This window comes from Halichoeres trimaculatus, unplaced genomic scaffold (assembly GCF_033239565.1).
Source record: "Halichoeres trimaculatus isolate MK-OKI-2021-1 unplaced genomic scaffold, fHalTri1.1 fHalTri1_scaffold_6, whole genome shotgun sequence".
In the NCBI taxonomy this organism is placed as follows: domain Eukaryota; kingdom Metazoa; phylum Chordata; class Actinopteri; order Labriformes; family Labridae; genus Halichoeres; species Halichoeres trimaculatus.
The window spans coordinates 31,898,138-32,130,221 of NW_027437184.1; the positions used below are offsets into that span (position 1 = coordinate 31,898,138).

At 40.9% G+C, this 232,084-nt stretch overlaps 5 protein-coding genes across 7 annotated transcripts; 3 read left to right on the forward strand and 2 right to left on the reverse strand.

The window, feature by feature from the left end:
- Window positions 1–31,254: 31,254 nt before the first annotated feature.
- spns3 (SPNS lysolipid transporter 3, sphingosine-1-phosphate (putative)) lies at window positions 31,255–56,557 on the reverse strand. 3 transcript variants are annotated; one of them, XM_074672230.1, is made up of 14 exons: window positions 56,381–56,557; window positions 50,712–50,953; window positions 46,849–47,095; window positions 46,677–46,742; window positions 42,899–43,035; window positions 42,395–42,546; window positions 39,473–39,539; window positions 39,249–39,391; window positions 35,512–35,664; window positions 35,236–35,425; window positions 33,396–33,461; window positions 33,210–33,308; window positions 32,949–33,120; window positions 31,255–31,591 (listed from the first exon to the last, which is right to left on the reverse strand). In XM_074672230.1, exons 3-14 carry the CDS (start codon window positions 47,072–47,074, stop codon window positions 31,524–31,526), a joined length of 1,539 nt encoding a protein of 512 aa, XP_074528331.1. In that variant the 5' UTR covers window positions 47,075–47,095; window positions 50,712–50,953; window positions 56,381–56,557; the 3' UTR covers window positions 31,255–31,523. The 3 variants fall into 3 exon arrangements, with proteins under 3 accessions (XP_074528331.1, XP_074528332.1, XP_074528330.1); XM_074672231.1 differs by having other exon boundaries at window positions 50,720–50,854; window positions 56,381–56,556; XM_074672229.1 differs by having other exon boundaries at window positions 50,720–50,953; window positions 56,381–56,556.
- An 86-nt stretch (window positions 56,558–56,643) lies between these two features.
- On the forward strand, window positions 56,644–66,863 carry ube2g1a (ubiquitin-conjugating enzyme E2G 1a (UBC7 homolog, yeast)). Its single transcript, XM_074672232.1, has 6 exons — window positions 56,644–56,834; window positions 59,821–59,923; window positions 60,066–60,163; window positions 60,455–60,633; window positions 60,955–61,074; window positions 65,611–66,863. Exons 1-5 carry the CDS (start codon window positions 56,789–56,791, stop codon window positions 61,039–61,041), a joined length of 513 nt encoding a protein of 170 aa, XP_074528333.1. The 5' UTR covers window positions 56,644–56,788; the 3' UTR covers window positions 61,042–61,074; window positions 65,611–66,863.
- A 1,701-nt stretch (window positions 66,864–68,564) lies between these two features.
- Window positions 68,565–87,439, forward strand: ankfy1 (ankyrin repeat and FYVE domain containing 1). The gene is made up of 25 exons (XM_074672516.1): window positions 68,565–68,677; window positions 70,167–70,374; window positions 70,518–70,636; window positions 72,218–72,353; window positions 72,499–72,622; window positions 75,359–75,508; window positions 75,649–75,814; window positions 79,213–79,417; window positions 79,503–79,571; window positions 79,822–80,024; window positions 80,122–80,219; window positions 80,307–80,508; window positions 80,630–80,728; window positions 80,849–81,002; window positions 82,098–82,266; window positions 82,446–82,564; window positions 82,665–82,821; window positions 82,932–83,132; window positions 83,225–83,401; window positions 83,506–83,653; window positions 84,858–84,948; window positions 85,117–85,241; window positions 85,349–85,495; window positions 85,632–85,722; window positions 85,818–87,439. Exons 1-25 carry the CDS (start codon window positions 68,668–68,670, stop codon window positions 85,948–85,950), a joined length of 3,501 nt encoding a protein of 1,166 aa, XP_074528617.1. The 5' UTR covers window positions 68,565–68,667; the 3' UTR covers window positions 85,951–87,439.
- A 26-nt stretch (window positions 87,440–87,465) lies between these two features.
- cyb5d2 (cytochrome b5 domain containing 2) lies at window positions 87,466–89,531 on the reverse strand. Its single transcript, XM_074672517.1, has 4 exons — window positions 89,172–89,531; window positions 88,799–88,939; window positions 87,853–88,039; window positions 87,466–87,747 (listed from the first exon to the last, which is right to left on the reverse strand). Exons 1-4 carry the CDS (start codon window positions 89,419–89,421, stop codon window positions 87,573–87,575), a joined length of 753 nt encoding a protein of 250 aa, XP_074528618.1. The 5' UTR covers window positions 89,422–89,531; the 3' UTR covers window positions 87,466–87,572.
- A 748-nt stretch (window positions 89,532–90,279) lies between these two features.
- Window positions 90,280–147,355, forward strand: zzef1 (zinc finger, ZZ-type with EF hand domain 1). The gene is made up of 54 exons (XM_074671999.1): window positions 90,280–90,845; window positions 91,524–91,668; window positions 91,796–91,990; window positions 92,098–92,281; window positions 92,384–92,583; window positions 95,454–95,664; window positions 95,762–95,878; window positions 98,496–98,674; window positions 98,932–99,030; window positions 99,110–99,201; window positions 99,284–99,429; window positions 99,532–99,637; window positions 99,844–100,062; window positions 101,852–101,943; window positions 102,412–102,650; window positions 104,640–104,773; window positions 104,857–104,927; window positions 105,012–105,126; window positions 105,254–105,419; window positions 107,518–107,639; window positions 107,734–107,856; window positions 108,529–108,698; window positions 108,788–108,869; window positions 108,960–109,161; window positions 109,518–109,651; window positions 109,741–109,981; window positions 110,070–110,149; window positions 110,235–110,325; window positions 112,231–112,714; window positions 112,796–112,960; window positions 114,199–114,318; window positions 114,431–114,592; window positions 114,718–114,850; window positions 116,136–116,274; window positions 116,911–117,076; window positions 117,183–117,445; window positions 117,935–118,107; window positions 119,211–119,406; window positions 119,518–119,681; window positions 120,165–120,445; window positions 122,693–122,867; window positions 122,965–123,097; window positions 123,185–123,411; window positions 124,956–125,264; window positions 125,346–125,446; window positions 125,543–125,678; window positions 127,628–127,987; window positions 128,099–128,242; window positions 128,365–128,533; window positions 128,633–128,731; window positions 130,684–130,849; window positions 134,618–134,768; window positions 140,805–140,876; window positions 145,177–147,355. Exons 1-54 carry the CDS (start codon window positions 90,432–90,434, stop codon window positions 145,255–145,257), a joined length of 9,138 nt encoding a protein of 3,045 aa, XP_074528100.1. The 5' UTR covers window positions 90,280–90,431; the 3' UTR covers window positions 145,258–147,355.
- Window positions 147,356–232,084: the final 84,729 nt, after the last annotated feature.

Below are 232,084 nucleotides of genomic sequence, written 5' to 3' on the forward strand. Positions count from 1 at the left end.
ATTCTTTTATAGAGAAAGTGGAGATAGAGGAGTTAAAAAAAAAGTTACACTGTAATGTGAGGTGATGTCATACAGTGCAACATGATGGGATCATGTCAATCAATCAATCAATCAATCAAAACATTATTTATATAGCACTTTCTATACATACAAAAGATGTAACACAAAGTGCTTTACAGTGCAGTTAAAAACAATCAAAGACATGCCCACCCAACCCTGAAACCCACGCTAAACAGTCGCACACACACTCACAAACACACAAATAGATAAAACTGATAAAGTTCAGTACAAATGAACTGATGGAGGAAGCACCATCAGAGGAGATAAGGATAAATGTGAAACACTGCAATATCATACAATAGTAAAACACATGAGAGTACAATACAGCATGAAATGGTTAATAAAGAGAGATATGTTACAATATACACTGCAAAAAAATGAAATCCAAGGTAAATTAATGCCTTAACTGTAGTATAATTTCTCTGATTAGATTAAATATGAGCCACAGTTACCCACCAAGTCCAGACAGAACATCTTAATCAAAGATATTTAGAGATAAATAGACACCTGATTTGCTTTTAAAGAATAAAAAGATCTTCAAACAAGATAAGAAAATGTTTTTGTTGAGTTTCTTAAAATACAAATAATTCCTTGATACAAGAAACTTAACAAGTACATGTTTGTGATCCTATTATTAGAATCTTTTTTCCTTTTTACAAGAAATTCAGATGCCATTTTTGTCGTTGCAAATTTGTAACATAACCTGTCAGGTTTTCATGCAGCTGAAATGACCTTTGTATCTCATTTTAACCTTTTGATTCATATCCTACACAAACCAAAGATGGTATCAGATCCACTATGTCACAATATATTGGTCAGGGGATGAACTTCTCATGTCTATATTTATAATATAACTTAGTTATAACTATTGTGTGAACTATACTGAAATTTACAATCTCAGCTTAATTTAACATCTGTAAGGATGCAAAAACACATGAAAACACATGAAAACAATCTATTTTTATAAGGGGTTAATATCTTAAAATTAGACATTTTTTTTCTGAACTCATCAAGTAATTGATGATTACTCTTCAAGTAACCCCCCCCCCCCCCAAAAAAAAAATAAATAAATAAATGAATAAAATGAAATTAAAAAAATAATTATAATAATGATAAATGAATAAATGAATAAATAAAATAAAATAAGAATAAATAAAATACATAAATAAATAAACAAATGAATAAACATTATTTAAATAAACAATGAATTATTATCACAACATGATAATAATATGAAAGAAAAAACATCCCGAATAAAGATGAAAGATGTCATTTCACCACTGATAAAAGACAAGTGAAACCAGTGCTGACACTGAGTGAATCATTTATCACAGCCAGGTTTATTAAGAGCCCTGACCGTTCACTTAAGGGAATTTACATGCAAAGAAAGAAGTGATGTTGACAGAGGTGTTGGTTCAGATTAAAGACAGATTAAGCACTGCTAACAACACATCGTCTCAAAACAAAGACAACCACAAATCAGCTCACCGCTGATTTACATCACATCAGAGAAGAAAGAGTGGACTCATGTCATGTTTTCAGAATGTGATGACTTCAGGACCGCACCTTTGTCGCTCATTTCTGAAGAAATTGATTTAAGACTCCTTTGTAGGAATTACCATGAATCAAAACAGTAAAGAGTTTTCAGTTGTAGTCACAGCTTTACAGTATCTGCCTCCAGTGTGTGAGAATACAGTGAAACAATTCACCTCAATAAAGTTCCCTGGTCAGCAAGCTTTACCACAAACAATAAGCCAACATGTTGTTATTGTTTGGTTTGGATTTTCATGAAGTCTTCAGACCAGGGGGAAACTATTTAAAGGAAACCCACTGACTTTATTATAACAGGAACAACTTGAAAAGGTTTCTAAATATATGAGGGAATCAGTACGACCTGATTATGACGCTGCCTTGAAAGAAGAAATGAGCATTTTCGTGGTGAAAGCTGAAATCCCCGGAAGCCGGTGATGTCAAGGCAGATGTTATGATGTAGACAAACTGAAAGTGTGGGCCCAACAGCAGGTTTCCAGTGATGCACATACAATTCTCAGAAAAAAACTTTTCCCATGTTGATCCATAAAGCACAATACTTTTCCTACAGTTTATGTCTAAGTTGATCTAGATATGTAATGATACACTGATAACTGATTAGTCTTTGTTGGAAGAGTTAAGGACCCCCTAAAGTTTCAGTGATTTAAAGACAGTCATCAAAAGGAATGATGTTTGGCTCTCCACACATCATTCATCCAGATATGCTGAGTTGGCTGACCAATAGCTGCCAGGAAATGACTGCAGATACTGTAACTCTACAGCAAACAGACTTCACATTCAGGAAAACATTATTTGAGAGTCTCTCTTTATCAATAAATGTCAAGAAAAAATGATTTGCTGTCATTCTGTTTGTCTGGCTGTCTGAGTCTGAGCTTCTTATCAGTCTCAATTCTGGCTGTCAGCATTATTTTGGGATATCAATGCAGAAAAAAACAGCACTCTTGTTAAAACTCCTTGAGTAACACTGAATATAGTTGATTGTTGTAATTACAGTTCTGAAATTAGCATAACTTATTTGTCACACAGCAGCAGGACAGGCCCATTACAGCACAGATTTTTCACCCCAACCCCAATTCCACAAAGTGTGGAGGAAGTTATGTGCCAAATTAATCACAGGGAAGCGTTATTTAAAGCTGAAACATATTAGAAAATGAACAAAAAAAGTATTTTCTTTGTTTAAGAGCAGTTCTTTTAAGTGCTATGGTCACATATGATGTAAAACGGATCATCTCACAAGTTAATCAGAGCGTACTGATCAATAACATAAACTCATTTTCAGTCCAGATGATGGCCGTGTTTCCCTTACACAATTAAACTTTGAGAGATAACTTTATCAAGTGACTCTAGGAAAAGATCAGTTTGTTATCCTTTACAAACTGTGTGCTCTCTTTTTTTTTTTTTTAGAGAGGGGGGATTTCTCTGTCCCTCTGGTACCCCCATAGTAGCCTTACATAATTTACAGCTAAAAACAAAAAAAATCTCTCCTTATCTCTCACATTGTTTTTTTTTATTATTAGTATTTTTATAATATATTATAATATTTTATAATATGAAATTTTATCTATCTATTTATTTATTTATTTATTTATTTATTTATTTATTTATTTAAGAAATCAGCTTAAAAAACACTATTTTAGAAATCCCTTATCTGTTTATGTATTTTTATATTTATTCATTTATTTTTTATCTATTTTAAGAAATCCCTTATTTATTTATTTATTTATTTATTTATTTATTTATTTATTTATTTATTTATTTTAAAAATCAGCTAAATCAGCAAGAAACTCTACTCTTCTCTCACATTGTCTTTGATATTTGTTTTATCCCCCTATTATTATTATTTTTTTTTTTTTCAAATTGAATTTTATTTTATTTTATGTATTCATTTATTTTTTATTTTAGAAATCCCCTATTTCAGCCTCTTTTTGAAACCTTTAATTTTAACTGCTGTTTCTTTAAGAATCCTCGCTCCACAAACCCCCTTCTCCCTGATTGGCCAGCCCTCAGGAGCCCTGTCAGAGGCTTTGGGCAGACCTTAGTGTTTGAGGCCCACCTCTCTAATGCGTCAAAAACCAGTGAGGAGATCCTTATGTGATGACCTCATCATTTCAGCAAAGTCTCATGAAGATCTTATAGAGATCTTGTGCTATTATTTATAAAAGAACAGACTGTTTTTATCAGTTTACAGAAAGATTGGGTATTTCTACAGCACATAGATTTGTAGAGGTATGACAATCTGCACACATGTAGTATGGCCACCTAGCACAGTTACTTTTTATTCATCTTTAAAATATGAGGAAGCTTAATACCCCCTCTTTTAACTGACTGTGTACAGTAATAAGCTTTAAATGCTGGTTTGCTGAAAAAGTGGACAACAGACAGACTTACTACAGGGACTCTTTCCCCATCAACAGTCTTTGGTTGTCACCTCTTATATGTGATAGAAGAAGGAGACAGTACCCATGCTGGCTTCATAACCACTAAAGAAGGTGACCTCCACATGCCACATGGCGCTGATGTGATTCATTGCAGTAAATTTTGTCCTCAATAGATTTTTAATTTAGTGTCTCTTTATGAGATAAGCTGTTTTGATAGTAGCACCACAGTGATCATTTCACTGTGTGTCCACAGAGGAAATTTATCTCTTCTGAATGATGGGGAAGATCCAACCCTGCATGATGAGTGTTCCTGTGCCATCTGTGTTCTGTCAGAAAGGAGCCAAAACATTTCCAACTAATTGTTCCACTGTTCCATTGTGTACACACAGAGCTATTTTGACTCAGCCAGGACAGAAATCCAACATTGTCTTTCTATTATGATCTGCCTATGATCACAGAAAGCAGGGTACAGGCAGGTCTGTAATTCTGAGGCCTGGGGGAAATCGAACAGAAAGGTGAGAGGCAGAGCAAAAAGAGGAGACATGTTGTTTGTTCAGCTCACAAGCAGAGTTCAATGAAGGAGGGAAGAGTGGGCATGTTGAGGGGCCTTTCCTGACAAGTGCTGCTTGATTTCTCTGAGAGCCCGAGGGGACGTGGGCCAAAAGGTTGTTTGTGCTAATGAACTGGCAATCAGACTTTTTCACTGTAGGACAGACATTTCCCTTTGACAGAGTCACACTGTTAAAATGCTGAACTGAGATTCTGGCTAAAACCACATGAACTGAGGGCATTAAATCACAACTACATGACAGAGTCTAAGACCATCTTTCAGATAAAGTTTAGAACAATTGGAGACCTAACAGCAGATTACAGCGCAAAACCGTTTACTACCTGTGTGAACTAGTTTTGGCTAACATTATTGCTACTCAAGGCTTTATAACATACCATAACAAACCTGAAGTCTCACCTTATGACATCCAGCATTTAAAAATACAGGCTTCTTGTACTTATTTTGTTCTTATGTAAATGTGTAAATAGTAATGTTTTTCTATTTTTGTACATCTCTTTAAATTCCTAATTTTGTATTCTTATTATTATTCTATTTTTTATTGTTATTGCATTTATTGCACATTATCTGTGAGCTGCTGTGACACCCAAACTTCCACCATGAGGGACCAATATAAGATTATTCTATTCTATTCTATTCTGTTCTATTCTATTCTATTCTATTCTATTCTATTCTATTCTATGTTCCACCACTATGGAAATGGTAAGGTCAGTGTGAGATCGTGATTTGATGATTTAGCTGGATTAGTATTTTGATTCGTAAAGTGATAGTAAAGTTAAAACCATTCAATAATGTATCTTCAATGCTGTAAGCTGCTTAACAACTGTGTTAGCAAACTAGATTTAAATAGGGTGACCATATTTTGATTTCCAAAAAGAGGACAACGGCACTGGCCTCGAGGCACAAATTCAGACAGGCCTCTTATATTCTTAATATTTTCACTGCCCCGTGGTCACTCCCGTCTGTGGAAACACCACAGTACTGGATTTTTTTGAGTGCTTCATGAATGACTTCAACAGAATGGGGGGTTATTACACCTAGAGATGGGTACCGAATCAGGTACTTCAAAAGGTACCGACCGATTTCTGTAAAAAAGTACCAAGTACCGATTCATGTAAAATCAAAAGGTACCACGTTTGGGTACCTGAACACATCCTTGTGACTGTGAGGAAGTGAAAGAATAGTCGATTTTCCATGATGGACATGAACACAGCATTGCAAGGGTATATACTGAAGGATATATATGTTAAATTGAAAAATATATATATAATATTGTTAAAGAAATTGAAATTTTTTTCCCACATAACTACAAAAAAGTACCGAAAATTTGTACCGTTGAGTACCGTTACTGATTGCCAGGTACCGGGCATTGGTGCCAGCACTCCTAAACTTTTTAGCAACGTCAGAGTCAGGAAATGTCTTTTTAGCAAGGCACTGGTGCAATCCATGGACCTGTAGCTGTTGTGGTGTTTTACAGTATGAAATGCCAAACATGCCCTGTCATGTCATGTTTTTCGGTGTCCATGTGAGCTTTGAGATCTCCAGCACCTTTATTGGACACTGAGACATATGTGCCAGCTTTGCACACGGTTCACTCCGCCTCCCACTTGTCCCGACCGGGACGGTATGTCGGAAATTTTTTTTTGCAGTTCATCTGTGAAGCTGCACTTAAGCTTAGGCATCTTCCGTGCAATACAGCTCCGCTGTATAAACAGCCCCGTCTTCTCCGCTCTCCGTCTGTGTCTCTCTCTCTCGCCTTCTCTCCGATCTTCTCACTCTCTGTGCGTGTGTTTGCACGCGCAGAGACCTGCCCACAAGGCAGCCTCTCGGTAAATGATGCGCATGATAGTATTGTTTGCAAGCGCCGGTCAATTTACGGACGCGCGTAATGGTCCTATGAAAATCAGTGAACACCGGACATTTTCGTGAATTTATTAAACCCGCCCGGACACCCCGGACAGGACGTAAAAAGTGGACATGTCCGGGCAAAAGAGGACGCTTGGTCACCCTAGATTTAAATAAGCTAGCCGAGTTTGCTAAAAGCAAAAAAAGTTGTTCTGTAAATTAGGTAAGAATTATTTTAGAAAACTAACATATACACTTGATAAATATCTTTGAGATAGTTAACACTTGCAGCAAACTGAATTAGATACTAGCTATCAGTTAAGTGAGCCAAACGTAAATAAGCTAACAGTTGTGTTAGTAGACCAACACTGATGTTAGCTTACTAATAGATAGATGTGTTAGTAAACTACATTTAAGTAAGCTAGCAATGTGTAAGAGTGATGTAAGCTGTTACATGAATTAGCACACCATTTTTTGGAAAGCTAAGAGATAAGTTTGTGAGGACTTTCCAAGTGATCCTGAAAAGTCCCACTTCTAGATTTATGCCTGGCGAAACTGACACCAATTTAGGGTATTCCTAAATGCTATTTCTCAGCTTCCTGGTTAAGTTGGGCAGGAGTGATTTACGGCACACGACCACGGAGAGGTCTGTGTTTTTCTCTGCTGAAACTGATTTCTTGGATGTATTTTTATAATGATGCTGGACACTGGAGCCTAACTGTCAGACAGAAAAAGGACAGAAGAGCAGAAGAAAGATAAACAGGAGAGAGATAGAGTACCAGCTAAAACACAGATTAAGCTGTTTGTGCTAATGTTCATTCCAACTCACAGTCAGCAGTTATTCTGCAGTGGTCTGTTCAAACTTGAGAGTCTATCAATAAAATGAAGAGTGAGGTTACGTTAGCTCTGATTGGTAGATGACTGGCAGGACATAACCAGGATTTACCACTGTTACACATTACAGACATGTCTCAGAGCTCCAGGCTTTGAGTGACACTGAATAAAGACAGCTTACAAAGTTTGCCTGTTGTCATATTTCAAACAATAGCTCTACATAACTGCCAATAAATACATTAGCTTGTCATATAAAAGTACCATTAAAAGATCTGCTAAGCATTTATTTGTCTTAAAACAAACACATACCTTTGAAAGATTCATGTTCTTAGAACAGTAAGTACAAGTGCTCATGGGAAACTGAGTCCTTACTTTGCAAAACACAAGCTTTCTCCTCACAGACCCTTGAAGACAAAAGCAGATTTTCAAAGCCAACAAAAACATTTTTAGGGCCTGGTACAAAGAATTGGATTCAGTCTGAACAGCTCTAAAGATAAACATTGAAAAGTGGCTGGCGTTGTTTTGTAAGAAGAAATTAAGATTACAGGTTTGTCCAATCAGAAGCTCAGCTCACCTGATTGAAAGGTGGGCACCTGTTGCTGTTCAGAGCCCTCCTTTTCTCCCCACGTTACCTCAACAGAAGTTAGGTTGAGTTCAGCATTTCCAATATGGCTCCTGACAACGGTTTCATAACTCTGCATCAGAAACAGATGTGTGACCTCATGGAGACCACGTCCACGTATTAGACCGTCTGTGCACTGAACACAGCTGATAGGATACAGCGGGGTTTCCGTTCAGAGCTGATGTAAAAGAGGAAAGGCCAGCAATGAATGTGGTGTATCATTGCTCTACACCTCACTGAAAGAAAGATGGAAGTTTTTTTCAGAGTTTAAAGAAGTGAAAGATGAAACATCCTGGGAGAGGCAGCATTCTGAGAGAGGACTGGTAATTTCATGGCAGTGTGAGTGCACCCCAGTTTAGTCATGAATGCATGAGGAAGATCTGTTCTGACCTGTGTTGTTTTTCTCTGAGAACATGCTGCCTGTTAAACCTAAAGCCTCTGAGGACACTTGTTTCATGAGCTGGATTCAAACCATCATCCGTTAACTTCTCAACAACTTTGATGTATGAAATCTCCTCTGTCGCAGTCTGGAAAGTCTGGGACAAGCAGAGCAGCCTGGCAGCCCCGGCAGAAAATGATCAAGTGATTCTGACAAGAGTTGCTTTTTGTGTTGCGGCACGCTGACATGCAGGATAAGAGGATGCAGGGAAACAGAAGAGAAGAGGTGCCAAACCAAGCAGTGGTCTCATTTGGAGAGGCTTAGGAGGGAGCCCCAGAAAACAGTTGTTCCTGTCTCCCTCCGTGGAGCCCCCTCCTCCCCTCCTCTTTCTTTGGGATGTGCTTGATATGCTGCTCATGTCTGTGGGATCCTGTGTGTTTTTCCATCGTGCAGAATGGTCTGGTGGGCCCGGACCTATCTCCCTCTCACTCCCTCTGCGATGTGGCCTAAAGCGACTGAGCCGCTGCCCCAGCCTTCCTTCCTGTCTCAGCTCAGGGCCGGGCCTGCAGTGCAGGATGGGAGATAACCTGCTAATCGCTGGACCCAGCGCCTGCGGGCCGATAAGGACGACTCTTTCTGCTTTCTAACATGTGTTTGCCAGTAAAAGTTTAAATGTCCCTCTGACACGTGTCTATCAGCTGCTTCTAGTAAACGCGTCCCAGCCTTAAAGTTCAACACCACCCACAGTGCAGGCAGCATTGGCACATTTTAACTGTAATCAAGAAAGAATAATCAAATCACCCAGCATTAAATTACAATCAAAGTTAAGAATATGGAGATTTAATTGACTGTTTTAACCAATTGTGTGAGTTTTTCAGTGACACTTTCCTTTAAAAGCAGACAATCAAGTTAATTTACAAAATTCAGAAAGTGAAATTAAAAGTTATGAAGTTTTGTTCTGATTATTGCTGTTTTAATTTATGTACATATCTATGTTAATCTCTGTCTTTGAGCCCTTTTCTTCTGTGAATTATAGAGACAGTGTGGTCTGAAATCAACATAACAAAATGTTAGCAATTAAAGCAATCTCCCAGGACTTCATCAAATCCAGTAATCACTCAAATGATTATGTTTCTCTTGTCACGTTCACACCACGCTACATATGTATGCATGTATTTCCTCTTCCTGTTAGATGGAACAAGTCTCTCTGTTTCCTCGAGGACAGTGTGTACCAGTGCTTTGGAGATCCGGAGGCCTCTGTGATGTTTGGTTAACGTGAGGGGAAAAAAAAAAAACTATCGTTTTAAAAACTTCCTTTCTGAGGAGTAGGATGTTTAAAGGAGCTCATGGAACAAATCACCCCCCCCTGAAGTGTTGTTTATTATAGGTGAACATCACTCTGGGACAGTTTTATTACCTGATACACAGACTGTGGTGGTGGCTTAATGTCACAACGAGGCAGTGACTGAAACACACCTCTGGGAGAAGGAGCAGAAAATGTGCTTTTGAAGAATTTCAGCTAAAGGTTAAAGTCCATTACTTAAAGATGCTGTGAGGAGGATTGGTTTTAATTGGACCCCCTTGCCACCTTGTGGCCTGGAGTCTCCGCACACCGTCGGAAATTACTATTAACGAGGTGTGTGCTTGTTTTGGAATTAAATATGGAGATTAGATCAAAACAAATTCTACTTGTTCAAGACAACTTTGAATGGATACAATGTGCCAAGGTAAGGTATTTATCAGTACAGTTACGTAGCACTACGGTTTAAACGTGACATCAAGCAAACGTTGTAGTAGCCGGCTCTATGTAGCGCTATCGGCAGCCCAATGTTCCATCCTATCTGTAGGCTAACGTGACAACAAGTTAACACTGTCAGTTTGTAAGTTGTTTAGTAGCTGTTTATATTTAGCACAGCTGGTGTTCGGTGCTCTGAGACATGTCTGTGATGTGTAAAGTTAGTAAATCCTGGTTAGCTATGCCCTGCCACTCATCGACCAGTCAGAGCTGACGTAACCTCACTCTTCATTTTATTGATAGACTCTCAAGTTTGAACAGACCACTGCAGAATAACTGCTGACTGTGGGTTGGGATGAACATTATCACAAACAGTTTAGCTCCTGTGTTAGCCTTTAGCTTGGGCTGTATCACTCTCCTGTTTGTTTCTTCTGCTCTTCTGTCCTTTTTCTGTCTGACAGTTAGGCTCCAGTGTCCACCATCACTACAAAATTAATCACAGAAATCATTTCAGCAGAGAAAAACACAGATCTCTGTGTTTTATGTCTTTTCACTACTAAACTTTGTCAGCTGGCGTGGTGTTGTCATAGAGACCTAGTAAATCAATCCGGTCCTGAAATGACCCGTAACCAGCAATATTGGCGCTGATAATCTCATTTTAAAGTGTGGATTACAATCAGGCATATATCTAGAAGGGAGACTTTTTAAAGATAACTTTCAAACTCTTCACAGCTCCTTTAAGTATAAAAACTGTCTTTGAAGTAAAGAATTGAGTTTTTTTTTTAATTTGGGTTAGGGATGGATGAATGCTAGTATCAGTATCAGGTATCAGACTGATACCAGCCTTTTTCAAGGCATCAGTACTCGTGAAGGCTGCCCATAACAGCAGCCGATACTCAATGCCAAATATCTTACGTTGAGCAAGTCCTTCCCATTGGTAGTTGCTGCTGCTTGCTACAGTTTGATACCACCGTAAATATGCTTTAGGTCCTTTTCAGAAACCATGAATGAACCAGGGAGAGTCAAAAATTTAACTGTTTTATTTTGCACTTCAGTTTATTTAAAAAAAAAAAAAAAAAAAAAACATTTAAAACTCTGACAGTTAGTTTAAGTTTGCACTTCTGTCATCTATCTATTTATTTGAAACGTAAACTCAGAAAGCTATATTTCAATTCTAACTTAATTAGGGCTGAACAATTAATCAATTTGAAACTGACTTTGCAATGTTACAGAATGCAATTTTCAAATCTCAAAGGTTGCAATCAGAAAAAACAAAAAGTTTCATGTTCACAGACCTGGAGGGAATATGGGAACTTGTACATATTCTTCTTTAAAACCAGCAAAAGTCAATCTGCTGGTTTTTCTGTCAAAAACCTCGTTAGCTACAGAGATCCATAGAGTAGAATGATTGTGGCTGGCAGAGCCATACCCCTTGTTTACTTTATTCTGTATGGTTTGTTACTCTTACAAACAGCTGGAGGTTAGTAAAATTTCACACCGTTCCTTTTCCTTTTTCAATCAAAAAGTGCAGGAAAGACTTGTTTAAATGTTAACAGTATTGTCTGTCGTGTTGTTCATAGTATAAAATGATTTAAAGCTTGTGCTTTGTAAACAATGAAGAAGATAACCCCCCCCCCCCGCATGCTAAATTGCAATCACAATATTGGTCCCCAAAAAACGCAATTAGATTATTTTCTAAAATCTTTCAGCCCTAAACTTAATGGCAAAGTGACTGTGCTGTCTTTGATCAAAATGATCCGTCACTGTGAATTTAAATTTGATATATTCAAAACTACCAGTAGTATCAATACTCGGTAACAGTGAGTACTCAAGAGGAAGCACTTGTGCTGGTATCAGTATGAAAAAAAGTGGTGTTGAACATTCCTAATTTGGATGTAAGTGGTTGTACTTGAATAAAAAATATGAACCTTTTTCACCTCACTTAAAAATCCCAAACCTCAGCAGAAAGCTCCCATCTGAAGAGTACTTCTCAAAAACATGACATTTCTCTGTATCGGAAAGCCACTCAGCAACATTCAGCAGGAAGTCTGTCCCATTGAGACTGTTTAATCAACACATGTGAGAAACTTTCAACAGCGAGACCACTGCCGTCTGGTGCCACTGGACCACCCCACGTCCGCTCTGCTCTCATACATTTGTTTTTGGAGCCGGAGCCGTCTCTGCTTTGCCAGTCTTGAGGTGTGGGCTCTGCAGCTCTGACCCCTTCGTCTTCTCCTGTGACCTCCTGACCCCTGGACTGTCTCTGCCTGTGACAGTAGCTTCACTGCAGCCACTGTCACACCCCCACCCCCACCTCCTTCCTCCTACTGCCATGCACTCTCAAACTCAGGCAGCGGGGAGTCTGCCGGCCAAGCAGCTGAAGATCTGAATAGATCTGGGCTGATGTCTCCGCTCCTTGAGAGTCTGATCTGGAGGCTGTAGAGTAGAGGACTGCAGCAGGAGGCAGAGAGACTAAATATAGTGTTCTGAGGCAGAGACGGCGTCCTTTATCTGCTCATTTAATTATTTATCCGACAGCTCCATCCAAGCTGGACTCCTCAGTCGTTGGTCATCCGTCTCAGCTGATCTGACCTGGAGGTAAAACCAGCTCAGACTCCGCTGTCTTTCTCCATTTTGTCATGATGATCTCTTCTATCTGAATCATTTTCCTCTGATTATTTTTTATGTGGAGAAAACTTACATAAAGCTCTGCCTAATTGGAGAAATTTGAGCTGCATTGTGGCTGACTGTGACTCGCAGTGAGCGCTGCAGCTCGTATTTTTAGACTGGATTGGTCTTTGTAATTACCCCATTGCCGTGGCCGTGTCTGTGAATCAGCTCTCTCCAGCCCAGCGGCCAGCGAGCCTCTGAATCAGGAATGCTAAATACATAGGACCAGAATGTGCACATGCCATTATGGAGCAGACCTCAGATTTGGCTGCATTTTTTGTGTTGTGCACATTTGTACTCGCAGCTTCAGACAGAAGCGTTTGAACAACAGAGAGACAAGAGCTTGTTCATCTCCATGAGCTTGGTCAAACAGCAACAGCAGCATATGACTGATGTGACCTGACAGTCACAAAAATCTTGCTCTTGTTTGTTTGAGGTTGTTGGCTCAGGTCAATAAAAAGTTGGTCTTTTGGCTCCAGATCTGCCCTACTCACTGTATGTAAAGAAGGACGGCACCTCTACCTGCTCTGATCTTGAAAAAAATAAAGCCAAAACACCACCTCAATGGATGCTGGCATTTTTGGTTGGTGAACTATCAGAATGCTACGATGTGTAAAAGCGCTGTAAAAGGTGATATTGGAATGAAACAAAAAGGACACAAAGCATTCCTCAGGTCATCTATACTAACTGCTTGAAACACACTCATGTAGATACAATCACATTAGCAATGTTAGCATGCTAATACAAAACACTAACAGGACGAACATCGCACACAAAAACCTGCAGGACCTTAGCATGTTAGCACCATCCTGGTGAGAATGTTGGCATGCTTCTTTTGGTTCAAAGCATCATTTAAGTTCAGCTAGCATGGCTGCTAAAATACTAGGATGCTAACAAAGATGTGGAAATAAAAGCGAGAAAATCAAACAACTACTCTGGAAGTACTACACATTCCTGTCATACTACAATATGTGTTAGAACAACCATGAGATAAAAGACACAAAACAACAACATACAGTAATCAAAAGCTATAATTTTGTTGTTTTTCTACAACCATTACAAATGCACAGAAGCAGTTTCTACATGGAACTGAGGAATCGGTGTCGCATCACTCTTAACTCCACATTTAAATATGAAAAAATGTCAAAGATCCTTCCAGTACAGGTAAATTGTGGATTTGAAGCAAAATGTTGTTGTTATGGAAAGTTCTACAACTCTTCTGTTGGAGCTTATTACATTATCTTCATTTTAGCTGCTGTCTCTTTAAGACTCACTGCTCCATAAACCCCCTTCCCCCTGATTGGCCAGCAGTGGCAGTTTTTCACAGATGCCAGGAGAGGCGTGGCTCCCCCAATAAAATGTTGCAAGAAAAAAAAGCATATGACTAAGCTTCACAACTCTATATATTTTTAGGTTTTTGCCTTATCCTTGTTGTCAAAACACTTCATCAGTGTTTTTCAGCTTTGACAGAGCGTGAGAAGCAAAATAGCGCCATGCTTGTCAAGTGCTCATTGTTAATTACCATAGACTGTATAAAACATGGATGAAGCATCTGTGACGTCGCCCGTCTGTTCCCGAAACCGTGAAATGAAGACAAACAGCAGAGCAGCCACATTTGATATGATGCAAGCTGTGAGTTTCCTTTCAAACACCTACAGCCCGTCATTCATGTGACCTGAGCTGTGTCTCTGATTGGACAATCAAACGATCTTAATAACTTCTAAACCGCAGAGTTAGAAAAAAATTCACTCAGCGTACGGTGTGTGTCAATAGTGAAATCAGCGTTGTAGACCCAGGCTGTTCTTTGAACCAGACTGTAAATGTGTTTTTAATGTTGTAAAAGTCTGTTTTCATGGCTGGGTGTGTACGTGACTTCTGGTCTTTCTGCAGCCAGCCTCAAGCGGATTCTCGATGAACAGCAACTTTTAGCACTTCCACAAAGGCTTCATTATTACTAACTGGATGCCCCTTGTGTATGACACTGTGTGTCTCATGCCCCCTGCCCTGTGTGTCAGTTTGAAGGCCAGCTTTGTCTCGCCTTCTCCAGAGAAAAAACAGCTTGATTAGCTAATCAGATTGAAGAAAGGCATATTGCTAAAAGGTCAATGCATCATTAAAAAACAACTTGAGAGAGGCTAAATAATACCTGGCATCCAATCACAAAATGTACAAGAAAAACACCCACACCCACAGAGTCCTGCTAGCCTACACAGCAAGCTAGCTAGCAAGTCAGGGGATGAATGGAAACAGGAACCTTGAGTTTTTAAGTATAAAAAAAATATGTGGTCAACAAAAAAACAAACAAACAAAAAAATCACCACACAAACCTTCCTTTTAAGGATTTCTTTTTTTTTCTTTTTTTTTTTCTTTTTTTGTAATTTAATTTAATTTTAATTAGTTTGCACTGTAAGGAATTATATTAGGAGCAATAAACAGACCTTGGTGTTTGAGGTCCGCTCCTCTATCATGTCACAAACCAATTAAGGGATTCTTATGTGGTAACCTCATAATTTCTGAATGTCTCACGAAGATTTCAAGAAGATTTTGAGCTGTTTTTTTTGTTTTTTTTTTGACCACATATTTTTTTTCTGCCACATATATGTAGAGGTTTGAAAATCTGGACATGTTTATTCTGTACATCCAGCATTGTTACTTTATATCCATAATAAAATATAGAAAAGCAGAACACTCCCTCTGTAAACGTATTGTGGAAGGTTTGATTTAAGTAGGAATAATTGTTGAATGCTGGTTTGTTGATTTACTTTGAAAAAAAAATGTTTTAAATTTCTCTGTTTGGTCAAATTATATCTTTTTTCTAGCACATTTAAAAACAGCTTGAGCTGACTGAAGTGCCTCATTGATAGAAGCAGAATACCACAGTGGACAAAGAGCATAAAAGGTTGTGATCACATAAAACGGCACATCAATTTAATGACTCCATGAACTTAAGGTGGACTGTCCATTCAGAGGCCAAAGAACGAAGGTTTGCTTGAGCCGTGCTTTGAAAAAGCTGCATCAGGTTGGCACATCTAATGTGAGGAGGCAGCTACTTACACTAACAATAAACGTGTCTCATACATTTCTTTGCCGTTATTTGTCTTGACTGTGGGTGTCACCTTACATTTACAGGTTTAAAAACTTAAGGCGCTTTCACACCTGGATCATTTGGACCTTTGTGAACACAGCAATTGCACTGGATGATCTCAAAGCGGTGGTCTTGGCTCTGTTCCAGTCAAACCCTGGAGAAGTTGTTTGTAGTGAAAACACAATCAGCCCTGCAGCTGGAACAAAAAGCTGCCTGACTCATCACCACTAGTTGTACTAGATCAGTGATGAAGGATATTGTGATACAGTTACCAGGCAATTTTGATAACAACAGATAGCATAAAAATAGCAACAAGCCGGCATTACTCACCGTCTCTGTCCAATACGTCAGTGGAAGAGCATCACAGATCCAGACTGATTTATTTCTCAACATGGTGTCTGAAATTTGAAAAGATGCTCATGTGTCTCACAGTTTAAATTAGGCAATAACTCCTTTGCTGCTCCGAGTCAATCTACAGCTCATTTCAGTACAACCAGTAAGCATGGTATTTGTTCATGTCATGGTACAAAGACTGTGACAGCGCAAGCAACAGATAGGTGTGTGCTTTGGCTGGCTTTGCAATACTACAGCATGAACACAAAACTATCCAAGGGAAAAATCAACAATCAATAACAGTTTTAACTGAATCAGAACAAAGCAAACAGGCCATGGGTGAGAAAACAACCCTAGGAGGTTAGGTGTTGAGGTCAGGTGTGTGATCTCAGAGGTTTTGACCTCAAGGTGCAAGTTGACTGCTACTGATTGAGTTTTATGCCCTTTTCTTTGTGATGGACATCCCTCATATCATGGTGTCTGGAGATAAGTTAACTGTTTTATTTTATTGATCTACAACAGCTCAAATATAAATACAGCATTGTTTAATGCCATCTTCAACCTAGGCCCGTACGCAAGTTCAGTCATTAAACAAACGGGACCGTTAGTCCTAAAGTTCTGTTATAGAACAGGCCGTTTGGCTGCAGCATTAGCCCGATGCACGACTGCAAATAATTGTCCAGTTAACTAGTTACACCTTGAAAGAGATGCAGGTGCAGATTACGTTATAATTAAAGGGAACCTCCTAGAAAACTCCATTAAACAAATTCGAACTGCGCATGTCTACCACTCAACAGAAATAAACCTGGCGAGCGTTGACTGAGAGAAGATCAAGAAAAGTTTTTTAGCCGGAGAAATGGAGATCGTATTACAAAACTACACCTACAGCTGTTATCAGAGAGGCAATCAGGTAAACAAAGTGAAAGAGAAAGTTTGGCGATTTTGAACAGAGTAAATGTTTGTGGCATTTCCGAGTGTCGGAGAATCAGTAATGTGAAAGCTGCTTTGCGAAACTGGCACTGCAGTAATGCCCCAGTACCTGATGAATAACTCTTAAAGCAGTTTATGAACTGCAACATTTCACCACACTCATCTCGGAAGGACCCAGACAAGTTAGGACGCGGTCACACTGGCCAACCGTGTCTTAGGCACCTAAGCACGCTTCATCCCTAAAGCACGTTTGGAATGGCCAGTGTGACCGCAACCATGCCGTGCTCAAGCACGATTCGCCTCCGTGCTTTGGCACGCTTCGGAGAGGTGGACTTCAGCACGGTTTACTTCATGCATGAGCACAAGTACGCGGACAGCACGTGTGATCCATGAAGTATGATCACCACGAATGCATCTCTCAACAATCATTTCAAACAAAGCGGGGGTTTAGAGGGCTGTGTCGGGCTTAAACGACTTACAATAAGTCCAAAAGTCTCTAAAGTTGTAGCAGTGCTCTCTGTGTCTCATTGTGCTAACTGATGAGATCACGCTTCATGTAAACAGACACTTCACGATGACGTAGGTGGGCCATGCGCGTGTCTGATACCTGCTTAAGTCTGGTTGATGTAGGGGTAGTGTGACCGCTGGCTGTACTCTCCAGCTGGGGAACAGCGCTGCAGAGGGGCAATCGTGCTCAAGCACGGCACGGTTTAGATGGCCAGTGTGACCGCGCCCTTACATCAAAAAGCGGATCAAATTATAAAACTGAAGGCAGTGAGCCTCGCCGGTTTGTCTCCCTTATCTCATGAGTTCTCTGAAAGAAATCTCAGATATCTAAAGTTGCTGTATAGCTATATATTGCCACTTTTCCAAAGGATAGTCCACTGTCTTTACATATTTCGTTTCAAATTGCAATGTATTTTGTGAAATCTCCCTCTAAACAGCTGAACAGGCGCTGTAATCCTGCCGTTAGCGCCTGTAATGGAGGGGTATACCTACATCAAAGCAGACAGTCTTTTGGCCTGCTAACCTGGCTCATTCATACCGCTAATCAACTTTTTTTTCACCATTAGGACAGACAGTCACTTTTTCAGCTCATGGCTTGTCAAGCATACAGGCACTGGTCACTTCAGGATCCAGTATCTCAGGGTCTCAGAACCAGACTCATCTCCTTTACATTGTACAGTCAACCCTGAAGATTCTCCTTGAGCCCGTGGGATGACCAAGAACCTGAGAAGTCATGCAGGGTCATTGGGATGAAAAGGTCGGATTAAAAACAAAAGAAAACTCGAAAAGCACTCAGAGAGCGCAGACCTCCACCAAGCATATTGTGATTGTCACCGACGCTTTAGTCCTACTTTAATGTTATACTCCCTTTCAGCAGACTGTCTGCTACAATTTGGTGTAAGTTGCAGGTTTGTACAATATTATGTTACCTGATAGTGTTGAAAATTATGATGACCCAGTTCATATTTCATATTCCAGATCTTAGTATCCAGAATATTGCCAGGATCTGGGTCGTACTTTTACATCTGTCAGAAATTATGTTGACCTTGTCTTGTATTGTTTTGCAAAGCAATCCGACCATTTATGGTCTACACATATGTTGAAAATGGCCCTATCTCACAATGGTAAAGAATCTTTTAAAGAAATCCTGGATCCAGACAATGATTCAGATCACCTCCAAAATTTATTCACTTCTTTCTTATCCCATTTTGAACATTTCCTGAAAATTTCATCAAGATCCGTCGGTCACTTTTTGAGTTACATTGTTCACAGACAAACTCTCCTGAAAACACAAGCTCCTTGGTGGAGTTAATCAACTGAGTGACTCAAAAACAAATTTAAAAACTTTAGAATAATTGCTAAAATCAACAGGGGCTGCTTGAGGGAGGCCAGTTAGATGGTCTGCTCTTCTTTTGCACGTAAAACAGACACATGAGGTAGAACTGATGGACCACTTAACCCTATGTAGAGACACTTACAGTAGTCCAGGTAAGATGTAGTAAAAATGTCTTAAAAAGATAGACTCACTCTAGTCTTTTCTTGGGTTTGCAGTAGCACAAAACAACATTTGGCTACAGAGGTAATTTGTTTTTCATTTTGAAAAGAAGAGTCAGAAATCCCACAGAGCTTTTAGCCACAGGGTTTAACATTCACTAACAATGGGACAAAATTGTTAATTCTGTTGGGGTTGGCAGGGAAAAACAAAAGTGGACTCTTTTAGAACATGTTCAATTCAGTAATAAAAAAAAATACTCAGTTTTCTTGTTCATCATTTGACAACAGTTATTGTTTTTCTGCTCAACAAGAGCAGTGAATGAGAGAAGCAGTTTATAAATGTCATGTTGAATCAGTCTGCAGAAAAGAGTTCCTGAGTGTGACACGGGGCCAAAATGCCAGTGGTAAGAGGGGAATGTCAGAGAAGAGGAGCAGATTGAGGACAAACAAAAGTCCACATTTTTATTCCTGAAGAAGTCTGATTCACCCGGTCTAACACCCCTCAAACGAAAGTGGTCAGTTCATTGATTATTATATTAGCATGCTAATGCTTTAGCTTCACTAATTGAAGTTTATCTAAAACATTTAGTGTGATGTTTGCGCTGCAAGTAGATGAAAAATGATCCTTGTCTACAGTAGAGCAGTCAACTGTGGAACCAGAGAGACTTTTTCTCAGCATATTCATAATTTTAAAAAAATACAAGTCTCATATAAATATTTACTGTCAACTTGTCAATGACTTTAACATATGGTAAACAAGCAGTTGTTTACATAAGAATCCAGACGGGGTGAGACTAGAACCTGGCTGTTGCATGTTTATGGGACATAGTTCTATCATCAGCAAAACAGCAAAAAGGTTGTATTATTATTATGAACTGAGAACTTAAATTACGACAACACTCGTCCACCCATTTTCTACACCACATATCCTATTCAGGGTCACAAGAGGCTTGAGCCTCTCCAAGTTGTCTATTTAGAGCAAACAATTAACCTGATGAGCATGTTTTTGAACTGTGGGAGGAAAATAAATAATAATAATTAAAAAAAAGTACTATTCTAATAAAAATAAGTTTCCTTTGCAGGGTGTCTCAGCCTTAGAGATTGGGTCTGGAGCTCTGACATCGGGAGGGAGCTTGGAGAAGAGCGGCTGCTCCTTCACATTAGGATGAGTCAGCTACTTACTATGACCACTTGATAAAGGTCACCCCTCATCAATGTGAAACCAAAACAGTGACTTCTAGCCATAACTAGTTTGCAGTCTTTACCTTGTTTGGCTTTTGGGTGATAAGACCTGATTCAACACTGAAAAATAGACATAAACATGACCAGTCACAGCAAACACAGACGTTCACATAGACGATAAACAAGAAAGAGGACAGACCAAATGCTGTCTGGTGCTTTGCTAGTTTATAGTGTGCTAATTGCACTTCTTGCTGTGGTTTATAAATCTTTTGAATCATGTGACCAACACTCTGATTCATGACCATTTGCACAATTCAAAACCTGTTTCATAAACCAGTTTATAAAATTTTCAGGGAAGGTGCTTTTGGATTTACACATTGGGGGTGGTGGTTCCTCTTTTAAGAAAGGAAACCAGAGGGTGAGCTCCAACTACAAGGGGATCACACTCCTCAGCCTACCTGGTAAGGTCTACTCCAGGGTGCTCGAGAGGGCAGTCCAAGGAACAATGTGGTTTTTGCCCTGGCCCTGGAACACTGGACCAGCTCTTTACCCCCACAAGGGTGATAGAGGGGGCATGGGAGTTCACCCAACCAGTCCACATGTGCTTTGTTGGACCTGGAAAAGGTTTTTGACCTTGTCCCCATGGCATCTTGTGGGGGGTGCTCTGGGATTATGGAGTTGATGGCCTGTTGCTCAGAGTGTGTATTTCTGTAGTGAGAGTTTGGTTTGTATCGCCAACAGTAAGTAAACTTGTTCCCAGTCAGGATCGGACCCCACCAGGGCTGCAATTTGTCAGTGATTCTAATCATTTGGACAGGATTTCTGTCGAGTGGCAGAAGCAGTGGCGGACTGGGAGTGAAAAGCAGCCCTTGACTTTGACTCGGCCCAGCCCACAGCAATGGGAAAGCCCCCCCCCCCGGTCTGGAATAGAGTGGCTGTTTAGGAAAAGTCACAAATTTCCTGACGGCCAGCCCCCTCCATGGGCAGAAGTAGTCAGGTTTTGGGGTCTTGGGATCCCATCTCTCCTTTTTGCAGATGATGTGGTCTTACTGGTCTCATCGAACACTGACCTCCAGCTCGCACTGGGGCGGTTTAGTGTGAAGCAGCTGGGGCAACGATCAGTACCTCTAAGTCTGAGGCTATGGTTCACAGTCGGAAAAGGGTGGACTGCCCACTCAAGGTCAGGGGAGAGTCTTACCCTAGTGAAAGAAAAATGGATCAAGAGGTTGTAAGACAGATTGGGGCGGCATTGATAGTGATGCGGACGCTATACCAAACCATCGTGTGAACAGAGAGTTGTGCCAGACAGACAAATAGAAATAGAAATAGAAATAGAAATAGAAATAGAAAATACTTTATTTATCCCCGAGGGGAAATTCAGGAGTCACCGCAGCATTTAAGAAAACAAAAGTAAGAAAGAGTGTAGAAAGTGCAAAAATGTCCATAAGAAATTAGATGACGACATCCCGTCCACCACTCGTCCACCACTCTCCAGCCCAGCCAGTCTCCACCTCCACAGGGTCCAGGACTGAGCCTCCCCAGCAGTCTGTTCAGTCTCTGTCTCCTGGATCCTGTCTGCTCACAGCAGGCGAAGCTCCTCCGATGTGTCGCGGCGTCCGATGTCAGCTCCGTCAGCCACCTCCGTGAACAGCACAATGCCGCTGGATTAGCACAGCTAGCTCATCCATCCCTCGGGGCTAGATCCCACGTTCCCAACAACGATGGATGGAAGGACAGGTCCACGTCGTCACCTCCCAGCTCACATCCGAGAACCAGCACGTCGCCCTCACCTCCTCCTCCTCACCTCGAGGGAAATCATCAAGCCCTACACTAGTTAGCATTGACATGCTACAGGCTGCTAACAGCTAATTTCGCATGTAAACAATGCAGCCATGGTTACATGTAGGATCTCCAGACAAACACAGGAGAAAAGTAGTAAAAAAATACCGCCGAAGCCACAAAAAGTTTGGTGTCCTTGACCGACAATGAACCATACAAAGTGATGATTCACTCCAAATACAAAGATTACGAAAAAGAGACGAAAAAATTACAAGAAATGGACAAAGACGAGAGAGCTGCTGCAACAGGCAGCTACTTGGGTAGCGCCTAGCAACCGTAAATGACAAGGCAAGAGACAAGAGACAAGGCTCTCAATTAACGGGTCAATCAATGTTCCAACCCTCACTATGGCCACGAGCTGTGGGTAGTGACCAAAAGGACAAGATCTCAAAAACAAGCAGCTGAATTGAGTTTTTTTTTCCACAGGGTGTCTAGGCTCAGCCTTAGGGATAGGGTTTGGAGCTCAGACATCCAGAGAGGCTTGGAGTAGAGACACTACTCCTCTGCATCAAGAGGAGCCAGATGAGGATGCCTCCTGGACACTCCCTGAGGAGTTGTTTTCAGGCATGTCCATCTGGGAGGATACCCCCGGTTGAACCCAGGACCCGATGAAGAAAGATAATTTCTCCAGATAATCCCCTGGGGAGCTGGTTGATCACTGCTCTTTGCTACCTGGATAAGCTGTGGAAGATGTATGGAAATTTTCGAGGCCTATAAATGATACCTGTGTTAAACTTTGGAAAGGTGATATTTCATTGGCTTCAAGTTCAGATTCTATGCTATGCTGTTAACACAGGTGTCATTGCTGATCTGGTTTCCAGGTCTGACAGTAACAATTTGAGAGGTGTGATAAAATCATGGTGTAGATGATTTTCTGTCTGTTAAAAACCTGCATTTACCTGAACCCCTGTGCAAACAAATATCTGTTTCAGAGTGTAATAGTTAACATATTTGAAAATTCAGCTCCTGGTTGTATCTCTCACATGCAGAGGGATTAACTCTTTATTATCTACATACTCAGGAAACCCAGCCTCTCTTCCCCTGAATGTTCACAGCAGAGTGGGATGTGTTTATTTTCCCCCTTCAGCTGCGATGTAGGGACAGGAAGGCCCCTGTGATGTAACAGTGCGTATCAGGGGCAGTGCAGAGGGTGGAGAGGGCTCTTCCTCTCTATGATGTCATGTCAGTGCAGCTTTGTGCGCCCGATAAGACAAGAGTGCAACTTCACATCCACAAATGTGGTGTGACTCGTCTTATCACGGCCCTGCTGCTCATCTGTGGACGGCTGACAGGAACACAAACACGGAGCAGATAAAGCTGTCCTCTCCCGTGACACTGAATGTTTCACTCTTTTTTTATCGATACCACGATGGTATTCTGATTGATTCATGCTGCTCCCATCTCAAGTATGTTGTTTGCGTGACTGTGTGTGATGCATGAATGTTTTCATGACTAAAATGCTCCCTCTCCTTGAGTAAACACCGACTGTATCCGCTCCCCTCCCGGCTCCTGGTCCCCGGCTCCTGGCTGGCTCATTGATCGGCCTGGACAATTTATTAGCCATTGTGACAGTTTCCTGTACAGCCTGGGTCGACACGGGAAACGGAGAGGTATGCAGATAAAGCTCTCAGAAACGTCGGGCACAATACCCATTGTGTTTTAATTGCAGGTTGAACTGTTACCTCCAGAATGTTTTCCACATACCTTTGACTGTGCGTGTGTGTGTGTGTGTGTGTGTGTTTGTGTTTGTTATTACATCCACACGTCCTGCTCCTGCAAAATATTCCCTCAGCATACTGACTAATCACATAACTTCTGGAAAATTACAAGCTTAAGTGTGAAATGTTCAAAAACAAGAGGAAATTCCTCACATGTCCCCGTAAGCAGTCAGACCTTTAAACAATAAGCATCCTTGAACTTCGCGAATCTGTTTGTGTCACATTCTGTCAACAACCTGAACACTTTTATGGGAAGTATTTGTCACAAGCGTCATAAATCTGCAGTAAATCCACACATGAGTCCTCTGAGGCTTCGTTTCAAGTGCAAGTGCAGCAGAAGCTAATAAAATAAAGGTAACACAGCCCAATTACAGCACGCCCTTGGAGCTGACAATGACAAAGCCAGTGACCTTTGACCTCCCTGCTAGCTCTGCGCCAGAACAAAACAAAAGGGACAGGCAACGACGTGCAGCAGCCAGGGGATGCTTGGCGCCTCCGCAGCAGTCGTCTAAACAGCTCAGGACTTGATTGACGAGCAGCTGTCATACTGTACGAGTGCACGCAGATATCGCCTGTTGGTCTGGTCCGTGCTAATCTTTAAGCTTAGGATGGTGAAGGAGGAGAGTATCACGTTCCATGAACTCAGCACAGGTCTCAGGGTTCAGAGAATATCAGAGGTAAACACTCAAACAGTGGACAAGTGTCACACACATGGTTGGTTTAACATCCCAGAAACAGCTGAAGAAGACACAGTGAGGGTTGGATTCATCAGGAGGTCATGTGACAGGGATGGTTAATAAGTCCAAAACTGCTGTTTACAGTCTTTGCTTTGCTCTTCCTACTGTCTTCTCACCTTTATCCTTTAATATCAGGGCCATATTCAAAATGAGGCAGGCTTTGAGTCTCCTCACTAACAGCTACAGGGCACCTGTCCATCAACCAGCTGAGCTGTGCCTCTGACAGGACAAACTCGTGACCTTAATATCTTGTAAACAGCTGATTTAGAAAAAATCCACCCCCTACAGTGTGCTGAGAAATGAGCAATTCAGCGATTTCATTGAGGCTGACGCTTGGTAAGCCTGGTTAAGTCTACTGAAAATAACCTAGTGAATCCGTTGCCTCTAAGAAGTAAGTAATGAAATATGAGTTAACTACAGTGCGGCCAGAAAGATTTACCCATTATTTTTTCTGCACTATCCAAAAATGCTTGCAGACGAACATAACAAACATCAAACACAGTTTCTATACTTTATTCTCTATCACCAAAAAGATTTACATCTCAATATGGCCGCCCTTTGCCTTTATCATAGCCTGGAGACGACCTGGCATGAGTGCCCCACTGTCTCTGCATCAAGTTTTGACCATGACTTCATCAGAGCTGTCTTCAAAGCGGTGACACTGCTGAGATACTCTTGAGACCTCCCTCTACAGGAAAGAGCAGATCACAAAGTCCATTGGATTGATGTCTGGACTTGGCGGAGGCCACATGTTCATGTCCCAGAAGCCAGGAAAGTGCTGCTTGCACCAGGCCTGTGTGACATTGGATGTGTAAGCTGCTGCTCCATCCTGTGTGAAGACATACTGGTTTCCAAACGCATTGGTACACCAAGGCAACACTTTTTCTTCAAGCATTTGAAGGTACGCCTCGCTGTTCACTTTCACACCCTCCTGAATGAAGACCAAAGGAGACTTTGAGCCATCAGATGTAACAGCAGCCCACACCATAACTCCAGCTGGCTTCTGACAACAAAAATGAGTTCTGCAGCTTTCGGGTAGGTGCTGTGCACTATGTGCATAAACCCTGTCATTCTGTGAACTGACCACTGCCCGAACTGTGAAGATCTTCTCATCAGACCAAACCAGGACTTTGTCTGCGGCACTCTGGATCTCCTGCAGCATCATTTTCCCCCTGTCAAGCGTTTTTTTTTTTTTTTTTTTTAGAAGCGGCTGAAATCAGTTGTCTGTGTTTCATTTTTAGTGCTTTCAGTCCAAGATCCTGTTTGACGATTCTTCTCAGTGAAGTTCTTGAGATGTTCACTTCCTTCCTCATCCTGCGAGGATTCCTTTGGATTCTCTTCCTCACCATCTCAACAACCCTTTTGGTCCGGAATGAACGTTTTCTTCCAGGGATTGTCTTGCTGGTGGTATTGCCAGTCTCCTTGTATCGTTTCATGACATTGTAGACAGTCTTACGACAAACATTCACCTTTTTCATGATTTGCATTGTTGTCAGTCCAGCCTCCTTCAAGGCCACAATCTGGTCATTCTTACCCTTTGATGCCAAACTCGACAATCATTAGGAGTAAACAAATGAACTCAGGTACATCAAAAGCTATGCCTCTTGAGAGAAACTATCCAAGATTTTAAGTTTGTAGGACAAAAGCTAAGCAAACAAAATAGAGATATGGGTAAATCTTTCTGGCCCAGCCTGTAAAAATATTAAGTGCGGAAAACAGATTTGAATAAGGCGCCTATTAAAAGCTTTAGAAGAATGAGTTTACACCAAATTGGATATAACCTTAAATCTTGTTACCACCATAAACCTGGTCTACTTTAGCCTACTTTAAGATTTTAATAAACTGGTTGCTTTAAAAAATAAAAATAAAATAAAAATACATCTGTTCATCATCTCAATTACTTTTCGCTTTTGGAGCCTATCCCAACAGTCTTTAAGCCCAAAGTGGGGCACACACTCACACCTATGAGCAATTTAGGGTGACCAGTCGACCTGAGGAGCATGTTTTTGAACTGTTGGAGGAAGCTGGAGACCCCCACACATGCAAACTCCAAAAAGAAAGACAACTTCCAGTCAGGGAATCAAACCAGGAACCTTCTTGCTGTGTGGCATCAGCACTTACCACTGCACCAACACTTTTTGTAGATCACTGTTCAGTCTACTTGGTACTTCCAATTATTTCATTGAGTGTAACAAGATGATCAAAGTTTAAAAAGACAGTCGCAAAGTAAAGACTTTTCCTTGGCTTTTAATTTTACTGAAATGAAAAGAGGTGTGGCCAAGACTAAAATTCAGCAGTTCTGATTGAGGCAACTGACAGTGATGACTGAAATGAAATATGCATTTCTAAAAGATAGGTATACTTTATTCTTTTAAGTAATGCATTAAAACTTTTCAACAATCAACTTTTTTTTTCTGGGGTTACAGTGTAGATCGGGGTGGCCAACTAGTCAGAGACCAAGGGCCACCAAAATTACCGTGGTACTACAAAGAACCACGTCACACACACTACCTCTCACACATAAACAAAATGTCATAAAATGAAAATCAATACATTTCCAATTTTCAAAGCGAGGTTTAATGTGTTTAAATTCGTACTAGAGAAGAGAAACGGAAACTTAAGTATCAGTGTGCACATTTAAATATTGATCAACACTGATCCCAATGTTGGCATCAGTATATCAATATTTTAGATTGATCAGCACACCACTACTCATAACTCTATATATATATTTATGAATGGATCAAAGCTGCACACCGAAAGGCAAAGAGCCACATGCGGCTCGCAAGTCGCAGGTTGGCCACCCCTGCTGTAGATGTCTTGATTGTCATTAAATTTAAACTGTCAGCCCAAATCAGTCTGTTGCAACTACAGATTTTTACACAGCAAAATTTGTGAATGTCTGAGAGGTATGAATGGTTATGGAAGACCATCTAAGCTTCTGAGTCAACTGTTGTGCTTCTATAACACTTTCTGACTTTCTTTGGATGCATTTTTTCTCATTTAAAAAGACAAAACTGATTTAAAAATCATTCTTCATGAAATATCAAAGCAAAAGAATAGCTCTCAGGCTGTACAGAATTATGCTTTTCCATTTCTTGACTGAGAGTAGCGTCATATTACAGCTGGGTCATTAGATGTAATGACAGGACCCGGCACACAGAGGGACATTAAAGAGAATCTGCACACTCTGTACATTCAGCCCTGATGACTGCAGACATAAACACTGCAGCTCAGCTCCACTGAAGGTCTGTGTGAACATCTGGCAAGTTTATCATGCCTCACTAATGGAAGACAACTGGGAAGCCTCTGGATGGCATTTACACAGTGATGCAGCTGCGCCATCTAGTGGTCACATCCATAAACTGAGGAGAAAATGCAAATTTCTTATACATTTATTTTTATTTTGTTTAACAGAAGCATTACTCATATTTTTTATTTCTAAAAACATCACTTCTAAAAAACAGATCACTGAATTGGGAGGTTAATATATTTAGGGATTTTCAGCAAATATCACCCTAAGAAAGAGGAGACTGAAAGTCCTTCATTTTTAATCTGTGTGTGAGGTAAAGGTGAGGACTGTGCATATGTTATACTCCAGCCCGGGGCCTCTCTGGTCCTCATTAGCAGGCAGCAGCTGCAGCCTGGCCTAAAGATTCAGAGATGGAGAGGTTAATCTGATGATCCCGAGTAAGGATACTTGGGAAAACTCGGCTCATTGTGCCTGAGGTTTATTTACCGGACTGAGCTGCAGAGGAGGCCAAAACTGGCCACATGAGGCCGCGTAGATGGCTGTCAGCAAAATTTGTAAGAAAATAAAGCCAAGAGGAGGAAAGCTGAGCAGTATGTGTCTGTTGTGAAACAAACCTTGTGTCTTTACAGAACTGTGTTAGAAAATAACAAACACAATAACTGTTAACTTTACAATGACACAAACTGTTGCTTAAAAAAAAAAAAGTACATGAGTATCTGATATCTTAGGAATTCAGAACTATTGACAAAAGGCTTCTAATACAATGTTCTCTTCATTTGCTCAATTATCTATTCTATCACCATAAATCTGCTGAAATCTATTCCAGATTCATTGTCTAATACCTTCAAATATTGTGAATTTCACAGTCCTTTTTGATATAACTTCACAGAACGGACCTGGCAGCTGTTTGAATGTAACCTTCAAAACCTCAATACTCTGATAAAAATAAATATTTCCATACAGTTTCTCTATCTTGTGGATTTCTTCTTCTGTGGTTCATTTCTTTATATTTGGTCCCGCCCCCCTCCATGTAGTCTGTCCCTGTGGGAGAGGTGTCTGTTGTTAGCTTGAGGTAATACCTAATTCCATCAGTTTATCTATTTATTCATAGTATACTCTTGGTCCTTACAGTGCTTTTATGTTGAACAGTTGGTTTCACTGAATTTGTTGACATGTCATGTTAAAAAAACGTGTTTTCATGGCTAGCAAGCTAGCTTAAGTGCACAGAAAGTTATGCTAACCTAAATTCTGCAACTTATACTGCAACTTCTGCAACTGAAGGAGTTGAAGTGGGTTGCAATTGTTACATGGAGGTTCAGTTTGTCTGCATCTCTGACTGGTATGGTTGTTCATTTGTTTTATTCCATGTAGTATATTCACCACTAGCCAGCTGTTTCAACCTCTTTTGTTTTATATCTCTGTAGTAGAGAAGCTGAAGTGGACAACGACTATAGAGTGTTTTCACGTGACGTAATCAGCTCGAGATCGGCCATGTTGGAGGCACTCTCACAACAAACAGAGTTGAGCTTGCAGGTATATAGGATTATTGTCGCACAAAATGGTAAGTTACTGCAGTGTTTTTTTGTGCATTAATTGGTCGGACCGAGGAAAAACAATTCATATGCTTTATTTTAATACAATTAAAAGATCTGCCGTTCACAGCATTTCCTGTTAGGTTGGTCAGATTTTCTGTGCATAACATCTTAAAATCACAAAGTAAATATATTAATGAGAGTATAACTTTCTTAATAGTCAAAAAGTAAACTTAGTGTCTTTCAGGTGGCTTTTTTTTACGTGCCGAAAAGTGAGCCTCTCCTGAAGCATCATTTATTCCTTGGAACCCCTTCCCCAATGAAAAATATAGCAGTAACGTCTATGTTTTCAAACCTTTGGGTTGATTATGATAAAGATGCTGACTCCTCAAATGGGTTTCTCTCCCTTATTAACCCCTTACTGCCTTAGGCCCCGTTTACACGACGCCGAAAACGGTCGATTCCGCAAACATTTCGTTGCGTTTTGGCCTTCCGTTTAGACGAGACCACGTTGCGTTTTCAGTGAAAACGCAAACTTTTGAAAACGCTCCCCAGAGTGGAAAGATCTGAATCCGCTCCGCCATCCAGCTTCGTGTAAACACAGAGCGGAGCGTCTCAGGGTGAAACGCTGACGTCACCGCATGCGCACTCGCAGTTTTAGGTGAAGGCTCCGCGCTCAGCCACATTTCCAGTTGAGCCAGTAGTTGGCGGTAATGCGCGTCATGGTTGGATTGCCGACCGTCTCACACAACAAAACGGCAGAAAAAGAAAAAACAGACGAGGAGACTTCTCCTCCTGGAGTCGTATGAACGCGGATCGTTTTCACGCCGTCCTCATGTAAACGCGGGTGGCTTTTGAAAACGCAAAGGAAGAATCGTTGCGGGAGTCTCCGTGTAAACGGGGCCTTAATCTATTTACAATTATATCAAAAAATGGTGCTGCATGTTTTTGCATTGTTACAGATGCTAAATTGAGTGGAGATTGTCAATGAAAATAAAGCACATACAATAGAAATAAGTTATATGATGTACATAGATTTACTAAGTTCACCCCCTGACCAATACAACAGGACACACTGCATTTGATATGATCCTTGGTATGTGTAAAGTATGAATCAGTAGGCATAAGTGAGACACAAAGGCCATTTCAGCTGCACCAAGACCTGACTGGGTCTGTCGCAAATTCGCAACATCATGCATAAAGGGGTTAAGTGTAACTTTTTCAAAACAGCTCTGTATTTCTTTCTGGCTGAGTCCTTCACAAAGAGTGTTAGTGTGCTCCACATGTTTTTCCACATTTGCTGGCAGATAAGCCATCTTAAAATCATATTTTACCGCTCACTTCTACCTTCATCCATTTAATATTCAGGTTTGTATACCTCCAATGGCTGACATCTGGGTAACTACCCAAATCGTGGCGTCAGCGCAAACACTCTATTACATGAAGGTGCTCTCTGTCTTGGTGCAATTTCATCATCATTCATGATCATAACACAGCTCAAAAGCCCACTGGTTACAATTGGACCACTAAAAAGTCCTAATTCACCAGTTCAAAGTCATGCAATTACCAATAATGAACAATTTGTTGCTTAAAGACATGAGTTTCTCAAAAAGCCTGACAACTATCCGACGTATTACTGGATTAAACCAAACAACTGCCTAAGTTTTTTTTACTTGTCATACAAGCACTTCTTAAATTATTCACTAAGTGCATGCAGTAACATACTTTACATTTTCAGCAGCCACTAATACATTTTCATGCTTCATAAACTGTTGTTTATCTGTCCTCAGACACAGTATATCTGACTGGATCATTAACCAGAGGATAAGGCATAAGCAACTGGAGCAATGCTTACGTCTACCTCCCTTTAACAGTCTAAACCCTGGCCAATGACTAGCTGATGGATATTTAAACAAGATCTATGGAAAAATAAAACGCTGACTCATCTTTAATAATAAGTTTATTAAAAAGGATAAAAAACAACAGTTATAACTTAGACTGTACATAAAATATGTTTCTTATTCAAAGGTAAAAAGATAAAAGCAACAATCCTTCTCAGTGAGAAGATCAACATTTTTACAGAGGGTGTGTGATAGTCCAAGGTTTGATGAGGTTTCTCTGGATCTGTCATCAATTTGTAACTTCAAGGCAGCAGAACTTTGTTTTCTTTAAGTTAAGACCAACAACAAGTTGTTCACAGCAGTTTGTTTAACTTAACTTTCACTATTTACATATAAGTTAATTACAGTGGAAACTTTCACATTTGCTGGCTCATATCTCCTGTGTGCTCAGCTCAATGGAAGGTCCAGAGGAGGGACCCGGCTGTGGTGGGGGGTCTTCTGCACAAACACAAACAAACAGAGGTGAATCATTTTAAAAATAAGGGAAATGAATAAAAATTAACCAAATTATTCAAGAAGCAGCTGTTTTTCTCTGACATCATAAAGTCCTGTATTACTGATTTGTTCAAGGATGAGTGGGAAAAATGTGATGCATCAAACAAACACAAATTCCAGATGAAAATTGGCCTTTTTCAGGCCAATAACATGTTTTTTTTCTTTTTAATGTACGGGCAGGCACTGGGTAGTGTTTCCATTCAAACACTTAATTTTCCTTGAAACAAGCCCCTCTATATTTTTTATTCATTCACTTTCCCATCAAACATGGTTACGCCTCATATCTACACTTATGCTTTTCCAAAACTGAAAAGTAAGCAAATATTTATGTTTTATTTTTGGTGAAATTGTCGAATCAGACTTAAATATGAATAACATTCATCTGACAAGTACAGAAAAATGTCCTATTTCAAATTAGTAAAAGGCAAAAATGAGGCCTGAATGTTAAAAAGGTGAAGAAAATCTGTTGTAAGAAAAAATACTGGATACATTCTTGTATTGATTTGTTATTTATTTCAAAAAACTTGAAGTGGAAATTTTTCTTGACACATTGGTATTTTTTTTTTTTTTTAGCAATTCAGGCATCATTTTGGTCTTCTCAATCTCGAAATGTGACACTTTCGATTATGGCTCATACTAAGTCCAATTATACAACATTTTGGCCAAAAATAAGCCACAAACACTTGTTTAGATTTCAGTTTTTGCCCTGTAACACAGCTATTAACCCTAAAACAACATTTAGGTTTCCTTGGGAATTACACATATGGGTCTCATGAGAATTAGGTGAACATCAGGTAAACACACTCAAGAGTTTCTGCAGGTTGGAGAAAAGTACATATCAAGCAGTGAACCAGCTCCTAAACAACTAGGTGAATTGAAATGTCAGCTGCACTTGCACACTGAAGAAAAACGAGGTCTAACTAAAATGTGTATTCTCTGCCTGAGTTTGTGCTTATCTGCCTGAGGAACCCAGAAAGATGTCAGTGTGTTTCTGGAGCATGTGAGCAGATAATGACAGTTCATTCCTTACTGCAGCGAGATAGTTTTAGTTAGAGTCACACACACAGGAATTGTTCAGGCAGGGATGCACACGTTGGCATTAATAGACACCATGTTGTGGACTTAATAGTGTGCCAGTGTGTTTTCCACTGAATAGTCCTGCCTAAAATTCCAAATTTGTCACTCTCCAGATGAGCAGTTTTCACCATTCGGTGCTTAAATTTGTACCTTTAGCATTTTGTTTTTTAAGGTTTAGTTGTTCACAGCAGAATAAAAGGTGTGTCACTTCAGGTTTGTGTACCTTCAACTAGTCGCAGAGCTGCCTTTTTGTCCTCAGTGATATAAAGAGCAGCCATGAAGAAAAACAGTCCACCCAGGGCTCCGACAAACGGGCAGACCAGCAGGCTGAACTTCAGACTGTGGAAGCTCCAGACGTGACTCGTGGGATCAGATTTGCTTATAGCATCAGAGATCTACAGCAGGGGTGTAAAAACAGATTACTCCTCAATGGTCCACAAAGGGAACAAAAAGCACCATTCATTACAGAGGAACTATTTCTCACCGCTCCTACGAGGTATGGACTCCCCGCATCACCCAGGAGATGACCCACTGTGATCTGGAGAGCCTCAGCTGTGGACCGTCTCGTTGGAATAACAACATACTGAAAAATACAAATAATAGATCATTTGTTTGCTGGTGTTTACATGTTTGTTTTGCACTGTCTCACATATGCATCACTTAAACTCACCAGCAGTATGTCAGCCATGACAGCCCAGTTCAGAGATATCAGCACTTCACCAAAGAAAATGAACACCTGAAATGAGACATTCAAAAATTATATCAAGCAGATTCATTTCGTCGCTTATCAACAACCTGTGCCATTTTTTTTTTTGGCAAAATGTTGCTTTTTACACTTTTTTGACTCCATATTTTGATGAGCTTGTTGCAACATTTGTTTTTCAGAATCAGAATGATTCTGAATCAAAATCAGAATGAGCTTTATCCACCATGTATTTCCAGAATACAAGGAATTTGACTTCGGTTAAAGCTGCTCTCTCTTTGTACAATTGTTGTGAATATAAAAAGAACAGAAAAACACTAATTATAAAGTAGAAAAAATAGAACTTAAGAACTTTTCCACACTGGTGTTTTAGAAAACTTGATCATAGTCTCTGTTCAGAACACTTTGTTATAGCTTCTGTCTCTTTAAGGCTCCCAGTTCCACAAACCCCCCTCACTCTGATTGGCCAGCCCTTTGTATGTCTATCAGAGTGAAGTGGCCCATCCTTTGAAGTGTCATGAGCTAGTTACATTATTATGCAATGAACTCATCATTTCTGCTAGTTTTGGATTCACAGATTTCTACAACATAGATAAAAATGTAGCTATTCGAAAATTGGCAAACATCCAGCAAGATTACTTTACTCTATATATATATACATATCAGATTTTTATTTGACAATATACAAATCTGGATTGTTTGGCAAAAATTTTTTTTTTCAAATTCAAATTCTTCATTTCTGTCTTTGTTCATAAACTGGATTGGGGAAAAAGTTCCTACTTTTCTCCAGCAGAGGGTGAAATGTTTCTCTCTGACTCACATGATGTGCATTTTATGGGAAAATATGGCTCCTGATATAGTCTGTAGACATTATCATCATTCAACTTTTTCACATGGTCTGGTTTTAAAAAAGCAAATTAAGAATTGCAAAAATCATAAATATTGAAGAATCACAATTTAAATGGGGTACACAAAGGCTGCTCATAAACAAATGTCAAATTGTTAGCAAGGGTGACCACATTTTATCTACGCACCAACAAAATGTCCATGTTTGCAACCACACGTCTTAATTTTATCCAATTGTTCTACCAAACTATGCACAGTGTGTGCAGCACTTTATGTCCAGGAGTGATGATGTCAAGCCTTTGCTGTTTAATCCGTAGAAAATCATCCTTCATGCATTACGAGTAAAGTTCAGTTCTGGTTTATATGTGCATGTATCAATTTGTTTCAGTGGACAGCTGTTGCTATACAAGCTCAGCTTATCACACTGACAGGAGTTGTTGTGTAACATCAGGTAAGCTAGGTGTCATGAGGAAAAGTCAATGTTTTACAAAAAGCTCAAGGACGGTAACATCTCCCCTTAGGAAGTACCAGGAGACAAACATGCTGCGCTTTACCCATACTGCAGGTGTCCATATTCAGTCACTAATATACAAAGCTATACTAAAAAAAAAAAAAAAAATTGGGGCAAAATTTGGGTTCAAGCTGGAAGTAGCTTCTTGCTAGCAACCTACTCCAGAGAGGCTGCAATGACACTAAAGGTGGACTGATGAAAAACCCAACGGTCCCTTGAGCTAATACATGTGATTTACAGTTAAATCAAACTGTCACTAGCTACCGGTGATGCTAGCTGTTGTCACCAGCTGCCCTTTCCTGCCCTCTCCATATTACAGTTTCTCTGGGCAATCCATAACAACACCTCAGATGTCCTGGAGTTATGTACTGGAGGGACAATCACTGAAGCCTCACATAAAACAGTCACTCATGCCAAGGTCACAGGTCATTACTGAAGGTCATCTCTTACATAAGTGGCAGGGATGCTTGTGGATGCCACAAAGATGACGACAAAGAGACAGGGGGCGGATCCCAGCAGGCCCGCTGCACAGATGATGGGGTCCACGTGTGGCACCTTGTCCCTGAACCGTCTAGACAAACAAGTGCCGAGACAACCTCCCAGAATGCCCGTCACCACCGTCACTGCTCCAAAGATATAACTGTGGAGGGAAAAAGAGGCGGAGAGCTTTGTTAGAGCACTGTGCTGGCATTCAGGGTAAAATAAAGAGTGTTGTGTAAGTCAAACCTGTCTGTGGGGTTGCAGGGCTCTTTTTCACATGGCAGTCTGAGGTTCTGGGCCACCTGAGCTCTGGACAGATATGTGGGCATCCAGAAAGCCAGGGCCCCAGTGAGGAAGGCTGTAGCTGTCACTCCAAGTGTTGACCACACGTAGCTTTTACTGGTGTCAGAGGAACAAAAAAAGGAAGAAGTTAGTGATATAAACAATAAAAATAGCATCCTCATCAGTTGTGTCTTCATGTGCAAAGCATCAGAGTTGACGGAACCTTGCTGTGCCTGTTTTTGACCCCATCTCTTTCACATTTAAAATCTTAAATAGGGGGGTTGTATTCAAGATTATTTTTATCAGTTACAATGCGACAAGGTAAGGTATTTATCAGTTTGTTTACGTAACGCTGTTGTTTGAAGCGTGACAACTAGTAAACATAAGTTTGCACCGTACGTCGGTAGCTGGCTATATCCCTGGTAACACAGAACGTAAAGAGAACGTTAGCTTTTGGTTGTCTGAAGGTTAGTTAGAACCAAGCCAAGATCCTAATGTTTAGAAAATATTCCCCTTTGGTTACACTGAAACCTTACAAAGCCTAATGTTCTTTTGATGTTAACAGAACCGAAGCGTTCTTTTGCGGTTGCAGTCCTACTTTCACACAACATTGGGTTGGTTGTTGTTTGGTTGTTTTTTGGTTGATCTGAGAACGATGAGTAACTGTGCTGACAAAAGGATCCTCTTCATTGATATTTTACTTTTAGGCTCCTAATTTGCATGTAGCCTATGTAAAGTGCCTGTTTACTTGACAATGACAGCCTGGGACTGCTATTCAAGACTAGAAAGGAAATTCCAGACATTGAAAGTGTTATGAGCCTAAAGTTTGACTGTCGAAACTAGAGAAAGGACAAACATTTTCTTTTTGCATCATTATTTATGTGGAAATGATAATTTACACATTGCCATGAATGCTGTCAGAGATTGGACCAATGGTATAGTCGGGATGTAGGGCTACTAGCAGCCCATTGCTGATGTATCTGTAGGCTAACATGACAACAAGCATACTGTCAGTTCGCTGTCCTAACGTAGCACTAGCAGCCTTTGCTCTAAGACATGTCTGTAATGTGTAAAGTTAGTAAATCCTGGTTATGTCCTGCCAGTCATCTACAGGGCTTGAAGCAGGAAAAAATCCTGTGCCTGAAAGCGGGGGGGGGGTGTTTTTATTATTATTAATAATAATAATAATAATAATAATAATAATAATAATAATAAAAACAACATTAAACACAGTAACACTAATTTTTTGTTCACACAAACGGTCAGTCAGCGATACAGCATAAGTACCTGTGGCCATCGCTTCCGGTAGGGTCCACAATTTTGTTGTTGGATAATTATGTTTGATATGATCAAGGCGGATGATGAAATGCTAAAGTTTACCTGAAATAGATTTAAAACCTTTTTTTATAAATGACCCCTGTGCACACTCAAATAAAGACTACCTAAATCAGGTATTCAGCTCTGAAATGGTTGTGCTCCTTAAATATGAAAATATGCAGACTATTGAAACAAAGTAATTAAAGGAGGAGCATAATATTGCATTCAATGAAAGTTGTGAAGGTTGAAGATTAATTGAAAAAATAAAAACTAAACTGAAAAAGCTTTCTAGAAACACTGTCTACTTTAATATTTATTTACAACAGTAATTTTTCACTAATAAACTAGTACCATACTTTCTGGATTACAAGTCACTTCGTAGTACTATCATACGTTTTTTGAGGTCGTATCAGTCAAAAAAAATGCGTCATGAAGACGAAAATAACGTAGGCCTACACAAGTCACACTGGACCATAAGTTTCATTTATTTAGAATGATTTGGTTTGTTTACAGTATTTCCAGAGTGAACTTTTTACATATAACTTTTAAAGTGTTTGTTTATTAGGAGGTTTAAATACTGTTCCTACAGCTTCTCATATCTATGATCAGTTTCACTTCTCTACGTGTGCTCCTGTCTTCTCCTCCTCCCCTGCTCTAGGTGAGTGTTGCTGGTGAGAACGGTGCACTGTGAGCTTAAATGAGCTCCATCTGATAAATGTCCTCACATTTAACAAGTTACGGAATATTTGGCGCTAGATTGTGACTTAAATCCCGGAATCCGTTTACCATAGAGAGCAAACAAGACGCGAGTGAAGTTTTAAAACACGTTATCAGGCGCTAAACACCGGGAGCTGTCACAGTGTCCGAGACGAAGGCTGGAGACCAGCGCGTCTGGGGCGCCTCTCAGTTGAAGACTTTGCGAAGGGATCAATGAGCAAACACTGTGTGCAGGCAGTGCTCGTGGGAGATATGGTGTCGTAGTCTCATACTGCAATGGGTTTAGTATTTCAGATGCCGTTTCAGAAAACTACAATTAAATAATTCAACCCGCCGAAGTCGCTAGTAGGAGTGACGGTTTTACTGAAATTCGCATGGATGAAAAATACATCCATGCCCGATTGCGTGATTACAGACTCGCTGGCGGCGCAGTTTTCGAGCGGGTATCCCGATTACGTGGTAAACTTGCTCTCTGAAGCCTTAAAAAGCTTCTTTGTTGTCCAAAAACATCTCTCAATATCACTGCTTCATTATAAGGGGTTGCTACTCCGCTTCTGCTCTCCGCCTCCGTCATTAATTACTCTCTTCACGAAGCACATTTATCTGACAAATTAGACGGACAGTGCCATACTGGACGATCGTTCTGCCAGTCACACTCATCATAGACCAATACGCATCAAGCCACGGTATGACGTAGCGGATTTGGGCCGCTGCTGCTTGTTTGTGAAAGAGAGGCGGGAGCTGCTCTCTGCAGCTCCCGCCTCTCTTTCCTGACTGGTTCAGTCGGAACTCGATCGAGTGAAATCAACGGTGGGCAGCCAGACCGACCTGCAGGATTTCACAATCTGGCAGGTTTGTCTACGCCGGATTTCCGGCACTATGCCGGAGGTCTTCAAGCCCTGCATCTACCAATCAGAGCTAACGTAACCTCACTCTTCATTTTATTGATAGACTCTCAAGTTTGAACAGACCACTGCAGAATAACTGCTGATAGTGGGTTGGAATGAACATTAGCACTAACAGTTTAGCCCCTGTGTTAGCCTTTAGGTCATGCTGTATCACGCTCCTGTTTCTTTTTCTTTTGCTCTTCTGTCCTTTTTCTGTCTGACAGTTGGGCTCCAGTGTCCACCATCACTACAAAATTAATCACTGAATTTTTTTCTGCAGAGAAAAACACAGATCTCTCTTCTCACTGCTAAACTTTGTCAGCGAGCATGGTGTTGTCATAAATACTTGTCATAGATACTTGGAAGGAATCAATCCAGACATCAAGTATGAGCTACAAAGCATCTAGGAATAACCTATATTGGCACTGATAGTGTCATTCAAAGGGAGACTTTTCAGGATCACTTAAAAAAGTCCTCACAACCTCTTTATCTATTATTAGTTTTAAGAATTTAAGAAATATGCTCTACTTGAAAAGTACACTGGTTTTGCAATGATAAGATTGTGTCTATTGCAATCAGGCAGAAAAAAACAGTGAATTTCAACTGACACTTTGACACATAGTTTTTACCAACCAGACAAAAGTTTCATTTTGGTCTGGAATGTAGAGCTCAGCGGATAGTGACCACACTCTTGAATGATTCAATTTAATTAAAGAGTGACACAGGCAAATTTTTATTTACTTTCCATCAGTACTGTTAATATTGTTAGTCGTGTCTTACTTCTTCAGGAGATACTTGACGTCCTCCTTGTAGCTGCTCCGCCCTGTGATTCCTTCTCCATGGGTCTCAGCAGCACCTCTGGGTGGGTTTGGGCACAAGAAGACCAGCAGCACCAGTCCAAACACACCCAAGATGGGAGTGATCTGAACACAAAGACCAGTGTTAGGATATCTGTACATGCTCAGCTTACATATTTCTCTGAATAATCACGGTAATGTCCTCACCCTGAGGGCCCAGCGCCAGTCTCCTGTGAGAGTCCCAATCCCAGCTCCAGCAATGTATCCCAGACCGCTGAAAACACAGAGTGATGGGGTCACGATCAAGCTCAGAAATGAATAGACAACCCTTTCTTTCATCACATCATCATCTCTGAACATTATGGTAACATGTCTTCAGAGGTCACGCTATGCTTGGTTATTAAAACCTCAAAGTTTGAGACATGTGGGCTGAGAATGTTAGAGTCAGAGCAGCAACACTGACATACTTATCTTCATTTTTAATTCTACTCCTGTAGAATCATTGTTTACTTTTATGATGATGTTTGATCTTAAATGGTGGAGTTTACAGTCAAAATTATGCATCATTTATGAGCCATCCATTGCGTCGTATTCACAGAAATCAGTACAAATATAAATGTCAATGTATGGATGATTAACTCTTAGGTATGATTCACATCTTTCGCCCTCACAGTGCAGAGTGGGTCAGTTTTAACACAGGCTGGAAACTCCCTCAGTACCACTGACTTTACTGTTGAACTACAGATGTATTTAGAAACAGTTAATAACCTTTCTGGCGATGATACATGGATGATTAATCCTCCATTTGTGTTTCAAAGTGGGTGAGTGGATTTCCGTGATTTTACACTGATCATTTTCAGAGAAAAACATTGATTTTCACACATCAGGTCTTGTTTTACATAGAAATAATAACTTTGTTCAGAATATCTAACTAGCACTAAAATGAAAAGCAGGAAGTGTTTTATGGAACCTCAAAAGATTTATAATTAAATAAAAACAAAATTTTGAAATTAATACAATTTTGATAAATAACTGACAAACATGTAATATGGCCATTAAATTGTGAAATGAGGCAAACATATTATGAAATATCTTTTTTTTCTTTAATATTGAATTATTATAATTAAACAGTTTATACTGATAATTTTAACATTCAAACATGGAGATTTAACACTAATACTGAGAAAACAAAAAAGCTGAAAACAGGAGACCATGATACGTTTGAGACAGAATGGCTGCAGGAGAGAAGTCAGTTTCAGAGTTGATCCTCAAGCAGCTGGGAGTGGAGGTCTGCAGATAGACCGCTCTCAAACTAATCGATCTTAAAGGGATAGTTCAGTTTTTTTGAAGTGGGGTTGTATGAGCTCCATGTAACCACTAAGGACATTAGATACAGTAGAAAGTTGTCTCCTCTCCCTCAGTAAGACACAAACTTTAATCGATGGTGATGAGGAAATAGGCGCTAACAGGGAAATACCGTATCAAATTCAGAGGCTATTTTCTCTGCCTACAAGAACAAATCAAAAAGTAATACCACAGTTTAAGAGTACGCTACATAAAATATGTTTTAAGTGCATTAAGTCTTCGGAAATATAAACATTTATCCGGACCTAACTAACTGGTCATGTATCCTTCCGCGCGCTCCGTCCCCCCTCCTCCTTACAGCTGTAGGGAATGTAAACAAGCTATGCTTCGGGCGGGTTGTAGCCTCGTGTAAGTTTGATCAAGTATCGTAATTCTTTTGTTTGTACTCTAAGGATTGTGAGGCAGCGTAGGAAATTCAAAATGAGTGACTATGACAGCGACGATGAAGTTTCATTCACTTTGGAACCAAAAGGATACCTGTATGAACCGGAGCACACAGAAGAGGAGCTTCTACAGATGGCGACTGAAAGGAATACAGAGGAAACATCCACGGACACTGGACATCAAGATAGAGTCGGAAATACTCAGTGGTGTAAATGTCTGAGCTGTGACTCAATGCCCATGGATGCTGAGTGTTAGTGCTGTCACGAGTGGAACTTGGTTACAGACACCCTTCAGGATTTGTCTGAGGACACTGCTGGCTCTCAAGCCGTCTGTATAACTCATCACACAGATTTCCCTGCTCTACTGAATTCTGGAGTGTCCTGTAACAGCAACAACAACAACAGTCGTGGCAGCAGTAACACTCAGCATCTTGATGTCCAGTGTCCGTGGATGTTTCCTCTGTATTCCTTTCAGTCACCATCTGTCGAAGCCTCTCTGTCGAAGCTCCTCTTCTGTGTACTCCGGTTCATTCATTAAAATAATCATTATGAAATATTTCATTGTAACAATTTGAAAATGAAAAATCATAAAACATATTTCATAATAACATTGCCTTATTTCACAATTTAATGACCATATTACATATTTATAAGCTATTTATCAAAATGGTATTTATTTCAAAATGCTGTTTTTATTTTTATTTTTATTTTTTGAATCTTTTGGGGTTCCAAAGTGTTGGTGTTTGCTTGACTAGGATACTATATTTCTTATAGTTGTATGTTTGGAATTTTCTATGATTTTATATATATATATATATATATATATATATATATATATATATATATATATATATATATATATATATATATACATGTATTTTTATTTTTTTTGAAACACTTTTCGAAGGGAGCAGCTAAAAAAGCAATTTCCTCTTGGGGATCAATAAAGTATTTCTGATTCTGACTCACAAACTCTAGATATATAATTTTAAACTCCCTAACCTATCATTTGTCCTGATCTGATTCACGCGGTGAGATCCAATCTTTGGGATCTCTCAGGGGACACCGACCAGATCTGACCATGACCAGATTAAATGCATAAGAGTTAGCAGCTTGGCCCATATATTTTATATTTAAATTTGACTGGCTATAAGATCATTGGGATAAGATAACGAGGTGGGGAGACAGCACCAGGGATCTTTACAGGCTGTCAGTCAAGTCAGCCAGGCTGTAAAGATTATCTTTCATGTCTTGGTGTGTTTGTGGTTTCTAATGTTTTCACAGACAGCCTTTAGCACTTCAGCATGGGCTTGATATTTTAAGACCAGAGGTTTCTGCTTGGTTAGGGGTGACAAACATGCAAGAGGCTTCATGGTTTTACCTTCCAATAGGGATAAAGATGTAGAAGACACAGATCACGATGCTCCGCTGAGCTCCAGTGAAGAGGTCGCCAATGATGGTTGGAGCGATGGTGGAGTAGCTGGCCTCTCCGACCCCAACCATCGCTCGCAGCAGCATCAGGAGCCAGAAGAGCTGAAGAGACCAAGGTACAGGTCAGGTTCTACAATTCAGCTGAATCCCCGTCTTCTAATATGAGAAGAGGTCTTTTGTGCTCATAGATATAGTTGACAGACACAGTCACTCATGTATTTCCTGAAGCGCTGTGGGTCTTTAGATGCTTTACCCCTAAAGGATAAGGATCCTGAACACAATATTCTCCTCACACTCATTGCACAGAGACACGTCACCAGTGGAGGAGCAGACTGAGGTCAGAATAAAGAGGAAGAAAAGTCTTTCTAAAGACACCAGGAAATGACATTTCCCCATCATGACAACTCGTAGTGCTTGCGAAGTCTGCGTGCGAACACATCTATTTCTCACTTACCGACTCTGTGACGAAAGAGCTTCCTGCTGCTGTCACAAGCCACACGCTGAGCCCACCAATCATGATGTATTTACGGTTGTAGCGATCACCGAGGTAGCCAAAGAGAGGGGCCAGGAGTAAGAAGCTGCAGATGAAGACTGAAGAATCATAAAGGAGAATCAGTTTAGAGTTAGTAATGAGATGAGCTAACTTCAACTAAAGAAGATGTGGTCGTGCCACTCATGATGGACATCAATGTAACTCTTGCACTGCAAAAACTCAAATATTAAAGAGTATGTATGGCTGATTTCAAAATGAAATATTCCATTATACTTAAAAGAAGCCACATTCACCAAACCAGCTTATATGACATCTTATTTCAAGGTGGTAAAAGCAGACACATATAGCCTGCTATGCGTGTAATGAGTTGGAAAAAAGCTGCAAGTAAATCAAGAAAAACTAACCAAGAAAGTGTAGCTGCACCATCAGTTATATTCAGTTGTAAAACTCTGTTTGGGCCTCATTTCGGCATTTAATATCTCAAAATATTCGATTTTTCTGGTGATATTTGTTTGTAAAGTGTTGTGACTGAAGATAAATCGAAGATACTTTCTGTTTGTCTGATTGGGGTTTTTCCGCGGTAAGCAGTGCTTACTAACAGTGACTATCAAAGCACAGATCTTAACCTAGCTTAGAACCAAGTGTCATGCATTTGTGTTTGTCTGTCTACAGTTCAGCTGCAGTATATACTGCGTAAATCAGCTGAAGCAATGCAGCACTACATTAGAATCTTTGTTAAATGCATGAACTTTAAACCATTAAAGATTCTCATACACAGTATGTGCCTCTACCACCTCATTTTGAAGGGATGCAGTGATTGAAGAATGATATACATGTCACTTCAGAATTTAAACAACATGTTTCAACAGCATGTTTGCTTTGTGGTTTGAGTAGATACTGGATGTGAAGGTAGTAATACACAAAGAGACTGACCCAAATTTGGTTCATGTGGAACCTGGTTGTTAAATCTTTTCTTTCATCGAAAACACTATAAGTGATTGCCAAAATTATCATTGCAGATTAACTTAAAGAGGCTATGAGGACGATCCGTTTGAAGTAGATTGCAGTGAGACCTTTTGCCAGAGTCGTGTGCACACTGTCCTGATGACATGATTCTTAGCGAGTGCAAGTGTTTGTTTTAAAAAATGATTGGAGATCAGAGCTTATTTTTTACACAATATATTCTTTTGTTCAAGACAACTTTTTACCAGATGCAACAAAGTAAGGTATACATCAACAGTTACTCAGTACTATTTGTTTGAAACGTGACAACAAGGAAACTTTGTAAGTTTAAGTATTTTAAAAGCCGGCTTTATTTAGCACTACTGGCAGCTCAGTACCCTGAGACATGTCCATAATGCTGTTTCTAGAGTGGAAGCCACATACACACCAAGCCAAAAAAGCAGAAATGAACCTGGTTCAAAAAACATCTCCTATCTGAATCGCTAATGACACTATCTGCACACACTGTGTGTGTGTGTGTGTGTGTGTGTGTGTGTGTGTGTGTGTGTGTGTGTGTGTGTGTGTGTGTGTGTGTGTGTGTGTGTGTATGCGTGTTTGTGTGTGCTTACTTGGCAGATTAGAGGATAAAGATTGTGAGCTCACCTAATCAGATGCACAGCTCATGACACGCACCCTATAGCTTAGCCTGTGTTTAAGCATTTAGCTTGTGTTTTAGCCTTTAGCTTGAGTATAAGCTTTAAGTCCATATTTCAGCTTTCATCTTGTGTTTGAGCCTTAAGCCTGTATTTTAGCCTACAGCTTGTGTTCAAGCCTGTAGTCCATATTTTAGCCTTTGGCTTGTGTTTGAGTCATTAGCTCATGTTTTACCTTTAAGCTTGTTTTTAAGCCTTTTTCTTATGATTAGCCTTTTGTCCATATTGAAGCCTTCAGCTTGTGTTTAGCCTGTAGCTTGTGTTTTATCATTTAGTTCAAATTTTAGTCTTTGGAGTGGGTTTAAGCCTTTAGCTCTTGTTTTAGCCTTTGTTCCACATGTTAGCCTTTGCTTGTGTTTTAGCCTGTAGCTTGTGTTTTAGCCATTAGCTCATGTTTTAACTGTTAGAATGTGTTTTAGACTTTAGCTTATCTTTTTAGCCTTTGCTCGTGTTTTAGCCTGTAGCTTGTGTTTTAGCCATTAGTCCATATTTTAGCCGGTAGCTCTTGTTTTAGCCTTTAGTCCATATTTTAGCTTTTAGCTTGTGTTTTAGTCATTAGCTCATGTTTTAACTGTTAGCATGTGTTCTAGACTTTAGCTTGTTTTTTTAGCCTTTGCTTGTGTTTTAGCCTGTAGCTTGTGTTTTAGCCATTAGTCCATATTTTAACTGGTAGCTCTTGTTTTAGCCTTTAGTCTATATTTTAGGCTGTAGCTCTTGTTTTAGCCTTTATTCTAATTTTTTGCCTTCAGCTTGTGTTTAAGTCATTAGCTTGTATTTTAGCCTGTAGCTTGTGTTCTGGCATTTATTCAGTTGAGTCTAACATGAAAGACCTTTCCTTTAAAACTTATTTGTCTTTAGCTTTCCCAGTTACGCTGACTCTTGAACACTTTGGTGCCTGTCAGTTGTTCTTTTCTTTTCTTTGTGTGTCTGTAACTTCTTTTGCTGTTGACTGTCCAGACTTTGAAAAAGAGAATTTTAATCTCAGTGGGACCAACCTGGCTAAGTTAAGGTTAAATAAGAAGCAAAATATGAAAATATAGTCTTACACAGGAAACCAGAACAGCACACCTGATCTTTGTGTAATGGCTTTGTTTGAGGTTAGCTGTTGCTAAATGTTTAGACATCAACAGAATTATTGCTGTGAGGCCCCATAGAAAAAATATCCCACTGGGCCTCATTTTTTCACCACAGGGGGTTTCATGTCAGTCATGTCAGAATTCTTTAACTTGTCCACGTTTGGACAAACAGACAACACAGAAAAAACTGTAATCACTTGGACAAAGGTCAACTGTGAACACCTTTTATTTACCACTAAACAGGAACACTAAGGCTGTACCTGAACAAATGTCAAACTGGTTTGTAGAATGTAGTTAGCATTAGCATAAGGTGACCGCATGTTCTGGTTTGACTTGAAGGGTCCTGTTTTCAAGCTCTTTGTCATAAGATCCAACAGATATCAATGGACTAATGAATCTGTGTTCAGAATGACCGCTGTTCCAGTTTTACACCACAATAGCTGAAACCTAAGCAAATGTTCGTGTCTGATTTTTAGTAAAGACATAATATGAGCCATATCCACCTTACATGTCAGAAAAAATATATGAATTCAAGATATTAAGAGTGAAATGATGCCTGAACTGCTTAAAAATCTGCCAGTGGGGTAGGAAAAACATACTTTTAAATGTTATAGAGCTAAGAATAAAATCCTAGGTCTAGAAACCTGACAAGTACATTTTTTACCCTATTGGCAATTTATCTTTACTCTGGTCATTTTTGTTGTCTTTTCTCTTGAAATAAGACATTTCTTTTTTAATTATTAGGTGAATGTGGCTCATATTAAGTTTAATTTTGCAGTGAAGCAAGTCTCAACTGTCACTGCACATTGTCAGGTTAATCTTTTCCATTTCAGCTTCTCTAAAAAAAATAAAATAAAATAAAATTCTTCCACCAAGAGTTTAACTTCTTCTGTTATGGAGTAACTGATAGCTTGCAAAACCTGAAAGATGAAGTTTTGCAAGCTGTCAGTTACTAAATCTCTAAGCCCACACAGGGGTAATGTTTTTGTGAGTGTGTTTCAGTCGTACCTGTTTGCAGGAGAGCAGCTGTGCTGTCACTTATATCAAAGAACTTCTGCAGGTTCAGCAGAACACCTATTGGTAAAAAAACAAACATAAATTTGATTCCTCTACAATGAGGGACAGCAAATGTTTTTGTTGACAGGGAGCATCATCATGTGACCAGAAGGCCTTATCTGACCTGCGATTGTGTATCTCTCCATGTAGTTGAGCAGGTTGATGTAGCAGAGCACAGCTACAGCCACCTTGGCGCGTCTGGGTGAAATGGGCTGTTTCTCAGGAGCCCGTGGCGTGAGTGATGAAAGGCTGTTTGCAAAAGAGCCGTAATGTAAACCCGAGCTGGAGCCCTGACTCCATCGAGGCCTCGGCCTGTCCTGAGGGGACGTCACTGATGCCTTTCGCTCCATGGTGAGCAGCTCTTTAATCACCTGTGAAGGAGAGGTGATGCTTGGATTTAGAGGAATGTTTCACCTTGTGTGCTCTCATCAGTGCTGCAGTGTGTGCTCTGTTTAACAAAGACAGAGGTAAAGTACAAACAGAGGAAAGTTATATCAAAACAGATCATACCAGCTCCTCACGCCTTCATCAGTGCAACAGCCTCTCCACCTGACTCAACCAAAGATCTCAAGTTGGCTCGGCTCAGACAGTGCTCAGCTGCCAAACTTTCTACTCAAATCAAGAGAAGTGGGCATATTACTCTTGTTTTGCCTCCTTGCAGTGGCCCCCAGCAGGGGAGGTGCCAGAAGCTCTGAAGTTATCAGATTGGACCACACACCACCACAGCCACAGCCAGCCCCTCACTACTGGCACCACCACTATCACCTCTATGAGGCAAACAACACATCCGCGCTCTAAATAACTCTATCTTCAGAAAACATCCTGAGGACTGATCAGTAACCAGAGGAGAGGGAGTGTGATACTTCTACAAACACACGTAACGTGCCAACATACGCGCAGAGTTTTAAATAGAAAAAAAACAAAACAAAACGTTTTTTCAGTTAAGTTTCAACAAAGACAACTCTACATGAGAGATAATTTACAGTCATGCTGCTTTGTTTAAAGTCAACAATGAGATAATTTTAATAGTGGAGTGAAAAAAACAGCTCTTGAATTAGACTTAGGACTGTGGCTTTATGACCTTTTGTTAACATTTTTGAGCATCTAGCAGATTGAGACGGTTGTTCTTAAAGACGTAGGTGACCTCTTCCTCTTCTGGGGCCCTCTTGGAAGTTCCACGTGAACCTTCCCATAACACATATGACTCTCAGCGTGTTTTACAAACATATTCAGGGTTTTCCTACTGACCTTAAAGTAGTGGCAGGAAGTTACATTAACTGATGACTGTGGGTTTTTTTTTAAGTCCTGAGACCCAGCATTTTGTCTGGTGTTCATATTTTATTTCTCCTGCTATTTGTGATAACTAAGACCTAGTGAGTATATTCACTGAACTTGGCCTTTGTACAGGAAGTTTGGTTATTTGTACCATACCATATCATACCAACTTATTTTTTTTTTATAAAGCAGTTTTAAAAACAACCACAGCTGTTAACAAAGAGCTGTACGGGTTGATAAAAATTAAATGATAAAAACAGATAAGAAAAACAGGCACATGAGAGACAACATACTCAAAACAAATAAAAAAAAAAATAAAAGGGAATAAGATCAGGCAAAGAAACCAAGACTTGCCAAGGTTAAAAGCCAAAGAATAAAAACGGGTTTTATGTGTTATGAGTTTGATATTAGTTGTCGTTTGTTTTATTGTACTTCATACTTTTTTGTTCCACTGAAATGTGTGTAATGTTGTGATATCACCCAAAAAAGACATGGGCAGTGCCCCTTAATGTGGTCAAAGTATTAGGTCAAAGTTGTACAAAATGAAGTATCATAGGTCTGAGAGGCAGAAATGTAACATCCAGGTATGTGGACTAGGGATAGACTGATTGTCGGCCAATTATCGATTATCAGGGCCGTTATTTGGCATTTTGAGGCATATCAGCATCTGCCTTTTTTTTTAATCCGACGGCCGATAAGAAACAAATTTAAAACTGCATTGTTCCAGCTCTGATGTAGCCACTCCGCTGTCTGCAGTCACTACTCAGTCCCCAGCACTGTCCCACTCACAGTACCATCTGATTGGTTACAAGCAGAGCTATGGCTTGGGAAACAGCCAATCAGCAGTGCAGTTATTACAGTTATTGCAGTTACATTGAAATTTTGGAAAACTTTATTTACTGTACAAAACTTTAGCTATTCATTTTTTAAGTTTTCATTTAACTTTATGAAACATGCTGCTGAGCCTGGGAGCCGTTTAATAAACTCATACTTAAAGGTATTTGAATAAAGTTAAATGTTGGAGTTTGTATTGTTCAAAATTTTGACACCAATATTTGCACTTTGACTGCAAATTAATATCAGCTTCAAAAATCAGTTATTGGCCTCCTTGACCACAAATAATCGGTGTCAGTATCGGCATTGGCCCGGAAAAATCCATATTAGTCTATCTCTAATGTGGACACTGGGTCTCAGCAGGTCAAGGCTCTTGTCCTGTTTGAGTAATTTTTCAATTTGTCTTTTTACTTTTCCACAAGTATATAATGTTGGAAGCATTGTTTGTCTCTACATTCATCTGTTACTAATAAGTTAAAGAGCTGACTGAGAAGAACATGCATGTAAGAGATGAAGTCAAACAAGAACTATACCTGTAAAGGCAGAAGTATGTTCTCAGGTTGCTCCTTCACGGGTCAATAACTCAATAACTCATCATCCCTACACCGCTTTTACTAAACCCACTCCTCTTTAACTACAGCTGCAACCGGATTTTCATCGGTGCGAGCCGTCTTCCAAACTGAACTATTTACTCTGGTGTATTTGCACAGGAAGCTGTGACTTGGTGCAGAAGTGTCTACAAAGTGTCATACCAGAAAGAGAAGATGCAGAAAACATCAAATAACTCCTCTTACATCTCTCTTGCTTAAGGACTTAGGGACTAAGTTTTTAAGGCAGATTTTAAACGAAGTAAATTTTACTTGTACTTGAGCAGACTGTCAGTTTTACTTCTACTTCAGTGATATTTCATAGGAGTAACTTCACTTTCACATAAGTAGGATATAGTTGTCCTCTTTGCATTCCTGCTTTTATCCAGGCTGTCTCTCTGATCCACCAGATTCACACACTAATGGCACAGAGAGACTGTTGCAGAACAGGATTGTGGGTATTTATGCATATCACTCATTAGCCTGTTGTCAGACAACAGCAGGAGCAATTTGGGTCCAGTGTCTTGCTGAACATTGAGCTTCGGCATGTAACTGCGGGAGCTGGAATCAAACCCCTGAGGTAGAGGCCTGTTACCGAAACTCGTCTAAAACCTTTCCTACTTTAAATTGATTTATTTTATGTCTATAAATCGACTTAGGACATACTTTTAGAGCTCTATAGATAAACACATAACTAAGATCATAGATCCTGATCAGAAGAAGACGACCATCCTTATCTCACTGTATGTTAATCATGACAAATGATGAGAGGTGACATTTCTATTTCTGTGTCCATAAGTAATCTAGTTTGGAGTAAACCAGTTAATGTGGGTTGTGGAAACACTTAAGAAACAGCACTGTGGCACAAAAGGCAGTGACACAACAGTGTGGGTACACATTGCTGCAAACACATCATGTCAAAACAAAACAGAAAGGAGAAGGACACTGTTCAGTGAAGGTGTAATTTCACCACAGAGAGACACAGAATAACTACATGTGATCAGAGTCTAATATAGACCTAAAGAACAGAGACATGGCTGCCAGTTTACAGCATTAAACTCTTGCTTGTTGTAGCACCAGTATATAATGTAGACTCAGAAGAAACATCACGCATTTCCTCTGGTTAGAGTCTGTTCAGAGACTACTGTGTGTGAAATACATGAAACTTAAGAAGCTGTGACCTTCTTTTTCTCTGGTATGCTCATACTGTTGTTGATGCATTCCTTTGATACAGATATGAGCCTGCATGCTGCGCAAACTGATACCAGTGGAAATGAGACTGAATACGAACCCACTTACGTGTTTCTGATGCCTTGTCTCTGCCGTCCCCTTGGATTATTCCATGTCTGCTGCTGTGAGAGGACTCTGTGTCTGCGAGTGTGTCTCTGAGTCTGGAAGTAGCTGACAGAGTCCTCAGCTCTCACACACTCACGCCTGAGGAGATATTAAGTTAGAGGAGGGACCTGCCCACTCAGGGCCGGTCATATGCTCTCACACAGATCTCCACTGTGATGCAATCAGGTCACATCAACACTGCATGGAGAAAAAGAAGAGGTCTAATTTAATACATGTCTCACACTCAGCCGGATGCTTTTGAAGAACATGATGCATTGTTTTATTTGTTAAATGTCAGATTAGAGATGTGAAGCAATCACGGTGTAGAGTGAAAGCATCAATCCAGCTCTGAATGTAGGACATGTGTGTCTTTGTTATGTAAAACGCATTTCTTTCATTCCTGTTTAATTTCATCATATCGACCGCAAACAAAAGCAGGAAAGGGATGTTAATGTAATAGAATGTGAAGTTATGCTGAACTGAATCAATATTATTGTATTAGTGTGCACACTGTAAGGGTGAAGGCTGAGGTGGTACATGCAGCTGCTTTATCCTCCTGACTACCAGTAGTTCAAATTTGTCCTCTGTGGAGGACATTTTTAAACCTAAATATCTTCCAATTACTTCACACTACTGAATAAACTCCTCATGCCATCTACAGAGGACATTTGGGGCTTTTCAATGATACCAAATATTAAAGGGTGGGGCTTTGGTACTTTTCTCTTTTTCATTAAGGAAAATGGCGTCCATCAGTGCAAGTGCATTTTATGGGAAGAGGAAAGTAAGTCAGGGTATATGCTGAAATCCCGAGGTTAAATTAAATACCTTTTTAAGACTTTTTAAAAAACCTTTCAAAAGTCTTCAGACCTTATCGCGACTTTAAGCTGCTGTTAGCAACCAATCTTTGATGATTATAGTTTTCATTTTAACATAAATTAGATGAGCTGAGAGGGAATAAAGCTTGAAAGTATAAATGAAACTAAAAGCAGGTTAATTGACGTTCACATTCCCACAACAAGTAACAGTTATTTAAGGCATACGGATGTGTTGGACTGCTAGCGCTACATATAGCAAAAATTACACACAAAAAATTACAACTTTGCTTGTTGTCATGTCTCAAACAACAGCGTTACGTAACTGTATTGATAAATACCATATCTCATCGTGTAGTATCCAGTAAAAAGGTGATTTGAACAAAGAAAATTTGTTCCAAAACAAATGAGATCAGGAGAAGCTTTTTCTAGATCGCAAGGCTCCAAGATCCCAGGTCATCAAAAGTCCGAGGAATTTTCTCAGGAGCCTTGAGAAACTCTTATGATCTAGAGAGAGATATTTTCAGATGCTAAAGCTTTTTCTAGATCCTCATGCTGGTCTGTGACGAGTGTGACGAGCAGAATGATCGTCCAATCACCAGGTGTGGTTATTTTTGAAGGTTCAGACCCTGAAAACATTTTCGAAACAGATGGACTATTTCTGTAGCAGATAGATGGCACTGTCCATTTGGTGTGTCAGGTTAGTTTGTAACAGACGCAAGGAGGAAAATAAATATTCATGGATACGTTTGGAGTCAAAGCTTAAATACAAATAAAATTTAATACCTCATAACATTACAACAAAGACTTTTTAATACTTTTTAAGAGCATTGATTTTTCCACAATGATTTATCAACTTTTAATACTTTTTAAGACCCGGCGGACACCCTGTAAGTGTATAAAACTTTTTAACATGCAAATTTTGGCTTGAAATTTTGGCATATTTTATATGAGACTCTTAACAACATATTTAAACATTGTCTGAATAAATTTTTACTTTTTTTTAGCATTGTAATTAAGTGTTTAAAATTTGTCCTCTGTGGTGGACATTAGTAGTTATTAGTAGTTTCAAATGGCAAGAAAGAGGCTCATTCTCAGAAGCAGAGAGAATTTTACTGCAGTTGTTGATAGAAACTCAGATATTGAGTTGTCTGATGAAGAAGATCAAGATGCAGAGGCAGAGGAAGATGATTCAGAGAGCTCTGAGGATGAAACTCAGGCAGGGCAAGCAGATGTCAGATGACAGAACGGTCCACATCTAAGTCCAGTTGGTGTCAACTGTGGAGCAAAAATCCAAAGTACACCTTCAGTTTGTATTGTAAAAAAAGGGTCCAAGAAAGACAGAAGGTTTGTCCAGGTGTCAAGGCCCCTTGTGATTGCTGAGTACAGCACCAACATGCCATCCATCTTCCAGAAATGGAGAAAAAAACATATGCAGCAAGGTGTCGCAGATCCGGCTGCAAAGGCAAAACATATTTAATGATCACAAAGTGCAAGGTTTTCCTTTGTGTTTCCAAGAAAGGGAGCTGCTTTTTGAAGTATTAAACCAAATAAGCACAAAAAAGCAAAACAAAAAGGAAAATGGACAGTTAAACTCGTTCTTATATCCACTTTTTGCTATATTCTTTGGCACTAAATGATGGCACATGTTTGGCGTTCCCATGTCCTCTGTAGTAGACACATGATATCTGATTTTTTTTTTTTTTCCCCCAAAAAAATGTATTTAGTATTTTAATGACCTCACAAAAATTGGGGAATCTTAAAAACTTTGTGACTGGACAATATTTCTTTTCCTGGTAGTCAGAAGGATAGAGGATTTTTTTTAGCTGTATGTGTTTGTGGTTCTGTCTCTGAGGTGATACAGATGACTGATTACTCTCATAACCTGAAGTGACTTCTCTTCTGTAGTTGAGATACATGTAGACTTCATGTGAGAATATTAAAAATACCTTCTCAGCCATATGAAATCCTTTTGCGAAGCGATTATCTCACTCTCATTTCCTCTTTGCTCAGTTTTCTCATTTGTTTTCATCCATCTTAGGTTTCATTTGTCTTTCACTGTTAATCTTTGGAAAAGTTGTGACAACAAGGCCTCAGATCACTCAAAATATGTGGAGAAAAACAGTGCTGTAAAAACTACCGACCCTCCAGAAATGTTAGCGTGCAGTTTATGAGAAACACCAGAGACACAGCTGTCCATTCATAGCCTTCTAACCACCAAGCTGACAGAAATAAAACCTGAGATCTCATTTACACAATAAACATTACTTTTTAACCTGCGTGTTACAGTGTTAGCCATGAACTTTTTATAGGCCCAACTTCAGATCCAGGTGCCCTAGTTTACAAGCCTTTCCAGGTTAAACAAAACAACATGTGTAACTAAACCAGATCAGTCAGGTACAGTATCTTTGACCATCAAACTACAGACATAAATAAAGCTGCTTACAACTTCCTCCTTTCGAGGTAGCATTAACACTCTTAAGTGAGTTCATTTCTCGCCTTTAGATGAAGAAGTAATGACTCATAGGCTTAAATTAAAATGCAGTTCCTAGAACACATTGTAAGTGTTTAATGTGAGAAGCTAGAATGACCCAACACCAATGCTGGCTAGAAAACTTAATCTTTCTTTAGTTTAAATGTGTGGAAAATAAATGCTGAAAGCTTTGCTAGACACTGCAGAAAAAAATAGTGAAGTGACTGTCAAGCTGTAATTGTGCCAGCTGTAGCTGAAGTGATATATTTATTGTTATCAGTACAATCAGAGTGTTTGTGTATGTGTGTGAAAGACAGACACGGCGGACCCAAGAGAGACAGAGAGACAGACACTGAGATAAATATCTGGAGAGACTGAAAGTCTGAGGAAGAAATGTGTCGACCTAAAAAATAAAATAATCTGAACAACTAAAGATGCTGTCATGAAACTCATTCTTTTGTTGTTTACGACTCGTTTTTCTGCTTTGAACAGTCTTTATTGTTATTGTGTTTGTTTTTACTATTATGAATAAAATTGTGGTTCTAGTCATCCTATTTAGTACTTGAGTAAATTAAAAAAAGGGTTACATATACTGGTAAGGTTGGCCATATTTTGCTGGTAAGGAGCTGTTCTGACCATGCTAGTTGTCATCATCTAGTGTTGAATCTGAGTATTACAGTCAACACTCAGCTCCAACTCCACAACAGATTGTCAAAATAAAAAGAGGGTGAAAGGAACATCAGTGGATTAGAGGATGTACAAGCGTGTTTCCTTTTCTTTTCTAGCTAAAGATTTTTTTCCAAAGAGTAACTTGTACAAGACAACCTACAAAATAACATTAATGGTCAGAAAAACAAATTACAAAAAATTAAGGATTAAAACTTTACGATTAAAAAAAGATTCCAAGATGTCAACAGGGAAACTAGTTTTCAAATGGTTAACATGGCAAATTAACTAAACACTCCCTTCACCATGTTCAACCTACAAGAAAAGTATTTTGATATTTAATATTAATCAATTTTTAGATATAAATATTTAAATGCCAGTTAGATACTATTATTATTATTATTATTATTATTATTATTATTATTATTATTATCATTAGAGGTGTCCCAGTCCCATATTGATATCCGATATCGGTTCGATATCAGCAAAAAAAACAAAACAAGTATCGGTATCGTATCAGAATGCATCTAAAATCTATGATATAAGCACTCCGATATAAGCAGTTTCTGATACCCATTGGTTAATTATAAATGGGTACATTTTTCCTCATACCTACTGTTGCTGATTACTGTTCTTTGTTTGAATAATATCACTTAATTGAGCCTTTTCTAACATGACAGACATACTACAAAATAAGTAATAAAATTATGTATGTTTAATGCTGATATCGGATTAATATCGGTATCGGCCAATACTCAATACTGCAGTATCGATATCGTATCGGAGGTGAAAATGTAATATCGGGACATCCCTAATTATCATTATTATTTTAATTATTATTATTCTCATTTATGCAGCACTTTTTTTTAAAAGAGGGTGACAAAGTGCTTTCCAAAATAAAAAAATAATAATTAAGAAAATTTCAAGAAAATGGGAGGAAAAAATTAAAACCACCAAAAAAAACCATTAAAAAAAATTAAAAATAAAATAATAAAAAATAAAGACAGCAATCAAACAATATAAAAAGCTACAATCTATCACAGCGTTAAAAAGAATAAAAAATCAAACATATCAACAACAAAAATAAGATTAAAACATTGAAATAACAAGACAAAAGATTAAAGATCCTGCCTTTAAAAAGAAAAGTAGCAACTCAGAGGACACGCTTCAAAACATTCCTCTGCAAGCACATCCATGAAATGTATTTCAAAAAGTAACTTAGCTTGACAGAAGGGGGTCATTTAACTAACCAAATATAAAGGGACCAAGAAAAAGAACTAAAACTTCCTACAAAACTAACTTATCATGAACAAACTGACCAAAACTGATAAAGTAATGAGCCATATAACATTTAAACTAATCAACTAATTTAATCACCAACTCACTATTTGACGAACTAGTTAACCAAATAACTAACCAACTAACCAACTGACTGACTGGCTAACACACTAACCAACTAACTTATCAACATACTTACTAGCTGGCTAACTTACAAAGTAACTAATTAAAAGACTGAATGACTTACTAACTGGCCAACTAACATTTGAATTAACTTACTTCCTAACGGGCTAACTAATTTATAAACTAGCTAACAAGCTAACCAACTAACTGCCTCTACCTAACAAACCAACTAACTGACGTATTAACTCACTAACTTGCTAAATAACAACTTACCCGCACATTCTGGGTTTCACATTTCAGACGACAGATCTGTACAGTTTGGTTGGCTGTAAAGGCTGATAGCTTGAAACTACCCCGGTGTGTTTTCAGTTTCTCGTCATAATGTTAACGTTTTTTGAAAGACGGCGCCAGCGCCAGAGCCAGAAACCCGTCTATAACAACGGGCTTCAATAACAGCAGTGTCCAGCAGATGGCAATGACTCGCCAATAAGGGCACCGGCTGCTGTAAATCCCCAACGAAGAAGAAGCTGCAGAGTAGCAGGAGAAGGCGACGAAGAAGAAGAATGAGGAGAATGCTAAACGGAAAATAGAGAGAACGGAGGGCTGCTTTATGAACGTTGAATTAACGCTTTTACCTCAAAATATTACCATTGAACATTGCTGCATTATATCTTGTGAACTATGACAGAGTCTCAGTCAGCGCTGTTACTCAGGAGACAGCTTGCAGGTAATTCAAACCTTGGTGTTAACTGATGCCGAGCTAACGAAGGTGGTTGTGCGAGCGCTGCCGTTAGCCGTGATTCAAACTGTTTTCTTAGACGTTCCACACTAACGTCAACGTCCTGCGGTAAATGCACTTAGATGAGGTTCCAAAGCAGCTAAAAATTAGCATTTTATGTGCTGAGAGATCGGCTCATCCAGGTGTTTTAGTGTCAGTAACTGTGTTCAGATGAAAGCCGCTGTCAGAAGTCCCAGCGACTTTGTTTTGTCGAGCAGTTCGCAGCTAGCCTAACGTTAGCCTCCAGCTGTCTCGATGTGTTTACATTTATCATAACCGACATAACAAGTGGTTTTTTGCATGTATTGTTGAGCGTTTTTTCTAATTTGTTATAAACATCGTGCTGTAAAATTCATTTATGCATACAATTCCATAACTGTGATATTTGAGCCATTTTATCGTGCTAATCAAATTGAATGTTAACATATTTAACAAACTGACTGCTGTCACTGTTGTTAGCGTTAACACGGCAAGCTAACAAATGGTAATCTCGCTCTATCTCGACAGTTAACTGTCAAAGTTATCCTATCTGATTTAACACACTTTCTAAATGCATCTTAATCAGATGTTTGACATTTTGATCCTACAGCTGATAAGTTTATTATCAGATTTTGGTGATGTGTTTCCGTGAACCCTATTAGCAGTCAGTGAGGGACATGATGTACTGATACGTACTTTCCCAGTGTTTGAAATGGACTAACTCATTTTACGGTAAAGAGTAATTAAAATGATGGTAGTATTTTTTTTGTAATTTATTTTACACTATCAACAATAACTCTGATAACTTTATTTGTACGGCATATTTATTTGTGGTTTCAGCCTGAAATACTTGACAAAACAGGAGCAAATACACACATGAGCTTATCCATTTTAAAACAAATTTTCTTGGGAAATAAACCAGAAGCAGTAGATCAAACAGAAGGAATTACACGGTGGTTTGTAAAATTAAAAAACAAGACAACATTAATGATATCCAAGTTCAATGTAAGGGGATCCAAAAGATTGTCATTCTCTTTGAAAATAAAAGAAAAACTGCTACTCTTAGATCCAGGGGAATGATGGTCCACAGGTTATAACCTTCAACCTAAAAATCTGTCTGACCTGAGTTCTTGGAGGCACTCCAGAAACATGAATAGAAAGGCAGTGGAACTACAAAATGCTGGATAGGGGACATAAAATTGTGAATTATGAAATTAGGAATTGAATTTCTGTAAAGGTCTCCACAATCAATTCCATGCCCATGCTCTTTTGTATGCAGTGTAGTAAATGCAACTCCAGAAACAGTCAGGAGGCTGTGTTAAATGTTTACCATAACAGATTTTCATGACTTGTAAATAGGGATGCACGATATTGGATTTTTGCTGATATCCGATACGCCGATATATCGAAACCCCTTTTGGTCGATACCGATAATGACAAGTTTGTTTGTTTTTTTCACTGTAAAGAAAGCTAAGTCTATCCTGTACTGGCATTTATATGTTACTCTTATTGAGACGGTCTTATTTGTTTAAGAAACACACATAAAAAAAGACAAAAAAAGCGTTTGATTTTACCATAAAAAAGAAATGTATTATTTTTTCAAACTCAAGACATTCAGTATTGAAATACATAAAAATAATTTCTTTAGATCACATTAACCTCAAATGTACAATGCATTTTTAAACATAACCAAGTTGCATTTGATTAGTTGTTAGTATAACAACCTGGTGACAGACACAGAGCTCTGCAGTGCAAATAAATGAAGTGCTACATTTTATTTAAGGAGCTTATTTTTCAGAAGTAAAATAATAATAATCCTAACTGAATAGCACCTTATCGGCTGTGCATATCGGTAGAAATTTTCATATCTGCCGATACCGATAATATGTTCATCCCCACTTGTAAATTATGTAAATTATTTATTCAAGTAAAAAGTGAAAGAAAAAAATCAAATCCTGCAAATAAAAATATATTTTGTGATTTAATTCTGTAGCCTTGCTGCTGTCAAAGCAAGGTCCTGAAGCCTTATCAGGCTAATTTTCAACAGGTTATTGTCATGTCTAAATGTAAAAACAACACTCTTTCTAGAAAAGACTGGAACAGGTTCATCATTTTGTGAGACACCTTCTACATGAAAAGATTTTCTGTCTCAGAATAATAGTCATAGGAATAAAATTATCATCAACTTTGTGTTTTTAAATTTTTGGTCAATGTTAACATTGAGCTGTGGAGGTAGTTTGTAGAGATCTTTTTGGTAAAAGTTAAAAGCCAACACTGGATGACTGTGGTCTCCAGGCAGCACTGCATTAAAAACAGACATTACTTTACTTTTTGCAGACTGCCAGCTGATGAGCCTACAGTGTTGTCTTAGGAAAGGGATCTGTGTTTAGTTTAATTTACTCACTGTTTACTCACTTTAACAGTTAGGAAGTCTGTGCCATGTTCCTGGGCATGAAAAAATTGATATTTCTGCCATTTGACTTATAAGTAACAAAAGGGATCTGCTAGTCTGATACAACCCCTAAGTGTCAAAACAAATTGCAAGGGAGGATAAGAGAGAGAAATTTCTTTAATGGACAAAATAAAAAATTCTACAGGGACACATGGTGAAGACAATATTGTATCATACACCTTATGAATTAATTCTTGTATAAATTACACAGAACAAAGTGGATGAAGGTATCTTTGACTTGTGGGGCTGCACTCTGAGTTATGGTATTTGTCATGGTATTCAATCCCTCCCTCTGTAAGTAGTGAATAAGTTCAACAGTTAAATTGATTCCTTACTTGTATTTTCAACAAATTTTGATCAGTTCTTGTGTGGTTCAGCGAGAGCCAGGTTGTTTTATGGTTACATTTTCAGCTTCATACTCCTTCTTGTTCTTTCTACAAGAAAAGAAAGGTCTTACCAATTAATTTTGATTTCTTTGATGTTCCTGTTTTATTTTGCATCTAGAGCTGAACAAAAATCCAGTGGAGGGATTCTCAGCAGGCCTGATAGAGGACAGCGATCTCTACAGATGGGAAGTCCTTATAATCGGTCCCCCAGACACTCTCTAGTAAGTTAATCACTTGTCTCACAACTCGTGTAAACGCAGGGTGAATTTTTATTTTGTGTTGTCCTCTGAACTTTATTGCTGACATGATTTATAGGATATGATGTGATATATTTTTTGTTTTCCTGCCTCTGTCTGTTCACAGTGAAGGTGGTGTGTTCAAAGCTCATCTGACATTTCCCAAAGACTACCCCCTCAGGCCACCCAAGATGAAATTTATCACAGATATTTGGCACCCTAATGGTAGGTTCAGTTTCAAAACACTGTGAATGGTTGTTGTGTCTTTTTGTGTGAGTGAGTTAACCCAGAGTTGTGTATAAGGAATAACTCAAATATTACTAATTTTACTCTCTGATACAACATTGATGTTAAGAATTGTGGGCAATTAAAAAATGTAACGGCAACTAAAAAAATAATCTAAAAGAGTTTCTTTTCTTGTCTCAGTGTAAAAGAGTGAAATGACATTTCAATTCATGTTAGTCTGTAAAAAATGTTTTAATGTTTCTGTTTTGTATTGTTATTGTTTTTTTCCAGTTGACAAGAACGGAGATGTATGTATTTCTATTTTACACGAGCCTGGAGAGGACAAGTATGGCTATGAGAAACCAGAGGAGCGCTGGCTGCCGATCCACACGGTGGAAACCATCATGATTAGTGTTATCTCTATGCTTGCAGACCCAAATGGGGACTCACCAGCCAATGTGGATGCTGCAGTAAGTAAACATGAAATGTGATGAATGGTTTTGTGCTGTCCTAACCTTTATTTCGATGAGTTACTACACATCTTCTGTTTGTTGTTTTATTTACCGTATGAAGCACTTCAGTCGGCTTTAGTTTTGTCAAATATGCTGTATGACCTCAGTGAGCTTAGGTTAACTTTAGATGATTTGTTTTGATTCCTTATTTTTTTTTTGAGTTAGAAAAATTAACAACATATTAAATGATAGAATTTAAAAATGAGAAGTATACAGTATTAGAAAATTTCAGGAAAACCCATCTCTAAAGTGTATTTTATTTATTCTGTCTCCCTGCAGAAAGAGTGGAGGGAGGACAGACACGGTGCATTCAAAAGGAAAGTGGCCAGATGTGTACGAAAAAGCCAAGAGACTGCGTTTGAGTGATATTTAGCACCAATTTAGCTTCATGTTTTCAGGGTAAGTGTTTCTGACTTGAGCACTTTAAGACACTTTTGTGACAGCATATCAGACTGTTTTATTTTTTATTTTTATTTTTTTTAGTTTAGTTTGTTCTAGGAATGGGTACCTTTCACATTTAAAACAATCCGGTACCTGGCAACTGGAACGGGTACTCAACGGTATCAATTTTCAGTACTTTTTTTGTGTTAATGTGGTAAAAAATATCAATTCGTTTGAAAATAAAATATATATTTTTTTCATTCTAACATATTTATTCTTCAGTATATGACCTTGTAATGCCATGATCATGTCCAGCATGGAAAATCTCCTACTCTTCCACCCCCTCATCGTCCCAAGGATACATTAAAGCTGAGTTTCCACCAAGCAGTCCGGGTCGGTTCGTCTCGGTACGGTGCGCTTTTAGCGGCGTTTCCACTGACTCATCCCGGGACGGATCCCTAAAAACCGAGACGAGCCGTCCCACTTTTTTGGGACCCTTTCGTATGGGTGCCAGACTGAACCGATCCGCTCTCGGGAGGTGGAGCAACACACTGCAGATGGTTGATTGGTCAAAAGAACTGTCACTTACCCCGACAGCGGCTGCATTTCTCCTGGCGGCACACAGACTTCTCTGAAACAAAGCTTGATTGCACTTTGTAACAGAGAGTTACATGAAAATCACAGAGAGGACGAAATGCTGCATGTCTTCCATCCGTACTCTTTGTTTACTGTGTCGCGTTTTCTTCTTTGTTGGATTTAATAGCGGGGTAAGCTGCTACGGCGTCGCGCTATTGTTTACCAGCTGTGGCTTCCGGCATCCGGCTTACACGCCGCCCACCATGAGAGGGCAAAGTTTGCTGTGGAAACGCAAACGGGATGAGACTTAACTGTCCCAAACCATCCCAAACGGTACTGAACCGACCCGTACTGCTTGGTGGAAACGCAGCTTATGGTAGCTAAACATGGTACCTTTTGATATTATGTGAATCGGTACCTGGTACTTTTGACAGAATTAGGTTGGTACCTAGTTTGTTCACACACATATCATCACAATACAAGTGCATCACAGGTATACCTTTACTTATATACACATATAAATATGTACAGTTCATACTTTTCAAAAACTGGATGCGTGTGAAAGGGTAACCCCAAAGAAGCTATTTACAGCTTCTAGCAGGGAACCCAGTTTACAACCCAAGATACAACAAAAATATCAACATACAGACTTTAGTCTTGATTTACAGGGTTGACCTCAACAAACCTACAGAGGCTTGAAGCTCCCATTGATTACGATGAGAAATCATTTTTAACCGGAACTTGTTGGCCTAAGGGTCTACAGCAGGGGTCCCCAAACTTTTTCCCGACAGGGCCAAACAACTTTTCCTTTCTCTAATGGGGGGCCGGGGTCAGTTTGTAAAAAAATAGTGTGACGATCGCAGGGGTGTCCAAACGTAAATATTTACTGTTTCCCAGAAAGCCACACATAACCAAATATTAATAATCCTTTCTGGGATCTTGACAGGAAAAAAATCAGAAAAAAAAAATAACAGCATTAATGAAATGTATAACACTATTTATGAATTGAATAATAATTAAATAACCCGTTTCAGGTTTTTCACAGAGAAAAAAAACATGAAATGTTAACTTACTTGTAGACACCAGCTCTCTCTCTCATTAACTTCACTGTGAAAACCAGAAAGCAAGCAGGCTAAGAAACCAAACAAAGTGATACATCACCTACCTGCACAATACATTTCACTACCAGTTTGTTTGTATAACAGGATTTATTTTTTTAAGGGAGGGGTTTCAGATAGGGCACAAACTGCAGAAGGGTGGAATAGAAAGTTATGTTCTATGCATGTGTAAGTCTCGATCATGTGGCTGGACTGGAAAAACAGACAATCATAATGCGCCTCTGGTATTGTTCAGGGGGCCGGGCAAAATGGGGTGGCGGGCCGTATCCGGCCCCCGGGCCGGAGTTTGGGGACCACTGGTCTACAGTATGCACTGCTGTTTAACTGCAGTCTTACAGAAAGAGATGTCTGATCTTCTGACGGTATTCATCAGCACTATGTATAGAATAGAACTGTTTATGTTTTATAGTGATGAGGAACACAACCATTGTTGTGAACTCTTGTGTTTGTCACAATAGTTGATCTCTGCTGAGACAGTGCCTGGTATCGATGTGGCGTTTTATAAATATCTAGAGTTAAGTTAGTGTGGAATGACATCATCAGCAACCAGCTGCACAGGAGAAGGCTCCTTTGAGACCACACCTCATTAACAGGAGGATGTACTGTAGCACCTTGCTCCTTCCCCTCTCCCCACTCTGTGGAGCAGTCTACCCTTAAGTATAAGTGCTGCTCAGGCCCTTTATACTTTTAAGTCTTTACTTAAAACACATTCCTGTGCACTGGCCTTTTTACTTGTTGACGTGACATCCTTTTAAACCCACATTTTACCTTTTTAATGATACTGTTTTTACCTTGTACAGCACGTTTGTCAGCTGCATTTTTTTAAATGTGCTATATAAATAGACTCTGACTTGACACTCACACTTCTCACCTGCAAAGTGTAACACATGGAGGTGTAAGGGTGGGATGAAGCCCTTCTGGTCCCCCTCAGAGGCAGTAACAGTGCGCTGTCTCAGGGTGCAATGTGTGGATCTCATAAAGGTATAACATCTCTCCATGATGTTGCATGTGTAAGAAGCTCCTGATTACCTGCAGCAGAGCACGAGTCAGGTACTGCGAGCTATCAAAGAACAACAGGAGATCATCTCAGTGATTGATTGCAGATTACACTTGTGTCTATTTAACAAGTATGAAAACAGTAAAAAGAATATTTAGCATTATGCTTGGGTGGCCAAAAGTGCACATGGGTGGCCCAACCAGGGATCATTATGTGAGGTAAACACTGCCATGGCCATGTTAACTGTAACTATATTGCAAGGTTAGGAGGTATTGTTTTGTTTTTTATGTTCCTGAATGAACAGTGTGTGCCTTGTTGTTTTATCAAACTACTTTGGTGATATCCAGCTGATTTGGACACAAAGTATTATTTCGTGTTGTTCTGATTGAAGTGTTGATGTCAGATGAAGTATTTTTCCTGCATTAACTCAGAGGTACAGTTCAACTGGCAAAGTAACAAAGTAATCACAAACCAAACTTGAATCTTACACTCATTCTGCTGGTTAAGGTTGGGGTCAGGGGATAATGCTCCAACCTATGGTATTATCCATTGTACGATTGTCATACTGCTTCCTAAGGGTTCACTCAACCCAGAATTTTTAAAGCACCATGCTGCAGCATGATATGGTTGCCATTGCAGAGGTACGCACTGTGGATTTCACAAGCGGCAACCTCCAGTCTAAGAATAAGAGACAATGCTGAAGTGCTAAAATCTGCTGTTTCTTGAGGGTCTGCTTGAGGCTGGCTCCAGAAGTACCAGAAGTCACAAACACACCAAGCCAAAAAAAGCTGTTTTCAAAGCAGAAATGAACCTATTTACAGCCTGGTTCAAAAAATGTCTCCTATCTGAGTCGCTAATTTCACTATCAGCACACACTGTACAGGGGGTGAATATTTTTCTAACTTGGCTGTTCAGAGGATATTAAGATTGCGAGCTTGCCCAATCAGAGGCACAACTCAGGGTCACGCGACCAACAGGCGCTCTATGGCTGTACGTGAAGCCCTTGCCACTACCAATATGGTTACTATAGCCGATGTGCTTCATTTTCAGTTTCACAAACAGATGGGTAATGTCGGGGAAACTATGTCCATGTTTTATACAGTCTATGAGATTTAACGTGTAACCAATTCAGCCAATCCTCTTGACAGTCGTTGTAAAGTGGGACAGGAAATCATTTCTTTACATAATCAAGTAATCCAGAAGTTGGAGTGTTTGAGGGCAGACCTCACACTGCAAAAAACTGAAATCTTATTAAGTGTTTTTGTCTTATTTTCAGTCTGAAATGTCTTTTTAGACTTAATATGAGCCACATTCACCTGACTGGTCCAGAAAAAAAATCTGTTTTCAAGTTATTTAAAGACTAAAATAAGGTCTGAATTACTTGTAACAAGTTAAAAAATCTGCCAATGGAACAAGAGAAAAGTTGCCTGTATCCAGACATTATTCTAGTTTAAGAAAATTTTCTAGTAATTTTTTCTTATTGCATTGGCAGATTTTTTTTTTACTTGTTACAAACAATTCAGACCTTATTTTTGTCTCTAAATAACTTGAAACAAGACATTTTTCTGGACTGGTCAGTTGAATGTGGTTCATATCAAGTATGATAACACAATTTTTACTTAAAACAGGACAAAACACTTGGTTAGATTTTAGTTTTTTGCAGTAACTCCAAAAGATAGTTAAAAGGACACAAATTCATCAAGTTGGTGCAGTATGATGACATGTATACAAGGGGTAACTATTCTCAGGCCTGGTTTGGAGCTAAATGAGTTCAGACCTGCTGAGGACTATGGAGGGAGTGATTTGGCAAGTGGACCTAGTGTGAGTGCGCCCTAACATTACTATTGTTTGTCTTTCCCACAGGTCTCCAATTGAAAATCAACATGGCACTGTTTCCCCCACTCCTCCACCCTATCGTCGGGCTCGTCCTCCTTTATCCTGGCAGGAACAGACTGGCTCCTGTAGGCTGCAATAGAGCGTAACAGTGACTACCACAGCTGACAGAGCACCACCAAGAAAGTGCCAACTCCAAAAACACACAAAAACAACCCCGATGATGACAAAACATTTTTCAAGTCTATGAACTGCTTCAACATTCAGGAAGATATTGTAAAGACATGTAAATAAAACGGACTAAACCGGATAATATATAAACTCCCTCTCCATCCATCAGGACACTTAGACCAAATGAATAGAGCTGGTTCCACATAGATTTATTTTTCTTTGTCCCCCTCTCTCAGCTTCAGCTTGCATTAGTTCTTTTAGGTTCTTTTAACAGGAGGTCTTCACAGAAAGAGGATGCTGTTGGAGGAACATCAGCAGTGAAGAGCTTGATTGATTCCAGCCAGACGTGACCTGACTGATAAAGTTGTTTTTTTTTTTCTGAAGAGGAAAACCGCCATATTAGAAAACACAGCTGTTCTTTGGGTTCTTTAACATTCTTGGAACTCAGCTTCACATATGTCCCTGAATTATTTTTCGTTTTATGTCTAACCATCCTGCTCAGATGACTTAAAGAAGGCATATTCCCCCGTTAATTTTTGTGCATGTCGGACTTTGTTTATCTTTATGCAAAAGTGCCTCCTAATAAAATGCTAGGCCACTTCACCCTGCATTGAGCAATGTTAAAAGAATATTGAAAGGGTGGAGAAATTGTGTATCACATGTGTATGGGTTTATTTAATAGTGAGTACACAGGGAATCTGTAAAATTAGGGTAATGGTAATAATTTGGTGTAGCAATAACTCCTCTAGTAAAAAGTGTAAACATGTTAATTTTTGATATCTGGATACAGTTTGAGGTCCTCTTCTCTGATTTTATTTTAGCAGCCTCTTTCTCTCGTCTGTGTTGTCCTCAGTAGGAATTGTTATGCATGCTTTATCGTACCTTTTTTCTGCTGCTGAATGTTTTTGGGATTTGTTTGCGAATGTTCGAGTGTTTGTGTAAGCAGTATGTGTGTCCATTTTTGTTTTGTCACTCTTCTTTCCCCTAATACATATTCCCATGATTATTCTGCTCACTGAACTATTGCAGTTTTGCCTAATGTACAAAGACAAAATACTGATGTATATTTTTCATGTTATGAAACCTGTCACCTGTAGTGAGTTCTTCTAAAATATGACTTTTTTTCAATATTTACTTGCGTATTTAATTCAGCTATAATTGGATACAACAAGAACTATATATATCACTCATAACAAAGATTAATCGTATGTTCTATTGTTGGTTGAATACTTTTTACATGATTCTTTATTCATAGAAAGGTCGGCACCTTCAGTCAAGAGATAACCGATCTCTCTGTGTATCAGCTGTTTTATCCATAGTTTTCTTTTTGGTTCGAAGTTAATGTATGACACTAGTGTTACCAGTGAGAAACTATGCAAACAGTTGTAAGTATGCAAACTGTAATGATACCTTGGCTGCTGTCAGCCCCTGCATCAAAATTCATATACAGCACTCCTTTATGTGAGTCATTCACAGGCCCTTAAATGCACTCCAATAATTGTCTGTAAGTCTTTGCAGGAGTGGTAGATAAATAAGAAGTCAATCTCACATTAATATTTAATGTGGATAACGGACAGAGGGACAGACAAAGCATTCAGAAAGTATTCAGCCTCCCTTCACTTTATCACTTTTGTTATGTTGCAGCCTGATGCTACAATCAATCCAGTTCTTCTATGCACATTAATCCACACTTGGTAACCAATGACAACAAGGTGAAAAAGGGTAATTGCCATGTTGGAAGCAGAACCTTTGGCCTAGTTTGATGTCTCGAGTGCTGTGGAACAGATTTTTCACTGAGGATCTCTCCATTGCTCCTTTAAGCTTTCTCTTAATCTGACCATTCTTCTAGTTCCTGCTGCTGAGAAACATCCCAATAGCATGATGCCACCACCACCATGTTTCATTGTTGGGATGGTATTGGGCAGTTGATAAGTGGTGATAAACATGTCTTTGCACTGAGAAAGGCATTTGTCTAACTACTCTACAGAAAAGCCTAGGCAGCTGAAGAGCTGCTGTGATGGTTGTCCTACCAGAATGTTGTCCTAACCTTACACAGGATCTCTCATGCTGAGTGACCATTGGGTCTTGGTCACTTCTCTTGCGTCCTACCTACTACTCTTGGTAGAGTCCTGGGTATGCTGCTTTTATTTCATTTGAGAATAAGAGAAGCTCTTAGGGACCTTTAGCGTAGCAACTTTTTTTGTAACCATCCCCAGATAGTACATCTGTGCTATGCAAGCAGTTCCTTAACCTTATGACTTGGCTTTTGCTCTGATATGGATAGTCACCTGTGTAGAGTGGGAGAGTAATGAAAGACACCTGAACAGAAGTGTTGTTGCCAAGGGTCTAAAAGCTAATGCTGGCGTTTTATTTCAGTTTTTCCTGTCAATAAGTTTGCATTTTTTGTCACTATTGGGTACTAAGTGTAGATTAGTTATGTGAAAATTAATTTTAAGGATTGTCGCATCTGTCTGCATCATAACAAAAGTGAAGAAAGTGAAGGGGGTCTGAATAATTTCTGAATGTTCTGAGTTATTTCAGTGTTTTTCCTTTTTATGATAATTTTTTTCCTCACTCTTTTTTCTGTTTTCTCTGTTAATGCAAAACAGGACTTGGGCACGTGCCCCTGAATGCAACTTCAGTTTGACACTCGTATACCTGTGTCGGTGTACCGTACACGTCCAATGTAGACCCTAAATTCCACTTTGGTTTAGTTAACTCAACAGGAAGGTAACCTAATTGAGAAAATACATGCAATATAATTCAGTGCAAAGCGTAAGAAAAGGTGAGTAATTAGTAAACGAGTTTTGATCATAGGTTCTGGTCGTCACTTGAACACAGCACTACTGTTCACTGTCTGCCTCGCCGTCTTATCGCGATAGAGACCGTTGGGCAACGGAGCTAACGCTGAGCAACATGGCGGAAGGTATGAGATTGGTTTTTTGACTCTTTGGTTCACTCCCTTTTCTGCTTGTCTGCTGTTTGAACCGTTAGACCGAATTAACGAGTGTTTCGGCATTTTATTCTGCCTTGCACTACCTGTGGTTTAATATATAAAGCGTTTGGGCTCTTATGATGTCACACTCAGGCTACCAGTGGAGCTCTGTCGTTAACGTTAGCTCTCCTTCATACTGCTAGCTCAATTTTATTGCTATGAGTTTTTGTTGAGGTAAACTGCAGATTTTCGGTACAAGAAATTATTTCGCTGTTAATTCAGAGAGTTTTCATGCTTTCTGTGTTAACAAAGAGCTAAACGTCAACGGTCAGGATTGCGTCAAACTGTCTGTATAATTCAGCTAACATTAATTTACATACTCTGTGAATGCTCCTCTATTGTCAGCGATGGGATTATAATGATAGAGTCGTCAAAGGCACTCTTTCAAATCAGTTATGGAGTAATAGAGGATGATTACAGAGAAGGCAGGCTTCACAGGTGTCCCTCCCTGTAAGTCATCACCTGGCAGAGGTGCCATGGCTTAGGGCACCTCCTATATTTGGCGTCGACATGGTCCAAATATATGCTGTGGGTTTCTCCTTAAAGAACATCTACTTATCACCTCCAGCCCATTAGACCAAATACTACATACAGTCTGTGGTGGTTTGTGTAAGAGGCTACTCCACTGATACTGAGCCCAGTCATGTGTTTTTGGCCTCGCTCCCAGTTCAGTGGAAGGTTATCTTGTGAAACGACATTGAAATCACTTAAACAATGCTGATGACATGTGGTGTTTGTCCCCTTGCAAACTCACTGCCTTGCTTAAAACTGTAAAGAACACATCTGTTGCATTGTTGTTACACATGCAGCTGTCTTTGGACATCATTTACAAAACTTCAGCCACTGCATAATCATCAAATAGCTAAATAATTCCTGCTGAAACCTGAGTATGTTTTATTAAATTGAAGAATTTATTCCCTTGTTTGGACTTAAGCTGCAGCTCCACCATGCAGCCCCTTCCTGTGTTCTGCTGGTCAGGTGGTTTTCAGAAACACCCCCCCATCTGATCCTCATGACCAGTGGCTGTGCCAATAACGGTTTACGAGAGAGGCCAAAGTAACGTGCTGCATCAGCATTCTTTCCTCACTAAAACTTTACTGGTTTAAAGGAAGGAAATGGGCCCCAGTGAAACTCACTGATATCTGCTGAAAGTTCCCCGAAGAGGAAGAGAGAAAGCTCTGAACAAACAAAAATGCCCTCTTGAGATTTTGATGTAATACGTTTTTTGAGATCCAGAAATTTGCATCTGGTTTGCCTTAGAAAGAAGATACTAGAAATATTCTCAGGTCATGCAAAAAGTGTTTTGAAAGACATAACATAAAAGACAAAAACTTAAAACTGTAAAGCACACACTTTGGATCCTGAACTTTTTTTGTTTTGTCCTCTGTCTGTCTGTCTCCTACTCCCTAATGTGATGCAGAGGAGGTGGCCAAGCTGCAGAAGCACCTGGCCCTGCTCAGGCAGGAGTACGTGAAGATGCAGCAGAAGCTGGCAGACACAGAGAGGCGCTGTGCCGTGCTCGCTGCTCAGACCTCCGGCCAGGGCTCCACCAGCCCCGCAGCTGCAGACACCTTCATCAGCCGTCTGCTCGACATTGTGGCCGACCTCTATCAGCAGGAACAGTACAGGTGAGGATCATCATGCATATTTGACTGTTAATTTTGTGGGGTGAGTGTATCAGGGTGCTCTTTCAAGAAGATTTTCTCTCAACTTAAATTCAGGAATGTTTTTATAAATTTGTTTCTCAGATTTGAATGTGTTTGTTTTGCAGTGATCTGAAAGTGAAAGTTGCAGACAAGACGCTCAGTGCCCATAAGTTTGTGTTGGCTGCTCGTAGTGATGTCTGGAGCTTGGCCAACATGGCCTCCACCTCAGAACTGGACCTATCAGGTGAGCACACCTAGGGTGTCTTTCCCACACACATCAGAAGCAGCTTGGGTCACACTGATAATTAGGCCTGTCACGATAGCAATTTTTTCTGGACGATAATTTTCCCAAATATTATTGCCGATAAACGATATTATTATCAATATTATTTTGGATTTTTTTTCTCCATTTTTTCATAGATGTAATTATGATAAATGGGATAATAAAGTGAGTACACCATATTAAAAGCAAGAAACTTTAATTTTTTAGGAGTATTTAACTGTAATTAAAAGGTCAGGATCTTTTAAATAAAATAAATTAAACAAAAAATATAATAAATTTAACAAACAAGAAAGAGAAAAAAATACAATGAAAATGCAATTGACTCTCTTTTAGAAAAAAAATACATGTCAATGAAAATAATTAATACTAATCAAAAACAATAAAACATAGACCCTGTCTCTACAGAAAAAACGAAACTCCAATAAAAACAACAACAATAATAACCAAAGGTTAAATAAAATTGAGTTTATACAGTTCCTGAATTGTTTGTAACATGTACTTTTTCCCAGTCAATCCGTACTGTCTGTCAAACATTTTGAACATTTCTGGCTGTCAACCGTATTGAAGGGCTGCATTTCTTTGGCAAAGTAGCTGTCTTTGAGCGCCCACCATTTGGCGCTTTTATTTCTGTTTACTTTGCCGACCAAAAGCCTCTGTAAGAGCGGATTATCAAAGAACAAGGCTCCTCCCCTTCTTCTTCTTCGTCACCACTTTTTTCAAACAAATGAGACCTATCAGCTCATTGGTGTTCATGAGCTCACACTTTGTTCATTCTGATAAAAAACAAAATATTTCCACACTGGGACTGTGGCAGGCGGCTTAAGAACCGTATCTTTCGTGTCATCACTCATATTAGCGTGTGTTTCCTCCTTACCCCTCAGGACGCTCGCTTCAGCTCTCTCCGTGTGTACGTGCGAGCAGCCCCGTCTTCACCCCAAAGCATGTTTGACAGATGCTCACTCCGCTATAAATCCACTAAATCCGCTATAGGACCTCTGCACCCCAATGTTAGGAAAGATAGACGTAGTGAGCCATCTTCTCTTTCAGCCTCTTTGGTGGAAAGAGAGGAGGAAAACAAACATGCATGCACGTGTCAGTTTATCGAGGCTGGCAAACTTACCGAGGACGTTTTTATTTATCGTTCGGTTAATTGATTTATTGATTATCGTGACAGGCCTACTGATAATAATCCAGATGTTACTCACTCATTCTCATACTACACTCAGTGGGTTGACATGCTCATGGGTTAACAGATGATGCCTGAATGTTTATTTTAGAGGAGACTGTCGAGACTGTCAAAGTCCACTTTATGATGACTTTGAGTAGGTTTCTCCCCTTAGGCCTATATTTTTTCTTTAAAGTTATTTTATACTGTTTGTTGAAAGTCCCTCAAACTACACATTTTTTTATTATATAGCTTTTTGTTTTGAGAAATTATTTCTGAGGCCAAATCTGAAGAGAGACTCAGCCAGCATTATCATTAATCAGTGGCTCCCGTTGACTATTTTGGAACTCTGTCTTCATGTGATGACATTTTTCCAGACTGCAAACCAGAGGTTGCCATGGCAATGTTACGGTGGGCATATACAGACGAGCTGGAGCTCAGTGAGGATGATGCTTTCCTTATTGACCTGATGAAGCTGGCCAACCGCTTCCAGCTGCAGCTGCTCAGAGAGAGGTCAGCACGAGTCATTTATTCTAAACTGAATGCTGCTCACAGAACTTTAACTGAAAATGGTAGTTTTTTATTTTGCTTGATAGTTTATAGAGTGACTCATGTGGACGAATGGCACTAAAACACTTTTATGTCTGTGCTGGGACAGGTGTGAAAAAGGTGTGATGTCCTCAGTGAATGTCAGGAACTGCATTCGCTTCTACCAAACAGCCGAGGAGCTGAACGCCACCACGCTGATGAACTACTGTGGGGAGATTATCGCAAGCCACTGGGTGAGAACATCCAGCTGGAGGATTTTTGTTCTTGAGCACAAGTATCACACACATATGTTTTCTTCAGATCAAACATCACCCAACCTCTATTCATGGTTTCTACTAAAAAAGTTAATTCAGTGGTTTAGGACTAGATTTTCAGCTTCGGGAGCGTTGTCGTTTCTGTTGCAGTAAGTTAGTAGAGGCATTGACTCATCATGCAGAAAACCAGACTGGAGGCAGAGAAGTAGGCAGAACACAATCTGTGTTAATTACATCTCAGCTCATATCTGCATTAACCTCATGACAATATATTTGTCTCTACCTGCATGCCAGTGCTGCTGACAATCCAGATCAAACATCATAACTTGAGTCAGAGGTAAGGATGCAGATATTCAGCGTTTTCTATGATCAGTCTTTGAAAATTTACAAATCAGTTATCGATTATCATCAGAACTTTTTCTTTAAAACAATGCCAAGAGCATTTTTCCTCATTAATCACATTTTTACAGCAACACATCCCATATCAGTGATGATATTGAATAGCTACAGATCATATAAAGCAGGCGTGTCAAACTCATTTTCACAGAGGGCCACATCAGCCTAACGGTTTTCCTCAAAAGAACCAGATGTGACTGTAACACAGTATTAAATGTAGTTAAATGTAGCTAAATCTAATGTAAAATAAATGAAACTACTGCTTCAAAAATGCACCCTCTGAAAAAGACTTTTCAGCCACAGTAAAGCTAGCTTTCACTGCCGCGTTGTTTTTGGTTGTTGCTTATTTTTGAACACATCCTGCTGCAATTGCAGTTTGCATTTTAAATCTCGCATTATTTGTTGTTTTCCTTGAAGACTCATTTTGCCGTACTTAGCTCCGTGTTTGGTGTCAAAATGCAGACGTAGATTGTACTCTTTGAAAACTACCACGGCCTCATAGCACAAAAGACATACAGGTTTTTCTCCTGGAAGCACTAACATGTATTGGCCTTCCTATCTTTCTTGAAACAGCCCTCACTCTGCATCGACTTCTGTCTGTCTGAAGGTTTTGTGGTTACTGTTTTATTCCACTGGCACTGCCATAAAAACACTGGGCTCTAATGGCAGCATGCTGTTATAGGTATTATGCGAAACGTAGTTTACAGTCAGTGCACCCTTTCGAATTATCTATTATAGGACAATCAGACTTTTTAAGCTCTTGCGGGACACATAATTTGGCTGGCGAGCCACATTTGGTCCGTGGGCCTTTAGTCTGACACATATGATATAAAGTGTCTAATACACTGAATTTGAACAAGCAGAGCAGGCTTATAAAGGCTCAAACTACTGAATCTGAATTTACTTCAACAAGAAAACTGAACAGTAATATATGTCTCTCTCTGACTCACCGAGACCAGTTTCCTGTCTCTCATTCTCACTGAGAAAAAGTAAGCTTGTCCACATGGTCTGGTGTCAGCTGGGAGAGGAGCATAGGTCACTATCAGCAGTAGAAAACTCACTCAGATGGCTCTAGTGGTCTGCAGATGTCCAAGTGTGTCAGCAACATCAGCACCATCCCACTCTTTCACCTTTCTGTAAGCTGTGCTGCCAAATCTGGGTGTCCTTATGTGCTAATTACAGTCCTCATCTGTTTTTTCTCTGTCATTGTTGCTTTCAGTTGTGTATCAAAAACAAAAAAAAGCTTTTGAAGATATGGTGCATCTCTGCAGCAGCTCTAACCAGGATGATAGAAAATCGAATAAATATCTTGAGTTAGTCTTGATCAATATTCAATTAGTTAACATCCCTAGTCAGAGACTCTTTTTGTTTCACAAAAGCCATTCATTGTTTGGGTTTCTCAATGAAGTTGTTCTGACCTTTGTGAAGAAAGTTTTAAAAATGTTCTCTGTAGAGAAGATCTGGCACAGCTTCCATTTTCACTTTTTACATATTTGACTCATGATATCATTGTATTAATTTGAAACACTCTAACTAGAAGATCACAGGTCTATAAATGTCATGGTTTCATACCCTTGAAACCAGTCTATGGCTGCTTTTTGACTTGTATCTGCTGTTAAACTCAGGTGTTATTAACCTTGAATTGACAGTGTTTACATCACAGACATAAAGGGTGCTTAGTAAGGAAAGTCATGGCTGTAGTTGTTAAATGCTAACTGCCAACATTACCCAAGTCATGTTCCCTTGGTTTTATTCCTAAAGTTATCATCTTGTGATGGCAAACAATCACTGATGAGTTCTGAGATTGTTTGCTATCACCAAACCCTCAGTTTTTGCCTTATGCTACCATTTATCTGACAAAATGATATACATATAAAATACCAGTCAGCCAGTTTTGTTAGGCAACAAAACCTTCTCTTTTTGCCTGAAAATGCCACCTCTGACTCCTTTAGCCACCTTTGATTTACTGTTTATTTTTAATTTAATCTCCTTGAGTCGACTTGTTTCTGACAGATCAGAGTTATTGTGCCTCTCACATCTTTCACCTTCTATTTTACGATACAATAAACCCGGCTGCCCTGGTTGGTTTTTCATGACTGTTGAGAAAATGACTGTTTACTGTCACCGCTCTCTGACACCTCAGTCTAATTTGCTCAGGTTTATTTGCTCTTTTTTTTATAAGTGCTTTCATCAAGGACAAGAAAATCAGCACTTACAGAGCCTGTCCACATCAGTTTCCAGTTTTCTTTCAAAACATTTTACACTTTTTGACCTTTTTTCACACAGAGCTACTTGTTTTTTTTCTGCGTCTTTTATCAGGATGATCTGAGGAAAGAAGATTTCAGCACCATGAGTGCCCAACTCCTGTACAAGATGATCAAATCTAAAACAGAGTATCCTCTCCACAAAGCCATCAAAGTGGAGAGGGAAGATGTCGTCTTTCTTTATCTCATTGAGATGGACTCACAGGTAAGCTTTCCACTGACACGACACCTCTCCCTGTCCAGTGTTTCTTCTTTGTTTGCTCATGTGTGGCGTGTAACCAGCCTGGCAGAACAAAGGTAATTTGTTTCGTTTTTGATGTTGATGTCCTTGCCTCTTGTTTATAGTTACCTGGCAAGCTGAATGAACTGGACAACAACGGTGATCTGGCCCTCGACCTGGCGCTCTCTCGTAAATTGGAAAGCATCGCCACCACTCTGGTTAACAACAAAGCTGATGTGGACATGGTGGACCAGAGTGGGTGGAGCCTCCTGCACAAGGCCATCCAAAGAGGTGAGTGGGGACATTATCATGACGCTGTTGTTTTTTCATCCACAGGTTTTTCTTCTTTGCTTTCTCATCAGTGGTCTACTCCGAAAATATATTTTAGATTTAATAGGTATTTTACAGAAATCTAAATTCATTGGGCCAGATTCCTGAAACTGACTGTAATTAATGTGTGGTCAGTAGGGGGTGAGTTGAGTTCTAGCGCCACATCATCCTAATGTTTAAAGTTTGGGTTTTTCTCACACTGACGTTTGTGAAAAAACTTATGTCAGCCTCTGAAACACTTTGATGGAGCCGCTGTCTCTTTAAGGCCCCCTGCTCCAAAAACCCCCTCCCTCTGATTGGCCAGCCATCAAGAGGCTTGTTGGGAGCAGAGCTTCGGCTGGATCTTGGAGTTTGGGGTGTGCTCCTCCAACGTGTCATAAATCAGTCAGGAAATCCTTATGTGATGACCTCATCATCTCAGCAAGTCTTGTAAAGGTCTCTTATTAAGCAGTGGTTTTCAAAGTGGGGGCTGCCAGGAGGCACTAGGGGGGGGCTCAGACAATTGGAGGGAAGGGGAAATTTTTTTTTTTTTCTTTTTTTTTTTTTTAGTAACAATTTGTGTGTTGTGATCAGTGTCGACCCAGTGGTTTGAGCTTGTTAACAAGCTATCTAACTACTGACTACATGCTATAAAGGAGTATCCCACCTTAGCTGACAGAGCCCTGAAATGCCTTCTCCTCAACAACCTACTTGTGTGAGACTGGCTTTTGTTTGTTACTAATTTCCTGTTCTAAGCAAATGTAATAATTATTAAAAAGTGAATAAAAGTTAGAAAAAAAACATTCTTAAAGTTGATGTTTCTTTACATATTGTAAAGCATAGTCGTTGATTTCCAAAGGGGGTCCCTAGGTGCATAATAAAGTTTGGGAACCCCTGTTATAAAGTGTTTTGATGTTTTGATCAGTTCACAGACAGATTCAGAAATTTCTACAACACATTATCATGTAGAGGTTTGAAAATCTGCAAACATTAAGTCTGAACATCCAGTATTGTTACTTTATTTCCATGATTAGAATATGGAGAAGCAGAATATCTCCTTGTTAACAATATGTCTCGTTGAGAAGCTGTCTTGCAAGATTGTTACATAACAAGACTGTTTCTACATCTTTATCTACCAGGAGCTGGTCATAGGTTCCCAAATGCAATACTCAGTGATATGCAATATTTTCTATATCAAACACTTCATCAGATTAACGTAGTGATGCTTTAACAGGGGTTACATATTATTGCATTGTTTTTCAATGCATTTGGTCACTGATACTCAGAAAGAAAGCAGAACTGATGAGACATCAATTATAAGATGGTGACTATCTAATACTTTGTGACTTTTCCAGTCATAAGTTTCATTTTAAGAGTATTCTTAAAAATGTGTGAAGCTACACTCTGATCTTGTTCTCATAAACCCAACACCATGTATTGTGACTTGGGGTGCACTGATCACAATTCTCTGGCCGATCACTGGTCACTGATCTTTAAAGTCTCGACCTGCTGATACTGATTGGGGCCGATACAGATTTTTATTTTTTTATTTTTTTTTTATAACTGACAGCATATACTTTCAATGTTCCAATCTTATTTTATTGAAAATCATTGAACAATACCTTTGAAACAATCAAATCTTTATGTTTTAACTTAAACAACCAATAAAGTGTCCTGAGTTTTAGGTTTCAGAGCAAAATTTAACAATAGCTGGCTGTCAGACCTCCCCTGAGATATACAAGATCATTTTCTTATGTACCAGTGATGGGCGGATCACCGAGCCCCCAAAATTAAGGAAATCAGCACCAATCTGCCCGCGCATGTCTAATTGTGACCTGAGAGTATTGTCCCACCCCCAGTGGAGAAGAATATTCAGGACTGGAGGGAGGCAGAAAAAAAGGCTCCTTTCTTGTTAATATCTGACATTTCCCTTTGTAGTGGAGTGGGGTGCAGGTTTGCTATGAACGACTTTTAAAACTTGTGCTAACCTGTGACCACAGAGTACAACACTAACTGAGACATGAGGCTTTTTGACACAAATAATACGAAAACAAACATTACCATAATACAAAAGCAGACTTTTCTACATGATAGCTACCTGTGGTACCATGTTGTCTCATGCTTTTGCTTATTTTCAGTACAGCTCTTTCACCATGAATGAGGACATTTGTGCGTAGTGGTATTACCATCATCATGCTGCCTAAATTGAATTTAAGATTTGAAAATTCATTCATGATTAACAAATGCTTTTAAAAGCTTCATTTACTAATAACTTTATAATCATGTGACTGCTCTCTAATCTTTATGAGTGCTTATAGTTGATTTCAGGCTGCTTCTCAGTCATTGATATGATAAAAAGTAGGGATGCACCGGTATGAAAATTTTGGCCAATACCGATAACTGATATTAATACTGTTGTTATGGCCGATAACTGATATTTACTGATATTGATATTTATTTAAAAAAAAAAAAAAAACACTCTCAGATGATGCGTCGAGGTAGTTCAGAGAGAAAGAGTAGTGCAATCATGAGAAAAGACGGCCATGGAGAGAATCAAAGGATAGAGCGCCTGGGATGAATGTGATCAAAAAAGTACATTTTGTCTGTTTTTTTGATCAAAACAGGAAGAGAGACATAAAATAAGAGGGTCCACTCTTCTTGTGTAGTTTTGGTGTTTACATAATCATGGAAAACCGGCCTTAAAAGATTGCTCAAGATGCCCTGAAAATGCCTGCAACTAATGAGTAAATATCGGCCGATACTGATAACATATCGGCCGATACCGATTACATATCGGCTGATACTGATATTGATACCTACATATTGTGCATCCCTAATAAAAGCTGCCACAAATGAAAAATTGTAAAAACTAAAGATTTTTATCCTGTAAATTCAAAACATCAATTCATGATTTCCTTAATTTTGGGGGATCCTTGATCAGCCCATCCTTACATATGAAACTGATCATATATTCTTCCAGGAAGGTCTGACAGCCAGCCATTGTTGCTTTTTGCTCTGAGACCTAAAACTCAGGACACTTTATTGATTGTTTAAGTTAAAACATAAAGATTTTATTGTTTCACAGGTATTGTTCATTGATTTTCAATAAAATAAGATTGGAACATTGAAGGTATATGCTGTCAGTTATAAAAAATAAAAATCGGTAACGGCCAGAAAATTGTGATCAGTGCACCCCTAGTTAAGACATATAACTGACAGCTTGTTTTTTCTTTAACGTCTGTATTTTATGAACATTTATCATAAAGCATCACCCCACATTTATTTTCTGCAAATCCTACAAAACTGTGGGTATAAGTCACATGCAAAAGATTTCTTTCATCCTCCAGACTTCAATCCTTCTTCCTCCTCAACCTCTGCAGGTGATGAATTTGCCTCCATCTTTCTGATTCGCCATTCCGCTCAGGTGAATGCCGCCACAGTGGGGGCGGTTGAAACCCCACTTCACTTGGTCTGCTCTTTCAGTCCTAAGAAGCACTCTGCTGATGTGATGAGTGGCATGGCAAGCATCGCAGAGGCCTTGCTGAAGACCGGGGCCAACCCCAACATGCAGAACAGCAAGGGGAGGTAGCTCATCAGGCTCTTTGTAAGGATCACTCATTCCCCCACAAAGTGTTTTGTCGCTTCAGCTGTGTGTTTTTATTGGTTGTAGGACTCCACTGCATGAAGCTGTGGCGTCGGGGAACGAGCCTGTGTTCAACCAGCTGCTGCAGTGCAAACAGTGAGTTACATTCTGATTCTCAATGAAGTTATCTAGTTTGTTTCTGCCATAAAAAAAACCTTACACTACATGTGTTACTCTGCAAATTAGAGCTCATTAGATCAGCTCATGGAACTAGTTAACGAACATGGGTGAGGTATGACTCCTTAAAGACACCAGCACCAGTGTGTTAGATCATGTGCCTCTGTTCATCATCTCACTCTGAAGATAATCCTGTGATTAACCTGAGATAATCTGTCCACCTTATTAGACTCGACCTGGAACTCAAAGATCACGAGGGCAGCACGGCTCTGTGGCTGGCCCTGCAGTACATCACCATGTCTTCAGACCCTTCAATAAACCCATTTGAGGACGATGCTCCAGTCGTGAATGGCACCTCTTTCGACGAGAATAGCTTCGCAGCTCAGCTCATCCAGAGAGGAAGCAATCCTGACGCTCCTGACTCCACCACAGGTGTTGTTTCGTAATCTCTTATTCCAGCGTGTTCTCACTCAGCATGATACTTCTGGCTTTAAACACTTCCTCCTTTCCCATCTCTCATCCTTCGTAGGGAACTGTCTCATGCAGAGAGCAGCTCAAGCAGGCAACGAGGCGGCTGCTCTTTTCCTCGCCACTCATGGAGCGAAGGTCAACCATGTCAATAAATGGGTGTGTACGAACATCTGCCTACAAATTTGACAACTCTGTTACTATGAAAACTTTTCCTCAGGGATGTTATTTAAATCATAATTTCAGGGTGAGAGTCCGCTTCATACGGCATGTCGCTGTGGTTTGGCGAGCCTGACCGCAGAGCTGCTCCAGCAAGGAGCCAACCCCAACCTGCAGACCGAGAAGCCCCTGTCTGATGATAACCGTGATGTGGCGATGCAGACCCCGCTCCACATGGCCATCGCTCACAACCATCCAGATGTTGTGTCTGTGATCCTCGAACAAAAAGGTCAGTTCCATTCATTCATTCATATGTATTAAACAGGAAACATGGCAGGTGTGTTCATTTCCGTGGTACTTTAACATCCTGAAAGAACGCCACTGATTCCTCCCTCATCTCTTTGTTTCAGCCAATGCACTTCATGCTACCAACAACTTCCAGATCATTCCAGACTTCAGTCTTAAAGACTGTATCGACCAGACAGTGCTGGGCTTGGCCCTATGGACAGGTACACACTGTTTCACCTTCACAAACAAGTTTATACATTTAGTTCTGATTCATTGAAATGAGTTTTCACAGTGCATGTGTGTGATTAGTAACATGTACATATACATTGTGTGTGTATCAGGAATGCACACTATAGCAGCTCAGCTGCTGGGATCAGGAGCTTCTATCAATGACACGATGTCTGACGGACAGACCCTGCTCCACATGGCGATCCAAAGACAGGACAGCAAGAGCGCCCTCTTCCTGCTGGAGCACCAGGCAGACATCAATGTCCGGTAATATTTGAGTTACTGTAAACTTGGACTGCAACTAACGATTATTTTTAATGTCGACTAATCTATCGGTTATTTTTTTCGATTAGTCGACTAATCATGATTATTTTTTGTTACAACCTAATTTGGCCTTTAAAATGTGCAAAGCCTTAAAATTCAACCTGTGTGTTTCATTTTCACTGCATTTACACAGAGTTAGGTTCTCACCTCTGATTGGTCAGCTCTGTGCCATGTTTGTTTGTTTGTTTGTCTTTATATAATTCATGATGACATAAAATTATAAGTACAATACAAAAAACAGAATAAATCTCAAACTGAATGAAGCAGGTAACAAGGAAATGAAGGTATTGTGTGCATTGTTGGACAGACCGCTTATTAGTGACTTTGGGCTTGTTTTCTCATATTTATTTGCTTAATGGGTCTTGCTGTGCTCTCTGTATGATCCTGCCTGACTCAACACGTTGGCCCAGCCCTCCATGACAACGCGTTTAGTTCCTTCTCTTTACATGGGCTACTTCCGCTTCACTCATGAGCACCCCGCTTCTCCTCCTCCCCACTGAGTGTTACCGGTGCAGTGTGAGCATGAGTGTGAGAGCTCCATCGGATAAATGTCCTCACTTTTTAAAAAAGTTAGGGGGGTTTTGACAATAGTTTGTGACTCAGATCCTGAAAAACTGTTTAAAACGGAAATCGAAGAAAACTCTATGTCAGGTTATGAGGCGCTAAACACCAGGAGCTGTCAGGCTGTTCAAGCCAAAGATGCAGAGCCTCCGTCAGCGCGCAGTGGACAGAAGTCACAGATAATCATTTACCACCTGTATTTCATTTCACGATATCATATGACAACAGCAATAAAAGCAATAATACGACGCGTGGACTGTTAAAATTTGCGTCGATGAATTTTTATAGTCAGCAAGTCGATTATGTCGACTAATCGTTGCAGCCCTGCTGTAAACCAGCTGTAAAACATTTGTGTGGTTTCTGAAATTATCACTGAGTCTATACAGTATAGAAAAATGAGGAGGGGTAATCTAATTTCAATCTCCAGTTTGTTTGTTTTTTATGTCTATAAGTACATTTAATTTCCTTTGCCCTCAGGACTCAGGAGGAAAAAACAGCACTACAGTTAGCCATCAGTAACCAGCTGCCACTGGTGGTAGATGCTATTTGCACAAGAGGAGCTGACATGTCTGTGGTGAATGACAAAGGGGACCCTCCGTTGTGGCTCGCTCTGGTCAACGGTCTGGAAGATATTGCATCCACACTGGTGAGATGAATATGTATGCAAATAATATAACAGTTGCTAATGTAGTTTCTGATGCTGTAAAGTTACGTTACATTCTGTAGACATGTCTGAAAATGTCTGTAGCACTTCCTGGGGCAGACTTCTGTTTGGGACACGTTTTGTTACATCTTGACCATATGAGTCTTCTCTGTCCCATCAAGGTGCGGCATGGCTGTGATTCAACTTGTTGGGGCCCTGGGCCCTCAGGCTGCCAGCAGACCCTCCTTCACAGAGCTATTGATGAGAACAATGAGGTCTCTGCTTGTTTCCTCATTCGCAGGTCAGTCTATCTTCTTACGAGATATCAGTAGTAGAAACCGTTTCAAGCTTTTGACTGAGACTGTGTCCATTAACCTGTCTGTGTGTGTGTGTGTGCACAGTGGGTGTGATGTGAACAGCCCCAGGCAGCCCGGCCCCAACGGAGAAGGAGATGAAGAGGCCCGAGATGGACAAACGCCCCTCCACCTGGCAGGCAGCTGGGGGTTGGAGGAGGTGGTGCAGTGCCTTCTAGAGTTTGGAGCTAATGTTAATGCACAGGTCAGCTCCTCTAACAAACCTATGGGCACTTCTTCACATTTTCCTGCCTATGTCACAGGTATAACTGAAAAGTGAATTGTAAACAGCTTTTCCTGTTCATTTCCCCTCAGGATGCAGAGGGCAGAGCTCCCATCCACGCTGCCATTAGCAACCAGCACAACGTTATCATCCAGCTCCTCATATCTCATCCAGACATTCGTCTCAACATACGTGACCGTCAGGGAATGACCCCATTTGCCTGTGCCATGACACACAAGAACAATAAGGCAGCAGAGGCCATCTTAAAGAGGGAGCCAGGTGCTGCAGAGCAGGTAGAGCTGACAGAATTGTCCAGTTTGTGTCACTGTCACAGTTTTACACAAAGTGTAAATCTCTCCCGACCTTAACTATTATTTCCTCTCAGGTGGACAACAAAGGGCGTAATTTTCTGCATGTGGCTGTGCAGAACTCAGACATCGAAAGTGTCTTGTTCCTCATCAGTGTACAAGCTAACGTCAACTCCAGGGTTCAGGACGCAGCCAAACTCACCCCTCTTCACTTGGCTGTCCAGGCTGGGTCTGAGATCATAGTTCGCAACCTGGTACACCCCTCAGACTCTCCTACATCTTAATGAATTCAGTACAAGTCGATTTTATAGAACAGTGCAGTTGATGCTGTTTTTATCTTGCATTTGTTTGCTTCCAGCTGCTTGCCGGAGCCAAAGTAAATGAGCTGACCAAACACAGACAGACAGCGCTGCATCTGGCCGCCCAGCAGGACCTGGCCACGATCTGCTCTGTGCTTCTGGAGAACGGGATAGACTTTGCTGCTGAGGATGAGAACGGCAATAATGGTACCTCACATTTCTGTCATCATGATTTTGTTTCCTTATATTCTGGCATGCACTGATAAAACAAATAGAAGACAAAATGAATCCTAAATTGCTTTTGAAGAAGTTTTTTTTAATCTTTGCAAGCATTTCAGATGTCATTTTTATCTCTTGATATCTTGAAATTAAACCCTTTCCTATAGAGGGATTCTTTGTTTATCAATAACTCCGGATGCATGTGCAACTTGGGTGCAGAAGCACTGTGGAGTATAATGGTTTGTCAACTGACGTGGAGGAGTTAACCACCAAAAAACAGATTTTTAAACTTAATAACGTCACTTATACGGCTGGCAAACGGCTCCCAGGTTTGTGAAATAGCAGTGAGTAGACAGAAGAGATCAGCAAGTGGACAGATATTAGGTGGACAGATGTTTTTAGCAGAGAAATCCTGCGTGTACCCAGAGAGCAACGTAAACACACAAATGTCACTCGATGCTCATGACTGCATTATCCGTGGACATTTACCAGACTGTGACAAACCAGGACGTAAACATGTTTCGATATGAAAAGTAACCCTCCAAAAACAAAAAAAAAGTACACAGACTGCTGAGTCTGAGACTCAGTTCATCATAAAAGAACCAGAACTTCGTCCAGAGTTAATTATTTACCCGCAGACGTCGCTGGTGTTTCAGTGTAAAGTGTGACCCTGTTAACTGGTGACTCTCTGTCTTTAATCACTGATGCTGTGGGCTGAGAGTCACCAGTTAGCACGGTCGCTATTAACTCCAAAACACTGGCTGCTCTGTGACGGTCAAAACTTGATAGACGTCGTCACTGTTGTAAAGCATCGTTTCTAAAAACTGAACTCAGAACAACCGTACATTTTTATGCTGATATCAGGTTGAATTTAGTGTTTAAAAAAAACACTAACTTGTCTGAATGAATGGAGCTAAACACTGTGTTTCCGGTCGAGATTCGTGCATATCTCTATGATGACGTAGATTGATAATCCCTCTATACTTTTTAAGTGATGCGGCTCTCATCAACTCTAATAAAACATTTTTTACCAAAAAAATAAGACATAAACATATGCTTGGATTTTAGTTTTTGCAGTTCAGTGACTCTGGTGTGTAGCTGCATGATCTCATCCCATCACAAACATGAAACTTTCCGCAGTAAAACACTTAAAATTCTTTTTAATGTCTTTTCTTCTTGTGTTTCTCCCTAGCTCTGCATTTGGCTGTGATGCAGGGTCGCCTTAACAATGTCAGAACCCTTCTCACTGAGTCCAACATTGATGCTGAGGCCTTCAATCTCAGGTAAAATCTGTTCCTGCTGGACCACACTCCTCTTTGAGACCAGTTAGAGGTTTAGGTCAGAACATAGAGAAAATGAAAAAGATGAAAGAGAAGCAGAAACATGAACAATGTAGATATTTCAATCTGTAAACTATAATGTCAACTCCTCTGTCTGTGTCATCTCACCAGGGGTCAATCTCCGATGCATGTTCTCGGCCATTATGGGAAAGAGAACGCTGCCGCCATTTTTGAGTTGTTCCTGGAGTGTATGCCTGAGTATCCTCTGGACAAGCCTGATAATGAAGGGAACACAGGTACTGGAGCTGTGGAGCTGGCTTTATTTCATGATAAGTGGTGGTAAACACACATTATTAATACCAGTAGTAAACATGGAGCTACTGTGACCTGTGTTTTATTGCAGTTCTGCTCCTGGCCTACATGAAAGGAAATGCAAACCTGTGCCGTGCCATCGTGAGGGCTGGGGCTCGACTCGGAGTCACTAATAATCAGGGCATCAACATTTTTAACTACCAAGTTGCAACCAAACAGTTGCTCTTCCGCCTTTTAGGTAAGTTCCTCACACTGTATGAAAATGAAAGCCTCATAAGCGGGGATCAAACCCTCAACCTTCTGACTGAGAGATGAGAGACTGTTACTGAGGCACGGCTGACCCTCCAACTGATCATTCCTTATCTTTTCTTTAGATATGCTGTCCAAAGAGCCCCCCTGGTGTGATGGATCTAACTGCTATGAATGTGCTGCCAAGTTTGGTGTAACAACACGGAAACATCACTGGTCAGTCGTGTAGAGTTTCTCTTTTATAACTCGTATACCAATATTTTCAAACTTGACGTCTTACCTGGTGTCTCCTCCTTCTCTGTTGTCTCCAGCCGCCACTGTGGGCGCCTGCTGTGCCACAAGTGCTCTATAAAAGAGATCCCCATCATCAAGTTTGACCTGAACAAGCCAGTGAGGGTGTGTGACATCTGCTTCGATGTACTAACTCTGGGTGGGGTGTCGTAATGCAGCGGCCTGGAGCTCCTCCACTCTGATACTGGCCGTGCCAGGCTCATCCCGGCACACTTATCCAGGCACACCAGGAGAAGGGACATCAGTAGCAGGACAAACTAACAAGAGATTCCCGAACAGTTGTGGACCTTCATCTTTCTCAAGTTCCAGTCTATGAAAAACTATTATTGTTCTAGAGGAACGTTGTCTTTATGTTTCCGTTCTGATCAAAGTATCTAAAAATGGATATGACAGATCTCCGGCTCTGTGATGGCTGGACTGTTCGTTAATCAGTTTCCCAAGGTCAATAATGTTTATATTGATTAGCTCTTATTATCACAAGCAGGCAGCTGCTGCTGTAGGTAGACATTTCAATCCAGTGATGAACATTTAATTGATCAAATCATGCGAGGGGGAGGATTCACTGCTTCCTGTTGGTATATTTCACCATTTGCAGCCTTCATGCTACACGCCCTGCCCAAAGACAAAAATTCATCGGGTTTACTATGGAGCTGAGGCTGCTGTCAATAAGAGCAAAGTTTAACTGTAATATGACGTTAGATCAGTGGATCTACAAAGACTGAACTATCAACATGTTCTCTGTAATCTCTCATCTCTTCTCTCCTGTCATCTTGATTCTGTACTGACTGGGTAAAGTGGACAGACGAGGAGGATTTAAAGGGAAAGAAACACAATTCAGATTTTACATGAGCAACTTTTTCAAATAAGGTCTCCTCAAAGCAGATCCTTTATTATATCATATCAATTTACTGTCAAAGGTAACAGATGAGCAAAGATTCAATTCCTCCTGAGGTTTGTCTTTTATTCTCTGGTTGTTCCATCGTTAGGTTACCTTTTTAAAATGTCTGAGTCAGAAAAATTTGACCTGTGAAATCCCCCCTTTTGTTTTCCGAGAGGAAGAAGAACAATTCTCTCAACTGTCGTCATCCTCAGTTACAGAGATGCCTCTTATGCCTATGCATGTGATTTAATTTGTAGCTTTTTCATGTCATCGTCATAATCATAAATCATGATTTAAAAATCAGCCATCAAATGATTACATTCCATGAGGTCCTTCACAGGAAGTCGTGATCAAAGTCCCCAAATGTTGCCTCAAGTCAAGTTGTCGTCTTGACCCATCACATGTAACGCTTCTTGATTTCTAAGCCTAACAGGTGCACTTTATCAAAGATCACATGGCATTTCCGATCATTGGGGAGAATGTGGAGCAGTGGAGTGGCCGGGTAGCGGGGCCTCTTTAAGTATTGTTAAATTGTACAGATAAATGTGTGATATTTTTGACCACTACAACTGTTTTGTACTTTAATGCAGTTTGTGCTTGTCATTGTGACAAACCTAAATCTTGCCTCTGTTAATCTTTTATGCACATTGTTTAATCTTTTATGCACATTATATTGTATCTGTATGCTCAGATATCTAGCCTGTCTCTTCCTGGTGTATCCTTTTAGAAAAAGGGAGGACAAATTTACATAAAGGTCATCAAAAACAAACACACCAAACTCTCTTTATTCAACCTTTTTATTGTGCAAAATTTTTAATTGTTTCCCTGAGATTCGTACTGCTGGAAAAAAAAACTGCAACTTTTTGGTCCATGTTGATAGCTGAGCCAGAGTCTACTAGTCTTTAACAGAACATGACTCAGCATGTGGAGGACAGCTGTCATACCCCTGCAGGTTAGGATCATCCTCTGCTGCTGCTGATGGATCCTCCACACACACACAGCGAACATTAGTGGAACCTGCCGAGAAGAGTTTCCGTGGGACACCTGTCCAACTTCTTTCCACTCCACCACTGTGGAAAAAAACAGTAACTTCTTTACTTTCTTTGTGTGTATCATTAGCCTTTCACCAGTCCCAGAAAAGCATATATTGTATATATTTATGTATATTTCTATACCTCTTAGTAGAGCACCAGACTCTTCCTCCATTGGCAGAGCTCCACTCTGAGTTACAGGCTGGAAATTGAACCTTCTCAGCCTCAGACTGGGCCTTCATTCTCCGGCCCTCTGCTAGAGATTTTTCCATGTGCACTAAGGCCTCTGTGGGCTGCCCAGTGTCGCTGTAGAAGCGTCCTATCAGCAAACCTGAAATTAAAAGGAGGAATTGAACTGAAGTCAGTTCCGCCAAGGATCAGTCATACTGACACTGAAATTTCAAAATGTATTTTTAAACTGGTTGCACGGAAGGTTTAAAGCTGGGTATACTGCCTCTCCACATTTCAATGTTCTTTTCTGAATGAACACCAGATCTTCACCAGACCTGCTGGTTCATGACCCATTAGAGGGACAGGCCTCAATGATCAAAGTCTGCTCATAGCTCCACCCCTGACAGGCCTCCAGGGGACAGGCCAATCAAAGCATAGTGAGTTTGTGGGGAGCCTTTCAGACAGAGGCTGATATAAGGGTTTTTGTCTCTTTAAGGCTCCCTGCTCCACAAACCCCCTTCCCCTCTGACTGGCCAGCCATCTGTAGGCCTGTCTGGGGCAGCAGTATGGGAAGGCCTCGGTGTTGGAGGCCCATCCTTCAACATGTCAAACAAGATAGGAGAGACTTTTGTGATGACCTCATCATATCAGCAAGTCTCATGAAGATCTCGAAGACTTCTTTACTTTAAGAATGGACCATTTTGATCAGTTTACATTCAGATTCAGGGGTTTCTATAACATATGTAAAAGTCTGACAATCTGCACACATTAATTATAGACATCCAGCTTTGTTACTTTATATCCATGTTTAAAATATGGGAAAGCAGCGTACACCCTCTTTAAACTTATCTCTCTAGAAGCCAGGAGGATTATGGGAAAAATGGAAGAAGAGCAAGAAAAAAGGTCAAACATGACATACCTACAGCTTTGTACTCCCTCTGATAGAAGGTCAGCCAGTCATATAGGGCCAACACCTGCAGCGGGGACAGACTGGACACATCATCTGTCAGGCCACTTTCTGTGAAGTCCCCAGTGATGTAGGCCAGTGAGGCATCTTTACCTGAAAACACACGCACACACACACAGTTCATAACAGTGCAGTACAGTAATCTACTTAAGCTGTTAATGTGCTTTTAATAGACTGGAATTCATGTTCTTTGTAGGCCACTACAGTGTGTTCACTTGTTTAAGTGTTCATCAGTATAAGACAATGTTTTAACACCTCACAGTGGTTTAATAGTGAGAGACAACATCACAACACAAGAGGCTCTGAAGAGGGAGGAAAGAATCACCTGCCATGCCATGATAAGCACCCCCAGGTCCATAGTGCTTGTGCCCCGCATGCACATCAAATACCTGTCCCAGTATTGCGAGATAAAGACCCTTGCTGCCTTCTTCTCCATCATACAGAGACAATTCACGCCTGCTCAGGAGCCGCAGAAGGGGCCCCTGGTTTGATTCGTTTCCCAGTTCAAAGAGCCAATCCCAGGGTAGAAACAACAGAGCTACAGGTAAAATCCCGACAAACACATAGCTGAGCATCCTGGTCAAATAAATTGTTTGGTACGTGATTAATTTTCATTACATCCTTTTTAAAAAATCTGACAACCACTATAAATCCATGACAACGCAGGTGCTTCCGTGATGGGGATGTGTCGTCCAAGGACGAGTTGGTTTGAAGATCCAACTCCTTTTAACTGAGGAGGAGCCCTCAGACTGAGAGAAAACTAATAGTGTATAATGTTTATTTCATTCTTTTCAAGGTTGGAGGATTTATGATATAGCTGAACCTTTTACAAATCTGTTGATACAATCATAAATCTCACTGTTCTTAAAACGATATACAGGAGAAATAGATAAATTTCAAACTGATATATTTTTTAAATTATGTGTCTGCACATAGTATCATTGCATTAGTAACTGAACCATTTGGTTACTCTTTATTATTTCTCTTATGGAAGACAACCAGTATTAAAATTCTTTACACTGCCAAAGTGATTTAACCAGGTAATAACTGTCATCTGTGGGTTCTGTAAGTGGGAATATTATTCTAGTCTATTCTAATTTATGAATAACAATCTTATCCCATGCTATTTAATTTCAGTCATGATGTCTCATTCTTTTTCAAATGCCTGTAATGACAAAGGAAAGGATATGACTACTTGGTTGCATTAGAACTAAAGTTTAGAATACAGAGGGAGGAAAAAGTAGTGGTTTCCTCCTTAAGATGCCCTGCCTTAACTTTGACACGATGTAGATTGTCTTTATGTAACTGGCACTTATTTTTATATGAGTCAAAATAATCCGGATCGTTAAATGGAGCTGTAACTCCCATCCTATCCCCCCTTACTTGGACCCAATACAGCGCATGCGCACAATACTTACGTAGAGGACGTTTCAAGCAAGTTGACGCACAGTACGTCAATGCGGTAGTAGTGAACGGCAGATCGCTGTCTGTAGGTTAGAGAGGTCTGAGTACAGACCGGTTCTAGAAACTGACACCCAGTGGGCCGCACAGATTTTCGGGGGAGCTGTGAGACGGTGAAACAAACATGGGAAACGCGGAGAGCGGCTGCGGGGGCGGCAGCGGCGACGAGGAGGACATAGAAACGGAGAGCCCCGGTTTCGCGGAAGACAGTCCGGCCTCTGCGGCCACTGGCGTCGGCGGCGGAGGCGGAGGAGGCTCCGGTTCTGGGAGAAGCGGAAGGGGATCTAATAACCTACCAGTGCCCACCAGTGGACCACCTAACCCCGGGGTCCTTCTTGAGCAAGTCAAACTGAGGGAAGCGGCGGCTCGTATCAGTGACTCAGGAGTTGCGATCCAGGAGTCAGTGTTGGCTGGGAATGAGGGAGTCCTGGTGCGGTGGCTGGAGGACCGGATGAACCGAGGAGAGGAGTCCGTCAATGTGGAACAATTCTGTGAGATGTTGGAGAGCAGAGACGCCCCTAGAGATGAGTGTGAAGAGGTATACACAGAGAGAAAGTCGCCTCCTGGTGTGACATGACATTATTTTGAACGCCATGTTTAGTCCTGCCCCAGAGCCAGGTGTGACACAAGTGTCCATGCCCATTTATGATGACTAATGAGTAACTATGATCTCCCGATGAGGCCTGAGAGGACAAGATATCCTGTAATCTGTTTACTTATCGTAGGGTGTACAAGTTAACAGATAAATAATCTGTCACTCTATCTAATTCTTTTGAGGTGTGTTGTCACTGAGATTCTAGCTTTGGCCTCCTGTAGCACAACACGTTGCTTTGTTGTCTGTTGTGTGACATCTGTTGTTTGACTAAAGGTCGCATATGAATGGGTTAACTAAAGTATGTGTACTTTAGTCTGCAATTGGCTTTGTGTGAGCAGATATGGAATGTCACTGCCACATTTTGAATGACACTCACCTCTTTAAAATATCACACCTACAAATCCCACCTGTTGAGATATGGTGCAGCTACTTTTTTTCTTTTTCAGTGGAATCAAATGATGGCTCACTAAAAGATACATGTGTTTCTTCAGCCCTGCCTTAAAACAACAAAAAAATGAGAGTGAATGCATTGTCTTACACACAAATGGTTTGTTAAAGCATGCTCTTGTCTGAATATAAACGCGATCTAAAGTGTCATGATGTGCTCTGTCTCTGTCTCAGGCCTTTGCACAGTTCGACGCAGAGGGAGACGGGGTGGTGGATGTAGAGAGCATGCTAATGGCTCTGAAGAACTCCAACGGAGCTAATCTAAAGGGAGAGCTGAGTCATGTGATAAGACAGCTACAGGCGTGCTCCCTAACTCCAGGTATGAGATGTGATTTGTTTACCAGGATCAACATGGCCGACAGTATTTGAATAGATTCAATTATCAGGTGAAAGAGAAGCCACCGCTTTCATCTCTTTGTTTTGTCTTCGTTTTTGTTTCCTCACAGGTTTTGTTGACATATTCTCCAAGACCAAAGACAGGTTAGGGGCACATGCCTCAAAGATCCTTAAGTTCCTACACAGGAATCGTATTCCCAGCAGTGCCATACCTTTCCCTATCTTAGAGGGCTACAACAGTATCTGCACCATGAGGTCCAGCGTGGTCCAGGACTTCTTAGAGTTCCTCCTACAGAAAGAAAAAGGTGAACACAGGTTTTATTTGTACATTTCATAAAGAACTCCAACAGATTTCAAACTTGAATTAAATCTCAAAGTGTGACTCTTCGTAATGTACATCTCTGTCTCTCAGATTTAGATATCCAGTACCGAGCAGAGCTGGACCGGGATCCAGAGGTAGACAAGGTGAAGGTAGTCACACAGTGCTACAGCTCAATAGAAGCGTCATCCAACGTTTCAGACGTCAACAAGATGACAAATGGGGAAACAACATCTTTCTGGCAGTCGGACGGCAGTGCTCGCTCACACTGGATCAGGCAAGGACTCCTTCTCTGTGAAATGTGACTCCATGTGTAGCTCTTTGTCCTTGCTTGCATCGTCTGCTGTGACTCAGAAACATGTCTCTTTTCTGTCCTTAGACTGAAAATGAAGCCAGATGTGGTTTTGAGGCGGCTGGCCATCGCTGTGGCGTCAAATGACCACAGCTACATGCCTCAGATTGTGTGTGTGGCGGTCGGGAAGAACCGGCGTTCCCTGCAGGAAATCAGAGACATCCGGATACCCAGCAATGTCACAGGCTACATAGCTCTTCTGGAGAATGCCAACATCACACATCCCTGTAAGTCTGTGATGCTTCATTTTCATCTGTTTGTTGGGACATTTGGAGAAACCATCTTTCCTTTCCTGTGAGATCAGACTCATTTCATTTCCAGTCAAACACAAGGTAACACAAGGAAGTACTCTGCAAAGAAAGCCATCCTACGACCCCCTCTGCTAATAAGGTTAGATGTCTACCACATGGCTCCTCATGACCTCAAAGCCTGAGAATGAACGAAGGGAGATGGGCAGAGAGAGCCAGCACATCACGGAGGTCATCTAAGTGTGTACCTCCCTTCACTAATGTTTCGTTAAAGGCTGATACACATTACAGGATTCTTCAAACCATCACACATTCAGAGAGCACACACTTGATGATAGCAAAAGGTAGATCACACAAGATTCTTCAGCAGAACCTCAGCTTCTTCACGCTCAATATGTCAAATCGCGCATAGTAAAATGTGACTTTGGTGTAAACAAACATGACGAATGAATGGGAAAAAGCAATGGTGGTTCTTTTCAGCTTCTAGAATTTTGAAAAGAAAGCACATGAGAAAAAAAAAAGGTTATGGAAAAAGTTGTGGCGATGTTGGAAATGTGGGCAATATACGTAAATATATGCGTAAAGTCGTCAAAAGTAGGGGTGCACCGATCACAATATTCTAGCCAATCACTGGTCTTTAAAAAGCCCGACCTGCCGATACCTATTTGGGCCGATACCGATTTTATTTTTTATTTCTGATATACAACACCATATACCTTCAATGTTCCAATCTTACGTTATTAAAAATCATTGAACAATACCTGTGAAACAATAAAAAATCTTTATGTTTTAACTTGAACAACCAATACAGTGTCCTGAGTTTTAGGTCTCAGAGAAAAAAGCAACAATGGCTGGCTGTCAGACCTTCCTGGAGTTATATAAGATCAGTTTCATATGTAAGGATAGGCCGATCACCAATTCCCTAAAGTCAAGTAAATTGGCACGATCGATTGGCCGATCAATGGTGCACGTCTACTCAAAAGTATTACAGATAGAATTCTTACTTCCTCTTCGGTCAGTCAGCTGAGTCAGCTATCATTTTGATTGGCTTTATTACACGCTGTACCTGCTCAGCTACCCTCAGAGCACCCCACACACCACAGGATTTCTAGTGGCAAATTTTAAACATGTTCGTTATCTATGATTTCTCAATCAGAGGCCTTCTGAGCAGCTCTGACCAGACAAAATCACTCTAAACACACCCCACACCACAGGAAAATCGCACACAATGTCATTTACACACAGGGGGTCATCAGGACAAAAAAACAGCCCGATTACCTTAAGTTAGGCCAACTGAGAGAGGCTTAGTTAGTAGTTCCAGCATCCTGGAGCAGTCCTCCTTCATATGAGCGCTCACCATCCATCTTATCCATCAGCAGAACATTCCAACAGTACCGTACAGTGTATGGATGCACCGATCCGATCCTTGTATCGGCGCCGATCCAGCCCCCAAAGCTGGATTGGGTATTGTGGGAAAGGATCGGTCTAAACTTGACACTAAGGCAAAGCTAGGACTTAGTCTGCAAGGTGTAAAATTTTACAATCAAACAGTCATTTCTGTAAATTCTGAAGTTTTTTTTTAACCAAACTGCTGTTAAACATTTAGTTTGAATAAATATTAACTTCAGTAATTCCATATGTACTCATTTTTGTCTTTTACTCAAAACATTACCAGTCTTATCCCACAGTAGAGCATGCAGGTTATTATTTAACACTGGTATCTTATCAGGATTGGTGTCGGTTGATACCCAAAGCCAAGGTATTGGTAATCATATCGGGACAAGAAAAGCTGGATTGGTGCATCCCTAGTACAGTGATGGCACATCCAAGCTGCAGGTGGTGATAACAATGATACTGCCTGGTCTACACACTCATCATGTTAAGAAACCCCCTACATCCTTCATAGAAAGCTGGAGTTTTTGATGGCTCAACTCAAACATAAGCCTCTTTGAACCTTGGATTGACTCAAACTGAAATTAAGACATGTAAGACGGGCACTGGTCTGTTTTTCCATTTGCTGCAGACAGAGGTTAAAACGAGGATTTTCGTCTTCAGTCTCTGTTGGTGAAGTCAACTAGCTACACCTGCTCTTTTATTTTAAATGAATCAGTCCTGTAAGGTACTCCACAGCCACAGATGTTTCAAGCTGATTGTTTACTAAACTTCTCTGTTTGCCTCACACATAGCTGAGCATCACACGTAGCCGAGCATCACAGTCCTCTCCAGAATAAGTTGACACCGTATGATGCGAAGGCTCCTATGAGGAGTTTTTAGCCGGTTATGAAACCAACTGAAATCAATACTTCAGCCTCCGTTCAACCCAAAAATTCCACCAAGACCGTCAGCGACAAGATGAATCATTCGATAAAGCTGTTTTTTTTTATAAGCCTGTACCCTCTGCCACTGCTGAGAGACACACAGAGATGAAGTCATCCACTGCGCGCTGCAGGAAAGCTTTTGTTTAAAACTTCAACATCAGAAAGTCACAGTTAGAGATGCATCAGACTGTTTAAAAGAAGCAGGATGAAGTTTCCGTCAGATGTGCACATTTGAAAGACAAGGTCAGCACAAAGAAAAGATGATGTGTTTAGTTTCAACTGAGGGTGACAGTAAGTGAGATTTGTTGAAGAAAGAATCTCGTTTAATGGTCATGCTAGTGTCCAGTAGTTTTGACATCTGTCAAGTTTGCTGAAGAAAGAAATATCTTTATTGGTTACGACCGGTTTAAATCAATCCAGTATTGGTTTTAGATATATCTTCATGGCTTCATCGTTCTCAAAGAAACAATGATTGAACGTATCGTGAAATCCATCAGTCGGCTAACTGCTCCATGTGTTTACAAACTCCAGACATCCAAATCAACATTAAGCGGTGCCTGAGTGACGGATGTGACACTCGGATTCATGGTTTGAAGACACTGGGTTATCAGATTACCAAGAGTAAAGAGGTGTCTGTGTCCGACGCTTCGGCCATCTGGTACCTGTCTCTCCTCACCTCGCTGGTCACTGCATCCATGGAGACCAACCCTGCCCTGGCTCAGACTGTCCTTCAGAGCACACAGTAAGATTTCTTTACATGTATTTATGAGTTTCCTGTTTACGTCTACGGTGGTTGAGTTCAGTTTCTCACACGCTTTTGTGGTTTTTCTTCATTCCAGAAAAGCCTTACGACACATGCCGCCCCTCTCCCTCACGCCATCATCGACCGAGTTCCCCAAGTTCTTCTCTTTGAACATCCTGGAGGAGGTGGATGGATTTCTCCTCAGGATAGCAGAGTAATGATGATTACATCAGCACACTTACTCATCACTGCCACACTGGCCTCATAATGCTGACATCATCGCAGAGAAAACAGGAGAAAGGCAGAGTATTGATTCAATCAGGCGATGACACACACTCTCTGTGATTCAGTTTATGCCCTGTGGATCTATTTTAAGTGGACAGAGTCTTTATTTTAAAGTGAGTGTTTGCTTAAATAACCAAACAGAACCAGTTGACTGTTAAATATATCTATCCTCCATTCAGGCATTTTATTTAAGGGTTGTTTTTCTCTGTAGTGTTTTTCATTTTGTAGATACAGTATTTAAAGAAAAAACTCTTGAGTTGTTCCTCGGTTTCAGATTCAAACAACTTTACTAATCCCACATGGGGCTATTTGTGTGGAGAAGCTTGCACAAGACAGATACACAAACAGAAACAAGGAAAAGCTGACATAAAAGCAACAGTTTAAAAAAATACACAAGGGGTTAAAAGTTAAGAACACTGAGAGACTAAAGGAGATGATGACACTGGGCAAGGTCAAAAGTCAGTCCGACAGAATAAATACAAGTTCCAATAAATAAAAAAAGATAAAAGATAAGAGATAAGCAGCGCCAAGATAAAAGATTGTTAAGGAGCATTCAAGAATCTAATCGCAGAGGAGATGAATGACTCAGACTAACAGTTTGTTTTACAAGCAGGTAAAACATAGCGACGCTGTGAAGGCAATAAGCAGAATTCGTTACAAAGGACATGGGTTGGAGAGGCTAAAATAGTCACAGCCTTTCTGAGTGTCTACTGGTTGCAGCAGTTTGTGGTCTAAAACAGAAGATAATTGAGTACTGATGTCTTAAGAGTTTGGATTATTAACCACAAATGTTTATGATCTGGATGTAGTCTTAGTGATGTCACTCATTGTATGTGGTAGAGGAGTTTTGAAGCCAAATGATGGCAGCTGCCAGATTGGAAAGAGGCATTCATTGTGTAAATTAATGTTCAGCTCTTAGTCTTTACACCTTCAAAACAGATAGGATAGTTGAATGAATGAATGAATGAATGAATGAATGAATGAATGAATGAATGAATGAATGAATGAATGAATGAAAGAAAGAAAATAAAGAAGCAAGCAGCATTTGAAGGGTCCTCGCAGTCTTGCCGGTCCCTTCTGCCGGCCTGTCATTCCTGTTTCCTTTCCACTGCCAAGGTATTACCTCCCCCTGTCAGGGTTTCATCCCTTTCTGTCCCTCTTAGTGCTATAACAGTTGATACCATGTATTATTTCCTCTGCTAAGTCACATGACCAGCTGCACAGAACTCCTAATCAGTGTGTGACATCATCACAGCAGAGGGAGGATTCAAATTCACAAAAGTTTACAAACAACTCATCATATAGGCCAGAATCTTGACCTAATCTGTGTAAAAAATATGATATTTTTGTAGGAAATTTTGCCAGGAATCCATTCATGTCATTTTTAAAAGCTGTACAGCTTTTACTTTTTTGTCTAGAGGCCCAAATGTAGCAGCCTGTGCAAGGTGGAGGCTCCAAACCTATTGATTCTGATGGAGGAAGCTGAGAGGGCTTTTGTGGGGTTCATGACCTTGAAGGCTCGTCATTCGAAAAGCGGGTCCGAAAGGTCAAAATCCCGCACAGCTTTTGTAAAGCAGGGTCTAGTCTCTCATGTGAGCGGATTTCAAGCCGTCACCATTTATGGTTTGGGAGGAGATCATTTTTGCAGAAAGGGTAAAATTGTGGCAAAATCTTATTTTGAAAGGCAAATTGCCGGCTTCATAATGTCTTTTTGTGTGTCTCAATGAGACGAACAATTTGACATTGGTTTTATGTCTGTACAACATTTTTACAGGCCACTAGGGCCATTTAAGTGTGCCTAGGTGGCGCTAGAGGGCATATTATGGGATGTTTGGGGTCAGGTTTGTTATTATATCAAATTTTTTGGCGACAGTGAGATGTGTGCCAGTTTTGGTGAGTTTTTGAGCAAGTTTAGGGGGTTAATTAGAGATCGAAGACTGGACGGAATAATAAAAAAATGGACGAAGAACAATAGTGCCCTCGGCCTTTGGGCAAGGACCCTAATAATCAAAACAACAATAACAGTATGGACTGTAACGTGCAAAAAGGAGAAAGATGAGGCAAAAGCTTATTTCCACATTACAGTTTATACAAATAGAGAAATGATACAAGAAAAGGAATTCAGGGTTGAAATGTGAATCAGGAACTTTTTTGCTTTTAAATTGAGCCTAAAGGAGATTTTTTATCGTTTTCTTAATTATCATTTCACCAAATTTTAAGTCAAATCTGAATGAGTTTTTAGGGGTTTGCTTGTTGAAAAGGTTCCCGGAGTTTTTGGCAGGTGCAGAAAGATTCCTTTAGAAACTGTTTCAGTCATTAAAGGTCAGATTGCACCAGTCACTGCAAATCTTTGATTAACTTCAGCTGGCTACAAAGGTTGAGAGTAGAAAAGATATTCTTGGAGGCACACTGACACAACAGGAAAAGTTACAGCTACTAATGCTTTTGTAAACACAGATAAGGGTAAGCAAGTGCCAGAACAGCTACAGTCCTCTCAGTAAAGACACCTCTGAACTAACCGTCAGTTTGTCTCTGTTCCTCTGCAGCTGCTGTGTGAGTCCTGACGCAGAGCTGACCCTCCTCGCCTTCGCTCTGGCCCGAGGCAGCGTGGCGAAAGTTCTTCAGGCCCTGTCGTGCATCAGCGATCATCTAGAGGCCGAGTACAAGGCCTCGGCTCTCATCGTGTCCATGGCCTCCGTCAGGCTGCGACTACTCAATCGCAACGGTAACGTGACCAGCCTTCCTTCACTCTCACTCACTGCAGGACATTCGAAACCGCAGCCCGGGGAGAGAAAGTGCTTAGCCTACACAGAGGAGATGCATTAGTGGAGTGTGCGGTGGAAAATTGCTAATTTCGTTACCAGGCTGCAGCTCAGTGCCCCTCAGTACAGGAATGAAATCTTAGCCTGCATGGAAAACGATCAAACAATCACCTGTGCAGTCACAGAAAACGCAGCAGTAGTGATTGATGTCTCATTACAGGTAAACCTCTCCAGCTGCACCTGCAGGCCTGCGACGTGAAGAGCAAAGAGGAGAAGTCCGGACCAGAGAACATGCTCACAGAGAGCGCCACTGGAGATGGTACAGCTAAAAACTAGCTCAGAGAAAATTACACAATTACATCTCATCAGAAAAATTGAATGTTTGTGTTGCTCTGCAGGTTTTCTTACAGAGAGTGGCAGAAAGAAAGCCAGCGTGATCCTGTCCACAGAGGACCAGAGCAACTTCCAGGTCACTCAGATGAAGATCAAAGTGAGGCTCAGTTTGAGAGAGATTTGACCAGAAACAAAGATTTACCGCGGATAAAACTTGATCTCTGCTCTTTATGATTAAGGTGAGAAAAGGAGCCATCGGTGCAAAATGTGGCTTGGTGTTTGCGTACAAGGAGGAAGACTCTTTTGATGCAGAGAAGCATTTCAAAAGGTTCAAAAAGTTTGACTCTTGGGACTACAAGGCTTACAAAGAGTTTATACAAGACAAGTAAGGATGATATTTCTATTTACCTATCCTACGATGAAACCCCTCTTCACAGTATTTGTCTTTCTGAACGGTTAAAGCATCATGTTGTCACCTGACCTGCAGCGCGAGGAGTCCATCACAGTCAGAGGACGAGCCAATTGGCTGGTTCGAGCTGGAGGATGACTGGAACGACGTGGAGATCAAACTGCAGCAGTGTCGCGTTTCAAAGGTACATAAATGCATCCAGTTGAAAGTCGAACACATTTATTCTTCTGTGTTCCTCATGCATTATTCATCCACATCAAGCATTTATTCCTCAATGTATGTTTCCACGCCATCAGACGTTTTTTCATTCATTATTTAAGCCTTCCTAAATAAAGTGCCTGTGATAAATGCTGTGTCTGATTTCCTGTTATCTGTTTCTCCTCTTCCCAGTTCCTGATGGTGAAGTTTCTGTGCACCAGGCAGGACTCTGCTGAGCGCCTCGGGGTGCAGTCCCTCACCTTCAGTGGCTACCTGTGCCCTGGAGCGGAGAGGCTGGGAGATCTGGACGACCTCAGTCCCGAGGGGGAGAGCTTTGACTGTGATAGCGTCACCGGCCTTTGTCTTCTGAACAAGACACTATTCTTCATCCAGCAGCTAACACGAGACATGGTAACTCCTCACCTCTCAGATATCTTCAGATTTAGCCAGGGAGGTTCATCTTCAAACATCATCATTCAGCATCTGAAAATCAAACTGTGCAGGATGGACTTCCTGCCACTTAATATCAGATTTTTAAGTTAATTTTACTTAGATTTCACATCAAAACGGAGGTGACATGGTGGTGTTACTCCTGGGTTGTCACTGACACTGGCTGGTGTTTCATTTTTGAAACTGGATTGCTTTAATATTAGCTAGATTATTAGATTACATAGTTTCCTCAAGACTTAGTGTTTAAATTTATATACTTTATTTAAAATCTGTTTAGACCCAATCAAACCTATTTCAATTTAGTTGGACTCTTTTTTTGGATGTTGACATTAAATTTTGTAGTTAGTCAATAGTATGTCCTTTAACTTGGCGTCTAACTTTTTTACAACCCCTTGAAACGATCTTGAACTTGAAAACACCAGAAAGAAACAGGAAGGAAAGGAGTTACTTTGTTTGTGGCAGGAAACTCTTGGGGTTTTGAAGTTCTTCAGTATTTGACACAGGATTTACCAAAAACAGAGGTCTTATCATGGTGCTAAAATAAAAATACTTAAACAGAAAAAATGCTCGGTATAAGAAACTTAACATAATGTTATCTTTGCTTATTCATTCCCTAAAGTCTTTCACTTTCACTTCATTCATTGGTTTAATTCCAGTGATGAAGCCTACCCTCTTGTGGCTGTTGGGACACAGTACAACATGATACATTAAAGGGCTGTGAGGAGTTTGAAAGTGATCTTAAAAAAAGTCTCCCTTCTAGATATCTGCCTGATCACAAACCACACTTTAAAATGAGATTATCAGCGCCAATATTGCTGGTTACAGGTTATTTTAAATTGCTACTTCTTAGCTTCCAGTTTGGGTCGTCCATGACCACATTGATTTACTGCACGTCTATGTCTCTATGACAATACCACGCTGGTTGATGAAGTTTAGAGGAGATAAAACACAGAGATCCGTGTTTTTCTCTGTTGAAAACGATTTCTGTGATTAATTTTGTTGTGATGGTGGACACTGGAGCCTAACTGTCAGACAGAAAAAGGACAGAAAAGCAGAAGAAGGCTAAACGAGAGAGTGATACTGCCCAAGCTAAAGGCTAATTAGCCTTAATCTGCAGTGGTCTGTTCAAACTTGAGAGTCTATCAATAAAATAAAGATTTAGGTTACGTTAGCTCTGCTTGGTAGATGACTGGCAGGACATAGCTAACCAGGATTTACTAACTTTACACATACAGACAGATTTTTCTGTCTAAATAAAGTATTTTTCATTTTCATTTTCATTTTCACATGTCTTAGAGCACCAGCTGGGCTAGATACAAACAGTTACTAAACTATATACAAGCTGACAGTGTTTACTTGTTGTCACGTTAGCCTACAGATATGTCAGAGCACCAGGCTGCTGACAGCGCTACACATAACCAGTTACTACAACGTCTGCTTGATGTCACATTTCAAACCGTAGTGTTATGTAACTGTACTAATAAATACCTTACCTTGGCACGTTGTATCCAGTAAAAAGTTGTCTCTAACAAAGTAAATTTGTTTTGATCTGATCTCCATTTAATTCCAAAAAAAAACACACACCTCACTAATAGTTATTTACAACAGTGAGCATGAGATTCTGAGCCAGAAGGCAATGAGGGGGTGCAATTACAAAAGATCCTCCTCATAGCATCTTTAAAGTCAACAGGTTTGTTTTAGTTTTTGTTTAATGGTGTTTCTTGATCTCCTTCTCTCCTTGTGTCTGCAGGATGCCTCTCACTTCAAGCAGAAGTATCTTTTGGACTTCAGTGGCCTCGGTCTGAACCTCTTCTGGAGCTTCTACAGCAAACTCAGGGAGATGTAAGTTTTTGCACGCTCATGTGTGTTTCCTGTCTTAAAACAAGCCTGGGAGTGAAGCACATCCTGATCCTGAGGCTCTGGATGCTGAGCAGAAACAGCAAATGAAAACAGTAGAAAACTAAGCACAATGGAAGTTGATGTTTTAAGTCATAGCACCACAAGTGATATTTCAGGCCATTGACCTTCACCAGACCTTAAACTGGTGTGCAGACTTTTCTACTTCTGTACTGTATCCACACACTTACCAGTTTTATTAATAACACACGAACAACAACAAACCATCCATCCACGAAATCAGACTCACTGGTTTCAAAGTGTTTTTTTTTATTACGTTCAAGCAAACTGATTGATGCCTGTAAAGGTGTCATTGTCTCTTTTTTTTTTTTTCAAAGAAAACTTCTGGTTGATCCTGTAATAATTCAATAATTACCACAGTGTGATGTGTAATTCAGCCCTGTATCTTCACAGTGAGGGAGATGAGGTGTTGAAGAGCCGCGTCCTGCTGCTCCAGCTGATGCAGAACTGTTTCCCCATGCTGCCCAACCCGCTGGAGCCCCGGAGCTCAGGGGACAGTAAAGGGCCAGAGGAGAGAGCCCCAGCAGCAGCAGCAGCAGCAGCAGCAGAGGGTCCATCCACATCCAGCAGTACAGAGCCGCAGTCTGAGTCTGTGAGGGCCGTGTGGGAGCTCTACACTCACCTCTGCCAGGGTAAGAAACAACTCAGCTTTCATACAAGTGAGACAGGAAAATGTGTTTGAGGGTTTATTGATCACAGGGTTTGTGTTTAACTTCTCAGAATTAATGAAATCTTTTAAGCAACTACATCTTCCCTTCGGAAACTGAAATCTTAAAGGGTGTAAATGTCTTAGTTTTGGTGAAATGGTCTTTCTTGACTCAAAAATGTTATGAGGAGGGTCTGTTTTAAATGCACTCCCACTCCACACACTTTTGTGAATTACTTTTAGTGAGTTGTGTGTTCGTTTTGGAAATAGCAGATAAGATTGGAAAAAAAAAAATGTTCAAGACAACTTTTCCATCACTACAAAGTTAGTCACAGAAATCGTTTTCAGCCGAGAAAAACACAGATCTCTCTTCTCACTACTAGATTTCATCAGCTGACATGGTGTTGTCATAGACATCTAGACGTGCTGTAGATCAATCCAGTCCTGCTCAACTTGAACAGGAAGCTAAGAAGTAGCAATTAAAAATAACCTGTAATCTTTAGTATTGGTGCTGATAATCTCATTTTAAAGTGTGGATTACAGTCAGGCATATATCTAAGAGGGAAACTTTTTCAAAATTACTCGGAAACTCCTCACAGCCCCTTTAATATGAGCAACAATTCACCTGTCAAGTTCAGTAAAATATCCAACTTCTAAATATTAAACAATAAAAATGGCGCCTGAATTTGCAAGTGTGTTAGGAATAATGTACAAGCTTCTTATATGAAGTCATAATTCTTATTTCAAGAAACTTGATATAAATGCTGCAAGAAAAGGTTTAAGTAAACTGCAGCTCATACAAAACAAACTAAGGCAGCACGCCTGGCTCTATAATGTCCATATGACACTAGTATCAGTAGGATGCACAGAAGTGTAGGCTGGCTAAAGGTGGAGGACAGGACGACTGCTTCGTTACTCTTGGCAATAAGGAAACTTTTGCAACTTAAAATCCCTAATTATCAGTAAAAGAAACTGAAACTAAACCTAGAATCATACATGTAAACTACTAGACAGGCAACAAAGCAATGAAGGCATAGAATTCCCTGTCACTGTCATTGACTAAATTAACACATAAATTTGTTTATTTTCTTAAATAAAAAACACATTGGCTCATCATATTTGTAGGACAATAGGCACACAGTGGTTGTGTCCTCCTTCAGTATTTTGTGGATTACATCTCTTTATTTTTGACGTATGTTAATGTAAAGTTTCAACTTTTGTGTTATATGTTTTTAATTTCTATTTCTAAAATGTGACTGATTGTACAGACTGTGTTGCATTCTTGTTAATTTGCATTATATGCTTGTAAATATATTTTTAGCCTGGACCCCAGGAAGACTAGTTGTTTAGTTTAGTGAGACAATTTTCTACAAATATTAGACTTTAACACCTGCATAAATCTCAATTAGATATGATGGTATAACTGAAGAGACACTTTAATAGAAGATATACGTAAAAAATATTTTTTTATAGATAAATGTACATTTTAAAGTTAGCAGATACAGTAAGATAGTTTGCTTCTTGGTAACAAATCTTACACTGTTTTAAAGTCTGTTTATTTCTCTTTTTAATGGAGCCACATTTGTAAGAACCATGTATTTGTGGGCTAAGCAGCAGAACTGAGTGTGTGAGCTGCGCCAATGAAAAATTGCCAGACCTTCTCTGCTAATGCCGTTGACTTTAGTTTGATGGACTGGATGATTGAAGTCTGAAGAAACAAGACACATCATCAGTTTAACAATTTATTAAATGAACATACAGGAGCAGCTTATTCTGCGGATGTTTCCTGGGTGCAAAACACAAGAAACACAAACACAGATTTTTTTTTTACTTTTTGTGCCAAGTTTGGTTAAAAATTCTTGTTGATATTATATGTCTTTGGACATTTCTGTTGTAAATTGGTTGGATAAATGTATAGTGTCTGATATGAGGAGAGTGTGTGCAGCAGTAATATCTGCGGTTTTTCCTCTGACAGTCGTGGACAGTCCTGAGGGTGAGACGGTGGTAGAAAAAGCTCTGCATAAAGAAGCAGTGAAGGCCATCCTGAACGGAGCAGCTGTTTTCTTCCCAGATAAACACGTCAGGAGAGACAAACTCTTCCACATGATGGTGAGTTAGTCAGAGAAAAGGTTTAACATATATAAACTTAACTCTGATAGTGATAAATTAACACGATAACGTGACTTTTACAGAAAAATATCACAGAAGAGGATCAACCAGAGTCGGTGAAGGTGACGTTTGAATCTCTCTGTAACTACTTCAGGTAAGCAGACTGCACATAAAGATACTTATCACATTCACATCCTGGTCAGAGGATGTTATAAGAAGCTGTGTGTTGTGTCTGCAGTGATCAGGATCCCAGTGGCCTTCTCCTGCTGCCTCCTAAAGGAGCTCCTGCAGACTTTGACATCAGCCCCATCCTGTCCGTCATGGAGACGTTGCTACTGGTGGCAACCAGAGAGGTGAGACATCTGCTCCACCCAGAACATCTCACCTGTCTCACTGACTTATCCACTATTCATCAGCTGCTGCTTCTCTGCTTTCTTCATGTCTCACCTTATTCACCCACTCTTCTCTCTTGTCTCCCAGTGTGAGGTGATGATGGTGGATGAGAGCAGTGGAGCGAGCAGGACGGTGCTGCTGTCTTTGTTCTGGGCTCTGCAGGGCAGTCTGCTGTCCTGGTGCTACCTGCAGCTCAAGACAGGTTCTTCCACTGCCATCGCTATGGAGCTGGCCAGAGACATCCTGCTCAAATGTAAGACACACAGACAAAGTTTCACAAATCAGTCAGCTGTGAGCTTCAAACCGCTGCTGTAGCATCTGAAAAACACACAAATAATGTTGCTGAAAAAAGCCACAGGGGGTGAATTGTGGAATTCAGGATGAGTGTTTGATTTAATGACTTCCCTCCTCTTCAACTGAATTTAATTAAAATGAATTGAACTGAATTCAATTAAATTGAATTGAACTAAATTAAATTGAACTGATTTGAATTGAATTGAACTGAACTGAATTGAATCAAATTGAATTGAATTGAACTAAACTAAACTAAACTTAACTAAACTAAACTAAACTAAACTAAACCAAACTAATTGAATTGATTAAACTGAATTGAATTGAATTGAAAAGCCTTATTTATCCTTGACGGGCAATTGAGGCGCATAGAGCAGTCAACAAATGAGAACTGACAGCCCCACCAAAGGACCATATTGCACATTGAATTCAGACTTTACTGTTAGAAATGCTACAATCCAAACTCCAAAAAAATAGGAAAAATAATAAATTAAATAAAATACAATAAAAACTGATGTACTAAAATATTAAAGTGCTAATGAAGTACTAAAACATTGAATAAATAAATACATTTAAAAGAACCCTCTAAAGCCTATTTCAGATGACTGTTAGTTTAAGTTATTAATCAGTTTATTATCAAAAGCATTGCAAGCAGCGGGTTGATTCACAGCAGCACAGGAAACACTGCCATATGTGGGCTGTAGGCTGATTTTCTGCAAATCAGCCAAATTAACCACCACCTAAGCAGACACCTCTGGTCTTACAATATGAAGTCCCATGCAAAAGTGCTAAAAACTGCAGTTCATTTAGTGTCCACTTGGCTGTAGAAGCACATACACACCTCTTAACTCTTTTGCTGCTGTTGACGTCTATGGACGTCAATTCAACGTCGAACGCTATTGACGTCTTTAGGCGTCAATTATGTTTGACAGCTGGCAGTATGAAGGTCTCTGCTCTGAAAACGGCTGGCAGTGAATGAGTTAAAAAAGACAATTTTGTAGCAAAAATAAACATGTTTACAGCCTGGTTCAAAATAAGATTTTTATCTGAAAAACACATTTCTCTAACAGCACAAACTTTGTCAGGTTGAATTTTTGAATAACTTGTTAAATTTGAATCGATAACATTTATGAGTTTTGACCATAAAAGGTCATGGCTGACTTGAATGACGGCTGGGCATCCTGTAGCTGTCTATGAAGAGGCTAAAGACCCGCCTCTTTACTAGACATTCACCGATCGATTGGTGCCCATTTCCTAAATTTTGGGGGATCTGTGATCAAGGATCGGTGATCGGTGATCAGCCCATCCTTACATATGAAACTGATCTATACCTCCAGGAAGGTCTGACAGCCAGCCATTGTGCTTTTTGCTCTGAGACCTAAAACTCAGGACACTTAACTGGTTGTTTAAGTGAAAACATGAAAATTTTATTGTTCACAGGTATTGTTCAATGATTTTCAATAATATAAGATTGGAACATTGAAGGTATATGCTGTCAGTTATAAAAAACAAAAAATAAAAATCGATATCAGCCCAAATTGGTATTGGTAGGTCAGGCTATTTTTAAGATCAGTGATTGGTCAGAAAATTGTGATTGGTGCACCCCTACTCTTTGCCTCATCCTGACTTGAACAAAGCTTGTGTTGAGTTCAGCATTTCTCATATGGTTTTCATCAATGATGGACTCCAAAACTCTGTATCTAAAACACATGGATGATGTCACAGAGAATACATCCACATATTATGCAGTCTGTGTATAATGTTACATTTCGTCACCTCAAGGGAAAGATGAAGTCATAAATCTTTGGCAGCTTTATTTTGACGAGTTGTTTGCTGAAAAGTTTAGGTTGTTGAACCTCCCTCCAGTGTTCTGTTCAATAATTACAATGATATAGAAAATTGATGGTGGTACTTAGTGTCACTTGGAATGATTAAATTTACAAATAAAAGCTCTAAAGATAATGGTTTTCTTGGTTCAGTGAGATCGCTCTAAATGTCATACTGGAGAAGGTTTTATGCTTCAGAAACATATAAATGTTTGTCTTTCTTGTGTTTATCAGATGTAGACCAGTTCCTGGGAAGTTTTAAAAGCATCCTTGGTTCCTTGCTGGAGAGATACACCGGTGCTGAAATCACTGAAAAACTGGGCAGCTCCATCCTCGCCACAGTCTTCAGACAGCTGGTAAAACTGACGTTTTCTGACCTTTCTTCATTTTCTCTACTCTGAGGTTTATAGAAATTCACATCCTGAATGATTTTTGTTGTTCCCCCTGCAGATGATTTTACTCCTGGAGCTGTGCTGTCTGGACATCCCTCACAGTCTGCTCCTCAAGAGCTTCTCCTCTCTGGTCGAGCTGCTCAAAGGCCTGTCGAGTGATACAGGAGACATCTTCTCCAAGGTCAGTTTACTCTACGGGGACAGGAATGAATACAGCCTCTCATAACCTCTTTTTAATGTGAACAGGGGTGAAAAAAGTGACAAACATTCCACAAATTTATCCTCACTTGCCACGTTTACATGGACCCAAATATTCCGCTTGCATTCGGTATATTTGCTCAAACGGAAAGAATTTAACCTTTGTATAGACCTCATTCTGAAAGAAAAGTGCCAATCCGAATGGAAATTTAATCGGTTTCACAGGGGTGGAATATTCCTTTCCCCAAACCGATTGAGGTATCATGTATCCACTCAAACGGAAAGTTGTCAGGGTGCGTTCTTTCAGCGCATGCTCAGATAGGACGTAAGACGCAACTAGAGACATTCCTCAATTTAAAAAATGGCGGCGAGCCGTCAGCACTAGAGGAAAGTTTGCTTTTGATCCAAACAGTATTACAACACCGTGATTAAAAAAAAACTGTTGTCCTCCGTCTTTGATAAATCACGTGATGTTTACGTTTTTCTGCGCATGCCCCATTGACTATTCTGTTTGATTACAGCGGTGCATGTAGACCAGAGATTGGAATATTTCTTTCCATGTATACTATCGGTTTTGGAAAAGTCATTCAGAAAGATTCCATTCGGAAAGACGAAAAACTCCTCATGTAACCGTGGCTATTGTTCTCACTGTCAGGTGGATCAGGAGAGCTGGCACCAGCCCCAGCAGCCGGTGGTGCTGAGGACCTGGAACATGGAGTCCCCTCACAACTATGAGAACAGCCGGCACGAGACCAGCATCTTCGCCTGCCCTGGTGCCACATCATTTGAGATCGAGTTTGACGAGCGCTGTGAGACAGAGAAGAGGTGAGCCGAGTGGAGAATTAGAGGTTTGTTTTTTTTATCCACGGTGGGGATTTTTTTTTACCTTTACTCTCCTCTTATTGAATTCACAGGTACGACTACCTAGAGTTCACAGACTCCAGAGGCGGAAAAGTCCGCTATGACATGAAGGTTGGAACAGAGAAATGGCCAAAGGTGAGATATAAACAAGATTATTCACCCACCTTCACATGAAATCATGTAGCGCTGAGTTTTGACACATTTGTCTTTTGTTTTCCTTTTCAGAAAGTGACGTTTGACGCAGGCCCTCAGCTCCAATTCCTCTTCCACTCTGACAGCAGTAACAACGAGTGGGGTTACAAGTTCACAGTAACCGCCCTAGGTCTGCCTGATATCACCATCTCCTGGATGTCGGACCTTCATCTGCTGGTGGCTCGACTGATGGGTCGATTCGCTTCACGAACCCTCGCTCTGAAATCTCCTCATGGTGAGACTGAACTCTGATAGCTTGACTGCACAGTACATGTTTCTTTCTTTCTTTTTTTTAGTTACCATATTTTCATTGAGTGTTTAATATTTACCATCATATTCTACACACTCTGCTTTCTTTTTCTAACTTTGCTGCTATCATTGTTTATAAAACACTTGTAGCTGCATTTCTTGATATAAAAACACATTTCAATATGTAAACTATTTTTAAAATGTTTTTATTTTGTCAAATTAAGGGATTTGCCATTATTTTTTCTTGGGGGCCAAATAAAAAGTGTCCAGTCCATCTGCACTTCTTCCTTGACCCTCCATTGCTGCTTGAAGTGCTGAAATCAGTGTTTCTGTCTCTTCCAGAGATCAGATCTGTAAAGGAGCTCCCCCCTGGAAAAATGTCCCACGTTCAGTCTTCTCCTCTTTGGAAACCCATTTTACGTCACGGTTTGTGTGAAACAAGGGAGTCAAATCGATCAAAACCTCCCACAGACCAGGTGAGAAAAAACTCTGTCTTGTACAGTTAGTAAAAAGCCCCACTGTGCCTCTGCCTCAGTGACTGAAAAGAGCTTTAAAACCCCTGTAGACAAACTCGTGGACTCAGGATGAGTTACTGAACTTCCTGGAGGACTTCGCTCGGTGGAACCCATCTCAGGAGCCGACAGACAGCAGAACAGAGCTGATGAAGACCCTCATGCAGTCTTGCAGGAAACAGCCAATGAGGAACGAGATTGCTGCGGGGTCAAAGACAGACCAGGCTGTGAATGCTATCTGGGCAGCTATGATTTATCACACTCCAGCTCTCAACCACGCTCTGAAGACCTACGGTGAGGCTCGTCTGTGATCAGAGATAACGTGTCTTAGACTAACCTGGTTGATGTCTGACGTTTGTTTGTTTTATCCTGGTATGAGCAGTTACTCAGGACTGCAGGTCGTGTCTGGGTGAAGAGTTTGTTCAGGCGTACTCGCTGGCTGACAGCATCAGAACATGGATGGTGAGAGTTCAGATCTTTGACAGATTACCTGCTGCTGAGTCGACCTTTGATCATGTGACTGACCAAATGTTATTTCCTCCATCAGCTGGAGATGAAGCAGAGATACCTGGTTGGTAAAATGAATGTTCCTGATGAGAAGGAAGGAGGCCAAGAGGAGGTCACCATGGAGACACTAGGTGAGGACTCCAACTGCTGTAAAGCTGAAAGTCATCACAGTTTTTGATTCAGATGTTTTTTAGTTTTCTGTGAACACAATATTTCAGTAGCACATGAAGAGACTTCAAATGTCCTTTTGAACTGAAGGATGAACTTATTACAAGTCAGAGGTCAAAGGTCAATGTGATCGCCTTAAATCAATTTGAGCATAACTTAAGGTTTCATACACAAACAACATAATTACACATGTGTCTGAAAATAATATATTGAGGAAGCAACATTTTAGTGTGTCATAGGTCCGTTTTATTCTGAAATCAAACTGAGTTAAAATAAAAAATAGTTGAATATTTTTGAAGCATAACCTGAAATTTTGTCACTGTTATGCAGAGACCTTGTACCTACTACACATTTGTAATCTTTTTTTTTTTTTTTCAGTATGAAACAGTAATGCCATTGTTTTGCCTGTCAGTGGGCTTCCTTTTATTTAATAAATTAAAAGTTTTTTTTTTTTTTTTTTTTTTTTTTTTTTTAAGAAAAGACCTTGTGGTAGCATGTCATGCACAATTAAATCGCAGGTTTTTTTGTATTTCCTGGAAAGTCGTGGTTGTGGAAATATAAAGTTTCTACCTTATGATGAACATAAGGATGGGTACCAAATAAGGTACTTTTATAGGTACAGACCAAATCCTTTCAAACGTACCAAGTACCGATTCATATAAAATCAAAAGGTGCCATGTTTAGGTAACTAAATGCATCTTTGTGACTGTGAGGGAGTGAAAGAGAAGGTGATTTTCTATGCTGGACATGAACACAGCATCGGAAGTTTATTTATTGAAGAATAAATATGTTAAATTGAAAAAATATATACCTTTTAAATAGACAAATTGATATTTTTTACCGCATACAGACAAAAGTCGAGTACCGGTACTGATTGCCAGGTACTGGGCATCGGTACTGTATCGTTTCAAATGTGAAAGATACCCATTCTAGGTGACAATTTGGTAAAATATCAACTTAGACTCCGGAGAGAGTTATAAAATTAAAGTGTTAAAAGGCCATTTATCTCACATCAATCCTTTCCAGTAAACATTATGACAGCAACACTGGATTTTATTGTTTTTGATTAATCTGAGATTTTTTTCACATTACTGCTCCTCCTGTTTCCTCAGAAAGATCGACTGACAAACACAGATGGGGGAGAGGGACTTCCTCTCTTTGTCTTGATGTATAGTTTAAATATTTTAAGTAAACAAATATGAAGCTCCAGTAATATTTAAAAGACCACTGCAAAATAGTATTATCACTATTTATGGATTTGGGTTTACTGATTTCTTTAAATCATTCAGCATTCCTCCCAGACTCCTAATGAAATATGCTAAATTAGGTTTTTATTTTCAGGTAATGGCATCTGGTCAAGAACATGATAGGAAGCAGTGCATTTAAAATAGGTTTTATGAATAATGTAAGGGGAAAAAAGTTGTATTCAAGATTTAACAACAAAATACAAATGATTCAACTCAGTAAGAGCTCAGGAAACAATATTTGGTTGAGCACCACTTATTTGTGAACTGTCTTGAACTTTTGCATTTTCTGCACCAGCCTTTCCCAGTGCTGTGTGGTGGTATTATGTCACTAGACGTAATAATTCGACAAACTCAGCTTTGTTTAATGGCTCATCAGATGATGTAAAGATCAGCAGCACCATGTTAACTTCAGTAAGGAGTGCCTGTGTTAATACAACACTAACAAAAAAAATCAGGAGACACTGGAACAGAATTGTTTCCATTCATGTAGAGTCCCTGATTCAAGGAAATATTCATTTATTTATTTATTTTAAATTTTGTTGTATTTATTTATTTTTTTTGAGAATATATACCAACTATATAGTAGATATTTTCTGACTCTGTTCTTTTCTTTCTCTCCAGCCGAGACGTGCATTGAGAAAAGCCTCCTGCTCTTCAGATTCACTCCGTGTGGAGTCCCATGTCAGGACAACGACTCTTCCAAAGCTGCAGAGGGCAGCACTGCTCTCCTCCTGCGATCCAGTTCGATCTCAGAGAGTGACTTCCAAGCCAGCCCCTCTCTGGGACCTCAGGCTGCAGCGGCAGAGGAGAGCAGTGATGCCAAAGGGGGACACAGTCTGCCCTCTGGTGTCCAAACCCAAAGCTCATCATGTGGGCACGACAAGCAGGGTCACAGAGGCTCCACAGAGAGCCTGTCCTCCCAGCCAGGTGAACCAGCCTCACCCTCCACCTTCCCTCGAAAAGCCCCCTTCAGCCGAGCTCGCCTCCGCCTCCTGTCCTGCAGGTCTATAGAAGAGCCTCGTATGACCCCTTCTGTGAAAGACCGCTACCCAATCCTGAAACACATCCTGAACTTTATACGGGACCAGGCTCTCACCACAGCAAGGTAACCCACCTCCACTGATCTGCTTTTTGTACCAGGGTCTTACTGTACTTTACAGAGCTAACAAAGTCCTTCCTCCTGTAGCATTCTGCAGACCCTGTCCCTGAGCAAAGCCCAGGCTCTGAGTGTGTGTAAGGTCCTAGAGATGGTTCAGCAGTGTTTACATTCGCTGGGAAAGCCACACCTCTTCCAAGCCCCCTGCATCCTGTTTCTGCAGGAGCTGCTGGCGTGTCAGAAAGACTTCACCAGGTGTGTGTATGAGTGTGTGTGTGTGTATGGACGATATTTGTGGAGCTATAGCTGTATTGTCATGCTTGTGAGTTTGATATCAGCAGCAACATCAGGCCTTGAAAAAGAAAGGATGTGCTGAAGCGCAAAAACTGTTCAGCGCCCACTTAAAGAAGCTGTGAGGAGTTTCTACGTGATCTTGAAAAAGTCTCCCTTCTAGATAAATGCCTGATCGTTATCCAAACTTTAAAATCAGATTATCTGCACCAATATAGGTTATTTCAAAATGCTACTTCTTAGCTTCCTGATCAGGACAACACCACGCCGGCTAACAAAGTTAAGAAGTGAGAAGAGAGATCTGTGTTTTCCTCTGCTGAAAACAAATTCTGTGATTAATTTTGTAGTGATGGTGGATACAGGAGTCTACCTGTCAGACAGAAAAAGGACAGAAGGGCAAACCTGAATTGGAGAGTAATAGAGCACAAGCTAGAGGCTAACACAGGAGCTAAACTGTTTGTGCTGATGTTGATTTCAACCCACAATCAGCAGTTATTCTGCAGTGGTCTGTTCAAACTTGAGAGTCTATCAATAAAATGAAGAGTGAGGTTACGTTAGCTCTGATTGGTAGATGACTGGCAGGACATAACCAGGATTCACTAACGTTACACATTACAGACGCGTCTCAGAGCGTGGAGCTGTTAGTAGCGCTATGTATGGACAGCTACTAAACTTCCCTATTAACTCACAGTTTGCTTGTTGCCACGTTAGCCTACAGATATGTTGTAGCACCAGGCTACTAGTAGCACTACATACTGATAAATATCTTACCTTGTCCTGTTGTATCCATTAAAAAGTTGTCTTGAACAAAGGAAATTAGTTCCAAAACAAGCATGCCTGGTTAAAAGACATGTCTCTACGACTGTGCGTGAGACTCCAGGCCAGAAGGTGGAGAGGCAGTCCAGTTAAAACAGATCTTCCTCATAGCATCTTTAAGTCTGGCTCCAAAAGCCAAAGAAACATGTTGAGTTTAAGTAAAACTCTGCCAATAATTAACATGAGTCAACTTTTCTTCCAGTTATTGTCATCCTTATTTATAACTTATATGAAGAATTGTGTTGACGTTCAATCAATATTCTACTACTTTTTTAACCTGAAACATTTTTTTGGTTGGATTGTTAAAACATCTCATAATAAAACAAAATTACTCACCTGGAGTGTGGTATCATACTGAAGCTCCTCTGTTCTTCTGTCTCTTTCAGTTATTTCTCTCAGCTGTCAGACAGCGGGCAGAAGCTCGGAGAGGAGGTGAGGCGTTGCTACCACCAGCTGGTGCTCATGCTTGTGGAGGCAGTTCAAGGTTTCAACGCCCTTAATGAGAAGTGAGTCCTACACTTTAACACACTGTGTCCTGATTAACTGTTTTTAAAGTAGTGATGAGCTGTGTACAGTGTGACTCCTGTCATGTAATCTTGTGTAATCGCTGCTCTGCAGAGCCCTGCTCCCGGCCCTGTCCTGTGTGCAGACCTGCTTGTTGCACCTTCTGGATATAAGCTGGGAGGTTCATGACCTCCGTCTCTTCCTGGATATCAAGCTTCCAGAGCTCCTGCTCAGCATGTCTCAGGAAAACATCAGTGTTCATGACATCGCCATCAGGTAGAACAAAACATATTTCAGAAAGTCACACATTGAAGGAAGTTTTTACCTGTTTGGAACAGCATCTAAAGGGAGCTAAAGACTCAGACAGTATAACACCTTCTCTGTTGTTTAAAATCATTCAGCCAGTGGACAGAGGAGGATGAAATCGCTGACTACAAGAAGAACCAGGAGTGGATGGATGAGTGCATGGACGGGATGTTTGAGAAGTGGTACGACAAAATTGATGAAGAGGACTCCATGGAGGACAGGAGGAAGGTACGTCACAGCGCAAAGAGAACAAAAGGAAAATGTTTACAAATCAAAAAACTATCTCTCATCTTGGAAAAGAGGTGGAACTTTTTTCATAATCAAACAGCCCTTAATGTTTATTTAATGTCGCTTTATTTCAACTAGTGCTGTTCATACATTAAACAGCGTTTATTGGATAGGATATCAGTGAATAATAGAGATGTGAAAAATATCAATACAGCAATTTATCGTGATACTTTGACCTGTGATGAAATATAAATTACTCTAACTCTTAAATTCAATATTTTTATTAGATTAAAAATTCACGTTTTAGGTGGATTGGGAGTACAATATGTCCTCCACTGCGTTAGATGGCGCCAAAGAGCTACTCCGCTGTATGTTGCCCATAAACTGTATAATAAATATCATCCTAAAGTATATCCTAAATATTTTATTCCTAGACTTAATGATGTGGGTTTTGATGCTATTAATATCAATGTTTTCTCTTTATTCTTGGGTCAGTTAGTTTAAAATCATTTTAAGAGTAATTTTTACAGTGCTGTAGACTGATAAAATTACAATCATAGTCATGTTTTGTGCAATATCAGATTTTTTATGAGTACCATTGGTTACACCAAGTGACATTTATCAGTTTCACCAACTGACCATATCTTTCAACCAATAATTGTTTTGCAACATTAGTTTAATGTCACAGTAGTTATAGTGACAAACTCGATACACTTTATGTCTTAAAGTTAGGTCTGAAACTGCATCTGACTTTAATTATTTCAAATACAATAAAATAGAAAATTTGTTTTCTATCAAACAGTTAACTGGGTAGAATATCATAATATATCACAATATTGTGATATTATCGAATCGTGACCCAAGTATTGTGAGGTTCTTGCCAATACTCACCTTAGTGAATAAATTAAACATGTAACTAGTCAAAGTTTGGACGAGGCTTGAAGCCCACTGTCGAGCCGTCTGCAAAGCTGTATGCAGACACAGCACCACTTTTAGCTTCTTGCTGCTGTTAGCTTTAATTTACTGACAATTTAAATGTTCATAATCTGATGTTTATAAGTTAAACATTATCTAGGTTCATGATGGATGAAGTCTTTTGTTTACAGGAAAAAAGGCACATTACAGACTTAAAGGTTTTAAACACCATAAACTCATGGAGTGACTTCTTACGTACAGCTTCTCTACACTTAAGCACTGTGCTGAAATGAAAGACCAAAAGTTTCCTGAGTGGAAGTGCTGAATTTTAAGAACAATGTGTTAAATAAATGATCCTTTTTTCCCAAAGATGCACATGTTCATCGCTCGTTACTGTGACCTGCTCAACGTGGTGATCTCCTGTGATGGCTGTGAGAGGATGGCTCCCTGGCACCGCTACCGCTGTCTGCAGTGCATGGACATGGACCTTTGCAAGACCTGCTTCCTCAGTCAGTCCACCTATCTTATATTCTTATGTGCCATGTTTTGTTTGCAAATATTTATTAATCTACTTTAGAGGGAGGGCTAAAGAATTCATAGCCTGACTAGTTCAGAGTTATGCCATAGTAATGAAACTTGGCATGCATTAAATTCATCACTTGCTGACACTGGCATGGTTTATTTTCTGATCTGTGATTATGGATAAAATTTGGCACCGTGGTGTTATCAAATATCTAGATAGATAGATAGATAGATAGATAGATAGATAGATAGATAGATAGATAGATAGATAGATAGATAGATAGATAGATAGATAGATAGATAGATAGATAGATACATAGATTGATAGATTGATAGATTGATAGATTGATAGACCGATAGATATGAGCACATGAGCTATAAAGAGGAGCACATGTAGAGAAGAGAAACTGAAACTTAAGTATCAATCTCATTACCCAAGTATTGATCAACACTGATCCCAACTTTGGCATCAGTATATCAATATTTTAGATTGATCGGTACACCATTACTCATAACTGTATAGTGGATAGAAGAGCCGCACACAGAAAGGCAAAGAGCCACATGTGGCTCACGAGCCGCAGGTTGGTCACCCCATGCTTAAACTGATGTGTGCTCATCATCAGGTGGAGCCAAGCCTGAGGGTCACGAGGACGACCATGAGATGGTGAACATGGAGTATGCCTGTGACCACTGTCAGGGGCTGATTGTTGGCAGCAGGATCAACTGCAACGTCTGTGAAGACTTCGACCTGTGCTTCGGCTGTTATCATGCAAAGAAATATCCCGACAGGTGACACATCTTAATTAAAGCTAATCCAGTTGAACAGTCTTACTTTATATTATTTACCGCTCGTAAATTTGAATTAACACGTCCTGTTTGATGTCCTTGTCTCCAGCCACCTGCCAACCCATCGTATCACGGTGTACCCCATGGTGACGATACGAATCAGCGACCGCCACCGCCTGATCCAGCCTTACATCCACAACTACTCCTGGCTCCTGTTTGCTGCTCTGGCGCTCTACACGTCTGAGCTGAGCAGTGAGAAGCAGGCAGAGGGAGAGTCTTTGGACAGCGACACTTTGAGCCAAGCAGCAGCCCTGCAGACATGCTGCTCACAGCTCATCACAGACTGCCTGCTGAAGGGACAGACTGGAAAAGGTCAGTTAGGTCCACAATTCCGTTTTTAGGTGTTTATTTGACATTTTGGAAAATTGGATGATGAGTTTAACACTGAGACCAAGAGGATAATAACAGTCCAGACTCCTAGCCTAAGGGAATCAAACGTAAGCACATACTACTTTAAAGACCTAACAGTGATGATAGTATTTTATTTTTAACTCTGTGCAAGACAAAAACGGAGCACATTTAGAAAAATGTGGAGCAAAGCCACAAAAACTCCTTGTGTTTGTCAAAAGGAGTTAAAGGAGGTAACTGAGTTGACTGTAAATGGTTAAACTCACCCACAGAACTTGCTTCTGTTGTTTGTCACGGTGTACAAAAGCATCTGCTAAATGAAATTGTAGAATTGTACAACTTTGATGTATTGCTATTTTTAATTCATTTAAACTGAAGTTCAGTTTTTGGACATATTAAGTTGCTACTTTCTTTTCCAATTTTGACATTTTTTCTGAATTTTCCTCCACGTAGGTCTCCGTTCCTCGGCCTTGCTTGCTCTGCTGTTGTCCAATGACTCGTCCTCTGACAGCGAGCTGTGTCCAGTCTCCCCAGAGTCCTCTCAGGAGCTCAGCACAGCCACTGACACCTCCTCTCTGCCTGGATCCACGGCAGCAATCTGCTCCCCGACGTCTCCAAAGGACAAGGTGAGGAGGAGAAGCTGCAGTCTGAAGCAGGATATCATGGTGACAGAAACTGGACCACGAAGCAGGATATCTGGAGTGATAGATGTCAAAGATACACTGCAAAAAATCTGAAATCTTATCAAGTGTTTTTGTCTTACTTTAAGTGAAAATTGTATTGTTACACTTTATATGAGCCACATTCCACTGGTCAGTCCAGAAAAATAACGACTAAGGTGGCAGTAACGCTGGCCATCCAGACCGGGCACGATTGCCTCCCTCAGCGCTGTTCTCCAGCTGGAGAGTATGGCCAGTGGTTACACTTCTCCAGTTTGAACCAGACTTGAGCAGGTATCACACACACACGGCCCGCCTACGCCATCGTGAAGCGTCTGTTTACATGAAGCGCGATCTCATCAGAGTCAGCACAATGAGACACAGAGAGCACTGCTGCAACTTTAGAGACTTTTTGGCTCTTGCTAAGTCGTTTTGGTCCAACAAAGCCTTCCAACACCCCTGCTTTGTTTAAAATGATTGTCGCAGTGATCATACGTCATGGATCTCACACGCAGTCAGTGTGCTTGTGCTCGTGCATGAAGTAAACCGTGCTGAAGCCCACCTCTCTGAAGTGTGCCAAAGCAGAGAAATAAATCATGCTTAAACACGGCACGATTGCGGTCATAATGGCCATTGAGAACGTGCTTTAGAGCTGAAGCGTGCTTAAGCGTGGCACGGCGTCTTAAAATGAGGTCTGAATTGGTTGTAACAAATAAAAAAAATCTACCAATGGAGGAAGAGAAAATTGCTTGAAAATTTGCTTGAAACTTTTTTCTTTTTCCATTGGCAGAATATTTTAACTTGTTACAACCAATTGAGACCTCATTTTTGTCTTTAAAAACCTGAAACAAGACATTTTTATGGACTGGTCAGTTAAAAGTGGCTCATATTAAGTATAAAAGGACATTTTTTTAATGAAAATTAGACTAAATACTTGATAAGATTTCAGTTTTCTTGTTGTGTATACATACATGCACTTGCTAATTTCATAAAGCAGGTATTATTTTATTAAGAGTGTCTGCTGTTGGTGTGTACACAACTCTGACCTGCCGTCGTCCTCTCACATCCAGAACAAACCCATCAGTAAAGAGAAAAGGCCCAAAGACGTGAGTTCTGCTGCTCCAGCTCCTCCTGAGGTGTCGTCTCCTCCAGGCACCGCTGAAGGAGAGAAAAGGAAGCTGGTCACGCAGGACACCCTGGACTCCCCCAGCCTCAGCCAGACTCCTTCAGTGTCCAGTGAGGACCCTCTTTCTCCTGTGGCTAGAAGTAAGCAGTGTTTTGTTTGTTTTTACCCACCAGGCTCCAGCTTTAAGTTTATCTGTTGAGTTATAGATGGAGTGCAGTTTCAGCAAGTGTGTGTTTCTTCTTTGTCCACAGCTTCAGTGTCTGGAGCAGGAGCAGTTATCTCGCCAACATCTGACGTAGCCAAGGAGACGGATGAGAGGCTGCCGCAGGTCCCTCTTCAGGAGCAGGTGTTCTCAGAGTGCTCCAGAGAGAGGATCCTGGGACTGTTAGCAGCTATGCTGCCACCAGCAAAACCGGTACGTCAAACCACAGACCTTTTTTCTTCATCCCAACGAGATTAATACTTTTTGTTTCTGACCAAAATTCAAAGACAGTCTTTCTACATTCTAAGGTGATAAAATGTCTAACCAGCGCCTCCTAAACTCATACATTTTATTGTACAAAGGAGGAGGAGATTATGTAAAGTCCGTGCTCCTTGCCAAGAAAACCTTACTGAAAAACTCACTAATAATCTGTTTTTAAGCTATTTTCATTGATCTGTTTCTGCAAAGATTACATAACGTATACTTTAAAAGGGAGATAAAGAGCTGAGCTTTCTTTTTCCAGCCTTTATGCTAAAGTCAGCGCTCCTGCTGCTTGCTCAGGTTTTATGCTAGGAAGATAACAGAGTGCTACCAAACTTCAGTTACTTTATACAGGCGTGCTCTCCTTCCCCTGAATGTTTCTCCATCTTCTTCATTTGGTCTTAACATCGTCATCTTCCCTCTTTGTGTCCTCAGGGCAACACTCTGTCTCTGCCCAGCCTCAGCTCCATCCTGCCCCAGCTTTTCAGAGCCGTCATCTCCAACGCCGGCTCTCTGAACGAGACCTTCCACCTCACGCTCGGACTGCTGGGTCAGCTGCTGCTCCGGATTTCTCCCACAGAGGCCGACGCCGCCGTCACAGAGGCTCTGTCTGACAAATACGAGCTGTTGACTCAGGGAGAGGCGGCCAGTTTAGACACTCAGGGCTGGAAGACAACGCAACTGCTTTTTAGTCTGGGAGCTGTTTGTCTGGACAGGTAAGATAAAGAAAAACACAAAGAAACACTTGTGGTGTATCACAAAGAAAGATTACAGGGTAGGCAGGGTAAATCTGCAGTTCTACAGTTTCATTTAGCAGACGCTTTTGTCCAAAGGGACGAACAACACAAGCAATTATTTGACACAAGGAAAAACCTTAGTTAGTGCGACAAAGTGCTACTTGTTAATTGACTGCAGGTGCTGCTCAAGCAGCAACCTCTGGTCTAAGAATATAAGACAGTGTGGGAGTGCTAAAATCTGCCGTTTCGTGAGTGTCAGCTTGAGGCTGGCTCTGGAAGTACAGGAAGTCACATACACACCAAGCCAAAAAAAGCTGTTTTCAAACCAGAAATTGACCTATTCACAGCCTGGTTTCTTACTTGGCGGTTCAGAGGATATTAGGATCGTGTGCTCGCCCAATCAGTGCCAGAGCTCGGGGCATGTAACAGACAGGCGCCCTATAGCCGTACGCGAAGCCCTTGCCACTTTCAATATGGCCGCTATAGCCTATGTGTTAAATTTTCTGTTTCAGAAACGGACAGGTGACGCTGAGGAGACTACGCCCATGTTTTATACAGTCTATGGTGCTGCCATTATGTACATGAAGATTTTTTTTCCTTTGTGTTTTTCCATGTAGAACAATGTGTCCATACTTAACCACAATTAATCAACAGCAATAAAGTTCAGAGGTGGCCAACCTACAGCTCACAAGCCGCATGTGGCTCTTTATCCTCCGGTGTGCGGCTCTTCAATCCATCCATAAAAACATGTATTAATCTGTTGCTATGGCTACTAGGGCTGCAACTAACAATTATTTTCATAACCGACTAATCGGGTGATTATTTAAATGAGTAATCGATGAATCGGATAATGACACATTTTTGCACTTTCCTTTACAATTCAGCTTAGAATTGTTTTAGGTATTTTCTAAACAGCAATAAAGACAATAAAAAGAATTTTTCTTTCAGTAATATTTTATTACAGCTTTCTCTTTCTTGGAAGTTTTGCTCAATCTGCAAATATAATTGGCCACTGACTCATTTTCAGTGCATGCGCACCTCTTTCAGTAGCCTATGGCAAGAGAGTGGGCTTATCTCCTTCTCCTAACATACTGTAAGCTACAATTTCATGCACCGAAACACCCACGATTAGTTGCAGATGAAATCGATTATTGAATTTTTGTAATTAAATTTTTTAATTAGTTGCGAACTAATTTAATAATCCATTTTAATCGATTTAATCGAATAGTTGTTGCAGCCCTAAAGTGGTGTGCTGATCGCTCAAGTTTCAGTTTCTCTTCTCTACATATGCTCGTCTCAATCGCTCATAGATAGATAGATAGATAGATAGATAGATGATAGATAGATAGATAGATAGATGGATAGATGGATAGATGGATAGATAGATAGATAGATAGATAGATAGATAGATAGATAGATAGATAGATAGATAGATAGATAGATAGATAGATAGATAGATAGATAGATAGATAGATAGATGGAGCTTTGTCTCTTCTGTAGTAAAAAACTGAGATTTGTCTTTGACCCAGCTCCAAGTACAAATTTAAACACCCTTACTAACACAATACATCTTGCTTTGAAAAATTGGAAATGTATTGATTTTCATTTTTATGTATTTTTATTTATGTGTGAGAGGAAGTGGGTTTGTAAGACCACGTGTGTGATGTGGCTCTTTGTAGTACCACTGTAATTTTTTGTGGCTCTTGGTCCCTGACTGGTTGGCCACCCCTGAAATAGTTCAACCTTCAACAACATTCAGTGATCAGTGCTAAATATTCACTAAGAGCTGAGTCTGAGACCTTCTGACTCATTCTACCCCTGAGGACAAAGAGGAGAAGGATGAACAGTTGAGTCTTCAGACATCTCTTAAAGTAGAAAGAGACTCTGCGGATCGTATAGAGTTAGGTACTTTATCCCATCATTTGGGAACAACAGAGGAGAAGAGTCTGGCTAGAGATTCAGAGCCGCTGTAGGCTGGGAGCACCAGGCGTCTTTCACAAGCAGAGCTTAGTGGGTGAGAAGGAGTGTAGACCTGGGTGAGGAACCCCAGGTAAGCAGGAGCGGTTCTTGTTAGTGTCATGTAAGCCAGAAGAAGAGCTTTGAATTTGATTGGAGCTGCTACTGGAAGCCAGTGGAGTAACTCTGTTTAAACTCATAATGAGCTGTTTCTTGATTCTGTCATCGAGATGTGACTCTTCTGACCTCTTCATGTCTTGTGCTTGGCAGCCGTATCGGTCTGGACTGGGCGTGCACAGTGGCAGATGTCTTACACACTCTGAACGTGTGTCCTGAGTGGTGCACAGTCATCGCTGCCTTCACTGACCATTGTATTCAGCAGCTCCCACAAACTCTTAAACGCACCAACCTCTTCACCCTGCTGGTGCTGGTCGGCTTCCCTGAGGTAGGCTGAAAACGTGACGCTGTGGAGTGTTCCAGGACATTCTGAACATAGTCGTGACTCTTCTGTGTGTGTGTGTGTGTGTTTGTGTGTGTGTCAGGTGCTGTGTGTGGGCACCCAGACAGTATTCATTGACAACGCCAATGAGCAGCACAACATGATCCTGCTGAAACACTTCACGGAGAAGAATCACGCCGCTGTGGTGGACGTCAAGACACGCAAGAGGAAAACAGGTCGGTGGCATTTTGGCGCCTGTAGTTGCTCAGACAGTGTCTGTGAAAACAGAGCTGTGATAAATCCTCTGTTTCCTCTCCTTCCAGTGAAAGACTACCAGCTCATCCAGTCACAGGACTCCACCGCAGCAGGTCTGCCAGGTCAGTCAGAGGGACAGGGCTCCCAGAAAACTCTGCTCAGCCGCTACCTGAGCAACTTCACCTCCATCATCAGCCATCTGCTGCAGGTCAGCCAGGACAACGGCTCCCCTGATGCTGTGGAGGCTTCCTGGGTTCTCTCCCTGGCTCTGAAAGGCCTCTACAACACCCTCAAGGTAGCTCAAACCTTTGAAATGAAATGAAATGAAATACATTTTTAATAATATATTTTTGAGATATGCAGAGCACTGCAACAGCTTGGTAGCTGTAAAACTTGTGACCCAAGAGAAAAACTCTCCAAACATCCAGAAAGATTGTCTGATTATCTCAGGTCAATCATTATTATTGCAGCAATATGACTCTGTCAGGCAGATGAACGGTGTTTGGAACAACACAACGTGAACATGACACTTTTACATGCTAACATAAACAATCTTTTATTTTGTAGAAGTAATTTTCCTCTAATCCCTTTTCATGTGAGTGACACTCAGCACCACCTTGTGGTCTCAAAGAGCAATAACTGAATAATTCAGCATCAAAAAGTTGAACTTGTTTTTGTACAGAAGTGTATTGCACTGAAGTAACAAGATATCTCTCTGCTCTGTTTTTCTGACTTAGGCTGTGGCTTGTTTGCTTTGTTCCAATTTTGGAGGAAAAATGATACAATTGTAGCGGTTTGTCACTTGGTTCATTTTTGATCACAAGGCAGAAGTCTGTTGCGGTCCAAAGTTGTAAACAAATGCCACATGTGATTGTTTTTTTCTCTCATTGGTCAGAAATTATAGCTGGAAGACTGGGGGGGGGGGTTCCTTATCTGTATTCATTCATTCATTCATTCATTCATTCATGTTCTTACCTGCTTTCCATAAGGAAGAACAGCCATGGAGCATTGACGTGTGTGGCTAATTAGCGTTATAGCGTTTATCTGGCTCATGTACCAGTGTGCACTATATGATCAACATATGCAGTTTTTAAGAGTCCCGACTGCATTTTTACCCCTCCACGTGAGCCCACGACTCATTTTCTTCAGGTCTTCGGTCTTCTCTTCTTCTGCTACTGTGGTTGGTTCTTTTACTCATTCTTCTTCTACTGTTTTGACTGTGCAGTTGTCAACCGAGTTGTCAACCGAGCTCATTACTGCCCCCTGACAGTTATGAGTCAGTTGTGTTGGTTGTTGGGGCGTTTTTGTTCACACTGCACAGGAACCGCTACATGGCTCGAATGGAAGCGAGCCGAGACCACCTTTTGTTTTGTCCCGCATCCAAGCGTGATTGCTGTGTTCACATATGCCCAAATAAACCGGACTTTCAGGGGGGCTGCTCACTGTTTCAGAACAACTGCCCCAAACGATCCAAGTGTGAATACACCCTTAATGAAACACAGCGCCTCCGCAGCACTTCCTCAAGGTCTAGTATTTTCACATGTTGTCTGAAAGGATATCATGTGGCCTGTCTGAGTGCATCATAAGCTGATTATAGCAATGCCTGCGCTAAGTTGGGAAATGAATAAAATACCATTTATGTATCTGGACGACATGAGTGTCCCCTGATGTTTACAACTCCAACAAAGTAATGGTTATAAAAACATGTGAATTTTATTTCTTGTTGCCCCACTTTGGTTTGAATTTTAAGATTATCTATCTTATTGAGACAAACAGAAGAATCTTCTTCTGAATATATAGTTCCCCGTAGACTCACCCTCTGTTGTGTCCCGTGTGCAGAAACATGGCGTGGAGCAGGCTCAGGAGGACATCCAGAAGTCAGGACTGACCCAGCTGCTGGTCAGGAAGTGCAGCAAAGGGACCGGCTTCAGCAAACTGTGGCTGCTGAGGGATCTAGAAATCCTCTCCATCATGCTCTACTCCTCCAAGAGGGAGATCCACTCCATGGCCCAGGACCCCGAGAGGGACCAGAGAGAGCAGGACAAAGAGCATGACTCAGACCACTCCAGCTGCTGTGCTGACGAATCAGACGTCAACAGACCCGACCCCTTAGAAGGACTTGATGAGGACACTAAGATTTGCTTCCAGGTGAGGAGAATCAACATCTAGTTATAAATGAGGTCAAATAAAGTGAGGTAGTGTTCTAAAGTCTGTCTCTGTTTTCTGCAGGTCACCCATGATGCCTTAAACGCCCCTCTTCCCATTTTGCGGGCCATGTACGAGTTACAGATGAAGAGAACTGACTCATTCTTCCTGGAGGTGCAGAAAAGGTCAGGATCAGCTCCCTTATCTCTTTTTGATTTACATTTTTTTATTAGATCCACCCAGGCAGAGGATCATCTGTTCCTGTCTGTTTCTGTTTTCAGATTTGATGGCGAAGAAATAAAAACAGACGAGACAATCCGCACGCTGGCTCAGAAGTGGCAACCGACCAGGCGTCCCCGCTCTGAGGAGAGGAACACAAAGGCTGTGGACACAGACATGATCGTGATTTCATGTGTGGTGAGTTTGTTACCTTCCTCCCAAACAGAAAGATCTTAAAACTACTTTAGTGATAATGTCTTATTTTCAGTTAAAAAACCTATTTTTAGATTTAATGTGAGACAGATTCACCTGTCAAGTCCAGAATATTCAAGATATTAATCAGAATCAGAATCAGGTTTTATTGCCAAGTATATTTGCACCTACAGGAATTTGTCTTGGTGTACTGGTGCTAACAATTCATAAGAAAGTAATGAAATTGCATGATTGAATATAGAAAAAAGTTAAGATATGAAATATACAAACAGAAAAATTTACATAGGAAAAAAAAGATAAAATTAGCTTAAAATGAAAATAAAAACATAGGAATATTTACAGAAAAACGAAAAAATAATAATCATAATGAGAAACAGAGGATACAAGCTGCAACTGGAGCTGTGCAATGAAGTAAAAAATGTTGCCTGAATTGCTTTTTCAAAAAAATGGTGTAAAAAGTTTAAGTTTCTTTTTTATAAGAATTAGGGCTGTCACTTTAACTTGTTAATTGGATTAATAAAATACACCACAAATTAATGGGTTATAAAAATTAACACAAGATTAACTCATTGGCTGTGAGCCGTTTTTATAGCACCTTGAACGATCTTTTAAGACTCAAATAATGATATTGTTATCTATGACTATAGCCGCGTTTCCACCAATCAAAGCGGTTTGGTTTGTTTTGGTACAGCGCACATTTTGTGGAGTTTCCACTGACTTATCCCGGGACAGATCCCTAAAAACTGAGACGAGCCATCCCACTTTTTGGGACCCTTTCGTATGGGTGCCAGACTGAACCAATCCGCTTTCGGGAGGTGGAGCAACACACTGCAGATGGTTGATTGGTCAAAAGAATCATCACTTAACCCAACAGCGGCTGCATTTCTCCTGGCGGTACACAGACTTCACTGAAACAAAGCTTGATTGCACTTTGTATCAAAGAGCTACATGACAATCACAGAGAGAAAAAAAAATGAAATGCTGCATGCCTTCCATCTATGCTCTTTGTTTACTGTGTCGCGTTTTTCCTGTTTGTTGGATTTATTAGCAGGGTAAACTGCTACTACACCATCACGCTTTTGTTTAACAGCTGTGGCTTTTGGTATCCGGCTTACACGTCGCCCACCACGAGAGGGCACAGTTTGCTGTGGAAACGCAAACGGGATCAGGCTTAACTGTACTAAACCGTACCAAACCGTACTGATCCGACCCGGCCTGTTTGGTGGAAACCCAGCTTTTGTACTTTTGTACTATTTTTGATTGCGTTCATCTCGGGCGCGCCATCTTTTGCTCCTCTCCATGATCTCTGTCGTCTTTTCTCACAATCACACCGCTCTTTCTCTCTTAGCTACCGCGACACATCCTCAGTTGGAGCGTGAGCTGCCTGAACTTTCTGATTTGCAGAGTCTCGCTATGTCTCTGTTATCTCACATCTTCTCCTCATATCCATGCTGATCTCTCATCCAAAGAACACGCTGCTCTCACCCACTGTAGTGTACGAGCATGATTTTGATTAACAAAAAAAACATGCTGCTGAAAAACACAATTTACTTCTATAGATACAGTAAACAGTTGCAATCGAACTGATGTCTTTCGATATTCATTTGCAGTGGACACAGACAATTTAATATTGGCCAGTTGAAAAAAAATGTGGATTTACAATTCTTCTCTGTTTCGTGTATTCATTTGATTAGTAATGCACTACAATTTTGTAATGTCCTAGAAGAATTTGGGGACCTTAAGCAGATATGAGATTAAAATCCAATTAATTAGATTAATATTTTTGAATTGCCTATCAGGACTAATAAGAATAATTTCTCAATACAAAAAAGTGAACATGTAAATTTTTCTCACCCCAGTGGCAGATTTTTTAACTTTCTCCAAGAAATTCAATATTCTGATTCTTCCTAATCCTAATCTTGGTCCCCCCACAGTCTAAGCCCATTCACTGTGAGAAGGCCACAGAGGAGATTGCTGTCGTCCCCCAGAAGCTCATCACCAACTCAGAAAGTGACCTCCAGCTCAGCTACGCCAAACAGAGGCGCACTAAAAGCTCAGCTCTGCTGCACAAGGAGCTGGACGTGCGCAGCAACCGTGCAGTCCGTCAGTACCTGGTGAAGGTTAACCAAGCCATCGCCACACTCTACGCCCGCCACGTGCTGGCCTCGCTGCTGGCTGACTGGCCTGCAGAGGCGGCGCTGAGTGAGGAGGCGCTGGAGCTGAACGGCGCCTCCCACATGGCCTACATCCTGGACATGCTGATGCAGCTGGAGGAGAGGCCGCTGTGGGAGAAGGTGGGCGGCAAAGTGTGGAGATTGTGATGTATTCATACTTTTAAACACTAGTTGAGCTGAACTATTTTCTTTTTCTTGTTTTGATTCATTTTTTAATCTCGTATTGATCAGATTTTGCAGAGGGTGCTGAAGGGCTGCAGTCAGAGTATGCTGTGCAGTTTGTCTCTCACTGCCTGTCAGTTCATGGAGGAGCCGGGTATGGCTGTGCAGATCAGAGAGTCCAAACACCCCTACGACAACAACACCAACTTTGCGGTGAGAAAAATCCTTTTTTTATTTTCTATTCTAAATCAAATTTGCATGTGTCTAAGTTTTTGTACTTTAAACTTCCTACAGTTGGTTAGAAGACTGTGTTAACGTCATCTTTTCTCTTTTAGGACAAGGTGCACATCCCCGGGGCCATCTACCTGTCTATAAAGTTTGACTCTCGCTGCTACACAGAGGAAGGCTGTGATGAGCTCTTCATGTCCAGCAGCAGCGATTTCCTCCAGGACGTCCACAACTTCAGCGGCTCGCCCCAGAAATGGTCTGATTTTGAGATTCCTGGTGAGCCATGTCTTCTTTTTTTTCTGCACTGCTTCTCTTAGTCCGTGTGATTTTCATTGTTGTGTTTAAACATGTGACATAAATGCTGGTTCCTCTCAGGTGACACCCTGTACTACAGATTTATGTCTGACATGAGCAACACAGAGTGGGGCTACAAGTTCACCGTCACAGGAGGCCACAGAGGACGCTTCCAGACAGGTACACATGACTAGATAAATAAGACGCTTAAAATGAAACCATCAAAGAGACACACACAGTCCAAAGCCAGCCTTCAAAAACAAGGCTAAAATATACAAAAAGGGGGTATTTTAATATAAAAAAGTAAAATTAGTAAAGATTAGTAAGTAAAAAAAAAAAGTACAATTATCTGCCAATTGGAAACAGAATAAGAAGTTTATCAAGTGTTGTTGTCTTAATATCTTTTTAGACTTAAAACAAGCCAAATTCACCTGACCAATCAAGAAAAATGTCTTCTTTCAGTTATTTAAAGACTAAAATAAGGTCTGAATTGCTTGAAACAAATAAGAAAAAGCTACCAAAGGAACAAAAACAAAGTTGATTGTATTAAGACATTATTTTAGTTCCAAGCAAATTTTCTTGTAAATTTTTCTTGTTCTACTGGCAGCTTTTTTTTACTTGTTACAAGCAATTTCAGACCTCATTTTAGTCTTTAAATAACTTGAAACAAGACATTTGTCTGGACTAGTCAGTTGAATTTGTCTTGTTTTAAGTCTAAAAAGACATTTTCTACTGAAAATAAGACAAAAACACTTGATAAGATTTTAATTTTTTGCTGTGACAAATTGACTTATCAAGATTTTCCAAAACAAGTAAAAATAGTAACCTCAATGAACCCAAAAAATACCTTAAAAATAATGTATTCTCACTAATAACAAGTGAATTCTTCTTGATACAAATAAATTATATGATGCAGCTTTTCTCAATCTGTTGAAAAATATTCTTTTAAGTAAATGCTTGTGTAATTATCTTGACATAATGATACACTGGATAAAAGCCAGTTTAAAAATAAGCTAACACAATGGATAAAAGATATTTTTGCTTGTTATAAGCAAAAATATCTGCCAATGAAAAAAGTTAAAATTCACTTGGTAATATATCTTAAAACAAGAAAAGCCCTCAGAGAGCTCAGACCTCCACCAAGCATATTGTGATTGTCACCAACACTTTAGTCCTACTTTAATGTTATACTCCCTTTCAGCAGACTGTCTGCTACAATTTGGTGTTAGTTGCAGGTTTGTACAATAATTTGTTTCCTGACAGCGTTAAAAATTATGATGACCCAGTACATATTTCATATTCCAGATCTTAGTATTCAGAATATTTCCAGGATCTGGATCGTACTTCACATCTGTCAGAAATGATGGTGACCTTGTCTTTTATTGTTTTGCAAAGCAATCCAATCATTTATCATGGAGTTATATACACATATGGTAAAAACGGCCCTATCTCACAATGATAAAGAATCCTTTAAAAAAATCCTGGATCCAGACGGTGATCCAGATCACCTCCAAAATTTAATCTCTTCTTCCTTATCCCATTTTGAACATTTTCTGAAAATTTGATCAAGATCTGTTTGTTACTTTTTGAGTTATGTTGTTCATAGACAGACAGGCAAACTCTTCCCAAAACATAATCTTCTTGGCGGAGGTAACAAACACATTAGATTTAGCTTTACTAGACAAGAAAGACCTTCAAAAAAGTTGAGAGAACTCATTTTAGCCACATTTTCTTGTATTGAGGAGTCCTGTATTTCATGATAAGCTTATAATTAGCTGCATATTTTTATTATTTATAGGTTTGTTTTCTCAATCCAACCTTAAAAAAGATTATTTATCTTAAAAAAATAACTCAGCAGCTTCAAAACCTTATGACAAGTAATGAAAGCTTGTTTCAACTGAGAAATGACTTAGATCCAGATGTTTTTAAGACTGTTTCACTTAACACAGTATTTCAAGATGATCTAGAAGCAACTAAAATGTTTCCCTTTAGGTAACTGTCTGATTTTAAGTTTGATGAGATATTTTGACTACAAATTTGAAGAATATACTTGGTAGGATTTAGAGTTTATCGTAGTGCAGACGTAGTAGAAGGTTTCCAACCTCTACACACTTTCTTTTGTCCCCATTAAGGTTTTGAGATACTGAAGCAAATGTTAGCAGACGAGCAGGTCCTGGGGAATCTACCACTGGCCGACATCTGGGAGTGGCAGGTGGGCGTGGCCTGTCGTCAGACTGGAAACCAGCGTCTCAAAGCCATTCACTTGTTGCTCCGCCTCCTGCAGTGTCAGTCCACCACGTAAGAGATCATCAACTTTCTTCACTATCAAGAATTATCTAGACACCAAAAGTCACAGGCCTCTGTGGCGATATGAGCACTTAAACTTAGACTCTGATAAAACTGAGAGAACCAAGCAATTTGCCCTCCAGGTGCAGGATTTTAACTCCACACCAGGTTTGCATAACAGCCTCCAACGTCCCCGCAGATATGAGGTGAGGGATGTGTTTAGGAATTTGCATAAGCAGACTGACTCAGCCTCCACCGGGTCACGATGACTTTCAGATGCTTTGGCCAAGCTTAAATCCACCTTCACTGAAAAATGTGCGTAGACTTTATGACCTCACTCTAAATTTCCACGAGGCACAGTGATTCATGGTCTTTCTGATCTCAGGTGGGCAGTTTGTTTTTTTTAGGGGGCAAAGTATCACCAAGTCTTCTCAACACAAATTAATTCAAGAAGTAGATAACTAAAGTCAATGAAAACCACGTTTGAATGGGTTTTTCTAATATCCTTATTGTTATTATATTGTTGGCTTTTGAACCTCTTTTTAAATTTTATGGTGAAATTTAAAGAATTCCCCTCCTGAGAAAAGTTTGACTGTAAGACTTGTAGAAATCAGCAGGATCTTGTGAAATCATTTCTCATTACAGTCACAGACCTGTGGATTTGAACTTCACAGTACAACAATTTCTTTTACATTTCTTTTTTACATCATTATTTTCCTACTCCGCCCAAAATGGGATGTCCAGCAGTTTTAATCATTTTAACCTAGTTTTGGAACTTTTTGATGTGATCTCTCTCAGAGTCATTAAAAATATATGAGTGTACCTGTGTGACTCTTCATCAAAGACGCTGACGTCTTCTTGAGCAGTAAGCAGAGCGTTTGATGGTGATCAAAGCTGAAGAAGAAGAAGAAGAAGAAGAGCTCCAGCTATGTGTCACGAAACAGCTTCCTTAGAAAAAATGAAAGAGAGTTAAACTTTGAAAGCTAAGGAAGTCCATAATAAGCAATCTCCTCAAGCAGCTTGTGAAGATTAGATGAGGAAACCTGATGCATGGAGTACAGACAGCTCAGAGACGAGGTGGACAGTTTCAATGTAGAAAGCTATAGAATAACCAACGGACACAAATTGTTTTTTCTAGTCTGACAAATAGAAAGATAAATCAAATATTCTCCAGAAGTTTCTTCCCAGCTCTGTTGCATCAGAAGTTCCTTTAAATGTTGGTTATTTGAAGGTTCCTTTGCTTTCACTTTTCTGTTCAGTTCATCCCAAACCAGCTCCATAGGGTTTAGATCCACATACTGAGACTGCAGTGGACTTCATGCTTTCAGGCTGACTACCTCCTTCTTGATTCTTTAAGTGGTTCTGGCAGAGCTAGGACTCATGTTGTGGCTCATTGTCTTGCTGTAGGATGAACCCTGTTAAAGTCACATACCCTGGATTTAGAAAAACAGCCTGAGACCATCAGGCTTCTTTCTTTGTATGAACATTTCATGTCACACTTTGAGGATCCATCCTTTAGTCTACTTGACATATGGCGTACCGAAACCCAACGTGATGATTCAAAGATTTCAAGTTTTGATTTAATAGTCCATAGCACCATCTTCCCATCTTCAGTTTTCACTTGGCAGTGTTTCAGAGCCCAGGCAAGTCTCTTTTTCTTCTTCTGCCTCTGTCTCAGTGATGGATGTCTTTCTTTCTGTTAAAGCTGAATCTCAAACTCTTCTCTTCACATTAAGTGAAACCAAGACTAAGACACTTCGACCTCTTTGAAGCTGTGAGGCTTGTAGCTATCGACTCTTAGAAACTGATCTTCTGATTCTGGCTTGGCTTTTGCTCTGCCAGACCTCTTCCTGTCAGAGTGTCAGTAGGGATGAACCGATACAGGTTTTTTGACTTACAAACCAATCCAATTTTTTTCACGATTTTTTTTTTTTTGTTGAATCATATTTCTTGTGTTAAAGTGAGTCCTGTTGATACCTCCTCAAGGAACACTCACTTTACATATGTTGCAAGACGCTGTTTTACTGTCATAGCTTTCCAAATAGAAGTGGTCCCACACAAAGACTGTATAAAGAGTGGACAGTGTGGCTCCACCATTTACCATTGTACAGTTTTGCAGTCAAAATTCCCCTGTCACAGGCGCAGCCATTGGCAGCAGTCGTGCAACCCAGAGTCTGTGCAGTAGAGACTGTGAGGAATTCCCGGGGAATCTGAATGGAGTCAGGTGACAAAAATGATAATTATTTTTTTCTTTCAAGAGTCTAATCACTTCTTGACTCTACCTCCTGACAAATTTTACATTCCCTTAAAAAAATAAATGCTAACGGCAGCTGTCAGTCATTGTTAAACATGACGTAAAACCTCATTTTTAACCTCTTATAGCTAATGACAATGAAACTTTTTAGAATAAAGAGGACTTGAATACAAGGCAGCCTAATGATATCTTCAAATCACCACAGTAATTGGACGTGAGAAACATTTCTTTGAGGTGTATTGATTTTTGAAGTTTGACCACAGCCCATCTGGAATGACTGGAGAGACAGATTTTTTGACCTGTACTGCAGTCAGCCACCAGGGGGAGCAGTTTTTGTGGTGTCCTCACTTCGAGCCGAGCAAGATGACATCCATTTTTTTTACAGTCTGTGGTCCCACACAGTGGACATGCTTGGCACATGGATGATTTACAGCAGCCGTAAAACGTGACAGTGCTGAAAAAATGTGAAAACTGGATTGGTTCTTGATTACATAGCGAAATCCAATGCTATCTGATTCTCCAAAAATAGCCATATCTGGGGCCTATACCGATAAGCATATCGGATAGGGACACCCATAGTTTCCGGTCCCAGTTTCTGAGTGTCTCTCGATGCTAAAGAAACTCCACTCACTGAGCTCACCTTGACTTCATTTCTCAGATGGACAGATCTCTTTTTTTCTCAGTCGCTGTTTCCTGTTCCTTTTTAGCATGTAACACAACTTTCTGTTGTTCAATCTTCAAAAACACTCACCCATGAGGGTCTGGTACCACGATGTGTTCCGCTTTACTGTTATACACAAAGATGAATGAATGGAATCAAGAAAACTTGGGACACCTGTAGGGACTGTTTGCACAAGCTTTCAAGGCTCCATCAATCTCCATTTTTGCAAAACAGCTTCAAGTTGCTAAAGCGACTTTTTTTGAATAATTATGAAATGTTCATTATTTTTCAGTTCTGGGTAACCTGACGTTTTTATTAATGTCTGGTACTGTACCACTTACCTTTGTACCATTTCGAGCTATTTGTTGTACTTGAGCTGCTTGAATTTCAACAAAAAGCTGGAAAAATTGGGGAGTTTTGAACTTTTGATTGGCAGTTTGGATAAACAACAAGAAAAACAGGAAGGACACAAAATTAAAAACTACACTAAGAAACATTTGGCAAAAACAGAGATGCAGGGGGAGTTATTTATATACTTGTTTATGGATTATTATTTATGTTATGTTGTGTTGACAGTTAAGGGTTGTACTGTCTCTGGTGGTTCATGCTGCTGTAAAGTAAAGGAGAGAAGAGCTCGTCTGAAATCCCCGGTGATGAAAATTTAGTCTAATTAACAAAGTTTGAGTCTTATTTTTCTCTTTGCTTTCTTTCACTTCAGCAATAAAAGTGACATTCAGATAACAGTAGATTCCTTGAGGCGACAGGATGTGATGATAAACAGATTGTTATAAGTTACTCTTTTTTTCCTTTCCTGCAGATTTACTTGTGCTTTCTGTGTCTCACTCTTCTTTCTGTTTCCCTGCAGCGCCTGTGAGCTGACGCTGCTGCGACCTCTATGGCAGCTCTTTATGTCCATGGAAAACAACCTGAGCCAGGATCCCACCAGTATCACCGTGCTGCTGCCTCTGCACAGAGCCCTCACTGAACTCTTCTTTATTGCAGAGGCTCGAGCCATCGTGAGTGACACACACACACACACACACACACATAAAGTACATCCCAGTGCTGTGTTCAGAGTCGTAAAGGTGTTGTTTTAAAAGCTTGAGGTGTGGTCATGTGACATTCGAAGTATTTGTTTAGGTTTGTCGTTTGTTTTTCTCTGTGATGACAGTTTTATTGACTCTGCAGGTAAAATCTACAACAGAGTCAATAAGAAAGCGTTTTTCTGTCTGACGGTCTCCTCGTCTGATCCTGTTTTAAATATGAGGCTGTTTGAGTAAAATGCTGAGTAAAATTAACTCAATATTTCATCCCGTACCTCTGTCTTTATCCATCTCTCAGTGAGATGAGCATGTTTTTCCTCCTCCCACCTGTTCTGAGCCGGGCTCACGGCCAAAGCGCGGCCCTGCCATCTGCCAGACAGCCACACAGCTCCAGCGGCTCCCTGCAGACTGCCTGAGAGAGGAAGAGATGCTATCCATCCTGTGATGTGCTGCTCTCTCTGTGTCTCTCTGCTGTGATTGTCTTGCATTATTGATTAAGAGGAGTCTCAGGGATCATGAGCTCGCCGTCAGCCAGGAGGTTCCCATCTGTAGATGCAATGGGAGCAGACAGTTTAGAAAAGCAGCGCGACCCCGGCTGCCTCCGGGTCCGCTGTGGCTGCTGGTCTGACAATAATATTACATCAGTCGACTCGTCATCCAGGACGGATTCAGGGCTCCCATCTGCTCCAGCTGGATGTTGTTTTTCTGTGAGAGGCTGTTTGCTGGTCGGACACCAGGGGGCAGTAGCAGTTTGCAGCTGTTTCTCCAACATGTCCCATATGGACAGATCAGTGTTAGCAGTAATAAACTCAGGATGGTGCTTTGACACCTTCTCTAAACCTCACTTCTGTCAACACACACGTTTGTGTTTGCTGCTGTGGTTTGTCTCTGGATCCACCTCGGTGACGGTTTGGGATGAAGGTCACACGAGGCGTAAAGATCTGCTCGATTATAATCAGGAGTGTCTGGCACAAGGTCACACAAATCTTTTATTTCCTCATAGATACGCTGAGCTATTTTACTTCTATCTACAAGGAGTCAGCAATCTGCAAAAAATGTTCTTCCAAGTTATTTAAAGGTGTGCTTGATCCACGCTGCAGTTTGTGAACCACTGGAGTCAGTAAAGCTCACACTCATCAAGGAAGTCCTGAATGAAGTCTGACTGTGTTGGTTCAGGGAAACCACACGTCTGTTACCTCTGCATCAGCTGACTAACAGGGCGTTGGGTGGAGCTTTATTTGTTTAAGGATGTTCAAAGAATTATGAGATGAATAAAAACAAGTTGTCAGGTGGTTCTAATTAATGTCAGGGATTGTGATTTTAAACTAATTACACAGGAAGCAACTTGACATGAACGTTGAGCTCAATCAGGGTGTGAGTGTGTATGAATGAGACTCACAGTCCCCTCTTACTATAGCAGCCTCCGCCGTCAGTGTGTGATTGGGGGAAGTGAATAGCAGCACAAAGTGCATTGAGTGGTCGGAGGTATGGATGCACTGATTCATTTTTCTTGTCCTGATACAGATTCAGGTTCCAATAATAATACCAGGGCTTCAATATTAGCTGATACAGATCAGATCCATTACCATGATTAATTTAACATTCTCCATTTCTTATTGCCAGGATGAGACTGAGAATTATCTTCTGAGAACTTATGGGTATTTCTTATGTTTTAGGCCTTTCTAACTAAGTTAACCAAAAAGAAATAAAAACCTATGCACATCATCTCATCATCCCATTGATGGTAAATGTGTAAATGTATGGTGAGTAGATCTCCAACACCAACAGGAATTACAGTTAAACCCTAAACCTCAGCAGACAATCAGTGAAGAATCAAACCTCCAGACTGCTGCTGCATTTATCTTTCTTCATGACATCTTAGCTCTACCGAGCACAAACGCACAGACCTATTGGTATTGACCACATAGTACACAGACACAGACACACACACGGTTGTTGTACACATATAATAGTATCCTCTTAAGACCCAAGCTTTTGTCTGGTGTGCATTTTTTAATTCACTCTGCTATTTGGGATAAGTAAGACCTAATAAGAATATTAACTTAGTTTGGTCATTGTACAGGAAGTTTGATCATTTGTGTTGTGAGTTCTTTATTAGTTGAAAGTGTAAAAAATTTGATCAAGCAATATATCGCCATTCTTTGACCTGTGATAAAATATTAATACTTTAATTCTTAATATCAAAATTTTTGTTAAAATAAAAATTCGTAATTTAGGTAAGTTGGAAGTACAATACGTCTTCCACACCTCCACTGCAGTGGATGGCGCTGTAAAGCTACTCTGCTGTATGTTTCCCATCAACTGTTTAATAGATGTAAACTCAAATTAAATACGAAATGTTCTGTTCCTCAACTTGATGATGTAGGTTTTTGATGCCGTAAACATCACTGTTTTTTCTCTATTCTTAGTTCAGTTTAAAATCATTTGAAATTTAATTTTTACAGTGTAGTAGTCTGATAAGATAATAATCATGTTTTGAGCAACATTAGATTTTTCATGAGTAACAATGGTTGTACCAAGTAAAATTAATGAGTTTCACCAACTGACCATGTCTTTCACCCAATAAATTTATGCAACATTAGTTTAAAGTAACAGTAGTTAAAGTGACAAACTTGATGCAGTTTATGTTTTCAAAATAAGAGTACGTATGAAACACTGCATCTGACCTTCATTATTTTAAAAACAATAAATAGAAAGTAATTTTCAATCAAACAGTTAACTGGGTAGAATATCACAATATATCACGATATTGTGATGTCATGATATTATCATATCATGACTCAAGTATTGTGATGGGTGTCATATCGAGAGGTTCTTGCCACTACTCATCCCATTAGTTGTTTGTTATTAGTTTTATTGTACTTAAATATGTTGTTTTTTCACTAAAAGGGATTTAATGTTGTGATATCACCAAACGATGATGGGCAGTGCCCCTAGATGTTGTTAATAGGTCAAAGTTTTAGAGAAATTAAGTATCATTGGTCTGAGAGGCAGAAATGTCATATCCACATATGTGGACGCTGGGTTTTAAGAGGGTATAGAATTGAGTTGAATAGATCTGTCATATAGATTGCTCTTTATCAGTGATATCTGATCCAGTTTTTCAGTCCGTATCAAACTGATTCTTGATGTCAGAATTGGATTGGTGCATCCTTTAGAGACTAGAAAAGTCCATATTGGCTCTGCTGCAGATTGACTGCATGCTCTCTCATCAGCTTCAGTCACAGACTGAGGATTTCCCTCAATTTCCACCCTAATGATGAGCCTCTGATCATTTATGTTTGGCTAAAACCTAGGGGGTGGGTAAAAATATTGATGAACTGATGGATCCCAAGTCCTCTATATTGATTCGCTTCCTGGCCAGTGGGGGGTGCTGTGGGTATTATACGTGTTGTATGGACAAGGTTTGCAAAAGACCAAACAACAACAAAATGACAGCCAAAGCAGCAGCAGCTTAAAGCCAGCTCCTTTAGCTTTAAAGTGACATTTGGGTTTTTTTTATGCTCCAAAACGCAAGGTGACATACTACATACATTCACATGGGGCATGAAAATCAAAAGTCAAAGCATTTATCGAAAATAGATATCAAATCGAATCACAACCTAAAGAACCAAAATCGAAATTGAATCGTGAGGTTCTTAGCAATACCCAGCCCCAGCAAAACCTTAACCTGTTGACTCCTGACCTGGGTTTGTTTTATTTTGTAAAGTCATTGGGTGTTTTTAGGTAGTTCCTGTGCACGACTTCCTGCCCCACTTGATCGTCTTTTTTATAAATTGATGTGTCACAGCTCCGGCATTTGGCAAAGAAAGGAGGTTTGTGGAGCTGGACCAGAGATGCATCTAGTTCAATTTGGGTCTAACATTTACCATGTCGATGTAAATATAACTGCATAACGGAAACTTTTCTGCAGAACATTTTATGGAAAACGGTGCTCGGGTCAGCAGGGAATTGTGTGAGCAAAGAGTGCTCTGCCACCACTTCAAAGCACATGTGAGATAAAATCACACAGACAACTCCAGTGGTCTGCATTAGAACTGATTTATTTATCACAGTTTTACATGTTCCCTGTTTGAGACATATATATAAGAAATGGCAGCCTTGGAAATGATTTCATGTTGTAGCCAGATTGTGCTCAATGCACATGAAGACCTGTATTTTCTCCAAGAATGACCTGAAATACAGGTAAAGAGATTTTTTTATGTCTCAAAAGTTTAAACAGCTCCTCCCATCTGCATTTTTCAGAGTGGGTTTTCCAAAAAGCAGTTCCTAAACTCATCTATAAATTCAGATCTGCATTCACCCTGATATGAACCTAAACGTTAAAAAAACCTGCACAGCTCTGAGGAGCAGCACTCTGCCTGCAGCACCCTGCACCATCTGTCACCACCCTCCTAAAAATCCAGGATTAGTGTGGACGGAGGCTGGTGGCCTTCATGTCATGTTGACTTATGAGTGTAACTGCAGCGATGACATACAGCCAGCTTCAGAGTCCTCTTTGGCCATATTAGGTCTGAAGCCAGTACCAGTTCATTTTAAAGCTTTGAGGAGCTCCAGTTCTGCTCACAGTCCAGCATCAGACCCCAGTCTGTGGACGCACACGAGGTTCACGGCCAGGTCCTCTGAGACTCTACAAACTCTCCCCCGCAGGAAGTGAAAGTTATATTTAGGAATCAAAACAGCGTGTCATGAACTGCTGACTGAACAAATGGTCTTAGGATGTTCCCTAGCATAAACAGTCAGGAGGCTGTGAGATGAATGGAGGACCTGGGATCTGGATTGTGTCTGAAGTCCTGTACAGAATCTATTCGGCCCATTTAGCTGCTCTCTACTCTTATCTGTTTCCAGATTCGGTATGTGACCTGGGAGACGCTTGTCTCAGGATTTAGACAAAAAAAATCTAAACTTTATCATTTTAGCAGCTTTATCAACATTCCTCTGTTGAGGCTGACACTGAGACGACAACGTGAAGTGGTCAGAAACCAGAACCTCCTTTACATCTCAGCTCATCCCCTGTGTGACTTCTTGGTTTTTCCTTATCAGAACGGTCCTTATTTGAGGTTTAACAGCATCCGGATTAGTTCGTTCATTTTGTTTTTGACTGGACAAGAATGATCTAGATTTAGTTGTTCATGCCATCCAGGGTCTAGTAATCCAGATTACTTTTTTCCCCCTGTTTCACAGAGATAAAGTAAACAAGATTCAGATTAACACGATGGAAGATAACCAGATTCACTTTACCAGTACTATTTGGAACATCAGACTTCATACTTTTTCCACAGGAGAGACATAATTATAAATGATAAAATTGTGTTTGTTGTTTTACTGTGGTGATTTAAATAATTCAAGAGCAAAACATCAGATAAAAACTGTGAAATGCATCATAAATAAGTTGTTTTGTTTTAACCTTGAGGTTTTAATCCCATTGATTTTTTATATTTCAGCCTGATTCCAGCACTAACCAAAGGTTTTACACTTATTAACCAAGCTTTATTTGGATATTCAGAATCTATTTTAAAATCTTTTCTTTTCTTTTGTTGATGTTAAGATTAGATCTAATTTGAGAGTTTAGATCGAATCAGAAAAGAACTCTGGGGACCAGAAGCTTTGTTATAAAACTGCTATGACTGTAAATCAGTTTGAATCAACTAACTAATTAGTTTGGGCATCCCCAAATTTTATTCATTTTTTTCCTGTTCCCAGTCTGACAGCCAGTCACACCTGGTCTAATCCAGCTGAGGAACAACACTCATTGGAGACTCAATTTCGATTAATGATCAGTGTTAATATAAAAAAAATATAAAAATACATCAACAAAATATTGAGTTCTCATTTAAAAAAGTATTTTATGTTTCTGATAACAAGCAGTTAAACATGAAGGGACTTTATTTCTGTGAAAAATTGCATGATTGGTTTCTTTTTAAGATTAAGAGCAGAAAACCTCACGGTAACTTTTTTTTTAACTGTGCTCAAATGTGTGTTTTTCAGTCTCAGGGGATCCTCCAGGAGTATCTGTTAGCCATGACTACTGACGAGCAGCTCCTCAACCACACGGCTATGGTAAGACCTTTACACGTCTGTTTCATAAAAGATGCAGACAGAGTTTCTCCTGAGCTCTCTGGGGTCTGATGTTTTTCTGCACGTTGACACAAGTCTCACCAAATATATGCATAAAAAAAAATATATATATTGAACTTTTTAGATGAAGGTTTAGGTTTGACATCCATGCTGTCACAGCGTTTTGATGCTTTTGGAATCAGTTAAAGGTAGAGTCTGCAGGAATTTTTGTTGCTTGTTAGTAAATGCATCATTCAGACTGGGCTTCACCAAGGATCAGTGCCAGCGGCAGCACACACCCACAGCCTCAGACCAAGGCTACGTGAACACACTCACTTGCTCAGCAACCACCTGTAGCATCACGTTTCTACATGGGAGACCCGAGAGCCATGCGCCTGACTTGGCATGTTAGCGCAAGCTAATCACAGGTATCTGACACATACCTGGTTAACAGATAAGCCAGCTCGCATCGCTCTTCGTCCCGTGAGGGAAGCCAGTGAAAGTCGAACTAAGTGTCATCTGTTTCCCTTGTTTAGTAAAAACCTTATCTGTTAAGTGTTTCGTTTCACTCTGGTTGTTTTTTTTTTTATTGCCCCTTGCTACTGTTGCCGCTCAGGACACCCTCTTCCATTCAGTAATTAACAGGCAAAGACACAGAGGTAACCACGCTTACGCTCCGCCCAGAAACATCCTGAAACAACCAAAACATCAACATACAGGCAGAGGAGAGGGTTGAGGCAGACACAGACACTGACACACATGTAAAGAGGCTTGTATTCAGCAGGATTAATCTTGTCAAAGTTGACGTTTTATTTTTAAGGAAAATCCTGCAGACTCTACCTTTAAAGCTAGTTGATAGATGTTTGCAAGTTAAGGAGGGAGGTGTTGCAAATACAGGTAATGTGAACAAAACTTATAGAAAGCAGCCACTGCTAATGCACTCTTCATGATTTCTTATCTCACTTATTGTTTTTGCTGTATTCAATAACTAAATCGCACATCTCATATTTTTCTCATTTTGTGCAGCCTGTTAAACACACACCACATCGACCTGGTTTGATCCCCGTTATTTCTTTTCCTCAATGAAATAAATAATCTCACAGTATCAGCTCTTTCTCGCGTCGTTCAGATTTAATGTCAGCTCACAGAAGTTGTCTGTGCACCCTCCAGTAACATTACACAACTGTCCCTCTCACACACGCGGTCTTGTTAATTGAGCGGCCTGTGAGTCACCCCCAGGCTGACGTCTCTGTTTGCTAGTGAATCATGAAGCTGTTGACACCCAGTAGTTCCCTCAGCACCCCCCTCCTTTTGTTTTGAGTGTGTGTGGGCCCCACTCAGGACTAATGTATTTGATAATTACAGTCCATTAGCATCTGCGGCAGAGCGAGCCGCGGCGCTCTCTGCTCTGTGGACCCTGAACACATCAGAGGAGCTTGAAGGCAGTTGAGAGCAGCAGAGGCTGCGGGGTTGTAAAAAACACACTGTGGGTGGTTCTGTAGAGCCGTTATCTAACACCTGTCAGGGTGGATCCATAGGTGACTTGGCAGTAGTCATAACTATTGTGACATCACTGATGGAGAGTGAACCTGCAGACTCACATTCAGAAGCTGAAACATGTCATCATGTCCTCTCATTGTCTGAAGGCTTTATTACACCAAACAGCAGCCTCGTGTTCAGACCATCACGCTCACAGCTCTTCTCTCTGGCTCTTATTCATCCCGCCGTTCGAACAATTAAACACTAATAACAGTGAAAGATATCCGTGTTTCTGATGCGTCTCTGCAGAGGAATCACCTGGTGAACCCTCCGACCGTGATAACACAATCATCAGGTACAGCGGCGTGTCAAAGGGTTAGCTCCGAGCAGGAAGGAAATCACCGGTGGAAATCGCTTTTTCACGCCGTGGAAACTCGCTGCGTCGAATAATGACAAGTTTTTGAACGAGCATGAGATTAAAAGTTCAAAAGGAGAAATGATCAGTTTATCTTTCAACCTGAAAACGATTAAATTTCATCTCCTCTGAGGAAACTCCATCTATCCCTTCTCACTTCCATTTGTCCTTCCTTCCTTCCTTCCCCTATCTTTCTCTTCTTCCTTCATTCATCTTTCTTTCCCTCCTACTTTCCCTCCCTCCTTCCTTTCTGTTATCAGTCAATCAATCCAATTAATTAGTCAATTCATCCTTTATTACTTCCTTCTTTTCAATCATCCATCTATTTACCCTTCCAACATTTAGTCCTTCCTGTCCTTCTTCTACCCTTTCAACTTTTTTTCTGTTCTTTCTTCCTTCTGTTTTCCCTCCTTCCTTTTCTCTCTTCCTTCTCTCCTTTTACCTATCCACCCATCAGTCCTCCAGTAAGATCTTCCATCCATTCATTCATTCATCCTTCTTTTCTTGCCTCTCTCCTTCCATCTTTCCTTTTCTCATCATTTTACTGTCCCTTATATCTTTACTTCCACCTTCCCTTCCATCTTCCCTTATATCCTTCTTTCTGTTCTTCCCTCATTTCTTCCTTCTGTCATATCTCTTTCCTTGTGTCCTTTTTTCCTTCCTTCCTTCCTTCCTTCCTTCCCCTGTCTTTTTCTTCTTCCTTCATTTATCTTTCTTTCACTCCTACTTCCCTTCCCTCCTTCCTCCCATTATCGATCAGTCAATCCAGTTTAATTCTTCCGTTCATCCTTTATTCTTTTCTTCTTCTCATCCATCCATCTGTTGACCCTTTTATCCCTTCTTCCTTCTTCTACCCTTCCAACTTTCCTTCTATTCTTTCTTCCTTCTGCTCCTCCCTCCCTTCCTTTCTTCTATCTTTACAGCCTCCCCTCATCCCTACTTCCTTTTTCCCTTATTCCTTTTACCTATCCACCCATCAGTCCTCCAGTAAGATCTTCTCTCATCCATTCATCCTTCTTTTCTTGCTTCTCTCCTTCCATCTTTCCTTTTCTCATCATTTTATTGTCCCTACTATCTTTACTTTCTTCCACCTTCCCTTTCATCTTCCCTTCTTTCCTTCCTTCTGTTAGGCCATCATTTCTTTCTTCTATCCTATCTCTTTCCCTGTCTCCTTCCTTCCTTTCTTCCTCTGTCTTTTTTCTTATTCAATTTATCTTCCTTTCCCTCCTTCTTTCCTTTCCTCCTTCCTCCCATTATGGATCAGTCAATCCAATCAATTCTTCTATTCATCCCATATTCTTTCCTTCTTTTAATCCATCTATCTATTGACCCTTCTATCCTTCCTTCTTCTACCCCTCAAACTTTTTTCTGTTATTTCCTCCTTCTGTTCCTACCCCCCTTTCTTACTTCTGTCCTTCTGTACATCCTTCCTTTATCCTCCGTTCCTTTCTTCCTTTATTCCTTTGGTACCCATCCACCCATTAGTCCTCCAGTAAGATCTTCCATCCATCCATTCATTCTTCTTTTCTTGCTTCTCTCCTTCCATCTTTCCTTTTCACAACGTTTTATCGTCCCTTCTATCGTTACTTTCTTCCACCTTCTTTTTTATCTTTCCTTCTGTCCTTCTTTCTGTTATTTAATCCTGTCTTCCTTCCATCATATCTCTGTCCTTGTTTCCTTCCTTCATTCCTTCCATCCTTACTTCTTTGTATGGATTCTTCCAACACCTCCTTCCCATCTTTCCTTCTTTCTTCCTTTTTCCATCCCTCCATCCATAAGTCTCCAGTCTTTCACAGCACTCACACAGAGTGAAGACAGAAAACAGTTTAATACTACTTATTTCTAATCCATCTTTATTAGAACTTATGACTATAGTTTATTCTTAATCAGGCAACCAAAGATTACAAAAAGAGAAGATGACATAAATAAGTTCAGAAAAGAAAACCCAAATCAGATGAGGTGATTTTCAAAGATGTGTTTATTATATTTAAAGGATCTTGGAGCAAAGTTTTGATCAATCGAGGCTGATCTCACAGGAGTTTCTGTCAGTCAAAGTAAAGAGGAAAAGTTAACACATTTGTAAAACCCTGGTATAGAAAACCATCATAGAGTTAATCCTGGTCAGTCCCTTTGTGGTTAAAGACAGAGAAACAACAACAACAGCGTGTGTAGTCATCAGAAAGCTAATGTCAGAGAGCAGACAGAACGGAGAAACAGCCCCAGGCAGCTCATCTTTTGGTGCTTTGACTCTGAAGTTGGAGAACAAGTTCTGGCATCATTAGTTTAGATTTAGTATTTATTGTTCCTTTTTATCAGCAGTCAGCCCGCAGTGCAGAGCCCAGGTGAAAAACTAGGTTTCTGGCTTCTCTTCTGTAATTCATTCACTTTCTTTTTTTTATTATTGTGCAGGCTCTGAAGAACATCGCTGCCATCAGCCTGGCCATCAATTACCCCAATAAATCCACCAAGCTCCTCAACGTGTCTCCTTGAGCGGGCCACAGGGAGACGGAGAGTGTGTGTGTGTGTGTGGGGGGGGACACATCCTGACTCAGCTGGATCACTTTGGACGAGATGTGGAGAGGAGGGGGAGGAAAACCGGACCAGGACCTTCCCACTCCCTTCTCCCCCTCCCCACACTGATACCTCTGCAGGACTCTGGAGCTGTGGAGGATTACACTCAACGAGCACTTTCCACACTTACTCACAATCCTTTTTGCCTTAGGTGAATCCAGTATATCAGCATGTGCATTCACTGGAACAGGAACTATTGCGGGGTCTGTTTTTTTTTTTTTTTGTTACTCAGTTTTTACTTGAAGATGCCGTGCTAAAGGACATGCTCTGTGCCAAATTAGCCACCTTCAAGGGGAAGTTTATCTTTTCGTCCTGCCTTCCTTCCTCCTAAACAGCAGCCACTCTGGGTTACATAGTTGATGGTGGTGAAAACAGGTCACCTTGGCAACCCACGTGCCTCAGCGGACATGTAGAGCATCCTAAAAATACTGTCCAGGAAAGAGGAGACTCATTAGTCACCACAGGGAGAAGGTACTGACCTACTAGCTCCTTCCTTTAATCCTCTCCTCCTCTCCTTCTCTCTTCATCTCTTCCTTCTTTGCTCCCCAGCAGCGGACTGACTGATGGTATTGTCAGGGCTCTGGTTGAAGGATAGGATTAGCACTGTTCAAAGATCTTCTCCACCTGAATCTGTTATGAAGACACATGTACCACGCACTAAAACCCACTTGAGACCTGACGACAGGTTCAACACTTCGACACCGACGATAGCCATAGTCTCTGCATAGGGTGAGAATTACAGCTGAGGGGAAACTGTGATAAAATACTATCGCAATGCATTCCTTCCATGTTATTCTACAGGTATGTTGAAGTATTTTCACTTCTTTACTAGTGAATGAATGAATGATGTCAAATTTTGTTCATGAAAATGAATAACAGCAAAAAAAAAGTCATTGAGAAACCTGGAATCTCTTAAAGGCCTTCAGTTTTATCCACTAATTTATTATTTTATCTAGAGTTTGATTAGCTTCAGCTCTTTTTGAGTCATTTTTATTATTTTTTACAGCAGAAATATAAATCAGCTTATCATCTCCCAAAACTCTCTGTACCGTAATGAATGTGAGACGATTTAAACACACATTAATGACCGCTAAGATGAAGAACTGAAGTTTAATCACTTGTAAACATAAATGTGACACAGTATCCCACATGATCACAAGCAACACACTCTCATCGTTTCACCGTTAAGTGACAGTGTGATGCTTCCTTCGATGTTAATGTAAGATTTAATCATCCTATCACGTCACATTCACAAAGATCACTCACGTAAAAATACATTTTTGGACAAATTCAGTGAAGAGGGACTAAAGATGGTGGTTGTTTTCCAATCATTACTGTTTCATTACTTTCATTTTGTAGGACATTGTGGTTATTTATACCAAAGAAACCAATCATTGTGAGCCATGAAACATCTCTGAAGCAGCTCCTCGTCGAGCTCCTTCTCTGTTTATCACATATCAGATAGTCACCCTGTGAGAAGCTGGAGCAGAGGAAACCTTTAGACATCGTTCTGTTTTTGTTATCTTCTTTTTAATTTTTGATTTTTCAGAATAGCTCGGTGGTTTTGTTTACACAGACATCAGCTGCAGTGAGGACGGGGGGAAGAGACACACACACGGCCTCAGTTTGGCTTCTAAGACGCCTCACCTATCTACGACGTGCCTATGGTTAAAAAAATGAAGCAATCATAATTTAACTCATGTTAGCCGAATAGTTAATTATATTTTAAAAAAGAGAAATATATTGTTTAATTTGATGGTTTTTGTAACTTTTTACTTTTAATGTTGGTTTCCTTTTTTTTTTTTTTTTGCAAGGATGCTTGATATTCGAGGCTGACTAATTTGAATGTACATATCTGTGAATATTAATTGCACAGGAGAAAGACTTTGATATCAACCCCTTACGGGACGAATATATAAACTTTATTGGGCACTAACAGACGGACACTTTGATTCTGATTTTGTATGCATGGCACACTGAAGGTTCAAAAAATAAATCTATATACTGCTTGGGTTGAAATGTGATCCGTTTCTAATAAATATAGAAATGACTTCACTTCTGCTGTCATGAGTTTTATGTGGAGGCTCAGCGGAGGATTTCTATGCAGCAACAAATAACGTATCGATCACACTGTCCTCATTGATTAGAGCCCACACACTCACTTCCAGAAGAAACTGTACTCAGTGATCCATCAATAGTTCCCCATCTCTGCTTTTGGATCTTTCTTCCTCTAAGAAAACAACTTCTGCTTTCGGACTCTATCACAAACATCCCACATATCTACAAAATAGATCCTCTCTGCTTTTCCTCTGCTGGTCCAAAAGGACTGCAGCTGCCTTCTGTTTAGTCACATCCTCCTGTTCGCAGTTTTCACCTCACCCCCCAGCCTCTCCCTCCTCTCCCTCCTCCCCCTGGCTCTGATCTGGAGTCTCAGGGACAGGGCTGATGATGGCAGTGAAGATCACTGGGGCGATAATGACATCAAATGCAGGAAATATTCAATAAAGGCTCCAGATGATTCAGTGCCCCCCTGCGCCAGCAAAAGCCCCCACACAAGGGTGAGTCAGCTCTCCTGCCTCCCTCCCTCACTCCCTCCTTCTCCTCAGTCTCCTGCCTCCTTTTTTCGCTCGGTACCCCAGAGCTCTCATTTCATCAAGGTGAAAGGAAGCAGCAGTGGTGGAGGCAGAGATAACAGAAAGGCTTACAGTAACTGTGACGCTTTTACAGAGGAGGCTCCGAGGCTGGATGATGGGCTCCTTTGTTGAGATTAGATGTTTGTTACTTTGCTTGGAGCAGCAAAATTAAGTCAGGCATCTCCAAATGTGCTGTATTAGATTACCTTAGTCAAAAAGAAATGAATAATTATTTATATTCTTTGTTTATTATGTTATATCTAAAAGTTACTAATGGATGGAGGTGCTTATTTTGCTTGTCCCCTTGTTTTGACCCAATAACCAGAATGGAAACTTGGTCGGCTCATGGCTTGCTACTACGAAGTCAGGAAGCCTGAATTTGCGGGGGATGGAAGTAACCAATGACTTTCACTCAAGTTAGTGTAACTGAGTAGATTTAAAACCTGTACTTTTACTTGTCTGAAATGTTGTACTTTCTACATCAGTTACTTAATATGAATCAGGTAAGCAAACATAGGGGAGGAGAACATGCTGCTCATGCTGAAATCACAACAAATTCTTTCAACAAGTTGGTATTTCAGGGCCCATATACATGTCCAGCCATTAGCCATGAAAACAGACCATTTGTGCTAATGGGTCAAACTAAAAATCAATTAGTGGTATGCATGAGTCATGTTAATCCCCCAAAAGAGCATCAAATTGAATGGTGGCAGACCCCACCATTACAAATGCTAACCAGTGGGCGATTGCTCTAAGACTGCAAAGGAAGCTCAGCTTCCCCTAAAATGTCCCCAAAAAAGTGGTGATATGAACTGCTGTGTGTAGATTTCATTGATAAAATCTGCGCTAGAATTCCTTCATCTTTTGTTCAGAATCAGCTACCTATCACAGGTAACTGGATCCACCTCCTTCTCATTCATCCCCGCAGCGTCTCAGCGCTTTAACACAGTCAGACGCTGAGCATCTTCTGACTTCAGCGGGGAAGCGTAGAGTGGGTTGTTCCACTGTGGAAACTGGACGGTCATTGGAGGGCTTTGTTCTGCCCATCGGACGCTGAGCGTCTCTGGGGGTCTATGAGGCAGTGGGCTGGCCTGGACGCTGAGCTTCTGCATGATGATTGGATGATCTGTCTGAGGCCCAATCCCTTTTGATTGACAGTGAAATGAGCCAGTCAGCGATCTTGAAGTATAACCTTCCACCGGAGCATCTTCTGAGTTGTTCTGGACTGATCCAGAGGCTTTATCGATCCCCAGCTAGTTTACCTTTCTTAAAAAACGATGAGCGTTGAGAGAACAGTGGTGAAATCCGTGGAAAAAACACCTGGTTGTTACGACAGGGTCACAGATAACTTTCTTAGAAAAAGGAACTGAGGGTAGAATTTACGTTTAAATAAATAACAAATTTATGATGTAGGCCCAAAAAAAATGAGCTTCCCCTCCTTGACTGACCAGTAGCCGCCACTGGTGCTAACAGCAGGATTACTACACTTGTTCGGCTGGTCAACCCTCCCAAGGCAGATGTTGCAGCTTTGCAACAGCTAATTGCTAGTTACCTAATTACTCCACATCCACATTTTATGAGCCTTTTTTTCTCAGGATTACCACTGCAGAACCTAGTTGTGCATTAACAACAAACAGTTTCCCACTATCCCACCAATTGGCAGAGCTGCGTCACTTCCAACATGGCTGTCTCCTTGGTTTCACCGAAACAGATTTTCAAGGCAATAATTTCATGTAAGTTTCACAACCACTGCCGTTAATTTGAAACCAAAACTGCTCAAGATGAATCCTGAATGACTATAGATACAGTACACACCAATTAGTAGATTTTTATCTCCTCTGGGTAGCTCTATTACAATGTTGCAACATCCCAGAATGCACTGCATGTAAAGGTCTCTCTCAAAAAGTCAGAATTGTATTTAACTACCTCATATGATATTTTTCCCCAAATATCTGTTTTTTTTCTGTTACTACAACTTAATTTGAGCATGAAAGGGTTAAAGGCGGACAAAGTGCTTATACTTTTGTTTAACGACTGGACGTGCATACGGGCCTAGGTCTACAGATTCTCAGAGAAACATAGATCTGATAAAGCTGACATCACTGTCCAACCACAGTCAGCTCTAATGAGTGTCTAAAGATCAAAATAAAAACAAACAGGAAACTCAAATATTCAGGAACTCTAACCTAAACGTGTTGTTCTCAGTTCAAAGCTCTCCTGTTGGTTAGACCAGGGGTTCCCAAACTTTACTATGCCCAGGCCCACCAAACAGCATTTGCCTCGGGCCAGGGACCCCCTTTGCAAACCAACGGACAATGGTCAGAATATAAAGAAATGTCAACTTAAAGAATGTATTTTTTAATTTGTATCCATTTTCAATAGTAATTACATTTGTTTAGAATAGGAAATTGTTGACAAACAAAAGCCAGACTCACACAAGTAAGTTGTTGCAAAAGGGAGAAGGTGTTTCAGGGCTCTGTCAGCCAAGGTGGGATACTTCTTTCTTACATGTAGCCAGTAGCTACTAGATAGGGGAATAGCCTCAAAGTTCAGTTCATTTTTTTGGATAGCTTAAAAATAGGTGCAAACCGCTAGGTGACATCATCATGTTAAAGTTGCAGCTGTCATACGAGGTGCAGACAGGTACAATCGGAAACATGTGAACTCGACAATTACAACACTTGTCATATGTTCATAACTAATGGTTACAAAAAAATATAACCAAACATGAATAAAAATAAAAATAAATAAATTATTAGAATTTAATTTTTCTCTTCCCTCAAATTTTCGGAGGACCCCCTTGTGCTCACTGGTGGCCCCCCACTTTGACATCCACTGGGTTAGACTTCAGCTATCAGCACAGGAGGCGATGCGCTGACAGCATTTGGAGCTCTTATTTTATATCTGACTGATATCTCTACAACCTCCCTTACTCCAAACCCCTGATTTAAAAAGAAGTACCCAGCACTTTGAGAGTTTTTTTTTTAATACAACCCAAAGATATTTTACTTTTATTTTGGTAGATTTGCAAACTGGTACTTTTACTTCTACTGAAGAATGTTGTTATCATAGTAACTGTGCTTGAGTCTTTCTAGTCCTGGATGAGAAACTAAAGCCTGTGTCTCAAAGGTTCAGGCTAACTGAATTCATTGTTGGTAGCTGTAAATATACATCAAAGGAAATAGTCTTACTAATTAGAATCTGTACTTGAAATGATTATTTATTTCTTTTATAGGACCAAAAACAACCCCTCTCTCCACCTGTTAAGGGAAATGTTACCTCCCTGAGCCAGCTAGCAATGGTTAGCTAGAATACTGTCAAAGTAACTTTGAGACTGACATGAGGAGCTAAAAGACACAGCCTTGAGAAATGTAAGTAACTTTGTAAGCTGGAAATCATAAAAAGCCTTAACAAATCTACTCAAAAGCCTAAACAAATAGCATAAAGCCCCTTTTTTTAAGCTAGCAAGCTAATTGGGCTAACAGTCACCTTTGGCAGCCAGTTAGCATCTATAGCTGGAAAACAGAGTTAAAATCACTGTGAATCCACTTTCTACCAGCTGCCATAGACAGGGTACAAAGACAAAAATGTCTCCTTTATTTTGTTTATTTTGACTGTAGCTGTCTCATAATGATATAAAACGCTTATTGTGTACGCAGTGACAGCATTAGCACAGCTGTAGCAGCTTGTACCCTCCTGTAGCTCTGTGAGCACTGTACAGGACAGTAACATCATGTCTCAGATCTCTTGTGTTTTTATGGCCGCCTTCATCTGTTTACACTTATGAATCACAAACCAGCAGGAACATTACATGAATCAGATTGTTCATGTTTTCCAAAACACGGCCTGAAGCTGTACCGCAGCTCCAACACGTGCCCCTGAATTTATAGGCTGTCCCCTTCTCGTCTTACATCATCTTCCTGTAAGATCATTCAGATAAATTAACCAACTACAGAAAGACTGCAATTAAGGAGGTCAGCAGAAGGACATGTTCCCTATTTGGATCATCAGTCTCCTTCCGCCTCCTGTGTATCTCCTGTCCTCTCTCAGTGAAGGGATCTTTACTGTTACTGGGATTATGCTGAGTGTGTCGTCATCCTGGCTTTAAAAAAATAAGGAGCCAGGAAGATTGAAGTTTAAAAAAAAAAAAAAAGATGGTAAAGAAATACTCAGGAGTAAACTGGGGATGGATTCAAAAAACCTTTGATGCAGATGTCATTAACTTTCAGCTTCCTGTAAAAATTAATCCCTGTAGAAAGAAATAAAAAGGAAGATGTTAGTCGTTAAAATTCAAAGATGTGTCAAACATCAGTGAAATTAAACTATATGGCATCAGAAAATGGATTAACTACATTTTATAAATATGGGGGGAAAAAAATCAAATGACTTGTGTTTTTTTTCAGATAAATTTTTTATTTGATTTTATCTGAATGTTTTCCTGCTGGCAGAAATTTAAGTGGAGCCAATGTGTGATTGCAGCCTGTTTTAGTTTGGAAACACAGCCGTGAGTAAGCAGGTGGGGACACAATCATACCATGCACCCAGTGTGTTATTGTGTGTTATTCATGCACATAATGAAGCCGTGTCTATTCCTATTCCAAACATGTTCTTTTACACTTATTTGCTGAAACTGTGAATACAGCCATTCACACGTCGGCTTGGATATTAAGAGGCATTTCCAACTTGGAACCTGTGTAACCAATTAGCTGTGTGAGCTTTGGTTCCACCTCACAGATCCCAACAGCAACAAAAATGTTTCAAGATTAAACCTCAGTGAGATTTTTCTCATCCACAGAAGTTATACTCCTCTGCCAGGACCAACATGACACAACAAAAATGTGAGATGAGCATCATGGCACACTGCTGTAAGCAGTTGGAAGTAGCTAAGTTAGACCAAGAAAGATTACAACAAAAGGCAACGTGTGGTTCAAAACTGTTACATACGAGGGAGGAAGCAGCTCAAATCTGAAATGTTACGCACTTTAAGCAATTAAACACAGCGTGGATTAGGGTTAGAAGCTTTTTATCCACATGCTGCAGCCCTCTTATCACACAAAGAAAATAGAGTGGCCACTGTTAGTGGTTGCAGCTGAAGCGACATTGTTCAAAACACAGCTCAGCTCACGTTCCAGGGTTGAGGTGGATCAGTCATGGACACAAATATTTCAGAAAAAACTTTGTTAGACACAGTTTAAGAGATCACCCAACTAGCATGGGACACCACAAAGAGTCCCTGTAGTGCGGGTGTTGTAGGTTTTCTTTTTCATTCTTCCTGAAAAATCAGAGGAAAGTTTCTTTCTATTGAGTGAAGGAAAAACAAAAATACCTTGTAACAGCTGACGGCTCACTTTGAATGCGCCAACATCCTGGCGACCATAAAAACAGACTAGTTTTTTAACCTTGAAATATTATATATTTGTTATTACTTGTTCTTCGTGTTAAAAAGGGGGGGTGCGCATTTTGCTTTCTCACATGTAAAACATTGCTAGTCACAGCCTTGTTGTCTATGTGCCTTTTGCAGTTGCTCTCTCTTCTTTGTCCATTTCTTGCGTTTTTTTTTTTGTCTCTTTTTCTTAATCTTTGTATTTGGAGTGGCTTGTTTGTTGGTCATGGACACCAAACTTTTTGTGGCTTCAGCCATATTTTCCTTGCATTGTTTACATGTGAACTCAGCCGTTAGCAGCCTGTAGCATGTCAATGCTAACTGGTGCAAGGCCTGATGTTCCCCACAAGGTAAGGAGAAGGAGGTGAGGACGACATGCTGGTTCTCAGGTGTGAGCTAAGAAGTGACGACATGGACCTGTCCTTCCATCCATTGTTATTGGGAACATAAGATCTGTTGCCAATAAGATGGACAAGTTAGCTGTGCTAACACAGCAACAGAGGGAATACCAGAGGGCAGAGTAACATGATGCTATTCACAGACATGGCTAACGGAACTGACATCAGACACTGGCGCCGTGTTGGGAGAGCTTTGCCTGATGTGGGTGGACAGGATGCAGGAGACGGAGATGGAGCATGACTGAGGTGGCTTGGTCCTGGACCCTGTGGAGGTGGAGACTGGCTGAACTGGGGGATGATGGACAGGCTGTCATCGTCTATTTTCTTATGGACCTTTTTGCACTTTCTATACACTTTTTTACTTTTGTTTTCCTGATTGCTGCTGTGACTTCAATTTTTTGTACTTGTTACAATGACAATAAACTTCTATTCTATTCTATTCTATAAAAAGTTACAATTATATTCGAGAGATCAAAGGTCTGGAGATCTTCACAAGACTAGCTGAAATGATGAGGTCATCACATAAGACCCTCCAAACTGTTTCAGGACATGTTGGAGGAGTGAGCCTCAAACAGGTCTAATTAAAGCTCTACCTTAAACAGGCTTACAGAGAGCTGGCCAATCAGAGTGAAGGGGGGTGGGCAGCCTTAAAGAGACAGCAGCTAAAATGAAGCGTATCAGACAAAGATGACAATAATGATTTTCCTAAAACACCAGTGACAGAAAAATAAAGATTATTTTTGCGTTGTCTCCTATGGGCCTCTATACGTGTGTCAGTGTCTGTGTCTGCCTCAACCTCCCCCCTCCCCAGACTGTATGTTGATGTTTTGGTTGTTCCCAGGCATTTCCGAGCGAGAGAAAGAATGAGAGTGGTTACACCAGCCAATCAGCACACCAAGTGCACAAGTGACTTTGCGTTTTGATTACCGAGTGAAAGAAGTTAGCCCAAGCAGCTACGATGGTGGACGTAGAACGGAGCAAAAAAAAACAAAAAAAAACACACACAACCAAAGTGAAACAAAAAGTCAAACAGGAAGCAAACAATAGCTTTCCTGAACAAGAGTGAAGCTTGGCCCAACTTTTACTCACTTTCAGGAACTTGGGGATCAGCATGGGATAAAGAGTGACACGAGTTAGCTTTCTGTTAACCAGGTATGTGTCAAATATCTGTGGTTAGCTTGTGGTTACATGCCAAGTCAGGTGCACCGCTCTCCCACATAGAAATGCCATGCTACAGGTGGTTGCTGGGCTAGTGAGTGTGTTCTGGTAGTCACGGTCTGAGGCTGTGGGTGTGGGCTGCTGGTGGCACTGAGCCAAGGAGGAGGAGCCCAGTATGAATGTTGTGTTTATGAACAAGTAACAAAAATTCCTGCAGACCCTACCTTTAAACTGTGTCCTGATAGTTTTGAAATTTAAATCTTATTTTGTTTAACACATTGGATGATTTTTTATTTTTGAATGTAGAAAAATCTCAAGGATAATAAAAATAACAGAAAAATACACCCCAAACCAAGCTTAAACTTTGATAGTTTCATTGTATTTATGCAGACCCAACCAAGCTTGTCTGATCACAGGAACAATGAAAACGACTTCAGGGTTTAATGCGTTAATAAATGAATTCATCTTGTTCAGGCTCTGGTCATTTAAGATTCATCAGCAGACTCATTCTCTCGTTCTATATTTATGCTTTAAATCACAGATGTGCCTCACGTGTCCTCTCTGCCAGCTCCCCACTCCTCCTCTTGTCGATTCTCCCTTCACCTTTGACCCCCTCTGAACCCACGGCCCTCCCCAGATGAAACTGCTGCCACGCTGGAGGAAACTCCTCCTCACCTTGTCATAATGAGACCTACTTTCTGTGCCCCTCCAGGGACACAGGGCCAGTGTGGGTCAGCGCTCGTGAGACTGAAGGATAATTGGGTATTTTATAAAATCCAGAGAGAATAAGGTACACTGAGTGCTGCACCCAGATTTAGCAGCTGCACACATGCTATTGTGTGATTGCGCTGGGAGAGAGGAGCTGGCTGTTTTTGATCTAATTTCTCACCGGCCTCTTTCTGGGTTAGAGGCGGGCTGTTATTGGAGCGGCCACCTGAGGCTCCCGCAGAAACGTGGACTGTAATGGGTGGATGGGGGTTCCTTCATGACAGCTGCTGTGCCAGGCCTGTTAGCTAATCTGGATCATTAGGACATGCTGGGTATGACTGAGAGCAGAAATTGGCTTTTATGTGCTGAGGTTAGGAGATAAATACCCTGTGGTTCCCCAAACCTGCATTACAGAGACACAACTTTTCTCTGTTTCTGACCTGGAGAGGAGCTGGTCAAAGAAGCCTCGGTACAGAGCAGCTCTTTAAACATTACCTCAAGACAGTTAGTAATATTACACAACAAAGTCCGACACTTTTAATCCTCAGACTAATCCAGTCTTTACTGTTTTGGATATCACAGATCAGAATGTTTCTATGTGTCTGTTTTGAAAAAGGAACACATGTTTAATGAAAAGAGACTTTAATTTGAATTAAAGCACCAAACAAAAACAAATCATTAGGAGGAGTTTGGGGAAGTGGCAGAAGCCCCATCAGCAGATGGCACACACATAATGGATGAACTGGGAGCATTGGAAATTTTCACACCAAATTAAAAAGAAGTTGTTAAAAACTTAAAAACGGGTAAATAAGGCATAAGACAGAGCAAATCGCTTTATCGTCCCTGTAGGTCTTGGCTCCAAAGACAGGATCTGCATTTCAATAGTACGACAGTTTTGATCTGTCTGTCCCACCTTAGCTGTTTCTGAAGTGTTGTGTAGCAGTGTCCAGGTCTGGACCGGTGAGTTCAGTCCCACTATTGGTGCCTCTGCCATGGTCAAATACCATCTATGGTTATATTCTTCTTCTCTGGTTTTTAAATATTTAATGTTCATGGATTTGGTTTAGAAAGAGTTCACAGCTAAAACTGCAGCTGTCATCTACACAGATCAGAATTGTGGCAGTTTGTAAACAAAATGATCCCCCAACCCTATCATCAGAAACTCTTTCTTCTCTATGTGACCTGTCTCTCGGTTGGGGATCCATGTGGAAATGACCGGAACCTCCGCGGTGTTACCGCAGCTGTGTCCCAATTCAGGGACTGCAGCCTTCGAAGGTTGAATTTGAAGACCAAGTATGTCACAGCGGCCTCGTTTTCGGGTTCCAGGAAAGACAGATTTAGTGAATCGTTATTAGCCCCACATATCACAAGATCCATTGCGCATGAATGCTGAAGGTGATGGACATGATAGAACCACAGAAGGAGTCCTGTTTTATCCAGATCTGAAAGGATTTCTGGCAACAACTATGTGATTGTATTTCTACAACACTGAAGAAGGTTTTTTTTTACTTTGGGAAAAAGTGTCATTTAGGCTCTTTTTAAGTAGTATACTGAGGAAAAACAGTTCTACTTTATAAATGCTCTCATTATGGAAAAACTCTGAGATCAAAAATGAAAATTCTCTTGAAAAAAAAAAGACGAAAAACTTACTCGATGGTTTTTAGAATTTTTGTTTAGACTTTTGTTTTTTGATCCAACATCCCATAAGCGCTTGTTCAAATGTTGAAAGTTAACCTTGTTGCTTAATTCTTACATGTATACATTGTTGTTCTATACTCTGTCAATAAAGTAAATAATAATATTGATAATAAAGTAAATTACATAAATTGCAAATGAATTAACTAGTTAAAAAGAAAAAGAAAAAAAAAATCCTGTTTGGGCTGCATGATGGTGCATGGTGGAGTTTGCATGTTCTCCCCGTGCATGCATGGGTACTCCAGCTTTCTCCCATGGTCCAAAAACTGGCTCACCAGTTTAACTGCTCAACCTAAATTGTCTGTAGGTGTGAGTGAGTGTCTGAATGGTTGTCTGTCTCTGTGTCAGCCCTGTGATTGGCTGGCGACCAGTCCAGGGTGTACCCTGCCTCTCGCCCAATGACAGCTGGGATAGGCTCCAGCCACCCGTGACCCTGAACAGGATAAGAGGTTCAGAAAATGAATGGATGAATGAAACATCCTGTTTTAAATGTTAGGTTTTTGTTTATGTGTTTGAAAAGCTAAATGTGGAGAAATGTTGTTATTTGTAGAGTGAGTGACTTTAAAATCAATGCCCCATATGAAACTGTTATTTTAGAGGGATGTTGACACTTCCTAAAAAGAATAAAATCCAGCTGAAAGTTATTCGTTCACAGAAAAGGAACATCCCCTGTTAGCTAGTTCAGACAGACAAATCAAACTGCACTGATTTATTCTGACATGCCATCCTCACAACATCCTCACATCATCCTCTCTATCAGCTGACCAAACAACCTCAGAATGTGGCTGTTTATCAAAGCTGCAAGACTTCCTGTCTCAGACTCTGCCAACCTATAACCCACCTTCTCACCTACATCTACCTGTAGGCTCCAAGAGAGTCAGTCCAGTCTCATTGCGTCTTCATTTTTGTATTGAACCTACTCCATGAGAGGTCATGAAGGATGGAGCCTGGACCTGATACACGTATAATGTTCTGCTGCATTAACATCAGTCTTTATACTCAAGTAACTTTGGTGCCTGACTGAACAACAGGTATTATCTAGATATCAAGGATCTCGTCTATCGTCTCGTAGACAGCAAACTTTGAACTAGCATTGACCGATATCTCGGCAGTATTTCATGGTAACTTAAATAACATTCTCACCCATAAACTGTTCACTTGTAATCTGCAGCTGTTACAAGAAAGCTGAAAAAAGCATCTGGTATTAGCCACACCCACTTCCTGTTTTCAGTCTGAATAAAGATCCTTCTGGTTGAAGAGATACACACAGTGACGTCTCTGCACACCTCTACACTATTATCCGCAAAGCATGAATGAAAGTGAGTGTGGATTTGACAAAAGAGCTCCAGCACTCATTTTTACCCAGAAATGTTTGAACACAGAGCTAATACAGAGCGATTCACAGGATTCACACTCAGGATCCAGACACTGGGTAATGTAGTGTAGTTGGTTTTAAGATTCAGTGTTTAACATGTGTGAACATCTCCTAACACACTGCTCCATCTAAACAGCAAAATAACACCTTCAGTGCTCAGAAATAACAAAGCTGGTCAAACTGCACAGCCAGATCTCTGAATGTAACAGGTAAACACCACGCGGCCTTCAAAGGCTCACAGTAACGTCCTCCAACACTTATGGCATTTTGTGCTTGGAGGACACATTCAATTTCCTCTGAAGAGCAGCTGATGTGAGTGAAAGGTTTAAGCGTTTACCCTCACACAAGCTGTGAGTCTGTTTTTGTAAAATATGAGCGGGCTGTTTGTGGCTTCAGGTCCCAGAAAATCTGCAACAAATCCTTTCTCTGCACAGCAAAAACAGCTGTTCTGAATTTAAATCTGAATTCTTATCAATAGGTACCAAGACAATTCTTCTCTTATAGCTCACCAGACTCTTTTCTCTGGGAGAGAACAACCTAAACTATCAAATAACCCTCTTGTAAACAGACTGTTATGTTAACATGTCAAGAAATCATCACAGTGACTTCGGTGGGATTGAAGGGGGCTATTTTCTGGAAAAGATTATTAATTTACTACAGTAGTGAAGGTCGACAATACAACAGATGATTTTAAGTCAGGTTACACCCTGGTTTCCCATCATCAGAGATGTAGAGGTGACCTCAAAAGGGGCTTGTTGTATCTGATGCCTCGCTAATCAATAAAGCTAATCAGCTGCTCCAAGAGCCTTATCACCAGAGCTTATCTAACCCAGGAACAATCACACTAACCAATGAGAGGAGCAGACTGAGATGTGTCATCAGCTGGATGTTTGGTACATTTTTTTTTTTGTTATGTACCACTCATGGTAATGTCATAGAAGGTAAACACAAGTGTTTCCAGAGCCAAGAAGAATTCACAGGCTACAAAAGGATGTTTGTTGAGCTACCAACCCATACTTTTACAGTTCATCATGTGTTGCCTGTTTCACTCTGTGAACTCTTTGTAACCTGTGGTAACTTCTCCACATAAGAAACTCCAGTCGACAACATTTGTCCAGGTTTTGCACTCTTAATAGGAACTGAAAAAGGTTTTAGTTGCAGAAGGGCAACAGACTGCAACGTGCTGATCAGGGGTAAAACACAAGAGACGTTCAAGAGCATCTCAGGATAATAGGAAAATCCAAACTCCACGACATACCTAATGATATAGGTACAAATTCAGGTTATAACACAACCTGTCTTTGATGTCCTTCAACTTTTTGTGGAATTATCTTTTTCTTTATCCAGAGTTATCTTTTTCACAGTGATCTAAATCTTGTGTTGAGCTTCACTTGTGTTTCCTGTTTATATATATATATATATATATATATATATATATATATATATATATATATATATATATATATATATATATATATATATATATATATATATATATAAATATATATATATATATATATATATATATATATATATATATATATATATATATATATATATATAAAACCATTACTGTTGTACAGTTTTGAAGCCCAAACACCCCCATCAGAGGGCAACCGCTTGCAGCAGTTGTCAGTCATTGTGAAATGTGATATAAAAACCCTAATTTTAACTTTTTATAACTAATGAAAAATAAACCACTTGTTTTTGGGGAAAAAGAGGACTTGAATAAAACGCAGCCCAGTTATATTATGTCACCACAGCAAATGAATGCAAGAATCATTTTTATGAGGAGATTTCATTTATAAAGTTCAACCACAGCTCCATTAAAATAAATGGGGGAGACAGAGTTTTTGACCGATACTGGGCAGCCACCAGGGGGAGCACCTCACTCAGAGCAGAGTGAGATGACATCTATTTTTATTTATTTGTTTATCTGTTTATCTACAGTCAGTTATCTTACCTTTGTCTTCGTCACGCCCATGTTAATCCACCCTCTGTGTATGCAGGATGAATCCCAAAGCGCTAAACTTCTCTATCCTCTCCTCCGCAGCACTGGAAGTACTTCTGGCGCCGCCATATTGAATGGAATCCCAGAGAGATAACTGTACTCAAAGGAGGGAGGAGGGAGGAGACTGATCAGAGGAGCAATGAGCATAGAAACGTGAGAGCAGGCTTCCTGGTCATAAAGCTGAGATTGAAAAGTGTTGTTTTGAGTTTCAAGCTCAGAATACTGGAGGACCAAGTTTTTATAACTATTTTGGTGAAATTCATCATCCAACAAAATAATTTGTGTAATTTAGTAAAAAAGTTCAAATGTAAATATTCATGATCAGTTGTTTCTCTCTTTAGATGTCCTGTTTACAGTCTTTTTTTCTCCATGAGGAGGATTTTTTTCCCCCTTGTCTGCATTATCTTTTCTGCTGAGCACTGTGTCAGATGACAGTGTTGAAAAGACCAATGCATTTTTTTCTAGCAGTCAGAGAGATGTGGATATGATTAACTGCTATAGTGACCATCACCAGCCCTCCCTGTTGGCTACTCCATCATTCTAAACTTTATTTAACCCCTGATGTGAGCTGAAGGGGGGGCCGTGCCACACCACAGTGTGAAAGAAGGGGAAATAATGACAGGCAGGACGAGACAAGACAAACAGAAGGGAGGACAAACGTCTACTGTTGTTGATTTAAGAAAGCAGTTCAAGTGCTGGGCTGATTCAGTATAGGAAGTAAAGGTTGTATGAAACCAGGGACACCAGAAATGTGGGGTCTTGATAGTGTGGGGAGTGTGGGCCTACGTGGATAGGAGTTGAAGTGGCATGCATCACAGGATGTGAGAAGATGTGTAATAGTACCCGACTCAGCATGCTCTGACGGGATCTATCATAACTCTTAGTTAGTCTCGACAGAAGCTTGAGTATCTGCATGCATGTGAGGTGGTCACCGAATACCCAAGTAAGTAAACACAGCCACCGGCGCCCCCTGGGCCACCAGGGAGCCCGGGACCCCCCACACAGTCCCCAAACTGCCAGGCCCAGGGACAACCCCAGGACCCAAGGGGGCACAGACCTGCCCCCCCACTGATACCAAAGACAGCACCGAGGGCCCAGAGCAGTGGCCCCTCCTGCAGATAGCACCCACCCTCCCCGACCACCCGTCTGCCCGGCCCCAAGCCACCCCCACCCCCAGCACCCAGCCACCTCCACACCCCCCACGGCAGGCCGGAAGCCCCAAGCCACCCAAGAGCCAGTTCCCCCAGGACCAGATCCCTCCCCAGAGGGGAGGCCACGAACCACAGCCAGGCCAGGTGGGGCAAGATGTGGGCATGTAGCGGTGGGATGGAGGTCATGGCCTGTCCCCCAGAAAATAGGAGGCCATGATAGGCCATGAGAGGCCTTGGAGACCGCTGACCAAGCAACAGGATAGCCCCCCCGGCAATCCTCCTCCATGAGGAGGATTTAATAAATGTTTTCATTTGTCTGTTCTTGGGTCCTCCCTCTTCACTTGTTGCCTCAGCCGTGATTTAACTAACATGACTAATCTCCCATGGTTCAGATGTAGAAGTTGTAGAATATCTCTGCAAACCTAGACTAAAGAACCTCACCCTCACCTCAAAGGCCAGGCTTTTCCTCCTCTTTTAAAGAACAACTTCCTGGATGAAAGTGTGTAAAACAACACTCACATGTCAGGTCAAGAGATCGGTATCAATCTTTGATACACTCTTGGCAAAGCAGCAAATCAGTGTGTTTCACAAAATGTTGAGCTCAAACTCATTTCGCTTCTCTCCTGCAGTGTGTTTATTCTTCATCCACCTAAACACATCTCCAGAAGAAACTGATGACTCTTCAATCTCAAATGGACCCTCGGTAAATTTGCCTCCTTTCAGTTTCCTGTAATGGTGTCAGTCAGAGTTGTGTTTGGTGTTTAGCATCCTCCTCTTTGGTGAAACAAATCTGGAGGGATGTGCACAGAGCAGCAGAGATCAAGTCTGACATCCCCCTGAGCTCCAGAGCCATCAGCTGAGCAGTCCCTGCCTGCCTCCCTCCTCACGGCTTGTCTGCAGCAGGAGGCCGGTCTGAAATGATGTCATCTCTTGTAGGAGGCTCGGAGCTGGTACAGAATCATAAACCCTGCATTAGTCCCTGCAGTGAGTCTCCATGCTGCAGAACCAGCTGCCCACGCCAGGTGAAGCAGCCCACCTGAACGCCTGGAGGACAGCTGTGTCTCTGCCTCTTCTCTCGCTGCCTCCTCCTCTCTTCATCACGTGGCCCTCTTTCTCTCCTTTCTCTGTTTTTCTCCCACTTTTTTTTCATTCTTTGTCATTCTTTTGTTTGTTAAACAAAAACATGATCAGGTGTCTGATCCACTCATCTCCTCAGTCCATGAAGGTCAGTGTGGATGTATCCGTGAAAACACAACATTTATATTTACCTTAATGTATTAATGTGACTGTCAGCCTGTGATTACTCAGACATAACAGTAAAGAGGAGAACAATAATAACATAAGAAGATTCAGATCAACACTAATCCTCCAACTCCATTTATCCTCCTCAGTTTGGCTTCACCTCTCTGCTCCACGTCTGATACACTTTCTTAATGGTGAAATATGAAGTTCTTCCTCTGTTACCTTTGTCTGTGCTACAAAATGTATCTTTCATTCACAAGATTTTCTCTCCTTATAACATTGACCTCAATCTGTTAAGAGCACTGAGGTTTTACAGGATCATCTGATTATTATTTGTTTTGTTAATTTTTTATGATCTTTCTTTTTTTTAGTTTTCCATCATGCTGTCCTTCCTTTCACAGCCAAGGTTGTCAGCTTTGTTTGGTTTCCAGGTCTCATCAAACAAACCGAGATCTCTGTCTCTGAGATTATTTTGTGCTTCTTTTTCTTTTTCTTTTTTTTTTTATATTGATAGAACTGCCTTAAAGGAGGATCAAGAGCAGGTACGACATGCCTCAAACCGGATCAGAATCAGGAGTCAAACCTTTTCCAGGTTCAACACTTGTTTGGAAACTGAATGACTGCAGATTTGACAGGTTTCTACAAACACAACTCATACAAAAATTAAGTTTTAAAGGGGCTGTGAGGACTATTTGGTGTTTCCACAGAATCAAGACTGCATTTCCCATGAGCACTATCACCCACTATCATGAGGACTTGACTCTTGCTAAGGCATGAGTTTGTTTTGGAGAGCAGATCTTATTTTAACTATACTTTTCTTTGTCTAAGACAACTTTTTCCCAGAATGCAACACGACAAGGTAAGGTATTTGTAGTAGGGCTGTCACTTTAATGCATTAATTTGATTAATTCATTAATTGAACTGCAAATTAGTGCTTAATAAAAATTAAATAAAGGTTAATTACAGCACACAGACATTTAATATTGGCCAGTTGGAGGACCCGTACATGGCAGTGGCACGTCACTTCACACATGCACCACTATTCAAACCAAACAAAGCCGGGGAGACAACAGGAAAGGACAAAAGACTGAAAAAAAAAAAAAAATTCATCTTGCTCAGCTTGAAGTGAGTTCGCCACAAAAACTGCTCCCCCTGGTGGCTGGCTGCAGTATAGGTGAAAAAATCGGTCTGCCCAGTCATTCCAGATGGGCTGTGGTCAAACGTTAAAAAATTAATAAACCTCGTAGAAACGTTTCTCACATCCGATTGTTGTGGTGATTTGAAGATATTAGGCTGCGTTGTATTGAAGTCCTCTTCTTTTTCTGAAAAGTTTTATTTTATATAGTTATAGGAGGTTAAAAACAAGGTTTTACGTCACTTTTAACGATGATTGTAGATAGCGGCGCCACACTGTCCACTCTATTTATAGTCTATGGAATGGACATGGCGATTGCGAGTGAGGCTAGCAAATTTTTATTAGGGCCTTAGAACAACAAAAACAAACAAAAAAACAAAAAATGATGATGGGACAGTCAACAAAATCACGCTTCTTTGTAGCTTATCTAAAAAATAACTTGTCATATCACTGAAGCTGCTCCAGCCTGACATATCATCATTGAATAGAAATTTTTGGACAAGATGCTCTGACTTGGGTTTTATTAAATCACCAACAAAAATGTGGATTTACAAATCTCTCTTTTTCTTGTATTCATTTGATTAGTCATGCACTACAGTTTTGTAATTTCCCAGAATTTAAATTCTTTATTTGAGGACCTTAAGCAGATATGAGATTAAAATGCAATTAATAAGATTAATTAATTAAAAATCCTGTAATTAATTAGATTATTTTTTAATTGCCTGACAGCAGTACTCTGTAGTTACATAGAGCTATAGTTTGAAAGGTGACAACAACAGTCAAACTTTGTAAATTCAGTTTGTAGTTTAGTGTCCAGAAGGTGAGCTGACTATCTGTTAGTGTTTCTCACAGCCCGCTGTTCTGAGACGAGTCTGTAATGTTAGTAAATCCTGGTTATGTCCTACCAGTCATCTACCAAGCAGAGCTAGCGTGACCTCACTCTTCATTTTATTGATAGACTCTCAAGTTTGAACAGACCACTGCAGAATAACTGCTGACTGTGGGTTGGAATGAACATTATCACAAACGGTTTAGCCCCTGTGTTAGCCTTTAGCTTGGGCTGTATCTCTCTCCTCTGCTCTTCTGTTCTTTTTCTGTCTAACAGTTCAGCTCCAGTGTCCACCATCACTACAGAATTAATCACAGAAATTATTAGAAGACAGATTTTGCTTCTTGCTGCTAAACTTTACCAGCTGGTGACTTTCAGTCTACATGATGTAAAATCAGTCCGTGTCCTGGATGGCCCATGCTGGGAGGCAGAGTAAAAGCATTGAGAAATAACCTATTTTGGCTCTTATGATCTAATTTTAAATCATAGATAATCATCAGTTATACACATAGAAGTGAGACTCTTACAAGATCACTTAGAAACTCCCCACAGGAACTTTAAACTACAGACCTTGACCTGTAAGAAAACCACCTCAGACTGTTGTCATGACTGGGTGATCAGAAATGTTCATGTTGTTAGTTCACAGGAGCTGCTGCACACATGCTCAGAGAGTGTTTTCAGAAATCTGAAACAGATGCTTTTAGGGAAATATTGGCTGTTCTGCTGCAACACGGCCTCCTGTGGGGATAGAGCCTGATCAGACCAGCTCCAGGGATCTGCAAGATTCTCCATGCCCCACACACAGACACACACACACACTGGGGTTTATGAAGGTGATAGATAAAGTGGGGGACAGAGGAGGGAGAGGGATGCTGGGTAATAAGAAACAGGAGTCAATGAGAAAAACCTGGTCTCTGCTCTGCAGCGCTGACGCTGTGTCTCTTTGGGGATTGAATAAACTCATTCACAGACACGTGTTCTCCAAACAGTGAGAAATATTCACTTCATAGAACAACTCCTCAGTCTGGTGAGAGCACACTGACATCACAGCAGCTCAGAGTCATTAAATTACCCAGCATTCACCAGCTCCACAATCATGGAGTTCCCATGATGGAAACAAGTTCCCAATCTTTGGTTCAAGTTTGGATGCAGAATAACACACACACACACACACACACACACACACACACACACACACACACACACGACGTGAGTGAGACGTTCAAAATAGATCCAAACATTCAGACGTCATTAGTAGACCTTTTTTAGACGTTAATCTGACCTCCATACAACGTCCGAAAAAAAACGTAACAAAAACTTTCATTCTGCACCCTCAGGAGACCGGATTTGGACGTCAATGCAATACACTCGACACACACATTTTTCAATTTAACACTAATGTATCATAAGCTGTGCCACAGATGCAGCAATAAGGCCTGTGTCCTTCAACGCTGATGATCTGCGACAAGCACCTGGAAAAATCTGAATTAACTTCCTGTTTAGAGTCCAAATAAGGGGTCAGCAAGAAGCATGAGCCTTAGACCAGATTCTTTTTGTCACTATTGTAGGCTGGAATATTTTAAAGGTTGATTTATTTTTATCTGTTCAATACTTCACTGAAGTTTGCAACAGACTGTAACAGAGGATCTTTTGTGAACTCTAAATGAACAGTTGGAGAGTCTGAAAAAAAAGATGCAGTCGTGATTGTGTGGGTTTTGCAGTAATTAAAGTCATGAAATATGTTTTCATTTATCATTGAATGTGTGGTTGCACAGAAGTTCATCATAAGACTGTTTAAGTCATAGAATATTCACAATTCACCATTTTTTTTTCTTTTTCTTCTCCATATTATAAGATATTATCATTTTTATCTTAACACCAAAACAAAACTTATTATTGTTTGAAATTTCTAGTCTATTCTCTGCTTTGCATTGCGACCCCACCTCAGTGCAGTTAGGCCATTACACTGTGTGCACAAGCCCAAGGCACACGCACCACACACCCCCTCCCTGCTCCTCTGCCGGTTTCCTCTGCACTCAGACGGGGCCATATTTTACTTGACCAAAAACACAAATAAATGGACTTCCACCAAAAAAATCTGATATCTGTCTGCATTCACGCTTTATTTAGAGAATTTTCAGCGCGTTGCTTTCACACAAAAACACCGCTAAATAAGGCTCTAGTTCTCATCGTGTCTCTTCGTCCTGGCAGACTACCCGTGTTTGTTTATATCTGCCACGCCGCGCGCACGGACTGATAAACTAAGCGGCGAGCGCCTGTGGCTCTGCAGCGGAGGTAGCGCTGTTTTACGACACGATAAGAACTAGAGCCTTATTTGGCGGTGTTTTTGTGTGAAAGTAACGCGCTGAAAATTCTCTAAATAAAGAGTGAATGCAGACCCATATCTGATTTTTTTGGTGAGAGTCCGTTTCTTTGTGTTTTTGGTCAAGTAAAAAATGACCCCGTCTGAGTGCAGAGGAAACCGGCAGAGGAGCAGGGAGGGGGTATTTGGTGTGAGTGCTCTGGGCTTCTGCTGCACAAAAACACTGCTGTAGGGGTAATTTCTGCCCTAAACCTTCTGATAGGACCCAACTTGTTCCATCCCTGAGTATCACTTTAAGGAGGTGAGACATAATGGCCATCAGAGACCAAAGCCTAGCCATCATTCTTCTCAGCCTCCAGAGTCCACTGGGTCCAGAGGGTCCAGGGGCTAGCCCAGTACAGAGCTGGTCTTCTTCACCAGGCTGTTCAGTCTTCCTATTCTTTGTCCTGTCCTCCTGCAGAAGGTGAAACCCATTCAATGTGGCGTTCATGTCCCACAAAACAACAAGGTAAGAGTCTCAGTTAAAAACTTTAAATTTTATAATAGGGACCGTTACAGCGAAAAAAGGGCATAGAAAGGAGACTGGGATGATTATACATTCAACCTAAAATCTAGCCTGTGAGTCCTAAAACTGTATACAAGGAATATAAAGAAATCAGATACCTTCAAAATGGCCTTTCCAACACAGATGGAGGCATAAAAAAGGCGAAATGGAAGCACTGACAGCAAACTACTGATCCTGTCATTATGTGTCCTGTAGATAGTATTGAAGTGATTTATTAAGTTGAATCATCATATGCTTTCTTGACAGGGCCAAAAAAGAGGTTGCTGTGATGGTGTTTTTTCTGAATCACTGTCCACCAGAGACTGTAAATAGAGTGGACAGCATGGCTCCACCATTTACCATTGTACGGTTTTGTAGCCAAAATACCCCGTCACAGGCGCAGCCATTGAAGCAGTTGTGCAGCCAGAGTCTGCACAGCAGAGACTGTGAGGGATTCTGGGAGAATCTGAGTCGAGCTGGGTGACAAAAATAATATTTTTTTTCTTTCTGTTGAGAGTCTAATAACTTCTTGACTCTACCTCCCGTTATATATTTTACAATCCTCAAAAAAATACATGACAACAACAGCTGCCAATCATCACTACATGTAACGTAAAACCTTGTTTTTAACTAATAAAAACAAAACTTTTCAGAAAAAAAGAGTACTTGAATGAAAGGCGGCCAAACATTCCTACGAGGTGTATCAATTTTCAAAGTTTGACCACAGCCCATCTGGAATGAATGGAGAGATAGATTTTTTGACCTATCCTGCAGCCAGCCACCAGGGGGAGCAGTTTTTGAGGCGACCTCACTTCAAGCCGAGCAAGATGATTTTACAGTCATTTACGGTCATTTTTTTACGGTCTATGCTGTCTACTGACTGCAGGGCAGCTTATTCAGCTGTTACAGAAATCAATAAATCAAAGTCATGAAACAAAAACAATCTTTGGGACCAACAGCTGTTGACCTCTGTTCTGACCCATGACCTGGCCGTGTCACATGACAAACTTACCGATGACAAACAAGAGTAGAAATGAGCAACAACAACAAAAGTAAAATAAAATACAATAAAGCAGCAGCCATGTTTGCTCAGTCAGTCGAGAGCTTTGTTGGAGTTCCAGGGAGTTGTTGGAGTTCGATACCCACTCTTGAAAAAGATTTTACCTCATTTGGGGTTGCACAGTGGCACAACTGTTAAGCCTCACAGCAAGAAGGTCACTGGTCCGATTGCCAGCTTGGCTGGTGGGCCTCTCTGTGTGGAGTTTGCATCTTCTCTCTGTGCATGTGTGGGTTCTCTCCGGATACTCCCGCTTCCTCCCACAGTCCATAAACATGCTCACCAGGTTAATTGGTCAATCTAAATTGTCCCTAGGTGTGAGTGTGTGAGTGAATGGTTGTCTGTCTCTATGTGTTAGCCCTGTGATTGACTGGCGACCAGTCCAGGGTGTACCCCGCCTCTCGCCCAATGACTGCTGGGATAGGCTCCAGACACCCGCGACCCTGAACAGGATAAGAGGTTCAGAAAATGAATGAATGAATAAAAAATACAGTTAAATTAAATTAAATGCTGTTCTTTCACCAGCAGGGGGTAAGAAGTACCAAATAAAAGAATAACTTCTTGAAGCAAGAGACAACTAGGTACAATATAATAATTCTATACCAGATATCATGTGTTTCCTCCAATTATCATGTATCCCAATGTCTCCAGTCTTCTTATTTCTACTAATTTCCACATCTTAAACGAAAACAACTCAACTTCCTGCGTTAAGCTCCAAAATTCTCACCGATTTTTCAGACATTTGACTTAAAGGGTCTGTTCACGTAAACTCTCAAAGGCATGTTGTAATTCACCAGATTAGACCAACACCTTAATGAATTCAGAGTTAGTTGATAAGCTGCGCACATTGTCAGCGACCTTGCTGGGGTCTCTTCGGTGAGTTTTACTGAAAATATTCGCCACATGTGCAGGAGTCAGAGCTTGTGCTAGAATAAAAAAGTGTGTCACTCACCGCCTGCATCGCCCTCTTTTAGCTCAGTGCTTTGGGTTTGAACAGGGAGCTCATACACGTGAGCAGGTGCACATGGACCTAAAGTCCACGGATCCAAACATACATGTGTCTGATTCATGCCCTGATGTGGAATCTGAGTAAACTCCTGCCTCTCTTGTTCCACATCCCCTCTCCCTCAGATCCAGGTCACACTTTGATGCACAGCAATGTGCTGCAGTGGTCCACTTGTAACTCTATCATTAACTCACTGCCCTGCCGGCCGCCTGCTGCTACACAATGTGATCCTCTCCGGTGTTCACTGCACCAGAACTCTTTGGACCCAGGATGTGTTCGGTCCGGTGGAGTCGTAAGATGATATTTTAATTCCCCTCATTTTTATCGCGCTCTCCAGGCTCGGTGTCTTTTCTCTCTGGATGACCTTGACAAACAAAGGAGCCTCAGCATGAATGAATTAGAGCTGGTTAATAGTTAATGCACACCTCCATTATTACTTGAACTTGGAGCTGCAGAGGCCGTGTGCAGCCAGGTTTTTCTTTCAAGGCTGCGTTATGTTTGTGTGGTCACCCAAAAGAAAAAGACAGAATATCTTTGAGTTTGCAGATGACTGGAGGTGAAGTCTGACTTATTGTTGGTTTAATAACTGGAAATTTAAATGTCAGCTGGAATAACTCTGGAAAGAAATCATGGCAGACACCAGAGGGGTGTCTGTGATTATTTATTCAAATGTTATGCAAATAAAAGTGGAGTACCACTGTGCTGCCACTTTTCCAGGCTCTTGCGTCAGTCAAGTCGAATCTGTGATATCGTCTGTTCTCCAGAACAACATGTACATTACTCTTTTTCTAATGGTCCTTAAAGCCTCTTTGAGCAGCTACCTGCTGGTTATATAACGGACTGAAATGAGCTCGACTGTTTCCGTTAAATAGCTTTAATTACCTGTAACAGCTGCCACTGGGTCAGGTGTCAGACCACACTGTTCACAGACAGCAGGGAAACACTTTCTTTCATTTTTGATAAATTAACAACACATGTCAAACATCTGACATGAAATTGAACATTTTTATTACATTATTTTTTGTCTGAAAACAACAAAGAACAGAGGTATCACTTAACCTAAAGGGGCCATCTCTTGTATTAGAATGAAAAAGAACAAGGAGTTGATGCTCAGATGAACACAGTCGAGGCAGATGTCCATCTAACATGAGTCTGGTTCTGTCCGAGGTTTCTGCCCGTTAAAGGGAAGTTTTTCCTTGCCATTGAAACTTGCTAAATGCTGCAAAGTCCTGTACTCATGGTGGATTAAGATGAGATAAGACTCCTTATCTTGACTTGATGTTGGGTTTCTGCTAATAAAAATGTATTAACATTTATGGGTCTAGACCTGTAAATGTTTTTGTAAAGTGTCTTGAGATAATGTATGTTATGATTTGGCGCTATACAAATAAAGATTGATTGATTGATGCTGGTGGTGATAATCTACCCACAAGGTCAGTACTTTTTTTTTACTTCATTTGATTTACAGGGACAATGCATATTAATAGACATTTACAGTAAATATGCCAGAGTTAGCCAAAAGGCTAATTTTCATCTGTAGTCCCCAGCCAGATGTTAAAATGGGCAACCTAAAAAGCACAAGATGAAATAAAACAGAGCAGAATAAAAGAATGCAGAGTTAGTTATTAGAAAAAAAACCCAAAAACAAATCACACCCTAAAGTTAAGCAGTACTAGGATCTGAGAGAGAAGAAGAGAGAGACAGAGAGAGAGAGAAAGAGAAATAAAATAAAATAATTATAATACATAAGGGTAAATAACCACATATATGAAAAAGAGAGAGGGAGCTGCATAAAGTAGGTTTCCAAATCATGCAAAGCATATAAAGAAACAACAGAAAAACATAAAATACAAGGCCATGCAAGTAAGACATAAGATATTCTAAGGCACTGTTAACACAGGACAGATCTATATAAAAGCATATGATAATTAAAATACAGCATGCATGACTGGGTTGAGCAGCAGAGGAAAGAGAAACAAAACCAAAAGTGCAACATAGCACAGAAAAAAAAACCCCACATACAGTCAGTTCTTGCATGCACAAGACAAATTTGTAGAAGGCAGACACGAGGTGGCAGGGACAGGGGTAATGGTTTTAGTGCTACTTGCTTGGATATAACCTGTTTCACACTTTTACTTTCCTTGTTTTTAAAATTTTATATTCGTTTATCATCGTACTATGTATAGTACATGGATTTTGTCCCTGTGACTTTACTCATTTGTTTCTGATACAAAGTTTTAAGGCCTTTCATCAACGGGACCTGAATGAACCTCGACCTGGCTTGAATTAGGATGAAGTAAAGAGACAGACCTTTGCTACAGGGTGCCCACCTGTCAGTGAAGTCAGCCATGTGTGTCTCCATGTCCTTACATGGAGAAAACTTTCAAACCAGGCAGTAAAAATGTTTCTTATGCCACGGCCACACCGGACGCGAATTCGCAAAGATGCACGTCAAGCTTACATACAAAATCAATGCAAAGACGCGTTTGGATGCAGATTCGTCCTGGACGGCATGTTGGATGCGTCCTGTGCGTTTGGGGTGTCAAACGCCTCTAGGCTCGAGTTGAAATATTGAACTTCCAACGCAAATTTGCGTGACACTGTGCTGCGACAGTCAAACAGCGATGACATTCCTCCCGACGTCATTGATTTGATGATGTGTGACGTCACCTGCTGCGGCTCCAACCCTGCCGAAAGATGGAAGAGCCTGATAGGCATCAGGCCTGTTTTAAGGGCTAAGGGGAAGGTGTGAAAACTCATCTTTTAGAAACAAGACGCCATTTAATTCCTACCGCTTCATCACCCTATACGCTGGCTGTTACGGTAACCAGAAGCTAAATTATGTAGCTTGATTAATACAGATATCAACTTTCCTCCCAGGTTTAATTCTGAATGAGGATTCTGAGGGTAAATGTGTCAAAGTGAAAAGAATTTAAGGAGATGTAGAAGATTTAAAACTGAAATACAGAAATATGTTTGCCTTGATATAAAGTTGTGTTTAAATGTTACATTAAACCTCTGACCTTTGCCACAGAAAGCAGATTTCACACTCTCAGACCACTCCGAGCAGCTCTCAGACCACTCCGAGCAGCTCTGGCTCTCTGTCAGGAGCAGCTGGTCCGTCACTGCACTGAAGAGCCGAGTGTCTGAGCCACCTGTGTGACCAAGAGACTGCTCATAAAACTAAATATTCCCCATTACACATGCTTCAACAGAGTCCAGGGAAACATTGTACAGATGGGAAACTTCCTTTCAGCACATCTTCATCCTGAACTTCCTGTAACACGTCTTTAAAGGTATCTTATTCCATCCAGACATGACGTATCGCTGCGCCGTCACCTCAGATGATCTGAGCTGGATCTGTTCCTCGTGGCTCTGCTCCAAGGAAACAACTTCTGAGACGTCTTCAGATCAAACGCTGAGCTCATCTGTGGACTGATCCTGTAATAAAACCCTGTGCTTTCTCATTAGCATCCAAATGAGAGTCTGATAACTCCAAAGTTAAATGAAAGCCTGATAAGGCGCTAAACTTCCCAAATCCTCCAATGCGGAGCTGAAAGTAAACAGCGTGGGTTTGCTAAAGAACAATGAGCTAAACGTACTCCTCTGTGAGTGTATCAGAATTAAACTGAAAGGCTGAATCGAAAACTTAGTGCAAGCAGCAGATGTTTCTAACTTCCTGAGAGAAAATGAGCTTTCTGTATCAAACGATGTTTAGACTGAGTCCTATGAAGAGAACTCTGCTCAGCTTTTTACAGAGAGCAACTATCACACATTTAAGGTTAAGGCTCTTAGTAGCTCAAAGGTGGAATAAACGGATGTGGAATAAAAACAGGACATCATAATGTTTAATTTGTTATACAATTCATTAAAGGGCAACTCCGGTTTTCTGACACCTGGACCTTATTTATAGGTGTGTGCATGCTCATATACTCACTCAGACAAACATCGTGCAGCTCGAAGTCCTTCGGAAGTTATTTGGATCCAACCGATTTTAGCCGCACTTAGCGGAGGCCACGGCAAGGGAGCTTCAGCGCGGAACATAATCTCTGCAAAATCGCTCATTTTGGCTATATTTTTTCATCCAGTGACAGTGTTATCACAAACACACTCCTCCACTGTTGCCATAGGCGAACACTGTCCACAAGCGCACCACCAGTTTGCATTGAGTCGTGGACGTGCTCCTGTTTGTTGTTCTCAAGCCAGCTCTTCATCTCTCTCCCTCTGCATCCTTCTTTCATGGAGCTCCTCGTCCGTGTTCTCAGGCTCAAACCTGTATGGACAACTGTAAACCTCGAAGTCGTAGGGCTCTAATCTTGTGGCGCAGCGCAGGGGGCGCAAGCCTGGCGCAGCATGCGCAGTGCTAATTTCATGCGGCGCACCGCCCTGCGCTGCCAATTTGACAATTTGGTAGACCGTATGCGCAGAGATGGGCGTGACGGCGCGCCAGGGGGAGTTGACGGCGCACCAGGGGGAGGTGTCAGCAGATTCATGTTGGGGCAGTGACAATTTCGTGCCAAAAAAGTGCGCTGAAAGCTCGCCAGCTCCAACCTGGTCTATCCTCGGCGCAAGGCGGAGCGCACCCCACGCAGCTGTAATTTGGTGACGGGCGCACATGTGCGCACATGTCATCAAAGCCTCAGAGGCAGGTTTCCAGAGTGTCAGGCACATTTTAATGCAATAAACAATCACAGTAATCACTATTTAATGTAACTGTCTGAACCAGCATATACATTTGTATCTTTATTAACTGTCCCGTCACATCTGATGTCAGATTAAAGCCGTTTGTCATAATGGAAAGTTAACCTGACGGCAGCTGGAAGTTTGATGCACATCTTACGATTAAACAATAAACAGCCTTAACATCTGATACTGAGTATATATCTGGTTCTCTCGTTTCATTTAATTCAAAGAAAAGAGGCAGAGAAAAGACGAAGAAAAAAACCAGACAAAATAAATGTATGTCACTCAGGATTTACCCGTGATTTCCCATATTTCTCTGTTTTAGTCTTTATTTTTAACGTGATCTAAAAAGATGGAGTACATTATTGTAAGGAGGATGAGGTGGAGACACTGGGAGAGTATACAGTATATCACCAAAGGCTCTGCTTGGCGATGACAAACCAGGAGTGCAGGTGGATCAAAAGTATTCTGAATGGATAAGCCAGCTGTGTAACTGCCTCTTAATTTTTTACTCCGAATAAAGACAAAGGAACAGATTAAATCTGTCCCGGGAGCTGGCCCACAAGTGACGTGCGTCGTGTCCTCCGATGCGCCCCGCTGTCCATTGACCTGCTGCAGGCACAGCGGCCCTGACCGTCTCCGCTACCAGCACTCTCTCCGTGGTGCTGGAGATCACTGACCAATCAGACGCTGCGCCTGGCCGCAGGGCATTTAAAGGCGAGGAGGGGCGCTCATTTGATTGGTGAAAACAGCCAAAAAAACCGGAGTTGCCCTTTAATGACTTTAAAAAAAAAACAACCGAAAACTGAATTACAGCAATGATCCAGAGGAACCTTCAAGACAAGAAAGCTCAGGGACTTTCAGGAAGATCTCTGGTTAATAACTTGAATGGGACATTTGGATTACAAGTAAGACCGACAGAGGAAGAGGGAAACAGGAGCTCAGTGTCTGTCCACAGGGTATCTGCAGGTTTCAGCAACTCATATTTAAGACTTTTTTTAGACTTTTAAATGCCACCTTAAATGAAATTTAAGACCAAAATCATTGTAAATACATGCGATGGTTGGGAGAACCTGCTGTACTGCAATCCAAACAGACATCATCCAGCCAACCCTTAATAAAAATACAAATACCCATAGTCTCTCGCTGGCTAGCTAGCCTAGAGATAATTTATATCACAGCGATAAAAGCAAAAAAAGACTGAAAACTTTATTCCTTAAGAAAGAAAACAACAGAATTTTTTTTTCTTCTCCATTTTAGGAATAAAAATGAAACGTTTTTCTTTTTTGAAGATAAAAGTCTGGGCTGACAGATACAAGCTTGTCTCTATTTCAACAAATCTGACCTACAGTCTTGTGCATTTTATTGCAACATAGTGTAAGAGAAGCAACAGCTGTTCTATATAAAATTCTGAGTAAGTTGGTGTAAAGTTTAGCAGTTCTATAAATTGTGCTTCTCATTTTGTTTTCCTGGAGTTTGATCAGCCTTTCCTTTGATTGGGTGGTAGTAGACCACGTGTTGAAAGAACAACAGGACGTGTTGTAGTAGTTATGTTGCTCCACGAGACTCAGTAAAAGAAACTCTCAAAGTTATCCTTCTCCATCTGGTTGATTTTTTGGTAGGATAGTCATCTAAGTACCACACATCCAACCCTCACGCTACATAAGTATATAAAAAGGTCTGTGTTTGGAAAACTTTCCAAACTTTTCAGGGTGGTCATGTGTGAATGCAAACGATTTATTTTAACCCTGAAGTTACCCAAGCTCATTTCCACATGTAACATCCATCAACACTTAAACTGAATGTCTCTAAAAATTTGTGAGCTAGTCAGAAATCTCGATGTAATTTTAAGTCCAGATCTTAAAATTGTAAATCATATCACTAATATAAGAACAACATTTTACCCTTTAAAAAAACATCCTCAAACTAACCATATTTTCTGTCACAACCTGACGCTGCTAAATGAGTCTATGCGTTAATTTCAACCCAGGACTATCCTGTAAACTGCTGTATGAGTCAGAAAAAGCTTTTGTGAGATCACAGTGGGATATAATTGAGAGAAATTACAGGAAGTGAGTTGGAGGGGAGTGATGACTTCATGTGACAGGTGCAGACCTGGGAGAGTGACACAAAACAGTCTGAACACAAGCACCCAAAAATGACGGGAAGTCATTTTCAGGATGACAAAAGTGAAGATGTCTGCACGTCTGTGGATCGGCACTCATCATTTACAGAAATGTATGTGCGTCAGGGTCTTTTCAAACTGTTAAGCTTCCTGCTATCCATGCATTAACCCTCATATTATCTGACTATAAATTTAAGACTAAAGATGTGTGGAGTCTGCCACTGACAGTGCTCATGTTTGTTAACTTAAAGGTAGAGTCTGCAGGATTTTCATTTTAAAAAACAATAGGTCAAATCTTGCAGGAATAATCCTGCTCAATCATCTCCTCTGGGCCTCTGTACATGTGTGTCAGTGTCTGTGTCTGCCTTAAACCTCCTCCTCTGCCTGTATGTTGATGATTTAGTTGCTTCAGGATGTTTCTGGGCAGATTGTAGGCACAATTACCTCAGCCAATCACAGCACGTCCAGTGTACAGGGGACTTGGAGTACTGATTACAGTGAGTGTAGGAGGCCTGAGTGGTCACGGAGGAAGAAAAGCACAACCAAAGCAAAATGAATTGTCTAAAAGTTGACGCTTTTTTTTGCAAACAATGGTGAAGCTGGCTCGACTTTCGCTCACTTTCGAGAATTTGGAGAGCAACACGGGATGAAGAGTGGCGTGAGTTGGCTTTCTTCTAACCAGGTATCAATAAATACTAATGATTAGCTTGTGCTTACGCAGTGCTACAGGTAGTTGCAGGGCTAGTGAGCTATGGTCAGAGGCAGTGGGTGTGGGCTGCCACTAGTGCTGATCCAAGGAGGAAGAGCCTAGAATGAATGTTGTGTTTACTGACAAGTAATAAAAATTTCTGCAGACGCTACCTTCAAAGATGCTATGAGGAGGATCTGTTTCAATTGGACTCCCTCGTCACCCTCTGGCCCGGGGCCTCATGCTCATTGTCATAAATTACTTTTAGTGAGGTGTGTGTTTGTTTTCGAATTAAATGGAGATTGTATCATAACAAATTTCTTTGTTCAAGCCAACTTTTTACTGGATTCAACACGCCAAGGTAAAGGACTCATCAGTACAGTTACATAGCGCTACGGTTTGAAACTTGATGACAAGAAAATATTGTAGCAGCCGGCTTTAATGTAGCCTATAGTCAGCCCAGTGCTCCGATATATCTGTAGGCAAACGTAACAACAAGCAAATAATGTTAGTTGTAAGTGTCTGTAATGTGTAACGTTAGTGAATCCTGGTTATGTCCTGCCAGTCATCTACCAAGCAGAGCTAACGTAACCTCACTCTTCATTTTATTGATAGACTCTCAAGTTTGAACAGACCACTGCAGAATAACTGCTGACTGTGGGTTGGTATGAACATTATCACAACCAGGTTAGCAATTTAAAATACCGTATTTTCCGCACTACAAGGCGCACCTAAAAGCCTTCAGTTTTCTCAAAAGCCAACAGTGCGCCTTATAATCCGATGTGCCTTATATATACCCCTACCATAGTTAGGGGGCGTCGCTGGAGTAACAGTGGTAAACAGTAAGAACCTGTAAAGAGGAATTCTGCTAAGTGCTAACATTAGCTCACAAGCTGGCCCGGGCTTCTTCTCTTGTTTATTGTTAGAGCAATACAGCGCCCCCCAAAGGTCTGACATTTGAACTGATCTCTGGAAACGGCTTTTGTGGACAGCGGAAACGGCCTCCTCTTTACAGCACACTATTTTTGAAAACAGCACAGAAAATAGTTGGATAGGAAAATGTGCTGCTCCGTGTGGATGTAGCCTGTGTTTGACTGACTTATCTGACTGTTTTGTTGACATTCCCTTTAGCGCAGCTCTATCTAGTGGATGCATAACGCAACCCCAGCCACTACTATAGCTTCTACTCTATGCGCCTTATAATGCGGTGCGCCCTATGTATGAAAACAGTTTTCACATAGGCCATTCATTGAAGGTGCGCCCTATACTCCGAAGGGCCTTGTAGTGCGGAAAATACGGTAACCTGTAACCTGTAAAATTGGTGCTGATTATCTCATTTTAAAGGGTGGATTACGACCTTGCATATGTCTTGAAGAGAGCCTTTTCAAGATCACTTTCAAACTCCACACAGCCCCTTTTGATAACTGTCATCAAGGGGTTTTGACCAATCACAATCAAGCATCTTAAACAGTTGGAAGATCAGTGAGAAAACTGGGAAATAAAGGGCAAATATCCCCCAGATGTTACTTTCAGAATTGACTTTTGATGTCATGTCCTGCCTCCTGAGCCGCTCTTAACTAACACGGACAACACCAGGTTCTGAGGGACATGAATGAACAGTTTTAGAATATGTGAGGAGCATGATTTAAAATGATATATTTAAATTATTCTGGCTCTGAAATGGAAACCAAAAAAATAATAATAAAAAAAGAAAGTAATTTGAGAGGTCAGGTTTTTGTGATTTCCATCATCTGTTTGCCATGTTTCTGATCTTTTTCCCCATCAGTCACTCTGCACACACCACCATAGTGTGAGACCTACAGAAACCAGCCCCATGCAGCCTCTATTACCTCAGCCTGGTTTGCATCCAGGGTCCATTCCTGCCTGCCTTCATTTGTTAGACAAATGTTGTTCGCGTTGACCAAACTTCACCTGATGTCCTACATGGAGCGGCCTGACACAGAGCATTCATACACTAATGTTTGTTTAAATACACACCTGAACATGTTTCTGAAGGTTAGGTTTCTTGGTGTTTTTTGTGAGTATGAGCTTGTCAGGTTCAGCTCAGGAGTCTGTGCTGCAGAGGGAGGAGGATTTCAGTGAACTGGATTTGCAAATAGGACAGCAGAGATCTCACCAACATCCCCTGCTCAGCAGAGCCACAGTGATCACACACTCCATTACTCATCAGAACTTTGGAAATCAGCTACTTGTGTTTTCACCTCATAGACTGTTCAGAGGATTAACAAAGTAAAGGAGAACACATTCCTTTCTCCTCCCACTGAACAAAAATGAAGCCAAAATACCTCTAGTGACACACACAAGTCGTCTGGGTGGACAGTAGGAATCAGCTGGTGGAGCTGTGGTGTTGACATTCCTCACTTCTGTTTCCCAAAATCCATTTCACCTACTGTTAAGATGACAGGTATCCTCCATAGAGTGTGAAGCAGACAGTCAGGGTTAAAGAAAGTTCACTGTCATGTCACGTCTTGTCTTCGTGCTTTGTCTCTTCTAACACAGCAGAGCCGTATTCATCAACAGAGCTGTCAGCTACGGTGCTGTTGTTCCCTTTTTTACCGCATCAAATGACTAATTAAATGAAAACTTCTTAGCAAAATAAACACCCTGACACAAAATCAGCCAGAACTAACTTTAAAGAGGGGGTAGTCTGATTTTCAAACTTCTATGTATTCATACGTTGTAAAACTCCCTGAATCTGTCTGTAAACTGGTCTAAGGCCTGAACCACACGTATATGGATATATTCCTAAACACACGTTTTTCCTGTCCAGTTGGGCCTCTCAACCACACGAACATGGCGATTTCACCCACATAAACGGAGATTTCTAAAAACGGATAAAAAAGTGAAGAAATAAAAAAATATCCAGTTGAGTGGATCCGTGTAGCGGTGTTAAACGGAGCTGGTGTTGACGCGATGACGTCAAGTGCCTAGCAACAAGTCATTGTGTTTGACTGCGCATGCGCATAACGTTCTTCTTCTATGGTTTTCACATTTTGCTAACCTGCCACTTATCGGACAGGCATGGCATTGCAGGCTTCAGAGGCAATCGTTTTCAGTTTGGCCTCTTCGTATGGACAGAGATATTTCTGTGGTGTGGACGGAGATTTTTTTTTTTTTAAACAAGGACAAAGATATCCAATCAAAAAATATCCATATACGTGTGGTTCAGGCCTAAATGGTCGGTTCTTAAAACAGCACAAGATCTTCACAAGATCTTCATGAGACTTACTGAAATGATGATGTCATCACATAAGGATGCCCTACCTGTTTCATGACTCATTGGAGGGTTGGGCCTCAAACGCCAAGGTCTGCTCATAGCTCTACTCCCAAAAGTCCTCCAGAGAGCTGGCAAATCAGAGAGACGAGGGTTTGTGGTGCAAGGAGCCTTAAAGCAACAGCAGCTCAAACTAAGAAGGGTGGCCAGTGTGAGGAAAACATACCCCCTCTTTAAGTTGAATGTGTGTTTTAATTTGTGAAGAGTGTGTGAGGTTACTTATGAGACTTTACCACCTGGCAATGTGTCAGCACCTATTGAGGCAGTTTTTGGCTTCACATCCCAAAATAAAAGATGGAAATGAAAGCAAATAATCCATTTTATGTAACACGAATGGCTAATACTGATTCACTGTAATTTTATTTATTTGGGTGTATTTTTTTGTTTGTTTTTTTATGTGCACGTTCTAATGTCTTTACGCCCCGTCTCTGTTGCCTACCTCAGAAAGGCGGATCATTAGATACTTCACATCAGGGGTCATTGACAGCATTAATCACAAGGCCAAATGTGTCGAGCTGTCCATCGCTGTCAGATGCAGTGTGGTAGATTGTGGAGAACACCTTCAGAAGAAAAGCCTCCTGTATATATTTAACGCCTGGATAATTTATCTCTGTCAAAGAGCTTTAAGCAGCAGCTTTAATGAAGAATAAACTGATAGGTGCTGGAATAGACTGGTTCGACTGTTGTTAGATAATGGTGATGTGTTTTACTGTGAGATGAGTTACTGTGAGCAGTAAGATTTACAGAGCTCAAGTGAATGCATCAAAGCTCAGCAGCAAATAACTGTGAGTTGTTTGGGGATGGGGTTTGCTGACTGGATGACACTGACTTGTGATCATGTTGGGACGTGAGATCAAGAGGTGTGTTTGTGTGTGTGTAACCATAATATTTGATTTTATCATATTTGGAGTTGGTTACTGCCATAGACTGTTAATAAATGGACATCATCTTGCTTAGCTCAAAATGAGGTCCCCACAAACACTGCTCCCCCTGGTGGCTAGCTGCAGTATAGGTCAAAAAATCTGGCTCTGAAGTCATTCCAGATGGGCTGTGGTCAAACTTTAAAAAATTAATATTCCTCGTAGAAATGTTTCTCACGTCTGATTGTTGTGGTAATTTGAAGATGTCATTTAGCTGCCTTGTTTTCAAGTCCTCTTTTTTTCTGAAAAGTTAAGTTTTCATTAGTTATACGAGGTTTTAAACAAGGTTTAACGATGATTGACAGCTGCCGTTCTGTATTTTTTTGGGGGGGGTTGTCAAATATATATTAGGAGGTAGGGTCAGGGAGTGATTGGACTCTCGAAAGAAAAAAAAAAATATATATTTTTGTCACCTGGCTTCACTCAGATTCTCCCAGAATCCCTCACAGTCTCTACTGCGCAGACTCTGGCTGCACAACTGCTTCAATGGCTGTGCCATTGACTAGAGTTGCCAACCATACCGTATTAGCCAGGACATCCCGTATTTGAGCCAAAAGAGGCGCGTCTCGTATGGGGCGTTGTTTGTCCCAGCTGCATAGGTAAAGGCAAGATGCATATATTTTTTCTTTGTGCACCATGCATTGTGTGTCTGGCTGCCTGCCTGCATGGCCAGCTGTACTGCTGGCCCAGGAAGGCAAAAGGGCAAGGCCCCCCCAACACTGCAGATTGAGGGCCCCAGGGTGCCAGGGCCCCGCTAGATGCAGGGTGCCTGATTGAGTGCAGGGGGTAGGACCCGGGAACCCCTGTGCTCAAGGGCCACCCACTCCTGAAGCCACCCCTGAAGAGGAAGCTCCCGGCCAGGCACCCGCGAGGGTGGACCCAGCCCAGGCCGCTACCCACCGCGCGTCGGTACCAGCTCCCAGACAGACTCAGGAGACCACAGAGATCCTCTCCCCAAGACCCGGCGTCCCCCGAACACCCCCCAGCCCTACCCACCCCTTTCCCCCTCCCATCTGTCTCTTAGCTCACCAGCCCTCCCCGATAGTCCTAGCCCTCATCTGCCCTTACTCCCCCTTGGAGTAGGCCAGAGGACACCAACACCCGGACACCCACACACCACATACAAACACGCGTACATGCCACTCTTACTATCCTGCCCATCCACACCCACATATAGACTATTGATTTGTAAAAGTGAGCGCACATTACTTGTTATTGCTATGAGATAAATATGTACAATCCACCTAAACACTAATGTTACAATATTCCCATTATATGACAAAATTTGTCCATGTTGGACCACAGATTTTTGAGTTCAGTAAAGTTTTCTACATCAAAGTCTGAGACCAAATGAAACTCCAATTGTTGCCTGTCAAATATAAACCTCTGAGAGCTGTAGGGTAAAAACTGTAGCACTCTTAAGTAGTTTTGAGTATGTCTTAAGTTATCAGGATGCCACTGCTTGTTATGAGCACAGCAAACTCGTCCCTACCTGACCTGAGTCCAGACAATCCAGCTCTGAGTGTGACCCAGATAAAACTGTTCGAGGGAGAACGCTTCCTGTCATTTACTCTGTGCTTGACACACCTCTCTGCCCCTGAGAGATAACCCTCCTGACACTATAAAGAGGACATTTTCTGAGTCTTTCTAAAGCAGAGGACTCAAAGAACTCATTGTGCTGAGTGGGCTCGACTTTAAGTGTAAAATCAGTGAACTTCACTGGATTCTATAGAAAGACATCTGCAGGAGATCCAGACAGGTATGCCTGATTTAATGCAGCTTTTGAAGGTCTAAATAACCTACGTTAGTCAAGAACTTGTGAAGCTTCTAGATCAGGCATGGGCAAACTATGGCCCGGGGACCACATGTGGCCCGTTAAGCGGAACGTTTTAATCCGGCCCGCCGAACTTGAAAAAATTAAATGAATAAACCCTGTTATTGTTTTATTTTCCCTGCAATTCTGATGTTTTCTATATAGAGAGTTCACATTTAATATCAAAATATCACACAAACAATTTTGACACAATCTTATATTATTATTATTATTTTTTTTTTTCCAATTTTAAAACCAGGACAGAAAAACTGTGTTTTTCTGTAATTCCGTTTTTCCGTTTTGGTTTTAAAACAGAAAAACAAAAAAACAAGTCAGTTTTTTTTCGTTTTTTAGATTTTGTTTTGAAACAGAATAACGAAAGAACGAACCATGCATGGATTAAAAGTCCCATTTTAATTCCATTCTCTCATATTCTAATATTAATTTCAAAACAAAATCAAAACAGCGAAAAATAGACCGTTACTTGTTTTCTGATTTTTGATTTAAAAATGAAAAATTGAATAGCAAGTCGTTATCTGTTTTCCGATTTTGGATTCTAAAACGGATATGGAATGAACAAATGATACCCTGATAGTTACCAAAGCACTCCATCTATCTGCTCCTGGTCCGGCCCCTTTGTCAAATGTTAGAACCCATTGTGGCCCACGAATCAAAAAGTTTGCCCACCCCTTCTAGATGAAGGCAGATGTTCGCAGTGCAAGTTGTATCTCTAAAACTTGTGGCTCACTCTTATTAGAGATTTGAAGAAGTCACCTCCCGGTCTCGTGTTGTGTCATACTGCACCACACAGTACTGTACCAATCTGGGCTCTCCATCTAGGCCATGTAGGCACGCTGCCTTCTGCTGCATGTGTCTGAAAGTGAGGGGAGAGCGCTGTAATCAGGCCAGTGCTTTATTTAAGGACTGTTACGTGGGCAGCAGTAATTCTCAGGGGCTCTGATGCTTCACAGCACAGCTCTCATAGAGGTGAGTAGACCTCCTACTAACTTTGAACACCTCAGCCCTTTTCTCCCCCAACTTAGAATCTGGTTCAACCTGAGGATGGACGGACAGACGGACGCTGGAACCAGAGTTAGTTTCTGTGAAGACCACTCAGGAAGTGATGCAGACTGCCGTTCTGGGAGTTAAAGAGAAGGACAGAGCTGACGTCTGTTGTGCGTACAACTCGATTCGTCACGTTTGTTTGTGTGCACAGGGTCAATGACTTGTTTTGTTAACGCTTGTAAACATGTGGGCGGACAAGTGTGCGCCATGTGCAGCACAGCTGTGTGTTTGCTAATGGTGATCCTTCGTGATGTTGTCGAGCTCTCAGTGGGGGAACAGAGGCCTGAATAACAGAAAACATGACAAAATCTGGATTAACAAAAAAAAAAAAAAACAGAAAAAAAAACAAAATTAATGCTCAACAGGGTAAAGGATTGCGTGAAGTGGGCGCCTTTAACTCTTGAAGCTGTGGCAAGAAAGACAGAGAACTCCAGCCGGCTTTAAGACCGCAGACACAAAGTATAGATCAAATTGGTGTAAATTCTGTAAATAAGCCAGAACATTTTATTTTTGTGAGTGTGCCCATCAATCCTCAGTGATGCTCATTTAAGGTGTGAAAAGCAAATCAGACCATAAGCGACAAATCTTGGGTTCCCTATAGTGTAATTTTAACACTGTAGCAGCTGTGAGGGAGGAGGTGCCAGACCAGATTATTTACAGCACTCTGAGTTTTCTGTTTTTGATTTTTTCAATAATTTAAATGTTCAACATACATATCAGGGGAAGAAACAAGATGAGCTTTTTCATCAGGAAACAGTTCCAACATCCAAGTTCAAGTAAAGATCAGTTAAAGGAGGCAGTGACAAAACTGATACCAACCAAAGAGCGGCTGTCACCATGGAGAGTTCAGGAGAGCAGAGTGACCATAATGGAAAACTGATGTTTGAAGCCATGGAGGTGGAGAAATCAGACGGATGGCTCTAATGTGGCACTCAGGCCGTCACTGTGCTCTCAAAGCAGGTGATCAGTGCCGTGTCTGGGCTGACAATGACTGTCATTGCCCTGGCAACAGTCCAGAGGTCATTCAGTGGCAGTGGTCCTCCAACCACAGGAAAGTGAGTTCATTATAGGTGAAAGGCAGCGCAGCTGGAAAAAACACAAAAATATTTAAGTTCATTCATTGTGTTTTTCCTTTTTCTTCTTTCTTCAGGTTTTCGTTCAAGTCAATGGGTCAACTTACACTGGATCTGTTCTGTTGTACTAAGTCTGTGAAGCTGGTCTGTCTTCCGCAGTCGTAATACGCAGCACAAGGAGCTGTGACGTATAAATTGTTGTGACCGGAAACTACCTAAAAACACCCGGAGGCTTTCAAAGTAAAACAGACTGTGTCAAAACCACTTTGTATTTTGCTTGAGTACAACGACAAACGGATATAATAAGCAGAGCCAGACCAGGAGTCAACAGGTTTGAGGTTTTACAGCCCAACATGAATGAAGACTTATCAATGGAGAGGGAAGCGTGGGATCTCCTGGGTCTGTGACTCCAGCTGCCTGTCAGTCATGCAGCTCGTTGGACTGAAAACGCAGCTGGTGTGAGTTGACAAATTCAGTCAAGATGCAATGGAACAGAGTTGGACTGCAGACATGTGTGGTGTGTTTGAAGTGTTAAGCGTGGTTTATGCTTGACGCGTCAGCAAAGCTGGACTAATGACATCATTTTGCCAGCCCCACCTCCTTGTGCAGTCCTTGTCTAGCCAAAACTTCCATGTAGCGCACCTCTGAACATTTTTAACTTTGGAAACTCGCTGATGAACAACATCTCCAGCGGTTGTCAACATTAACATAGCTAAAACAGAACAACAACATATAAACAAAAAACCCCAACTGCTTATTGCTCCACCACGGCTTCAGGCTGAAAAATACAGCACATGGTGAGTCCAATGATTGTGAACACAGCATTACAACCACCAAAAAAAAAACCAAAACAAAATCAGAGACCCTTTTCAACATTTCAAACACAGAGACATGAGATTTAAACATCATGAACCTAACCCTAACCCTCTTTGTTTTTTTTGTCTTCTGCTTTTGTCTCTCATGAGCCCTACCCCAGCCCTTCCCCTAAACCTAACCATACGGGGCCCCATGCCTAAACCTAACCTGTGGGGCCTAACCCTTACAATGACCTTATTAAACACTTATTAAGCAGTTATATAGTCTTATAAACTAATAATAATGTGAATAAGCATCTTATAAGTACTTACAGAGGTCTTATTAATGCTTATTATTATTAATAATTATTATTTTCTATTCTATTCTATTCTATTCTATTAAAGGACCTTAATACAAAGCGATACCAAAAACGGACTTATTAAAGGCATTAAGCAGAGCTCATAACTTAGCCATGGCTACATAAAGACTGGCAGGGAAACACGGGCTGCACCTCCCAAGCCTGCACGGGTGCCAATAGAGGGCGCTGGAAAGAAGGACATCCCATAAAACGAGATGGCAAGTGGAATCTTTAACTCCACTTTATAAAACAACTTTTTCTACTCTAGCTTAGCGCTGTGATAGACGTGTGTCTGCGATACCCTGCCCCCTGTAGTTTGGAAACAGATGCCTTGAGAAGTGTTAAAAAGTGTAAATGCTACATGCCTTCCTTGGTGCTGTCTCATTTTCATGCACCACATTTGTGCATTCAGTAGAAACTTTCTGCTGAGTAGTGGCATTTTCTCCTGGAAGCCAAGGGAAGCCATGCTTCCCCTCTTTTTCCAGACTGTAGCTGTGATTTAATGATAATACTCCTTTTTAACAATTTTGATAATTCTTCTGTGTTTTGTCACTGTCATCTCTTCCTTAATTCTCTCCTTTACTTATAGAGCATTTTAAGATTTGTCAAACAGCGCCCTCCTAAATGTTATGTGGGGAATGAGTAGTGAAGATATGATATTGCACACTGTTGTCCGCAAGGAAGCCAAGCCGAGTTGGCGTCCCTTGGTAAAAAAAAACAAGAATGATTAACCAATCAGATGAGGCTGCGGTCATGACACTGCTCACCTGTGATTGGCCAAGACTGTGTCAAGGGGAGCCACCCCATCTTTGGCCTCAAATCACAGTATCATCATCATCAAGCCACTGAATGAGATCAGGGAGATTAGCATGCTGACAGTGTGTATGAAGCGGACAGTTGTGCATTTGAGTGGGCGGTAGGATGAATTAATAAAATGTTTAAAGCTATGGTCTACGTTCTGAAACCCAGTTTGGCTAATGAGACACATGAAAAACGCAGCCTCACTCACCCCTCCCCTCCGTGTCCCTTAGATCCCGCCCCCAGCTCGTGTCGCCCATCTTCACCTCCTAACAACACGCCCCCTCCGACAGAACAAGAAGCCTGCCGGCAGAAAGTGTAACAAACAAGACAGTCACCCTCCTTGGTAGCTTTTTTCAATTGGACCGGTGCGATCAAAACCATGAATTAGCCGGCGAAGCAGGTCTGGTGTTGCCACTGCCAGCTGATCAGAGCAGAGCCGACTGTGGGCGAGGCTTTACCTTTCTCGGCGTGTCTTCACCAGCTCAGTTTACAATGCTAAAGATGTGTGGCTAACTTATGCTAAAATCTATTGACAGAGCCGACTCGTTCCGACCAGCAGCGTTCAGTCATTAGCCAGTATAGGCACAGACAAACCAGAGTTATTCAGCTGACATCTCCCACTGTGGTAAACAAAGTCATTACCTGTTCAACAGAAACTCAGCTGTCTCAGCGTCAGTCTTCAGTCCTAAATCCCTCTGCAACTTTTTCCACCGGTCGTACATTTCTCCAATATTCAGTCTCCGTTGGCACCTGTATTGCTCATAATTTTTCCTTGTTTCAGCCTTTTCCTTGAAACTTTTTCGTTTTCTTCCCTTTCCTGTGGAGGGTAATGGTAACAGCTTCCTGGTTTCGGTCATCGCTGGCTCCATGACGCTTCGGTAGCTGAGCAGCTAGCTGACGTGAGAGGGGTAGTGGGGAAGGACGAGGTGGGACCATGGGCATGACGGTGTGAAGCGAGGGAGACAGGGGATTGGATGGACTCACGGACCAATCCGAACTGCTCATGCCATGCGTGGTTCAGATTGGTCAACTAGTATGCAGCTTTGCAGCGGATATACTGAATGGATTTTTTTTTGTTCTTTTTGGTCTTTATATTGTGTAGATTGGACCATAGGACCAAAACAGCCCTATAAACAGTGTTATTAAGATGTACAAAGCTTCCAAATCGTACACCATAGCTTTAAGCTAAGTCAAGAGGACAATGTTCGTGTGTGAATGAGTGACTGAGGGTGGGAGAGTGAAAGGGTGTGTGTCGGTGTTTAAAGTGTCGGGTACATAACAAGCGTGTGTAAGTAAAATGAGCGCTCTCGGGGTGCTCTTAACAGGTCATTCCATTACATGAAATAGCGATATAAAAGCTGCAACATAGTCCTTTATGTTCCCCACTCTCTAAAAAACATACAGATTAGGGGCTTTGTCTCACTTGGCTTCCTCAAAAACATCCCCATGCCACACCACTGCTGCTGAGAACATCCCATGTGAAGGTTTGGTTGATGGGCTGTTAGGTGTTGTCCTGGTCTTGTGACGTCAGAAGTTTTAACAGCATGATGAAGATGACTACTTTAAATCAAACAGTCTCTGAAGCAGAGCATTCAGTGGTCGATTCACTGACAGAGTGAACAAAAACAGCCCACTGGGGTGATGTTTTGGCTTGACTTTTCTCAATGAGCGTGGCACTGAGCTGTGATATTCATGTTAACTCACCATCAGCGGTTGCCCCTCCGCCTCCTGGAGGTCAGTCAGACATGGAAACTGATGCTGGAGGAGAGTTCATTACTGAATCAGTGATTCCTGTCTGCTGGCACACATGGGCACTTGGCCCTCTTCGTGGGTGTTCAGGCCTCAAAGCACCCACTAGATCTGCGCCTTTGGCTAAAAATGTTCTTTTGCAATTGTTTGTAATAACATCCATAATGATGCTGCCATAACAATAACCATTACTGAAATTACAAAACACCTCTGCTCTGTTTTGTGTTTTTCATCCGTTCCCATTGGATGTTTTTAGGCGTGCATTGAATGCATCTCATCACGATGAATCTGAATGTAAGCTTCTCATTTTGATTGCCTTTGTGCTGCAGGACAGATTTTAGTCATAAGAAGAGCATTAGCATGACTATTAAATAGAGCCTGTTTCTTTCCTTGACATCCTGGGTTTCATTTTCTTTTCACTTGTTTTATATCTAACCTCCCCTCTGGGTCTTGGCTTTGCATATTTCTCTGCTCGCAGCAGTGAAAACAGTAATTTGGCTTTAAACCGTACTTGACCCAGTGGAGAAACAGATGCTGGACTCCAAAGTGTCAGAGTAAATTACTGACTGAAGGGAGGGAGCACCGTGATGAGAGAAGCTCCTGTCTGTCTCTCAGTCAGTCAATGCAGGCTGCTCCAGAGGAGATCAATACTAAGGGCTTACATTGTTCTCCCACGGGAGCTTTTCTCTGCATGTGAGGATATGTGTGCCAGCTTTCAAGTGACTTATATATGAATCAGTCCCTGAAGAGCATCAATCCATCTGACAATCTTCTGTCCTGGATTTTTTTTTCTCAGATTTTGACCTTCACTTGGAGGAATGACGTGTGTGCAGGGACACGTGATTTATCCAAAGTTCCTGTAATCATGTGTGGACAGAGAACCTAGGACAAATTCAGCAAATTCAACAAATTGTCCTGAATTTTCACAAAAATATATAAATTAATTAAAAAAATATCAATAATGAATCATAATGAAAACTGGCATATAAGCAAGTACCAGCGCAAAAATAGCTGTGCCTGTGATGAGTTTTTGAGCAAAAAACACTTTTCTGTAACGTGTCAGAGCCTGAGTCTCAACAGAATTAACTTACAATTTACACAGCTTTGTGATTGACTTTTGGCTAAGCCACGCCCCCAAAGTCACTCAGACAAGCAATGAACATTAGCAATATGACTTATGGCAGAAGTCACAGAAGGAGACATTTTACAGGATGCTATTGATGATTTTTTTAACGACAGAAAGATCACAGATCATCTAGAAGTCACCAGAAGGGTTTAAAGTAGACAATGGAGGTATGTATTAATCATTTTATTGTTCAGAAAGTCAATAAAAGCTTCAGTTACAGACTAGATCTACAGATCCAGACGTTATCAAACGTGATAAACAACATTGGTAACACTTTAGAGGTCTGCAAATTTCATCACACTTAGGTAATCATTCGAAAAAGTTTTTTTCTTATTTCTTTGAAATTACCCCTGAAATTTCATGAGAATTTGGTGAAAATTAGCACATAACTTCTGGCCAGAGTCTGTTTTGCAGGGCACCTGTACTCACAGTGTCTATCCCAATCAGGTAAGGCCAATTTACAACCCCACTCTTAGTAAATATCACATCTTAAGTCTTCAGTTGTATCATGTAAAACATTATAGGCCTAATCATAAAGGTTTATCATTTTACATGTGATCTCAATTATGCTTATCAACAAACTGTGTACTAAAGAACTTGGTGAAATTAAATAACAAATATCTAACTATCAACTGCTTATTGGGAAACTGAATTATTCACTTAACATTTCAAAGGTAATTGTCAGAGGAAACAATGAACCTAACTTACTTCTAAAACATTTTGTGGTGGGTTTTGATTTAATTTCAAATAAATTATTTGCTAATCGTCACCTTCTTACCCAGCAATTTTTGGTAAATTTCAAAGAAACTGAAAAAAAAACAGTAACCTACTAAATGTGACTAGCAACAATCAATTTGGACATTATTTTAAAGAATTTATATGCTAATTTTAAAGAAATAAGAAAAAACTTTGTCTAATTATTACCCAAGTGTGATGAAATTTGCAGACCTCTGAAGTTAAGTGGTACCACAACATCTTGTTGCCATCAGCATCTTAGACAACAAGATAGAGGATCATGCATTGGTCATGAGATAATCATAACAGCTTTTTACCATCTTTACCAAGAGTGTGTCTCTGTTAGTTTGTAGCTCCAGTATTTACACTGAGTCATTCAGCACAATGTTTGCCAACCTTTGTCATCCCGGCTACAACAGATAAGCTGAACCAGAAGCTCCATAAGCTAACCCAGAACCTCCAGAAGATAACATTTAAACTCTTTGGACAAAAGCTAACAATGATGTACGATCACCAAAGAACAAAAGCTAGAACAAAACAGGCCAATGAGTTCCCAACAAACAAAGAGATATGATGAACAACACAACTAGCAGCTGACGGTAGGCTAACTTTGCTAATGCTAAAGAGAATCCCAAACAGTCTGTCAGGCTGCAGTAACGGTTTTAGTGTTCAAGATAACTTTATATTTCTTACCAGCAGTGACTATATGTTGTTCGAAATACATCAGCTTCCCTTAGACAGATGGAGACATCCTTCTTCATTTGATTCACACAAAGTTGATGTGGTCTACAGCACAACTTGATGCACAGGAGACACTTTTCTCTGTTGAAATGTTGCTTATAAAAGGGTAAAAAAAAGTACATCCTGTCACCCAGCCTCTCAAGATACTTTGTGTCGATGGCATGTACCTCATGAACACAGTTTGACCATTTTTAAACTCAAAATCTCACTAAACGAAAACTTAATTTCTGCAGTGCATTTCAATGGATTTACAGGCCAAGTGTATTGGAAGGCTACAGGCACTGTGATTGGCTCATTGCATTTTTGGGTGGGACTCAGCTATAAGTAAACTGGGCTCAAGCATGAACTCTTTTGAAAAGAGGCTAGAGATGAGGACTCAGGCATATTGATTAATAAGGAAACTTTCCTAGTTCTTGTTGTTGTTTTTTTCTTTTTTCTTTTCTTTAAGGCCAAAGCAGTTTTTTTTCCACTCAGCAGTACACAACATGCTCTGAACGCATGTTAGCTAACTGCTCCATTCAGCAAGAGGCTTACTGTCTGGATGTCTTTGGGCTTGCCAGAAAATAATGCATTTGTTTTTAGACCTTAAAGAGGGGTTTATTCTGTGTTTCATATTTAAACATGGATATAAAATCTTCATGAGATCTTCACAAGACCCTGGAATGATAAGGTCATTACATAAGGATCTACGAAATGATTGCTTACACATTAAAGGGGCGGGCCTCAAACACCAAGGACTGCCAAAAGCTCTGTCCCTACATGCCTCCAGAAAGCTGGCCAATCAGGGTTTGTGGAAGAAAGAGGCTTAAAGAGACAGCGGCTAAAAAAAAAGGGGTTTGGACAGTCTATAATAAGGGTTTTCTAAAACACAAGAGTGAGTAAGAACAGGTTGTTTTTAAGCTGTGAATTAATTAAAGGTACTACAGGGGACCAGAGGGACCAAACAAAGCCTAGAAAAAGCACAATACCCCCTCTTTAACCAATATTGGTCCAGGATTTACTGAGAAAAGTAACTTAGATGATGTATTTGACTTGGATTGTTTCTTGTTACTGTTAACAATGCAACTGTAATGTAAGCAACTAAAACCATTCTCTCACTGTCTCCGTACATTAAATCCATCTTTTTCAGAGGTCTATCAAATCCCTCACCTTGTTCTACCCTGCCCTCCAGGCTGCCCCCTACACAACAACATAAACTTGGTAATCAGGATTTCTGAAGTTTATTTTTTTAAGTTAATCAGTCTTAAGTGTGCATGTATGACAGAAAACTGTCTGCACTTCCTCTTTAAAAGCTTTCTACTACTGCAGACAACAAACTTACTATGAACATACACTTGAGCAAAATGACTATTTGGTGATTCTGGATTTGGATGTTGCTGAGGCAGCTATAACTGGATCTTTTTCAGGAGGACTCATCAAGTTTAGGAACTAACAAACAAACATCTACAGTCCACGAAAGCCAACGAGACAAACAGAGATCAGACAGAGGACTGCGCTCACATGCCTGTTGTTTCTGTGATTCTGCTCCCAGGCCCATTTTTAACAACACTCACCAATTACATAATGACATAATGGATGGTGACCTTTGGCTACCAGAGAGACAAGACAAAAACTGACCAGCTGAAAACTGAGCTGGACTGAGAGCATCATGATACTAACAGTCCAGTCAGTATCATGTTGAGGGTGGCTGAACAGTACTGATGTTCATGCAGAACGAGTCGATGATTATTTTATGACACCATCAGAGAGATAACACTTCTCTTGGCTGCAGTCAAAGCCTTAACAGACCCTCCTTCTTCAAATCATGTTTTTTTTCCTCTTTTTATGGTACAGTGTCAACCTACATTTGTAGATAAATTGATGAAACTGTGTTCACAATGTAATTTTGAGCCGTCAACTCTGTTTAAAATTCAGTGATTTCCACTATAGAGTTATATCTGTTTATAATGCTGTGCTCTCCTAGGGTCTGAAGGGCACATTCATCCAGTATTTTTTTCTGCCTATTCAATTTAATAAAGAGATTTATTTCTTCAGAATTTCTAAATCTTTTTATGATGTTATCAACTATAGATTATAAAATCCACAAAGTTTTGCTATTTAAAATTTGACGTTGAAACCGCTCTTAGCACACCAAGTAGTAACCTTCCCAACTTAACTTTATAGAGGCTTGGCTTCTTTGGAGTGAACTTTTTAAAACATGTTACTAACCTGTTCTTAATTAACCTTTTTAGTTCTAAAAATGTTCTCCACTTTATTTTTTTATACATCTTTTTTAATTAGGTATTAATTTATTTATCTAGGTTTTTTTTTTTTTTTTTTTTTTTGCATGGCACAACTGTTTTCAGAGTAATGTTGTCCATGTCCCTGAATTTAAAATAAATAATCAATCAGAACGTTCAGTTTCAACATTTAATTTGCTTTCTTTGCACAACTCTCAGGTAAAGTAAGTGATAATGAAACTATATGTGAGGTTTTATACTAACATTAAGCACAGCACTCAGCTCTTATGGGCTGTGGATGTACAACAAAAGGAGGCAGAGACGTGTTTATTTTTTATGCACTCAGTGGTTTGGACAGATAAGAGAACGAGGTCTATTTATCGATGTTTGTTTGTGATATGTTGGAAGCTCCAGCTCTGCTCACAGCTTGTTAAAGTGGACTATCGGTTCATCTTTTCCCACCCACAGAAAACATGCAGCCTCTCACCATTCTGGTAGCTTGTACTTCACTGTGCATGTGTGTGTTTGTACAGTACGCACACACAGAGTTCACGCGGGTGCTGCCGTGTTTGCTCACTGCTTTTTCTCACATTCCATTTGTGAATTTCTTTACATAACTGCTGACTGCACATTCCTGGCTCACAGACTTTCTCCTGATATTTTTTTCAACACACATATATATATAAAACGTGTTGCGTCATTGGTGCCATTCATATCTGATAAAAGCAAAATAAACTAAACCTGGGAGCTGAGGGAGAGTCAGTACACGTGTCGTGTTTACTGAAAAGCCACTGTAAAGAAAAGTTGAGGAGAGAAAGAGCAAATGTGATCCAAATATTTCCATGAAGCTGCTCTGCTCACAGAGGCAGACAGAGATATAGGAGGAACAACTGAATGAGAAAAGAAATAGGGTGTCAGGTGGTTTGTATGAGAGCCTGACCACAGAGACTATAAAAAGACTGAGACTTCCCAGAGGACCCACAATCCCTCAGGAATCAACATCCGCTGGCCTAATCTCTGACCGCTGTCTCAATCACTCCTCCTCTTTTTCCACTCGCTTCATCTTTCCAAACCATCAGAAGACAAGTTAAAACATGATACACTTAATGTTGGAAAGCAAACTGTGGTAATTTATACATAAATAATTTATGCTTTTAAACGATGCATAAATCTGCAGTAAGGTATGAAAAGAGAACACACAGAAATTACTGATTAAAAACATGTATACAGAAAAAAGGATGTATTAAACCTAATACATACTAAAAAAAAAGGGAAAAACGGTCCCTACAAATGAAGTATTTACATTTTTATCACTTCATTTTATCTGCCTTGTTGTTATTGTTGTACTCCACTAAGAGGATTTAATCTGTTTGTGTTAGATGAGTTTGCTGTCCGTACCAATGGACACTCAGAAAGGAAGTTATGAAGTCCAGAAAACACAGAAGTTACTTAACACTGATCTCTGGCTTTTCTTCTGTGGAATACATAATGTCACAGCGGAAAAGCTGTCTAAAGATAGGTTCAACCGATTACACTAGTTTTACCCAAAGACTGTATTTAACGAGGACATTGTCTCTATGACATCACCCATTGGTTTCTGATGCAGAGGTTTGAAGCCTAACAATAGCATTTGCCAAGATTGAATTGATGACTTGGGCAAACTCCTGAACGACCAAAAAAGAGGTTAAGAGGTGAAGTTGAGGTGAACCTTTACAGTGTTTCTCCTACCATTGTATGGAGGGAGAAGTAACTTAAATGTACTTCTCTCTCAAATCAGCTCTGTCTTCTTTTAATTTAACGGACTAAATAGCCTTATGATATTAATTGAATTTACATGATGGGATGTCGTTTGTATATCGTCAGGTTCACATTTCTCCTTGTGCTCTTTCACAAACGGTCAAGTTCTGCTCCAATGTGTTCACAGACACAAAAATACATGTGCGCATCTACAAACACAGACAAGCACAAACCTTACAGCGGACGGAGAGCTGGGAAAACCACCACAAGAAACATCTCCCAATGCCTTTTCTGTGAAGATGCAACCGTTGTTCTCCTGCAATTTTGCCGGGTGCTTGATCTGTGACAGGTTGATTTACAAAAATGAGATTGAACGGGACAAAAATACGTGCCTGGATACCACCTAAAAACACCCAGTGACTTCAAAATAGCACAAACTGATTGCATTCAGCTTGACTACAACAACAAGTCAACATAACGGGTGTTGTCTGGCTAGGAGTCAACAGGTTTGAAGTTCTATAGACCAACTTGAACAAGGAGAGGGTGGGGGGTGGGGGTGGCGATTTAGGGAACCACTCAGCTTTTGGACTTCAGCTGTCTGAAGGTCCTGCAAGGTGCCAGACTGAAGACGCAGCTGGTGTGAGTTGACAGTTGAGAGAGAGCACACAGTCATCTAGTGAGAGTGTGGATGCAGAAAGAAAATATTTAGAAGATGATCAACCTGTATTAGATTACCAAAAACAACAAAATAAAGGAGATTTTAATGAGAGGAATTATTTTCAAGAGAAGAATGGCAGATATATCTGCACTCCTTCTTTGCATTAATATAGATACAAAAGCTGCCATTGTAGTGTAACCCTCCTACTTTGTCTGGTTGTGGGTCAAGTTGTGCCTCCCAGGACTAATCTCCCCACACCTTTTTACCAAAAACCCCCATCAAACATGACAGACTTTAGAAACAGAGCTCCTATAATACACTAAAGAATTCCTGGAGAACTCACTCACTCAGTTGGTACTAAGGGGCCCAAAGTGAGCCAAGAAAACATCCCCCACACCATTACACCACCAGCAGCAGCCTGAACCATTGATACAAGGCAGGATGGATCCATGCTTTCATGTTGTTAGCGCCAAATTCTGACCCTACCATCTGAATGTGGAGCAGAAATCCAGACTCATCAGACCAGGAAACGTTTTTCCAATCTTCTATTGTCCAGTTTTGGTGTTTTGCTGTGTGAATTGTAGCCTCAGTTTCCTGTTCTTAGCTGACAGGAGGGTCACCCGGTGTGGTCTTCTGCTGCTGTAGCCCATCTGCCTCAAGGTTGCACGTGTTGTGTGTTCAGGGATGCTCTTCTGCAGACCTCGGTTGTAACCAGTGGTTATTTGAGTTACTGTTGCCTTTCTATCAGCTCCAACCAGTCTGTCCATTCTCCTCTGACCTCTGGCATCAACAAGGCATTTTGGCCCACAGAACTGTCGCTCACTGGATATTTTCTCTTTTTGGGACCATTCTCTGTAAACCCTAGAGATGGTTGTGGGTTAAAATCCCAGTAGATCAGCAGTTTCTGAAATACTCAGACCAACAACCATGCCATGTTCAAAGTCCCTTAAATAAACTTTCTTCTCCATTCTGATGCTCAGTTTTAACTGCAGCAGATCGTCTTGACCATGTCTACATGCCTAAATGCATTGAGTTGCTGCCATGTGATTGGCTGATTAGAAATTTGCGTTAACGAGCAGTTGGACAGGTGTGCCTAATGAAGTGGCCGGTGGGTATATGTTCAAGACCTAGTGAGTCTATCATTATGGAGATTTAACCCTATCCAAACACAATTCTTCACATACATTTCTAACAAGCGGCTTTCACCTCGTGACTGCAGGTGTGTGGAGGCATACAGTATTTTATGTTGGTGAGGAATATAAAAATCACAGGGGAAACACCACCTCATTCCTTTGTGTAGTTTTCCCCAATTTTCCAGGCTAATAACACACACAGCTGTCAGTTAGTGAGCAGCCTGAGCGCACCAGCCCCTCCAAAGTCCACACGCACGGAGGGACCTGCCAATAATATTATGACATGACACATGATCAAGGTTAATTATCTGTCTGAGTCTGACGGCATGACAGCTCATTAGAGCGTGACAAGGCGGCCTAATCTCTGCACACCCCTCATTGTCTCTCCCTCTGTCTGTGTTAAAATTCAGACTGAGGCCTCTGAGGGGGGAACATCCTCGAGCAGGACCAGACAGGCACAATCTAAAAGCAGAGCAGGTACAAGCTCACGTTCATGACTGAGCATGCTCTGGTGTCTCTGCGGCCAAAACAAGCTGTGATTTAACCTCTCTGTGTGGCTCCATAAAGAGCAGAGCGAGAAGTTAAGATTATTTTCAGTGTAAAGGCTTTTTTTATGCTTTGGAGAGGATGGCAGGACTGTAGAATAATGACTTTTTGATTTACAGCTGAATTATTCTGGCAGAGTATTTATGAAGTTAATGTCCTTGTCATTGTGAATGGAGCAGCTCCACAGAGCACTACATCACTGTGTGCTGAGAAAAATGTGTAATATACAGCGGTAACATGGGGACATGACAGAGTGATGAAAACTTTCTTTCCACAGAAGAACTTGGAGAGTTGAAAATAAACTTTGGATGGAGTAAACTTCAGTTTGAGAGGGGAAATGATGAGAGAAGCAGCTAAATAGGAAAGAAAAACATGCAGAGGAAAATCATTCACACTCACCGCAGTTACAAAAGGACAAATAATCTGAATGAGAGAAGAGCAAAACACTGTCCCAGAGAGTTTACAGTGCTATAAAGTAGAAATGATGCATTCAAGATGAAGGTAATGGAATAGAGAAAAGGGTTTAATTGGCTAATTTTTCATGAGAACATAAACTGTCTCCTGAAATTTATTTGCTAAATTTTATCAGCTGCAGCATGAACTTGTTAGTGCCAGCCTGCAGCAGTCAGGGTTTCCTCTCTGTCATTCACTGAGCTTCATGGTGATCTGGAGAAGTGTGAGTATCAGTGACAGGCAGATTAAACATTTTCCACCCATCGTCTGTTTGGAAACTTTGGCTCTTTTGATAAAATAGTCCATTGTGTTGTTTTTTTGGTTCGGGGTTCTTTGTCTTTGTCATTCAGAGTGTGAATGGGGTTTTGTCTTAAAGTCCTTTCACACATACAGAAAACTCCACAACACTGTCCACATGTGATGCACATGAGAAAGCTAATGTTTGAATCACTTCAACCAGCCTACATGTAAACCACCTGACCCTTCCAAAGACTCCATTATATATATTATACAGAAGGTATATATAATATATCATATATAGAGAGATAAGGAGTCTATAAGTAAATATAAGTCATTTCTTCGTTGCTAGGCGCTGCCCAAGTAGCTGCCTGTTGCAGCAGCTCTCTCTTCTTTGTCCGTTTCTTGTAATTCTTTTTGTCTCTTTTTCACGGTCTTTGTATTTGAAGTGGATCATTACTTTGTATGGTTCATTGTTGGTCACGGACACCAAACTTTTTGTGGCTTCAGCCATATTTTTACTACTTTTCTCCTGGAGATCCTACATGTAACCATGGCTGCATTGTTTACATGTGAAATTAGCTGTTAGCAGCCTGTAGCATGTCAATGCTAACTAGAGTAAGGCTTAATGTTTTCCCTCAAGGTGAGGAGGAGGAGGTGAGGACGACGTGCTGGTTCTTGGGTGTGAGCTGGGAGGTGACGATGTGGACCTGTTCTTCCATCCATCGTTGTTGGGAACGTGGGATCTATCTCCGGTGGAATGGACAAGCTAGCCGTGCTAGCCCAGCGGCAGAGGGGCTGCCGAAGAGCAGAATGGCATCGAGCTGTTCACAGACGTGGCTGACGGAGCTGACATCAGACGCCGGCGCCACATTGGAGGAGCTTCGCCTGCTGTGGGCAGACAGGATCCAGGAGACAGAGACTGAACAGACTGCTGGGGAGGCTCAGTCCTGGACCCTGTGGAGGTGGAGACTGGCTGGGCTGGAGAGTGGTGGACGAGTGGTGGACAGGATGTCGTCATCTAATTTCTTATGGACCCTTTTTGCACTTTCTATACACTTTCTTACTTTTGTTTTCTTAAATGCTGCTGTGACTCCTGAATTTCCCCTCGGGGATAAATAAAGTATTTTCTATTCTATTCTATTCTATTCTATTCTATTCTATTCTATTCTATATATTGTGACATAGTGGATCTGATACCGTCTTTGGTATGTGAGTAATATGAATCAATAGGTAATAACGAGGTACAAAGGTCATTCCAGCTGCATCAAGACCTGACAGGGTATGTGCAAATTTGTGACAACAAGCATCAAGGGGTTAATGGTGAAAAAAAAACAGTTAACTGGATGCATGAGTCAGATAAACGTCCCCAACAGAGCATTAAATTCAATGTTCGGAGACCCCACCAGTCCTCAAAGCAGCTTTCATATTCCTTATTCTACTTTTGAGGTCTTCTTCTGTGTGCTGTGAATTGACCCTGGTGACCCCTTAAACAGGAAGTGTTTCCTGAGAGGGGTCCAGCTGCAGACCTCCACTCTCAGAGACCTCCCCTGTCAGAAGGAAGTGGCGTTTGGACGTCAATTTAAAACAAATCAGAACAGCATTTTAATGAGTTTCTGATGAGTTTACAATGAAATGATTATGAAAGCTGTTGATCTGGATACCCCTGGACGTAATAAGAAAATTAATAAAAATTAAGTTAATAAAAATTGCATGTCACCTGGTGTGGATGTGTTGTTTTGTTTTGTTATTGACTGAAGTAAGCCATTTAGAGTCTCAAACATAGACTGTATAATTAATGGACATAGTCTCCTCAATGTCATCGTCTGTTTCTGACACAGATTTTTAAAGCAAATTGGCTATTACAGCCATATTGGAAGTGACGGGTGCTTCGGGTACAGCCCTAGGGCACCCGTCAGTCATGTGAGCTGTGCTGTACCTCTGGTTGTGTTCCCAATTTTAATATCCTCTAAACTGCTGAGTTAAATAACAAAAAAAAAAAAAAAAACCTTCATCTCCAGTACAGTGTGTGGTGATAGTGATGTTATCTGTCTTCTAAGCCAAGGTTCCGTCGCTCTGGTGTATTGGAAATAACCTAACCTAGATACCCATCCCTACATTTACCTCATAACTAGTAAAAGTGGATCTCAATGAGTATATTCACTGCTATTATCTTGAATCTAATATTGAAACAATTGAGGAAATGAAAACATTCAAGATCATTACACCAAGGAGGTGCCCACCAGTTCATGTTGCTTTTATTACCTCCGCCAAGAAGGTTATGTTTGGGGTAAGTTTGTCTGTCTGTTTGTCTGTGAACAACATAACTCAAAAAGTAACAAACAGATCTTGATGAAATTTTCAGGAAATGTCCAAAATTGGATGAGGAAGAAGCAATTAAATTTTGGAGGTGATCTGGATCACCGTCTGGATCCAGGATTTTTTAAAGGATTTTTTTATCATTGTAAGATAGGGCTGTTTTCACCTTATGTGTATATAACGCCATGATAAATGGTGGGATTGCTTTGCAAAACAATGAAAGACAAGGTCACCATAATTTCTGACAGATGTAAAAGTACGATCCAGATCCTGGCAATATTCTGGATACTAAGACCCTGAATATGAAATGTCTATTGGGTCATCATAATTTTCAACACTGTCAGGAAACAAATTATCATACAAACCTGTAACTAACACCAAATTGTAGCAGACAGTCTGCTGAAAGGGAGTATAACATTAAAGTAGGACTAAAGTGTTGGTGACAATCACAATATGATTGGTAGAGGTCTGCGCTCTCTGAGGGCTTTTCTAGTTAATGACCTGCATTTAATGCATTTTCTTTTTTTTTTAATGTAACACTATCGTGGATTCAGGTTGACCAAGGTAATGAAAACGCAAAACACCAGAAGTGTTTACCCAACGTAACTTTGATGGCGCTTTTATTTTGAAATTTTTTACTTGTGTTTTTAACCTCCAATGCTGGCCCTGCAGTCAGACAGCTTCAACTACCACAGCTTTAATTTAAGGTTATAGTTTTTAGGGGTATAAATATCTCACCTTAAACTGTTGATATGGTGAGGGCTGGAGTTTTTAGAGGTGTGAGGATGCCTCTGACCGAGCCTGACCGAGGTGAAAGGGGAGCTCCTTAAAATGTCAGGACCTGAGGTCTTAAATTCATCTTGAAAATGTCACCATGAATGGGGTTAAAGTGCCTTGATCATCCATTCAGCTGTGTTTTCACTCTTATTACTTTGTGGCAAACATCACACCTTTCTGTTTGAAACTTAAAGTCCTGGACGTCTCATGTGACTGGCTCCTGTCTATCTCTGCTCACCTGAGCGCTGCCTGTTGACTATTTGATTTGCATGTTTGTCCTGACTCCATGGTGAAAGCCCTGTATTTGTTTATGTGGGGCCTCTAAGTGCATTTAAGGCAAACGGCATTTACATTTGGTCTTATTTTACACCTGCTATGAGCTGCACAAATTGCAACTTTCAGAGCCAGAATGAGACCACTGCCAACCACTCGACAGACATGTATGTGTTTACAGCAACAGTTTCCACACACACAAATTAAACACATTGCATAAAAATTACTTTTACATTTTCACTTCTAACAGAAGATTTGAGGGACTAAACTTGCAACAAGTCAGCTGAAGAAGAAGATCCTTATTTCTGAAGGTGAGTCTCACATGAGAAACCCTGTGTGTCTGGCTGCTCTGAAGTCTCCTCTGTGAAGTTATTTTTATCTGCACATTGAGAGTGAAACAGTTTCTGACATCTTGGACCCTCCTTCACGTCGCTCCTCCTCTTCCTGTTATTCTTTCCTTCACCGAAAAACTGCCGAGCCACGAGTGGCGGAAAACAAACCTCAGAAGTGTGGTTAGGAGTCGTGACTGTGATGAACCGAGCACCTGTGTACCTGACAGGATTTATCAGCTGTCAGGGCTGGAGATTCTGTTTGGGCTTGTGTATGGCTTAAATTCTTTTCCTTTTACCACATATTCAACCTGCCAAGCTTTAATTATTGTGTTTGTTCCAGTCTGCCTGATTCTGAAAATAAAGAATAAAAAAAAATGACTCAACATTTTATCATTTTCAGTCTTTAAAGCATCTTTGATGGTTACTTTCATTTAGAGAATATCAGAACTGACCTGTGGTGATGACCTTTGCATTGCTTGGTTCATCCTGGACCTGGACTTGAATGTTGCCTTATTGTCCGGTCCCACTCAATTCACTGAAGATTTCATCTCCATGGAGCCGGTATAAACTTTGAAGTCTGTAAATATGAATTTAGCTTCGTCAACATCACTTTTTTCTCTGGGGAGGTTTACAAAAATGAGGAGGAGATATTCAAATGCTGAATCCAACTTTCTTTTGGAGTGGGCTGGAGCTGATGGCTGGTTTTTCCCTGCAGGGTGTCAAATTTGTCCTTCGTTTTGATCACAGTGGCCCTCATTTATCAAACGTGTGTATGCCTGAAAAGTGGGTGAATGCTCCTTGCTACGCAAAGATCGGCATTTATCAATCTGAACGTGGGCGTCGGGTACGCTTAAATCCCACGCCAGTTCTGAGTTCGTGTACGCAAGTTTCATGTCAGTGGGGAGCAGGGTGCAGCGAGGGAAATCCGTCTGTGGAGGGAGTTATTCGATCATCTGAGAGCAAAACATCTTCAGAAATGAAAACTGATGTTTTAAGATTAATATTTATGTGGTTGAATTAGATATGACACCAAGAATGTTTCTTACATTTCACTCCTCTTCTGCCAATCTATGAAATACATCGCTATGAAAGAGCAGCAGCCCCATAAAAAATGTGTTTCCTTTATCGGTTTACTATATGAAAATAAAAAATTAAATAGAGAGGCTGTTATCAGTTTTTGATACTCTCTCATGTCCATGATAAAGTCTCTGCAGAGAACATTCAGAGGACGCTGGATCGAACTTTTAGCCTTTTTTTAAGGATAAGTTCCGTTTATACAGCTTTTACATTGTTTATAGAATGAAGCAGAACAAAATACTCACCCAGAAGGCTTTCCTGATCCATGCAGTGCTTTGGGAGATATTTAGATCCAAAATCGTGCAGCGGACGTCCGTATAATGGGATCCATCAGGGCATAGACAGCGCCGCTCCTAAAACTGCATTAATCATCCAAAAACTCATGTTTTTCACCAATATTCCATCATGGTCCGCTCCGGGTTAGTCCTCTGCTGCAGTCTGTGTCACTCCAGACAGCGCTGTGTGGCTGTAATGACCCCTGAACTGACTAAGACTTTGTTTTAATTTGCCCCCCAAAGGAAGGAGTCAGCTCTCCAGAGAGTACTGCGCATGCGGCGTCATTTCCTCTCTACCTCTGCTGCTATGGTGTTGTTGATTACCAGCATGGAGAATTTTCCTTTTTTCCCGCAATGCATCCCTCCATTTCGTAAATTCCGTGGGTTCAGCCAACTGAACCTTGAATATTTAAAGGTGTGTTATGTAAAATACAATTGTTTTCGGCCGCCACATTTATCAATACCTGATCAGGCGTACGCCCTGATTGGCTCTGGTATGCACGTTTCATAAATTACATGTGAACGTTGCTGTAGGATCGTTTTTACACCCAGATCTGTGCCAGTTGCTAGGCACCGCCCTGTTGGCTATGGCTGCCTTTTGCAGCAGCTCTCTCTTCTTGGTCTCTTTTTCATCATCTTTGTATTTAGAGTGGATCATTACTTTGTTTGGCTCATTTGTCGGTCATGGACACCAAACTTTTTGTGGCCTCAGCGATAGTTTTGCTACTTTTTCTCCTGTGTTTTTCTGGAGATCCTACCTGTAACCATGGCTGCATTGTGTACACGTGAAATTAGCTGTTAGCAGCCTGTAGCATGTCAGTGCTAACTAGTCTACTAAGGGGGTAAGGACGTGCTGGTTCCCAGGTGTGAGCTAAGAAGTGATGTCATCGACCTGTCCTTCCATCCATCGTTATTGGGAGCGTAAGATCTATCTCCAATAAGATGGACGAGCTAGCCATGCTAACCCAGCAACAGAGGGAATACCAGAAGGTAGAGTAGCATCATGCTATTTACAGACATGGCTAACGGAGCTAACACCAGACACCAACGCCACATTGGAAGAACTTCACCTGCTGTGAGCAGACATGATCCAGGAGACGGAGACTGAACAGACCCTGGACCTTGTGGAGGTGGAGGCTGGCTGAACTGGAGAGTGATGGACAAGCTGTCAGCATCTATTTTCTTATGGACCTTTTTGCACTTTCTATACACTTACTTACCTTTGTTTTCTTGATTGCTGCTGTGACTTTAGTTTTGTTTTACTTGTTACAATGACAATAAAGTTCTATTCTATTCTATTCTATTCTATTCTATTCTATTCTATTCTATTCCCACGCAAGATTGATAAATGAGGGCCACTTTGTTGTAGCATCCAACGCCCCAATTGATGATGGATTGTCAGCACCATATATCAGAGTCTGCTTCAGTTGAGTCATCTTCAGCCTGATCAACTTTATTTTTCTTTTAAAGGGATAGTTCAGATTTTTGAATAAAGCTTGTATATGGCAGTGTCATACAATGAGTGTATTACGGGAGATCTCTGTTGTTTTGGCCCCTCAGTTGTTGAGAAACTTTCCAGACAACTGATGTGGAAACTTGATCTGGTGTATGGCCTAGTTTTGAAGCTATGAACTGGTTTGCTGAGGTTTAGCAGCTCATCCTGCATACTGAGCTCAGCATTCACAATCTGTGAAGGCTCTGAGAGAGACCTTTTACGTTTTACAAGACTAACGTTGGCTGTGGTGGCTAGTCAGTTAGCATCAGCATGTCTGCAATCACCAAAGCAATCACTGTCTCCTCCTCTGGAATCAAGACAAGTGGACCTAATTTCCCCGTGTCCTCTCATGTAGAGAGGTGTTTAAGAACAAAGGCAGAAAGACAAATCTCACCTGGTGAAGAAATCCCCCAGAGAAACCTGTTCAGAGACACTTTCTGCAGACCTGAATATTAACAACTTTGTCCAGTCACATCTTAGCAGCAGCTCCGTGATATCACAGCGTCAGTGGTCAGAATTGCTTATGATCAAAGGCAGCATTTTGAGTCGGCTTCCAGTGTTGTCTTCCATAGTCCCATTGAATTCTAGAGAAAGGTTTGCAGTATCCGGTTGACCTTGCCTTCGGACGTTCAAGTATGCATGTGTGGGGCATTGGGTCATAGGCCTTCTTGTAGTCAATCCAGGCAGTGTATAAATTGGTGTTTCTGAACTTGCAATCCCAAGAGATTGCCCTGTTGACCAGTAACTGGTGCTTGGCTCCTCTGGTGTTATTGCCAGTTCCCCTCTGTGCTCTGCTCATGTTTTGATCCACACGCCCACTTATCTTAGCTGCTATGATACCTGATAGGAGCTTCCATGTGGTGCTGAGGCAGGTTATAGGCCGGTAGTTCAATGGTGCTGATCCCTTCTGAGGGTCCTTCATGATGAGAACTGTTGGACTTTGGGTCCAACAGTTCTGCAGTGCATTGCAGTGCATTGCATTGCACCTCATTTACCTCTAAGTCTTAGAAGAACTTATTACAGATAAAGAACACTGAGCTAACAGGTGTTTCTTAGTTAGGGTAGATGTTTCAAAGCATCCATTCTTGCCACATTCTCTGCAAATATCCCTGCACACAAGGGTTGCTCTATTAGTAACACTCTAGTAGTGCCTTATTATCAATCCTCCTATTTATTTATTTATTTATTTATTTATTTATTTATTTATTTATTCATTCATTCATTCATTCATTCATTTTTACATTTTACATTAAATTAACCCCTTGACGATTATCATACCACTACAGGAAGCTGAATATGTATTTTGTCTCAAAATCGCTGCTCTCATGAAGTCATCAACACACTTTTTTACAGGAAAATGAAAGCTAATTTTCAAGAAGTTTCTGTAAGAGTAGTAACGAAGTTGTTACTCACTTTTTCACAATAAGTATTTCTAGCATTGAAAGAATGCATATTTACTAAAAACTGTACCACAGAAGTTGCCCATAATGCCAGATTTCTTAAATAGGAGAGAAAAAATATATATAGTAAACAAAATGACTTATTTATTTATTTTGTAAGTTAGTTATTTTAGTGGATTTTGTCAAAAAGGGTTAAAAACAGCAAAAATTAGAATCTGTCTCTTCATGGGTCAGGCTTTACAGGTTTAATAAACGTACATGTTTTGCCCCTATAAGGCCATGGCTGACCTGACTGAAAGGTGGGCGCTCTGTAGCTGTCTGAGAAGAGGCTGAGGGCTCTCACCTATCTATCAGAAACACTTATGTGATGTTTCAGAGACCACATTCACATATTTTACAGTCTATGTCTGAGATTTGTAATCCGTGGGAACAGGTTTGTTATTCCTGCACACAGCAAAACTACATGCATGTGTCATATCTGTGCTCCCTTGAGTTATAATCTGTTTCCCACAGTCAGTTATCTTCTTGCTCAAAATATCTTTATCCAGTCATCTGTTTGTGATTAAATTGAGTTGTTGGGTATGAATTCAAAGCAAATAGTTTTTTTTTTTTAATAACTTACATCCTAACTATTTAGAACAGGGTCAGACTGACTTGCTCGAGAAAAATGCACGCTCTTAACAAATAAAACTAAAAAGTACATGAGTTTTCCTTCATGTTTTCAAATTGCTACTGTAGAAAAATCCACATAATAACAATAAAAAAATAAATAAAAGTAAATTTGTATTTATCAAAGTATGACATTGGTATCAAAATGTTATGTATTTAATATTATTGTACAGTTTTATAGCTCAAATATCTTCTACAGACAGCTTGTGTTTTTTCTTCTTTTTTTTTCGTGATGACAGACTTTAATGTTCATTTTCACTCTTCTGTGGGTGCACACTCATGTGTTGAATATTTCATGGAGGTCAGTTGGGTAAACTGACGGGAGAAAACTCACACTTTCTGCGTAGCTCCCTGTAATCAGACCCGGGGGGAACTCAGTCATGAAATGGCGTTGCTGTTGTTGGACTTGAATAAAACCCGCTTCACAGTATCACTGCTCTGTCAGCCCTGCTGAGCTGACGGAGAGGAAGTGTGTGTGTGTGCTCGTTTGAATAAGGTCACACGTTTATTCTAAAAGAGGAAGTGTTGATATTCAAACTGAAGGGTTACACTCCTCGCCCATCTGCTCACTCTGACACTGTTTGTCATGTTGCATGAAACCATGACGCCTGATTCATCGCAGAGTGCAAACTGAAAAACATACTCTCACTTCAGAAAGGGAGGCAGGACTTCATGTGAAGAGCTGAGCTCTTTAAACATGACATGACGTTTACTTTTCAGCCTCTGTTGCTCTGCTTTATGTTGTTATTCTGCACACTGATGAAGGGATGAGGAAGAAGAGGTGCTGACAGACAGCGGCCATCTGTCGCTCATTAAAAACGATGGGAAAGAGGAGAGAGCCAAGTCACCGCTGGACACATCAGGCCTCACACACTCACACACTTACAGCACACACACACACACACACACACACACACACACACACACACACACACACACACACACACACACACACACACACACACACACACACACACACACACACACACACACACCGTCTCCCCTGGGATGTTGGATCAAGGATGGCTCCCTGTCTGCTGTGGTAACTTTCAGCGCAGAAAGACTAATAAGAGCTGCTTCCTTGTTAGGCAGCTTGAACAGAGCATGTCAGGATGATGTGTCAAAACACCCTGGGATCTGTCTTACAGGAGAGAGTGTGTGCTTGATCTGCATCCAGCATTAGATACAGCCTTCATGTGCACATTATAGGAACAATTACTCAATGATTCTGCAAGATTTGAGGCAAATCACCCATATGGCTGCTTTGAAGCTCCTGGGAGGAGTTTGTATCTGGTCATGAGACAAACTGAAATGAAAACATATGTTTCTGTTGAACCTTAAAGGGGGGGTTTCCTGCTTTTCTTTATTTTAAACATGGACATTAAGTAACAATACTGGACGTTCAGACTAGACATGAGTAGATTTTAAAACCTCTGCATATTTATATGCTGTAGAAAGCCATGAATCTGTCTGAAAACGGGTTAAAATGGTCCATTGTAAAAAAACAAAAACAAACAAACAACAGAAAAAATACCCCAGTATATCCTGATATACAGACTTCAAACACTAAGATCTGCCCATAGCTCCACCCCCTACAGGTCTCCAGAGGGCTGTCCAATCAGAGGTAAGGGGGTCTGGGAGTGAGAGGCCTTAAAGAAACAGCAGCAAAACAAAAAAATAAAAATAAAAAAAAAAAGAAAAAGAAAAGGAAAAGAAAAAAGAAAAATATTTAAGACAGATGCTCAAAAAAAGGGTTTTTTATAACAGTGAGGTGAGAACGATGGGGATCTTTTTTTTAAGCTGTAAATCATGCAAAGCTACTACTGATGTACCAGAAAGACATAATAAAGCCAAATAAAGGCACACTGCTCCATTGGTGATAAGACTGACAAGACTTTCTATCAGAAATCTAGTGCCTGAAACTGCGGTTGCTGGGTTGAGAGACCAGATAAGTATCAGCTGGCTTCAAAAACAAGCTTTTTGCTCTCCTCAGGTACCACAACAGAGTTTAATAATGATTGAAGTTCTAACAGTTTTTTGTTACAGGACTGACACAAGTAGAAAATACACTATTAAAAAAAAAGAGATAAAAGGTTTAGCTCTCTCCGCAAGGGTCGTCAAAGTCTATTCCAACTTTAAGATTCCTGCAAGTATTAATTTTAGGATCAAACTACAACTGAAAGTTGTGTTTTGGTTGGGATGAATGTGCTTGTTGTGTTTATTTGACACTTTTCGAGCCAATTTGTCTACTTTTAGATGACCTTGAATTCCCTCTTTGCAGCGTTTCTGACAGCAGCTTGTAGCTGTTATCAACAGCACCCACTGTTCACTACCGGCTCTACTACCATGACAAACAGAGAGATTGAAAAGTTTTTCTTTAACTAAAGTCCCTGACTGATTACTTGAATCATTTTATAAATGACACTTTATTTTGGAGAAATATGAAACATTAGAAGAATCTTACCCCACCACAACAGATGGTTATTTTTCTGTATGTATCTCCTCTGGTACCCCTGTAGAAGCTTTAAAGAACTTACAGTTAAAATTAAATAAATAAAGGAATCCCTGTTTTTGCAACATAAATGCTTCATTTTATAAGATGTCTATTTAAGGGTCCCCACTTCACAAACACCCTTTCCCTTTTATTAAATAGCTCTCCGGAAGCCTCTAGAGCAGTGATTCCCAACCAGGGGTACATGTACCCAGAGGGGTACGCAAACATGTTGCAGCGGGTACGTGAAAACATTTGATCATTTATTTCCCACTTGAAAGTACTGAGATAAGCCTGCAAATACAACTACTAACTACTAACTAGTTTCCCTAGAGAGACGATAACCTGTGACACAGCCGCACCAAAAACAAAACAGATGCTTTCCTGCAGCCAGTTAAATATGAAATACAAGCGCAATGTGTCTAATTAAAGCTCAGATGACTAATGACAAGAAAAGTCCTGCTATAGTGAGTCTGAATATTGTATTATTGTGTTAGATATTTTGTTCCCGACAAAAAAATTTGACAGCTTCCAGATGCTTCTTGTATGTTTTAACTAATGGCCCACAATGCTCAGGTTTGATTTTGGTCCATTCCTCTGCACAGATTGTCTTTAAATCTGGAATATTCTTTGGTGCCCTCTGGTGAACCCTTTTCTTTAGTTCTTTCCACAAATGTTTAATAGGATTTAAGTCAGGTGATTGACTAGGCCATTCTAACAGATTGATTTTCTTTTTTTTGAAACCATTTGAGAGTCAACTTTGCCGTGTGCTTTGGATCGTTGTCCTGCTGGAAGGTCCAGCCACGTCTCATCTTCATCATCCTGGTGGATGGCAGCAGATTCATATCAAGAATTTCTCCATACATGGCTCCATTCATTGCTCCGTCAATTATATGAAGTTTGCCAACACCATGAGATGAGAAACAACCCCATGCTATGATGCTTCCACCTCCAAACTTCACTGTTGGTGCAGTGTTTTTGGGTGATGTGCAGAGCCATTTCTCCTCCAAACATGGTATGTAGTATGACAGCCGGAAAGTTCAATTTTGGTCTCATCTGACCAGACAACATTCTCCTAGTATTCTACAGGCTTGTCAAGATGCTGTTTAGCAAACTTTAAACCAGCTTCAACATGCCTTTTCTTGAGGAATGGAGTCTTGCTAGCTGAGCGTCCATAGAGGCCATGGTGGTGGAGTGCATTGCCTTTTGTTTTCTCTGTAACAATCGTACCTGCTGCCTCTAAGTCTTTCTGTAGCACTTTCAGGGTGGTCCTTGGCTCGTTGAGAACTCTTCTGACAATCTTGCTGACTCCCTGGTCAGAAATCTTGCAAGGAGCTCCTGTGCGTGGCCTGTTGATGGTAAGGTGGTGCTTCTTCCACTTGCGAATAATGGTACCAACAGTGCTGACTGGAATATTCAGGTGCTTTGACAAAGCCTGTAACCAGTTCCATTCTGATGCTGAGCAACAATCAGGTTGTGAATGTCTTCAGAGAGCTCTTTGCCTTTACCCATCATGAGGTGTGTCGTATTTAACTGCTTGGTGAAAAAACAATAATCGTACTAAATTCCACGTAATCATTATTTATGGACTTGAAAGTTGTGATTTCCTTTCATGTGTGGATTATTTGAGTTAATACCAATGTCTGGTAGAAGTTTCGTTTGAATTGCAGCTTTGTAAATAAATGTGATGAGAAAAAAGTTGACACGTTCAATACTTATTTTACCCTGTATGAGTATGAGTATGAGTATGTAGAGGTTTGCAAATCTGCACGTTTAGTTTGAACATCCAGCATTGTTAGTTTATATTCATGTTTGCAATATAGGAAAGCTGAATACCCCCTCTTTAAGTTAAGAAATTATGCTATTCTTCATTAAAAGATGAGCCAAGTGCAGGTAGTCAGATGTCAGACCAAATCAGACTTTGATCTGTTTAAGTCTCTGGTGTGAAAAGATTATATGTTTAAATATTTTTTCTTTCTGTGCAGCACAGAGCTACCACCTCACTGTTTCTTCTGTCAGTGATCAGTAATTTGAACCACCAAACAGGAAGTGACACTGTCTGGTCCTATTGTGCTAAAGAGCAGCATGTTTATTCACAATTTACATAAAAGCGTCTGGGAGACCAGGTGTTTGATCCTGTTGAAAGGCCTGGCCTGATCAGTGCGCAGAAATGATCAGAGGAGACAAGAAACACAAACAACTATCACTACGGGAGCAGGCAGTAACTCTTTGAACCATCATGACTTATCCTCCTAATACTAAGATGGAAAGTGGGAATCTTCTCTGTTTTCTCTGTCATTCCTCCTCTAAAGCCCACAGAGCTGTTAGCCAATGTGCTCCTCTCTGGATGTTTAACCAGCCGCTGTAAAGTCGTGCCAAAGCCCAAAGTTCTGAAGCCCCTGCACTTGTTGACAGCGTATCATGCTGGAGTTAATTGGTGTAGATGACCTGTCAAAGCAGCACAGAGGAGCACAGGAGGAGATAACAGGAGCCTTCAGAGGGAGATCATCACTGCTATTAATAGCATTAGCAGGCCTCTGCCTAAGACAAGGAGAGTCGCTCCTGAAAGCAAAATCTAATCCGTCTTCTTCACAGAGACAAACACTGACGTTTATTATCCCGCTTCGTCTCTCTTTGTCTCTCTTTCAAGGACACCTGGGCAGTTTTTGTATTTCTCCACTGATGTGTCAGAGAGTCTGTTTGTTCTCGTGTTGATTTACAGCTCCATCATTTTGAAAACAACGTTCAACATCAATGGAGGATGAACTAGAGGTGACTGTTTGCTGTGATACATTAAGGGACGTATTAATTATTCTACTCAAGCAACCAGTTTCTCTGCCCCCTCCAAACAATGTGGCTGTGGCTTTATTCTAGACAAACGCTCACAATACCCAATGTGAATGAGGGGTGTCCAGTTTGATTTTGAAGAAACAACCAAATTTATTAACTGTCCATAACATCTATCTGCTCTATTTGTTTGTCTGTAAAAATTAGTCTCAGTGTGCTCAAACCATAGACTGCATAAGACATGGGCGTAGTCGCGCAGACGTCACCCGTCTGTTTCTGAAACGCTAATTGAAGCACATAGGCTATAGCAGCCATATTGGTGGTGGCAAGGGCTTTGCGTATAGCAATAGGGCACCTGTTGGTCACATGACCCTGAGCTCTGCCTCTGATTGGGTGAGCTCATGATCTTAATATCCTCTGAACGACTGAGTTAGAAAAAAAATCACCCCCGTACTAGGGATGGAACGGTTCATTAAAAAAATCCGAACTGTCCGGTTTTCCTGACCTGGTTCTGGGCGCATGTGTGCAGTTTTTTTTTTCCCCTTTGTTTATCTTCTCAGTTTGGAACGTGTGTAATTACGGTAATACACATGCGCAACTCGAGACGAAAGCGAAGCACAGGCAGTACAGTTGTACAGAGGCATGTGTGTTGTGGATATGGCAAGCGGGGAGGAGAAACAGCCAGAGATAGAGGATGCCCACTTCAGTTGCTCACTTCAATGAGCAACTGAAGTGGACATTTCTTTTGGTCATCCCCTCAATTCTTTGTCTTTTTGTTTTTTATTTTGTTTAAAAGTCAAAAATCTGGTGCAATTGTTAAAGGTTGGGAAATAAGGTAAAAACAAGAAAAACCTACATGTGAGAGGATAATATAAAACACTTTTCCCTGTTTAACATAAACCTGAGTCAACTCTTTGCTAGTTACGTGTTCGTAATCTGTTTTAACGTCATAGGAATAAAACTTTCTATAGACAGTGAGTTGTAAGCAAAGTGTGTGTTTGATCATGCATTTAACAAGCCTGCACACACACACACACACACACACACACACACACACACACACACACACACACACACACACACACACAGAGTAGACTAATTGCCTTATATTCAGCATTAGATTTTATTACTGACAGACTGATTGACCGAGCGAGCCCGTCATTGTACAGTGACTCATCCTGTCCAAAATGATTGATTAGCAAACACTGTGTGCATCTATGTGTGTGTGTGTGTGTGTGTGTGTGTGTGTGTGTGTGTGTGTGTGTGTGTGCAGCCTTTTCAGAATCAAAGCAGTGGCTTTGGGGGAACAGAAAATGAAATGTGACAAGTTTAGAGAGCAGGCTGTCAGAGGTCGTGCAGTGAAATCACATCACACACACATCACACACACACATCACACACACATCACACACACGTATCCACATTGATCAGACCAACAGAAATGGTCTCTTTGATTCAGATGTCTTATGGGAGCAGGAGCAATTGATTTGAGAATCAAAGCTGAACACACAGATGTGATAGAGTCGCTCATATTAACATGAAGGTAAATCTCCAGTAACTTCAGTAGCTTAACTTAAAACAAGTTTAGACAAATCACATTCAAAGAAAAAAACTTTAATGGTTTGATGGTGGAACCAGTATTTTGAAATAGTGCAAAGACAACATGCCAAAAGTTTAATCGCTTTCTGAAAACTACAGACTTACAATTAGTTTGATATAAGCAAAAAAGTTGTGTAATGATGAAAAAAAAAAACACCAGAAGGACCATCTCTCAACTTCAGAGGTTGGTATGGGAAGATTGTAAATGGGTTTGTTTGCGTTGGTGCATGAGTTTGTATTTATTAAGGTGGCACGGGACACTCCAGACAGGTTGAGTTTGAAGGAAAAGAGGCTCATCACTCTGTGACAGACTACGTGAGCAAACAGCTCAACAGTTTCATAAAAATAGTCCTCAAAGTAAGATTAGAAAGAATTTACAGATTGGGGAAATTTCTGTAAAAACGGGAAAAAGGCCACACGTATTACTTGAGTCACTGGCTCTGCAATAGTAACAGACATGACTCTGAATAGAATAGAATAGCATAGAATAGAATAGAATAGAATAGAATAGAATAGAATAGAATAGAATAGAATAGAATAGAATGGAACAGAATAGAATAGAATAGAATAGAATGGACTTTTTTTTTTTTTTTATCCCCGAGGGGAAATTCAGGAGAATACAGCAGCGATCAAGAAAACAAAAGTAAGAAAGTGTATGGATAGAGCAAAAAGGACCATAAGAAAATAGATGATGACAGCTTGTCCATCATTCTCCAGTTCAGCCAGTCTCCACCTCCACAGGGTCCAGGACTGAGCTTCTTCAGCAGTCTGTTCAGTCTCTGTCTCCTGGATCCTGTCTGCTCACAGCAGGTGAAGCTCTTCCAATGTGGCATTGATGTCTGGTGTTAGCTCTGTTAGCCATGTTTGTGAATAGCATGATGCTACTCTGCCCTCTGGTATTCCCTCTGTTGCTGGGTTAGCATGGCTAGCTCGTCCATCTTATTGGAGATAGATCTTACGTTCCCAATAACAATGGATGGAAGGACAGGTCGATGTCTTCACTTCTTAGCTCACACCTGAGAAACAGCACATCGTCCTCACCTCCTTCTCCTCACCTTGTGGGAAGACATTAGGCCTTGCACCAGTTAGCATTGACATGCTACAGACTGCTAACAGCTAATTTCACATGTAAACAGTGCAGCCATGGTTACATGTAGGATCTCAAACAAACACAGGAGCAAAAATAGTACAAATATTACCGAAGACAAAACCAGTTTGGTGTCCACGACCAAGAAATGAGCCATAAAAAGTAATGATCCACTCCAAATGCAAAAGTGGAAGTGGAAATCCCTGCATGGGCTCGAACTCACATTCTAACCGTTTATCACTGCATCCATGTGTACAGGTGCAAAGTGGGCCAGACAAAGAGGAATCTATTTATAAACATCACATTCAGAAAACCTGTCCTTTGGCCTGACAAGTCAGAATGTTTCATTCTTTTTGGAAATCATGGATGACATGACCATTCCAGGAAAGACAGAAATCACTTTGCTTGTTTATCCTCCAGTTTTGCATTGGCCACTTGCTATAAATACCATCAACAACAAGGTTTTGGTCGAGGTGTCTTTTTCCTAATATTTCTTTTTGCCTTCTCTCACCTGACTTCATGAAGAAATTATGAAAGGGGTTTGAAATAAAAGGTCAGGGTGTTAAATTTGGCTTTTCACATGCACACATGCACAAAAATGCATCTCCAAAGAGATTTCAGTATAATCTGTTCAAATCACTCACAGCTCTGTGTCTAATAAGGCTCAGGTTAAAGATACATTATACTGTTAAAGTTCAACAGCAGAAGTATCAGTGAGGTTTACCAACAGCAAAGATAGCAAAATTCTGATGATATGATCAAAATTTCACATCCCTAATTTTAAACTTAGCCTGGATGTGGTTAATGTTACATTAAAATGTACAAAAAGTGGAGGAAGGTGGAACCATCCAGCCTCGCAGCCTTATGGTCAGAGGTCAGACTGATTTACATTTTGCAAATTAGTCTGACAACAGCCGGCTACAGAAGTCAGGTGAGCTCTCTGATTTTGCTCTTGTCCTCTGCTCTCCCTGATGTAACAACCGCCTTTTGAAAAATCTCCTCCACTTTCTTTTTCCTATGTCACCCAAAGACCTGTAAACAGACTGTCACGAGGCCCACCTTGAATTGCAAACAGAGAAAAGGAGCATGTCTATCATTTTTATTGCACCAGATCAAAGTTACAAAAAAACAAACAAACAAACAAACAAACAAAAACAGGAAGACTGTTTTATCCTGATCACAAATAGGATGGACTAAAGTCTTGGTGTTAACGGTCAATACATCATTAGTAAAAGTAAAGCAAGATTTTGATATCTCTTCTCATCTACTGTTGCCAGTTATTTAAAAAAAAAAAAAAACTACATTGTAGATATTGAGATGACTCAGTCTTAACTACATCCAGATCAAGTTTTTAAATCACATCAGATCCCTAATATAAAAAATAAATCTGTCGTATCAGACATGAAGATGGTTCCTGAATCCACTGAGCAGTACAAATTCTTTCTGAAGGTCATGGGGTCAGATTTTAGAAATGTGTTTGTGTTCAGCAAAAATGGATGAAGCGTTTTCATTTATTTCTGATGAATACATTTACATCATTCAACAGCAGGGTCAGGACAAATAATCTGACTAAACAAGATATGTTTCATCAGTGCTGACAAAAAATATGACAGTCCTGTGGCTTTCACAATGTGAATTCAAAGTTTAAGGCTCCCACTGAAACTGCATTAAAATTAAACAAAACAGTGTTATGACTGTGAGTCATAATGTACACTGCTCACAAAAATTAAAGGAGCACTTTAAAGAAACACAGTAGATACATCAGATCTCAATATGAAGTTGGATATCTATACAAATAACGACAGGGCAATGTGAAATGAAGATGCGGCAGGCCAGTCCATTTTTTCCAAAACTTAATTTCTGCAACTCAAAATGCTTTTCAGTATCTTGTGTGGCCCCCACGAGCTTGTATGCATGCTTGACAACGTCGCGGCATGCTCCTTATGAGACGACGGATGGTGTCTTGTGGCATTTCCTCCCAGATCTGTGTGAGGGCATCCCTGAGCTGTTGTACAGTCTGAGGAGCAACCTGGCGGCACCTAATGGACCAAAACATAATGTCCCAGAGATGTTCTATTGGGTTTAAGTCAGGGGATTATGAAGGCCATTCAATTGTTTCAATTCCTTCATCCTCCAGGTACTGCCTGCATACTCTTGCCACATGAGGCCGGGCATTGTCGTGCACTAGGAGGAAACCAGGACCTACTGCACCAGCGTAGGGTCTGACAATGGGTTCAAGGATTTAATCTCGATACCTAATGGCAGTCAGAGCACCATTTTCTAGGCAGTAGAGGTCTGTGCGTCCCTCCATGGATATGCCTCCCCAGACCATCACTGCCCCACCACCAAACCTGTCATGTTGAACGACGTTGCAGGCAGCATAACGTTCTCCTTGTCTTCTCCAGACTCTTTCACGTCTATCTCTGGTGCTCAGGGTGAACCTGCTCTCGTCTGTGAAAAGTACAGGGCACCAGTGGTGGACTTGCCAATTCCTGTGTTCTTGAGCAAATGCCAGTCGGGCTCCACGGTGCTGGGCAGTGAGCACAGGGCCCACTACAGGACGTCGGGCCCTCAGGCCACCTTCATGAAGTCTGTTCCTGATTGTTTGGGTAGAGACATTCACACCAGTTGCCGTCTGGAGGTCATTCTGTAGGGCACGAGCAGTGCTCAGCCTCTTCCGCCTTGCACAAAGGAGCAGGTATCAATCCTGCTGATGGGTTGAGGACCTTGTACGGCCCTGCCCAGCTCTCCGAGAATAACCACCAGTCTCTTGAAATCTCCTCCATGTTCTGGAGATTGTGCTGGGAGACACATTAAACCTTCTTGCTGCAGCACGTGTAGATGTGCCATCTTGGAGAAGTTGGACAACCTGTGCAACTTCTGTAGGGTTAAGGAATCGCCTCATACTGCCAGTAGAGATAATTACTCAAGCCAAAACCAGCACGAGTGGAAAACCAGCCAAAAAAAGATCAAGAGGGAGAAACTTGAAATGACCTCCACATGTAAAACCAGTCCTGTTTTGAGGGTTTTCTAATTGTTGCCACTGTCGTGCACCTGTTGTTAATTCCATGAACACCAATACAGCTGAAAGTGATTAACGATGCCCTCAGCTGCTTAACCAACCAGAAAGTTTTCAGACAGGTTTAATAGATTTCATGCCAGGCCCAATAAAAAAAGTGTTCCTTTAATTTTTGTGAGCAGTGTATATTTGTTGTGTCATGTGTGTTGTAGAGGAGTTTTGTGTTTCCCTCCCTCCTCTCTCTGTGCTCTCCCTCTGAGCCTTCTCAGGTGTGGTGCGTCCTGATTGGGCGATGAGGAATTGGCGCATCCGACGCCGACTGAAGGAGCGCTGCGGAGGGGCGATAGCGGATTGGTTGGGAGCTGATGGTGGACAGTTTAAAAAAGACAGAGCGAGCGGAGACGCCGACCCTCCTCCTTCCTCATTCCCAACGTTCGCCACAGAGCAGCAGCAGTTGTTGTCTAGAAACTGAACTTGTGTGAAGATGAAATGTGTCTAGGTAAAGGTTAATTGTAGTTACAAAGCAGTCTGGTAAGTAGGGGAGAGTATAACATCGGGTTGTTTTCTCCTGTTTTCAGTTAGGGAGTCTTGATTAGGTTTTGTAATATTTTATTTGCATTAAGAAGTCAGGTAAGATCTTTTGATTTATAGAAGTGTTTTGTAATTTTTGTTTCGCTTGCTCTCCCTGAGGTGAAGTTAATTCTTTTTGTTTGTAAGAAAAATAAAAACAATTAACAATTTTTTTTTTTTGAGAGTCCGATTTCTTCTTGGCGCTCCCTCACGAGATACTGTACAATCCCCCGAAAAAAATACCTAAGCACAGCAGCTGACAGTCATCGCTAAACGAGATATAAGGCCTGATTTTCAACCTCAACATTTGAGAAAAAAGAGGACCTGAATACAAGGCAGCCAAATGATATCTTCAAATCACCACAACAACCACATGTGAGAAACAGTCCTACGAGGTGTATTCATTTTTTAAAGTTTAACCACGGCCCATCTTGAATGACTGGAGAGATGGATTTTTTGACCTATACTGCAGCCAGCCACCAAGAGGAGCAGTTTTTGTGGTGACCTCACTTCGAGCTGTGTCTTATTTCAAGATATCAAAAGACAAAAGCCTACCTGTCAAGAGAGATCGGTCAATGCTGCAGGAAAACTGTACTTTTATTGTTTCTTGTATTTCAACTTTATTCTTCAAGAAACTTAAGCACAAGCTTAATGCTTCATTTTATAGCCACATTCTTCTATTTCAAACATCTTTCCTGCATTTTAATACTGATCAGGTAATAAGATACTGAAACTCCCAACAGCTCTCCACTGGCATAAAACTTTTCATCTCTGGGCTGACAGGCTGCAGGGCGTCCTGCTGTGGCAGACTGTGAAATGATGACTTTCTCACAGATGTGAGGAACCCCCAGCCGAGGACGCTGAGAAGGAGAGAGGGAGGAAGTTTATTAATGGTGAGGCGGCTGGGCGTGGTTGGGTTAGCACTTGGGCTGCTTGTCAGGTACATCTGCTCCAGACTGTTTCTTTTTTTTATTTCTCACATTGCCTCCCCTTGAGTCAAAGTCAATGGCAGCAGCAGCTGTTTGTCCCCAGATCACTTGTCTTTGTGTCATCTGCAAAGAGCGCACTGAATTAACCTTTGTTTGACTGTTGTGTTTACTGAGATATCTATCTAAGAGTGATATTTTAAAACATGAGTGTAACATCTTATCCTTGGGGGAGGCACATTTGATTTGTGATCCATCATGTGCAGGCCTGGAAGGAAATATCTCCCTCTAATGCTTGGCTAGCCTCGGCTCATTTCCCTCATGCAAATGAAGCTGCAAGCAAAAAAAGAGGGGGAAGGCAAATGCTGCTGGACGTCTGACAGTGCTGTGTGGAAAATGTTGTGTGACTGGCGCTGGGGCCGGCACAGTCCCCCAGTGTGTGAGGGGAAAGAGGGAGTGAGACATAGAGGGGGTCCGGGGTGGGGATTTCCTTTCATGGAGGGGTTCTCTTAAATTTTATGTCACCTTGCAAGGCCGATGCAGAGGCTTTCGCTCCTGCAGAAAGACTCTCATAGACAGGTTTAAAGAGGGAGATAAGTCGTTATTGAAGATGACTAATGTTAATCTTGCTGACTATGCATGTGGGCAGGCAGAGGAGAAAAAGTGGAGCCTGGTTGTAGCCCGGGTGTCTGCAGTGGATCTCTGGAAACCAGCAGTGAGGTCTGGTGTTGAAAATAGAAATCTTTGGATGTGAACATTGACGCAGAAGCAAACACAGAACCTCCAAAGCAGAAAGTGAGGGGGCACTTGTAGGCTCCAGCATCTCAGAACTTCAGCTCGCATCCTCCAGACAGCAGCTCCAGAAGTTACGTAAGCTCCAGATATAAATACGCTTTTTTTTTTTTTTTCTCACACTCTGTGAGAGAAGAGGCCAGCTGTGAGAGAGGACAGAACTGGAGCACCTTGTTCCTTTTATACTCTGTGCCCATCAAGGTCCCAGTCCACAGTTGCCTGTGATCTCCTACAGTAGACCCATTTCAGTGTCGTACACTGAGACTCTGCTGCAGTAAACTCACACTCAGGATAACGTGAGGAAAGGAAACCTGAAGCACAAGTTCTCTTACTTATATTTTCTTTCTCTCCTTTGTTTATGACTCAAGAACAGGTGGAAGAAAGTTTCCACCAACTACTCTATCCAAAATTCTTTTTAACCCTTTGAAAAAGGCTAAGAAACAAAACATTGTTCGCAGAAGTTTGATAAAGCTGTTTTCTGAGTTAAATAAAGATATTTGGGACTTCATTAAAAAAGAACAAAGCCCAAGACTCAAGTTTTGGAAGATATTAGCCAACAAGTCAAACTGCAGGAGTCCATACTGAAACCATCAGAGGAAGACAGATACAGCCCTGTAGAAATCCACACCCAATAATTCAGAGACACACAAAGAAGTCAAGACAAATGCAATGAGGTTAATGTGCCATAAATAGAAGTGTGTGCAGAAAAGGAAATGTGCAGGAAGCACATCAGGACATGACATCAAAGTGCTCCCAGGCCAACATACAGCAGAGACTGGTTTAGTTTTTTCCCAGCTAAACTTTGTTTTGTCTTGATGAAAACCTCCAATGATGATTGGATGGTGAAATGACACAGCTTGAAGACACTAAAGAAAGTTAATGTGGCAGAGATGCAGGATTTGAGCTAACTAACTTTGATAACTAACTCCTACTTTGATTGTCCTTCTTTGGTGTCTTTGTCCAGGTTATTCCATAGGGTTATTCCTCTCGCTGTAAAATAGCATTCCTTTGACTTGGTTCTGACTGTTATGTTATTTATTTTATTTTTTTTCTACTTTTCAAATCCTTTAAAATTATAACAGCTTTCTCTTTTTTACAAAAACCATCCTGGATTTTGATTGGTAACAGTTTCTTATGAGCTTCTTACATGATTCATAATACACTGAAATCTATTATCTCACTGAATTTTAATTACTGCTATTTGTGAAATAATGGGTTTGAAGGATCTCTTTATTGACTTTAACTAACAGTTCCTATAGCTCATTCATTCATTCGGTTTCTGAACCGTTTTTCTTGTTCAGGGTCGCGGGTGGATATCCCAGCTGTCATTGGGCGAGAGGCGGGTTAATTGGTTGCTCTAAATTGCCCATAGGTGAGAGGTCTTATAATCTTTTCTGTAAATTAAAGATTGTTTGGATACATGTTTTGTGTGCAGTGCTCCACACCTCAACACGGTAAGGCAGATACGGAACAATCAGTGAGTTATGAAAAAGGTACAGGGCTTTTCTTGCTATTTTTTTTTTCATTTGCATGTGATTTCCATTTAAGGTTTTCATCAATAATAACACCTAGGAAGTTAATTTCATTCTAAAGAGACTTTGTTTATGTCAATGACAGAGTCTTATTTGATGAACCAGAATACACGAGTGACAGAGTCAGAACACATGTTGACAGGCTGACACAGATTGTTGAAATAGATCACAGTGAGTCCGTTAGATCAGTGGTTCTCAAACTTTATTCAGTAATGTACCCTCTGTGAGTTGTCTTTTCTGAAAAGTACCCCTAATAATTACAAAGCAGTTTTGGTCGGAAAAAAAAAAGATGTAAGTGCTGTACTATAAGTGTCTGATCTATGAAATATTTTATAAACAGTAACATTGTTGTGAACCCTGAAAATTGTGACCAGACTGGCACAAAACATTAGACATTGGTTGCTAGTTTGTGAATATGCAGATTCAAATCTTGCGTACTCCTGGAGTATCCTGCCGTACCCCCAGGGGTACATATACCCCCATTTGAGAACCACTGCGTCAGATCACTATAAACAATGTTTTAAAGTAAATTTGTGCAGAAATTCTCCATCTCACTTTACAGATAAATCGAAATGTTTCCAGTCATGTCATCATGTCTCAGGAAAGAGAAACTTCTCTGAGGGTTAGAGCCTCAAACTGCTCTGACATTCTAGTTTCCTAAAGTTGTAAATTAGTGCAGTCCCATGGTGGACCCTGAAGGGAAGTGACTCATTTTTTGAAGGAACACGTAACAGGTTCTCTACCAGACAGTAAAAAATCAAACTTGGTGTATTACAGAGTTTTATTTTTGCACTGGGAAATATGTTTTGAACACTGAATGTCTGATAGCGGATTTTGATTCATTACCTTTCCCATATCTGGCAGTTAGATTCTTGACAGAAGAGACTCCCTGACTCATCTTCACCTTGAAGATTTATCAGCTACTGTGACTCCCAAGAAGCACCTGTGATGCATTATAATTTAACCCCCATAAGTTTAAGCTCATAGCCATAACTCTTTGTTCTTGGCCTTGTTTTTTGTCTTTATTCCCCCAATTGCTACTGGACGGCATCCATGAAATGCAAAAATGTAACAAGTATTAATTTTCTGTGCTGTTTAGTAACTTACAGCAGTAGGTACAAACTTTCTTTAACAGATAGAAACCTGGAGCAGGAACAGACTCATGTTAGTCAGACATCTGCTGTTGATTAGAGGTGTGATGACAATAGACTACTGAATCTGGATGTTGAAGTTCCAACAAAGGGATTTTGCATCGTTCCATTTCATTCCATTTTCCACCGCTTATCCAGGTCCGGGCCACAGGGGCAGCAGTGCCATCAGCGAAGACCAACGACCCCTGTCCCCGGCTACTTCCACCAGCTCCTTGGAGGGGAAACAAAGGCGTTCCCAGGCCAGTCGAGACATTTAATCTCTCCACCATGTCCTGGGTCTGCCCAGGCGTCTCCTCCCAGTTGGACATGACCAAAACACCTCCCTAGGGAGGCGTCCTCACCAGATGCCTGAACCACCTCATCTGGCTCCTCTCAATGTGGAGGAGCAGCAGCTCTACTCCAAGCCTCTCCTGGATATCTGTGCTCTGAACCCTTTCAGTCACCCTGGGGAGAAAGCTCATTTCAGCCGCTTGTATCCGCGATCTTGTTCTTTAGGTCACTGCCCACAGCTCGGGGCCATAAGTGAGGGTCAAAACGTAGATTGTCAGTAAATTGAGAGCCTTGCCTTCTGGCTCAGCTCCCTCTTCTCCACAACAGACCGGTATAGCATCTGCATCACTGCTGATGCTGCCCTGATCCGTCTGTAAATTTCTAGCTCCATCTTCATCCTGGCTGCTTCACACTCGGCTGCAAACAGTCCCAGTGCGAGCTGGAGGTCAGTATTCGATGAAGCCAATAGGACCACATCATCTGCAAAAACGAGGATGGGATCCTGAGACCCCGAACCTGACTCCCTCCGCCACTTGACTGTGCCAAGAAATCCTGTCCATAAAAGTAATGAACAGAATCGGTGACAAAGGGTGGCCCTGGTAGAGCCCAACCCTGTGTGGGGAACGAGTTCGACTTACTGTTGGCAATACGGACCAAGCTGGATATACAGAGACTAAACAGCCTGTAACAACGGGCCATTGACTCCATATTGATGGAGCACAACCCACAAGATACCTCTTGGGGGGACATGGTTGAAAGCCTTTTTCAAGTCTACAAAGCACATGTGGACTGGTTGGACAAACTCCTTTGCCCCCTCTAGCACCCTTGCAAGGGTGTAGAGCTGGTCCAGTGTTCCATAACCAGGACAAAAAAAAAGAATGTAGACAGGGATCAGGCCATCAAGGCCTCTGCCATTGACCGCCGCCCTATCCACATTGCACTGGACCCCTCCTGCAGGTGGTGGGTCTACAGGAGGATGGACCAATGTCATCAATTCCAGCTTGGCCCAACCTTGGGCCCCATGGGTAAAGGCCAGGCCACTGGGTGCTCGCCTGTAGGCCCCAACCCTTGGCCTGGCTCCAGGGTGAGGCGCCAGTAACCCTTCAGCCAAGGTGAACTGAATCCTGTTAGTACTCATCATCAGGGGCCTTGACCACTCTCTGGCCCCTCACCTAGGACCAGTTTGCCTTGGGAGACCCTACCAAGGGTGGTTGCCCCGACAACATAGCTCCGAGGATCATTGGGGCACTCAAACCCCTCCACCATGATAAGGTGGTGACCATGGAGGAGGGATTTTGCATCGTGTCATTTGTATTTAGTTAAAGGATATCAGCCCTGCTACCAGTGAAAACTTTCCATTCCAAATTTTTGTTTACCCTGTGTAGCTGCCAAAAATAGTGACAATAAAAAGGAGGATTTTGTTTCAAATCGACTTTTCTTTTCTTTTCTTTTTTCTCCTCTGTCCGTGGTGTTATACCTGTGTTAAATGAATTAAGATTGCCTTGAGGTTTATATTTTTCCAGGCCCTTTTAGTGGAGAGCCATGTTTTGTTCCACTTTGACTCATCAAATGTCTTGAGCGGTCCTCTAAGCGGACTTCTTGGGTTCAGACCTTGTGTTGGCAAACATCTTTTGAAGCAGAGCTACTCAGCCTTGGAGCTAAGCTCTCTGAGGATTTTTTTTTCTTTAAAGCAGAGAGAGCCAAGGATGGACATGAGGAGGAAGTTCTTGTTCTCTTCTTTCCTTGAGAGAACAGCCTGGCCAGCTCACAAGGACAAAGATCACAGCTGTCAGAGTTTTAGAAATTCAGTTTGGCTCCTTTAGAGCAGCTCTGGCTGTGTTCAGCAGTGACAGGACGACACCTCCATCCTGTCAAACTCTGTTTTCATGACATTTATTCTGCTGCTTTGGACTGATTATTATTTTTCCCTCAGACTAATCTGAATCTAGTCTTAGTATTGGGATGGTGTCAACTGGCATGAGATGTTAAGAGGAGGCAGTTAGTTTCCATATCTGTTGAGATGCAAACAAAAAAAGAAAAGTTCCAACACTTTGATTCCTCCATGAATGAAAATGCTGAGTTCACTATGATTTATTACAGCAAAGCAGGATATTGTGCAGACTCCACCCTGAGTGCTAGACTTTGATATATGGACACATTACGTTTTGATTTCTTCCATTATTTTCCCGGTCCCCTCAGGGACTTTATGTGAAACTTCCTGCAGTATTTACTGTTACAACAGTTTAAATCTCTGCGGGGTAATCACACCAAGAAGGCTACAGTGGATTCAGTGGCTGCACAAAGCTCCTGACCATCACACTAACGTTTATGTGTCAGGTGTACAAAAAGCTGTTCTCCTCTCGGGGCAGAGCTGCTGTGTCTGTACGCTTCAGATGAGTCAGATGAGACTTACATGGATTAAACAATTCTTTGTGAAATTAGCCTTAGGGCTCAGCTCACACTGTTTGAAACTGACAGCAACAGTCTGAGGGCTTGACAACTTCTGATATAATGATGCCTTTGAGCAAGGTACACTGTCACTGTGAGCTCCTGGGGCTTCTATACTGTATCTACTTCTACAATAAAATTGTGGATCTGGAATAGACTTTTGACCGTGTCCCCCAAGGTATCTTGCGGGGGTTGCTCCAATATGGAGTTGCTAGACTGTTGCTACGGGCTGTTCAGTTTCTGTATATCTGGAGTGAGAGTGGTCTGTATCGCCAACAGTAAGTCAAACTTATTCCCAGTCAGGGTTGGACTCTACCAGGGCCACCCTTTGTCATCGATTCTCTTCATTACTTTTATGGACAGAATTTCTAGGTGCAGTCAATTGGTGGAGGGAGTCAGGTCCAGGGGTCTCAGGATCCCAATTCTGCTTTTTGCAGATGATGTGGTCCTGTTGGCCTCATCAAACACTGACTCTCAGCTCACGCTGGGGCGGTTTGCAGCCGAGTGTGAAGCAGCCTGGATGAAGATCAGCACCTCTACATCTGAGGCCATGGTTCTCAGTCAAAGGGTAGACTGCCCACTCCAGGTCGGGAGAGAGTCTTTGCCCCAAGCGGAGGAGTTCAAGTATCTCAGGGTCTTGTTCACGAGTGAGGGGAAAATGGAGCAAGAGATTGACAGACAGATTGGGGCGGTGTCAGCAGTGATGCGGACACTATACCATTCTGTTATGCTGAGCCAGAAGACAAGGGTCTCAATTTACCGGTCAATCTACCTTCCAGCCCTCAACTATGGCCACGAGCTGTGGGTAGTGATCGAAAGAACAAGATTGCGGCTGAAATGAGCTTTGTCTGCAGGGTGTCTGGGCTCAGCCTTAGGGATAGGGTTCGGAGCTCGGACGTTCAGGAGAGCCTTGGAGAAGAGCCGCTGCTCCTCCACATCGAGAGGAGCCAGATGAGGTGGTTTGGGCATCTGATGAGGATGCCTCCTGGACGCCTCCCTGGGGAGGTGTTGCGGCATGTCCAGTTGGAAGGAGACCCCGGGGCAGACCCAGGACACCATGGAGAGATTATATCCCTCGACTGGCCTGGGAATGCCTTGGTATCCCCGCAGAGGAGCTGGTGGAAGTGGCTGGGGACACGGGTCATTGGTCTTCGCTGATGGCACTGCTGCCCCAAGTGACCTGGACCTGGATAAGTGGTGGAAAATGAAATGATTCTCTAGGTGTAGTCAACGGTGGAGGGAGTCAGGTTTGGGGATCTTGGGATCCCATCTCTTCTTTTTGTAGAAAGAGAGAGTTCAGCCAGAAGAAAAGGCTCTCAATTAACCAGTCAATCTACAGGTATGTTCCAACCCTCACCTGTGGTGGCCACAGGCTGTGGGTAGTGACTGTGAGAACAGCACACTAGTAGCTGAAATGAACTTTCTCTGCAGGGTGTTTAGGCTCAGCATTAAGCTTTATGCTTGACGCGTCCATGAGATCCATGCGGCTTCATGTGGACAAATGACGTCATTTTAGCAGCCGTTGCACAGTCCTTTTCTTTATGTGGAATATTTCCATGTTGCGCACCAGTGAAAATTTCCAGAGCTCTGAAGTACAAAAAAATACTATGATTAGCATGATTTATCACACAGAGATCACCATGATAACTGTGTGATGAACAATTCCTGGTGTGAAATTGCAGCCAAACTTGGCAGAGAAGAGGAATTTCCGAAAGAAAAAAAAAGAAAGAAGAGAAACTGAAAAGAGTGTAAACAACTTCTTCTCCACTAGTTTAGTACTGAAAGAAACATGCATCCGAGACACACCGCCCCCTGCAGCTTGGGAAATGGATGCTGCGCAGAGTGTTAAAAAGCATAAAAGCCACATGTTCTCTCATGCTGATTCTATGTGTCTCATTTCTGTGCATCACATTCATCCTGAAAGCATAACACAATCTTTAGTGATAGGGTTTGGAGCTCAGAGATCCAGAGAGGAAACAGATGAGGTGGTTCGTGGATCTTGTGAAAATGTCTCCTGGGTGCCTTCCTGGTGAGGTGTCTACCCTGGGGTCCATCTGACCTCAGGGTAGACCCAGGACACGATAACATGACTGATGACATTGCTGCAACCTGAAACTGATAAGCAGTGAGAGACAGATAGATGGACAATTTAGACTCTACACAATGTGAAGTAAGCTCCAGCATGTTTTTATCATCATACTGTATGCAAAAAGAAGTAACTGTGACATCACTTATCAGTCTGATTGATGCCAGTTTGAAGTCTGTAGTTCTGTGCTGGAACATGAACATGCTGTTTGTTCTTGTTACTGACTTTATTTCCAGGAGAGAGCAGCAATGGAGTAGAGCAACAAGTCAGAAAAGCTCAAAAGCCAACACCTGTAGTTCATTAATTTCTACACCTGACGCATGGCGAATTATCTAAATGAATATTATGTTTCCCTTTAGGATGAGAAACAAATTGTGTTGGTGTCTCGGGAAAGAGATGCTCCCTTAGGAAACAAAGTGGACACTTTGCTCACCAAAACACAAATCTAGTGGAGGATCAGTCAACAACGTGAACTGGGATGTTAGTTGTAAAATTACTTCCTGTCTTTGCAGGGAAAAGTCAGCTATGTTAAGACCCCATGGACAAATAAAGAGGTGTCTACACTAGAGATAACTGAGCCAACAAAATTCAGAGGTTGTGTTTTCCCATGGTTCAAAAGACTATCTTACAAGATTTATTTGTGTCGTGTAAGGGCTGGGGGATATGACCTCGAATCAAAATCACAGTGGATTGGGCAGTTTTACCTTGATAACGATAAATGCACAGTAAATCCTTGACTACTATATATATTTCTTAAAATAACTCCGGGAAATGCAAATTAATGGCTTTTTGTTGATTTATTGATCGACCAGCACACATTTACTTCAGTAAAATATAAAAGTAGGGCTCTGACTTGATCAACAGGTCAAATGTGGCTGCAAAAAGTTTGACAATTCTGAGCTCAGTTTTTGGGCATCCGTCAGTTCATACTGGATGCGTCCCTGGAGCGCTGAGGAGAAAATGAGGGATTCTGTGAGAATCTGAGTGGAGCTGGGTGACAATATATATATATATATATATATATATATATATATATATATATATATATATATATATATATATTTTCCTTTCGAGAGTCTAATCACATCTTGACTCTACCTTGTTTTTAACCCCGTATAACTAATGAAAACGAAACTTTTCAGAAAAAAGAGGACTTGAATACAAGACAGCCAATTGATATCTTCAAATCACCACAACAATCAGACGTGAGAAACATTTCTACCAGGTGCATTAATTTTTTAAAGTTTGACCACAGCCCATCTGGAATGGCTGGAGAGATGGATTTTTTTTTTTACCAATACTGCAGCCAGCCACCAGGAGGAGCAGTTTTTGTGGAGACCTCACTTTGAGCCGAGCAAGCAAACGTCCATTTTTTTTTACAGTCTTTTGTGGGGACCCTGTAACTGTCAGCAAGGAGGCTAAAGGCCCGACTCAAACAAAGCCAAGTTGAGTTTAACATTTTCCAAAACGGCTCCCAGCGATGATGGGCTTCAAAACTTGACCTCACAGACACATGCGTGACATCATGTAATCAACATCAAGTATTTTACTGTGTATGGATATGAGGAGGGGTTTTTGCTTTCCTGTATCTGCTTGATAATATTTAACATGTTCAACATGTTCAAGGTAGCCTGGGGGATCACAAGGACAGCTGAGCACTTTGTGGATTATCATGATTAAAATTATTGCAAAGTTTTCCACTTTGAGGGTCGAGACTGCTTTGTAAAAAGGTACATTAAAAAGGTACAGCCTCAGTACTTCAGCCCTTGCAAAATATTACTCCAATACAAGTCAAAGTTTCACAGTTAGATCATCGCTCAGGTTTAAGTATAGAGTATCGATCTTTAAAAATACTTCAGTATTCAAAATACTTTTAGCAGGAGTGTGCTTATATATGGGTGTCCTTTTGGCTACATTATGTTCAGTTGGACAACATCATTTCAGATCTCTAAAACGAACACCCTTGGATACAAATTGTAGCTGCAGTCACAGACCATGTAGTTCAAAATGTCCTGGATTAAAACTAATGCTTAGCTTCATATCTGACATGATTTCCTGAGTTGGGCAGTGAATTATTGTAGCCATGACGTTGGTGAGCAGTAAACACAGTAAATGATACAATCATTCTTCATTTCTAAAAATTGAGATATGGGCTGGAGCTGGCAATGGGTGCTCAGGTGGAGAACCGGCGTCCTTTCCTGCCAGAGCCATCATTACTATCATCAAATGAGCCGTCTGATCTGAGTGGCTGTTTGTCTGCATCTGCTCTGCTTTTAAACGTGGAAATACACACATGAGGCGTACTGCTACACAACTTAGACAAACAAGGCACAGAACAACGCAAACAGGATGTCAGAAAAGAGAGAATTCATCATCTGGTTTCAGAGCCAAAATAGCAAGTGATGAGAGCATTGTGAAGAGTACAATATTAACATATATTTTACATGTTGTGGAGTAAAAATAACAAGTTTCTCCCAGATATGATGCTTAATATACTGTTTCTGTCCACCACTGAAACAACAGGAACCATATACTACTCCCAGAGATGCATTCAGTGTTCAATATTTGCCACAAGACATTTTCAAAGGTGCCAATAACAAAAAAAGCTAGCCAAACAACCTGGAGTGCATTACATAGGCTGTATAAAGCATGGACCTAGCTTCTACCACCTGTCTGTTCCTGACACTTAAAATGAAGCCAATCCGTGGACGTAGCCACATTCGCTATGCAGGGCCACGGGAACTAGGGGTGCGGGGGGTGCTGCAGCACCTCCTAGCGAAATGAAGCTCAAACTCCTATTATTTAGAATGAAATTGCTTAAATTAATATATTTTCATAAACAAATTAATTTTTTTTTCACTGGTATATTGATAAAATGAAATTCAATATGCTCAGAACTACGAAATAACTTAAACTGAATTTATCCGAATTTTTGCCAAGGGTGATGGGCATCCCTGCTGCATGCTGCTCGTGCATGAATGTTGGTGGGAACTATAGAGGCTGACTGCACCTTCAGCTCTGAAATTGGGAGATGTACAGGAGGTTGCCTCACATCTCTCCAACATGCAGCCGCAAATTTCAAGAAATGGGGAATCTGATAAAACTTTGCATGTGCCTATCCATCTTTGTTGCTTCTTCAGAGAGAAGTTTTTCAACCTTGAGACGCATGTCCCAAAAGAGACAGGCAAACCTGACCCTGAACCATGTGCACGGAGACGATGTCATTCTGTGTTATTATTTATACTGCCGCTGAGCAGTTCGTGTTTGTGTATGCATCATGCATACATAAATGTTGATAGTCAGCACCACGGTCAGTGCAAAAGCACCCGAACACATACCGTAACTTTAGGCCTGGCACCGCGCGTGTGTTTATATATGCGTGCCCGCCTGTGCGTCCCCCCCGCTTCTCAGCACCCCCTGCTGAAAATGTGTTCCTGCGGTGTCGCTATGACACTGGTTGTGAGTTTCCTTTTTAACAGCTACAGGGCACTTGTCAGTCAGGTGACCTGAGCTATGTCTCTGATTAGACAATCAGATGATTCTGATAACTTGTAAACCACCAAGTTAGTAGAAAAATCACTCATCATACAGTGTGTGTCGATAGTGAGAGCAGCGTTTTAGACCCAAGCCATTTTTTTAAACAGGCTGTAAATGTGTTTTTTAATGCTGAAAAAGTCTGTATGGCTGGGTGTGTATGTAGTTTCTGGTCTTTCTGCAGCCAGCCTCAAGCGGTTTCTCAATGAACAGCAACTTTTGGCACTTCGGCACAGGCT

Coding starts and splice junctions, on each gene's coding strand:
- zzef1 (XM_074671999.1), top strand. CDS start 90,432: ATGGGAAACGCGGAGAGCGGCTGCGGGGGCGGCAGCGGCGACGAGGAG. Junction 99,638..99,843: donor AGCAGTGTCGCGTTTCAAAG/GTACATAAATGC, acceptor TCCTCTTCCCAG/TTCCTGATGGTGAAGTTTCT. Junction 114,319..114,430: donor TTCAACGCCCTTAATGAGAA/GTGAGTCCTACA, acceptor GCTGCTCTGCAG/AGCCCTGCTCCCGGCCCTGT.
- ube2g1a (XM_074672232.1), top strand. CDS start 56,789: ATGACAGAGTCTCAGTCAGCGCTGTTACTCAGGAGACAGCTTGCAG. Junction 56,835..59,820: donor ACTCAGGAGACAGCTTGCAG/GTAATTCAAACC, acceptor TTTTGCATCTAG/AGCTGAACAAAAATCCAGTG. Junction 59,924..60,065: donor GGTCCCCCAGACACTCTCTA/GTAAGTTAATCA, acceptor GTCTGTTCACAG/TGAAGGTGGTGTGTTCAAAG.
- cyb5d2 (XM_074672517.1), bottom strand. CDS start 89,421: ATGCTCAGCTATGTGTTTGTCGGGATTTTACCTGTAGCTCTGTTGTTT. Junction 88,940..89,171: donor TGCTTATCATGGCATGGCAG/GTGATTCTTTCC, acceptor GTGTGTTTTCAG/GTAAAGATGCCTCACTGGCC. Junction 87,748..87,852: donor GTCTGGTGCTCTACTAAGAG/GTATAGAAATAT, acceptor TTTTTTCCACAG/TGGTGGAGTGGAAAGAAGTT.
- spns3 (XM_074672230.1), bottom strand. CDS start 47,074: ATGGAGCGAAAGGCATCAGTGACGTCCCCTCAGGACAGGCCGAGGCCT. Junction 46,743..46,848: donor GGAGAGATACACAATCGCAG/GTCAGATAAGGC, acceptor TTTTACCAATAG/GTGTTCTGCTGAACCTGCAG. Junction 39,540..42,394: donor ATCTTTATCCCTATTGGAAG/GTAAAACCATGA, acceptor CTGTGTTTTCAG/CGGTCTGGGATACATTGCTG.
- ankfy1 (XM_074672516.1), top strand. Junction 82,267..82,445: donor AAGATATTGCATCCACACTG/GTGAGATGAATA, acceptor TGTCCCATCAAG/GTGCGGCATGGCTGTGATTC. Junction 82,822..82,931: donor GAGCTAATGTTAATGCACAG/GTCAGCTCCTCT, acceptor ATTTCCCCTCAG/GATGCAGAGGGCAGAGCTCC.